This window comes from Sinohyriopsis cumingii, chromosome 16 (genome assembly GCF_028554795.1).
Source record: "Sinohyriopsis cumingii isolate HCF-2022 chromosome 16, ASM2855479v2, whole genome shotgun sequence".
NCBI classification, from domain to species: Eukaryota; Metazoa; Mollusca; class Bivalvia; order Unionida; family Unionidae; genus Sinohyriopsis; species Sinohyriopsis cumingii.
In genome coordinates, this window is record NC_142976.1 from 84752219 (window position 1) to 85040576 (window position 288358).

The following is a 288358-nucleotide window of genomic DNA, read 5'->3' on the forward strand; positions in this document are numbered from 1 at the left end:
TGGCGATCATGGTCAACCGCCGCCTTTTGTTGGACCATCTCCACACGATTGGTTAAAACATTTCGTTGATTATTACGAAGAAATAGATGATGATCATAAAGCTCTCGATGAAAATTCAAAGGAATTAAAAAAATTAATCAGATTACAATCAAACAAAATTCAGTGTGAAATAATACGCGGAGTAATCTCAGAGACCTCAATGAGTGATTTTTTAAATTTATGGAGACCCACCGATTTGATCGTAGCAAGTAGAAAAATAATCAGAGACGATTTACAACAACAGTTATTTCAACTACATAAAGAAAAATACCCAGAATTACCCATACCGTTGTGTTATAGACCATCAGATACACGAAAACAGAATATTAATGTTGATATTCCAGGACAGACTGAAAAACAGAATCTCGTATTAAATGATATTGTCGCCGTTGATATCAGTGTGGTCGAAGATGCATTACGCGCTGACAAATCTCCATGGGTGTTGGGATACGCTATGACGATCCACTCGTCTCAAGGATTAACTATTTCTGATACCCGAGTCTGGATTGTAGACGATCGTATTGAGTGGTCAAATTTAGTCTATTTAGCGGTATCAAAGGTCAGAAAAATATCTCAATTACGTAGAATTATAATTCCTGAAATCGTTAATAAATTTAACATCATCGATGATGATATAATAAGAAAAAAATTAATCGGATACAAACAATCTGATAAAAAAAATAAACGCGATTTTGATCTTGATGTTGAACTTATTATTAAATTAAAACAGCAGCAGAATAATCATTGCGTAAGTTGTAATTGTATAATGCTGTGGAGGTATTCGAGTAATGATACAAGACAATTTACTGTAGATAGAAAAGATAGTAGTCGCGGTCATACACGAGAAAATGTGATGTTGACCTGTCTCGAGTGTAATCGACGTCGCGGCGCTAGTTAAGTGATCACGGTGGTAGTTGTGTATCCTCTGGAATTATTTGTAGTTGTTCACGTGTAAATCCACGTTGAGGAGCAGCGGAATCTAGTCTGTAGATTGCAGGTCTACCTGGGGATCTTGTCATGGTGGATATTGTGTGTGTGGTAACACTCCAAATAGGATCAGTAGCTCTTTTTTTACCACCTTCAAGTTCACCTGGTTCATCTAAATATCTAACTGTAACATCACCCAGTATTTTTTGTTTTTCAATATTTTTTCGTTATATTGGTATATTTTTTTTTGTTGTAATTGCATTAATGGGTTTCATGTTGATTGTTCGTGTAACCTCATTATTTAATGCAGTTATCATGCTTGGCAATCTTGCAACCCATTCGCGAGATCTTTTATCTTGAATAAATTCCTTTGCATATTGATATCCAAATAACCGCTCAGCAAGTGTTCGATTAAATCGCTCAACAATTGCCTGATCACGGTGAATTGCAGTATGTCCTCGTCGTATTTTGGTATTATGTTGTTTCATCAAAGATGATACTGGACCAAGAAATTCCTTGCCAGGATCAACCTGTAATAATTGTGGCCATCGTAATGGTCCTCGTTGATAAATTCGTTCAAACGCATCAGCTACTTCAGATGCTGTTTTCGTTGATAGCGGCTCTGCCTCTTTATACCTACTTGCAACATCAACAACAGTTAACGCGTACTTGTATGTTTTTCTACGTACAGTATCATGTAGTAAAAACAGAATATCTGCTTGATGAACTTCATTAGGAACACTAACATCGAAATACGCGTACTGAATTCGTTTCGGTGGTGGTAGATAAATTTGCCATAGTGCTTGTTTGGATAACCACGCTTTAGCAGTAGAATGTTTAACCGCTGCTGCATCAGCAAGTTTACTAATTGCTGCTTTGCCTCTCCAGTATCCTCTTGGTGAATAATAAGTTAATTCCATTATATATTACCAGCCCCTAATACGAGTTTACCTTTCATCGCAGATCTTACCAACCAATTAGCTAATTTTTCTTTGATATTTTTATTTTTTATAGAATCTAGCGCATGAATTAATTTCACATCTGCAATATGCCTATCTTGTAGATTTTTACTTTTATAAGCTACATCATGAGCGTGACAAGCTCGATCAATAGCGTTTATTGGTTCCTCGCCTGGTTTTGGTTGATCTTGATTATCAAGCCTGATATCAAGTCTGGTACCAGGACGGCAATAATTATATCCTGGTAGATGTTTTTCTCCTGAGTATTTAGCCCATGGAGCACCTGGAACCTTTGACATCATTTTAGCAATATCACCACCGCGCTTATTAGGCAAAAATGAAAATTTCTTTCTACCGCACACAGAACATTTTCCACCATACGCTATTTTTTTATTTTTTGTTGTAACCGTAGCTAAATCAGTAGTTGGAGTTTTAACTTTACAGCGTAAACAATATAAATTCATGATATAAAATATATGGATATAATTGATTTCTCAGCAACTCGGCGACGAGAGCCAGTTAAACACCACCCTGCGTTACCAAATTCCATCAGAATGATTATCATAGGACCATCTGGATCGGGTAAGACGCAATTATTACTTAATTTGATAATGAGGTGGTTGAAATGGGATAAATTATATTTGGTAGCACCATCCGTTGATGATCAGAGGTGTTATGAAGTATTAAAAGATTTCAATGAAAATGCAAGATTACTGGACGAAGATAATGATGTTATAGAATTTATAACCGATATTGATGAAGCGCCGAGCGTTGATGTTTTAGACGGATTTATTAATAATTTAGTTGTGTATGATGATGTGATGCTAGATAAACAAACAAATCCAGCCAGAATATTTTCTCGCGGCAGACATAAAAATACAGATGTGATCTATGTTACTCAACGGTATACACAAATTCCGAAAGTGATCAGAGACAACTGCAATATTTTAGTTGTTTTTAATGGAGTTGATACACACACGATGAGAAATATTCATCAAACTTGGTGCAGCGGTGACATGGATTATAATAAATTCAGAAATTTCTTTTCACGAGCGCAAGCTACTCCGCATGGATTTATAACAATAAATTTGCACGATCCAAGAACAAGATATCGTGTGGGTCTTGATAAAATCTTTTAACGTTTCTGATTTTTAAAATTAATAGCAGCAGGAGAGGGTGCCTACCAATGTTGGTCGTCCGGTGGAAAAAACAAAAATAAATAAACACGTAGAGTACTTCTATTTTTCAGCTACTATTTCGAACTAAGGTTTTATTAATATAATCGGCCATTACAAAAATAAAAACATCTCAAGGAAGCGTTTATTTGTAAAAATCTGGATCTTTCTGCGGATTAGATTTCCGTGGTGGTTTTATTTTATTTTTTTTTTTGTCGGAATTATTTGGTCTGTTCACCCTCTCCTGCTGCTGTAATACACAAGTACTTTTCTAAGCACTCACGCTCCTCATACATAGGGGTATGTATAAATATTGTACTATGTAATACACAAGTACATTTCTAAGCACTCACGCTCCTCATACATAGGGATATGTATAAATATTGTACTATGTAATACACAAGTACTTTTCTAAGCACTCACTCTCCTCATACATAAACCTGAATATATAAGAAATTTTCTGTGCAAGAGTTGGAAGTGTTTTTCTTTCGCCCCGAAAGTATTCCATCGCTAAATGCCCGTTTTTTGGCTGCCCTAAATTATTCATCGATTAATGCTCATTTGTTTCTACCCTAACATATTCCATCGATTACTGTCCATTTTGTCTAGGAGTTATGGGCCACTAAAACAAACATTTAAAAGTTTCCCTAAAAACTTCCATTGAAATTGTAGAAGTCAGAGATTTTCCTTAGGAAATGTTCTTCAGGTTTCAAAGTAAATTAACCTGAACATAAATTATTATGTGAAAAATGAAAAAGCAAATTGTTGCTGCAATGCAAATGTCAAAACACATCAACACGCACACATAATTTAATGAGAAATAACTTCGATAAATTGCATATGTTAAGCAAGAACTTAATTTTCTTAAATGATATCAACTTAACCTTTGAAAAACTTAATAGTTTCTGCTATGTTGCACGGGTTTAAATCTTTTGTCTGTCAGATTAATACCATGAAATAAGTAAAAATGCAGTTTTGTGTGTGAAATTGTAATAATACGGACACATTCATACTGACGACTATTATTAAATGTGTCGAATAGGGTGAGTGTGACTTGGATGTTTAACGTAGCTTTAACACTTTTTCAGTCATATCGCTACGATGTCTGCAGTGTGGCAGTTGATAGTGATGTCTAGCACTGGGACATCATGCAACATTTATGTAGCATGATGTCCCACCCAGTCACATTATCCTGACACCAGGCCGACCAGTCCTAACACTAACCTCTTAATGCTGAGCACCTAGCGAGGCAGCTGTTAGTACCGTTATTATAAGTCTTTGGTATGACTCGACCGGGATTCGAACCTGCGACCTGACGCTCAGACCACTAGGCCACCAGAGCGGTGTGTCGAATAGAATGGCTGAGAGATCCGTTTGAAGGAAATGCTAGAAACTTTATAAACCTATGCCTCTTTTGGGTTTCGGATATGGATGGTATATACACATTCATCTTTCTATTTGATCAAAACTATGTTCCTCTAAAACCTTCTACACATGCAGAGTACAGATAATTATTGAAGAAAAAATATCACATCCGTTTTATTGTGGGAAAAATACAGATTTATTTGCATTGTTAACAAGAAACGACCAACCAACACACAAAGACACACACAGACAAACACAAACACACGCGCGCGCGTTCAAATTCCCGGACCGAGCGACCCACCTTGTCAGAGCTGGTGATGATGCGAGATTTTCACTCCTTATGGTGTTTGGGTATCGTTATCTAGGTGATGACTGACCACGGTGTTATTGCTATGATCGAATAAAGAATAAAATAAAATACGAAATTAATCGAAAGAATGACAGAGATCTGAGTAGAGATACAGAAAAGAATAAAGAAAAAACACGAGGGCTCCGTATGTAAATTATTTAATCAATTACATAAACAAAACTAATTTGAACATGACATTTGAATGGTTCACTTTCTCTTAGAAATAGAATTACAAAAGTTATGCGAAATTCAATTACCCGTTCTGTTATACCGACAAAACAAATTTTATCCGATGAACGAGTGAGTGATCGAAGTCCAATTGCCGCCGCCATGTCAGCATCACCTGGTTGCTTCCGATATTTTTCCAAATCACCGTTAGCATTAGGTCGGCGTTGTCGTATTTCTTTTCCTTCTCCCTCTGCCTCTAGCCTCATCGGATCATCAACCGTTTTTGTTGTAGACTGCGCTTTTTTCCGCAATGCAGCACAGGGATGGAGCTATTTATTGCTTTGTGATGTCCTGAACCATCGCTCGCTTATCAGCAAATAATTCCCTCTGTCTCTTTCCTGGTTCCTGGTCTTTCAAATTTCCAGTCCCCCTTCCATGACTCGATTATTTTGACAAGAGAAATTACTTATTAATTTTCTCAGAGTCCCTCAGACTTTTTCCCTCGGCAGAAAAACTTGGACTGCCTAAATCTTCTTTGGGTAATACTTAAATCATAAAATTTCGTCTGGGAAACACACTCCTTCGTTTAGCTTAGCCAACCAGGATTACCTGTCTCTAAACGCCAAACATTTAACACTCCTATTGAAGTCAGACTAATTCTCTCTAAGTCCCTTTATTAATTACCATTCTGGAAAATATCATTGTATGACAACTGTTTCAAAAGGTCCAAGGTTTCCCAAAACATTTTCCCTGGCTTGTCTCAATTCTGCCATTTTCCGCTATTTAACCTAACGTTTACCTTAGTCTCTTCCATATGTCTGACCCTTATCAAACGAACTCAAATTCAAATTGACTTATGCCTCCAAACAAGAGGGTTGACCGTTATAAAATGTCAAGGTAGTGTGAGCCTGGCACATACGTAAGTCTTAATGGTTACGATTCACGATAACTACGGTAGAACATACTACTAAATACTGTGACTGAAAAGAGTGAGGTTCTCTAGTCTTACACTGACAACAATTTAATAATTTCTGACTTATTTGATGCTTGGAATAGAATAATTCATTGATTTGTTGTACAATATTGTAAAAATAAAAAAATCATTATTTTAGAAATTATAAGAATAAGGAGACCATAAGATGAAATAAAGCTTACTAAGGTTTTCTGTAATAATTTAATTTTAATGTATTAATTTTTTTTTTTGTAAAGCTGTTGTATGGTTTGGATTATATCAATCCAAACCATACAACAGCTTTACCAAAAAAAAAAATTAATACATTAAAATATCGGTCGTCCTTGACACACTTATTTCGAAAATCTGCCGCCCCAAATTATGTTCCACTTCCACCATGAGTGAGGATATACTCATGAAAAGTATGTGTTGAGTGAGGATATGCCAATGAAACGTATGTGCTGAGTGAGGATATGCCTATGCAACGTATGTGCTGAGTGAGGATATGCTATCAAAAAGTACGTGCTGAGGGAGGATATACCATGAAAAGTATGTGTTGAGTGAGGATATGCCCACGAAACGTATGTGCTGAGTGAGGATATACCTATGAAAAAATACGTGCTGAGGGAGGATATACCATGAAAAGTATGTGTTGAGTGAGGATATGCCCACGAAACGTATGTGCTGTGTAAGGATATGCCTATGAAAAAATACGTGCTGAGGGAGGATATACCATGGACATTATATGATGAATGAGGATATGCTCATGAAAAGTATTTGCTGAGTGAAGATGTGCTCATGAAAGTATGTGCTTTGCGATCTTTCTTCCTCACAGGTCACATGAGGAAAATATGATTATGAGAAATTTAATCTAGTGTTATATTATGAGAAATTTAATCTAGTGATTGTAGCAAGTGTTTTTTTTCTTCTTTCTCTACAATCCGCGTAAAATGTTTACCGTCTGTACACGCTTATAAGCTCAGACCAATTGCAAAATGTAAAGACCCAGATGTGCGGTGGCATAATGGGCTGGCAGATCTGGATCTAGGCAAATTGCAAGGACCTTTAGTACAACAACAAATTTAGAATCTGATTTATTGGCACATTAAGCGACGGAAGACCAAGGTATATGTCGCATCCAATTGGACTCGACTTATACGAGAGTACATATACGGTGAGTGCTAGGTGGACAGATATAATGACTTGATGCATGTATCGCGATGACTGAAATCTAGCGTATCAGCTGTCAAACTTAGCACATCCATCTGGCCATTCATACGATGTTTCATCATTTTCAGCCCAAATATGACAAAAGTCACTCGAGGACTATTTCAGACAGGGCATTTAAGGGTTACATCTGTGTGGTTAACGGAATGTTTATTATGCAACATTTGATTCGCTCGACAGATTAATTAACTTATTTTTTAATGGTGATCACGAGTGCCCTATGCTATATGACTTTAACATCTGAAACCGGGCGTGTCAAGCCGACCAGCATTATCATGCCTCCATCTCATACTTCTTGTTTCCGCAAGCAGGTATTACCGTGCGTGGTCGTCCTGAAATTGTCTCACGTTTGGAGTGCATTCATCCGTACGATTAGTCTACATGTAGTTAATCGCGTGTGCATGCGTTAGTTAGCACGAGTATCTGTGTGTGTGTGCGTGCGTGTGTGTGTGTGCTGTACTAGTGGACCACAATGTTGTTGTTGTGGGGTTTAACGCCATTTTTCAGCACACGATAGGCTATGCATGGCGGCCAGTATTAATGGTGGAGGAAGAACCCGACCCACCAGAAGCTACTGGCAAGCTTTCTCACATACACACATTAGCCGAATCCTAGACTAGAACCCACGCAGAGGTGAGATGGCAGTAATCCGTAACGGAGAGCGCTTTAGACCACTCGGCCACTCGGGGCCCCAGTGGACCACAAAACAATGACCTCTAACGCAATCTCTGGTGTGTCTAGAGCGCTAGTTCCTGGGTTAAAGCTTGAAAACATTGACATGCAAAACTGTTGGACGTGATCAGCCAATTTATGTTCATAGTTAAAAACATGTATGATCGCGAATATTTCAATTTTAAATTAAAGTGTGTGTGTGTGTGTGTGTGTGTGTGTGTGTGTAGTTGTTATTTTATAATTTGAAACGAATTGTGGGTTATTTTCGGGTTTTACGGTACAGCAATGCAAACAGGTTATCTAGTGCAGTAATTGGTGCAAAGATCCTCCTAGCTCGAGGACACACCACAGTAGCCGATCGGGGTCAATTTAATTGTGGGATCCGAACCCCATTCTCATATTGATCGCGATTCCGACACGTTCACCGATAAACCAGAGCGACATCTAGAATCCGTGTATTGTCCGAAGACGTCAGTCGGGATATGACACATTTAGAAAGTTAGGCTGTGCAAAACAAGGAAACAGGAACAAAATATCTGGTTCAATGAGTGGAATCGAAATCGTATATTTGAACAATCAAATGTGATCAAACTAGGACATTAATAATAAAACATACTGCGTCTCTACTTCACTACTAGCCCGGATAAAGAAATCTGCATTCTAGGTAACTTTCAAGTTATCTCAAGCTGTGGGTCTAGAATGAATTAAGCGAATCGAGCAAATAATGCGTAGCTTTTCGCCTGGTAGGCGCAGTGGGGAGTTTGCAGACATGATCTAGTGTTTTCAGGGCGTCAGGATCGATTAGTCGAATAACGGTGTGCAGACCGTAAAATATCGGGGGAGGGGGAAAAGTCTGTGCAGCCTATTACCGCTATATCTCGGCCTATATAAATACTCGAGTAAACCACCATTTATTGGCACTACCAGTTGTGGTCGATAGGAGGAGCACGTAACGGTAACCGGACTGAACCAACGTGTTTGGTCTTGGGGAGATTTAACTTACCTTGACCGATGTTATTTTGGATTAAAACGTTACAATGACTTTGGAAGGAAAAGTTGCCCTTGTAACAGGAGGAGCACAGGGGTTAGGGAGAGCCTTTTCTGAAACGCTTCTTCAAAACGGCGCGAAGGTAATGTATTTTTTCTTTGTTGTTGTTTATCTCTGTATCATTTTACCACCTGTCTGTAAAACACGTATTTTAACCGCATATTCTAACTAGGATTGCACAGATGTACAGCTTTCACCAGTTTTGTTCGATTATGTAGCTTTGGTTTTTGACGCAGGCACATTGATTCAGTTCTGTTAGTTCGAAATAGATGATTTTCTATTTACTTTGCACTAACAAATTGCTTGCAAATATGTAATGCCAGTCCAAACATTTAAAACTGTCTGCTCTCGTGTGTGAATATGAATGAAAAAGAAATGAAAGAATGCTGCGCTAATTGCTGGTCGTATTCTAATATATATATATATATATATATATATATATATATATATATATATATATATATATATATATTCCTCCCTCGCTACCTATACATTACATACATGCATACATACATACATACATACTATTGTGCCCATATAATTACATAGGTACAATGGTAAACGTTTCACGCTCATTCAACGTGGGTATATGAGAAGCATGCCAGTAGCTTTCTGTGTGTAGGTGGATCTTATACATCTTATCCTACATACATATACATATGCTCAAACATATATACCATGATACATAGAACGCAAAGTAAACTAATACCATTTGTACTACTTAGTAGCCATTCAACGCGCAAATGAACCGATTAATGCAGATTTATGGCCACCATAACGTGTAGCCAAGTTAGGGCACTGTTTCAGTTTACTGCCCATCGACTACACAGCGGTAATTGTCGCTATCATATATGTAAGTGGTTGTCACAATGTTGCTGTCGTGAAAATCTTATCGCTAAGTCAGATTGAGATGAGGTTTTCGTCAGAAGACTTCAATTGTTATGATATTTAATTGGTCTTAATGAAAATGGTGCCGATCTGATATATGAGATGGTTGCCTCAGCTAGTATTTAATTATTATGCGAGGAATGTAACCTTAGTGCATAAAAGGACACATGTTCAGGCCATGTACTTACTCATCCCTGGGCGTCGGAATTAAGAGAAATTACATGGTCCGTTCTCCGGATTTTACGGAACATTAGGAACTAGTTTTATAACACATTCTCTTTCCAAAAATGTTCATCCTATTTGGGCAAGAGCTCCTACAATTTAGCTTCAGAGTTCACAACCTTTCCAGTATCTATATTGTACTTGTAAACGTAGGCACAGAAAACTTCGCTGAGATAGCAGCTTTTCCTGACGAAGTATCTGTATTGAACTTGTAAACACTTTTTTGGAGGGTACCAGACAGATGACCCCCACCCCCATTTCCAAAAAAATAAAGTATTTTATGTTTGTGTGTTTCCCTCTCAGATGTGTTGTTTGTTTTATTTAAAAACAAAATTTTATATCAAAACTTTAGTTTTTAGAATTTTTGATGGGTATTTATGTTTCCTTAGTGTTATCTAAAGGGTTGTTCGTCCGAGCATGGTTTCCCTCACCTTGCTCGAAGTTCCTTCCCTTTAAATTTTTGTGACCTTTGCTAGAGGTCGCCTAGGTCTCAGTGTTTGCTATATGTAGTGGTGCTATATTGTGTGTATGCTATATTTTCTGTATGTTTGAGACAGCAAGTATAGATCAGATATCTTTCCCAGTAGTATTTCTTCCTAATTTGAATTTAAGATCCTTTATGATATGTTATATTTTATCTTTTAATTTGTTTTATGGTTTTCGAATTTTGACGATGGGACGGTGTACTATTTAGATTTTATTTAAAAAAATTCATATTGTATTAATCGAGTGATAATATGTGTCGTTCCTCGTAATAGTTTTTAAGGATGCTGATAGGTAGGTTACGCTCGATCCAAGGTCCACACTTCTTTATTCTCTATGTGTTTCTCCTGGGTCGATTTAGGCCTCCTTTATTTAGTTTATCTGATTATTCTTTATTGAAAGATCCAAAATTGTTTATGAGACCACATTTTTGTGTAGTGGTCAAACATAAAGTGCGGGAGCTGTATGGTTTTTAAAATATAGAAGAAGTTAGTATGGTTTTAAATTAAGTGTTATCTAGTATGTATTTGTGTCTCTGTTTTGTCTGTTTATGTTCTACATGGGGTGTTTTCAAAGACTCTTTCATGCGCATGTCCACTTCGCGTAGCGCCATGTGACTTAGCCCCATGATGTCATCGCCTTTTACTTCCCCCATATAATTTCCCTGTATCCCTTACTATATGTCTTTAGAATTTTCTCTCAGAAAAAAATAATAATAAAAAATAAAATAATACAATTACAAAAAATTTAAATTAAAGAACTTATAAACACCAGCACAGAAAACGTAGCTGAGATATAACGTTTCTTCACAAAGTATGTCTGCTGCGTAATGTACTTAAGTCATTAGCGTAGAACAGTGGTTCCCAACTTCAGGTCACGATTCAAATTGGGGTCACGAGGACATTCTTGAGGATCGCGGAGGGTCGCCGGGATTTTTGATTTGTTTCCATGGTAGCAAAACTTATCAAAATGTAGATACGGGGTCGTCAGTCTCACAAAATATATTTTTAGTGTCGAGGTCGAAAACAAAGTTGGGCACAACGGTTTAGAATAGATGTGAAATCACTACGATATATTTCTGCAACGTTAAACGTATTCCGGTACTTAACCAGTAATCATAATAGTTATTACAATTATACAAATTTGAGTTACACCATAAAATGTACATTTTATGAAGATCCCTAGAAAATTCAATCTTTGCAATACCTGGTTGGACCTAAATCAATAAGACGCCATTATTACATCCCATATGTTCACTACACAATTAATTTGAACATGATGTTAACGCCGAAGAATACCAGATATGATTTTTAACACTCAGCAGTTAAACAGGAAGAAATGATCTTATCATCAGTTCTTGGAAATTCTTTTTTCCATAGTTGGGCATCAATGTCTTTGAATGACTTTTGTTAGAAATTAGACGTCATATACAGATATCGAAATAAATACTGCTGTTCTAAAATTTACTTTTTTATTGACAGCAATGTGCATTTATAAATATTATTATGAGATAAACACAGTCATCATACAGCGTTACCATTGTTCCTTTCGTATTTCATTCTGTTATGTTAGCTCCGCCCTGCACAGACATGCAAGGGAAGATCGTATTCACTTGCTCAGGTATCACTGTAAAAACACATTCGCAGACTGGTCCTTCAACATGACACTTAACGGCTCTCTGAAATAAGTAATGGATTTCTTCAATTGGTTAAGAAAATCTCTTTAAAAATCTCTCTCTCCTTAAATATAAATCCTCTTCATCCCGTCTGGGACATAAGGCTGCAACAAACCTCCGCTATCCGCATTTACGACCTCCAACCGGTGTCTATCTGAGGGCTATCTTGGGTATGCGTTCTTGGGGTACGTGTCTGAGCCATTTGATCCTGCGCATCTTGATCTCCAGATAAACGTTTTTACACCCCGTCTTTACATAAAGGTTGACAATGGAGATCTTGTTTGGCCAATAAATGTTGCAGATTTTACGAAGGCAGATATTGTGAAATGAATTTACTTTGCTCATATCTGTCTTTCACTATTATCTAACACTCGGAGCCGTACAATAGATCCGACTTTACGTTGCCGTTGTAATGTCTGATCTTTGTCTTGAGGCTATATTGTTTTGATTTTCTTATAGAGCGGAATCTGCTGAAAGCATCTCTGGTTTCATTTAACCTTTGTGTTGTCCTTCTTGTCATCGTTGTCGTTCCTAATTAGGTGATCCAGGTACGTGAAGTCTTCTACGAACTCAGTTTCCTCTCCATGAATGGTAATTGGAGGAGTAGGTGTGGCGTTTGTGCACATCACTTGGGTTTTCTTTTTATTGACATGCAGGCCAGTCTGTTTAACAGCTTCACTAAGTCTCTCGAAGATGAGACTGTCTTGATGAAATGACAGCCAGATCATCAGCAAAGTCCAGATCTTCAAAGTGTAAGAAGAGTGTCCACTGGATAACCTTTGGCACGGTCAGATGTTGCTCGATGCATTATCCAGTCGATGGTGCTGAGAGAGAGAGAGGGAGAGAGAGAGAGGGGGGGGGGGTGCAACATTATCTAACACCAGACTTCCCTTTGAACAACTCGGCAAGAGTGTTGTAAAGGATAACGCTGCATTCGAAGTGCTCATAGAACTACCTAATGAAATTGAATGTCATGGATGGTATCCCATAGGCTCTATTAATCTTTCACAGACTCTCTGTCAAATGCCTTCTTGAAGTGAATGAAGTTGATGTAAAGGGTCCCATTCCACTCCAGACACTGTTCAATGATGCTGCATAAAGCAAATATCTGATCTATTCATCTTCTTCCTTTACGGAAACCTGCTTGTTCCTGTCTGAGTTTGTCATCCGTAGCTGTGTCAATCCTTTGAAGAAGAATTCCGCAGAGGACTTTGCTGGGGATGGAAAGTAGTATTATCTCTCGCAAGTTGTCACAATAGCTGAGGTCACCTCTTTTGATAGCTTAACAATGAGACCCTTGCAGCAGTCCTGTGGGATGACATCATTTTCCCATATATTTCAGTAGAGGTCAGTCCACACATGTGGTTGTATCAACTTTCAGCAACCCAGTTTATAGGTAATCAAACCCAGGTGTTTTGCCGCTCTTCATGGCTTTGATAGCTACTTTGACCGCTGCTTGAGTAGTTGGGCTGATATCAATGCCGTTAGTGTCATCTGGCTGGTCTGCTGGGTCATCAGCTCTGGCTGGTTTAGTACCTCTTCAAAGTGCCGGACTCATTTTGCTGCCTGCACCCTTTGCGTTATCACACTTCCCTCTTTATCTTTAACTGGCACGGATTGGTTGAATCCACTGCTGTTTTGTAATATTGTATACCATGTTTAGTTTACCATTTGCTGCTGCTTGTTCTACCTCATTTGTCAGTTCCTCAACAAAGTTTATTTTATACTTCCGGGCTTTCCTTTTCACTTCTTTATCCTTCACCTTATGATGTTTATGTTCTCCTTCAGTCAACCTTGGTGATCTAGCATCCACAAGTTTATCCTTGGCCTTTCTCCTTTCGTATTCTCTTCCAGGTCTGTGATGTTAACCATCTCTTTTCCTTATTCTTTAAATAACCAATTATTTTCTTTGCTGCTTCAGAGTATGCATTTGTTATGTTAGTCCATATACTTTCAACTGTGTTTTGGTCCCATCCTCACTATAAAATGCATTAAAACGATTTCGGTGCTCGACGGTAAAATCTCTTTACATCATATATATATATATATATATATATATATATATATATATATATATATATATATATATATATATATTTGATCCTTTCCGAGATTAGATATTGATAACACAGAATTAGTACGGTCACGAGAATGGCAAGGTCAAGGCGTACAAGTACATGTATAAATCACAAGCTCATCCCACATAGAAACAGGAATAAATTTTCCGTGTGTGAAGTAGTGAAGTATTGATAGCGTCATATATATATATATATATATATATATATATATATATATATATATATATATATATATATATTACTTAAGTAAACTAAAATGGTCTTATCATGTAATTCATTTCATTTGGGTGTTAGAGCTTGGGCGTCTTCTAGGGATTTTTGTCTTTTTACTTTATGTGATGCTATGAGGTTCTTTTCATTTTTGTATGTCCGCCCCAAACATTTAATGGGATATCTATAAGATCAAACATGCAACAATTTATAATAGTGTTGTATACTCTTATATAATAGGCAAGTATTCATATTAATTTATAGCGTCCACATTCACCAAAAGCCAAGTGTTTACAGATTTTCTGTTTTTGTATCGCCAATTATCTGATAAATGGAGGAGAATGGGCTTGAACTGGAATTAAAGCCTTATTGGCTTGTATAATAAGTATTTCAATGCTTTTGACCACTGCTTTTTTGGGGATTACATCACCATTAAATCGGATGACCAGACGTTAGACTGATTTTCTGTCTTTAATCACAATGTTGGTATTAGTTCATTTTAAATGTGAAGCTAAAAAGTCTGGCCTAGGAGATACAAAAGTTATTTACTAAATACAATCATGTGAAAATATATTTTATTGGGAAATCGAGTATTGAAAATGAAAGTGGAGTAGTTTATAACCATGAATAATGTCATATTTTTTAATGTGATCAATGTATGGTGAAGTGTTGACTTTGAGGATATAACTCGTCTCACTCTCTTTCCCGCATGTGTATGTATGTACCTATGTTCGCGCATATATGTATGTGTATACATTAATATGTGTATGCATATTTTTGTACAGAAGTGTGCCTGTGCACACATGCTCTCATATTTGCTCTGTAGAAATACTAATAACTGATATTTGTCATATGTATTGATATGTTATCTCGAAAATGTGTTATGTAAACAGTATTTCTTTTTCTACTTTTACTCAATTTTCTCTCGCATTATCTTCCTTTTATCTTTTCCTTGCATTGTACAGTGAGCAAAGTATTTGTGTAGAACTAGATACATAACTGTCTTATGAGTTGAAATATTGTCCCAAGATATGTGTATTACATGCATGTATCAGCTATCTTTCTGACAGTGAATCGGTATATCGGAGGTTAGACTGGTTTACTGTCTCGTGTCGTACCTTTTAATTAAGATAACTGTCATGGGAAAATATTGACTTTGAATTGCACTTCGTGACATTGTTTTTACAACGTTTTCAGCTTGATTTAAAGGAAGTCACATTAACACTGGAATATTTAATGAGTAGATTAAAACAGAATATGTCATTTTACTTGTTTCACTAAATAAAATGTGTTACTTGCAGTTCACGAATCACGTGTGTCCTCATAAATCAAGAATATAAATTGTTTAAAGTGGCACCTTAGACAACAAAAGTGTTGTTTTGTCTGATACATTGCCGTAAGCGGTGATTCACAGTTGGATGAGTGGGTGGCTTTGGGGGTCCTATATGACCAAAATTCTTAAATAATCCTTAACGGATTTATAATTCATATAAATCTTAATTAGGCCACATTTGTTTTCTTTCTTTAAATTAAAAATATCTTAGCAGTTTGAAATTAAAATGGTGTTCATTGTAAAACGACTAGACATCGTGTTTAAAGAAGGTTTTATAATCACATAGGAGTATGTGAAGTTTCCTTGTCTATAAAATAACGATCTTGACTAACTATAAAATGTCCACCTGACACAACAAAATGGTGCTCATAGGCGCACAAGACAGGTAGGTTTTGTCCGAGTATATGGTCACGTTTTCACGTTAATTTATGAGACATAAAAGACTAAAGTCCCAGAGCAATTCTGAAAAGCTCGCACCCACCCGCGCCACAGTCATTGTGTTGCGCCACGTCACCCTAGATGGGCCCCCTTGATAAACCACTCCATTTGCTCCACTGTTAATCCGCTTTTAATCTGGCTTTGCTCAGAATACTTAATAGTATATTTATAACCGACCTCTCTACCTAGCATGAGACCATCATCCAGGTACTGCATAACAAAACTCCAATGACCAGTTGACCAGTCTAATTAATTGTATTGGTGTTACACACAGTTTGCTCTGTGTGTGGGTCCTTCACTAGTCACGTCGACACTTCGATTTGTGTATAACTTCAACATCATCAATTCAGTATTTTATACTCATATGTCGGTAACAATAATATAAAAAAAAAACAACAAAAAAACCAAAAAAACACACAGCCCATTTTAAACTGTCTATGCAAATTAGTGTGTAGATCATTCTCATGCATCCGAGACTTGAATTCCTGCCTAATTAGTGCCAGCAATGAATAGAGTTCAGACATTTTAGTAAGTAACGTTTTTGAACATACAATTTTTGTATAGTCGTTATTTTATTTACAGAATATATCATTCAGAAGCTTATATCCTGGATCTATTTATCTATCCATCCTGTCATTCGACACACATGCATACGTACACATACATACATACATACATGATAGGCTATACATGGCTGCCAGTATATTTGGTAGACAAAGAACCAAGGGAAACCCCGAAAAGAACCTCGGACCAACCGGAAAACTTATATACCCTACATCGGCCGAGCTCGAAATTTGAACCAACGCGGTCTGAGGTGAGATGTATGTGATCTGTAAAGGCTAGCATCTCAGATTATCTAGGCCACCCTTGGCCCAATATACAAGCTGTAAATGGTTTTTTTTTTTTTTTTTTTTTTTTTTTTTTTTTTACAGCTGTTGATTTAGGAAAGCGCGATTTAACAAAAGGACGTAATAATTTTCAAAACTGAATTCAAGCGGATATGTACTGATCGAGATACAAATCTAGACTGGCAAAGTACAGAAATTAACATAAGATGTGATGCATATACCGATTATGAAATAGTAAGTACATGTTATAACTCACATACCTGCATAGTATTATGGTGCATTTGTGAGATGTTTGCACTTTAACGTCAGTTGTGTTTACCAAACCATGCTATATGCGACCTTATAAAGATAATATTTGTTTCTATCTTCAGAAGTTAAAACAAGTTTACCTTTAATTCACTACGTACATTTACATTATATAGGTACAAATATAAGAAGGAACCGCGACATTATTGTATGAAAGAAAAGGAGATAAATTTTCGTTACACTTTATGCTCTCGTGCCACTCTCCAGCTGTGTTTACTAATTACGTATATTTGATACTTATGATTTGGGCATGTGGTCTACTTTACTTGAATATAGATACAAGTGTCATATTATCGGTGACCTGTTGTTAACATGGAATGCATCGTAGCTATCAGTATAATCAACAGGTCAGTGCATGGATATTGCCATCAAGTGGGCATCGGTCATCGGGTTAAATGTCAGATGTACCTTCTTCTCCTGCAATATGGCCATGAGTTAGATACAAACGGGATTCATTATACAAAATAAAACAATACTGAATGAGTAGTTAATAACTGATGATGACGATGAGTGAGCGAGCGAGTGAGTGAGAATGTGCAGATAATAAAGGATAGGAAGAAAAGCAAAATTATTTACAGAGACATCCACCAATTCGACAATTAGAATTGATTTTTAATGTTCAGTGTACTTTAAGAAGTCTCACAAGATTGAACTTTCATACACATGAATGGCACAGCTTGTAGGGTTGGGGGTGGGGGCAAACTTTACGAAACATGAAATACTCATTTGAACATTATTACTGTAGTGAACATCTTAAAACTTTTAGGCGACATGAATGTTTTCTTCTCTATTCTTCCAGATTGCCTGTTTGTAACCAGATTCGTCTTAAATTTAGTTCTGATACATGTTTTGGAGGTAGGTCTAGTTTGGTAAATAGCTGATAAACGTGTCTATCCGCCTTGCAAATCTCAGTACAATACCAAGTTATCCATAGCGTCAACGACTAACATGCTTCTTGTTCAAACATGACAAAGCGGTGCGGTTTTTAGCTGCACCACCTGGACTCCCAAAGCTCAAAGGTCAAAGTTTGCGTGTGTACTTATTTCCTTTGCAATTAAATATTCAAATATTAAACTATATTTTATTGCAGATATTCACAACAACACGAATACACATATGAACTGTAAACAGTGTGTGTGTGTGACACCGGGTCCTTGTCAAAGGGATGTGCGTGGGTCAATGGGACGAGCGTGTATGTTCATGTGTGTGTGTGTAAGTGTGTGTGTGTGTGTATACAAAGGAAGGAAAAGAGTTTGCCACCGAAGTATTAAGGTGCTTTTGGTTTTGATTTCCTTTCAATCTGCTGGAAATAATATAAATGGATTAGATGCAGGATTGTGATTTTTATGACGTGTCGTGCACTCCATTTAGCCATGAGGTATGTAGCAAGGTTTGCAAAGTTCTCTCTCTCTCTCTCTCTCCTTTGTTTTTTTTTTTTATTTACTACTTTGAGTACGTGATATAGAAATATGTGTACCTTATTCTAGCCCAAGACGTGTCGCAGTCGAAATGTATACATTTAATACCAAGAAAAAATAGAAATAATGCACACTATTATTAAGTTTAGGATAATGACATATTTGATGTAATACAAAATGAAAGAATAATAAGAAGAATATTTAGATCCGGTAGATGCTAAACAGTGGCGGGAACCAACACTCCCATCGACTTTCCTACTCCCCCCCCCCACCAATTTTCAGGTGATTGCTGTCAGAAGAATTCTGTTGCTATTCCCTCAGGCTTCGCAATCCGTTAAGTACCAGACATCTCGTTCAAACACCGATACATCATCGTGGTTGATAATTATATAATTATTACCGCTATTGGTTCGGAACCCCGGGTTATCGAGTGGTATAATGTGCGTTCCTTTACACATTATTGTCACCTCACTTCTGAGGGCGTTGGTTCCAATCTTGGCTCAGCCAACGTCAGTATGTGAGAAGACTTGCAAGTTATGTTTACCAGAGTTTTCCCGGATTCCTTCTCCACCAAATATACTGGCATCCACGTATAAGCTTATCGTGTGCTGAAAAATAGCATCAAACTAAAAAAAAAAAAAAAAAAAAAAAAAAACCAAACCTACACTGGTATACTTTCACCCTAAAGGTGAGTGCAACAGGTGTCCTACAAATGTTCGGAAACTGATGAAAGACAAACTAATGAAGCCACAAAACTTTTCTAAAAACACAAATCCTTTTCATCTAATTAACCAAGGTCAGCTGTCGGTGAGTTTTATTGGGTCAAGACAATTGTTTCAGCACCAAATAACCTATTTGTGTTCATGCACCATAAACGACGAAATGAAATAAGTTTTATAAGTACAAGGTATTAGGTCGAACCTTTGTATTAACTACCACGAAAATGTCTGTTCAAATATCTGACTTGGCGAGTTGTAATGACACTTATGTTTGGAAATGAAGTGAACTTGGAACGTGGCGTCAAATGTCACCCTCAAATCTGTGTTTACATTATTTATACTTCAGTGTCTTTTTCTCAAGAATAACTACCGTATCCATGTGCGTTTCCCAGTTCTGACGGTTAACTCTCGTCTACTTTTGCAATACTGCTATCTAAGAAGGAAGAAGGTATCGTTTTGGGGGGTGGGGATTTGTAGCGGTATTTTCAATGCTTGTTACGACTATATAAGAACTTTCCTCAAGAGCACGTCGCGACAGACCAATCCAAGGTGGCTTTGATGGGTATCCAAACCGCAAGCCATATATTACAGGTTTGACGTTCCACCAAATGAGCTGTCATGGATCCCACTGAATTAAACTGGATGGATATAGAGATATAATGTAGGAAAGGAAGTAAACAACAGAAAGACAAATAAGAAAACTTGTAGTCTGCTCTAAACCAATTAAAGAAGGATGATCAGGTTTTTTTAATACTATTAGTCGCATGACTAAATGATAAGAAATAATTTCAATATTAAATGCGTCCTATCCATTGTAGTGAGAGGACGGGTCAAACATTTACCCGGCTGTGAAGAGACATGTCACAAATATTATGGGCACGGCCATAACAAATATGTACGCAATCTGTCGATCAGTTTTTGACCACCCTCTCCTATCCCGTTTCCCAGCGTACGACCCCTCGCGTACGCATGCGGACCCTCTCCCTTCCAACAATAGGTGGGACAGTAGAACTTTAAAAGTTGAAGTTAAATATATTCAATAAATATAAGCAGTTTTAAGGTTTAATACTATGTAACGAAACTTAACCTGAATGATTTTTAATGCTGAAAACGAAAGTGAGGAAGTATTAAAAGTAACTATAAAACGTAGCTTGAATTTTACACAAAATCGTCACTAATGCTTGTCTAACGTAAATGTAAAATATTTACAGTGCATAAAGTATGTACCTATTAACAGTCACCCGTCCCTCACCGTAAATGCAGACGTACGCTTTTGTCAACCTCCATCCTACCCCCTCCATGCGTACATAATTTATGGACGACCTCTGTCTGGTTATTATAATTTTTGAATATATTGGACCATGCCTTCTTTTTACATTAATGATTGTATTTGTTATATATATATATATATATATATATATATATATATATATATATACACACACACACACCCAAGGATCAGGTGAACTAAAGTGAGAGAAATGTGTCTTCAAGTTGTAGAATAATCCTCGCAAAGGTTCACTTGCCGAACTTCAAGCCCTATCAGCCTGTATATTTTGTGTTCTACATTGAATGAATAATTACAAAGGTTCGATATCCCCATTATTGTTTCAAATTTAAAATTGACATATGCGTAATTTTTGTCCACTCCGTTCCCAACTTGCTTAACAAAATCGGAGTCCTGATTACAACCCTACTCCCCCAGGCAACCTAGGTTCTGGATTCACCAATTATGACATTACCAAGTGTTTTGGTCCATCTGGTTTCAATGTTTAGTTTCCTGTAGTCAAGGAAACGTCGATGACAATTAGCCTTATCTTATCTGAGAGAGAGAGAGAGAGAGAGAGAGAGGGAGAGCTTTGCATGCCATGCTATTTGTCTCATGGGTAAATCGATAGGCTTTCAATATCTCTACGATGTCCACTATGAATTAATTAACTGTCTTATTAATACCATTTCATAAATGGACAGGTCAAAATTACTTAGCTTATCCCTTACAAATCAACGCCCTGAAAAAGCAGAATGGAATTTGAATCTTTGTATTTATTTATTAACTGTAGAATATAACCCCCCCCCCCAAAAAAAAACAAAAAACAAAAAAAAAAAACAACACAACAACAACAGCAACAACAGCTGCTAGGATTTCAACTCGACCAAGAAAATGGTTGCGAGGCTTATTATTCGAGTGGAAGAGAAATTTTGTCCTCGACTATATACGTAATAAGCAAATACAAACTGTTATTGAGAACGAAGCTACCAGTATAGAAGGACTGATCTGATACTAAACTTGATAATAACCAACTACACTGATAATAAGTCTCTGCAAAACTAGGAGAAGATATCACAATGTTAAGCACAGCGTCAGCAAGTCAGAAAAGTATTGACTCTTAACGTCTTCGGCAATAATATAAGTACTTCTCTTGGCATCCGTCCGTCTACGAGAGACGATGGCATAGCTCCAAAGTACGCTTTTGCTTATCGTTCTTTTTAGCTCTCTTTTCAGCTTGCTTTATTCTTCTCTTTTCCTCTGCGTTTTGAACTCCCTGCCTGACAGCTAGACGCCAGCTGGAACGGTTGTTTGCACAGCTCTCCCAGTCGTTGACATTGATGTTTGCTGTCTTCATATCCTTCTTGCAAACATCTTTGTAGCGCAGATGTGGTCGTCCAGTTGGTCGTGCACCTTCTGCTAACTCCCCATATAACAGGTCCTTGGGAATGCGACCTGGGTCCATTCTCTTGACATGGCCGAGCCAGCGAAGGCGCCTCTCGCTGAGTATGGAGAACATGCTGTTCATGTTGGCGCGTTCTAGAACCTCTGTGTTGGGTACTTTGTCCTGCCACTGGATGTGCAGAATGCGCCGCAGACATCTCAGGTGGAAGCTGTTGAGTTTCCTCTCGTGTCTTGCATAGGTGGTCCATGTTTCGCTGCTGTAGAGAAGTGAGCTGAGCACGCACGCTTGGTAGACACGCAGTTTGGTCTTCTCTGTGAGGTTGGGGTTGTTCCAGACCCTCTGGTTAAGTCTGGCCATCACTGCTGCTGCCTTGGCAATCCTGCCGCCCACCTCAGAATCAATGGAGAGTGAGCTGGAGATGTTAGACCCGAGGTATGTGAAGTTCTCGACAACTTCCAAATTGTACCCATCGATGGAGACAGAGGGAGGGGAGTCTGTGTCCTGTGCCATGACATTTGTTTTCTTCAAACTGATGGTCAGTCCAAATTCCTTACATGCATGGGAGAGGCAGCATGCCAGCTGCTGGAGTCCATCTTCCGTGTGTGATGTCAAGGCTGCATCGTCGGCAAAGAGCAATTCACGGATGAGTACCTCTGTGACTTTAGTCTTAGCACGGAGACGGGCGATGTTGAACAGCTTGCCGTCAGCCCTGGTATGGATGTACACTCCCTCGCTGAAGTCCTTGAATGCGTACTGGAGAAGCATGGAGAAGAAGATGGCAAAGAGCGTCGGTGCAAGGACACAGCCTTGTTTGACTCCGCTAACGACTGGGAATGCTTCAGATGTTGCGCCATTGAAGCACACTGTGCTGTGCATGTTCTCGTGGAACGACATAATGACAGCAAGCAGACGTGGGGGGCAGCCGATCTTCTGCAGGAGTCTGAAGAGTCCACTCCGACTAACCATGTCAAACGCCTTCGTCAGGTCTATGAAGGCAATGTAGAGGGGCATCCGCTGCTCGCGACACTTCTCCTGCAGCTGACGTAGTGAGAAGATCATGTCTACAGTTGACCTGCCGGCTCGAAATCCACACTGGGATTCTGGGTAGACGCGGAAGGCTAGGATCTGCAAGCGTGCCAAGGCAACACGGGCGAAGGCCTTTCCGACGATGCTGAGGAGGGAGATGCCCCGATAGTTGTTGCAGTCGCTACGGTCTCCTTTGTTTTTGTACAAAGTGACGATGTTGGCATCACGCATGTCCTGTGGGATGTATCCCTGTTCCCAGCAAAGGCAGAGGAGTGTGTGTAGGGGCTGGAGCAGTGCTGGTTTTCCGCTCTTGAGGACTTCAGGCGGAATGCCGTCGCTTCCAGGAGCCTTCCCACAGGCAAGGCAATCGATGGCTTTTCCGAGCTCTTCCAGGGTGGGCTGTGTGTCTAGCTCCTCCATGACAGGCAGGTCTGGAATGGTGTCCAGGGCAGTTCCAGTGACATTGTTTTGGGTTGCATATAGCTCAAGATAGTGCTCAACCCATCGCTGCAGTTATTTCCCCTGGTCTGTGATGACTTCGCCCGTCTTGGACTTGAGGGGGGCGGTCTTGTAGCTGGGGGGGCCTGTCGCTTTTTTGATACCCTCATACATTCCTCTTGTATCCCCGGTGTCAGCAGCTGTCTGTATACTGTTGCAAAGGTTCAGCCAGTAGGTGTTGGCACAGCGGCGGGCGGTCTTCTGGGCGTTATTCCTTGCAATCCTGAGGGCTTGTAGTGTTCTGGGGCTAGGTGCAGCCTTGTATGCCAGAAGGGCTTTCCTCTTTGCCTCAGTCACGGGCTCCATCTCCTCCCAGTTTGCCTCATACCAGTCGACATTCTTTCGCTCCCTCTTCCCGTAAGCTGTGATGGCTGATTTGTACACAGAGTCACGGATATGGGACCACTTGGAATCAATGGTGTCATCAGGTGTCACTTTGGTGAGGGCTTCCTTCAGTTTGCTGATGAACTGCTGTGTTTTCTCTGGGTTGCTTGCACAGTAGGTGTTGATACGTGGGTGACCCTTCTTCTTGGCGTGGTGCAGCTTCTTGGGTAATATTCGCACCTTGCTGGCCACCAGGGAATGGTCCGTGTCACAATCGGCACTGTGGTAGCTGCGGGTAAGGAGGACACTGGCCAGTTCTGCACGCCTGGTGATGACGAGGTCTAGCTGGTGCCAGTGGCGTGAACGTGGGTGTCTCCACGACACCTGGTGGATCTCCTTGCATTTGAAGAAAGTGTTTGTCACACATAGGCTGTGGGAGCAGCACATCTCCAGCAGTCGCTGACCATTCTCGTTGATCTTGCCCCTTCCGTAAAAACCGAGACAGGTGGACCAGGCCTCATGGTCAGCTCCCACTCTAGCATTGAAGTCTCCTAGTAAGTAAAGGCTTTCATTGTTGGGGATACTGGATATTGCCTGATCCAGAGCCTCATAAAACTTGTCTTTCTCCTCGTAGGTGGAGTAGAGGGTTGGGGCGTACACACTGAAGATGTTGACCGGGCCTAAGGATGTTGACAGCCGGAGGGCAAGGATTCTCTCAGTACCTGATGATGGAGGTTCAATGAAGGCGATTAGCGTGTTCTTGACGGCAAAGCCTACACCATGCTGCCTAGGTTCATCCAAGGGCTTCCCCTGCCAAAAGAATGTGTAATTGGCTTCCCTGATGGTGCCGCTGTCAGCCAGTCGGGTCTCCTGGAGGCAGGCAATGTCGATGTTCAGTCGGGAGAGTTCTCTGTCAATGATGGCAGTCTTCCGTGCATCGTCGATCTGCTGTAGGTCAGTGGTCAATCCAGGACACATGGTCCTGATGTTCCAGGTTGCAAAACGAAGAGTTGGAGTCTGTTTATTTCTTCTTTTAGTCTTTCCTGGTGCAGAGTTTTGTGGCCCACTTGTCGAGATGGTTCTCTAAGCTCCACGCACCCAGTGAAGCAGGCAGGCCATGGCGGGCAGCACCTTACTGACTGGGGGCTGCCCAGCTTGAGGCGGGCGGTAGCTGTCCAGTGAGACCTGATGATCTCTCCCACCGTCAGAAGTAACCCCTGGCGCCAAGCTCTACGCCAATCGAGCTTTGACTTAGAACCGGTAAACTGCTACTTCTCGTGTTGTGCCGACGCCGTACGACGACGCTGGAGTGTCCTCTCCAGTGGAGCTATGAAGCCTGGGCAGGGTGGTATGGAGAATCAGCTGTTGCCCATGCAGCAGATCCCCCCTCTCCACGCAGCTGGTGTGCCCAAGGGAACGACGAATGCCGATACAGCTTGGCACCAACGGCGTCGCAGGAGTTGCCGGAATGACGTTGAAGTCAATGTCATACCGCCTTAGGGACTCCATCTCCGGATTTTCTGTCGGGGTTTACTCCCTTAGCCTTTCCCATGAGTGGGTATAGCCACAAGGCAGCAGAGGTTTGGAATCGGAGTTTTCCTTCTCCTAGATGAGCTACCATCCAAGGTTTACGAGTCCCATCTACCCGAAGCAACTGGTTTTAAGGCGCCAGTGGGCCGCCTTCACCCCTTCTCCTGTTAGTAGAAAACATGGTCTGCCGGGCTTCAAATCTAAGCCACTCGCGAAGGCCAGGAGCTGGATTTTAGTTGACAGAGGCAGTAGGAGACGCAGGCCGTATGGGGCATTTTGGAGGATTGGGGCGCTTGTCTCCCACTCCCACCCCGGGCAATGTCAACCTTAGACCACAATATATATATATATATATAAGTACTAGTGTTCAAATAATGCCATGTAAATACTATTAGGAAAAAGTCATGTAATAAAGAACCTGTGATACTATTTCTTGATATGATAGCTTTCTCGTCACTGATGCTCAAGTTTTTGACGAAAGTCTCGTTCTTCAAAGATAATGGATGTGGGGAATTTAACATATCTGGGATTGTTCCTCAGTATTTAGGCGAAGTCAAGAGTATAAAATGCATTTCAAAAGAAGTACACAGAGCATGTTTTCTTTCTGATAAAAGCATATCTTGTGGTTTAGCTCCACCACCAGTTTTTAGTATGAAGTCCATTGGAAGGATCTCGAAGTTCTCAAAGTGAGACCATATGTTTTTAAACTGTAACATTAATTATTTGGCGCCATAGCAGACAATAGCTGCTTCAATGAGAACATTGCAGTTGAAATTTCAATGTCCTATGTATAGAATTCCAAATTCTCATGTCGACTCTAACTGTTTGTGTTGAAAGTTAAATTTAATACCTCGAATATTTAGATATCAGCTGTTGAATTACACAGCATTGGTTCAGACTTGGATATAAAAATCTGATTTTTGTAAAGATTTTATCTAAACTAGTCCAATGAAATTTCAATGTCGTATGTCGAGAAATAAAATTTCACATGTTAAATCGAACTGTTTTTCCTTAAGATTCAATTGCTTGTGTCGAAATTTTAGATTTTATCTATTGAACTGTACAGTGGTGGTTGGGAATTTTATTTCAGGTGTCGAGTATTTAGATTTTATCAGATGAATTACACAGCGTCGATTGAAACTTCGATTTCCAATGTCGAGTTTTTAGATTTTAGCTGTTGAAGTGTACAGCGATGATTTAAATTTTAACGCTGCACATCTTGAATCACATTCACTGTGCTGAAAGTTCCATTTTGTATGTCGTGTTTTTAGATTGTATCTGTTGAATTACATTCAGATGGTTAGATGTTTTAGTGCTATTTTTATATAGTGAAATACTTGTTGGTCTTTAAAGTTACAATAGACTATGAGAATGTTTACTGTAACAATTCAAAATAATATCGATTTTTAAGAACTTAAGATGTAAAATTTGTGTTTTTAATTATCAGACCCCATTACATTTTATGCATTTACAGTTTTAAAAATATCAGTCATGGTTTGAGAATTACCTGGAACTTCTTCGCTAGAGGTCTCGCTCACTAAACGAACCGCGTTAATTTTAGATATGGAAGATTCCCGTTGACTGATTTTGATGAGCGACAATACAATGAAAAATCTATTTGTATTAGTAATCTTACTGCTCTTTATTGAAGCATCTGTAACTAGTGAGCTGCACAACTACATTTTAAGTATATATAGTGAATGATATTCTTGTTTTGCTTTTTTGACCACACTCATGTATATTATTTATTATTAATATCTATGTTAGGCAGGTGTATGCAACATAGATAGTTCCCGAGTGACGTCATCATCATCCATATGTGTGTCATGCTGGCAGATTTGCAGTTGAGTGTATATGGTGTTTGGAAGTTGAAATAAATTCATTGAATCTGACGATACTGTTACAAAACATACATACATACATACATACATACATACATACATAAAACGCAAATCAGGTTTTCTGTTAGTATCGAACTAATCTGTTGATGATTGATTCTGCTTTATAAGTTGATTTTGCTTGAGTTCTGGCTTGTTCAAAATTGTCAGTTTTGTTGGTTGCATCATCGTCCAGGTTAGTATGAGTTAATTCTGACCCTTACCACCCTATTTTAGATATATGGACATCTATGTTGGGGTGTAATTTCAGAATCCACTACCTATCGAAAAACGGGAATTCGCCGACACCGTTTGGTGTCGGCATAGAGTAACCGCTTTCTAGCCCGCCTAGCTAACTTGAACGACTTTTCATTGAGATATATTTGCATGAAATATGATTTGTTTTCTCAAATATCGCGAGCATAGCATTCGTTATATTTTAACCCGCTGACAGACGAGACCAAAGTACATCGTTGCTGAAATTTGACATGTATCTCGCCATTAGCATTACTAGTCACATGACTACGTTAATCTGTTAGAAAAAAAAAATACAGCCTCATTGATTCATTTCATCACTATCAGTCTATTGAGAGTGTATGGAAAATATCCAAGATTATTTGTTTGCCTTTTCTGTGTGACGTTTAATACTTTCTCTCACGCGAACCAAACGCTTAACTGATAATTTGTCTTTTATAATGAGAATGTCAACTGATGGCATTGTTTGACTTAGAATAAACTTAAATGGAGAAAATATGTTAATATCTATCTAGTTTGTTACGTAGAATGTTTGTGATAAGCCTTACACTTTTGGATTTCGACTAGAAATAACTGTTTACATTGTAACTCATTTCGAAAGTGCTAAAATGTGTTGCTGGGTATGATCCAAAAATATCGCTGGGGTTGACCGCTCCGGTGGCCTAGCGGTTAGAGCGTCCGCCTCGGATGCGGGAGGTTGTGGGTTCGATCTCCGGCTGAGTCATAAGAAAAACTTACAAAAATGGTACTTACAGCTGCCTCGCTTGGCGTTCGGCATTAAGAGTTTAGTGTTAGGACTGGTCGGCCTGGTGTCAGGATAATGTGACTGGGGGGACATCATGATACATGTCTGCGGCATGATGCCCCAGTGCTAGACATCACTATAAACTGCCACAGTGCAGACATCGTAGCGATATGACTGAAAAAATTGTGAAAGCTACGTTAAAAAACCAATTCGCACACAATTCGTTGGGGTTGGGATGAGGTGGCGTAAACAAATAGGTAAGATATTCTGTGAGATGGAATCTCTGTTCGTGGCCCATAGGGCAAGGCACAAAGATGTTTCTGCATTTTACCCGTTTCCAGGCATACATTTAACAACCAAATTGTGAGAGAAAAAAAAAGGCCTTGTTCTAGGAACCTCCCACCCCCCCCCCCTTGATCCGTCGGGGCATCTTCTTACTGTCAGTGACCAGCAAAATCCTCGCCTAAATTATTCTGAATCGCCTTGTGCTTCACTTTGATGAAGTGTTCTTGCCCGAGAGTCATTATGGCTTGAGGAAAGGACGAAGGACCATGTGAAGTTCTATGTGACCCACTGTTATGAGTTGGGGTGGGATGCCCCCCAATATTTATTTGAATTACTGTGGAATTCCCACCCTGGCTCGTTTTTGTAGGAAGTGAAATTAGTGATAGAGAGAGGTAAAGCTCCTAGCCCCCAGTCAGCAATACTGACAATTAAATTATTAAGAACACAAAGGTGAAATTCAAAAGAATAACAATTTAATACAAATTAAACGATATTAATTTCTCAACCAATCTTCGTCCTCTCGACCATGTAACAGCCTATTTCATCACGTGATTATAGTGTGAGATGGCTTTCCCCTGTACTTGGTTTCTACTCATCTGTGTTTACTCTGCCAATTCCTTTCCTCCTTCCGGCGTTCTCCGTACTCCGATTCCTCCTATCCTCTTCCCCTTTTGTCTCCTTTTCTCCTCCTCCTTCTCTCTCTCGTTCTCCAGCAACTAGGCTTGTTCTCGGCCTACTGCCTTGTTCTATCCTGTCTCTCTGAGACTCGGGACTTGACTACCCGGTAGTTCTGTCCCCAAAAGCTTCCTACGAAAAACACAAGGACGTTAGCATATTTTGTTAGCCATCTCGCTCACACTAAATCAACAATCAGTCAATCATCAGATAAAGGCTATCTACATCTTTGGTCACGCATTCGTGCACATCGAAAAACCCACACGTTCTTATAGAAAACAACGTTGCAATAAAGAGCGGTAACCTACTTAACATACAGACATCACTAAATTGGTCACATCAATATATATATATATATATATATATATATATATATATATATATATATATATATATATATATATATATATATATATATATTCTTAATCTCATTATTCTTAACAATATCAATATTACAACAATCCGACGCATTTCTGTACATGGTGTTGGTGTTGGTGGGTTTAACGCCATTTTTCAGCACACGATAGGCTATACATGGCGGCCAGTATTAATGGTGGAGGAAGAACCCGGGAAAACCCCGGAAAGAACCACCGACCCACGCGAAGCTACTGGAAGCTTTCTCACATACCTACATTGGCTGAATCCGAGACTCGAACCCACGCAGACAGAGGTTAGATGGCAGTGATCCGTAACGGAGAGCGCTTTAGACCACTCGGCCACTCGGGGCCCCCATTTCTGTACATTACACTCCCACAAGTGTACACAAATATTCAAATATCCATATTTAAATTTACCCACTGCAACCATTTCCAAAGTTAGAATTTAATTCAACAGTTGCAAAATCTAGAATATCACATAAATAAATACACTAGTTTACCACGAAGTAACTAAATAGCGAATTACAATATTAATTCTGACGAGCGAGCAATCTACATAATCATAGCTCATTTCTCAAGTACGCATGTAAATTAAACAATACAAAGGTAATTCTACGTACTAACGATTCTAGTAAGTAAATATACGTACTGCACATAATTACAATTACAATGCCGTAACATTCTGCAACAATCGAACAAATAACTCACTGACCTTTACGAAGCTTTCTGTCCTTGAATGTACCAAGGTTTTTCCCGCTAAATCACGAGTGGCTCCCGGAGTTATTGCTACAACTTGTCAGCACGATGCTTCACAATGACTAATTCGTTCCCAGCCCAAATGACTGTTAAATTCTGGTTCGAATTGATGGCCCCACCCTTTCTCAGTTCTGATTGGATATCAATTCTACCCCAGTCGGTTGAGTTTAACAGACGAGCCTCAGGCCATCTGTCAAAGCTGGGAGATTTACAACAGCAACAAGGGTCATTTGTTCTAGCACAAAGCTTCTAGCGTCTACATGTTAGTTTTGACACCTAACGAAGAGCACTCTTGTACAAACACGAATCGCCACAGCAGTGCAGGGTCGACATACTCATGGCGCTAACCCATCCCTTTGTTCTTGACTTACGTAATCGCGGGCAGGCAAACGTGACAGACCACAAACATGGTAGCGGGCGAGAAATTAGCAGTAGTCCTTTAGCACAAGGCTTGCAAATTTCCTGTCCGATATGTAGTTTTCATACAACCGAGAGTCTGATGGTTAATAAAGTTTTAGTTGTCCCCAGTAAGTTTTTGTGGGAAAGACTACTAAAAACTCGGCAGGATTTGTACATAAAAGCAATTTGGCAGACTGCACGCATATCTGTGGAAGCTCAGAGGCATCAGTCTGCAAAATAAAAGTGATGGTTTACAAAGCCATTGTGTTGGCCGACCCTGTTGCATGCATGCAAAACAACGGCGGTTTAAGACGGCTTGCTTGTGCTGAGAAATGGCGTCAAACCCAAATAACAATGCCATGTCCAGAAGCTTCACCATTTTCACACGTGTAGCCTGAAGAAACTGAAGGGAATAAGATGGCAAGACCAGATCTAGGACAGTGAGCTTCTCACACGGGCAGACGTTCCAGTCATCCACACGCTGCTGATGAAACCTTAGGTGAGATGGGCAGGCCACGTCACTATCGACTCAACATTATGTCAGACCAGCAGCCAGCATTGGTAATCTTGTACGGCGAACTGTGGATTTCATTTACTTCAGAAAAAATATTTACACCGATTCTTCGGAAGATCTCGTACAGGATTGTGAGACAGAAGAGAAGTGTGAACAGAAATACTATCGGAACTGCTGCACGTCGTCTGTTGATCAAGAACCTAAGAGACATCGCCAGCCCTGTGTACCACATACATTTCAGAATACAAATTGACCTGATCAGAATCTCACGTGCTGGCAGATACAAGACTAGTTAATGATATAATTGTCATCTTCAAAATCGAAAGACGAACAACGTAACAGCAAACATGACGACTCTTAGTGGCACAGTGACTTTTGTTTCATGTTTAAATTTGAATTAATTTCACACTGTATTATGGAATTTTTGTCAGGTTTATTCTTAAATCTGTTATATTTGTGTATCAGCTTAATTCAGTTCATTTACTTATTATCATAAGCGTTTGTATGCACAAATTGTGTGTGTGTGTGTGTGTGTGTGTGAGAGAGAGAGAGAGAGAGAGAGAGAGAGAGAGAGAGACTAACTCGTCTATATGAGATTAGGTTTTCTCAAGGTTATTGACTAAGGCAATATCAGATTACTTTTTCCATGTGAGCAAGTGAGCCTGCAAAAACTAATTAGGCTTAATGATAATGAAAATAATAATAATAATAATAATAATAATAGTAATACTGCCTCGATATTGCGTCATTTAATATTCCTAAATATGTTGGGTTTACTTCGGGGAAATTATTGCCAATAAATGATAACTGAATAATTTTGTGATGGAAAATCTTGGAAAGAATTTAATTTTTAATTTGCAGGTTTAGTTTACTTTTGGCGGAGGTACTCTGATTCAGTTTTATAAGTTTTAAAGAGCTATTTAATATACAGTATTCAGATATGGTAAAAACTTGCTATAGTGTCGCCGATAAATATTTTTTCACCCTTTGTATTTATTGGCATACTGTTAGGTTTTGGGGTCCTGCTGTTTTCTATTAAACCAAGAATAACATGTGATACACTACAATACTGCTGTAAACCTATCTGAATAATATCGTATTACTGTGCGCTATACACACGGATTAGACTTTAATTTGCAGGCCGGAGATACTTTTGAAGATCAAAATCTATGTCATGCACAAGAAGTTCTTTTAATAGAGTTTTACGTAATGAAAATGAAATATCGTTAACTTAAGAGTTTAAAATGGTGTGCCACCTGTCTATTTAATATTGATTATCTTTCTGCACCGCGCTGTCCACCTGCGCAAATAGAACTTATCTCTAATCTTGAAGTTAAGATTTCTGAAACACCTGACAGCACAACAACATACATTCAGCTTGTCGAAAAAGAGGATAGCGAAATTCACTTAAAAGACAAGCACATATAGCAGGGGTGCACAACCCGTGGCCAGCGGGATTCCGACCCGCGAACGTGTTCTGTCCGACCCTCAGGCAAATTAAACCAACATAGATATCCAACAGTTTATTGATGTCACTCAATCTGATGGAAGATATCCGAAGCGTACCAAAGAAAAAAAAAGGGGGAAACTGCTTTCAGATCGCTTGGACTATTTCAGAGATACGAATAGATGCATCAGCTGTTTGTCACTGCAGCAGTTTACAGAAAATCGTACATTTTGTTCACCGGAAATTTCATTGTAAAAACGAAACCGCAGTATATTTCAGACCAATATAGCGTTTTCTACCATTCGATTGACCGATTATTTACTAATGAAAAATATATAGTTTAGAGCGTTCACAACTTCTCATGGTATCTTGTTTCATGAATGACTGGTGAGCGGAACGGCATCTATGGCAGCTTGATCGGAACATTGCTCGGTCTTTTCCGTCATATCATGAAATAAACCTCGAAAAATATGGCGGCAGAAGGAGAACTAAAGTCACAGTCGAAACAATACCAGCCTTTGCTGCCGTGACATATGTGTTGGCGAATCCAAAAACACAACTTTATGTGTATTCCTACAACCATTTCGATGTTATTTTACAACCTGACGGAAAAGGCGATGCGATGTTCAGATCGATGTCAGCTATCGGCTTGCATTCAAGCTGCGATCTGAAGTATTGACCTAGAAACTGCTAATAACAATTGACAGGAATCTTTAGCGAGTAACCTGTCAGAACATCAAACAAATATACCGTACTTCCTTCACAGCAGAACACCGTACTTCTAGCTTGGCGGGAAAATGTATGTAATAGACAGACATATCTTGGATTATAGACGTGTGCACCAAGAAGGCATGTACGTCTAATTTATGCTCAAACTGTGAGCGAGTTAATTAATTGTACGGGAGGAAATTAGAGCCACATTACCGTCTGGCTTGTATGCGTACAAAGTATGCTAATTAATTATGTCGAATTTCAGGGCAGTAGAGCTTAAACCGATATTGTCAGAATTTAAGAGTGGGAATAAAAACCACAGTTATACTCAACATGGTACAGTCGCTGTATCATATAAGACGCCAGGTGAGGATTAATATCATACTCACGCCGCCACTCCGGATCTGCGCGTACACGCTCTTTGGAACATTTAATTACTAGACGAGTGGGAATCGGCCGACACACTTATCATTAACGTCAGACGGAACGTTAGTTGCAACTCCATAGACGTACTCTAGTCAAATTATGCCCAGTCAACTACATGGGTTTTCCCTACTGCCAATTCTGTATAAGCTACAATCTTAATTAGAATCGAGCTTAAAATAAGAGTTTTCAGTTTTAGTTTATATGAGAAACATTGTCAAATGCAATTACAAACATATGATTTGGTGGATTCAGTAGAAAGCATAAACTTATTAGTACTGTCTGGCCGACAGTATCAAGAAAAAAGTATATCTTTAAAGATTTCGATTCTGGTACCAATGGTTTTACAGAAAATATGCAAAGCTTAAAGATGAATAAGAATTAATTAATTGCGATCCAAATAGTTCTGAGTGGAGTCAGTTAATTAAATCTCTCATCCTAATATAAGTTTTAAATTTTCTTATCTCAGAATTTAGTATTTTTTTTGAACACGTGCACGTTTGATGGCTGAATAAATAGTACAATATTAGATCTTAGGTTTTGTTCTGTCATGTTAAGTAACCTCTGGTTAATTTTGGAACGGTGCCAAAGGATCAATATAATTGACGTATACTCGACAAGCTCCTTTTGTTATTCAGCTTTCAGAACATTAGACAAATGTACCTTCGTTAACAAGGTGACAAAAGTCTATGTCAGATGTAAGAGAAAGTATCGGTAATAACTATTTCAAATGTATGACAGATTAATCACTAAAGGTGTTTACGGAGTGTGTGGGAATTGCACGATCAACTTTTCAGGGGTGCTAAAAGCAGCGGTATGATGTCAAGTGGTTTTACTGTAATACTAGTAACACATGGAAAGACAGTGACATCTTTTTGGGCGCATACATTGAAGGTATTTGAATACACCGAAAATTTGCAGATATATATATTATTCGAAAAGAGCATATAATTATTGGAAAGAGTTTGGACTGAATTATCTGACTTCACGTTTCTTTTTGAAATGATGAAGTTTCTTTTGAAATATGTATTATTCGAAAAAGCTTCAAAAATATTGTCAGGATATAAGAGTAACTTGCTTTCGTTGGGCAAACGCCAATTGATATGCTTCATAAAGTCTTTGAATTAGATATGGTAAGAATTTACAAAATCATTAAACATGGCTTTGGCAAAGAACCGTCCGGATATATTACTGAGTTAATTGGCTATGTAGATTTATATTGTATACATTTAAGTATAAAAAAGAATTTCAAGATAAGCATTACAACCACTTTATGGAATTTGTCACTCTTCAGTTCTATTTATTGAGCATTTAAAGTCATATTCCAACTGAGATATTGTGAGATAGGTACACACATTTTGTTTAGAGAAAACCTTTGATATTGTTTGAGGAGTTATTTTATTTATGTGAAAAATTTGTACGAAGGTTGTTTTATGGCACTATATTATACGTCATTCTTATCCAGTATCACCAAATATAATTTATTCATGGTTTATTGCTTGTACAAAAACTACCCCCACCTGCTATAGATAGTTCCCGAATGATGTCATCAGCAGCCATATTTGGTTATGCTGGCAGATTTACCGTTGAGTTTATATTGTGTTTGGAAGTTGAAATAAATTCTTTGAATAGCAAGATACTGTTACAAAAAATAAATACATAATCAGAACGCAAATCAGGCTTTCTGTTAAGATCTCTATTGTAATTTATACGTTGATTTTGCTTTCGTGTGCCTTGTTCAAAATGCTCAGTTTTGGTGGTCGCATATAGGAGAAACTGCCAGGTTGTCCATAGTCCATGTAAAATGGGCAGAATATCGATTGCTTTTGACCTTATCTTCTATTGGACATTATCAGGTTCGAACCATTTTAAATGTATGAAACCTTTCTAAAAGACCGTGGGACCTAGAAACTTTATAATAATAATAATAATAATAATTAGTAGTAGTAGTAGTAGTAGTAGTAGTAGCAGAATTAGTATCTTTCACAGTCTTATTAACGGCATTTGGTCTTTTCTCTTGGAATCGGACAACTTCACGTACTCGATCTCATGAACCGTCTTCACTCTACGGAATTTCAGCATCTCCATGCCGTAACTCACCAGTGACGACATTTCTACACACTGGTTAAATAAAGGGCAGAATCTGTAGTCCAGGATCGATTTTTGTTTTATTGAGGATAACAATGCTACTGCTGATAATAGTCACACGATATGCCTAAAATATCAATCAATTGATCCAATCTCTCTGTAAGTATGCATTCTTTGGCTTTGACTATAAAACGAATTAATGTTTGAAAGCCACGCAGATACAATATCCATTTAAAGAACAATTTTTATCATTCGGAAATAAATTTCAGCACCTAGTTCCAGTTTCATCAGTGACATACAACTGTCGGAAAGGGGAACTATTCATCAACTCGGCAAAAATCATACACAAGCCCAGTCTCTCAAGAAGGTATTCTCCGATTGATATCAAAGCCAAATTAGATAAAGTGTATCATGTCATTCAGTTCTGAGGTACAATTCTGAGGTGATTTCGTCGTTTAAAGATGGCCGCGAATCCAAAGAAGATGACCCATGTTCGAAGAGACCAATGTTGTAAGTAATTGACGAAACTGCTAAATATGCAGCGGAAGATATTTCAGTTATTACGAGAATTAATTCGTCAGAATCATTTGAAAATTAAAGCAAGTTAGCGCGAGATGGATCCCTCATTTGTTGACGGCTGATCAATAACAGATTCGGGCTGCGATGGACAAACGATTGCTCGTCAAATATTAAAAGAGGGAGGGGAAACATTTGAATGAGATTGTAATGTCGGATGAAACATGGATTTACTTTCCTGGACCCGACTAAAGATAAACTAATAAAGTCTGAATCCGAGGAAATGAGTAGGAAACTTAAGTCAATCATGTATCCACATTCTCCGTAGCGACGCACCGAAACATAAATCTGCCATTGTGACAGACACATTTTAAAGTATTATTATCTTGTGATGATGTGCCTATTTCCGTGAAAATCAGTAGCTAATTTAATATTTGCAATTTGTTCTTTTCTTTACTTTAATTAGTCTCATAACTTTTATTAAAAATTAACAGCATACTTATAATAATAATAATAATAATAATAATAAATAATAATAATAATAATAATAATAGTATTAAAACAATAACAATTAGCATTGGTATTGGTATCATCATCAGCAACAGCAGTAGTAGCATTAGTCATAGTAGTACAATGCTACAGTACACCTGTCTCTTCAAGACGACGGTCCCTTCGTATAACCTGATATCGATTAGATGGCATTCAACGGGAATTGACCAAGAAGTGTTAGGTAATGTTACATGATTAAACAGGTGTGATACCTGTCTAAATGATAGACGTGGGAAATATTGTGAGACATATATATAACACGCATATATGTCTCTATCGTTATAGAGATAACTTGTACACATCATAGACTGACATTATTTTAACCACAACTGGCAGTATTTTAATCCCATTGTTGTGTTTTAAAAGTGCAACTTCTATTCGCTCAAAACTGAATATTTTAAATGAATTGAAATAGGACATTTTAATTAGCGTCACAACATATCTTATCCGTGTATTTGACGAAATGGTCAGACCCAGAGCTATCGTTGCATGACACTGAGAATTCAGGGTCGACGCTATGCCATTTAAATCTGTAATAAAATAAACACTGTAGCCCCGATTTGCCCGTGCTAATGCGTTGGCAGATTTACGTCTATACGATTCGCAGTTTGTTGCGCACATTGCTGAGAAACATGGTATTTAGAAAGAAGAAGGAAAACATTCTATTTAGAGGGAAGAAGGACACGAATGGCGTCCTGCATGTATGAATTTTAAAGAAATATCCACAAACACTTTATTACCAATTAGATACGTTGCATCATATTTTGCAAATATGTGTCACTTTATCAACTAGGTGTCGCATTTATCAAATAGGTGTCACTTTATCAATGAGGTGTCGTTTTATCAAATAGGTGTCACTTTATCGAATAGACGTCTCAAGCTTTTGCAATCGAAACAAAATGAAATTTATGCTTTGGATTTCATTTGAATTCTACTTTATACAAATTGTGTCTCTTTTGTCCTCCATCGATTGTTCAGCGCTTCGTGAATGTATCGGAATTGCTTAATTTATTTTAACACATATATATTTACAATGGAAATATAAATTTAAAAGCATTTGATTCATGCATTAATGGGAAGTTTTGATTTTTGTCGTTCATCTGGTATAAAAAAATATTTTACTTTGTGCGTACCAGTTTTGTACTGTATAAAAAATACGGTTAGTTTTAACTGTTTTCTAGGTTTGCATTATTGTACTTTTCTCTTCAGAATGTGTCAGATCCACCAATGATAATGTGAATTACACATGGGTGATAAGATAACTGATATAATTATGGATGTATATATAATTATAATTTAAAAAAACTGACTTAAATTAAAATTATTAATTCATGAAATATTTGCCGATGGAGTGGAAGATATGTTTTATGAATGTACACTCAAACAAAGCATGATACATGGTTTATGTTTTCCATTTATTTGTGTTAACCTAGCCCTGTCATTATTTGTCCGCTGTGAATCCATTTCTGATGATCCCCAAATTTGTGTCTCGAGCATGCAGAGAAGATATGCTGTCCACAAATGCTGGTAACTTGAAACAAGAACGACAGCAACAAGCCAAAAAGAAAAGAAAACAAAAGAAAACCGTTGTATGTAATATAATGACTGTGATATAAATGATCACCTTGCTCTCTCACAATTTACCTTATAATAGGGGTTTATTTGCAAGACAAAACATTTTTTCAGTCCCATTTTCTGACATACATGGCTGTATATACGTAAACATATTGTTTTTAAACCTATGCGCATATTTACTCTTACTTTTTTTTCCGGTGGCCTAGTGGTTAGAGCGTTCTCCTCTTGGATGCGGGAGGTCGTGGGTTCGATCCCCGGTCGAGTCATACCAAAGACTTACAAAAATGGTACTAACAGCTGACTCGCCTGGCGCACAACATTAAGAGGTTAGTGTTAGGACTGGTCGGGCTGGTGTCAGGATAATGTGACTGGGTGGGACATCATGCTACATGTCTGCGGCATGATGCCCCATTGCTAGACATCACTATAAACTGTCACACTGCAGACATCGTAGAGATATGACTGAAAAATTGTCAAAGCTACGTTAAAAATCCAAATCACACACACCTACACACTCTACGTTTTAATCAAAGCTTATAATTAGCTAGCTGGCGTATAGCTGGTAATTTTGCACTTATATAATTTGCCGTTCTTTTTCCCTCTGGATTGTAAATGCTTGTTTTTTAAGCCTTCCAAAAATAAAGGAAGAAACAGGAATGGTGAACAAGTTGCTCGTGTAAATATACGTCCTTCTCTCTTCCTCTCTTCTCATCCTATCCCAATTTCGGGACGGAAATGAATCTACAAGCAAAAAAGAGGATAATTTTATTTTTGAAAATAGTTTGAATAGAATAATTTGTCAGCAGCAAGTCTGATGATGATGACCATACAAAATACTTCCTTTCACTGCAGTCCACTGAAAGCTGCAGGAGTAGTTGCATCAATACACTTTTGTTATACACTGCATCCATGTGTAAATCAAAATGGGCAATGACTCTTTAAATAAATAAGGGGCACATAGATTTATCATTATGTACATTTTAAGACGATGACCGTAATATATACAAACTTCACAATGATCTATAAAAAGGCGACTTGCGGTAGTGGGATTGTGTCAAGTTCTGCATTAAGCTACAAGACCAAAAGGCCAAAACTCTAATAAAAAGCACGAGAGCAAAAGTGAATTTGTCGATATTCACATGTTCATGTTAGTTCTCCTTTAAGCTCTGGTCTTGTTCAGGTTACTTACTTGGATCCCACGTTAGTTTACCTATTGAATTATTGACTTCAATTGTCTAACTTCTGAAATTGCAGTGGTTACGGTACTGCTTTTTGCAGCAGCTACGGGGATATAACTCACTGCGATTTTCCATTATGAGAGTTTATTATTGCAATTTTCCTGGTATAAATAATACTTTTCGTTGTTGTAAACAACATTTAAAATTCAGGACAAGTTGGACTTAGTCAACTTAAAAATGTCATGTTACTACAATCTGAAAATAATTATAATATTTAAAACTTGTCTAATTTTGTTTGGCTCACAGATTTAAAAGTCACGTGGTACTGTCTTAACTTAAAGTAATACTTTACACAGAATGGGTATTTTGCAAGTTAATATTTTATGGTCGCATTCAGACCAGAGAAATAAGCGCCATTAGACTTGCGCAAAAATACGATTTATAAGGGATGAACCAGGCTACATATATAAATGAGACATATTTTATGAAGAAGAACTGAAATTAAACACAGTAAAACGAGCTCGGCATCTGCAGACTAGTTTTTACACCATCATTAAAAAAAAAATACATTTGTATGCTTCATGAACAGTACGCGTCGGGTTTCCAACAGTTTTTCTGACAAGGTATTCTCACCTGACTGTACTCATAAAGCCATTGCATTGTACATGTGACAATAGGCCCATGAATTAATTTTTTATGAAAGAAGATACGAGAGCAATTACATGAACATAAAATGCAGATGAGAACGTAATTCGTTTTGGATTATATAGGTTACGGGGATCGTTGAGGACTTGCTTTGCAACTGGTGCTGTTCATTGAAATTATGGTAAAATGACAGACCCCCCCCCCCAAGCACCCTCCTCTCAACAAATCAGACAAAAGCTGCTTTCAAACCTCTCTTATAAAGGTTGTAATTTTCTCGACCAAGAAAGAAACGCAAACACAGATTGTTGACAATACAGAAGGTGTCACACACATATTTAAATATACTTGATATATAGCTCCTATATCAAAGAGTTAGCCTAAAATAATAATAGAATTTCTTTACTTTTGTGGAGGATCTTGTAGATATTCCTGAAATATGTAATGCACATGATTTTTTACTTTTCATTTTTCAGTCTACAGTTATACTCGCTTGTAAGTCTTTTTAAAATTGCAAACAACAAAGATCCTGATCTGACTTAGCATAATGCGCCTGCAGATCAAAATCTTTTTTTGTCTTAACAAATTGCACAGACCCAGATCTGCCTGCGCATTATGCGACAGCAGATCTGGGTGTTTGCAGTTTGACTCATATTATAAGCGAGTTTATATGGTTAGCATTCGTACAAGGTACCTATGTGCTTTATTCTTTCTCCTTATTAATTTAATATCATCTTGAACACTATGATATTAGCTTTATTTATCCAAGTTAAAGATAAATGACTCAAATATAATTAAAATTAAACTCGCTGGTTTATTATAAACATGGAAGGTTGAAATGGGAAAAATCACAACTGAAATTAATACACAGGATTCAGATGGGATATACTGCAAGAGCGTCAGGAGAGGAACGACTAGATCAGCCATAGATGACAACAGGCTTTAGCAAATTGAGCGGCTGCCAGACTTTTTAAAATTTATTTTGCGAAATAACTCATGCCCCCTCATTCTCAGCCTCCTCCCTCTTACAAAGGTTGTTCCAACACCTCTGGATTATTGAGTGCACAAAAAGGACGCTAAACATTAAATTGTCACTCGTGTAACCAACGCTCAGATGCGGCAGGTCGTGGGTTAGAAGTCGTACCAAAGACCTATAAAACAAAGTACTAGCAGCTGCTTCGCTTGGCGCTCAGCATTAAGAGGTTTGTGTTAGGATTGGTAGGACTGGTGTCATGATAATGTGACTGGATGGGAGATGATTCTACGTCTGCGGCATGATGCCCCAGTCCTAGACATCAATAAAAACTGCCACACTGCAGACACCGTAGCGATATGACTGGAAAATTGTTAAAACCACGTTAAAAATCCAAATCACACACACACACACACACACACACACATACACACACACACGCGCGCGCACGCACGCACGCACACGCACACACATACACACACAACTGCTGTTGGGGCTGATGGTGGCCAAGAGATGTAAAGCGGTCGCCTTTACCGATCACTTCCATCTCACCTCTGACCGCATGGGTTGAGTCTTGGGCTCTGCCAATGTGTTTATGTGAGAAATCTTACCAGTATCTTCCCGTGGGTAGGTGGTTCTTAACCGGGTTCTTTCTCCACCAGTTATACCAGCCGCCATGTAGAAAGCCTATCGTGTTATGAAAAATGGCGTTAAACCCATAGCAACAACAAACTTTGCTGTTAGTACTAGTTTGTCTGAGGGTTAGATTAATCTTTTTTCGATTGACGTAATGTTAAATGCAAAATAAAATACAATTTCTCTATTTTATATCGTTATCATTTGAAATCTTATTAAATCAGACATTTCATTTGAGTGAATTGCCTGGTTTGCGTCACCCTTGTTTATGAAATATATTCGAAAGCATCAACTCCACCACACCCACCCCTTCAATGCAAACTAAAGTAAACACTAATGATGATGAACGATATTACATTAAAAAGTTCTCGATAATTTCGATATCGTTTAGATCGACCCTTTTGATTAAACCATGCCTCCGATGTGTATATGATCTATCGTCTGCATATGTTTACACAATTCCAGATAAAATGTCATGAAGTATTAAAAAGTGCAACATCATCTATTTCCCATCATGTATGCTGTTAACCCTGTCATTCCAATATCAATAATCTTTCTTGGTCTATTAAGATGACTTTAGATAAAACATATCCGCAGTAAATACAGGCGCTGTCAAATACACATTGTAATAGGGACATCATCGTTCCAGTCTGATTTTAATCAGATTAATCATCGTTCATAACTTGGGAAACCTTTGTCCATTACATATAATATAGTCGGCATGTCAGTTGCAACTCCTAGAGAATTTAATAAGCTAGGCAGCCATTTTGGAAAAATGGCGGCAGTCTAGGATCGAGTTCATTTTGAACGGTTTCATGGTGTTTATATTAAGAGATACGGTGTTTTATTTTGTCTTTTACAGCGAAAATAATAATTTGAGCGTAGAAGGCCGGGATATTTAGGAACTTAACATGTTTTGGTTTTAATACTATGCTAAATGTGCCCTTTTAGCATTATTATCACTACTAGCTGCTATTCTCTAGTGCAAGATTTTTGCTGAAGTGGAACATTTATTCTGAAGAAGAAAGTGCTTTTAGTACAGGCATGTAGCTTTTAACATTTCAAAAAATCTTTTATGAAGATCCGGTATACTGTTAATAGTTTGCTAATATAATTTTTAAAATATTGGTATAGAATTTTTATTACTATTGTTTAAAAAGTGACTTATTTCATATAGTGACTTTTTTATAATTAAAGAAAAACAAATAAATTCCGTTCACGATATCATTCATTCATTGTTTCTGAGAAGATATTTCTAGGATATACATTTTATAAATACCAATAAATAACTATTTTTGAAGATGTTTAATTGAAAGCCTTCTGAATATTTCTCTCGAATCCTTCATAGGACAGGTTCTTCTTTTCTATGTTTCAAATTTGTGTGGATTTTGTCAACCTACACAATAGTTCCGCAGACAAAGACCATCGATGATCTTGATGACAGGTGACATAGAACTCCTGAATAAATGGCTATTTGGATAACGGTCTATAGTGCCAGAATTTGAACTTAAAAATCCAAAGTTTAAAAAGTAATGCTTTTGCCAAGTCGCCTTTAGACCAATTGTAAAAATGTTTAGTTGTAGCATGTCATTATGCATAGTGGTACTTATATCACAAAATAGATTGCTAAGGTGTGAAATGTATTCATTTTTGCATGTCTTATATATGACGCGAGACTGTATGTATATACACTATATACACTGCAAAATTGTTTTTATTGAAACAATATATCATTAGTTCAGGTTCCAAAGGCCACAGATAGGATATAGGGCTAAGTACAATTGTGATGTGTTGTGATATGATTTGGATTTTTAACGTAGCTTTAACAATTTTCCAGTCATACCGCTACGATGTCTGCAATGTGGCAGTTTATAATGATGTCTAGCACTGGGGCATCATGCCGCAGACATGTAGCATGATGTCCCACCCAGTCACATTATCCTGACACCGGGCCGACCAGTCCTAACACTAACCTCTTAATGCTGAGCGCCAAGCGAAGCAGCTGTTAGTACCATTTTTGTAAGTCTTTGGTATGACTCGGCCGGGGTTCGAACACTCGACCTCCCGCATCTGAGGCGGACGCTCTAACCATTAGGCCACCGGAGCGGTTAAGTACAATTGTCTTTTATGTTTGCTTGACTTAGTATAGAGGAAGAGTTAGCTCTAAATTGGTTGGTTGTCGTTGTTCAAGCGATATGGTGCAACGAAAGTCTTAACCAACCTTTCCGTGTTTTCACCAAAACACATGCTGATTTTCATTATTTCTCTCCAAATGCCTCCAGGGCAATCACACGCACCCCACCCCCAGCAGTTACAACAGTCGCAAGTCGTGAGAAATTAGGGAAGGTTAACAATATTTATGCAAGAAAACTTTTTTCATATATAATTTAAAACAATACAGCATCTGGGAAATGAGTAGAAATTTTAAAAAACCTCCCCCAATATAACTAACTTCTATATCTATCTATCTATCTATCTATCTATCTATCTATCTATCTATCTATATATATATATATATATATATATATATATATATATATATATATATATATATATATATATATATAATGAATTCAAGTCTATGCAATTGGCGTGGTTGTCATCCAGGTATTCGCCCGAAAAGCGTTTGGATAATGTTTGAGTGGTTTGCCAAATATGGAATGTCATCGATACGGTAATGTGACCAGAAAACAATGCGAGCTGTATATGTTTGATATTCTGATACAAAGTGTTCAGCTGTGTCGATATGACATTAAGTAATGTACCTACTGTTGAAAGATGGTTTAAGAATAAACATATATTTAAAATCTGTTTTGATGTTTTATGCGCAGAAACCCAAATAGAATATTTAGTGCTGGTACATTCGGAGTAAACTGTCTTACCCAGGACACGCTACTGTAGCCGACCCGTATTTGTATGTGTGCGTACATGTGTAGGAATTTTAATTAATTAGGTTGATTAAACGACATATGACTGTGGCGGACAAGTTTTTAAAGCTTACTTTTTTTGAAAGATAATATACTAACTGAGCAAACCTATGATATGACAATGAAGATTTAGTGCACATTTTCGATAGGTCACTTACTAAATTTCACTGGTCTTGAATTTGTGACCAATATATGCGCCAGTTGCAAACACGCTACAAGTGCGTCATTATATGACGATTCAACAGATCAAGTCGTTTTCCGTCTAGTTTTCAATACCAATATCCAATCAAATACAGACCCTTACTTTAAGAGATTTCTGTTCAGTCTGTTGCATTGGTCAGATGAAGCAAACGCGTTCACCTAGGTGTTGATCAAATTAAGTGCATGTCACATGATGTATGACAGCTGACGTTGATAACTCACGTGAGTATGAATGAACGTCGTTTTTTGTTCCGGAGATGTATGCGTGCCTGCATTTGTAGGAATTCTGAGTAATTAGTTTGTTCTAAACAATCTCGGTTGAAATATGATTGTACTGTGCAAGAGACTAAAACTGAAATACTTGGATGCTAATATATCAGTTGAACCAGTTTATGATGGAAATATTAAGATTTAGTGGACATGTTCGACTGTTCACTATCTGAATGTCACACATTTACTGTTCCTATTTATAAGTTGTAAAAATAGTTTAGATAGAAATCCTACACATACACCTTTGGATGATTCATTTTATTTATATTTCTTTGTTGTAAATGTCCTTGTTATATTATAACAAATCTTTCTATGTAGTATCTATTGGATTTGAAAATAAATAAATAAATAAATAAATAAATAAAATCCCATTCTAGTAACAAAAAAATTAAACTTAACCGATTCAGTTTTTATCTCTTACCGAAAAAATATCGAAATGCATCGATTTCCAGATCAGGCCCGTGGGGATGTGGTGTTTTCTCCTCGAGCGAGACACTTTAAATCATATTACCCAACAAAAATGAACTAACGCCACCACGTAAAACTCAATAATCCAATCACGTTAGAGACGTTTTTCTGATGCACACACCAGTGATTTTTACATTCAATATTCAACAGTTAAAAATAAGAACGATCTTATCTTGAATTCCTGGAAATTAGTTTAGCCCATTAGAGCGTCAGTTATTATTATTATTATTATTATGATGATCAAAAAGGTGAAATAGAAAAATACAGGTAGAGTCAGGTAGAATCGTTTGTTTTTAAAATAATACAGTGTCATGCAATGGCTACAGGATACACGTTGGCTTAGGTTCCGCCACGAGTCCATCCAGTCAATAATAGAGACAACTTCGTGATAAAAGAAGCTACCAAATTCTTTTGGCCAGGACAAATACCATTTTTTTAAACAAAGTTTGTTGCGGAATGAAATCTTCTGAGTCTCTTGTTTGAAATTCGATCCTTCCTTTCGTTATACTCATTTAAATCTCAGTTAAATTTTTTCCTTGAAAATGTCCCGATCTATTACTTAAAAGACAAAAACTAGCACAAGTCATGCAACGAAGACTTCAACTTGATTGTGCACGGTTTATTGAAGGATGACCTTTTCAAAACCTATTTCTCATATAGCGATAGATGTTCTTGCGGTGTACCAGAAACCAGGAAATTTTATTTTAAAAATACACCTCACAAATCGAACGATATGAATTTACCAAATATTACATGTACAACTGTTATTGGTGCGTAACCCCTTGCAATTAATTGAGATCAACGACGAGATCTTCGAGGCGGTCCAAAGTACAAATTTGTAACTATGAAATTTGTTTGATCGCTGCTTACGTATTCTAACAAAGTTGTTATATCTCCGCTACTTATTTAGTTATTAATGCAAACATCGTTATATATTTTTCTTCTTCCATTTTCTCTCATTTGTTGTTTTGCAAGTCTTCCATAACATGATTCTGCTGTAAACGTTTATACATTAGTATGTGATATTATACGTACAATTTTTAAAACAATAACTTAGATGCGTTTGGAACATTATTCCTTCATTAATCTCATCAGCTTCATCATAAAAGTAAATATTATTGTTAACGATGAGATAGCTTGATATAAGCGTATGCTTGTTGCTCAGTACTCTAAACCTATATTTAATTTGATGAATTTTCCACAATGGCTTCTCTAAATAAACAGTCTACATCAGAGTCCTCAAGAACACATCACTGTTGTCGACTCAGGCTGATTCCATGGTACGAAGCCGTACACGTTTGGTCATACGATAAGATTACATATATAATTTGTAAGTAGTGAAGTGGGTCACCCTAGCCTCAATGGGAATTATCATTACAGAGACCCCTGGGTCACTCTAGCCTCAATGGAAATTTAACATGGAGAAAAATCGTGGGTCACTCTAGCCTCAAGGGAAATTTAACATGGAGAAAAATCGTGGGTCACTCTAGCCTCAAGGGGAATTTAACATGGAGAAAAATCGTGGGTCACTCTAGCCTCAAGGGGAATTTAACATGGGAATAAATCGTGGGCCACTCTAGCCTCAAGGGGAATTTAACATGGGAATAAATCGTGGGCCACTCTAGCGTCAAGGGGAATTGAATATGGAGAAAAATCGTGGGACTGTCTAGCGTCAAGGGAAATTGAACATGGTGGGATTGTCTAGGGACAATGATGGTAGAGGGTCAAACACAACAGAGACAGAGACATACATACACTAGTACAAGCGTGAGATTTATGTATAAAGCATTACCAAGACCTGAAATCTTGCTGGGGTGTTCAAAAATTTGCATAATTGTAATGATGCTATAAATAGCTATAATCAAGGAAATGCTCAACGACAAAATGGATGTGACTAAAAGTAACGCTAAAATGACGAAATTGTCCCAGAATTTAAAGGAAAATAAACATATCCCCGAAAATTAAGTTACAACGGTTTAGAATAAAATGGATAAAATTAGTAACTTCTTACAAAATCAACTTGTGTGACGATCGTCGGTAAACACCCATGTATCTATTTATAGCTATAATCAGCTAAAATTCCTATGAAATTCCACTATCTATTTATAGCTCCAACTTGTGGGTTATTCCTTTGGAAAATCCCACTATCTTTTTATAGCCTCAGCTTGAGTGACGTTCCTGTTTATGAACTCTAGTATATATGTATAGCTACAACCTGTGGAAATCCCGTAGTCCATATTTATAGTCTCGAAATTTCCAGCGTCAGTGACGTCACTGTACTGAACACTAGGGGATAAGTGTCAACAGTGTTGCAAGTGGCTGACCTGAATACGCGCTACTGTAGGTAGGTAGGTAGGTAGAATGTATTTGATAGGGATAAAGGGAGTTTTATACGGACAAACAGAGACCAATAGACACACACACACACATACAAACACACAAACACACATACACACACAACGTACGCGCGCAGACATACACACACACATACACAAACACACACACACAACGTACGCTCGCAGACATACTCACACACACACACACAAAAACACACAACGTACGCGCGCAGACATACACACACACACACACACACACAAACACAACGTACGCGCGCAGACATACACACACACAAACACACACACACACTATAAAATGGATAAAATTAGTAACTACTTACAAAATTAACTTGTGTGACGATCGTCGATAAACACTCATGTATCTATTTATAGCTATAATCAGCTAAAATTCCTATGAAATCTCACTATCTATTTATACTACAACTTGTGGGTTATTCCTTTGGAAAATCCCACTATCTTTTTATAGCCTCAGCTTGAGTGACGTTCCTGTTTATGAACTCTAGTATATATGTATAGCTACAACCTGTGGAAATCCCGTAGTCCATATTTATAGTCTCGAAATTTCCAGCGTCAGTGACGTCACTGTACTGAACACTAGGGGATAAGTGTCAACAGTGTTGCAAGTGGCTGACCTGAATACGCGCTACTGTAGGTAGGTAGGTAGGTAGAATGTATTTGATAGGGATAAAGGGAGTTTTATACGGACAAACAGAGACCAATAGACACACACACACACACACACAAACACACACACACACACACAACGTACGCGCGCAGACATACTCACACACACACACACAAACACACAAACACACACACACAACGTACGCGCGCAGACATACACACACACACAAAAACACACAACGTAAGCGCGCAGACATACACACACACAAACACAACGTACGCGCGCAGACATACTCACACACACACAAACACACACACACACTATAAAATGGATAAAATTAGTAACTACCTACAAAATCAACTTGTGTGACGATCGTCGATAAACGCTCATGTATCTATTTATAGCTATAATCAGCTAAAATTCCTATGAAATCTCACTATCTATTTATACTACAACTTGTGGGTTATTCCTTTGGAAAATCCCACTATCTTTTTATAGCCTCAGCTTGAGTGACGTTCCTGTTTATGAACTCTAGTATATATGTATAGCTACAACCTGTGGAAATCCCGTAGTCCATATTTATAGTCTCGAAATTTCCAGCGTCAGTGACGTCACTGTACTGAACACTAGGGGATAAGTGTCAACAGTGTTGCAAGTGGCTGACCTGAATACGCGCTACTGTAGGTAGGTAGGTAGGTAGAATGTATTTGATAGGGATAAAGGGAGTTTTATACGGACAAACAGAGACCAATAGACACACACACACACACACACACAAACACACACACACACACAACGTACGCGCGCAGACATACTCACACACACACACAAACACACACACAACGTACGCTCGCAGACATACTCACACACACACACAGAAAAACACACAACGTACGCGCTCAGACATGCACACACACACACACACAAACACAACGTACGCGCGCAGACATACTCACACACACACAAACACACACACACACACTATAAAATGGATAAAATTAGTAACTACTTACAAAATCAACTTGTGTGACGATCGTCGATAAACACCCATGTATCTATTTATAGCTATAATCAGCTAAAGTTCCTATGAAATTCCACTATCTATTTATAGCTCCAACTTGTGGGTTATTCCTTTGGAAAATCCCACTATCTTTTTATAGCCTCAGCTTGAGTGACGTTCCTGTTTATGAACTCTAGTATATATGTATAGCTACAACCTGTGGAAATCCCGTAGTCCATATTTATAGTCTCGAAATTTCCAGCGTCAGTGACGTCACTGTACTGAACACTAACGTATCTATCTAATATTAGTACTTAGTGTACATAACAATAGCCATACTGATCTTATTTAAATTATTATGTCTAAGAGACATATACCAGTTTGGTCACTGTTAGGTTTAAAAAGTTAAGTTTGTTGCGGTGTTCCAATGGGTCAAGTTTGTTTCGAGAAGAGTTTAGTCCAGAAGGGATACCAAGCCAAATATGGTTCCCTATTTAATAAAAAGCAATCTTTTGGAGCCCTAAAAAAGGTTGTTTTTTTCTATTAGAAGGTAACACGTCTCTCTTTTGCTTTCACGTTCTTTCCCGCACTCCTAGTCTCATGATTCTTGATATCAGGAAATGCGTAGCCATGATGGGCGGCAATGTAAGCAGCGGCTTCTACCAGTTGACTGAGGGGGTATCCAGTGTAGGTTTGTCTGTAGAATTGGGGAAGAACTCTGACCCTAATCCCCATTGCGAAGGTCTTGGTTTAAAGGTGTCTAGAGATTTGTAGGCAACGTATTGTATGGCTCTAATAAACTGCCCTGCTTTGTTGATGTCATACAATGCTTGATCTAGTCCCATTTCGGTGTACTTCTCAACGAGGGTCAGCGTCCCCCTCTTCCTCCTCAACCGCCTCAATTTCCTCTTCTGGTTCTGATGCTAATTCTTTAGTTGAGGTAGATAGTTTTAAATCCGCTGCTATGGTGTCTGTCGCTTTTATTGTTGTTGTGGTTGTTATTTCAGCTGAGATTGCCTGTAGTAACGGAGTGAGAAAAGAACGTTGTTGTTGTTGTAGGGTTTAACGCCATTTTTCAGCACGCGATAGGCTATACATGGTGGCCAGTATTAATGGTGGAGGAAGAACCCGGGAAAAACCCGGAAAGAACCACCGACCCACGAGAAGCTACTGGCAAGCTTTCTCACATACCCACATTAGCCGAATCCGAGACTCGAACCCACGCAGACAAAGGTGAGATGACAGTGATCCGTAACGGAGAGCGCTTTAGACCACTCGGCCACTCGGGGCCCCAGAAAAGAACGTAGTGCCTCCGATAATTACATTTGAGTTTGCCATACCGTTTGTCTAACATAATTGGCCCTTTGTTTTGCCACCACTCTTTCCGGGGCAGGTTGTTTGTTAGGTATAGTCGGCTGTTGACTAGATGTTATTTGTGTTCTCGAGGTGGGTGAAGTGCTAACTGGCTAGGTCTGCATTTCTTGCTCCCGCTACTGTTGCGTATATTTCTTCCCTCCACACCGAGTTCTGGGCCTAATTCTTTTAATTTCGTTGTACCCGAACTTACATTATCCATATTATCACCAACCAAAAAAAAACCAAAAAAAAAAAAAAAACCGCACAAACCTAAAAGAAACACTCACTCACTTTTTTACAGAACATTACTATTTTTAAAATTTTGATAAGCGACGGAAACGAAGGACTTAGAGTCGCACTTTCTAACCAAGATAAAGAAATCATGTGATGATAGACTCACTTCTGTATTTTTTCTTCTAACTGACTAACATATCATAGGCAATGGAATGTTATTTCTTTTCGAGAGTATGGGGTAGCCCTGAAATTTTTTTTTGGAACTTGAAGCTATGGCGATCGCTTAGGTTATAAGATGGCGGCCTCCTCTGACGACAGGCTTTCTCACAGGATAAGGTCTGCTTCTTCGGAAAAGAGAAGAAGAACTCTTTGGTGTCGATACAACTGTTGACAAAGCCTCTGTCAGGTTCATGCTGCTGCTGTTGCTGCTCTCTCTGCTGTTTATAAAGTCTGTACTTCTCCATCCATTCTTCTTTCTCCTTCTTGAATTCCTCCTTGAAGAGCTCTTCTTTCAGGTCTTCAGTGACTTTCAACATTATGATATTGTCTATCTCTTCAGGTCTCGGTATCAGACTTGTCATGACCCTATCCAAATTCACATAGGCTTCGTTCAACTTGGCTAATCTTGAGCACATATTCGTAGGAGAATGAGTTAACAATGGATGGGCAGACTGGAAACTTCCCCGGTTCTTAAAGTCAAAGCGCGGACGTGAAGGAAAACATTACTACACGGTTTTCGAGCCCGAACGCTCAAATAGTGTTATGGGAGGGATAGAGAGAAGTCAAAGAGCATGATCAAGATTCCTATAGCCAAACAAACCACAAAGGCATTTTTTTCTTCAAAACACAACATTTTTTTTATTCATACTAACAAACAACTCTAACATTTTTTTAACAATAATCCAACAATATAACATCAAACATTTTTTTCAAATACCAAACATTTTTTTTCAATTCATACTCTACTTTAAACAGGGCTGACAACGTTGTGAATGAAATTGTGATTTCCACTGTTGGAAATCATTAGGCCATTGATGGACACTACGTTTCCTAGCTTGAGACAAAAGATAAGCATAATGGTCACAAAACCATCGATCTACTTTCACATCGTTTCTAGAAGAAGAACGAGGATCAAAAGGAGTCACTAAATATTCTAAGGAATAGCCCAGGCTGCGATGATGCAGAAAATACACACAATATTGTCCACACACCAAGGAATCTGTGCCTTGTAATTTCACATTATTGAATCGGGTGGTCTGAGCATTTCTTCTCATAAAGTCGATGATATCGTCTTCCAAAGGGGGCAATCCGTACGAATCAAAATATTCCACACATCCTTCTTGAGGAAAGTAAACGGCTACCCAGTGGGTTCCTGGGAGATGACTTTCGTCCGTGTTGATCACATAAGCTTGATGGTCTTGAGGTTTGCGATGAGGGAGTTCATCTTTAGCACAGACGACAGGATTCCAAGAAGCCGTATACGAACTGTGGTTCAAAAGGTAATAAAGTTCCCAGGTATCCATTGTTTTGTGTGTTTTCTTCTTCTTCTTCACAGGTAATAATAAGTCATCAATACGATCCTGACTTTTTGCTTGAAAATGTCTGACAAATAACCGTTTCTTCGTTTCGTCTCCTCACTTTGATTCAGGAGAGCTTCGATACGATCGATCTCTTGAGTGGTTAATGGTGGACAAGAATGTTCACGCAAGTCTTTATACCACTGATGCAACACGTCTTCGTCCGAGATGAGACTCCAAGCATCGTCCAGATACTCGTCCAATTTTTCTTCTTGACTCAGCATCAGGTATTTATCGTGTTGAATTTGACTGGGATGATCGTTATGACATCCATAGCAATCTTTCTTGATCAATTCCTTAATTTTTTTCCAGTCAAGACTATAGCATAACAGGAAACTAAATATGATTCTTGTTCTGGCCATCTAGACTTCATCGTGATGACTTCTTCGTCTTTGTCTTGGGGTTCTCCTTCCTCAGGATCTTCACATTCCATGTCCAAATAATCCCTACTTTACAAACATTGATAAAAGTCTTCCATGACTTCTAATAGTCTAGAATGACTTCTCTCAAACTGTTGGTTTATATCGTATTGTCAAATTCAGCATACAGGATGATGTTCACCGTATTATCTGCGCGTAGATTTTCTGCAAACTGAAATTTCACACGCATCTGGCCGGATTTTATAGGGTGAAAATGTCCCTCCTCGCTGTCTTGACTTACAATTCGTTAGAGAACCGTTTTCGAAAATGGAGTTTCACTGTAACTTTCCCTTTGGAGAATGGAATATTTTGTCCCAGATCTCCTTTTATAGCAATGTTGACAGTGTCTAAATACGACTTACTGACGGGCAAATAGTGAGGATGTACAAATTCACGGTGTACGTGATAGGTGTTTGTACCTTCCTGGTCATTGTTTGTGGTACTATCCACTTTGAAAGGAATGACACGCAGTAACGGAACAGAGGTGTGTCCCACCACGTTGTACTCCACCACATCGGAATACACAAAGATCAAATTAAGTCCTTGGTTCAGTTCTACCGGGTTTCCAAAAGCTCTGTAAAAATCCATATTACTTTTGATCTTGGGGCTCATATTGTTTGCGACCATTTATGCATGTCCACCCAAAATTTCAAACAAACTACCATTGAACCTGAGGGACAATGTGTCCGTATCTTGAAATTTGATCACAAGACGATGAGCCACTTTATGGTACTCAATCTTCACACTTTTTTTGGCTCTGTTCAGTGCTTTGCCAAAGGCTAAGTTGAACCTGTCCGCAATAGTGTCCACCAAATGTTCACCACTAAAATAATAACCTGAAGGAATTTTCAAGGTGTAGATAATGAAGGCTGGATTGCTGGCTGGTCTTGTGTCCCCTAAAACCCCGATTTTGTTGATTTCTTCCTCCAATTGGGCATTCAGGATTTCCACCTCGAAAGTGTTTTGCTTTTCGGTGATGTTTTTGATTTGTGTTGGGTGAATGATTTCCACTAAAGTCACTTCCCAATGGGCTTCGTGATCTAACTGGATGGTCTGAGGTAATTTGACCGTGTAACAGCACAACGTGTTCTTGGGAAACACCTCCATGGAACTGTCACTGGGTAAGGTTAAGTAAAATTGGTTGTTATTGCTCATAATTCCAGAGTTTTGTGGCTCTCCGAGGCGATACTGGAAGTTAGAGGAGTGTCTCCGTCCAAAATGGGGTTGTTGTTGGAGTGGTGACTGGCACTGACACTGGACACAAGGTTCCCGTTGTTCCCGTTCGAGGAGAATTTCAGGGAGGGATTAGGAAGCAGGTAGCCGATGTAACTGCTCAATATAATGGTCCACAAGTGTTTGTCTCCTTGTTGCAAACTCAAATTGGCAATGGCTGCACCGATGACACAATACACCACGAAGGTTTGGCAGAAAAAGACGATTTGCGTTTTAGGCACACGTTTTCCATACCACACCCACAAGGGTTGTGTTTGTAAATCTTGCAGAGAAGAATTGGGTGAAGGAGTGATCGCAGTAGCTGAATATGTGTGAAAGGGCATGATGGTCACTTCTTTTTATAGTGCGAAGCGTCGATGCAAGAATCAAAACTGGGTGGATATCCTTTCCAACGTACTTTGACTTCTTTGACACGTCGTTTGCCCACTTTACGGTTTCTGCGTTTGACAATGCCTTTGATGTCGTACACGTCGTCTTTTTTGGTGACACGACGTGATTTGAAATAAGTACGGGCTAGCGTTTTGTTGAGTACTTAACACCCATGGCTGTCTTTTTGAGCACCTTTTTCCTCCTTTACCACGCTCGGACAGAAAAATGAGTGTGTGGTGAGACTATTCCCACTCATGTTTAAAGCCTTTCAGTCAGGTTGTTAAGGACTAGTTAGTCCTACACCTGAGTGGCTAAATTTAAAAGTAGTCTGAGTACATAAAAGCCTCGGAGATGAGGCTCTCTTTCCTTGCCCAGGAGTAATTAAAAATCACGCGGTGCGTTATTAAACCAGTGATATATGCTCCATTAGAGCGAAAATCACTTTAATTCAAGTAAGCAAGCAAGCAAGTTCGGGTACCGTCTCTAGCACTCATGATGACACCAACTGTCTGGGTTATTTTCTTTCTTGCAAGCCCCTATGTTCCACTTCTGTTTGTGATAATAACTTGTGATACTTCACATTTTCTAAAGTGGAAATCTTTACAAGCCGTACAAAATACAAAACTTATATGACTTTGGCTTTTGACACTTGCACAGACTCTTCACTTTATAAGTGTCACGAGAAAATTGTATATCCCATTTTTACCATTTTCAAAAACACGCACACACTTGCAGCTTGACCAGAAATATGTACATCTTGTTTTGTGGATAAGTCACAGACAAGTCCAAGTCCATAGGTCGTTATGAACGTTAGGAATATCCCCTCATTTTTTCAGAAATATCAAAGCTTGTATGTGCATTTTCCCTTTTCCACTCTATATTAGTGCTTAGATTTGTTCCAAAAAAAGAAAAAAGAAACGAAACAATTTTGAAGAAAAAAAAACCAGCTGAATTTTGAATTCAGGTTTCTCTCTGTTTATAATTTTTTTTCAAGTTGATGGTGCATGACAGAGTACATTCGCCTACCTTTCCAAAGTGAGAGACATTTCTTCACATGTCACTGCCTTTGTTAAATTCGGTTTCATTGGTTAGTTATCGTTAATCTTTAATTTTTTGATGCATTTCTTTTTGATAGAAGATTTAAGGCTTTCTAGTGTTGTAACGGTATTTATGTTGTTTAGTCTGTTGATGAAATTATCTATAGCAAAGTGCTTAAGATTTTTTCAGGTTTTTTATTATTTCAAGCCCTACAAAAGGAGACCAAGTTTGTCTTCAAAGAGGATTGAAACTCTAAATTGCACGGGCGTGAAGGAAAACATCGTTATGTTCATTCTAATCATGCTTGCCGTATCTCTTTGTGTTTTAGAGGTCATATTTCTTCTTAAGTAAATACACGCATCAATAGACAGACAGATTGGGTCATCATCCTTGAGTTTCACTGTACTTTCGGTTCTTTACTTCATACAAACCCCAAATTCATTAGTTTGAAAAAAAAAAAAGATAACATGCCCCTCAATCATTAACACGTCGGTTCTGACTCTACCGATGTGAGTGTGAGCATTTATGTTAAAATGTTTAAGTGAGATATAAAAAAAAAATGGTCAGCTTGAAAACGCGAACCAACACTGTGACGCTCAGTATTTTGATGTGGTAAGAAGAAATGGTACAACACACACAAAGAGGGCTTGTAAGTTCACATTTCAGTCTGTCTGCACTGTAATGGTAACAACGCAAGAACATAGGGATTATTATGCCACACAGTCCTAGAACAAAACAAAGCATCACCCGTTGTAAGCCATTTCATTGGCTATACTTATTTTCTTACCGCGTTCACTTCGAATTGACTTGAGTAGCTATTCACACAGTGACGAGAATGGCCATGCTTTACTGGGTCTATCCTATAGGCGATTTATATAAAAAAATATTTGAAAAAATTAAACTAATGCACGAACAATGGTTCCATGGGCGATCCCATGGAAATTGTGTCCGTCTTATTGCAAAATACATCAACATTTAATTTAACCGTGCAGATCGCTAGAACAAACATCTGATCATATACATTTTGAAAAGTGTTGTGTGACACGGATCGCCATTGTCGCTTGGTGTCTGCTTTCTTCTTCGAAAAGAGATCGTTTCGTCTTGACTATAAAAATTTAATTTGACTAAGTTTTACGCACTACTTGAACTCATACATTTCACGTTGTAGGTGTAAGCCGTCGTTCTCAGTTTTCTGGAAGTTCGTTTTTGCGTTTCTCAGATGTGATACTATTTTTTATGGACCGAACGAAATTTCTTTTGGCGTGAATCAGGACTCGTGGTTTTGTGGCATAAATGGAGAGCATTGATGAAAGCTCAGTTATGTCGTCTTCGAAATCGCTGACACGGATCTGAGCTAACACTTCAGGTTTTGTGTGAGGCGATACGGTACATCATTGCCTTTTACTTCCTCAATGAAATCGTTTCATCTTATTGCAAAATTACATTTGACTAGGTTTCATACGCAGCAGGTCCCTGTATATAAGGAGAGTGTCTTAGCGTCAGAGTATTCATTCCACTCTCAAACGATCAAGAAGATGGAAGAGTCAACACAGATCGACCTGCTGGTCAAATATTTGCTAAAAGTCATACGAAAGCATAATTCACAGGCGAAAGTGGCAACAAAACTTACTCTTTTGGTCGTTGATTTGATGAGAGTCATACGAAAGTGTATGCTAATGAAGTTTGCTATATCTGCAAAGGTAAATGGGTATTTGTCTCCAGAATACCTGCTTCGTCTAAGAAAGAGAGACAAAAGTCAAGATACCTAATATCGTTGTCAGGAGAAAGGACACTGGAATTCAGAGTGCCCTACGAGAAAAGAGAAGAAACAGAAACAGGACGAAACAGAGAAGAGGGATTCAGAAGAAGAAGAAGAAATTGAAGATGATGAAGAACTTGTGCCAGTAAAGACATGGAAATGGAAAAAATTGACAATGTGAGCCGATGCGTTGGCCCTGATGTGAAATTTCATACTACCTTCTAAAAGAGAATAGACCAGAAAGAAAATGTAAGTGTCTCTTGGTCTTGACATTGTATAATAAGGATGGCGTGTTTTGTTTTTACTCACACTTTATGAAATTGTGCTCTTTCACCTCTCTCTATCCCTCTGGATCATGTTTTAGTTAGAATTGAAATGGAAGGATGTTTTCCTTCACGCACGCTCTTTAGGCATGCAAGTCCGTAAACAATAGTCAGTTTATTCATCCATCATTTTGTGTCTTGATATTTCCTAAATCACACACTGATGCCATAAAATAACGGGTTAAATGGGTTTTGTAATGTTGGGAGTGGGGTGGGGTGGGGTGTAGGTGTTTGGCAGAGTTGGTCATTGCAGGTGAGGGCTTAGGTGCTTTCAAAAAACTTTTTCTTCTTCACTCTGTGTTGATAGTATATTTGGGGTTTGTATGAGTTCGTGCACCTTTGTGTGGATAGTTTATTTGGGGTTTGTTTTTTCCTCTTCCCTGTGTGTGTGTGTGTGTGTGTGTGTGTGTGTGTGTGTGTGTTCGCGTACGTTGTGTAGATCGTATATTTGGTTGTTTTTTTTCTTCTTCCTCCCGAGTGTGGATAGCATATTTGGGGTTTGTATGCGTTAGCGACGTTGTGTGGATAGTATATTTGGGGTTTGTATGCGTTCGCGTACGTTTGTGTGGATAGTTTATTTGGGGTTTGTATTATCTCCCTTCTGTGTTGATAGTATATTTGGGGTTTGTTTTTTTCCTCTTCCCTCTGTGTGTGTATGTGTGTGCGTATGTCTGCGCGCGTACGTTGTGTGTGTGTGTGTGGGTGTGTGTATTGGTCTCTGTTTGTCCCTATAAAACTCACTTTATCCCTATCAGATACACTCTACCTACCTACCTGCAGTAGCGTGTATTCAGGTTAGCCACTTGCAACACTGTTGACACTTATCCCCTAGTGTTCAGTACAGTGACGTCACTGACGCTGGAAATTTCGAGACTATAAATATGGACTTGGGGATTTCCACAGGTTGTAGATATACATATATACTAGAGTTCATAAACAGGAACGTCACTCAAGCTGAGGCTATAAAAAGATAGTGGGATTTTCCAAAGGAATAACCCACAAATTGTAGTATAAATAGATAGTGAGATTTCATAGGAATTTTAGCTGATTATAGCTATAAATAGATACATGAGTGTTTATCGACGATCGTCACACAAGTTGATTTTGTAGGTAGTTACGAATTTTATCCATTTTATAGTGTGTGTGTGTGTGTTTGTGTGTGTGTGAGTATGTCTGCGCGCATACGTTGTGTTTGTGTGTGTGTGTGTGTGTATGTCTGCGCGCTTACGTTGTGTGTTTTTGTGTGTGTGTGTGAGTATGTCTGCGAGCGTACGTTGTGTGTGTGTGTTTGTGTGTGTGTGTGTGTGAGTATGTCTGCGCGCGTACGTTGTGTGTGTGTGTGTGTTTGTGTGTGTGTGTTTGTGTGTGTGTTTGTGTGTGTGTGTGTGTGTGTGTGTGTGTGTCTATTGGTCTCTGTTTGTCCGTATAAAACTCCCTTTATCCCTATCAAATACATTCTACCTACCTACCTACCTACAGTAGCGCGTATTCAGGTCAGCCACTTGCAACACTGTTGACACTTATCCCCTAGTGTTCAGTACAGTGACGTCACTGACGCTGGAAATTTCGAGACTATAAATATGGACTTGGGGATTTCCACAGGTTGTAGCTATACATATATACTAGAGTTCATAAACAGGAACGTCACTCAAGCTGAGGCTATAAAAAGATAGTGGGATTTTCCAAAGGAATAACCCACAAGTTGTAGTATAAATAGATAGTTAGATTTCATAGGAATTTTAGCTGATTATAGCTATAAATAGATACATGGGTGTTTATCGACGATCGTCACACAAGTTAATTTTGTAAGTAGTTACTAATTTTATCCATTTTATAGTGTGTGTGTGTGTGTTTGTGTGTGTGTGAGTATGTCTGCGCGCGTACGTTGTGTGTTTGTGTGTGTGTGTGTGTGTATGTCTGCGCGCGTACGTTGTGTGTTTTTGTGTGTGTGTGTGTGTGTGAGTATGTCTGCGAGCGTACGTTGTGTGTGTGTGTTTGTGTGTGTGTGTGTGTATGTCTGCGCGCGTACGTTGTGTGTGTATGTGTGTTTGTGTGTGTGTGTGTGTCTATTGGTCTCTGTTTGTCCGTATAAAACTCCCTTTATCCCTATCAAATACATTCTACCTACCTACCTACCTACAGTAGCGCGTATTCAGGTCAGCCACTTGCAACACTGTTGACACTTATCCCCTAGTGTTCAGTACAGTGACGTCACTGACGCTGGAAATTTCGAGACTATAAATATGGACTACGGGATTTCCACAGGTTGTAGCTATACATATATACTAGAGTTCATAAACAGGAACGTCACTCAAGCTGAGGCTATAAAAAGATAGTGGGATTTTCCAAAGGAATAACCCACAAGTTGGAGCTATAAATAGATAGTGGAATTTCATAGGAACTTTAGCTGATTATAGCTATAAATAGATACATGGGTGTTTATCGACGATCGTCACACAAGTTGATTTTGTAAGTAGTTACTAATTTTATCCATTTTATTCTAAACCGTTGTAACTTAATTTTCGGGGATATGTTTATTTTCCTTTAAATTCTGGGACAATTTCGTCATTTTAGCGTTACTTTTAGTCACATCCATTTTGTCGTTGAGCATTTCCTTGATTATAGCTATTTATAGCATCATTACAATTATGCAAATTTTTGAACACCCCAGCAAGATTTCAGGTCTTGGTAATGCTTTATATATAAATCTCACGCTTGTACTAGTGTATGTATGTCTCTGTCTCTGTTGTGTTTGACCCTCTACCATCATTGTCCCTAGACAATCCCACCATGTTCAATTTCCCTTGACGCTAGACAGTCCCACGATTTTTCTCCATATTCAATTCCCCTTGACGCTAGAGTGGCCCACGATTTATTCCCATGTTAAATTCCCCTTGAGGCTAGAGTGGCCCACGATTTATTCCCATGTTAAATTCCCCTTGAGGCTAGAGTGACCCACGATTTTTCTCCATGTTAAATTCCCCTTGAGGCTAGAGTGACCCACGATTTTTCTCCATGTTAAATTTCCATTGAGGCTAGAGTGACCCAGGGGTCTCTGTAATGATAATTCCCATTGAGGCTAGGGTGACCCACTTCACTACTTTTGTATATCAATATCTCTTGTAATGGATACGAGCATATTGCAGACACACATATTGTTGGCATATAACCATACGAAAAGATTATTGACAAACTCTTATTTTCTGTATCTACATCATGTACAGGCAAATTGATAGTGTTAATTAAAAAATAATATGGAAGTACTGAATTAACAGTACCATGCTATTGGAAATATTGAATTAACACTATATTAATTAGGACACTATTAGAACGACTAAGTTAACAGTATTAATATTGTTCGTTAACACACTAGTTGAGCTTCAGAATTATTACTCTTAATTATACCAGTCGAGGTAGTGAATTAACTCGAAACAAAAACAACAAAAAACAAAACAACAACAACAAAAGAATCACGTTTGCAAATTTGCGAGTTCAACCGCATTTCTTTACAATGATCTGAATCTGTGATTAATCGTTATAAATTCTCGTGGATTCTTAGTAGCAGTTTTTAAGGGGAGAATCGTACTACGTACAACAATATTCCACTGCGCGCCCACTAAACAAAGGTAATGCGCCAATGTGGGCTTTTTTCTCTGCGTGGGCAACTTACGAAAAGAAAAAGAAAAAAAGAAACTATTTTAGTAATTTATGGCTACTCATTCACTAACACGGATATAACCAAAGAAGAAGAGTGCACGGTTAAATTTCAATGGTGGGGAGGTACATGTGATAAACGTAATCTCAAATGGGTACTGATTTAAAACAAAATTTCTTTGAACGAGTTCAGTATTAAATCACTACCCATTTGAAATTCTCTATTTATTTTATGCCAGTTCGTAAATTAATTTATTTTGCTAGAGAAATTATTTATCAAAGTTATTTTCTCAGTTTAGTCAGTGTACATTAATTATGACCCATGTTTTTACTCCACAGTCTTGTCAGTTGCTAGGTCTAGTGTTCACACAGGAGGACACTTTAATTACTTTTTTTTCTTCAATTTTTGTGGGCTTTCTTAACCTTGAATTATTACAGATAATTGTGTTACTACATTTGTTTTCTGTGCGAATGTAAAGAAAACACAGCAGAGCATAAACATTAAACAACTGACATTACGACAAGAAATCTCTGCTATTTCGATATAATTTATTTTTTTACAGCCAAAACGTTTGAGCACCGCTATGGTGGCCTAGTGGTTAGAGTGTCCGCCTCGGATACGGGAGGTCGTGGGTTCGATCAGCGGCTGAGTCGTACCAAAGTCTTATAAAACTGGTACTAGCAGCTGCCTCGCTTGGTGCTCAGCATTAAGAGGTTAGTATTAGGACTGGTCGGCCTGGTGTCAGGATAATGTGAAGTGTGTGGTGGTGGTGGTGGTGGGGGGGGGGGAAGAGACATCATGCTACATGTCTGTGGCATGATGCCCCAATGCTAGACATCACTATAAACTGTCACACACTGCAGACATGGTAGCCATATGACTGAAAAATTGTTAAAGCTACGCTAAATATCCAAATCACACACACACATTTGAGCAAGATAGTTCCCGAATGACGTCATCATTAGCCATATTTGTGGTATGCTGGCAGATTTGTATGGTTGAGTTTGTATGGTAATTGGAAGTTGAAATAAATTAAATGAAATATCAAGACACTGTTACATAAAATGCATACATAAACAGAACGCAAATCAGGCTTTCTGTTAATATCTCTATTTGTAATTTTTAAGTTGATTTTGCTTTAGTGTGCCTTGTTCAAAATGCTCCCTTTTGGTGGTCGCATATAGAAGAAACTGCCAGGTTGTCCATAGTTCAGGTAAAATGGGCAGAATATGGCCTGCTAGTGACCTTATCATGAAGCATACAATATAGACAAAACTTGGCTTGTTACGACAGTAATCATGCGATAAAATGTTTGATGCATATCTTAAACTTCATTGTAAAAACATCGAGGCATCGGTAAGACATGATGCATTAGGCAAAGACAAACATTAAATTCATCTGCGTGGACTTCTTACTGATGAAGAACTAAATCTGCGTGGATTTCTTACTGATGAAGAACTAAATCTGCGTGGATTTCTTACTGATGAAAAACTAAATCTGCGTGGACTTCTTACTAACGAAGAACTAAATCTGCGTGGATTTCTTACTGATGAAGAACTAAATCTGCGTGGACTTCTTACTGATGAAGAACTAAATCTGCGTGGACTTCTTACTAACGAAGAACTAAATCTGCGTGGATTTCTTACTGATGAAGAACTAAATCTGCGTGGACTTCTTACTGATGAAGAACTAAATCTGCGTGGTCTTCTTACCGATGAGAAGCTAAATCTGCGTCGGTTTGATAAGCCACAAATCACAGCATGTTTTGTCATATGAGGGTTGCATATTAGAAAGTACAGTATTTTCTACAGCGTAAGGATAATGGCTTGTGAAACGTTGGGTATTTACCTCATCGATAATTTTATATTTTTACATAGCTAAGGGTCCAAGTAATCCATAATCACTTACAAGTATATAGGTCTGTACTCGTGTACATTTTCTTAGAAAAGACAATCTTTTGGTCTCTTTTGTAGTGTAAAATTATTTCTAAATTTTCGACATTTGTTCAAAATTGTCATTGCAAAGTTAACTTTAAAGTAAGAAATGGCATCACACAAGTCGATCTGTTTAGCATTGCCTTTAGTTATTTTTTTGTTCTTGACGGTAAAACGTTTTTATTTTTTAACCAAAAAGAAGACTAGGGATATCATTATAAGTTTAGATTTAAAGAAACTTGTTTTACATTACAAATAAAAATGAACGTTCAATGAAACTGAGAACTATATTTTAAAACTTATAACCCTCTTTTAGCTCAACTGTTAAATTTTCCAGACTGCGTATTGTGTTGAACGAATGAGTGGATAGAATAAATGGATAGTCTCAGAGGTATCAGGTTTGAACCCCATGAATATTTTCCACTCTATTATTAACCTGTCACAATAAGGCTAGTATACTTTGACAAGTTATCCACCACCTGCGTTTTGATGTGTCTTTTATTATCAAAACAAAACTATGCATATAGTATTGCAAATCATATAGTGTGTCAAGAGGTGGTGGTGATGTGTGATCTCCACTCTTTACGGTGCTTGGTTATCGTTATCTAGGCGATGATTGACTATTATATTATTTACCCGGATCGAGTAAACAATAAATAAATTATAAAATTAAGGGATAGAATAACATAGATCTGAGCAGAGATCTAGAGTAGAACAGCACGAGCCCTTTGTGTAATATATACCAATTTAATCAGTTACATAAACAAAATGAAATCGAACATGACATTTGAATGATTCGCTTTCAGTCAGTAACAGTTATAGAACTTATGCGAAATCCAATTAGCCGTTTTGTAATACTGATAGAAGAATAGAAGAAATTTAATTATATAATCGAGTGACTGATCGAACTCAAATTGCCGGCATGTCAAAATCTCTCTCTCTCTCTCTCTCTCTCTCTCTCTCTCTCGGGACCCCGAGTGGCCGAGTGGTCTAAAGCGCTGTTCGTTACGGATCACTGCCATCTCACCTCTGTCTGCGGCGGTTCGAGTCTAAGATTCAGCCAATGTGGGTATGTGAGAAAGCTTGCCAGTAGCTTCTCGTGGGTCGGTGGTTCTTTCCGGGGTTTTCCCGGGTTCTTCCTCCACCATTAATACTGGCCGCCATATATAGCCTATCGTGTGCTGAAAAATGGCGTTAAACCCCACAACAACAACAGCAACTCTCTCTGTCTCTCTCTCTTCCTCCATTCTCGAACCCTCGCGCGCTTATCATCAGGGAATTCACTGTCTCTTCTCAGATTTTGGGTATCGCAAATTTTCATCTCCCCCTTGTCCCTTGGACGACTTATTCGTGAGAGAAATTGCTTATTCATTTTCCTCAGATCTCTCAGATTGTACTCCTCGACAGAAAAACTTGGAATGATTAATATCGTAAGGGAGATGATTTATAAAAAAAAAAACCGAATTCCGTTTCGGACACCTCCTCAATCGCGTTTAACTAAGCCAATCAGGATTGTTTTTTTAACCGACCAATTCCGTTTCGGACACCTCCTCAATCGCGTTTAACTAAGCCAGTCAGGATTGTTTTTTTAACCGACCAAAATTTTTAATATCCATAAAGTCAGAATAATCATCTCTAGACCGCGTTTATTAAAATAGCTCTTCTGGAAAATATCATTTTATGACACCTGTTTCAGATGGCCCACGATTTCCTAAAATTTCCCTGGTTCGTCTCAATTCTTGACATTTTACTGCTATTGACCTTGCATTGGCATTGCACTCTATCTCTCTTTACTGCTATTGACCTTGCATTGCACTCTATCTCTCTAACCGTTAACCGCGCGATCGCTAATTAAAATTCGGTTCATATCCCAAGCAGAACAAATTCCATCCCTCGCAGTAAAAAATTATGGCGAGTCTAACCCATACGTCAAAAATGTTTACCTTTCACGCTGGCACACACAGAATGTACAATGAAATTATCTCAACAAAATTGTACATCAGTACATAATGTTTATTGTTTTTAGTTCTTCTGTCTGAAAATACAAAACATGTAGTTCATCACATTTTTGCAGGTTGTTCCAGTTAAACGTAGACCTGCATGCTATATACCACATACGTGAATTTTAATATATTAGACATTTCATGTGCACTGCAAAGACTTAACGCACGTTCATTTACCAGATGAGATTATGACTATTTAAATTACCACCCAAATGCAACCTTTACGCACGCGCGAGATTGAGTAGCATGGTAATGGGGATTTGAGACCATTTTACCATTTTTCGGCTCCCGGGCTAGAACCACTTCAGGAGTTCTCACGATATTTCTCCCACTGAAAATTTTTGCACTTGTGTGCATTTGTGATGGTCGCCTCACGTTGGTCATTGTGGAAGCTTTGCTTGTCACGGCTTGGGAGCTACAGTGTCGTTAGCTTGCAGACAGACTGATGACAAATAAACTCGATATTTCCTGCCTGTAAATCACCTGTTTTCTATCGCAAGCTTCACAGCTGTATAACTGCGCACATATTCCTAGGTAGCCGTCCATCGAAATTAAGACCATCACAAACGCCGCCATACTAATTGTTTTATCTTCTATGGTCACCGAATACAACTTGGTAATTATGACAAAACTACTTTTGTTGCCATAACGAAATATTGTAGCCAGCGCTGCCTGCGGCCCCGGTTACTATTGACATAGCTCCTACAGCAAACCTGACTGGTGAGAAGATGATGGTAGTTGTAGTCACATTTCCAAGACCAACAGTGGCCACGGCGGTGATTACGCAATTATAATCAAAGACCACATACACGCGTTTGCATTTCGAAAGTAAATCGGTTTTCTTTGTGATTTCATCTCGCAGCTGCTTATGCCACTCAGATTATATTTTCGCATCGGTAGCTTTAAGGGCCCATCATAGCTTTTCTATTAATACTGCTATCACTAAATATAATTGCTTGACATGCCAGCCTTAGTCGGCTGCAACACGCACACGCAATTCCAACCAAGCATATTTTTTGCTGGTAATTCAATCGTAGAAAATCTCTTCTGGGACAATATATGCCTCCGGCCATTGTGTGGTGAGTGGGCTTGCCACCAGGTTCACCTAAAACTACACAGATTACTCCAATTGGTTCTCGTTTTAGCACAGGAACTGTTATGCGGACAAGTGCGTCCTTTTCCTGACTGAGGCAGTGTTTGCGGTTCGATATGATTGATGGGGAACTGACAGACGTAACACTGGGTTTATGGGTGAATTCTACTCTTTCTTTGTTTAAGATACTGAATGGGTGTCAAAGAATTTGAAATAGTAACAGGCCTTAAAAGTCCATTCACTGACAATTTGACAGATATATGTGGAAAATTAATTATTACATAAGGGAAGATATATTTTCTTTTTTGTTTTCTTTTTTTTTATTGAACATTAGTTGTCAGGATTTTTTATGTTCCCCTATATCACCACCCACCTCGATGTATGGGGCATTTCCTTAAAACTTAAAATAATTCCTGTTCTTGATATTTGTCACCTTACTTATGCACAACAAAACGTTCTCTCTCTCTCTCTCTCTCACACACACACACACACGTGGACTCACAAATATTGTACACAAAGAACCGTTCATACAAACCCCAAGATGTTTACAATGTATGTTATTTTTATGTGAAAGTAAAGAAAACCTAAGAAATAAAATTAACGGATGACAGAAGGGTCTACTTTGTCTTAAACTCATCAGAGATACATTTTTTCTAAATGGGAAAATAAATCAGTTCCAAAAGTTCCAGGCACTGTGGAGGTAAAGACGGTATCACTGTTGTGGCGATATCATTGTTCTCCCACAGATACATTGAAATACTCGTTATGAAATATATGATAAATTGCATTTATATTTGACGTTTAGCTGATAGCGAAATCGCTACTTCGTGATATTTTGTTTTTCGTGATGTTGAGACTTTGATGACAAATTCATACAGCTTTTCCCACCAATACAGTCTGACAAAAATCAGATCTGAACTGTCTTACATAGGGCAGTGGGGATAGATTTCGAATCAGATTATCCACCAATGTCACAGCTCTTTCCCATGCTGAATGACAATGGTAATCTGCGATGCGGGGTTCATCAGTTACGTCAAGCGGACTCGAGTCACACGATCTAAGGAGTATATTTTGACACGCACATTTACAGTTCAATATTTCGCTAACCTGTGATGGCATCAAATTGAAAATCTCAGATATTATGTAAATCATTATACTGAATCATTTAATATAAATGAAATGGGGTATCACGTATACCTGTAAAGATATCTATAAATATTTGGCTGCGCAAGTTGAATCCTTCTGGGTCATACGTCAGTTTGTGCATGATCATTGGGTGTAAATAAAACACTAAAAAAAACGGCAAGAATACACGAAGACTAAAGATATTTAACTGAAACTTATTCCTTGCTCATTGTTTCTTACTTGATTATGTCAACTTTCCAGTTGTTCTTAAGAAAGCGAGGCATATGTCCTTGATATTGATATGCATCCCATGTTGCGTTCTCGGCGTTCGAATAGAAAATTTGAGCCTAGTGTTTGAGGACTTATGGTATACATAAGGTTTCTGGCTGGTTTTATGATTACCGACGATAGCCTAACTTGGAAACCTCGTTATTTGCTTTATCTGTATCCTCCAATTTCTCGTCCACTAGATAGCTGATTACCAGGGTTTTATTACTATAAAGATTGCCGCTATCGTTCGTTTAGCTCGGATTCAGCATGTCTAGCTTTGCCGGTAGAAACTGAAGTCGGTTGTGCCAAATAAAACAACAAATAAAAACACTGAAAGCAGCAAGTGCGCAGCGTGCATAATTCAGTGGGTCATTGTTATCAATTCTGATGTTTTCTGCCATCTCAGAAAATATCGGAATCTGAACCAAAGCGTTTATGATCATGCTTAGGGTACTTTGAATATTTATGTCTAGAGCTCGAACCGACCAGCGTTTTGTATTCCATCATACTGTGCTTATTTTAGAGAAAATCAAATTGTTGCAATGTTCAGGCCTTATTTATTTTCGTCCCTTTTGCATATTTTTATCCGTGACCATCATCTATAAATTTGCAATCTGAAACATTAGCTCCAGAAGGTCATGCTGTCTTGTTTAGTTGTCTGCAGACTGCAACCTATCGCTATGCTGCACCAGACACGAAACATGTTCTGTGTTATAACCTACATCTAAGTAACTTAATGTTTATTATTAAGGGCAGGAAATAAACATTTGTGTGAGCGCATTCTGATGCTGTTATTATCGGTCGAGGTCATTGCAGGATTTATGTGGTGCCTAACAGTTTTTATTCTGACAATTTACTTTGCAGCGTATGTTCTTTAAGTTTGTCTAATGCCTCCATCCATATACATGATAATTGACGATTCGCTTGTACAGTTTCTCCAGACTTAATGGGAGTCGTTTTTCTCTCCCAACGGGTTTCGCCAGCGGTCAGAGATTAGCTGGATACAAAGCTCCAGGAATCATGGACAGACTTTTGTTTTGCCACAACAACAAGGGAAATTATTGCACCCCAGTGTCTAAACCACAGCCGCCATGCAGAAAGACCCGTTGTACTTGTAGACATATCAAGATCTATTACAGTAGCATTAGTTCTGTTCATATTAACCCCATTAACAGACAACACATTTTAGAGTTGGCAAAGTAACCCACTAATAAAATATAATTTTTTGGCACTAAAAATTTGAGAGAGAGAGAGAGAGAGAGAGAGAGAGAGAGATATTTGCACTTCTCTTGAATAATTGTTTAAAAATGTTACGAATAAAACAATCTGATTAAAATCAGGTCTCCACTTTCCTACGCGAAGAGCGGACAGCAACCACTTAGGGGTCATGTTCTGGTGACCTTTGAATTAGCCAATGAAAATGCAGCTTTCAAAACACTGAAAGTGAGTCAGAACATTTGGCACATATTGATGATCTTCAGCCACACTGCTTAGTTTTCCAAACGCGAAAATAAAAGATGTCATCTGATTGGCTGATACAATTAGCGATTATGATAACAATATAGGTCACCAGAATGTGTGCTCGAAGCGGTCACTGTCAGATCTTCACATAGGATAGTGGAGGTCTGATTTTAATGAGATTGCGAATAAACAATACGCATACACACGTATAACACTCTTGCAATATCATCTTTTCCAAATATAAATGGGTGCAAACAAAAGATTTGTTTTCTATTTGCGTGTCACGTATCGGGCGTTGAAAATGTTGACGATGATCACTTGTCGTTCGTAGATAATCTTGACCAGCAGTGGATAATATCACTTTGGTTAACAAACATATATTCCAAAGCATTGCAGCAACTTCGGTTTTGATACTTTTGCAACAAGAATTAACTGTCAGTTGCCAAAATATGAACCGGGACCGGTGCTGTAGAAAACAGTGGAAGACCCAGCAGAAACAACAGCGATAATTGACCCATTACGGCCCCACATCTGTTGTTCCTAATCCTGGTTTAGATGATATTCGATAATTATTGTTTGTTACTATAGACTCACAAATTGCTCATTCCCGGTCTCACCAGTTAACACAAATACGATCGAGTCTACGCAGCCTGCCAGGAATGCAATTTAGTATAGATATGTATGTAACAATTGTGTCGGTTCTCTTAAGTGTCTTAAGACATTTTTCTAGCCTAATGGAAAGACCAAAAACAAACTCCAATAACCCCAAATATAGGAGTTATATGAGTAATGATTGCGGTCTATCTGGTTAACGAAACTTTCGCCTAAGACAACAGTAAGTAGTGTATGGGGTTTCTTACAGAACTGTTTAAAAAAAGGCTTAATGGTATCGTAGTCTAACTGTAGCTAGGTCCTCATTGTCACTTAGCGTTGTTTAAACTACAGGAAATTATTTTCCGGGTAAACGGTTTATGAAATGAGTCTTTCGTAAAACGACTTTATTTCCCACGCTATAATGTAACTTGGCATGTTTCTCTGGTGTTACGATATTTAGAAACATTATCCCCAGTTCGTGCTATTTACATGCAATTGCTGTCATGAAAATTAGGTGTTTTTTGGGGGGTTTTACGTATTATTAACATGCCAAACTCTGCAACTCTAGGATATTAGATAATATAATCATTGTAGTTGTTGAAAGCAAGGTAATAATTCGAATATATTTATTACAACTGTCAAGAGCAGGAAAACATTTGAGCGAAATACTGTAGGATTCCTGTCGTCCGGATGTTAAGTCGTGTAATGAAAGCATAGGGTACATTTACCGAACTGTGCAGGATAATAACACGTCTCTTTGTTGCAACATAAAAGCCTTAGAAGGCAGTATGTCAAGGTATCACCCCACATTACCCCATGGGCCTCATTCTCTACAACTGCAAACAAGTTATCTATTGCTTTGATGCTTTATGGCATAGCAGCACAATATGTTATTAGTGTCGTTGGAACTGGTGCAGAGTGCCTTGCTTAGTGATACTAAGACAGCCGACTCAGGCTGATCTGATGAAGGGATTCGAACCCATACCCTTTCGGTCGCGAGTCCAGCACGCGATAAGCATTGAGCCACCGCGGCTTCAGACTTCATTAGTCGTCTTCTACGACAAATTCGTGTGCTTGAGTTATTACAACAAGCTACTGACAGAAACTTACGACTACTATCGTACATCATCTTTGGACCGTATGGTCATACAAAATGACTATGATTACAACAGTACATTTTAATAAATTGTAAAGGTTGTAAAAATAAATCGTAAAGAAGTGCTGTGAGTGTTACATAGTTGACAATAGCGTGGATAAATCAACACTGAAAACTCCAATGATGATGAGATGCGGAGTGGTAGTTATAGGGGAATGAAATGAGCACGTTAAACGAGCCTTGGCTAAAGTTGAAGTTTAACTGGAATTTCATTTACCTACTTGTACCTGAGGCATTATTGTCTAACCTATCATCACGACCGTTCTTAGGCCGATTGGACATATTTGCCGCTTTAGTAATTTTTAAAAGTATATCTATAGAGAATAAGTAATTTAAAAGCGATTGAAGAAAAATGAAAGCTCAATATCATATAAAACTTGTTTACAAGTTTATTTGCAAATGTCGTGCTCACGGGGTGGGGTGGAGGGTCTGCGCGTAAATCCAGGAACGTCCGCCAAAATGATCCAAATCGGGCCCCGCGTCTGTTAACGCCGTTACTGCCAATGATTTTACGTTTGAGAGTTTCCATGCTGGTTAGAGTGGTGAGCAGTGTAACACTCACACGTCTGTGTAAACTGCCAAGGACATACTTTGATGCTTGATATTTCCACCCTAGGATCTTCTATGTCTCCATGCACATTCTTAGGGCTGACTAATCACGTGACTTACCCATCTAAAATGATGTTCCAGGTGCTTTGGGTGCTTTGAAATTCCGGTTCAAGTTCACCTTAGGGTAAGACTCGTTTAACTTTCTTATCAAATAGAAAATTCGGGCAAAAGTATAATTTGCATTCAATCTGAAAAAGGACCGAGTAGAATTCAACCAGTCACTTTGATTTTTCGCCATAGGAGAGGTTCGCCACGATCTCGTAGTTGGCTCTGTATTTTTGACGTATAACCTGCATTTTCTGTTATTGCCGTATTAGCGTGTAAAGTTTATTTAATGGACGCCATCGTTTGTATGTGTGTACGTAGTCGCTCGCGTGTGTGTGCTTGAAGGTAGATATACACAAAACATTTGTATACTAGTATTACAGTGAGGGTAAATGAATTCGTTACATATTCAGTCGCCAATCTGATTAAAATCCGATTCAGTCGCGTATTATGGTATACTTCGTTTTATAGATTAGTCATAAAACTATGCATGCAATTATATGCTACTGAATACGCAGCAAACTTGTTTAACCTCACTGTAATAATAGTATTTAAAACAACGAATATGATGCATGTAAAGAATAAGCAGCTTTTGTTCACAATTTGTTTTTCCAATTCACGATGCCTGCAAGCATTAAAAAATCAAGTCGGTATATTTTTCATGTATAATTGAACTTATATCTTTCTTATTTTGTTTTATACGCCGCCGACATTTACAAGACTTTGACTGAGAAAGGCAGAATTATATATCAAGAAGAATATTAATTTGCCGCTCATTAACATGTTGAATTCTTGTGTTTGTTGTAATTAATTGCCATCCTTGTAGACATAGTGTTCAACATACAGCTGGGGAACAACCATCATACAGATAAAGTAATGGATTGGTGTACACAAGGGCAACTGAGTATGGCAAACATCATACAGAGAAGGTATGGATTGGTGTACACAAGGGCAACTGAGTATGGCAAACATCATACAGATAAAGTAATAGATTGGTGTACACAGGGGCAACTGAGTATGGCAAACATCATATAGAAAAGGTATGGATTGGTGTACACAAGGGCAACTGAGTATGGCAAACATCATACAGATAAAGTAATGGACTGGTGTACACAAGGGCAACTGAGTATGGCAAACATCATACAGATAAAGTAATGGATTGGTGTACACAAGGGTAACTGAGTATGGCAAACATCATACAGATAAAGTAATGGATTGGTGTACGCAAGGGCAGCTGAAACATCATACAGATAAAGTAATGGATTGTTGTACACAAAGGCAACTGAGTATGGCAAACATCATACAGAAAAGGTATGGATTGGTGTACACAAGGGTAACTGAGTATGGCAAACATCATAGAGATAAAAAAGTAATGGATTGGTGTACACAAGGGCAACTGGGTATGGCAAACATCATACAGATAAAGTAATGGATTGGTGTACACAGGGGCAACTGAGTATGACAAACCTCATACAAAAAAGGTATGGTTTGGTATTCACAAGGGCAACTGAGTATGACAAACATCATACAGAAAAGGTATGGATTGTTGTACACAAGGGCAACTGAGTATGGCAAACATCATACAGAAAAGGTATGGATTGGTGTACACAGGAGCAACTGTGAATTGGTGTACACAGGGGCAACTATGGATTGGTGTACACATGGGCAACTTAGTATGGTAAACATCATACAGAAAAGGTATGGACTGGTATACACAAGGGCAACTGAGTATGGCAAACATCATATAGAAAAGGTATGGTTTGGTATTCACAAGGGTAACTGAGTATGACAAACATCATACAGAAAAGGTATGGATTGGTGTACACAGGGGCAACTGAGTATGGCAAACATCATACAGAAAAGGTATAGATTGGTGTACACAGGGGCAACTGTGGATTGGTGTACACAGGGGCAACTATGGATTGGTGTACACATGGGCAACTTAGTATGGTAAACATCATACAGAAAAGGTATGGACTGGTATACACAAGGACAACTGAGTATGGCAAACATCATACAGAAAAGGTATGGTTTGGTATTCACAAGGGTAACTGAGTATGACAAACATCATACAGAAAAGGTATGGATTGGCGTACACGGGGCAACTGAGTATGGTAAACATTATACAGAAAAGGTATGGATTGTTGTACACAAGGGCAACTGAGTATGGCAAACATCATGCAGAAAAGGTATGGATTGGTGTACACAGGGGCAACTGAGTATGGCAAACATCATACAGAAAAGGTATGGATTGGTGTACACAGGGGCAACTGTGGATTGGTGTACACAGGGGCAACTGAGTATGGTAAACATCATACAGAAAAGGTATGGATTGGTATACACAAGGACAACTGAGTATGACAAACATCATACAGAAAAGGTATGGTTTGGTGTTCACAAGGGCAACTGAGTATGGCAAACATCATACAGAAAAGGTATGGTTTGGTGTTCACAAGGGCAACTGAGTATGGCAAACATCATACAGAAAAGGTATGGATTGGTGTACACAGGGGCAACTGTGGATTGGTGTACACAGGGGCAACTGTGGATTGGTGTACACAGGGGCAACTGAGTATGGTAAACATCATACAGAAAAGGTATGGATTGGTATACACAAGGACAACTGAGTATGACAAACATACAGAAAAAGTATGGTTTGATGTTCACAAGGGCAACTGAGTATGGCAAACATCATACAGAAAAGGTATGGATTGGTGTACACAGGGGCAACTGAGTATGGCAAACATCATACAGAAAAGGTATGGATTGGTGTACACAAGGGCAACTGAGTGTGGCAAACATCATACAGAAAAGGTATGGATTGGTATACACAGGGGCAACTGAGTATGGCAAACATCATGCAGAGCACTGTGTACACAAACATACATAACTGAAAACATTTACGAGATTTCGACTGAGAAAGATGGATTTTGCATGGATTTTAAAGAAACAAATATAAATTATATATATCATGAAAAATATTGAGTTACTGATTGTAAAAATGTAGAATTATTCTGCACATATATTTGTTGTAATTAATAATCATCCTTTTTGCTAGATTGTGAAAACATTTTGTATACAAAATATAGAAACAATATGAAGAATATAGACCTGAATAAGTCTAGAGTAGTCTAGTTCGTTTCAGAGCGACTGGAGAGAGAACCCTTTGGTAATTCAGTTGTGACTTTTATTTTGATTATTTTTTTTATTAACCTCAACATTGAAAATTAGTTACATAGTTAAGGATTGAAATTTGGGATTCAATGAAGATTATTGCAGTAAAAATACGATTGAGGGTTGAATTTTCTCTTTAAGTTGACTGAGTTCAATTAAACTGCTAAAACGTCTTATGTCTATGTGGGACTCTATTAATAGATACAAACTGAAAAGAGTTTTTCAGGCGTCGCAGCCACAGAATCGATTTTGTTAGCTTTCATCTCCATATTTGTCACGGATACGATAATTAACATTTGAAACAGTTCACTGAAGGCCATTGATTTTTATATTCTGTTCGGCTCTGGATTTGGAAACATCTCTGGGGTCATACCATTTACAGAACATCGACCTGATATCGCTTTTTGCACGTTCTATTTCAGAAGCTCTCACCAGCGTAGAATTTAAGTTGTAAAGACTTGACTGAGTGTATAATTATTTCCCAATTAATAATAATAATAATAATAATAATAAGTCTGTATTTTAATAGGGTGATAGTCAGCACAAAACTAATCTCATATGTGTCCCTCAGTTATAGACATATATGTACACTCAAATATGTAAAATACAGCTGGGAAACAAACATAATGCAATAAAGGTATACTAGACTGGCGTACACAAGAGCAACTGAGCATGGATTCAGCAGAATATTGTTTACACAAACACGCATGATCAAACGGATTTCACACACACACACACACACACACACACACACACACATGATGCTTTTTAACATCTTTGGGCAGACAGTACCTAATGACTCGACACGAGAAAGCCAAACTATTTTTATACAATTCAGTTTTGGACTTGGCAAGAAGAAATCCATCAGATGAGAGCGTGCCATTAATAGACTGGGACTGTATTAATATTATTTGTCCTTTTACTGAAGATATCATTTATGTAGTTGGGCATAGAACCATTAGAATCTTTAAATACAAATGTAGATTTTCTTAAACATATTCTTTGATAGCTAATCATTATCCTCATAGCATTCATACATCAACTTTGTTCTTCAGAATAATTATGTTGGCTGGTTTTTGAAATCTTTCCACTTTTGCCAATTTTTTTAAAAAAAAATACCCAATGTGAAGTTGCAGTAGTTCATATGAAGTTGAATTTAACTTTTTCTAAAACTATACGACATAAAATATGCTGAGTCTTTAGCTCTGCTAGTAATGGATCAGAAGAGCTCATGGGATTGACTTTTGTCTGTTGTCAATCCACCCGTAAGTACAAGTTTGTAATCACTGTTCCTCCTAAACTACATGGAGGCGTGCTATGAAAGTTTACACACACATTCATATTAGAATACTAGAATATTAGAGGCAATCTTAAAACTTTTGTCATCATTACTCCTCTTGATGGATGGTCATATCAATATGGCGTTTTCAGTAGAAGAATTATTATGCAGTTTAGTTCGACCTATATGAAAATAGTTTAGATCTGACGTACTAAATGGCCGCCGCGGCATCCATCTTGAAACTCTTCTATACTCCTGTCGGCACAGGGTTTCACCTGGAGACATTTAATAATCTCTAGTTGGTCCTGATTGGTAATGATTCCCATGAGACATCACATACGGCCTCACATCGGCTAATTTGAAATCTTGTTATTACTGAACAAATTATTAGAGACGGGTTTCAACGCTTACCAATTAAAAAAGGAAATGGTCTATCTTAAATTTCTGGAAATTATATTCGGTCCATAGCACGTCAGTCCCTTCGAGGGACTTTTCTTTCTATGGTGTATATAAGTTGGTGCCAAACATTAGTAAAATATGTTCAAAGTATATTAAAAGAAAGGGAATGCATTTCATCAAAACATTCACAATAAAGCCCCCGACATGATCTTATGAATGAGGGTTTTAAGCATGTTGAACTGCGCCAATGTCTGGTAGCAGTTCAAATTCTTGCTTATGTAGACATGCTCAGTGTATGTCATAATAGAAGTGTTCTGGACACGATATCTTTCTGCAGCATACATGGAAAGCAAACATTAATACTGTACAAAATGTTAAAGTGATAGAAGAGAATTTATATAGAAACTGATCTCTATTCTAAATTAATTCACTCTCACTTGTATGTACTTCAGACCAGTTACCTCCCGCAGCACGTTTACAATAATTCGTACGGCATGCGCCAATCATGTGCTGAAAAATGGCGTTCAATCCCGCCAAACAAAACACAAAAACAAACCAAAACAACAACAAACCCTTATGACCCAAATGCTTAAGCTCTATTCCTGGCATCTTTGAAAAGAGACTCGGAGAGCTCACGGGGCACCATATAATGAGAAGATACAAAAGAAGTTACATTAAGGAAGCTATGAATAAAACTAGACTCCTCGATAGGCGAGGCCTTTTGAAATATAAATCCAAGAACACCAACAAACGTGTCCACCTCTTGGTTACTCTCTACTCCAATTCCCCAGACTTACAACAGATCATTTAGAGCATTGAGACCAGATGGAATCATATATATATATATATATATATATATATATATATATATATATATATATATATATATATATATTTAGAAAGACTTTTTCTTAAATAGGTTCCTATTATTTCCATTGTACAAATAGATGTCGCACAGAAGAAGGAAATAATCTTTTCATTATGTTAGGTCCTAAAAACTGACATGATTTAAGTTTCTTAAATTAAGCCAAATACCTTAAAGAACGAGCAGCAAGTTTTACTGAAATAATATGTATGCATTTATGTCTGTTTTAACATGTCAGCAAGTATAGTATTGTGCTTGCCATCTGTTTCCAAGAACTATCAAATCTTGTTATTTCGTTTTGTTCATATGCACAACCTCATCCTTCCTTCCTATTAGATACTTGACAGTTTACATGACTTTGCCATATTAAAATGACTCAAAAATGATAAAGTAAATGGAACACGGTATTTTTTCTATATGTATTAAATAGTTGCAAAGCAGACGGCTTCGTTTGATGCCACAGTCTGTATATTTATGTGTAAATCAAGCACTGTTCTGTTACGTTGAACGTTATGTTTGTACAGTAGGCATTATTTAAACCTGAATCCATTATTTTTTTTTAATTTCAGGTTGCAATAGGAGACTTGAACCATAAACAAGGAGAGCAGACAATACAAGAATTTACGTCACAATATGGCGTCGGAAAAGCAATATTTGTACCATGCGATGTGACATCATTTGATGAAATGACTAGTAGGTACTTCTTTCTTGATGTCAGAATAGACCAAGTTTTAAAGAGCAAGCTAATACTTGTGTTCAGCAAAAATAATGTTTCACTTTTGACTTCACTTCATATGTTCTTTTTCTCAAGTGTAAGCTAATGCTGCAGAGCACACATGTGCGCACGTGTGTGTGTGTGTGTGTGTGTATGGACACTCACACAGACACGTGTATGTTTATGAAGATAGATAGATAGATAGACAGACAGACAGACAGACAGGCAGGCAGACATACATACGGACAGACAGACATACAGATAGATATAATTCCAAGTGTGTGTGTGTGTGGACACACAGACACGTCTATATTTATGGAGAGAGAGAGAGAGAGAGAGAGAAATCCAATTATACGATCTTCTGTAGAAAGTGTTAAAAGCATATGTGTCAAGGGATTGGTGCGTGTGGAAAGGTCTTCGTGTAACACAGTTTGGATATATATATATATATATATATATATATATATATATATATATATATATATATATATATATATATATATCACTATCAATGAGAAGATAACATTATATAATTTTAGGAATCACATAAATACATATTTCACTATGTCTATATCAGATGTCTCTCTCTCTCATTATATATATATATATATATATATATATATATATATATATATATATATATATATATATATATATATATATATATATATATATATATATATATATGGAGAGAAAGACATACAGAGCGCTCTCTTCGCAAATCTCCAATAATTTTAATGCATCAATTTCACTTCATAAGTACAACACTTTCTAAAACAGTGCATTTGACGGTGCAGACGTTTGCATGAGGTGATATTAAAAATGGAAGAAGCCAGAGAAGGATACTCGTTACTGAGGCAAACATATCGGACGTGTGCTAAAATAACTGCTTGCTGATGGATTGTCATCAAAGGTTGTCATCGCCGGGGGCGGTTGTGGGAGATAAGTACCCACTTCCCTTGGAAATCTCCCAGTGGCTTGCGTCTGATAGAGCCTCTGACAACCAAATCCAGCTCCAGGCCTTCACGAGTGGCGGAACCTGTTTAAACTGACTGGAGAAGGGATGACAGGCGAGCTTCTGGCGCCTCAAAACCAGATGGTTCGGGCTGATGGGGCTCGTTAACCTTGGGTGGTCGCCCATTTAGGAGAAGGTAAACTCCGATTTCAAACCTTCGCTGCCTTGCGACATACCCTCTCAGGGGAAAGGCTAAGGGAGTAAACCCCAACAGATAATCCGGAGTCGGAGTCCCTAAGGCGACTTGGCACTGATTTCAGTGTCATCTCGGCAACTCCTGCGAGCAGCTGGTGCCATGACGTATCGGCTTGTCCTTTCCTTTAGATCCATCAGCTGCGTGGAGAGGGGGGATAATCTGTTGATTCTCCATATCACCCTCCCAGGCTTGCGGCCTGAAGAGGACACTCCAGCTTCGCTCCATAGCGTCGACACAACACGGGAAGCAGCAGTTTACCGGTTATAAGTCACAGCTCGATTGGCGTAGAGCCAGACGCCAGGGGTTGCTTCTGACGGTGGGAGAGACCAACATGTTTCACTGGACAGCTACCGCCCGCCTCAAACTGGGCAGCCCCCAGCCAATAAGGTACCGTCCCGCCACAGTTCGCCTGCCTTTCTGGGTGCGTAAGGCTTAAGGTACGCGAGTACCTGACAAGCGGACTGCAACTACTGCACCAAGAAATAACAAAATAAAAATAAAAAAGAAGACTTAAATCCTCAAGCTAGGTACCTGGAATGTCCGGACCATGCTGACTGGGCTTTCAGATGATCTCCAGACAATCAGTGATGTTCGTAAGACTTCAGTCATCAACGACGAACTTGCAAGGCTCCAGGTCGACATCGCCTCACTACAGGAGACACGACTACCAGATTCTGGGTCCCTCAGAGAAAAGAACTACACATTCATCTGGCAAGGAAAGAGTGCAGATGAAGCCAGAGAGTTTGTTGTTGGATTCGCCGTCAGGAACACTCTGCTGGGAATGATAGAACCCTGCCAACAAGGAAATGAAAGACTGCTATCCCTCCGCCTCCACACCACAAACGGGCCTGTCAACCTGATCCGTGTTTACGCTCCCACACTAAGATCCGCCACAGATACCAAGGATGAGTTTTATGATGAGTTAAACTCGCTCATCGACAAAATTCCCAAGAAAGAGAACTTGATTTTGCTGGGTGACTTCAGTGCTAGGGTGGGTGCCGATCATAACTCTTGGCCCTCCTGTCTTGGCAAGTTTGGTGTTGGAAAGATGAATGAGAATGGGCAGCGACTTCTAGAGATGTGCTCGTGCCACGAACTCAGCATCACCAATTCATTCTTTCAGACAAAGCCACAGCACAAAGTGTCTTGGAGGCGTCCCCGGTCTAAACACTGGCACCAGCTGGACTTGATCATTACAAGACGGTCAGCCATGAAGGGTGTGCTTCTTACACGTACCTTCCACAGTGCTGACTGCGACACCGACCACTCGCTGGTGTGCTGCAAAATGAAGCTTCATCCAAAGAAGATCCACCGGTCTAGGCAAGAGGGTCAGCCACGCATTGATGTGAGCAAGACGTCATATCCAGACAAGGCTGAGGAATTCACATATGCTCTTTCCAAGATGTTTGACTCAGAACCCCCCAAAGGCAGTGCCAAAGAAAGATGGGATTACATCAGAGAGACTGTATACAGCACAGCCACACGGATCTTTGGTAAGAAGCAATCAAAGAACAATGACTGGTTTGAGGCTAACTCTGCCACACTCATGCCAGCCATAGAAGAGCGTCGCAGTGCTCACCTACAATACAAGCGATCCCCCTGTCAGAAGACACTACAGGCATACAGGTCTACCGGAAGCAAAGTGCAGAGATTAGCGCGGCAGTGTGCCATTGAATACTGGCTTCAGCTCTGTCAGAGTATCCAGTCAGTAGCAGATATTGGAAACATCAGAGGCATGTACGATGGCATAAAGAAAGCAATGGGTCCCACGAAGAACCTGACAGCACCACTGAAGTCTGCCGCAGGCGATACCATCCACAACAAGGGCAAGCAGATGGAGCGTTGGGTGGAATACTACTCCGAACTGTACTCCAAAGAGAACCACGTGAACAATGATGCCCTCAACGCCATTGAAAACCTCCCTCTCATGGCTGAACTGGATGAGAAACCTACTGTAGACGAACTAAAGAAGGCCTTAGAGAAACTGTCCCTAGCTAAAGCCCCAGGGAAGGATGGCATCACAGCAGAACTCATCAAGTGTGGCTGTAGCGTGCTTCTCACACACCTGCACGACCTTCTCTGCCAGTGCTGGGACGAGGGGGCAGTGCCTCAGGACATGAGAGATGCTAACATCATAACCCTGTACAAGAACAAGGGCGACAGAAGCGACTGCAACAACTACAGGGGCATATCACTTCTCAGCATCGTGGGTAAAGTTTTCGCACGCGTCATCCTGAACAGACTGCAGACGCTTGCTGACAGAGTTTACCCAGAGTCGCAGTGCGGGTTCCGCGCAGAGAGGTCCACAATCGACATGATCTTCTCTGTCAGGCAACTGCAGGAAAAATCCAGAGAACAACACAGACCCCTCTACCTGGCCTTTATAGACCTCACCAAGGCATTCGATCTGGACAGCAGAGACGGACTCCTGGCGAAAATTGGTTGCCCTCCAAAGCTGCTAAGCATGATTCAGTCCTTCCACGATGACATGAAAGGCACAGTGCAGTACGATGGCTCAACATCCGAACCCTCTGACATGCGCAGTGGAGTTAAACAGGGCTGTGTCCTTGCCCCCACGCTCTTCGGCATCTTCTTCGCAGTCCTGCTCAAGCACGCCTTGGGACGTCCACAGAAGGGATTTACCTGCACACACGATCAGACGGCAGACTGTTCAACCTGGCACGACTGAAGGCAAAGAGCAAAGTGCGTGAAGTAACCATCAGGGACATGCTCTTCGCAGACGATGCTGCTCTAGCCACCCACACAGAAGCTCAGCTTCAGCGCCTGATGGCCCCCTTTGCTAAAGCATGTGATGAGTTTGGGTTAACCATAAGCCTAAAGAAAACAAACGTGATGGTTCAGGACGCGTTCCCCCCAAGCATCATCATCAACAACTACGAACTTGAGGTGGTGAGTCAGTTCATATATCTCGGCTCTACCATCACCAACAACCTCTCGCTCGATGCCGAGCTCAACAAGCGGATCGGAAAGGCATCAACAACTCTCTCCAGGTTGTCGCAGAGAGTGTGGAACAACAGCATGCTGACCATGAACACTAAGATCACCGTGTACCGTGCATGCGTGCTAAGCACTCTCATGTATGCCAGTGAAACCTGGACTCTGTACGCCTCACAAGAGAAAAGACTGAGCGCCTTTCACATGCGATGCCTCCGACGCATACTCGGGATCACCTGGAGCGATCGAGTAACAAACAACGAGGTGCTCGAGCGTGCCAAGATTCCCAGCATGATCACACTCCTCCGCCAACGCCGCATCAGATGGCTGGGCCATGTACGTCGGATGGTTGACGGACGGATCCCCAAAGACATTCTTTATTCGGAATACGCCTCTGGCAAAAGGTCGATCGGACGGCCACATCTCTGCTTCAAGGATGTCTGTAAGCATGACATGAAAGCCCTTGATATTGATGTCAACACCTGGGAAGAGCTCGCTCTAGACAGATCAGGCTGGCGACATGCTCTGATCACTGGTCTGAAAGCCGGAGAGGACAAGCAACGCTTGCTAGCTGATGAAAGACGATCGCAGAGGAAGAAGAAGTAGCTTCAACCAACACCTGACACAACCTTCAAGTGCAGCAAGTGCAGCAGGGACTGCCACTCCCGCATTGGACTACTTAGCCACAGCAGACGTTGCACAACCACCAACCAGAACATCTCTCATGGGCGCAGTTCCATCGTCTCTCGAGACTAACGGATGCCAACTAACTAACTAACTGATGGAAGAGAAAGGGGTGGTTGAGGTCGGGGGAGAGCAGAATCTCTCATAAGAAATACTGTACCGCGGTAAAGACCCCCCCTACCAATCTGCTTAGAAAAGAGTTGCATTTATCGACAAATAGATCTGAAAGGCACTGATACAAGGTCATGTTTTGTTGACTTTTTTACTTACCAATCAAACTGCATGTTTCGTCGTGCTGAAAGTGGTAAATGTCATTCAGAACATATCTTTTATCACGATAACATTCCCAAAGGCACAATGCAACGTTTGGTATTATCTAGATAAGTAGATTGTACTTTGCCTTTATTAGAAGAAATAAAGCTTTACAGCACAATGCATTCATTGCTATACATATTCCTGCAACACCATCTTACTCAAATGTTTCATTCAAACACAAATACAAATCCAATCATTTTCCCCCACCCCCATACCCTATTCCCTGGTCTCTTTTTCCTTATGGCACCGTCCAAGTTAAGCTTGAGGACAGTAGAGATATTCGTATCTATCTTTGATAAAATATAACTCTGGTAAACATGTGCGTGGAATTCAGTGGCCATTATCAGGTAATGCCACAAGCCAATATGGTATGTAACAATAGTCATCATAGTTCATTGAGAAAGTGCTGTATTAGATCATAGATAAATTGTGTCAAACCGAAGATAAAATAAATCGCTACCATACGTTATTGTACAGACAAAGACGAACATTTACGGATGTTGTTACATTAAGAATTTACCCCCGGGTGATTTGGCAGTATTGCGGGTGGTTACTTCATGGGATAAAGAGTATCTGACCCATATCTCAGCTAGGGATGATATATATAAATATATGTATGTTTGTGTGTGTGTATGTATGTGTATATGTATGTATGTATGTATGTATGTATGTATGTATGTATGTATGTGTTTTTATGTGTTTGTGTGTCCTATGACCGACTGACGTTATTACCTCTTCAGAAAAGATTACATAAGGTTAATAAAAACACGGATTATGGATAATAAAAGATCATGAAACACAACAAAGAACCGAGAACGTGCGTATACAAGATGAAATATATCAATGCATACAATCATATAATAATCTCTAGGAAATGTTGGAACTAAATATTCCTTGGCATAATAAGGAACCATCCTTGTTTTACATCTTTGCTTGGAACTGCTAATGCCACAGTTATGTATGTGTGATTGTGTGTGTGTGTGTGTGTAGCCCCACTTTCTATGTACATTTATGTATTTATCAATTCTTTCAAAGTACGAATATGTATGTGGTAACTTTCAACCACTGTGTGGACAAAATCTTGATTTGCTCCTATCGTCATATTTTGCAGATTTATTCCAAAATGCAAAGAAAGCTTTTGGTTGTTTGGACATCGTAGTCAACAATGCAGGCATTGGAGGTGAATTCGCACCGATGTGGGAGAAAGTAATAGATGTTAACATAGTAAGTTTCCGAAACGAGATAACTATTTATTTGGCTAAATTTAATTTCTTTATGTATTGAAGAACGATACAATAATTTAAAATCAGTATTGAATGAAATAATATATGGAACTATCTTGGCATCCGTCCGTCTACGGGAGACGATGGCATAGCTCCAAAGTACGCTTTTGCTTATCCTTCTTTTTAGCTCTCTTTTCAGCTTGCTTTATCCTTCTCTTTTCCTCTGCGTTTTGAACTCCCTGCCTGACAGCTAGACGCCAGCTGGAACGGTTGTTTGCACAGCTCTCCCAGTCATTGACATTGATGTTTGCTGTCTTCATATCCTTCTTGCAAACATCTTTGTAGCACAGATATGGTCGTCCAGTTGGTCGTGCACCTTCTGCTAACTCCCCATATAACAGGTCCTTGGGAATGCGACCTGGGTCCATTCTCTTGACATGGCCGAGCCAGCGAAGGCGCCTCTCGCTGAGTATGGAGAACATGCTGTTCATGTTGGCGCGTTCTAGAACCTCTGTGTTGGGTACTTTGTCCTGCCACTGGATGTGCAGAATGCGCCGCAGACATCTCAGGTGGAAGCTGTTGAGTTTCCTCTCGTGTCTTGCATAGGTGGTCCATGTTTCGCTACTGTAGAGAAGTGAGCTGAGCACGCACGCTTGGTAGACACGCAGTTTGGTCTTCTCTGTGAGGTTGGGGTTGTTCCAGACCCTCTGGTTAAGTCTGGCCATCACTGCTGCTGCCTTGGCAATCCTGCCGCCCACCTCAGAATCAATGGAGAGTGAGCTGGAGATGTTAGACCCGAGGTATGTGAAGTTCTCGACAACTTCCAAATTGTACCCATCGATGGAGACAGAGGGAGGGGAGTCTGTGTCCTGTGCCATGACATTCGTTTTCTTCAAACTGATGGTCAGTCCAAATTCCTTACATGCATGGGAGAGGCAGCATCCCAGCTGCTGAAGTCCATCTTCCGTGTGTGATGTCAAGGCTGCATCATCGGCAAAGAGCAATTCACAGATGAGTACCTCTGTGACTTTAGTCTTAGCACGGAGACGGGCGATGTTGAACAGCTTGCCGTCAGCCCTGGTATGGATGTACACACCCTCGCTGCAGTCCTTGAATGCGTACTGGAGAAGCATGGAGAAGAAGATGGCAAAGAGCGTCGGTGCAAGGACACAGCCTTGTTTGACTCCGCTAATGACTGGGAATGCTTCAGATGTTGCGCCATTGAAGCACACTGTGCTGTGCATGTTCTCGTGGAACGACATAATGACAGCAAGCAGACGTGGGTGGCAGCCGATCTTCTGCAGGAGTCTGAAGAGTCCACTCCGACTAACCATGTCAAACGCCTTCGTCAGGTCTATGAAGGCAATGTAGAGGGGCATCCGCTGCTCGCGACACTTCTCCTGCAGCTGACGTAGTGAGAAGATCATGTCTACAGTTGACCTGCCGGCTCGAAATCCACACTGGGACTCTGGGTAGACGCGGGAGGCTAGGATCTGCAAGCGCGCCAAGGCGACACGGGCGAAGGCCTTTCCGACGATGCTGAGGAGGGAGATGCCCCGATAGTTGTTGCAGTCGTTACGGTCTCCTTTGTTTTTGTACAAATTGACGATGTTGGCGTCACGCATGTCCTGTGGGATGTATCCCTGTTCCCAGCAAAGGCAGAGGAGTGTGTGTAGGGTCTGGAGCAGTGCTGGTTTTCCGCTCTTGAGGACTTCAGGCGGAATGCCGTCGCTTCCAGGAGCCTTCCCACAGGCAAGGCAATCGATGGCTTTTCCGAGCTCTTCCAGGGTGGGCTGTGTGTCTAGCTCCTCCATGACAGGCAGGTCTGGAATGGCGTCCAGGGCAGTTCCAGTGACATTGTTTTGGGTTGCATATAGCTCGAGATAGTGCTCAACCCATCGCTGCAGTTGTTTCCCCTGGTCTGTGATGACTTCGCCCGCCTTGGACTTGAGGGGGGCGGTCTTGTAGCTGGGGGGTCCCGTCGCCTTTTTGATACCCTCATATATTCCTCTTGTATCCCCGGTGTCAGCAGCTGTCTGTATACTGTTGCAAAGGTTCAGCCAGTAGGTGTTGGCACAGCGGCGGGCGGTCTTCTGGGCGTTATTCCTTGCAATCCTGAGGGCTTGTAGAGTTCTGGGGCTAGGTGCAGCCTTGTATGCCAGGAGGGCTTTCCTCTTTGCCTCAGTCACGGGCTCCATCTCCTCCCAGTTTGCCTCATACCAGTCGACATTCTTTCGCTTCCTCTTCCCGTAAGCTGTGATGGCTGAATTGTACACAGAGTCACGGATATGGGACCACTTGGAATCAATGGTGTCATCAGGTGTCACTTTGGTGAGGGCTTCCTTCAGTTTGCTGATGAACTGCTGTGTTTTCTCTGGGTTGCTTGCACAGCAGGTGTTGATACATGGGTGACCCGTCTTCTTGGCGTGGTGCAGCTTCTTGGGTAATATTCGCACCTTGCTGGCCACGAGGGAATGGTCCGTGTCACAATCGGCACTGTGGTAGCTGCGGGTAAGGAGGACACTGGCCAGTTCTGCACGCCTGGTGATGACGAGGTCCAGCTGGTGCCAGTGGCATGAACGTGGGTGTCTCCACGACACCTGGTGGATCTCCTTGCATTTGAAGAAAGTGTTGGTCTCACATAGGCTGTGGGAGCAGCACATCTTCAGCAGTCGCTGACCATTCTCGTTGATCTTACCCCTTCCGTAAAAGCCGAGACAGGTGGACCAGGCCTCATGGTCAGCTCCCACTCTAGCATTGAAGTCTCCTAGTAAGTAAAGGCTTTCATTGTTGGGGATACTGGATATTGCCTGATCCAGAGCCTCATAAAACTTGTCTTTCTCCTCGTAGGTGGAGTAGAGGGTTGGGGCGTACACACTGAAGATGTTGACCGGGCCTAAGGATGTTGACAGCCGGAGGGCAAGGATTCTCTCAGTACCTGATGATGGAGGTTCAATGAAGGCGAATAGCGTGTTCTTGGCAGCAAAGCCTACACCATGCTGCCTAGGTTCATCCAAAGGCTTCCCCTGCCAAAAGAATGTGTAATTGGCTTCCCTGATGGTGCCGCTGTCAGCCAGTCGGGTCTCCTGCAGGCAGGCAATGTCGATGTTCAGTCGGGAGAGTTCTCTGTCAATGACGGCAGTCTTCCGTGCATCGTCGATCTGCTGTAGGTCAGTGGTCAATCCAGGACACATGGTCCTGATGTTCCAGGTTGCAAAACGAAGAGTTGGAGTCTTTTTATTTCTTCTTTTAGTCTTTCCTGGTGCAGAGTTTTGTGGCCCACTTGTCGAGATGGTTCTCTAAGCTCCACGCACCCAGTGAAGCAGGCAGGCCATGGCGGGCAGCACCTTACTGACTGGGGGCTGCCCAGCTTGAGGCGGGCGGTAGCTGTCCAGTGAGACCTGATGATCTCTCCCACCGTCAGAAGTAACCCCTGGCGCCAAGCTCTACGCCAATCGAGCTTTGACTTAGAACCGGTAAACTGCTACTTCTCGTGTTGTGCCGACGCCGTACGACGACGCTGGAGTGTCCTCTCCAGTGGAGCTATGAAGCCTGGGCAGGGTGGTATGGAGAATCAGCTGTTGCCCATGCAGCAGATCCCCCCTCTCCACGCAGCTGGTGTGCCCAAGGGAACGACGAATGCCGATACAGCTTGGCACCAATGGCGTCGCAGGAGTTGCCGGAATGACGTTGAAGTCAATGTCATACCGCCTTAGGGACTCCATCTCCGGATTTTCTGTCGGGGTTTACTCCCTTAGCCTTTCCCATGAGTGGGTATAGCCACAAGGCAGCAGAGGTTTGGAATCGGAGTTTTCCTTCTCCTAGATGAGCTACCATCCAAGGTTTACGAGTCCCATCTACCCGAAGCAACTGGTTTTAAGGCGCCAGTGGGCCGCCTTCACCCCTTCTCCTGTTAGTAGAAAACATGGTCTGCCGGGCTTCAAATCTAAGCCACTCGCGAAGGCCAGGAGCTGGATTTTAGTTGACAGAGGCAGTAGGAGACGCAGGCCGTATGGGTCATTTTGGAGGATTGGGGCGCTTGTCTCCCACTCCCACCCCAGGCAATGTCAACCTTAGACCACATATGGAACTATATCTTTACGCTAACACAAGTGTTTGCCTATCATTAGCGTCAGTCTGATAAGCAAATATACAGGAAGCGATGGTTTGCTGTATTTACTCACGTGAAACCATTAAACCAGATGCCATGCCAACATCATTACTTTTAGTAGCAAGGGTGTTTTCCCTCTGGTTTTGCATCTGGAAATTCAATTATAAATAGTAGCATTTAATCGGTTCCTAGAGACAATAAACGATGATACAAGTAAACCACAGTTTTGTCGTATGCAATAAATTGTAATCCAACTCCAAGACAATAAAAGGAAGATAAGAAAAGATAGACCAATAAATACACATTTGGTGTTGTGTCTTTGGAAAGGATGTTATAAACTAATTGCAAATCCCATGGTCGTTTCTAAAAATTCTTGAGAACTTGTGTATTGACTCTTTTCTCGTCATGATTTCCGCATTCTCTGATTTGTTTTACTTTATTTGATCAAATGTAGTTTATGATATGTGTAGCAACATAACCATGAACAAGAATATACTTCTGAAGATGTACGACGTTACATGCGAGTAATTCCGTTTTCATGTTAAGAATAAATCTTTTGTTCAGTGAGAACAATATTGTTTTTACTCATTTATACCAACTCCATTTACCTAAATTAACCCACTGTTGCATGCCTAATTTTTAGTTCTTTGAGAAACGACATTGTCAGTATTACTAAACATTATAATGTCATACGAGTGTTACATATTCATTGTTTTATATAATTGCCTAGATGAATTGTGTTTGATATATTTGTGTTTGACCGTGATTAGCGAACTGGACGCATAATGTCTCCATTATAGAATCATGATTTCTAGACGATGCTCAGTATGCTCTATAAATATTGTTAGAAACAGTAAGCTTCTTACCGACCGCCATGTTTATGTTACATATGAACAGATTAAAATCTTGAGCGGTAACATCTAATAAATCCATTTTGTTGTGGGGTTTTTTTTGTTGTTTTTTTTAGCTTTAAAATTTATTTTCTTGTCATTGGAAATTGCAGTATGGTTGACAAGCTAACAAAATAGGGTCAGTCGGAAACAAAGCTGCACTTAGTTCCACAGTTCATATATCAGACTAAATGGTGGGTTGTCCTGCTGCCTATCGTCCGTCGTCTGTCGTGCATCCGTCAGTTCGCATAAGTTGTTATCGCATAAGTTTGTTATCGCTATTAATTCTAACTACTTGACTCTTTACGCACACATTCAGCACAAGGTCTAGTTGTTCCTAAATGAATATGTTGCTGCTCAGACTGCAGCCATCATGGAAATTTTGTTGTTGATATTCCTTCTGATTGCGTTTTCATATCAGCATGTGGTTTTCGCTAAAAGATTCCTTATGATGTTTAGTTAATCTTAAATAAAACTGGTGTCATCTGGAACATAACATATTCTTATCGCTACTGCTGCGTAATGAATCGTCTTATGAACATGAGGTTTTCACTAAAACACGTTATACGATGGCTATTAGCTCTCAAAGCAAAATGGTACCAATCAGTGCAATATGGCGGCCATAGCAGCGATATTGAAGTCTTATTTTCGCTTCTCCATTTGAACGGAAAGTCATGTCGACAGGAGGTTTTCACCAGAAGACTCCTTGCTATGTGTATTTGAGCCTAAATGAGAAAGGTTCCGCTTGGATATCCAATGTGGCCGCCTTACCCACCATCATGAAAATATTGTTATTGCTACTCCACTTGAATGTGTGGCCATAACAACGTGGAGGTTTGACTGAAATATGTACTATGATGCCTTCTAGGCTCTAGATCAAAGTGGTGCCCATTTGACGTCCATTATAGTAGCCATGTTGAAAATCTTGTTAGCGATACTGTTCCTGAACTGAAAGTCATCTTGGTATTGGACTTTGCCAGGAGACTCATTGAGATACCTAGTTAGTACTAGTTGAAAATGGTACCGTTTTCAACACGCAATATGGCCACCATGCATCCAACTTGAAGATCTTCTCATTGCTACGTTACACTGCATGTCGACATGAGGTTTTCATCAGCAGACTAAATGTGTCATTTTGCTGGTCTTGAATTCAAAAGGTGCTGATCTGACCTCATGTATGGCTGTACAATTGAGAGATTAAAATACCTGTAACCAATTCCTCTCAACGGAATTCATATCAACAAGACGTTTTCACCAAAGGTCTTCTAACCTAGTTTGTTCTAAGTGAAAATGGTCTTACATCCAATATGGATGACACAGGGGCCTATTTGAAAATCATATCGCTTAAGATTACCAGAGATGATTTGAACACTCAACAGTAGAAAGAAGAAATTGTCTTATCTTGAATTCTTGGATGTTAATTCTGGACAGTAGAGGGTCAGTTCCTTCGAGGAACTCGTTATTTTAGTCCTCATTTTTCTATTTTAGAAAGGCGTTGTTCATGGCACGCAGTTGGCTATAGAATACTTGAGAAAAGACAAGGGCGGAAATGGTGGTCATATCATCAACATGGCGTCGGCAGGAGGTTAGTAGATTGGTCATCTTGTTTGTACATATTTAATAGGATTTTTTAAAATCTGGCTGAAATTTTATGGATACTAAGACAATGAAGCGGGAAAAATACGCATCGTGTATTTGAAAAGTTAACGAATTCAACACAAGAAATGACAGTGCAAATTCGTTATGTTCTGTTCTGGGAATAATAAATATTGGTAGGCACGATGCAAGCATTGGGTAATGGGTTATAACATAGGGCATATACTTTGTCAGTTCAGTGCCTATCAGCCTATATATTATCCGCCATCAAAACGCATACATTAAATATTCACTCAAATGCTATAGTGTGATCTTCATTGTAACATACATGTTTCACACCTTTACCGTCTTGGGCTCAATACCAGAAACCATCCCAAAACTGACACATGCATGAACAAGTACTTCCATCAAGAGTATAGTTTCTTCCAGGTTCATTCGGGTTCTCAGGGTTTCCTCCACCACAGTTTTCAGATATAGCCAGCATCCTGACCATCTCTAGCACGTGACATAAGTTGTCAGAATTTCTTTGCTATCAAAGCTTAGTTAATATTTAACACAAAACATACTATCATCCAGTAGAGTACGAATGTAAAATTATATGTACAAATACAGACACACACACATGTAGATTGATTACTTTTTTACTATTTTATTTGCAGGTCTTAATCCCAATCCCTTTTCTCCAATATACGGGGCCACGAAAGCTGCTGTTGTCCATTTCACGCGATGTTGGGCCGTGAGTGGTTTGTAAATCACTATCATTTTTTTTTCTGTCAAATATTTCGTGTCCGAAGTATTATCTGCTTCATGACACCGCCGGGAATCTTGGGAACCAAGAAGATGGAGTATTTGTAGCAAGCTTTTGGGGTCAGACCGTGGTAACATATCGCGATCTCGAGGCATTTCGAAGCTCAGTTACACGAACTCTACAAAGCGACTCAGAAGATAATTTTCAATTACAAGATCTCTAAGTTACGTCCGGTTGAGATCCCCACATACGAAATCGAAACTCCCACTTCGCGTAATTGAATTATGTCAGGTTATAATGTCCATAGCATGAAAACATTTTAGGTTCTCGAGGCTCTAATGCACGTATTTGAAGTTCGAATAAGCAATCTCTGCACTTTGGAAATGTCGCCTAAATCAAATGATCACTTGTTTGAAACAACAGAAATGTAAGATTTAAAAGCTTAAATTAGCAGTATCGAGACAGCAAATCGGAACGGTGGTTTTAATCTCTCTCTCTCTCTCTCTCTCTCGATGGTGTATGCAAGACTCGACATCATGTATTCGAACTTCTTAATTTAAATCGCTCTTCCAATACACGATCAGAGAGAATTATAAATGTGAGCTTCGAGAACGTGTATTCTTACTGTCTCGAGTATATGAATATGTGATTTAGATCGTTTTTTCCAATTGCTTCTAAACTTTAAGAACGAGAAATGTTTACACATTATGGGCCTAGTGGTTTTCTGTGTAGTTCGTAGATATGATATGAAATTGTCGATTACGCATAATGGAAAAATTGATTTTGGGCATTACAAAGATCATGTGATTGAAAAAATACATATTGTCTGGCTCTAGCGAGTTTGCGGAATCAAAGCGTTCTACTATACGGCCTGTATAGTTTGCTATAAGTTCATTTCTTATCATGATGTTGTCAAATAAAAGGATAAAAGTCACATTAAACATATAAAAAGAACACAACGAACAACGGACATGATGACGCCAATTGACACAGTTTCATATAGAGATCTAATTCCAATTGCCCCGACCCCGTATAACCTATATGTGTTGCTGTGCAGTAATAGATAAAACCAAATAAAAAGAGAGCAAAGTATTCATTTTCTGGAAACACTGTAGGCAATTGTATATTGACGCATCGTTAAAATTGCACGTATACACATGGACCACAATATGGGTTCTCCGTCCTTAATTTATTTAAGACTAAACTTTAAGGGATTTATTTGTTTAAAAATCAAACCAAACATTTTACATCCATTTTCAGTGAAAAATATTAAGTAGAAATGGATGAAATGGGATGAGCAGTTATATTATATTTATTTTCAATGGAAAATATTAAGTACAGATGGCTGAAATGGGATAAGCAATTATCAGCAGTTATCTATTTATTCAACTATTCATCCATCCACTTGTCTTGCTCGTTTATCCATCTTTGAAGCTATCGTTATGTCTGTCTTGGACAGTCTATCTGTATGCATGTGCTCCTACATAACAAACCGGAAGATAATTTCTTTTGCAACAGCAATAGGATTTTATACGTTTAAGTATCTATCCGGGAGTAAAAAGAATTTGTCTACACTATTTCGTACTTAAGAATTTGTTGTGTATGTGTATGTGCTTGTGTGTGTGTTTGATTTGGATTTTTAACGTAGCTTTAACTATTTTTCAGTCATAACGCTATGATGTCTATAGTGGGGCAGTTTATAGTGATGTCTAGCACTGGGGCATCATGCCGCACACATGTAGCATCATGTCCCACCCTGCCACTGTATCCTGACACCATGCCGACCAGTCCTAACATTAACCTCTTAATGCTGAGCTTAAGTGCAGAAGCTGCTTATACCATTTGTATCGGTCTTTTGTGTGACTCGGCCGGGCTTCGAACCCGCGAACTCTCGCATCCGAGGCGGACGTTCTAACTTCTAGGCCTACTATTGAGCGGTCTTTATGTGGAACCACTGTAAAATCAATAAAATGAACCATGGCTATTTAATTTAATATCATTATTTCTAGATTTATTTTTGAAGGCAAAGCTTATATAATTTGTATTTAATGTTGCAGATGAACCCTACAACGATCGACAACGGAATTAGGTTAAATATCCTTTGTCCGAGCTTTGTTGACACCCCCATGACGAAAAACATCAGTGAGAAGGTCTGTCATGATTATGAGACAGCTAAGGGATTCGTTGAGAAAATTGGAGTTATCAGGTTAGCAGTAGGATAATAAGTAATTTCACGGTACGTCATCACTGACATTCAACCAATCAGAACCTAGCTCTTCAATAAGATGTGCTTCCTCAATCAGAGGAGATTTACTTTCTATGCAGCTTTAGGTCCTAGATGTAAAGGTTAACATCCGTTTCTAGCGACGATTTTACGTGGCAGGAGTATTACCCTTATTCTAGGGTATGTTACGTCACCACGTTCAATCATGTAATTACTATGTACGGTCTTAGCGAATGATTAAATATTAAACTTTTTAAAGATATCAAGTTATGTAATTCTCTCAATGTTTTACAAAGTTTCATCCAAAAAGCAGAAACTTGTAAACCAGCTTTTGGGGAGTATGAAATCGCCACTGTCAGGTTCGTATCTCAGGCGCGGTTTTATTTTTCCTCTTGAAAAATCTAAATATTTTTGGTCAAAGCAATACTCACACATGCTACTAGAGTAGCATGAGATAATGTCGGGTCAAGAACAAAATATGACGTATAATCATAATTAGGTTCACCAAAAGCAGATAACACCCTTGCCATGGGTATATCATCATGATTAGGTTAACTACAAACATACACCTCCCTTGCTATGGGTATATCATCATGATTAGGTTAACCACAAACAGACACCTCCTTTGCCATGGGTATATCATCATGATTAGGTTAACCACAAACAGACACCTCCTTTGCCATGGGTATATCATCATGATTAGGTTAACTACAAACATACACCTCCCTTGCTATGGGTGTATCATCATGATTAGGTTAACTACAAACAGACACCGACTTTGCTATGGGTATATCATCATGATTAGTTAACCACAAACATACACCTCCCTTGCAATGGATATATCATCATGATTAGGTTAACCACAAACAGACACATCCCTTGCTATGGGTATATCATCATGATTAGGTTAACCACAAACAGACACCGACTTTGTTATGGATATCATCATGATTAGTTAACCACAAACAGACACCTCCCTTGCTATGGGTATATCATCATGATTAGTTAACCACAAACAGACACCTCCTTTGCTATGGGTAGATCATCAAGATTAGGTTAACCACAAACAGACACCGCCTTTGCTATGGGTATATCATCATGATTAGTTAACCAAAACAGACACCTCCCTTGCTATGGGTATATCATCATGATTAGGTTAACCACAAACAGACATCTCCCTTGCTATGGGTATATCATCATGATTAGTTAACCACAAACAGACACCTCCCTTGCCATGGATATATCAACATGATTAGGTTAACTACAAACAGACACCTCCCTTGCTATGGGTGTATCATCATGATTAGGTTAACTACAAACAGACACCGACTTTGCTATGGGTATATCATCATGATTAGTTAACCACAAACAGACACCGACTTTTCTATGGGTATATCATCATGATTAGTTAACCACAAACAGACACCTCCCTTGCTATGGGTATATCATCATGATTAGGTTAACCACAAACAGACACCGACTTTGCTATGGTATATCATCATGATTAGTTAACAACAAACAGACACCTACTTTGCTATGGGTATATCATCAAGATTAGGTTAACCACAAACAGACACCGCCTTTGCTATGGGTATATCATCATGATTAGTTAACCAAAACAGACACCTCCCTTGCTATGGGTATATCGTCATGATTAGTTAACAACAAATAGACACATCCCTTGCTATGGGTATATCATCATGATTAGGTTAACCACAAACAGACACCGACTTTGCTATGGTATATCATCATGATTAGTTAACAGCAAACAGACACCTACTTTGCTATGGGTATATCATCAAGATTAGGTTAACCACAAACAGACACCGCCTTTGCTATGGGTATATCATCATGATTAGTTAACCAAAACAGACACCTCCCTTGCTATGGGTATATCGTCATGATTAGTTAACCACAAACAGACACCTCCCTTGCCATGGATATATCATCATGATTAGGTTAACTACAAACAGACATCTCCCTTGCTATGGGTGTATCATCATATTTAGGTTAACTACAAACAGACACCGACTTTGCTATGGGTATATCATCATGATTAATAAACCACAAACAGACACCTCCCTTGCTTTGGGTATATCATCATGATTAGGTTAACCACAAACAGACACCTCCTTTGCTATTGGTATATCATCATGATTAGTTAACCAAAACAGACACCTCCCTTGCTATGGGTATATCATCATGATTATTTAGCAACAGACACCTCCTTTGCTATGGGTATATCATCAAGATTAGGTTAACCACAAACAGACACCTCCTTTGCTATTGGTATATCATCATGATTAGTTAACCACAAACAGACACCTCCCTTGCTATGGGTATAGCATCATGATTAGTTAACCACAAACAGACACCTCGCTTGCTTTGAGTATATCATCGTGATTAGTTAACCCCAAACAGACACCGCCTTTGCTATGGGTATATCATCATGATTAGGTTAACCACAAACAGACACCTCCTTTGCTATTGGTATATCATCATGATTAGTTAACCAAAACAGACACCTCCCTTGCTATGGGTATATCATCATGATTATTTAGCAACAGACACCTCCCTTGCTATGGGTATATCATCAAGATTAGGTTAACCACAAACAGACACCACCTTTGCTATGGGTATATCATCATGATTAGTTAACCACAAACAGACACCTCCCTTGCTATGGGTATAGCATCATGATTAGTTAACAACAAACAGACACCTCGCTTGCTTTGAGTATATCATCATGATTAGTTAACCCCAAACAGACACCGCCTTTGCTATGGGTATATCATCATGATTAGTTAACCACAAACAGACACCTCCCTTGCTATGGGTTTATCATCATGATTAGTTAACCACAAACAGACACCGCCTTTGCTATGGGTATATCATCATGATTAGTTAACAAAAACAGACACCTCCCATGCTATGGGTATATCATCATGATTAGTTAACCACAAACAGACACCGAATTTGCTATGGGTATATCATCATGATTAGTTAACCACAAACAGACACCTCCCTTGCTATGGGTATATCATCATGATTAGGTTCATCAAAAAATAACAGCATATTACTTCCCTGTCATGGGTTGTAAACAACGCGTGAAAGATGATAATTATGTAATGGAATCGACATTTCAGTATGATATATAATTGTAATTAGGTTTACCAAAAACAGATAACGACCCCTGTCTTTGGTAAGCAACAGACTCATGCTGAACTTGATTTTTAAAAAAAATCATGTTATCGACATTCCACCATGTTACCGCTCGTGATTACATGACCTTTTTAAAAAACTGAGACGCTCAATATTTGCTTAAGATTGTCCATGCTAATACAACAGGTGATTTGCTTGATGGTCGTACCCTGCTAATACAACAGGTGATTTGCTTGATGGTCGTACCCTGCTAATACAAAAAGGTGATTTGCGTCATGGTCGTATCCCTGCTAATAAAACAGGTTATGTGCTTCATGGTCGTATCCCTGCCAATACAACAGGCAATGTGCTTCATGGTCGTATCGCGGTGGTATTCAACTTTTAAGACTCCATTGTCAGTTTGTTTTGCTACTGCTCCAAAGTCAGCAGGATTCAGTCTGGCCCACGTCCGATAACCCTAATAAGTTCCAACTCCACATCGATGTCATCCAGCAGCGTGTAGACGTTACAGGTCGCATCCATCAGCTCGTTACAAGTTTGCACGTTGGTGATGAAAATTGTTTTATCAGATATGATATACATTATAATTAAGATGATTTTAAAATATTTTCAGGTAGTCGCTGCTCTTGCAGCAAATACATTGTCTCGTGATCTTATTTAATTTTTAATATTCCATCATCGGATGGTCGGTAGTTAACAATGTTAGTCTGCGTATAACCCGAGTCGATTTAGTCAACTCGAGCTCGATCTCAACATTATTTCGGTTCAAGTTCATCATCGAAAATCGCAAAATATTTTACGTCGACATGTGAGCAACACTGGATTCCAACGGCAGGTATTAAAAATATCTGATCTAATGTTAGCACTAGAGTGCTAGCACCTCGGAGATATTCGATCGTAGTCGTCTGAAATATCTTTACCAGATACAGGTTTACACATCGCAACGCAATTAGGTAACCCAATCGCGTCAAATATTCGTTCGAAAACATACTTGAACTTAATAAATTTCATTCAACCTGGTAGTGGTAATCTTGTGATGTGGTTCAATAATTCATAAAATGTATCTAGCTGAGTTGATGTAAGGTTAAAACGTTTAGCTTGCTTCGAATGGGACAATTTCGCTTACATCGCTGAATGATGTTTGACGTAGACTTGGACGCGATAATAAATAGTTGGTTCTGTTGAAAGATGTATCTCCGGAATGTAACAAAGATCGTTATTGGCCAGCGCGACAGTCTTGTTAAACCGTTTAAGGTCTGTGTTGATTGACATAATCTAGTTGAAGGACAACATTGGCCAGGTACATGTTTTGTCCTATGGTTATTTTCGTCTAATTATAGAAATATTAAGTATAACGATGGATGAACTTCGACAGCGGTTTAAAGTCTTTGCCGCCTTTGATCAGAGTTGTGAAATGTATTTTTAGGAGCCTATTCAGCTGGATAAAGTCGACGATGACTCAAATGTGCGTATCAGACAGGTAATGTCGTCGCAACTACGGTTACATTGTGGAATTAATTTTAATGTGATCATCTTTGTGGTATTTAACAAGTTTACGAGGATGAATCGAATCAAACTTTGCTAATAGACAACGAGCTATTTTTAACCCTTTTGACATCAATACAAAATCGAACTTGATAACTCGCGCCCGGATAACTCGCGATCCCGCTTATAACGCGGTGTCCATCTTGGCTCCCGATTTTTTCCAGAGGAAATGTATTTAAAATGTCTTTAAAATGTGCTGAACATGAAAAAATTACGATAAGAATTGATAAATTAAACCTTGATACATTGCTCGTTTTATCATCGAAAATGGTGATTAATGCCCGTAAAAATATAATCCATATTTTGAAATTTGCAAGTTCTAAAGAAGAATTAATTTCAGAGATCTCGAAAACGCTTAATTACGCGTGTTTGGACGCCAATTTTTGATCTGGGACGCAGAAAATCACTGAGGCGGGAGTCCTCCATACGCATGTAATAGGTGCGCGGGAAAATTCAAAGGTTTGCCGGTCCTGTTTCAGCCACCTGCTTTGTGGGAAAATATGTTTATCAGTTAACTGTGCTGATATTTACAATGACAGAATTCAGTGACTGAAAGACTCTTTGATGTACTGTTGCCATTTTATAAGAGTACAAAAAAAAAAAAAGAACATGATGCAAGAGCTAGGCGGCTAGTTCAAAGGTTTTGACTAGCGGCCGAGTGAGAAAATGTACTGATATTTAGTGATTGACTTCAGATGCAGAAAGACCCAGTTTTAAAATCCTAGCGAGACCTCTGTTTAAAGGTATTATATATTATGTAAGTTTTATGATAAATAGTTGTCAGTATACTGTAAATAAACAGTCTGGTGAAATAGCTATCAATGAAAACTTCTGCCAAACACGTCCCCCCTTATTTCTCCGTTATGTCGTCAATCACTTTATTGGTTTTGGGCTTATTTTATAGGTCCATCGATAACTCGTGCCTCACTTATAGTGCGGTCGATGTTTCTGGACCCCGATGTGCGCGAGTTATCGAGGGAGTGGTGTACTTAAAATCATCCGATGACGTAGAGAAATTTCAGCGAAGCAGATATGGTTGGTGTTAAAAAAATTGTTGTCAACACAGCCAAATATTGAAGGTCAGCGCGTGATTGCCTCTACCGGAGCACATTCATTACAATAGGTGTTTCACGTGTTCGGTGTTATCAGCTTTGTTCACAGGTGAGCAAGTAATCATTAAGCCACGTTTTCAAGACATGTTAGAGATTTCCTGTGCAATTCAACGATATATCCAAATTTAAATAGCAAAACGGGATCGGGATAAATTTATTCGGTTACAACGATAGCTTTTACCGGCTTCGGTTGACTGGCGGTGACAACCATGGTGTGGCTGTAGATTTAGTTTATATTAACGCAGCCTCCGACCGAGAAGGACTTGATGTGGATGTGCAACCACGCGGTTTTCCTGATGGCTGAGATTGAGGGGAATCTGGAAATATCTACTAGAGTGTATTAGGCACGTGTGCCGTGTGTTTTTTCTTACAAGGTCGTGTGTGTCAACGAAGCGTATAGCGGCCCAATAAAATTATACCGCGGGCCTAATTGCGTATAAAACTGTGTCATTAGTCTGTTAACCCAGGTAAATATCAAGTACACGATACACTGTTAACCAAGGTAAATGTCAAGTACAAGATACATTGTTAACCGAGGTAAATGTCAAGTACAAGATACATCCGAAGAAAGTGATTTTTTACCGACCATGACATGATAGATATTGACACTGCCGTGGAATGCTCAATATGCGGAAGAGCATTAGATCACTGGCATTACATAGGAAAATATCGTGGTGCTGCTTAATACGCCTGCAGCATAAACTATTTTAAGAAGCTGAATTCATCCAAGTGAGGATGCATAATTTAAGCAGTAATGATTCTCGTTTAATAATAATTACTTTGGAAAATGTTCTCAAAAGATCAAATGCATACCATTTAACATGGAAAAGTACATGTCGTTCTCGTTAAGTAAATTAAGATTCATCGACAATTTGCATTTCATGGCGGCATGGTCGGAGGAGGTCGTGAAAAAGAAAGAAAGAAAAAAAGAAAGAAAGAAAGAAAGACAGACATAGACACTTCGGCGTAGTATTAAGACCTGGTCGGGTGCTTAATGCGAAAAAGTATTTACCCGTACGAGAATATGTTGGAATGGTGTATTGGTGTAAGTTCGATGAGACGTCACTGCCTACAAAGGCAGGACCTTACAACAAACTGACCGATTCAGGAATATTCATGCTACGTTTGGAAAGTGTTCAGGATGAACGCATCTGGAGATTACCACGACTTATACTTGACCATTGATGTATTATTTGTCGCTCATATTTTAAAAGAAATTCAATGATCTTTGATTGAATCTATTACACATTAGATCCCGCTCGGTATTACTCATTCTCTCGGTTGTCGTGGGACTCATTGCAGAAAATCAACGGTTTAACGCTGGATGTACTCGATTCGGACATGTTCAACTTCATCGAATGAGGAGTCCAAGGGGTATCAGCGTGATGACACGTCATTACTCCATCGTTAACAACAAATATGTACACGATTATGATCCGAATCGTGAGTCAAAGTACACCATTTATATAATAATCTCTAACGATGAACTATGTCACTACCGATGCCTTCATGAAATTTCTCCTGGCTGAACCTTGAGAGTTTACCGAGGAAATGTCAAACAGCAATAACGAGGTTGGGTATTTCCTCGAAGTGGACATGTATGATCCAGCGGAATTACATGACTTACACAACGATTATCACATCGCGGTTGAAAGTTGAATGATAACCGATGAGATGATGGGCCTACACACGCTGAACTCAAAGCGAGATTAGGTTGCGGAAGCAATGTGTCGGTGCCTAATCTTATGAGAAAGAATCGATACACGATGCATTATAAAAATTTACGACATGGAATCGAGCTGGTTAAGATTCGTCACGTGTTAAAATTCAGTAAGTACTAGTAGTTGGAGACTTACATTAGTTCCAACACCTTTAAAAAAAAACGTTAGTGACAAACAATTTAGAAAAAAATACACTTTTTCAAGTTGATCTACATAGAAAATAACCGAAAGCGAGTCTACGTAGCATTGGTTACCAATGCTACACGACGAGATAAGTTAGTGTCCGATCCCAGGTTTGTCAGCATAAAAATCTTTGACGAAAACCTAGTAGAGATCCATCGAGAAAAGACCTAAGTTGATCATGAACAACCCCATCTACTGCGGATTTACCATGTTGGAGCTGTCGAAGTTGCTCTTGTATGGTTTTTACTACGTTTTACATCAAGACACGTTATGGCAACAACGCCAAGTTGTTTTTCACAGACACGGACAGTTTATGCTACAAGAAAAAGACCGACAATGTATACTCGGACATGTACGCGGATCGACATTTGTTCAACTTATCGGATTACCCAAAGACGAACAAATTTTACGATGACTCTAACAAAAATGTGATCGGCAAGTGTCATGATGAAACCAAAGCCGTTCCTATAGCGGAATTTATCGAATTCCATTTCAAGATGTATTCTGTAAAGCTATATTGGGTGATTTTAGAGAAGCGTGCCAAGGGAATTATTTTAAAATGTTGTCAAGAAAACTTTGACGCATGATTTCTATCTCGCGGAGTTGGGCGGTATCAAAATCTCTGAGATGAATATTATCAGATCAATTAATTACAATATATACACATTCTTGTTAAACATGGTATTATTTTCCTGCTGTAATGACAAAAGATACGTTCTTGATGATGGTACTGTAGCTCTCAAATACGGTCACAAATATATCTGAAGAGATACTGAGGACATTGTCCTTAGCGAGCTCTGACTGATGTAATCATCAGCGGTAGTATGGTGGAATGTAGAATCCAGGACACAAAAAACAATTGCAGCATGCGTCTGTCGCGTACCAAAAACAGGATCGTTATCTGTCTTGGGTAAACCAAATCCCGATGATACATCTGACTGAAATGTCGATTCCATGGCATAATTTTCACCATTCACACGTTGATTACAACCCATGGCAGTGGAGGTATCTATTTTTGGTGAACCTAATTATGATGATATATCAGATTTTGTCCCCAAACCGGCATTATATCATACTAATGTTAAGCTTTGCGAAAAGTATGATAAATATGACATGTATCCAAAAGTGGGTCCATGCGACAGAAATCATGGATCAATGCACAAAAATACAAGTTATAACTATATGCATGCCATAGCGAAATAGCAAATCCCAAGCAAGATTCTCTTAAAATCTAACCATCTAGCAATAATAAACTTAAAAGCAATCAAACTTCCTTTGGTTCGCTTAGTAGAAACAAAGGATCATTTATATGTAACCTATCCTGGTTAGAACTCAACATTTGTATTGAGAACAATGAATTAGAGAGCTTTTCACCGCTATATGGACACTGGTCTATGATTTGTATTCCTTTGTGCAGCTTGCTGTATCTTCCATTTTCAAAGCATATAAAGCCGTATTACTTTCGTATCACTATTAGAGTCACCAAATTTACTGCCGTATTTAAATTTTGGTGTTTAATCAAATACTTAAGAATAAAGAAGGAATTCATACATTTTACAAAGCTATCTTATCAGTAAAAGCCGTTTACGCCTAAAATATAATCGGTTTACTATGAACAACTGTGGTCCTTATGTTGGTAAATTCTCCATAGCAAATGTCGATCATGTTCTGTTTAACCAACGTGATCGATCCTTCCAATAAATTTATTACATGCGTAATATCCATTGCTTTGCCATTGTTCACAGTTGCAATATGCACATAAAAATTATAGCTGATGTCTAATATCGCCTTAAATGAGCAAAATCACGGTTTTAAACTATTCCAACATATTTAGCAGGAGTTACCTACTGTCATCCATATCCTCAAATATGATAGTTGAATATGCAGTTGATATTTGAAGTCACTGAGCTGTGCAGGTATGTTTGTCGACGTCATATTTCCATTGTCTTCTCATGAGAACTACTAATACTTTTATCTCCAGAAGTACAAATCAAAACTACCTACCAAGTGTGCACTCAGATTTCACCAGTATAACTAATATTTTTTTGCGCGTAGATACAGTGATCAATGTATACCAGCTGACACAAATTATGCAGTTTATCAGGAACATAAATTATGCTCAAATTAACACATTCCGTTCTAGTCATACATACATACATACATACATACAGTTGCTCACAGTGAAAGCCCAGTTTTGTAACTGAGCTATAATTATTAATGATATTGCTAAATATTATAATGACATTGTATCTATTTTCTAGCGACAAACGTTTCGTTGCTAATCTGGCTCTTTAGCTCACCTAAAGCAGTGGGCCCGAATTATCTCTATATTCAGTAGTTGAGTGGTGGGTGATTTTTATGGGTAAGAGGCAATAATTATCAACAGATGTCGGTCACTCGTGGTCAGATTAAGTAATCACGCTTAGTACTTTTAAACTTTTGGGCTGAGTCCTTAAACTAATAGGACTTGCGAATGTTTGTCCTTTGTCAACATTCTTATATATGGTAGAGAATTATTTATCGTCGGATTGACCCAGATTACCTGGGATTTAATAGTATGCTTCCTTACTGGACCATTCACGATTGTTGTTGCAGATATGTGCAGTCAACCGGTAAAATTGCCCTGTATAAGGTATGCACTTACCAAATAGCTTACAGACAGGACTAAATTTATTGTATAGGATTAACGACTACAGTTACCTCATTGTTTAGAGACCGGACAATGTTTGTTGTATTGGATTAACAATTGCGCAAGATACAGTTGTGTAAACGCAGATAAACATTTTCTGGTGAATGGGGTATCCGAGGTTCTGTAAAGCTACGGAAAACAAGACACGCTCGAAAATGGAACTCCTTTGATTATGTGATAGGTGAACTCATGGTTAAACTGTTTCTCGTGGTACCTACATCAGTATGTCCGAATGATCTCCATATCATCCGTAACTGAGATTTGGGTGATTTATATTGGTATGGGGCTACACTGGCCCGCAGGGCTCTGCTACTTATTATCTCTTCAAGTAACCACCCACTTTTGCCAACCCACACCCCCAGGGTAAATCCTTAATGTAACAACACCCGTGAATGCACGTCTTTGTCTGCACAATAACGTATAGTAGCGATTTATTTTATCTTCGGTTTGACACAATTTATCTATGATCTAATACAGCACTTCTTAATGAACGATGACGATTATTGTTACATACCATATTGGCTTGTGGCATTACCTGATAATGGCTACAATATAAAGAAACATAATTCAGGCACAGTGCTTAATTTAATACTAACTAACTTGAACTATAACGGTTTAATCTCTGATAACCATAATTCTGGATAAGTTTCTTGTCAGAGTTATATTTTATTTGATGACTTCAGTGTAGTGGTCTTGAGTGACACTTTCCATTAGCAGGACAGATGATAAGCAGAGCCCTCGTAAGTGATGCGGAGAGGCAACCAAAAGTAGGTGGCGCCATTTCACAGATAGCGAAGCTCGCTCGGGATGCCTCTACGCTAGGCGCAAACATTTGACGGCTCTGATTGATGATTATTGTGTACAACAAGAATAAACTTATTTTGTCATCCTTATTATGATTACATTCAAGATTTCCAATAAATTACCGTGTGAACTTATAGCATATCTTCATTTGCAATTTGATGATCAATTCATAAGTAAGACCGGTAGGTATACTAGGAATTTTTAACTTGTGATACTGTAATGCTTTTTGTATATTATTTTTTTTACAATTTAAGGTCTCAAATTATTTTTGTAAATGCTCACGCTGGATTTTTTATTACGAGGTCATGACACCATTTTATAGATATTATTTGTTTTATTCCAACGAAGTTTAGATAAAAATTCAAATCAATCACAGTGAAATAATAATCTTAATTGTGAGGATTTCTACTTCAGTCATCGATGCAAACCGGTGCAATCATACATTCATGCACAAAATGACTGAATACATTTGCACAAATGCACATTTACATTTGTTTGCGCGCGCGCGCGTGTGTGTTAAACGTTGTATAATTTAATTTAGTACACTAATCTTGGGACAACCGTGGTAATTTACGAGGCACACCAAAGTAATGTGCTGGGCAACCACATTTGAATGCTGATTGCCCCGGGGCAACCTTGATATTTCAATTTACGTCCAATCCGATATAGTGCTTCGGTTAAAAATTGCTACTGCGAAATGTAAGAGCTCAAATATGGTCGTAACCAAGTCACGTGGCTTGCAAGTGGGGTTTAAATAAATCACATGACGAGTGGGCAGTACACAACTGGGTCAAAGAACTGGCGGACTTTCTTTGCTGTACGAGCTAAAATGCAAATATCTAATTGCTGATAAAAAATATATGAAGTGATTTTGTTATATATAGTAATCAGTTACTTCATATTTCCCATTGGTGGAAATCATCCGCTCACCCCTACCGCGGTCCATAACGACTAGATTTTTTTTTTGTCCATGGAAGATAAATGCTTTATATAGCTTGCTTTGTAAAACAGTAATGTGCGTAACAGACGATGTCAGGAAAGAGATTCTTATGTACTATTATATTACTAAATCAGTTTATGCAGCGTTTATGAGGTAATACAATTAATTACATGTCGATTTACTCTGCAGGGTGTATGGCTTGTTATGAACGTTATTCCCCATGACTTATTCCCCATTATTAAATGAATTATTCCCCATTTACCCTGTGACAACATGCTGCACCTATTATTCAACAGTACTTATCGTATGAAATATTTTCAGTCCTGAAACCGTCGCCGACGCTCTAATGACACTATTGAAGGACAACGAGCGTAACGGGGCCATTCTGAAGGTATCCAAACACGGTGGTGAAGAGTTCTGCACATTACAGTTGGTGCCAGTCTGAGAACGGACTTCACACGTGACACATGTTTCAGTGCAGGGATTATTCGTACTAGAATAAGTTATGATGACCAAGTTCATTTCATTGTTAGCTAGATTTTTATTATTATATTTTATTAAATACATATAAACGTTACATAGCTACAGCTACTACTAATCAGTTTACGACAACCTGATATCGACATTTGTAAAATCCTAATACCGTTGTCCGATTCCGGATCACCATAGTTTGAAGAAATAGTACACTGGATCTGCTTTATCGCTTCGTATTAATTAATTTCATCACCTTTGCACATTCTCGACCTTGTATACACTTGTAATCGACTGAAGCATATATTAGTGTGCGTGTCAGTGTTTGTGTGTGTGTGTGTGTGATTTGGATTTTTAAAGTAGCTTTAAAAAAAGTGTCAGTCATATCGCTACGGTGTCTGCAGTGCGGCACTTTATAGTGATGTCTAGCACTGGAGCATATTGCCGCATACATGTAGCATGGTGTCCCATCGAGTGACATTACGCTAACCTCTTTATGCTGATTGCCAAGCGAGGCAGCTGTTAGTACCATTTTTATAAGTCTTTGTCATGACACGGCCGGGGTTTGAACCCGCGACCTCCCGCATCTGAGGCAGACACTTTAACTACTTAGGCAGCCGGAGCGGTCTGAAGCAAATGTATTATCCAACAAATATGCACCGTTTGAAAATGTAAACATTACAAAAGTGCAACATGTTTTACTTCGGCGTTTAAAAGAATATTAAATCATATTCAATCATGAGACAGCACACGGACAGGCCGTCGTTAAGTTCAGTATTTTGTTTGCATCAAGTTTCAGTAATAAAAAATGAAATCTTCTGTTAAATGAATTGTAACATTACTTTCTGTTACGACTCTATGGTCTTAAAATAGGTAATAGTAAGAGTGAAAAGCAACATGTTTTGTAAAATTCAGCAAATAAAATATTTCCTTACAACACAAAATGAAAATGTAAAAATAACTTAAGGTATTGCGAATTAAATCCCAAATAATGATGGAATTACTAACACAAGCCCTAATTAATAAAGTTTGGAATAAACATTAGTGATATTCCAAATAATTTCCAACGTTGAATGTGTTGATGTGCATGCAGTGGCCAGTAGTTTCTAATGTAATAATGTACCAACGGCCTGAATTTAAGCATTTTTTAAAAATACATTTGAATATGCCTGCAACCTGCAGGATTTACGTAGCAAGTATCGGTGGAATAAAGGTAATTTAATTTTGTAATTTATTAATCAATTAACGTATTAATTGTTTGTGCTAACCCAACCGCTCGCTCTAAGCCTAACATCTCATTCATATTAAGGTAATTGTTTTAACCGCGTAACATATTTTATTTCATGAACCAATTAACAATAATTTATTTTGTGTTTACAAGCTTCCATGCCGTAAGAATTAATATGAGACCAATCACATCTTCAGAGTTAAGTAGATCTGTAAATTGCTTATTATGCATATGATCAATTACGAAGAACATATGTTAAATGAATAATACTCAAACAACACGTATGATTCCGATTTTTCAGTATCGATGACTTAAATATTATCACACATATCAAGCCAAACGTAAAGTATATGGGTATTCTTCAGGGCATTACAAAATAAAATCGGCCGTTTATACCCATAGGGGAAGGACACATATAAAAGGCAACAACAAAACATCGCACATGGCTTATACTCAGGGCAGTTAAAGTCACGTACACTCATAAACTATATTTTAAAGACTCAAGATTTCCCATTTCATGTGTTGATGTGCATTGAACATCAATCAAACAGTCTTATATGCCCGGTTCCCTCTTTCCTAGCCTTATATGATTAGGCCATTATTTTCCATCCTTGTATGATCAATTCCATGTTTCCCAGCCTTTTATGATTTGGCCCCTGTTTCCCATGTATGATTAATTCCGTTTCCCAGCCTTATATGACCAGGCCCCTGTTTCCCATTATCATGTGATCAATTCCCTGTTTCCCAGCCTTATATGACCAGGCCCCTGTTTCCCATCCTTGTGTGATCAATTTCCTGTTTCCCAGCTTTATATGATTAAGCCTCTATTTCCCATCTGTGTATGATCAGTTCCCTGTTTCTCTGCCTTATATGACCAGGGCCCTGTTTCACTAAAATTCATGCACTTTCTCCTTAATTTGAGACTGTAATTATCTTGTCTTTTAAAATAATATCAGCAATATTGTCAGACATGAAAAATAATACAAAATAACTTTTCAGTTTTAAATGGTATTGTATGGTGTGTTTTCAATGTATTTAATTAGCTCATAAATAATATAATCACATCTTCTTTCAGAAAACCATACACTGTTTTTAATCACTGCTCAGTTATGTGTCTCAGTAACTTTCTAGTTTATTTTAGATAGTTTTTAATGTAGAAATACAAATCACACGGACAAATATATTTCTTGAAAATCGTTAAATCGTTTCCCGTTTAAATTTAGCATTTCATTTCATTTGTTGGCCATATAATTTACTATACAGTATTATATTTGAGTTGATTGTATACTCATTATGTGTAAAAGTTTCTATATGTATATTATCAACTAGAGTTCTTGGAAACCTATATACGTATTCAAGGCATATTTATAGTTATAATTGTACTCTTTTTACATGGTAAAAATTGTCTGTGAAATGAACAGATTTTGCATTTTTTATCAACAAGTTTAGAAATTAGTATTTAGAAACAGAACATGGATAGTACATCATCATGTATTATGTTCATTATAGTTGGGAACAAAATGGAGAATAAACTTGTTAAATTCAAAAGTTTTGGTTGCTCTTAGCTCTTTGGGTTGAAAAGTAATGGTATGCTTCCTTCCATTCGTCTATCAAGATTTGCAAGTTTCAAAATATTATAAGTGTTGATGTGCCCGTTGTTGCAGTGTCGTAGTGATGTTCCGACACTCATTTGTTGAATTACAATAATATAATCAAGAATATATCCTTATATGAATTACACTATCAATCCACGTCTCTATTCTCAGGAATATTATTTGTGAGCATTTTGTATTTCCAGAGAATAGTCACTTGAATTAAATAGCTGAATAAATAATTTCCAAAACAAATCAAATACTGGATACAACAAGAATGCAACTGAGTTTGCTCAGATCTTAAAGCACGGATAAATAACTTCTAGGAAAATAAGATTATGTAGTCCTCCTATTGACCTCAGATCACAATTAACAGTTTCTAAAAATACTATTACCTAATAGAATATTTCATTCTGTTATATTCCAAATGTTAACAAGATAAAATATTAGAAATAATTAAAAGACATATTACTAAAATTATATTAAAGAACAGAGAAAACATAATAAAATATTGGATATAATTAGAAGGCCTATTACTAAAATTGTAATAAAGAACATTGAAAACACGATGTCCTAGACTCAGACCAAGATCAACATGTTTGCTTCTGTTAATTATAATCATAATATTAAATTCATACTCATAGAGAAAATATTTACTATATATTGGTTGTTTACGATTTTATAATGTAGAAAATGAATTTGATTTGGACAAGGTCAACATAACATAATAATGAAATAAAAAACACTAAGAAACTATGCCAATTAAATATACAATACAATACAATACATTGCAATGCAATGCAATACAATACAATATGTTATATTGTTATATAATATGTTTTAATATAGCGCACAAACAACAGGTAATATAACTACACACACACACACATCCTAAGCTTTCTATTCTTATGAAGGTATAGTACGGACTAGCCATGGTACTATGGATAACAGTGGACATAAGATAAAAAAGTTATGAATGATCTGTTATTATGCAATCTATTACTTAATCAATCTCGTATGCACTGCATACGAAAAGAAAACGATGCTAATCGTGTAAAAGTTTTAAGCCATTCTTTGCAAAATATGGGCAGATTCTATCAGATATATCCAAACCATGATGTTGACATGCATCTGACCGTATATTATAACTGAAACATAGAAAAGTAAGAATAGTATTTCTTACTTTTATTGGTTGTCTTGTAGGTATAAACTAGTCATGCTTTAACAAAGGTTTAATACTTATTTAATCCCGTCTCAGTTGAACCCACAGCTTCACTATACCATTTTTTGTAACATAAATTTCTTAACTCTGTGTTGAAATATGTTTATGAACAAACAAAATCATATTTCCAACACTTGGCTTGATCCAAACGAAACCAGACCAATATGAATATAGTAATTTCTTTACATGTATTGTAAATGTAACACGATTATTTTCGTTATGATACTTTAACATGATATAACAATTACAGGAATACCTTTTTTTGAACCATGTGAGTTAAACGTAGCCACATTTTAATAATACACCTTGTATAATATGTAACACATCATGAGAATCGATCCTACTGCATAGGACCTTTTTATTGAGGGTAAGACATTAAGGTACAATTTACGCACCTTGTATTGTACTTTTTGTTACTTCCAAACATTTATAGCTCCACACTTCTTAAAGGTAAAAAAAAAAACGACAGTGAAAAGATTTACATAGTAATTTAGCATACAATTTAGATCCAAAAATGAAATTATTGTCATTCACGACATGTCGGACTTGGAAAAATGTGGCCAAAGAAATTAATCGATGCAAAACACAACGAAAAACGAATTTCTTGATGGCTATAATAAACTGCTTCCAGGTGAAGCCCTGTCACTATTGCAAATTTGTCAAAGCTTGAATTTCATAGTTTTATAATTCAGAACTAGTGGATCAACGACTTGTATTGCAAGTGGGAAAATGTCAAGGATTAATCTGTTTTTTGTGTGTGTTGTTTTCAAACATAGCATCGAACGTATTACATTTTCATACTGATAAAACAAGACTAGTATCTTATCAAAATATATTTATAAGAACACATATCATGGAATGAAATTTATAATATGTGTTATGCAGTTATTGCATCTCTATGTAATATGTAGCAATGATTTAGCATTGAGCAACAAAGCTGTGATATTATGTTGTCAATTCATTAATGCCACTTGAGTCAAACAGGGTTTGACTTATCAGAGATATTTTCTTTTTACTTCTTATTCACGAACATAATTTTGTTACGCACATCCTGGGATCAGGGTTTGCATCAAGTAAGAAGACTTACTGATGAAACGTTACCCTAATCTTTATCATATTATAGTTATGAGAACGCGGTTATTGAAATCAAGTATTTATCACTTGTTAAAAAGTTATTACAAATCTTCATAATACGTAACAATGACTTAGAATTTTGCAACAAGGACTGCGGTATCGGATTGTCTTTCCAGTAAGTATTATAACGTTGTTTCATTGGAAACATGCTAATATAATCTGTATACGTCTTGAATCAAGATGTATCCTATTATTCTACCTATTTTCATCAAAGATAAATTAACCTCATTTGCATTTACAGAGTACATGTATTTAAAGTAGCTCATAAAAATCGAATTTAAATGATCAATAATCTCATGATACAATAAGAATCAAAGCAACTATGCGTTGAACCATTTTGAGATGTCTTTGTATTTAGCAGTAAATAAATCAAGTTACAAGTACATGTTTCCAAATTGGGAGTGGGTGGGGATGGGAGGGATGATTTTATATTTGACTTTATGTATCAGTATACCAAGTAATTTTAATAAATCATGGACTAGGTTTGTTTAATATTTGAAAACTATTACATTTAGGATCTTTATGCTTCGAGCAGTTATGTATACAGTTGCTCCTTAACAGAATCACAGATATATGTAGCACTGTTGTGTTTTCATTATTTATCAAAGTAATAATCTTGCTATCTTGCTAAACCTTCAAAAATTAAAAGGAAATACAAAATATTTGTGTTGAGTATACAGGTTATTACCTGACAACGTGCATAAAAAAATATATGTGCAAAAGAAATTCATTAATTATCAAGCTATCGAACACATTTCTTCTGATACAAATTCAGTAGTAAAGATGCGCGAACTTTAATGACGTGATTCAAAGATGACTGCATTCTCTCTCTGTGTGTGTGATCTGGATCTTTAACGTAGCTTTAACAATATTTCAGTCATATCGCTTCAGTTTTTGCAGTGTGGCAGTTTATAGTGATGTCTAGCACTGGGGCATCATGCCGCAGACATGTAGCATCTCCCACAGTCACATCAGCCTGACACCAGGCCGACCAGTCTTAACACTAACCACTTAATCAGCAGCAGGGAAGGCGAACCCACCTTTCTGTAGGAGCGTCCAAATGTCGAAAATAAGCCTTCCTACAAATGATCGAAAAATAAAAAGCGTCGACAAAATTTTTAAAAAGCGTCGACATTTTTACTGAGATAGTCTCTATGGAATTTCTAATTAATATTACTCCAATGTCGTTGGTGATTTTTTCTAGTTTATTATGCACGCGCTTTACGCAATTACGTCAACTTGAGGTCGCGCCCTCCCTGCTGCTATTAATTAAAAAAATTATTGTTATAATAAAATGGTACATCCGGAATCTCATACTGCAAGGATAGCCCGAGAGCGACTAAAAGCAATTAAGAAATATCTCCCTGTTAGAGATTGATTTAGAGAAAGCCTACAAGCGCAGCAGGAAGCACAAATTGAGTATGAAGAAGACACTAAAAAGTTATTTAGACCTGTTACTACATTGGTAGCGCGTACTGCTCAACAACAAAATTTGCAACAAGGCGGCTAGCAGCCGCAGCTGAAAGATCCACTGAAGCAGCCGCTAGGGCGGCCACTGTTATCAGGGAAGTTACAACAAGACCGCCTGGAGAAGTTTTCATAGATGCACCAGAAACGTCACTTGAAGCCGAAGCTCCGCCGAAATACCAACGTGGTAAAGCAAAAATCAGGGAAGATATGGCAAGAAATATCAAGTTGAAAAATTACGATAACGCGGTTGATCTTGTAGGTGAATATGTTAATCGTGACAATTACCTGGAACCGGGTTCACCAGCATTGACTTATGATAAGTGGGAATGGTTGGTGTTTGCTATGCATAAAGATATTCAGCGGGTCACGGCAAAGTATGACGACGAATTTACACAATTTAAAGAAGATGTTAAAGCAAGAACTGTTGCAAGTCCTGTTATAACCGCAGATCTGTCAACACCGTTAAAAACAACACAATCTTCCTCACCGCAACAGAAAAAACAATCTCCTCTATCACAGCAAAAACCACAAACACCACCACCGCAGCAACAAAGGAAACATCAACCTCCTCAACAAAAACAACCTCCTCGATCACAATCTCCAGAAGAAGAATTTCACGATGCACCAGGTGTTACTGGTAGTGGTTTCGGAGGTAATATTATTTGTCCTGATAATATTCTCCATGACGTGTCACGGTTAGAGGTTCTTTATAGCGGGAAAACGAACTGGTATTAACTCACCAGAAATAATTATGAAGCAGCTGATATTTGTCAACGATTGTTTCGCGGCGGCATCATGGATATCGGCGTTTACCGAGAACTTATCGATGAGCTCGTTGATGATTAGTCACCGCGATTAGATAAATGATAAATAAGGTAAGATGATCATACACAATAATTATCACAGACTGTACCGGTCAGAGGAGTAAACTCACGACTACCAGTCTACGGAGCAATTTACGGAGATGGACTTGGTGATGTTGTACGGGGATTATTTACAAGGATAGCCCCAAAAGTAGCGCCTGTTGCAAAACAATTATCGATGAAAGCTATCGATGTTGTTCGTGAAAAAGCTCCTGGTGCAATTATCAATGTTGCTGGTAAGGCGTTCTCGGCGATCAAAGATAGTCTAGCACGATTAATAAGACGAAAACGACAACCAGTAAAATTACCGAGTACTGAAGTGATGCCCGCAGATGTCAGTAAAATAATAAATCAAGCTGCAAATCAAAACTAGCAGAACTAGCAGATCAGGGACTCTGTGAACCAGGGAATAATATCTCAAGTTTAATATCCGGAAGTGGAACTTCCCGAAGTGGAATTTCCCGAACGCGGTAATCAATGTGTTAGACGAAAATAATTACAATAAAATGTTCAAGCGCATGTCCGACACAGCATTTGACATGGAAGCACCTGTCCTTAAAGATGAGACTGTACGCGATTATCAGTTTTATTCTTATGACACACGATTACCAGATCAACGTGGAAGAACTGAGCTTCAAGTTCATGATACAAGGAGATACTTTTTACCCGCTGAGGCTTTTACTGAGGTAGAAGGTACAATTGTAAAAACGAATAATAATGATTACAAAGATGTAGCAAAAGTTGGTTTTGTCAATAATGGTATTATGGCACTGTTTGATAGCGCCACTTATATGATTGATGGAAAAAATATTGAATCGATTCAGAAAGATGTCGACGTTGCTACAACAATAATAGGATCAGCAATATATTCTGATGATTATACAAGATCAGCAGGTCCCATGATGATGTTTGTAAAAGATAATTCTGATGACCCCGATGATAGTCCATATAATATAAAACGACCGAAAAAACACACTGCCGCTGCCGATGATGCTGATGTGGCACCGGTGGTTCATGGTTCTAATCCAGATTTTAACTTGGGATTTGCAACGCGTAAAAATATGTTGCTAGGAACCAAGAGAAGTTTTTCATGTACAATTCCACTATCGCATATTTTTGGATTTTGTAGGAATGTTTGAGAAGTTATTTTTGGAACTAGACACACGGTTGTTTTTGCAAGAAAGGGTGATGATAACGATGCTCTGTGGAGACCTGCTGGTGATGCTGGTAAAGTTGTATTAACAAAATTTTCCTTGTGGATGCCGGTAATGACTCCAACGATCGCAGAAGAACAAAAATTACTTTCTTTCATGGACACAGGTGGTAAATCCCTGTTGTCATGGTTAACAACAAGCACGGATAGTATACAAAGTAACGCTAATGGTCAGTTTACATGGCATATAGCATCACAACAAGGCGTTTCTGCACCGCGACATATTTTTATTGCGCTGCAAAATAATAATCGGATAGGTAGTCAGGAACGTTCACATATGATATTTGACAATTTAGGCGTTACTGAGGTTTCTTTACAGATAAACGGACAACAAGAACCATCCGAAAATATAACGTTAAATTATGGACAAAATCATATGGGACGTGTATATCATCGTTTGATGTCATTCATGGGACGTGATCAAAATGTGGATACCGGTTTGCAGATGTCACAACATGATTTCAAAACTTTGTATCCTATCATTTTTCGCTGGAGCATCTTGATCTATCAAAACAATCTGTCGTTGATATACACTTTCGAGCTCAGGTAACACAACTTCCTGTTGCCGTAGCTGGTCCACCAGTTATTTATGGTGCTTACAGAGCAATCGCGGTCATACTTAGTGACAAAGCCATGTTACTTGAAGGTGGTACTGGTCGAATGAGAGTCATTGATGCACCAGTGGAAAATCTTTAATCGTGTTATTTAGAAAAAGATATTAATATAAAAAATGCCATACAATCACGTTAATGTCACTCTGACTCCCGGTCAGGTGAAAAAATTACAATCAAAATATCAAAAAAAAAAAAACGTCAACAAATGCGGAACAAAAATATCACTAAAGCGAGATCAGATTTCGAGTGGCGGTCCAAACAAATTATCGTTGACAAATAACCAGGTTAAACATCTCAATAAAGCGCTGAAATAAAAAACCGGAGTACAATTTCATCTTTCTCCGAGTGCCATCAAGGACATGGTTAAAACAGGTGGTAGTTTTCCACTTCTCGTGGCCATTCCGGCATTAATAGCTGCTGCTGCTCCAGTCGTAGCAAAAGCAGCCGCGTTAGGCGCTGTTGGAACAGCTGCTGGAATGGCTGTAAAGAAAGCAATAGGAAAATGATACAAAAAAGGGACGCGGCCTAAGATTACCAGGATCTCGTTGGGGAAGAGGTCTGAGGCTTCCAGGAACACGTTAGACGTTCCAGCATCAAATTTTGATTTACTTAATGCTGCTAAACAACTAAAAATATCTGCCTTTAGAGGTGTTTTCATGTGAGATCAATTACCACAACGATCAAACAGCGTTGAAACGGGTATTATTAATCTTGACTCAAATTCAGGACCCGGTACTCATTGGGTATCATACGCAATTGATCCACGTGGAATCGTTTATTTTGATCCATACGGGTTAGCTCCACCCGTCGAATTTATCAAGTATGTGAGCCACTTCATAACAAAATTTGGTATTCAACGCTACCAACACAAACAATGATAGATCCGCCAATATGCGGCCGTGAAGCAATTAATATACTTAACGCCATATCAAAATCATCCAAACCGCCACATAAAGTTGTGCTTGATTATACAAGTAACCGCTTCGTTGCGCGCAAGGTGTTTTAAACAGACCAAGGGTCTTACATAATGGTTGATATTTACGGAAGAAGATCTTCCTCTACGTGTAAGAAAAGTAAGAAAAAATCCGATGACATCGATTTGTCAAAGTACGCAACTAAAGATGAACTTGCCGATATTATGAATCTTGCTGGAGTTGACCGAAATGAAGTTGTTGTTTTTCAGGACCGATATGGTGTTTTAAAAACCAGCAATATCAAATGGAATGACATAGTTCGACGAGTACTCAGTGCGGTCACGGATAACATCCCTGTGTTTACTGACAGCGGAAAAATTAGGGATTCAAGTATATCGTTTACAACTATCAGAGATGAAATTGCAAGAAGCGTTGCTAATCGTGTGAAAAATAGCGGCGACACAATGAGGGGAGAACTCAGCATGAACGGGAATAAGGAAGTAGTGTTGAGGGATCCAACATCCGACGAAGACGCATCAAGGAAAAAATACGTCGACGTCAACTACAGCACCGTAGATGGTAAATTATCCACGCTGCGGGCCGAGTATGATGTTCACGTAAACGCGTTCACAAATCTCCGTAGAAATTTTAGAAAAATTAACGAAACCGCAGAGGAATTTGTTGGTACTTCACCCACCGTTGACGCAAAACTATCTGATATCAAAACTAACCATCGACACGATTAAAAAAACACTCGAAGACATCGTAGCGGGGATTCCTGAGATCATGAACAAAATTAGTTTGATTAAAATTCCACCTGGAATAACTCCCGGGCATATTACCAACATCGTATACACGGTATCATCGGGATTTGCAGCATGGTCAACGCAGAATAAAACTATTAAATATACCGCAATAGTCACTGGCGTGTACAGGCTATCTGTGTTCAGTGCTGCAAAATTCGAGATATTTACAACGTATTCAAGGCGTCATTCAACTGATAAGTTTTCTGGATAAGAAATTAACCACAACATCTTACTGGTGGTGTTTGGAATTTGTAGCTGAAACACCTCATTTGGTTACTGCATAAAATATAATGAGTACCTCAATCGACGATGCATCTCAATACAGGTATAATCAAGCGCGTGAATGGCAAGTAAAATTAAAAGATATCATCGAACAATATACGGTCAAAGTAAAAAGATATCGTCGACGACTGGTTATCGTCGACGTGATTGTTTATTCAGTATTCGCTGTTGTTGCTGGAACAGGTGTTATATTGTCAACAATGACGATGATGGCACCAGTAGCCGTAACAATCTGTATTTCAGCCACAAGAACAATTGCAGGTGTTCTTAATATCGTAGCAAAAAAAAAAAAAATATGCACCTGCATGAATGAAAAATTATCCGATTACATAATAAAATTACACACAGCGACGGTCGCATACTCGAAGTTATCTTCGTTGTTATCAGCAAGCCTCAGTGATGGAATTATCTCTGATTTTGAGTTTTCAGAAATGATTAAAATATATAACAGTGCTGTTAAAGGTACGAGTATTAATAATGACATCAGCAGAGCTAGTCCAGCAGATCGCGACAAACACAACCCGCACAAGACCACGATGATCTCGGTAAGCTCGACTAATCCCGAATTTAGTGTTAATTTTCCAACTGCGATTCGCGCAAATGAAACTGCACTAGCGCAGTTACGAGTATATTACAGCTGGCCAAACATCAGATCAAAATCATTTAATGGAACACCAGCAAATAATTCGCTTGTATTTGCTAATAAAAACAAGCCCGATGGAACACCTGATTGGGTCGTTGTTGGAATACCAACTGGCAGTTATGAGGTCGAGGAAATCAATGAAGAATTTCAACGTAGAATAAAATCAATAACAGGAAAAGAAGCAAAAATATCAATTAACGTTCATGAGCCAACTTTATCAGCAACGATTGAAATACATTCACCTGATTACGCCGTTGATATTTATCAATCATCGATAAGATCCGTGCTAGGTTGGCCTGAAATTCCGCCAGAGCATCATGGACCACCAGAACCGAAAAAATATGATTATGTCACGGATAGGCAATCATATCATGAATTTAAACCATCATCATCATATCTGAGAGGTTTAAATGTGTTTAAAAAAATCAACATTTCTTGAAGTTGTAATCGATAATAATATTGAAGGTTGGAGATTTAAATCAGAATAACAAGATTCATTTATTGATCGAGTTGATATTTATGATTATTTTCGGGAAATTGATGTAGAATGTGAAAAACAACTAAATCAACTAAATCAATATTTTAACGAACATATTTTTGACATAGCGTCATCACGTGAAAAAATCGTCACGCGTGTGGAAATATTAAATCAGCTTATATCAGACATGGAATATTTTAACAACCGAATAGTTCAGGCGATGGTTAATTCAAAAATTTCTGAAGGATCTTCAACAAAAAGATGGTTAGATTGAAATAGAGTAAAAGAATCTGATCTACCGAATTATAAATTCCCCGGATATAACGTGAATGAACTAAAAAAATCACTCAATGAAATCATTGATGAGTTCTTTCCTAAAATACTCGATGCGTGGAAAAAAATAGCTCCACCCGAGCCTATCCTTAGATATAACAACAGTCAACAAAATGACGGACGTCACGTCTCACCAGGAATCGTTAATATAACATCAACGATCGCAGTCTTGTTTGTGACGTAATCGATGGTAGCTATCAAATAGATCTTGGAAAGTCAAATCAGGCTCAGCAAGGATATATTTTATACACATTCACACCACAAGTATTTCCTGGGAGTTTGATCGTGCAAGAGCCAACCAATCATGTTTATCTACGTACACATAATCAGTATTTGTCAGAATCAATTTCCAACTCACCGACCGCATAGGACGATTAATTGACCTGCGTGGGGAGGAATTAATTGTGAACCTACATGTAAAGTCTTAAAGGCACAATAGTGCAGCTGAGGGTGAATTTTCTTGCAAAAATGTTGGGACATTTATGTATATCAACTGATTAAATACTATTTAAAAGGCATTTCTGGGGTAATATCAAGTACGTAGGGGTTCTCGTTATGAAATACGAGCTCTCTGAAATCTTCGTACGTAGAGTAACGAATCTATCGTCTCCATGTTGAAATCCCGCTCGGCAGTGATTGGCAGATCCCGAATGAATAACACACATAATTCCGGTGACCGAAATTTGCATAATTATAGGCCACATTGTAAACACTGAAGATAATGACGTAAAACACAACCACGCTTCGAGACCGCCCAAAATGTCAACAACGGTGAGTACGATCTTCTTCTGATCTCGTTCTTTTCTTCTTATCCTTTTCCTTTCTAATTTTAATTTTGACAGGAAACAATGAAATGTATGTAAAACTACTTTTATAGTTATATTTCAAAGTTTTTTTGGTAAGAGAATAATTTAAATCAACGTGCTCTGTACAGTATTGCAAAAACCCACAGGTACTCACTCTATTTCTTGCCCAGTAGAATTCGTACTCCCTCACGTCCCCACCACTCAATTTTATAAATGAAAAGCATCAGGGATATTTAAAAATGCTCAAAATTGAGTAATTTCATTAATCAAATTTATAAATTCTAACCAGATTGTCACCAGTGGACCCCAAAACACCCATCTTTCTGACGTTTCAAACAAAGCGGAAAAGAATTTCTCCAAGTTAATACTTTACATACACAAGGTTTTAAATAAGCTTTTTTTTCTTTTTTTTTTAAATCTGCAACTACAATATGGAATCTAGCTTCAATACTCGGGGCCAGATGATAAAAAAGTACACACACACAAACGTACAGTCACTTGTCAGTTGAAGTTTGACCACAGCTTTATTCTTGGACATGTTTATTGGGTATTGTGCACACTGAGTAAATAGACACATAGACTTTGCTTTGGTGCCCATTCGAGGAAAGTAGGGGCCCTTTTTCAATTTTGGATCCCCACCCCACCCAACAATTGACCTGATCCAGCCCAAAAAAACTTCCATCAAATCACAACCTCTCATGTATTAATTTCTGATCCAAAGTTAGCACTATATTCCTATAAGTTTGATAAGTAATCATGAATATATTAGTTGTCAAATTATGAAATACATTTACATATTAAAATTCATTAGATAGACTTAAATCAGCTCACTTTCAAGCTCAATTCTAGAGCGACCTTTAAGAGGAAGAGGGAGGATGAGTCATGGAGCAAGAAGTTGAAAAACCAGATGGGGGAGAGGAGGAAGACATGCTGTGCAGCCTAAAAACTGAGCTGACCAAGCTCTACACATAGTTCAGACAAGAATGAGGGTAATTGTTTATTTATATCTTGCAAAACAAGTATTGATAGATATTGAAAAATGTTTGGTACTAAGTAATTTGGCAAAGACTCTAATATCTATGTCAGTAGTGTTTTGCACAACTTAGAAAATGCATACTTGTATTAAAGGATTAGTTATTTTACCAAACAATGTATGTTTAAACTGCTTTACTTTTTGTTGCTACTCAACACCCCACCCCAATATGATTTGATAAAGGAAGACTATGCACAGATACCATAGAAAATACAGAGGCCACCTCATTTATATGGCCACCTTATATAATACCAAAATGGTAAAAGTATTATGGAAACAATCTCATAGAGTACCCCATTGCACGATGAAATACATATAATTGATATGAAACTAAATACAAAAGGTTTTAACATGGGTCACTTAAATGTACAAGGCATAGTGAAAAAAATAGAACAGATTAAGTTAATATTGTCTTCCAAGGAAAATAATATGCATGTTTTAGGACTCACTGAAACCAAATTAAATGCTAACCACAATGATAATCTATTTCACTGTCAAGGCTACAATAAACCATTATGCAGGGACAGAGAGACAGCGGGGGGTGGGGGTGGGGGGGTCTTGTATACATTACAAGATGTAAATGCAGAAAGGCGACCTGACTTGGGGTCACATGAAATTGAGAGTATCTGGGTGGAAATTTCTCAAAATAATGCAGAATCATTCCTACTTGGTTTCATTTATAGGTCACCTTCCTCCAAAGCAATGTGGAATCATAACTCTTTGAAACAAATAGAAAATGTTCATGCACAGGAGAAAGAAACATATATACTCAGCAGTGTAATTAAGGACCTACTCAATACTCCAATAAGGAGTAACTGGATGGAATTTTTTGAATCATTAGGCCTAGTCCAGCTGGTAAATGAGCCCACAAGTGTAACAGAAATATCAAGCACTCTTATTGATCACATTTATACCAACCTACCAAACAATGTGGCTTATGTTAATGTACCAAATGTTGGTCTTAGTGACCACTATCCTACTTTTTTGACAAGAAAGGTTAAATGTAACATAAATAGGAACAATACACACAAAACTATCACTTACAGATCTTTCCAAAATTGAAGTAAATAACAATTTCAAGATGACCTATATAAAGTTCCATGGAATATTATCCAAAATTTTGATGACATATGTGAAGCTCTAATTTTCTAAAAGTGTGGACTGATTTATGAATGTAGTCTCTAAGCATGCACCACTAAAAGTACATTGAGTAAAGTATGAAATCCAACCTAACTGATTTACTACTGAAATTCTAGATACTATGAAGACACAAGACCAACTGAAGGCTATGGGAAAGCAATCACAATATCAAGAATGGGGAAATAACATAACAAGTATGATTGAAAAGGCTAAAAAAAACCTTTTTATCAATCAATGCTTGAAAACACAAAGAGTAACACAAACTCCATTTGGAAAGTCTTCAGTGAATTCATTGGGGTAACACACAAAGATCAGACAAATAAAATTCACTCACTTCTGGTAAATGACACAAAAGTCACTGATGACACTGACATTGCAAATATTTTGAGTGATTTTTTTTCACTAATGTTACCACTAAGTTAAAAGAACCAGTGATAGAAAACAACTATATGAACTGAAAAATCCCTAAGGAGGGATGTTTCTCTATCCCACAGGTATAAAAAAAACTGCTAAAAAATGTCTCAGTAAACTTGGTATCAAGAAAGCTACAGGACTTGATCAGATTGGTCCACCACTCATTAAAACTTCTGCCTCAGCTATTTCAGATAGCATAACATTCATAATCAATTTAAATATTGCAACCTCATCTGTCCCCAAAATATGGAAAACTGCAAAAGTAATGCCTATGCACAAATCTGGTTCTAAGAATGATGCTGAAAACTACCAGCCAATTTCAATACAACCAAAACGTGTCAAAATTGATTGAAAAACATGTCCATGACTCGTTCATGTCATATTTAACGAAACAGTTGCTGTTACACCCTATTCAATCAGGCTTTAGACAGAAACATTCATGTGAGACTGACTTGATCTCTCTAACTGATAAATGGCTTCAACCACTTGATCAAAGTTGAATAATAGGATCTTATTTGTAGATTTCAGGAAAGTTTATGGGTTGGTGTACATGAAATTCTTTTAAGAAACTGAAAATGAACCAATGTGATGAAAGCACAATTAGATGGTTTACTTCAAAGTTAAGTGAGAGAACACAACATGTTTATATAAATAATGTTCTGTCGGAACCTGGAACAATTAGATATGGAGTACCACAAGGTTCAATTTTAGGTCCATTACTATTGATACTATTTATTGATGGCCTACCACTTTTTACTAAGGGACTCAATTTCATCAACAGATCTCTATGCAGATGATACAACCTTGTCAGACATCCAAAACACAAAGCACAAACTATAAATTTATTCACAGGATGCCCTAAACAAACTAGACAACTGGTGCACATGCAATGGCATAGTGGTAAATACTGGAAGAACTAAAATATTACTTATCTCAACATGGCAAAAAAGAACAAATCTTGGTAGTGATGAACTATGTCTGACATGGAAGGATACAAATTTGCAAATGGTTTGTCATGATAGACTACTTGGTATTTTGGTAGATAATAACCTATCATGGACTGAACATGTCAGTAAAAAAGTTAATTCAAGTTTTTCAGTAGGATAAGATACAGAAAACTATTTTATAACAGTTACATACAACCCTATTTAGACTACTGTAACACAGTGTGGAGTAATTCAAATGATAAAATCATAGCAAAGCTGGCACATCTTAAAACAAGTGCATTCAAGCTATATCAATCCAGAAAGTAAGAAAGGAAAATTTTAGCTGGTAAGTTAAAATTGTTACCTATTAAAGACTGAATCCGGTTGAGAAAAGCCAAAGTAATGTACATGATATCCAATAATAGTGCTCCTGAATATTTACAATCACTATTCAAGTATAGGCTACCTGGTAATACTCCACAACTGTGATCCATGTCTACCAAACAGTATAAAATTCCCAAACCAAATAAGGAATTATTCAAAAAATGTTTCCAGTACTCTGGAACTTTGCTCTGGAATAGTATTCCAGTTGACTTTAGAAATGCCAACTCTATTTCCTTCTTCCAAACCAATATATACAGCGGCTTCAGAGATACACTTAAAATAGATAAATTCATTTGTATGAGGGCCTAAAGGTAGATTAGCTAAAATCATTTCATATATAGGTATTAGTGATTAACGCTAGTGGCATACAAACATTCAATACTATTAAGGTCAACTTGCTCTTTTTTCAATTTAATTAATAAACCAACGTAAGTAATACATTTATTTGTTTTATTTTTTTAAAATACAAAATGGGAACAAAAAGTCTATGCAATCTTACTTTGGAGTTCAGCAATTAGACCTGACTAGATTGCAGTTTTTTTTTTAAAATTAGACATGTACAGAATTCATATAGCCATTTAAGTCTTGTGAAATAAATACCACTTTTATTCTTCTGTTTTAAATATAATGCATGCCTTAATGTGTATTTCTAAAGCCCCAAAATATGTTAAGATAATACTATATATGCAATATCATGATAAACATAAGGACTTAATAATCCTAAATTGTTTTATTTATCCAGAATTAAGACTAACATGAAGGCTTGCAAGAAACTTTTTTTTCTCTTCATATCTGATATAACATTTTTGGGTATGAATTTTAATTGCCCAGTCTGCTTGGCATTCAATGTTTCCACCTTTGAACTGGTGAATACTGCAAATGATTTCTGTATAACAAATTTACTTGATTCAATGGCAATTTTGAAATTTCTTTAATTCTTTCAATAACTTTTATATATTCCTATAGCGTGTTATTGCCAAAGCTTAAAATTTTTATGTACAAAATGTATATCACAAAAGGTATGAATAACTTGACAGGTATGTTGGCTACATTACAGAAAACCTCTTTCTGTATACAGGATATGTGTAGCACATGCCAATGAATGTACAACTTGCACTTTGTACCAATAAAATCAAAATACTGCATCAATTTACAAACAGAATTAAAACTTTGATAGTTACTCTTACAATACAACATTTACAATGAATTCCATTTCCAAGGTGGACTCTCAAAGATTGATAATTGATGTACATACATGATTGTTGTAAATGTTATTTCTTTGCAACCACTGTGAAAGAATTTTAAAATTGTAAGCCGTCCAAAAACAGACATGCATACATATGCAAATGACAAGGACTTTGTTTTAATTTACAATTCTCATTGAGGAGATTCTTTTCATTACCTGATTTCAATGTGGGTACCTCACTATACTAAACAAATCTAAGTTGCAATCAGCCATTCCTATTTGATCCCAATGCAGGAGTCTCTGACTTCTAGAAATGCTCCCCAAAAACTTTGAGCTGTCCATCTTAACATAAACTATCAGTTCTAGTTGCGATGGAACTCTCAGTGTTCATGTCAAAATAAAAACCATGTGCAGTTTTGATCCACGTGTATTTCACAGTGGAATTTGCTGATCGAAGATGAATGACATTTGAATAAGAGCATGCTCCTATTATTTCTTAAAATATATTTTTTTACATTTTAGAAATAGCATATTACAATTGGAATAATTTTTCAGATTTTTCAAGATCTAATCCTTGATGAGGTTGTACTTGCCTTGTCCAGGATGTACAGATGAAATGTTCTTGTCCTCAATGATAAAGTTGACTTGATGAGTGCCAACAGTCATGCTACCTATAGGCAGTTCATACTACGGCAACATGGAAGGTTGGGGTCTGGACAGAGACATGTAATTCCCTCTTGCTGTTTCTGGCAGATACATGACAAATATCCAGATGGACAATACACTGGCTTCATCCCCTCTAGGCTTGCATGAACTTAAACACTTTCTTGCATGTATGAGTTTGTATTTAAATGAATACAATTGATTTTATTCATTGTTTTCTTATAAATGCACATAATATTGCATCAAATAATAATGCTTTCAGATTTTTTTTTAACACCAGTCTATTTCTGCCTATAAACAATGTGGGCACGATCATAAATAATCAATATAAAAAGTTTTCAGCAACTGCAGATACAATATTATACATTATTTTAATTTCAACTACTGATATTTCAGGATATTATATAAAGTGTAATCTGCCTTAGCTGACACCTCCATATATCAGACACTGTTTCATATTTTACGTAACTAAAATCGAGAGATCTCCTTCACCACACCAAAACTAGAGTTGATGGTGGTTCTTGAGGTGCCAGGTTTCTACAAATTCTCCTGGGATCATCTTCCTTTAGTTCTCTTCTCCTCTGCATACCCTGCTTTCCCTCAAATTGACAGATAAGGGTTTTCTTTATAAGCTCCCTGAAGTGGGGATGTTTTCTTTTCCTTGCAAGGGTAGACGGACCATCCACCGCTTTTTTTTTGTTGTAACATCGATGCCTGTTTTAAAGAAAATTTTATTTTCTTAATATGTGTGACAAGCATCCCCATGCTAACCCATATTAACTTTTTACCCAATATTAGAGCCTCATGATCAGTTCCCAAGAAGGAGTTGTTGAGGGTTTGTTTTTGTTCTTATTGGTTCTATCCACAAAATACTATGTGAGACAGGATGCATTTTTGCCCATTCCTTCAGAAAGCAACATGTTTTCATGAACAGGTATTAGCTAGTAATCATCATGATGACAGCATCTACCCCAAATGTCCTGAGGACATTCCATAAACCCCATATATCCTTAATAAAGTGTGTCAGTCCCCTGGGAAAGTGCTATACATATCACTGGATCTAATTATTAGACTTGCATTGCTCAAATAAAAATAAATATCCACCAGAATATAACAATACTAATTACAAGATCTGTATGCATGAAAATATTAAGATTCCTTACCACAAATATAAATGTGTGCCGATTGTTGCAAAATGACTTGTATCTAATACAAAGTTTTCATGACTTGTACATGTGAATAATACTCCATTCGTCTGATCTCCAGGCAGGGATCATAATGCACAATCAATATATAAAATTATTTCTAATGTCCTGTAGTGAAACAAGCTTACACTGTCTCCCCTTCTTTGTTTCTCATTACACCTCAGCCACTATGTATATTGTGATCCAAAGCAGCTAGCTCATTCCTAATCCTGTACACAGGAGGGATGTATGAAAATCTCTTGGCACTGTACATCATGATCTGCTGATGAAAAACTTCAAGCTCAGCAGTGCTTCTGCAATTATCAAAAACATGTATCTTGTAACATGTGTTATTTGTAATCTGCTAACAAATTAATACAATTATTAAATAATTATTACTGTTGGTAATTTTTGCATACATAAAATCTTTACTGAAGTGTTTATTGATAGAGTCTCATGGAATTGTTTATACCTGATGTGCATGTATTATACTGAAATTACCAAAGACTTGAGAAGGAGAGTCACTATACATGTATCATGTGCACACATCTTATGAATTCTAACTTATTCAGATCTTCAAATGGTAAATATATACAGTAATTTATTATTTAGTTGAGAATAAAAATATTTAAAGTGGTCTTCACATTTTTCTTTTAAATACCATGCAATTGTTGCAATCCTGAAATGGTATACCTGAAATTTAAGTAATACTCCACTGTTTAGGAACCTTTGGTCCAAGAGCACCTGTGCCAAAGTTTTCAGCACTTTGGCTTTCTTCTTGGGATCATCTTCATCAAGCCAAGGCTTTGTCAGCTCTTCATTCTCCAGGTAAGGTTCATGAAGACATTTATTAATTAATGCCTTGGCCATGTGAGAGGATCTACTCATGTGTATTGGTGATGTGATTTAGGACACTCCTCAAGATACTCTGAAAGAATTCCACAATCAATACCTTTAGCACCTAAAGCTGGTCTCTTTTGTCATGGTGACCCCATATTGATAAGACAACTTGATTTATATCATAAAGTGAAAGCTACATTATAGAACTGGCTAATAGTTAGCGTAGCATGATTCAAATTTTCCTCAGATCATTGTTCCTTCAATATTCCACATTACTATGAATTTCAAATAAATTACTTTTAATAAACTACATACCTAGAAGATTTGGTGATGAATATATATGGATAAAAAATACATTAAAAGAAATCAGAAGATAAGGATTATGCACTGTAATTTTGATTTCATGCAAAAGTATACAAATGTTTACATATATGTTTTAAATAAAAGAACTGAAAACTCACAAAAAAATTGTCCATAGCTGCTAGCAGTCTTGCATGAAAACCAAAACTGGTTCATGTCTTGGGACCATTGCAATAAAGCCATATTATCCATTTGTTTGGCAACCTTGAAAAGTAGGTAGATAAAATAAAGTTAAAAATGCATGAAGAGCAATCATCAAAACAGTAACAGCTTTTCAATTCCAAAAGTTTTATAACAGTAAAGAGTGAAAACCAACAAGTCATTTAATTCCCAAGAATAAAAAATGAAATTTAAAAAGAACTTACAGATTGTAAATTAAATCCTAAATAAGTTATATCACCAGTCCTAATGAATCAAGTTCTAATGAACTGCCAGTGCTTTCCAAAAACAAACTTCAACTGTTTCTCAGTATTTTGTTTTTAAATTAAATATGTCTTATGTGCATTCATCATGAGCTAAGTGGATAGATGGGAAGAGGGTGTTAGCAAGAACTGCATGTGGGACATAGATACATGTATAAATGGGAAACGGCATAAAGAAAGCATATGAGGCATGTAGACACAATTTCAATATATAATCACTGGTCCTCTAAGTATTGAGTGGGAAAAAAAACCCAGCTGTCATTATTGGGTTAGCCAGCACAGTATACCGGAACTTTTTGCATAACCAAAACAATGACAGTTCAAATTATGCCTTTTTCTATGCATCAAGTGGCACAGTTGAAATACCCAACCCCACTTCTGAGAAAGCGAAATTCAAGGTTTTTTTTCGAACTCAAACTAAGAAAAGAATGAAGTGAGAACTAAACCTGCTGGCAGTTATAATAATGTCCTTTATCAGCATTGCATTTGTTACATCATTTTTTTCAGCAGAATGACAATTGTAAGACAACCCCCACCCACACACAAAAAATCTGCAAGAAATTGTCATTTTTACCTTCCTGATTCAGTAGCAAATACTTCAGATACTGAAGGTGTCTTCATTCTCTCAGTATGTTGCAAAAGCACTTGGCCAAGTGTTGATGTGAAGCAAGAAAATGTACTGGCCATCAGTTCTGTATGCTTGGGTTCATCTTTTGCTATATTCTTTGTAACTTAAAATATGAATTAAATATTCATTTGTATTATATGTTATGCTTTAAATCTGTTTCTTTGTGCACTGTGTTAAACACTTAGAACTGAAATACTTCATTTAAGCAAGAATACATAATAATAGATCTTAAAAAAAATCCACATCAATAAAACTAACTTGACTGCCACTCAAAACTTTAACTGATAACAATCTGCCAGCCATATATTCTGGTAGCACTACAACATCCTTTCCTATCATGACTAGAGATCCTTTTGTAATTGTAGTCAATACAGTGCTTTATAATAGATTTACTAGGAGATGAAAGATGTACAATAAAATCTTATTATTTGTTCCATCACGTTTACATGATAAGGTTATTAAACTTTAATGCAAGTAATGTGCATGCCACATTAATCTAAGGGGTGAGAGAGAGAGAGAGAGACAGAGAGAGAGAGAGGGTGGGATATATATGATATAAATAATGATAACGCTTGTAAATGTATCTAAGTTCCCTCGCCGAATTTAAAAAAAAAACAACCTGTCTCACGAAGATAATTGACAGGTGTACAAAATGACCTTTATGAGCACGCTGTTATAAAAAGTAAATAATATATTCCATCCCAACATACAATACATACAGTGCAGTCACCGAGTGAAATATTGATCAGACGATCACATCTATTTTGGACATATCACAAAGCAAGTCCTTGTGCAAACATTGTATTAATAAAACAGTGTACTTTCAAACATACAGTAGGAATAAGATATTGAAAAATGGAGAACACTTATACATAGACATCACAGTCACTTGATTCTGGGGAAACTAATGTGTATCACCATATAACACAGACATTGGCTTACCTGTCCAACAACTTCGCCATTTCAGTGCCTGATGCCAGTCCTAACTCTTACATCAATGCTCACCATCGAACACACTGGTCCCCAAGACGAATCCTTGATAAGTCCCGTTCGGTTTCTCAGACAGTTTTTCAACGTTTCTTCTCGGAAAGCGACAAGCGCGGGCGACCTTTACGTTTTTGACTCTCACGTGTGTCCGCCATTTTTGTTTATGGTAGATATTTAAATTACAACCACGTGACTCATAACCCGCCCACTGGACGAAGATGACGTATACGTTTTTGTGGTCACGTGAGGCTTCCGTAACAGTTCGTGACCGACAAGTTTCAATTAAAGCGGGACCCCACAAAAATTCATTTTCTCTCGTTTATTTATCAATTGCCCAATTTAATCTTCTCAAACTCTCGGTTATTTTGAATTATTTCAGCTTATAAGTCGACACATTTCACTAGTTACATGATCTGTAGCATTCACAAAATTACAAACACTCTGCACTATTGTTCCTGTAAAGACTTTTATCGTAATGATTTTTGATCATAGATCTTTGATCAGAAATAAAATAAATATTTCTGATTAAAAAAAATATTTCTGATAAAATAAAAAAATATTTCAGAAAAAATAAATATTTCAGAAAAAATAAAATGTTTCTGAATAATATAAAATAAAATAAAATATTTCAGAAAAAAAATTTCTGATAAAAAAATAAAATATTTCTGATAAAATAAAATAAAATATTTCAGAAAAAAATAAATATATTTCAGACAAATAAAATAAAATATTACACGTGCTCGGTCGTTTCAGCAGTAACGAAGTTACTCGCTGACATAATTTTTCTTAATTGCCTTATATGAGTACTAATTATTTATTTTGCCTCGTATTCGTAGGATAACTCCGATCTAATTTTTTCTACTGCAGCAGAAAGAGGAACGAATTCCTTCACTTGATCATCTTCTATAGTAGCTAGCGACTGAAACATCGCCGCCTGAATTCGTTTTATGAACCTGTATTCGGATGATAGTGTGTGTATCCCTTGATTTTTACGTTCTTGTAAAATTTCAAAATCAGAAATTATTTTTTCAGGATTTAGTTCATTCCATTTTTTTCAATTTTTTAATAGCAGAAATAATATCATTAATATTTTCGTAGTTCATTATTATACAGTATATATTTATTTAAATCAAAAAATATATCCCCATGAACCTCTATTACGACGTAGATGGTTAATTGACTAATTATGACCGTAAATAAAAAATAAGTAGTATACCAGTACAATACAGACCCAAAATAAATAAAATTAAATAAATAGCTAATAAATATAATTCTAAGTTAATTACTTGCTAGTGATGATAGTTTATCTCATTAACAATATTGGAAAATAATTTTTTGCTTATATTTTTTTGATAAGGTAGATTTGGTTATATTATCTGCGATGTATTTTACCACACGCGAGTTAATATCAAAATATTTCGCAGCCGCGTTCATTGATTGAAACGTTTTCTCTTCACCAGTTTCTATGTTTGTAGATTTAATCACCCTCCTTGCAATTGCTTTTTCATATTTACCAGTCCCTCCCTGTGCAGAATTATCACTCTGTGTAACAGCTTGAAGATTGGATAAACTATTGCCGGTTTTCACACTGTTGACGTGATCGATCACAAGACCATCTTTGATCAACCCCTTGTGACACTCGTATACGAAACGGTGACAGAGATAACTTTTCTTTTAATCAGCACCAAACGTGAACATTAGATAGCCAGAATTAGTAACAAAACCAACTGGTCTTTTCAACCTACAATTTCTGATCATACCATCACGATTTGATTCGTAGTTTGTTATTATAGGATGTGGGTCAAATTCATTTTGCTCCATTGTATAATAATATTATTTGTTTAAATCATAATTTGTCTGAAAACTTAGTTAAATAATCCTCCACGGATTTTATACTCCGTCACTGACATTATTTTTTTAATCATAATATCTCTTAAGTTCGCGATATTTTTTACCACCACAACGCGCACACAACTGTGTTTTTCCTCGTACTCCAGTACCATATCGCAGACACGGTATCGGTCCTAAACAACCTTTACGAACGCTCTGCAAGTGTTGTCCACAAAATTCCTTCCTGCAGGATTTATTACAGTGAGTTAATGATCCGATCATCAACCATTTGCACTTGTTCTGTTGAGACATTGTATATATAATATTTTTTTTATTTAAATACTTGTCTGAAATATAATATGGATGAGTTTGAGAGATTATCCAGAATCAAGCCTTAGAAAACAAGTAAATTCAACCTCGACAGGATATCTTCTGATTTACCAATACGAGATCTGGTTGATCGGAAAAATAAAAGTTTGATCAATAAAATTCACGACGCCAAGAAAGAATTTCACGCAGATGGTGCATCTCATGTATGGTCAACGTTCAAAATTATACGCGACAAAGATATCGACGCTACGATGAATGACAAACGAGCGGCAGCTATTATTGAGCAGCTCGATGATAGAAGTTATCTTTTCAGAATAAAATTTGTCGTGTTAACAGAAACAGATAACTGGATTATCCGTGACAAATATGATCCTGTCCACAGTAATAAAAAACTGTCATACTGAGTAGAAATTCCAAACCAGGAGCGCTGACTGGTATTGACAAACCGTATTATGAACGAGCATATCCTGTAACAGCAGTTATTTATGGAATCTATGTGACAAATGAAAAACCCAGCATTAATAAACTGGCGCCGATGAGATTTTCAAAAATAAACTGTGTGGCTGAACGAGTAATAGAACATTTTACAAACGCGGTCCGTGGGAACGGTCTGACGAATTTACGACGTGAAAAAATAAACAAATGGGCTGATTTAGTGAAGGATACTGGAGCTACAGTAAACGATGTTGCTAAGTTGGAAAAAACGCTAAAATTCCCAATAATAGTAAAAACTATAACAGGGGAGATTTTATATAATTGAAACATTATAAAAAAGGAGGAGCTCGAATAAATATCATGGATCATAACGCTCACGCGTGGACAAGCGCAGTAATAGTGTTTCCACGAGATCGAACTCTAAGATTTTACCCCACCCCCGATAATTCTGGGGGAGGCATGTTTGATTTTATTAACGAGATAAGTATAAACGATCCTGTGTCAGTATGGTTATTTCAAAGTTCTAACGACGAATCAGATATGGAAGAAAAAATCAAGTTCGATCAGTTTGTACAACCAAATGGTGTTATTTATCGAACAGATCTTCTCCACGAAAAAATGAAAAATCTTGCGCTGCAATATACTGATGATACTGACGAACTATTGAGCAACTGTTTTACTGTTCAGTCAGTTGCGGCTCATTTTGCTAGAGAGAAAAATTCGTGGAAACCAACTCGGTCTGATTTTCTTGATGATATAATATCAAGTTGTGTCGAATACGGACACGGTGGATTGTGGAATACTAAATACGATCATAAAGATGTTATTTCAGTTGGTATGGTTGCATGTTATCCTGGAAGTTTTCTTGGATACGGAGATTGTTCTGTGTACTTCGAGCGATTCGGTCATCCGACGCACGAGATGACACGAGTATCGATAAATGGACCATTACCGGATTTTGACTTAACTGGATTTGCTTGTATCGAGTCATTTGAAATGTCTAAAGATCTCCATGCGATTTGTTATACCTGGTTTGGAAAACATTTTTCAGAAAAAATGTGGGCACCAATAGTGCTATTACGGTATATGCTTGATTGTGCGATGTTAACACTGTTGATTGTGAGTGAAGCAATTATATCATATCGGAAACAAACAGAAGTTTGGTTACCACAACAAAAGAAATATTCTGATGATGAAAACCCCGATATAACCGATTACAAGAATAAAATCGCAAAAGATCTTGGGAGAAAAATAATCGGTAAGTTCACCCAAGGAGGAGCATATGATCACAGACGACATTGTACAAGATTGATTATGGACGATGCTGAGTTAGATTTTATAATCGCTGATACAACGAACAGAAATACGTTTATAAGTCGAGAAATAGCTTTCTTGTCAAATGGAACTAAATTAGGTACAATTGTGAGCTATATGGACGGTGAGTCACCTCAGTATACTCATTTAAGATCATCGATGCTCGCGTACGTTTCAATAAATCTATTATCGATGATAAATAAAGTTTCTACACTCGCTGTCAGAGTCGCTACAGATTCATTTTATATCAATAAAAAATATTCAGGATTACTAGAACAACTACATATCGGTACTTGTGCATCATGGGGTTCGTGGAGAATAAAAAAGGAAAATATACTCGATTATTCCGAATCAGCTAATTTTGCGGTTAAATATATTTATTGTAAAAAACATCAAACACTACAGTTATCGTCTGCACCATCGGTATACGATCCAATAACTAGAAATAAAAACGGTTTATCTAAACGGACTTGAAGGTTCTGGTAAAACCACTCGAGCGATCGAACTGTTTCAGAAATTAGATATGATCGTGCTAACACCCACACATAGACTCGCGCGAGAGATGAAACAACGAGGAGTACAATCATGTACTTATCATAGCTTCTTCCGATGGAAGGGTGATGTATAATCTTCTTCGAGGATGGGAGAAAAATATATTCCGAGGATTATAATATGGGATGAAATATGCACGGTGCCGTTAGAAACATTAAAAACATTTCTTGATTGGTTATTAACAAGAAATAGTGTTGTAATAATGTGCGACGATCACGGTCAACCACCACCGTTTGTTGGACTATCTCCACATGATTGGTTGAAAAATTTCGTTGATTATTACGAAGAAACAAATGATGATCATAGAACGCTTGATCAGAATTTAAAGTTTAAAAAATTAATCAGACTACAGCCGAATAAAATTCAATGTGAAGTAATGCGTGGAATACCTTCAGAAACTTCAATGAACAACTTTCTGCAGACGTGGAAACCGAATGATCTGATAGCGGCAAGTAGAAAAATAGTTCGTGATACACTTCAACGGGAATTGTTTCAGTTACATAAAGAAAAATTTCCAACATTGCCAGTTCCGTTATGTTATCGACCAGCTGATACACGGCGGCAAAATATTGACGTTGATATACCGGGACCGACCGAGAAACAGAATTTAGTATTAAATGATATTATCACAGTTGATGTTGATGTTGTTGAAGATGCATTATCGTTGAACAAATCTCCGTGGACACTAGGATATGCAATGACGATTCACTCATCTCAGGGATTAACTATTTCTGATACAGTTGTTTGGATTATAGATGATCGTATCGAGTGGTCGAACCTAATTTATCTCGCAGTGTCTCGAGTCAGAAGAATATCTCAGTTGCGGAGAATTGTCTTGGACGAGTCGGCGATTAGTGATGATATTGACAATGATATAATAAGAAAATAATTAGCTGGTTATAAACAATCTGATAAAAAAATAATCGAGAATTTGATCTCGACGTTGAATTTATTAACGCGCTGAAACAATAGCAGAATAATCATTGTACAAGTTGTAATTGTGTGATGTTATGGAGATATTCAAATAATAATCCAAGACAATTTACCGTAGACAGAAAAGATAACAGTCGCGGTCATGCACGAGAAAATACCATGTTGACCTGTCTTGAGTGTAATCGACGTAGAGGTGCTAGTTAAGTGATCGCGGTGGTAATTGCGTATCCTCAGGAATTACTTGTAATTGTTCACGTGTAAATCCACGTTGAGCAGCAGTTGAATCTAATCTGTAGATTGCGTGTCTACCCGAGGATCTTGTCACGGTGGATATCGTATGTGTGGTAACACTCCAAATAGGATCAGTCGCTCTTTTTTTACCACCTTCGAGTTCATCGGGTTCATATAAATACCTTACAGTGGTATTACCTAATACTGGTTGCGATGAAAAATCACGTCGTTGTATTGGTATATTTTTTTTGTGATCGCGTTAATAGGTTTCATGTTGGTCGTTCGAGTTACTTCATTATTTAACGCAGTTATCACACTTGGTAATCTTCCAACCCATTCACGAGATCTCTTGTCTTGAATAAATTCCTTCGCGTATTGATATCCAAATAACCGCTCAGCGAGTGTTCGATTAAATCGTTCAACAATTGCCTGATCACGATGAATTGCAGTGTGTCCTCGTCTGATGGTGACATTATATCGCTCCATCAACGATGATACTGGACCAAGACATTCTTTGCCAGGATCAACCTGTAGCAGCTGTGGCCATTGCAAGGGTCCGCGTTGATAAAATCGTGTAAACGCAGAAGCTACTTCAGCAGCTGTCTTTGTCAATAATGGTTCTGCTTCTTTATATCTACTTGCAACATCAACAACGGTTAGCGCGTATTTGTACGTTTTTCTGCGTACAGTATCATGTGGCAAAAAGAAGATATCTGCTTGATGAACTTCATTAGGGACGCTGACATCGAAATACGCGTACTGAATTTGTTTCGGTGGTGGTAGGTAAATTTGCCATATTGCCTGTTTAGATAACCATTTTTTTAGCGGTGACACGTGTGACTTTTGCTGCATCGGCGAGTTTGCTAATTGCTGCGTTACCTTTCCAGTATCCTCTTGGGGAATAATAAATCGATTCCATTTATAATTAATTACCAGCACCTATCGCTAATTTACCTTTCATCGCGGATCTTATTAACCAATTAGCTAATGATTCTCTGATATTTTTATTTTTTATAGAATTTAACGCATGAATTAATTTCACATCTGCAATATGTCTGTCTTGTAGGTTTTTGCTTTTATACGCTACATCATGAACATGACATGCTTTATCAATAGCGTTTATTGGTTCCTCGCCTGGTTTTGGTTGATCCTGATTGTCAAGCCTGATATCTAGTCGAGTACCAGGACCGCAATAATTATATCCTGGTAGATGTTTTTCTCCTTGGTATTTAGCCCACGGAGTTCCTGGGAACTCTGACATTAATTTAGCAATATCACCACCATCTTTTATAGGTAAAAAAGAAAACTTTTTTCTGTTACATACTGCACATCTTCCACCATATGCTATTCTCGCAGTTTTTGTTGTAACCGTGGATAGATCATTAGTTGGGGTTTTGGTTCTACAGCATAAACAATATAGATTCATATGTTTATATAATATGGATATAATTGATTTCTCAGCGACTCGAAAACGAGAACCTGTCAAACATCATGCTGCATTACCGAATTCCATCAGAATGATAATAATAGGACCATCTGGATTGGGTAAGACACAACTGTTACTTAATCTTATAATGAGATGGCTAAAATGGGATAAGTTGTATTTGGTAGCACCATCAGTTGATGATCAACGATGCTACGATGTGCTTAAAGATTTTAATGAAAACGCGTGATTACTGGATGACGATGTCATTAAATTTATAACCGATATTGATGAAGCACCATCTGTTGATGATCTAGATGGATTTATTAATAATTTAGTTGTACGATGATGTAATGCTGGACAAACAATCAAATCCAGCTAGAATATTTTCTCGAGGTAGACATAGAAACACTGATATGATATATGTTACTCAGCGATACGTACATATTCCGAAAGTAATCAGGGATAACTGTAATGTTTTAGTTGTGTTTAATGGCGTAGACACACATACGTTGCGCATATTCATCAAACTTGGTGTAGCGGAGATATGGATATAATTAAATTTAGAAATTTCTTTTCACGAGCGCAAGCTACTCCGCATGGATTTATAACAATAAATTTATATGATCCTAGATCCCGATATCGTGTAGGTCTCGACAAAATATTTGGATGAATAGCAGCAGGAAGGGCGCGACCTCAAGTTGACGTAATTGCGTAAAGTGCGTGCATAATAAACTAGAAAAAAAAAATCACCAACGACAATGGAGTAATATTAATTAGAAATTTCATAGAGACTCTCTCAGTAAAAATGTCAACGCTTTTTAAAAATTTTGTCGACGCTTTTTATTTTTCGATCATTTGTAGGAAGGCTTATTTTCGACATTTGGACGCTCCTACAAAAAGGTGGGTTCGCCTTCCCTGCTGGTTAATCTCTAAAATTGCAAATCAGATGCTGTGTGAGAGCTCTTTTCGCCAGCGAATAAAGGACTTCTTCGTCGTCTTGGCTTATTGGCTCTGTGGTTTTTGGTTTTCTGCCAAATTCCGCTTTCTTCAACTGCATTTATTTTTCGAGCTTAGTTTTGGACTCACTAGCAAAATGGGACATCTATGAGGGTGTATAACGGCTATCCTATATCTTGGTCTAAATATGCCTTTCTGTGCTATTGTATTGGCCCTTGAGAGCACGTCTCGTAGGCTGAACGCTTCGATTTGCGAATATTTATGAACATTTATCATGAATAACTGTCTAATCGATAAGAATGACACTTTAAATACTGCATGTCTAACGTTTGTTATGGACATCACGGTTAGTCGTTTTCTTGGCTGAAGGTTTCTTTTGTGATTCAGTGAATTCATCCACATTGTCAACTTTATCATCTATACATTCAAATGCACCAAACAGCTTGTTTAGTTCATCCACATACAAATCTAGTAAATCAAAAGCTCTGGTATCTGTTGTATGGGCGTACGTTGTCGACAATTAAAGGTAGTTCATATCAGACAATACTGTTTTTAGACACACGTGTTGTGTACTATGGAAAAATACTGCACAGTTCTGACAATGAAAAGTAACGAAGAAAACAAATGAACATATAATCGATAGCTTGTAATGTATATGATGTGTAACACAGTTACTCCAAGAAATGGTTACAATTAAGATTAGACAATTAACAAAATATAAGTATCGAAATTAAGACAAACAATCACTTATTCTTAATCACAAACATATTTTCCCTCCCGATTTAAATTTTTACTCACACATTATATTCGATTTTTTGACTTATGCTATGTTTCATGCCAAATGGATGTTACATTACGTTACTTTATGGGGCTTATGTCTTTGGAAATAATTTCTTAAACAATTTATGTGATGAACGAGCGACATTTACATTTTTCATGTAAAAGTTGTTCATATAGGCTACAAAAAATAATACCGTTTCTCGAGAGGGAATCGGGTATGTCATTTGGAAGTTATGAAAGTTGAAGTTAACTGCGGTTAGAATTACATATAAAATAAACAACAGATACGAAAATTTTAAGAGTTTTGATTCTATAATGGGGCTAAATTATCTTGTCCACATCGTATTTGAGTTAGTTAGATTGATAAGACGAACATTATTATGTGTAAACAACGTTATGTAGGTTAGGTTCATATATGCGACATGGTATAATCGGCATACAGTACTGAGTCAGTGCGTCGAGTTTTGATTGTCACGAATTTTGGCTTATATTGAGCTATCCACTATAAGCGTTGTAACGAAATGAAATTAATTGTCTTAATTTCCTATATACAATACTATTATAGCTCATAAAATGCAGACAGACCTTTTGATCTCTGCTTCGCTTTCTGGGAACTGTACATGAGGAATAGTACTCCATCTCGTCAGTGCGTACGAATGGAGACTTTATTTCAAAGCACTCCTGAATAGCATGGAGCTGTTAGATTAGAATCGAAATCAGCAATGCTATATACTTTGCTGCTATATTTATTTGCAGTTTAAGGCTATAATTATTATTCATATAGAATAGCGAACAAAAACGTCTGTAAAATGAGCAAGATCGCACTGTTACATTTCAAACTTAAGATTCCTTTTCACTTGTTTTTAAATGATTGTAAATTTGAAATTACTAACCTAAAATATATACATTCTTCCGATCAAAAACCAAATTTCATTTTTAAAACTCTGATTCTTCTGTACTTACTTTCCTGATTATTATGAAGAATCTGTCAAGAAACTATGAAAACGTAGGGGAATCTTATCATTTTTAAAACACCTTTCTAAAACATTTTTTGCAAAGTCAAAGGAAAACAAACCCTACACTATATATTCAAATACAAAATTTAATAATACCTAATGTGTTCGTTTGCATTTTAAGATAAATTTAATTTTCTAAGGTTTGCTGCTCATATGCCATCTGGTCAAGAAATAAGGTCGTTACCATGTCAAAACTAGTCAAGAAATAAGGTCGTTACCATGTCAAAACTAGTCAAGAAATAAGGTCGTTACCATGTCAAAACTAGGTAGGCGTTAAAGCAGAAACAAACGCCTGTATGTCTGTATAATTATTTTCAGTTCAAAGACATCAGGTTGAAGATTAAAGTTTGGAGTGATTTTTAAATAATCCCAACTTCATCATGTAGACAGTATAATTATAAGCACATCATGTTACACAAGGACCTGTTTTTGAAAGCTGTTTTTCCTTGCGTCTATAACTCTCACTCATTCGATATCACGTTTTGGTGAAATAACGTCTAATTTGAAAAGAAAAAAAAATAAATGAAGTAAACAATTGTAAGAAAACTTTATATATTCGCATAGTCGGCTTATTCAGTGTGTGTAAAATCAATGTACTCTGTCTGCCGATTCTCTTTGAAGTAAAAAGAATGTAAAGGTCGGATTTTAAGAGCCGCAGTAACTCATTGGGTAGCGTTCCGGAAATGCTTCATAATACATACTAGAACTAAGTAACTGCGACCTCCACTTTGCTTTTATCTTCAACTGTCCTCGATTCTTTTCACTATAGAAATTACATTTGTTATGTGCATTTAATTTGCATTGTTTATTTTTTTAAATTTATTATATGCTATGGATTGTGTAACATTTTATTTTGTAGCATACCTTGTCCTAAAGCAATTTCATGTTCTACCTGACCAGAAACATTTATTTTTGTATTCTGCAATCAACTAATACATAGCTAATATTTTCTCTATGAGCTTGTGTTTAATATTAGGACCATTATCAATAGAATTTATCTTGGTGTGACCCCAGGACATTATATTTACCATGTTCTTTATAATAATTTTAGTTAAAGATCTTGTCTAATTATAACTTGGACTTTTATCTTACATCCTGGATATTCCTTTATGTCTTAATTGTTTTAACATAATCTTGTTTATATAGAAATTATTCATTCGTGCAATACGATCTTGAGGCAGAAGTATCTGTTGTGTTCAGTGTTTGATTTGTGCTGTTATTATTTAATTGAAATTATTCTTGTCTGGAAATATAAAGTGCTCAATAATACTCTTGGAAAGAGACACTAACTTGAAATTAGAGTGAATTCAAACAGGGAATCATTGTATTATATTACTGTGATTCAACAAAAGACTGTTATTTTACATATTTGAGGAATCTAAAGTGAAACCAACGAGCTTTCACAATGTCATCTAAATTGGAAAACTTTATTTTATATCCTATCCAGGAAAAGTTTTAGTCCTTGAAAAACGATACATTATTCCAGTCTGCCAGATAGTACGATCTTTCTTTAACGAAGCAAGAAATAAAAATATGTTGGTTCCGTATTTTGGTAGAAAAAACTGTTTTTGGGATAAAGGTGCTTTGGATTTGATTAGGAAGTCTCTAACCGAGAGACGAGACATCCTTAACAATAGAACTAATAAAGTACGATCTGTAAATCAAGGTCATGAAATCATTAATAGAAGCAGGCATGTAAGTGTAAAAACACATTAAATGCATGCATCAGTGTATAATTTGTTTGCACATGTTGTCGCAAGTCTTGCGATTGCGACGATGAAAAACTAATATTGATTAATTAAATATGTTATATTAAGAATGACGATCTTGATGATAAATGTTATATATCCAGGTCCTGTCTTAAGTTAAATTAGCACCCTGTGCGAACTTTGCATTTTGGCGCCCCGCTTTCTCGCGTAACTAAACCACCCGCACCCAAACTTTATATTGGTGGCATACATTGCCCACTCTTAGCGTCGGCATATCTATATTTCTATCTATTGAGGTTATATGCAAGTAACCTGTAAATTCGGTTTGTCGTAACTTGATCTCGCTATAAGAGGATAGGCGTCGAGTTTTGCAATTGTTCTGTCTTGTTTTGAACATTAAGTATGATAAAAAGGGGCAGGTATAGATCTTTGCATAATATAAATCTTGTATTGGAAAGGTTTCTTTTTAATGGATATATATATGTGTGAAACCTCAATGCAGACAGGGGGCTCTGAATTTTTATTCCATACTTACGAAAGTTATGCAGCTCTACAAGAAATTTATACCCATTTTCAACAGCAATTTCATGTACATCATTCGTATGACGTGAAATGGATTTATTTGTTTATATTGGACATGTACATCAAGATTGTATCATGAGTTTCCTGTCATTATTGACACACTTGCATACAATATTAATAACAAATATGGGGACAAACATGCATATAGCTTTTTACAGAAGATGAACGACTGAGCTCTAATAAGACATAAACAATACTTTACTATATTACGGTTTAGCAACGAATACTGGTAATTCTTAAGAAATAGGGGTTGTTTTTTTAATGAATTGCACAACTTAATGCTTACTTTATTAAATCATGCATCTAAAATTGTATCTTTCATGTGATTTCACCTCTGATAATATTAGTAATGCCGGCTTTTCTTCTTCTAATTGGTATCTACAGGATACATACCGCTCCGGTAACCTGTTGGTTAGAGCGTCCACCTCCGATACGACAGGTCGAGTGTTCGAACCCCGGCCGAGTCATACCAAAGACTTATAAAAATAGTACTAATAGCTGCATTGCTAGACGATCAGCATTAAGAGGTTAGTGTTATGACTGGCCGGCCTAGTGTCAGGATAATGTGACTGTTTGGGATATGATGATACATGTCTGCGGCATGATGTCACAGTGATAGACATCACTATAAACTGCCACACTGCAGACTTCGTAGGTTATTACTGAAAAAATGTTGAAGATACGACATTGGTACGAATTTTACACATCATTGCCATATAGTTTCCACAGACTTGTGTGACGAAGATGATATACTGATGAGAGCAAAGCTGTGCACTTGTTAACATGTTCCTATAACTACTCTATAAATGTTTTATTGCTTAACACACAATGTTCAAGTTTGTATTTATTGCTCGATGTAAAATAGATGTCTGCTACAATCAATCCCTGGTTCTCAACCCCCAGGTCGCGACCAAAATCAAGATCACGAGGAGGTTCTGGAGGGTCGCCAAGTCTTTTTTCTTTGATAGTGTCAAAACTTATCAAAATGCGGAAACGGGTCTTGGGGCTCATGCCAACGATATTTTTAGGATCGCGATTAAACGAAAGTTGGGAACCAGCGATAATATTTATATATGGTTGTTCAATTATCGATCGATCGATCGGTCCATGAGAGAGAGCCTTTTCATTTTGTGAACGTTTTTATCCCCTCTTTCTTGAAATTATGCAAAAACGGTTACCTGGGTGTTACAGTCAGCCCGCTGTCTTGTCTTGTAATGTTATAATTTGCAGTTTCATGTGTTAGTGTTTTACTGGGAATCACAAATAGTCAATTGTTTCTTTTAAGTCGATAAAGTTGATTCCACATTTGAACTCTTGTGCTTTCATAGTTTTATAGTTTTAACTCTTCAACAAGGCGTGTTTTGTTATATGGACTGAATAAAAACAGCCATTCGTTTATTCCTTGGCTATATAAGGGAAGTAAATCCGATTATAGCTGAAACATGGTCAACATTATATACCCTCCCTTATTGAGACCAATGGAATGCTATGTATTATGTGGGACTTTCGTATGAGAACAGAGAGGAGAAATGACTAAACCATAATAACAAGATTAGAAAGAAAGTGGAACTCAGTTAGTCATTGATGTAATACATATTTAATAAATACTTGGATAAGTGTCATTTTATATTTGTCATCGAGTCTTTCAAAAAGCCCAAATATGTCAAACTGTTCTGCTACACACACACACACACACACACACGCACACACACACACATACACATAGTTTTAACTCTTCAACAAGGCGTGTTTTATTATATAGACTGACTGAATGTATGTATGTATGTATGTATGTATGTATGTATGTGTGTATGTATGTATGTACTTGTGATCCGCCCATGGCGCAATAATACACATCTATAAACATTCATGTATTCGTGTGCTGTCTATTCTAGACCTATAGATGAATGATGAATTTTCACTCATTAATCATTAGTGACGTATGAAAATAACGATCAAAAGGTATTAATAATCCCCGTTTTCTAAATGAATTTATTATGGTCCACACTTATATCGTAAACCTTTCTGCTTTCCGTCGCACTCCCCTCTTATGCATGGAAAAGGACAAAATACGCTGAAATCTGAAGTGAGAGAGAACAAAATTTGGGCTGTATAAAAACCTTGAAACTGAACTTACACCATTTAAAATACAAGGTATGGTTCGTTGTAAAGGTATTTGTACATTTTACTTAGGATGTATCGTAAGTGTTTAAATAATCAATTATACAAAGTTGCAATAGAATATCGACAATAAAGGGTAAATTTCTCGGTTACAGGGCACACATACTGTAACGTATTTAATGCCTTGTTGTTGTTGGTGTTGTTGTTGTTTCTAAAACCTATTATAATGTTATAAAAATTGATTATTATTAATTAAATATGAAAATGTGAAAGAACTCTCTCTGTCTCTCTCTGTCCCTTTCTCTCTGTCTCTGTCTCTCTCTATGTTTGTCTCTGCCTCTCTCTATGTATATGTCTCTGTCTTTCTCTCGGTCGATCGACCAACGTAGCGTAGCAAGATACGGGAGAAAATCCAAGAAAAAACGAGCGTAGAGGATTCTCGCTTGTTCATACGACGGTGTCTCCCTGTGAACAATGGTAAAAGCCGAGTCAAACCGACCAGAGAGAGAGAGAGAGAGAGAGAGAGAGAGAGAATTTTATGGTTGGTAGTGATGTTAATTAAAGCAGACTATGACTTAGATCAATTTTAAATATATCAAAAGATATACCACTAGTTGTATAAATTTTTCATTATATATATATATATATATATATATATATATATATATATATATATATATATATATATATGTATATATGTATGTATGTAAATTATGACATAAACTACTTGTTCGGGTTTTTTATTAATATTTTGTAACGGCATATGTTGAAACTACTTAGATGACTTAGACAAAGTGCCAGAAGCTCGTTATTTATTATGACAGAGATTTGAAATACAGATCTTATTTTCTTTATGTTTTCCGCGTAAAAGGAGTGGCTCTTCTGGTGAAAACAGAAGACAAATGATACATACCTTTTAGACTGCAGGTTCTAGGGCTTCACAACTTATTTCTAAAATGTTTCATAACAAACAACAGCTTTCCCTTGAGATATCTGATTAGTTGCAAGAATCACAATGGTCTGATATATATTCCACATTTACCAAAAATGACAGAATGAAATGTCATATATGGCACATTAATATAGCTTGTACAAAATTTATGATGAGTAGCCTCTATTTCTGGCGCTTATTCGAGCCGTCCAACATCGTATCCTTGACACAAACTTGGTTTTACATTAGCATCTAATATATTTTGAAATATCTCTTATTTGAAAACTGGTCAGACATTTTGAACCGCTATCTGTCTTTAAACCTTTCAAAAGCTTGAGAAACCAATATTTACTTAGACTTCGTCCAATAATGTTAATGTGAAAAACAAATCCATGTATTTATAGAACAACACTGTTTGAATACTTTTACTGTTAAAATACCAGCGTTCAGAATTCGTAGAAGCACCACCGTTCCTGAAAAGAATAATTGGTAGTATGGCTTAATTAATGAAAGCCTGACTCCTATGGTGACCGTTCTCTTACTCTCTATGAAAGGATTCTTTTAAGTTTAATTCATACTTTTAGCTAATGTATTGTTATCCCATATTACAAAGGAATATTCGATAACTGGGCGAATGAAAAAAGAATATAAAGTCTGAAATACTGAGCGATTTAAGGAAAAAATGTAGCAATAGTTTCGCATGAGCTGACACTTTGGAAATAACATAAGCAATTCGTTTATGCCATGCAGTACCTGAAAAAAAATGCAAACTCTCTGGCAATAGCCGTTAAGTGCAAATAACAAATTGTTTGAAGACGAAATGACATATATTAATGTTTTTGTTTTAATTTAGAAATCAGCATCGAATCCGTGTTACTGGGAATAAATTTAACCAGTCAATCTTCAGACCATTTGTGTACTTTATCCAAATCTCAATTCAAACTTTGGAGAAATAATACGATCGTGTAAATATATGTAAAAACCAATAAGCGTATACGTGACTGAACTTCATCTTCGTTTATGTGAACTGAAAATAAAAGAGGCCCTAATAATGATTCTTGAAACACACCCACATGTATAGGTCAACAAAATTACTGTCAACCAGGAATATCCACTCTTTATATTCTATATTTAAGATAATGTCTGAACAAATAACATATATGTCACTGGTGTCAAACAGCCTAAAAGTCGTATAGAAATTGAAACTTTATTTAATTTAATGAAGTCCAAGATGCCGTTCTTTGTCAAATGGATTACTAACGTCACAGAAGATAACATTAACATGTTTTTTCCCTTCCAATAATATACAAAAATATTATTCGTATGTGACGGTTAACTGACAGTCGAGTCACTCAGTAAAAGGGTCAGTTTGAACTTTGAACTGAGGACATGACATGAATTGATAAAGAAGAAATCTACAAAGAGTTTGTGAACAGTACACGCTGGTAATAACTGATATTGTTCATCGTTGTTCATAATCAGTTTATCGTTTTCATATACACATTATCCATTCAGAGGAATATTTTGACTTATTTAGCAAAGTGTTATAAGTGAGAGAGGGGTTCACAAATCTGGTAAACTCCTTCCTTCATGAGTTTTGGGTTTACGAGATCTAGGTTTGAAAGCTTCGATTGGATAAAGATTTTTGAAGTATTTTTGTTGCGCTTCAACATTGGTTTTCATAACTTAGGCAACACCACGACCAATCACAGTATTTTCATCTAAAATATCTTGCCAACTAATACGAATCTATTGTTTGAAAGTAAGAAACAGAAAGAAGCGAAGGTTTATTAAAATTAACAAATAAATGTATTTGTCCATGTGAGAAAGTGAAAATGTAAGTGGAATTTACAATATTGTGAATTAAATCCAAATAATCATAAAATTTATATCCGAAGTTCAAAAGCATAGAGTATTCTAAATGAATTCCAACAGTCTTGATGTATAGAAATGATATAAGCCAGAATATCTTCGAATGAATTCACAATAATACCAAAATAACGTTTAGACCTAAATCTTAAAGAAAAATATTGTAATTTCAGTGAATAATTTTTAAATAAACGATTCCTCTCCAATTATATCTGAACACAACTATAAATGATTCTGCAAGCTGCTGTTAAGATAGAAATGAAATAGTATTGTTTACCTCAACCTTCTCTACATGTCTAAGACATAATACAATGACCAGGATGTGGGTAAAAAGTTCGCTTTGAGAACATTCTAAGTTTGCAGACAAGGTTAGAACTCAAATATTAGTCAAACTTTGTACAAATTATAAAGGTCAGGTATGCCATAACTAATCTTCTCTCAATCACTGATAAGATTCAAATCACACAAAATAAATTGAATATGCATAACAACCACTGTCATCAGACATGTGTTCTGAGGAATAGCAGTTGATGAAAGCCCGTGCTTTAGAGTTCTTGTCCTCAGAGTATTGGCAGAAAATCGGGAGAAGCTATCTTATGTTGTCTACTAAGCATAAAGTTCACTCTATTTTATCAGTATTTAGATGGCAGATTTCTACCATATAGAGATGATAGGTTTGTCATCGAGTTTCCGTCATTTGACGCACACGTTTAATAACACTATTTCAAAGTTTTGTCGTCGAATGGTCTGATAACTGGTTTGCACTGCACCATTGCTTGCGGAATGCAATTAGTCTCCTGATGGTTGTTGTTGGCCAGATGGGGATTTTTTGTCTTACCTGTTGCAATTTTCCATGGGATAGCTATTGTACCTCCGTCAAGAGGTGTAGTGATGTTTGTAAGTACGTGTTCCAGACAAAAAAAAACTCTTACAGGGTTCAAAGATCACGTATGTATACTTCATGTAGATATGCGCATTTCATGTTGGGAAATTATCCTAAGCAAAGACGTTTAATTGAAAACGAATATCATCTTTGAGAATGTTGGTCACTACGCCAAAAGAGATAACTGAATTCGAGTTACTAAGCAGAATAAAATCCGAATAGGTGGCAACGGTTTGAGTGACATGCTTTGAATCATCTATCACTTGACTAATCGATAGTTTTTGTTAAAATTAGATGCTATGATAAAGTCATTAACGTTTATAGCCATAACTTCTTCGAATGGATATTCGAAGAAATTACATTGTTTGTTGATTAAAATTACTTGGTGGCTGATCAAAACAAGCGATTGCTATTGATCTAGACTGAAGATACCATTAATCTGAATGCATTCTAAGGCGTTAACTTACTTTTAAGATTACATTGTCAACGTGATGGTAAGGTTTCTTTTACATAATTACTTCTCTTCGACGATGAACTCAAATACCTTTAAGATTGATTGTAACCATCTAGCAGAAAACAAATCATGTCACCTTTCATTCGGCAATTTAAAGGTTTAAAGGAAACGATCATATGTAACCTTCATATTACAAACGTTGTAATGATTCTACGTATAATTTTCGTTGTATAATTCTTACAGAAAATAAATCATTACTTATCTTGTCACGTATCTTTTGGCAATTTAACGACTTAAAGGAAACAATCATATGTAGCAGCAGAGAGGGTGAACAGACCTTTTGCTGAAACGTCATTTTCTTAAAATAAAAGCTTCATAGGGAATTAAAAAATAAGGTTACTAACGCTAAATTAAAGCTTCTAACGTACGGAGATTGCCTCTAATTGAGTTATTTTTTTTTGTTACTTTATCCTTGTCTTTTTTTTTAAATTTGTGTGTTTTCGTTTACCCACCGGACGTTCCATTGAGGTCGCACCCTCTCTGCTGCTATAATTAAATCATTATTATATATCAACCAAATATTTGATCAAGACCTACATGATATCTTGTTCTAGGATCGTGCAAATTTACTGTTATAAATCCCTGCGGAGCAGATTGTGCCTTTGAAAAAAGTTTTTGAACTTAATCATGTCCATATCCCCACTACACCAAGTCTGATGAATATTTCGCAGAGTATGTATATCAACTCCATTAAACACAACTAAAATATTACTGTTATCTCTGATCACTTTAGATATTTGTGTATATCGCAGAGTAACATAAATCACATCAATATTTGTTATCTGCCTCTAGAAAATATCCGAGCTGGATTTGTTTGTTTGTCCAGCATTACTTCTTCGTATACTACGGAATTATTAATGAATATATCAAGGTCGTCTACGGATGGTGCTTCATCAATATCTGTGATAAAATTAATAATGTCATCGCCATCTTGATTTAACAATTTTTCATTTTCATTAAAATCTTTAAGTACATTGTAGCATCTCTGATCATCAACTGATGGTGCAACTAAATATAACTTGTCCCACTTGATCCATCTCATTATCAAATTAAGTAATAATTGCGTTTTACCGGACCCAGATGGACCTATTATTATTATTCTAATAGAATTCGGTAATGCTGAAATATGTTTGACTGGCTCTTGTTTTCGTGTCGCTGAGAAATCACTGACATCCATATTGTAGAAATATAATAAATAATATGAAGCTATATTGCGTTCGATGTAGAGCATCTACTCCTACAAGTGGATTAACAACAATAATAACAAAAAATAAAAAGTGTGCACTTACAGGCAAATGTGTAAAATGTGGTACAAAAATATATAGATTTATTTCTACCAGTGTAATCGGTGGTGATATCGCTACTTTATTATGAAAATTACCAGGAACTCCTTGGGCTAAATATCCAGGAGAAAACATCTTCCAGGATATAATTATTGCGGTCCTGGAACTCGACTTAATATTCGACTTGATGACCAAAATCAACCAAGACCTGGTGAATATCCAATGAATAAATTTGATAAAGCGTGTAATATTCATGATGTTGCGCATAAAAGCAAAGATTTAGAAAAAAGACATATTGCAGTTGTGGAATTAATTCATGCATTAAATTCCATAAAAGATTTATTTTTTAAAGAAAAATTTGCTAGATTGGCAATAAAATCTGCGATGAAAGGTAAATTATTATTCGGGGCCGGTAATTAATCAACCAATTATTGAAATAAAGGAATCTATTTATCATAGCCCAAGATAGAGCAGATGGACGGGTAGAGCAGCAGTTAGCAAACTTACTGATGCAGCAAATGTTACACGCTCTGCTGCTGAAAAATGGTTAGCACCATAGGCAATATGGCAAATTTATTTACAGACGCCTAAAAAAGTTAAGCATGCACATTTTGATGTCAGCACTCCTAATGAAGTTCATCAGGCTGATATTTTATTTTTACCACACGATACTATCAAAATTGGTAGACGTGAATCACTTATATACAAAAACGTGTTGACTGTTGTTGACGTTGAAAGTAGGTATAAAGAAGCAGAGCCACTATCAACTAAAACAGCTGCTGAAGTTGTATATGCTTTTGAACGAATCAACGAGGACCCTTGCGATGGCCACAACTATTACAGGTTGATCCTGGCAAAGAATTTCTTGGTGTAGTATCATATCTGATGAAAAAAACATAATGTCGAAATCAGACGAGAACAAACTGCAATTCATCGTGATCAGGCAATTTTGTTGAAAGATTTAATCGAACACTTGCTGAGCGGTCATTTGGATATCAATATGCAAAGGAAATAATTCAGAAAGATATAAGATCTAGCGAATGGGTTACAAGATTGCCATGTGTAATAGCTGCATTAAATACTGAAATTACTCTTACAACTGCCATGAAACCCGTTAATGCGATTACAAAAAACAACAACATATACCAATACAACAACATAACTTTTCAAAACAACCAATATTAGGTAATGTTACTGTCAGGTATTTATATGAACCCGGTGAACTTGAAGGAGTATTACGACACATATAATATCTAGCATGGTAAGATCCACGGGTAGACCTGCAATATACAGACCAGATTCAACTGCTCCTCAACGTGGATTTTTACGCTAGCAATTACAAGTAATTCCTGTAGACACACAATTACTACCGCATTCACTTTTGTAAACTAGCACCTCGACGTTGATTACATTCAAGACAGGTCAGCATCACATTTTCACGTGTATGACCAACATTACTATTCATTGTGTCTACCGTAAATTGTCTTGGATTATTATTTGAATACTACCACAACATTACTGTGTTACAGCTCGCACAATGATTATTCTGTTGTTGTTTTAATGTCATGATAAATTCTTACTATATCATAGCTATTGCCAGCAGTTTGATTATTATTTTCTGTGAAGTCTATGATAACCCTCCGCAACTGAGATATGTTTCTAACTCGAGACACTGCGAGGTAAACTAAATTAGACCATTCCATACGATCATCGACGATCCAAACATTTGTATCAGAGATGGTTAATCCTTGAGATGAATGAATCGTCATTGCGTATCCTAGCGTCCATGGAGATTTGTATAGTAACGTGCTCTCAACAACAATGACTACACTAAAACATTATCATTTAACACAAGATTTTGTGTCCTCCTTGACTCTGTCAAGCGTCCTGGTATATCAACGTCGATATTCTGTCGTCGCGTATCTGTTGGTCGATAACACAATGATACGGGTAGATTTGAATTTTTTTCTTTATGTAACATAAATAATTGTTGTTTAAGTCTATCGCGAACTATCTTTCTACTGGAACTATCAAATCATTTGGTCTCCACAAATTCCAAAAACTGTTTATAGGTGTTTTTGAAATTATATCACGCATTATTTTACACTGAACTTTATTCGGTTGTAGTCTGATTAATTTCTTAAGCTCTCTTAATTTTGGATCATCGGTTATTTCTTCATAATAATCCACAAAGTGTTTCAACCATTCGTGTGGAGACAATTCAACAAAAGGTGGCGGTTGACCATGACGGCCGCATATTATTACAATAGTATTTTTTGTCAATAACCAATCAAGAAATTTAATATCTGAATCTTTAGCAGCAAAATATACTACATGAATCCAATATTCAGGTGATACTTTTGCAATATATTCAGATTTTAAATATTTTCTTCTATAATCATATTCATTTGCAGCAATGTCAATTAATTTATCCTGATTTTCAGCAATGTACCGAAGAGCTTTATCAGTAAAAATGTCTTCAGGTTTTTGTTTTGGAGATGGTGGTTTTTGTTGTGGCCGAGGAATTAATGAGCCTGGAGATTGTGGTTGTTTTTGTCGTTCTATTTGTTGCTGCGATGGAGGAAGTGGAAAAGAAGGTTCTTGCTGGGGAGGTTGTGGTTCAGGTTTAGATTGGGAAAGTTGTCGTCAAGAAAATTGAACACCTAATTATATTTATTTATTTCATCCATATACGCTTGATATATAATATCATCATTTGAGATTCGATATTTTTAAAATTTTATGGGGACCCCGAATGGCCGAGTGGTCTAAAGCGCTTTCCGTTACGGATCACTGCCATCTCACCTCTGACTACGTGGCTTCGAGTCTCGGGTTCGGCCAGTGTGGGTATGTGAGAAAGCTTGCCAGTAGCTTCTCGTGGGTCGGTGGTTCTTCCCGGGGTTTTCCCGTGTTCTTCCTCCACCATTATTACTGGCCGCCATGCATAGCCTATCGTGTGCTGAAAAATGGCGTTAAACCCCACAACAACAACAATTTTTAGATTTTATGGGATATATATCCATTTATACCAGGTTTCTTTACTTACAGGTTTATTATGCTTAGGTTTTAAATATCTTTCACTTAACTAAAACTTGAAACCGCAAACGCAGCAAGTTTAGATGAATCTCCTATTTTTTCTATTGCCTTATAAACCATATAATTAAATTTTTCAAGCATCTTAACCTGTTGTTCTTCTGGCTCATCTTCTTCTTTTAGTTTTGGCTTTACTGTAAGAACTTTTTTATTTCACCAATACCTTCAAGTATTTCTCCATTTATGGGGGGAGGTTGAGTAGCAGCTATTTCATTTGGAAGATCTCGTTTTTTTTTATAGTTATTTTTGCTATTTTTCTAGTATCTGTGTCGGTCTGTTCTAACGTTGGGCGAAGACCTTCATTTGCTTATGCAACTTTTTCAGTAACCATTGTAATGGGTTTAAATAATTTGTCTGTACCTTCTACATATTCAACTTGAGATTCTTGTCGTTCTTGTAGTTGTTGTCTAACAGAATCACGAACAGGAAGAAATTTCTTTATCGCTTCTAATCTTTCTCGAGCTAATCTAGCAGTATAAAATTCAGCACCAGATGCTATTATTGATATAATAATGATTTAATTATAGCAGCAGAGAGGGTGCGACCTCAATGAAACGTCCGGTGGATAAACGAAAATAAACATACAAATTTAAAAAAAAAAGGAAAAAAAAAGGATAAAGTAAAAAAAAACTAACTCAATTAGAGAAACTCTAGGTAAGTTAGAGGCTTCAGTTTAGCGTTGATGACCTTATTTGTTTTAAGCAAATGACGTTTCAGCTAATGGTCTGTTTTCCCTCTCTGCTGCAAATGTAGAAATCTTGTTACAAACGTTGTATGGATTCTCCGTATAGTTACAATTGTTTCAAAGATCGAACAGCATGTTTACTCTCGGAGTGAATGTATATACTGATGTGTTTAACTATTAATATCACAAACAAATATTATATTATTACACGATCCGTTGAGCAATATTTTTAAAATATTAAATGACACAATGTCATATAATATGTTTTGTATGGCATGGAAATTATTCATGTGACAGTCATTACGTCTTTGGCTTTACGTGATGCCATCTTTAAGGCTTAAGCGTAATGCACATGAAATCGCATTTTGTAAAGCAAATTAAACTGAATTTCATTTTCTACACCATACAGTAAAGCAATTAATAGACATATCTTCGATGAAATCGGGTTTTATGAATCGACAAACCTATAATACTGACATCATCATCGCGACGGTCAATACGAGATTTACTGGTTAAATATGTATAGGTTATTAAATGAACATGGGTCGTATTAAGCGCGACCTTGCGAAGATATTCTACTCCACACAAAAAGGAGCCAAACATTTTTTTTATACAGTGATCCAATAACCACTTTATTATATACATAAAAGCTAGTATATTGTTCTGTTATGTTGCAGGAATAACACAATTTAAATAAAAGACTGAACAATTTACACGTCGTTCATTGTACAAATGAAACCCGAGCACTGTATAGCAGTGTACTTTTATTTTGTGCTATTGAAGGGTTGATTCTCTTTCAATAGTGGGCAGTACATAATATAACCTTTCAAACATCTCATTTTACTGAATGCGAGGATTACATTTGAACAGATGTTGATACAGTTTTTACTTCTTGTTATCAAGCAAATATGGTCTCCAAAAATCAAGATCTCCGATTTCATGTATCCATTTCGACACTGGTACTAATATTGATGTATAATTAGTACCGTGAGTCCTAAATACATTCATAGTATACAGTCACGAACTATTTGCATGAAATAAGAACTCTAACAATTAGACATTATACTCAAGTAAGAATTAACAATACATAAAGTCGTAGTATACAAAATGTAAACTGGTCCATAATAGTACCCCAAACCTCGATGCAATTCGCCCTGAATTGGGGTGCGATTAAAATAAATCACAAATTAAATGACAATGGACAACACTGAATAAATTTTAAAGTTTAAAACAAAGAAAATCATCGATCCACAAAAAAATACTGTCCCCAAATGATCAAAAGGGAGAATCCTCATAAATCTACATGTAAGAAATGCAATTTTGAAGAATACATAATCCATATCCATTAATTAGCAAATTTCACATACATCTTTCAAATCAGATTTCTTGCATACCTCTCCTCTACACGAATACTCCTCTGCAATTGGTTCAATTTTAAGCGAAGGATGGGGTCCCGATATCCATAGTGGCTACTCTATCAGCCCGAGTCCTATGATCTTTGACATCAAAATTCATTGTCCAGTTTTTCGGCCCCTCAATGTCGGAACGCTCACACAGTGAGGGATCTACCTTCCTACTTGTACTTCCTCTCAAACGGGAGACGTCCTATATCAGAGTATGCCAGGAGGTAAATATTGAACTCGCTCAAATGCATTTGCTGGTTTGGAGAACGACAAATACTCGTGTAATGTGTCTATGTGTGTGTGATTTGGATTTTTGACATTGCTTTAGCAATTTTCCAATCATATCGCTTCGATATCTGTAGTGTGGAAGTTTATAGTGATGTCGCGCAGTTGAGCATCATGCCGCAGACATGTAGCATCATGTCATAACCGGTCACATTATCCCGACATCCGGCCGACCAGTCTTAAAACAAATCTCGTAATGCTGGTCTCTAGCGAGGAAACTGTCAGTTCCATTTTTATAAGTCTTTGCTATGACTCAACGGGAGTTCGAACACGGACACTCCAACCGATTAGGCTACCGGAGCTGTCAATACTCGTGTAACAGAGCCTCGGTTTAAGATCCAACAGCCAGAGCTTTTGGGTTGCATGTGTCTTCAGGTAAATCATCTAGAGACCACTCCCCTTGGTTTGTAGCCTTGATATCATTTCTTATTGCGACCTTTCTTGTCAGTGCTCGTCTATGATATTTAAGCACATAAAACATATCAAATTCATCGATCGTGCTTCTCAGAAATGCGCAAAAGAGTTAAAGGTTTTGCCCCACTTTCCATCCGTCCTCGTCTCTATCCACTATTACAATTAGCCCGTGTGTGAGCTTTGTCTGTTGTTCACATTTAAATTTGACAGTACAAACGCAAGCATCCACGTGATTTAGTCATAATGGATAGTGTCTCGTCCGGATGGAAACGGCTACACAGAGGTCCAGTTGGCGCAAACACCGGCCTTTCATACTGCTCACTGTAGTCTGCAGTGATTGTGGAAATGACCAAAAATCCCGCAGAGGGTACTCAGAAAGGCAAGCATATGGTAACAGTCAATATACACACTGCATGAAGATTGTTTGTACTGACTTTTCCTGTCTGTCCGCGCTGTTTCGTATTTGTGCCCGTAACTGTCTGTGATTTTCCATTTCTGCCAGAAAATCTCAAACTCGGCCGCACTGATTATTTTATCCTCGATTCCTGCCGATAACAATTTACTGACTATTGAGATTGCTTTGTGTGGTCGCAAGTGATTCTGCTCGTGAATGTAGTTGTATCGAAATTAGTTTACTAGCACCACCAGAGAAACCAGTTTTTATCGATATAGTCCCGAAAACAGTATAGATTTGTGCAGCTACAATGGCTGATGTTGTCATGATTTCAGTCACACCAAGACCAACAGTTTCTCCTCAGCAAGACAGCAAACAGCATCTACGACCAAACACTCGCGTTTGCATTTAACGATCCGTGGGGTTCACTTGGTAATGTCATGTCGCATCTGTTCCGCGTCGATTTCTTTTTCCAAGTCGTCAAGACTGTCGGTCTGTCATTATACTTCTATCCATAATACAGTCAGATAATACAATTGTATGACAGGCAGACATTGTCCGGTTTCATCATCAAGCGCAGGCGCAATGCACAAACGCACTTCAAACAAACTACCCTTTTCTACTGGTACAATTGTCATACAGTTAACAAAACCTCTGCCTCTTGAATATTTACATTTTCTGCTATCTGCTTGTTTAGCAACCTTTTCTTCCGAAGACACACCGATTATGTCAGCACCTTTTACATCTAGCGATCGTCTTTGCCCCATAACGGTTACCCAAACAGGTGCATCTTTGTTCAATTTCGGTCGTCAAGGTTTTTGCTACTAGCCAAATAAATGTTAGCTTGACATAATTAATAGGGAATATAACTGGGGTGGATACATCGGTGAATGCCACCTCATCGTTGTAGAAACAATCACGGAAAGGTTTTGCACATGCTGTTGCAGTTAAAGCCAAAGGGGTTTCATGTATACGTTCAAGCTGGCCTCGATTTGGTAGTGTGTTATGTATATGTAATGTAATTATTTGTTTGTTAATTTTTTTAATTTTATTCCATTACATGTAATTGTTGTGTAATATTGTTTACTGGACTTGACTTTTTCGGAATTAAGTTAAGTTCTGTTTGACCTGACTTTTTTTCCGTTGATAAACACATAATAATTGAAACACTGAATATAGTTTATACCTTAATTCAGAACCAATGACAGTTTTGATAAACAACATTTTTATATTCTTTCTCAGAACAAGAAAGAATAAGTTAAGTCAAGGCCATACCTGCACGACGTGATAATTACCATGTAACACGCTTCTGTTCCTTCTGGAAAGATGAACTCTTGACCCACAACCGAGCATCTGTATTGTGTTTTCGTTGGTCAGTCAGGTAAATGATAATGCTGATATAGCAATTGTGAAAGATTTTATAACATCATTGTCTGGCCTGTCTGCTCGTGATATTACTAGAACATGACAAGATCAAGCCACAGCATATATTTTTTTCAACATTCCCATTCATTCTCGCTCACCGTCAGTTCCAGTTATGATAAACAAATATGATTCTGACTTGTGCACATTTAAAATATGACCTTTAGGTTTATCAAAACCAGTTTCGATAAGAGAAGTTTCCATTAACGACACGATCTTCTGCGACCGGGTTTTCGAAGACTTATGCCCGCGTGTATTCGACGACTCGTTCCTGATAATCAAACACTTCTTCCTTTTTATACGACATAAAGCGCCGTTTTCAAAGTCATTCCTGCTGAAGTTAGGAAAGCCCCTAACATTGGAACATTTTTTTTCAACTGCAGGAGCCACTGCTGCCAACAAGGATGGAATGGCTTCAAGAAATGAAATTGTTCCATCGGTCTTTTGCATTTGTGCCACCTCAGACTTGGTTCATTTAAAAATTACTGAGGTGTTTTTTGTGGTTTTTTTTCGTTTTAAGCTGAATGACTTGTATTTGGGCCAACTACAGTGGACGTTTCAACTTTATTTTGCCAGAGAAAGTTTTAGTGTGACGCCACAACTATTTTTGATAGCGTGTTTTATTTTCGCAATTTGATTTTTAGTTAATCAGACCCTCACATCGTGATAAGTCATTAATAATAAAATATAAAACATGTTTAATTAGGAATTTTCCTTAGATTCATCCAAGCTCTTAATCGACCACTAGCATCCTTCAACAACAGTGTCTTGTCGGAAAGTATCACATCAATGCATCGATAGCCACCACCAGCATCAACGTGATTCTGTAGCAAGTGACGTGTATAACACAGACATTCACAATGTCAATTTTTCTAATACAATTCTGTCATCTGCAGCAGTTGCACCACGCCAAATTGCACCGTTGGAGTTGTTCCTACGGGATAGTGTGACTTTGTGTTTGGCCCCCCAAAATAACGTTGCAAACATCTCCGCAAAACCCAAATATGTGACTGAGAGGAATTTCTTACGAAAATCGTTATTCGGCTCCACAAAGATGCCGTTGGCGTTGAACAAACCATAGAGTTTGTACATCTGCATCATTAACATGGTTGGTGTGTTTTAGGTCTCCTAACTGAGTATTGCTGAGAATCCGTATTATCAGATTTATCCTTTATAAACATGGTTGATGGACCTGATGTTCTCGTGTAATCATCGCTGTATCTGGCAAGCCCAATGCTCGTTGTGGCCACGTCAACGTTGTCCAAAAATAGATTCGATTTCCTGTCAATGGAATAACGTGCGCTGTTAAACAACGCTTTGTTGCCATTGTTAACCATTCTGCTTTAATAACTACCACTGATGGCATCACATGTTACATTGACTAGCGTTGTTGAGGTAATTCTCATAATATCAGGAGCGATATTATATTCCAAACGCAAGACTTGTTTATCATCTGAAATTAGGCCAGGTGAGCCTAAAATTAATCTCATGTGCGGCAGTGTAATACCAATCGCGTACGTCTGAGATTTAATGGCAATGACAGAACTAATTCTATGTCGTGCGCAAAAGAGGGAAGTTCAGTAATATGTCAGTTCGTGCCGGTGTCTGCTGAAATACAAATGAGTTATTTGGGGGCAAACCGCCAAATAGTTTGGATCATATATTAGGCCACTTGTAATACACTCGCAACAATGTACGTACAATCTCAGTTGTGCTTGTTTCTTCAGCGGTTACACCAGCATAAAAAGCCACACTGAAATTATGGTTTAGTAAATTGGATAATGATCATAGAGGTCATACTCTGGGATGCATTTACAACCAATTGTTGCATTGAAGAATAGATTTCTATCTCAATCGTTTGAGGATTCATCTCCGGATTGCATATATCATGAATATCTTCAACAAGTTCATGCATCAACTGACGATATGGACGTCTGTCCATAAGATGTTTAGTGAGCAACCGCTGACAAATCGATGTGGATTTATTAATGACTTTGAGTGTATTGCTGTCTGCACCAATTGATCACATACGTATTTCCAATCAGAACGCAAGGTTAGATCGAATTAAATTATAGAAGTCCTAGTAATGAAATGTTCTAATGAATTCAAATTCGAGTCCCGACGAAACATCCAGAATGGAATGCGATGGTGTATACTGTAATCAGTATTGTGCTGTTGTCTCTAAAGTTCTTTGTTGATTCACAAACACTAATATTCCCGTGTTTGAATTTCCGAATAACATTTAGAGAAATACCTTTCTCCCAGATTTCTGTATGAGCACTCACATATTTCCAGCAAAAAGAATTAATCTTTTAGAAATCCAAATAATTTGAATAAAAATGAAAATATAAATCCAAACTGGTCACAAACACACACTTTCCAGTGTAAACCCCAACCGAGAAAAATCTTTATAAACAAAGGTTATAAATCAAATTGAGACGCAAAACAGATTCCCGAATGAGGATCAGGTGACCACAGTCTAAAATTATTTAGAAGGTATCTACCAGTCTAATGGCACGTTGCACAGTACAGTCTCGATTGCACCACAACCATTCACACACCAAAAATGAATAAAAGAAGAAGTTGTTTACTTGATTCCCATTCAAGGCCAGGAACTAGGTCAAAATAGAAATAGTGTTTATATTATTAGGCGTCCACGAAAAGACGAAGGTTAAACTGAATTTTCTGGAAAATATCAAATTCCTAGTAAACAAAATTACATCAATTTGCCATGTAACTAAAATAAAAAGATTTTAAATCTTACAAACAATTAAATGAAATCAAATATAAATAAAATCAAATATTCATAACACTTCCCCCATAAAAAAGAAAGTTTTATATCATAAAGCTTTCTTTTTACCATAAATTAATTATACATGAGGTTAAAAAGAACTCTTATGATGTATATAAATTGTACGTGAAATAACACATTTCTATACACCAGAATGTGCATCTGCTATTCAATTATCTTTTCCATTGATGTGGCTGTGTCAATATAACATTCATGTAACAACGAAGTCCACCTTAGTAGTCATTCTTTTTTTAAAATCTTGCCGATGAAAGTAAGGTGGTTTGGTCATTAAACACAATAATCGAAGAAGTCGCTGAACTAATGTAAACTTTAAAATGTTTTAATACCATCATTAAAGCCTAACATTCCTTCTCGAGTGTTGAATAATATTTTAGTGCTTATTTAATTTGTTAGAAAAATAGCACACTGGATGACCAATACCATTTTCTTCTTCTTGAATCAAAAGAGCTCCAACCCAAACATCACTTGCATCAACAGACAGTCTAAATGATTGGCTGAAAATTGGAGCCATAAGAACTGACGCGCTTTTAAGTATGGCTTTCAACTTGTCTACAGCCTTCTGACGTTTTAATGGCCAAAAGAATTTGTTTTTATTACTCAATAAATTTGTCAGCAATTATAGAAAACTTGGAACAATATTTCCGATAGTATCCAGCCATACCTTAAATTCGCATCAGTTGCTTTTTTATACACGCACAGGGAATTCAGATATAGCCATGACCTTACCATCTATATGTTTAACTTGTCCACGTCCCACGACATGTCCTAGAAAGTTTCACTAGCACGGCAGAACTCACCTTTGGACAAATTAATTGTCAAACTTGTATCTGTGAGTCTGTCAAAGAATTTCCGAATTTTTGGTCGATGTTCTTTCAAGGTGTCGCTGTAGATGATGACATCATCGATGTAAGCATCACAATTGTCTAGACCAGAGATAATCATAATCATGAGACGTTGAAAAGTACTTGGCGATTCTTTCATCCAAAACGGCATTACATTATATTAATAAAGTGCATCTTTCGTCAAGAATGCCGAAATATCCGTGGCTCTTTCCGTTAGTGGAATTTGCCAAAATCCTTTCAAAAGGTCAAATCTGGTGACATGCTTGGCATTTCCGAACTTATCAATACAGTCGTCGATTTTTGGTAATGGAAATGAACCTGTTTTAGTTACACTATTCACTTTCTTATAATCAGTACACATACGGAAAGTTTTTATCTGGTTTTGGAACAAGTATGCATGGTGAACTCCAGTCACTTTTACTGGTCTTTATGAAATCATTCTCCAGCAGATACTGAATTTCTTTTTTCAAGTATTCCTGTTTGAGAGGGTTCATCCTGTACGGGTGTTGTTTCACAGGTTTGGAAATTACAATTTCAACGTCATGGAAATTTGTTTTTGTTCTTGTAGAAACATCAGGAAATAAGTGCTCATATTTAAATAATAAATGTTTAAGTTCATTTCGTTCTTGCTCTTGCAAATGTGAAAGCTTCTGGTCCAGATCTTTCATAATTTCTGAATTCCGAATATTGGTCACTCCAATATCAGTAGAATCCGATTATATTCCTTCACATAAATCTTCACTGGGTGGGACAGCTACAACTAAATTAATTGCATGTTTAACCTGGCTATCTCTTTCAATATACTCCTTTAGCATGTTTATGTGGCAAAGTTAGTTTTGTTTTCGCCTCCCAGGAGTATTTATGATGTAATTTAAATAATTTATATTCCTGTCAACTGTGTAGGAACCAAAACACATGGCCTGAAGAGGATTTTATGGTATGGGCAAGAGAGCCAGCACTATATCACCAGGCTGAAAACTCCTTTTCTTCGAGTTTTTATCATATCTTGACTACATGTTTATTGAGTCGAGTGCAGACTTGCTCTTGCGACCTCACAAGTATTTGACAACTTATACTTAAAATTGGAAGCATAATCAAGAAGATTAATTTCAGAATCTTCATTAGAAAGAAGTTTCTCTTTCAACAACTTCAATGGTCCGCGCAAAGTTTGTCAAAAAACCAGTTCAAAGGGATTGAAGCCTGGAGATTCTTGAACTGATTCACTAACAGTAAATAATTGTAAATGAATGACTTCATCCCAATCTTTACCCGTATCAAAATAATATTATCGAATCATATGTTTCAACGTCTGATGAAATCTTTCCAATGTCCCTTGGCTCTCAGGGTAATAGGAAGATTTGAATTCTGGGACGCCTAATTTATACATAACTTGCTGGAAAATTCCAGACATAAAATTGGAGCCTTGATCAGACTGGACAGATTTAGGGAGGCTAAACTGAGTGAAACACTTTATCAAAGCTTTTACTATTGTGTTAGATTTAATATTCATGAAAGGAATTGCCTCTAGAAACCTTGTTGACGCACACATAATGGTCAATAGGTATTGGATACCTGACTTGGTCTTTGGTAACGGACCAACACAATTTGCCATAATTCTACTAAATGGTTCGTCAAAGGCAGGAATATGTTGTATATGAGCCTTGGGTAATTTTTTTATTCGGTTTTCCTACAATTTGACAAGTATGACAAGATCTACTATATTTACCTGTATCACTTTTGCTTTCTGGCCAATAAAGTGAGTCAAGATCTTGTGATACGTGCTATTAATCCCTAAATGACCAGCTAAAAGCGTTCCATGGGTCAGACTAAGTATTTCCTGTCTGTAAGGTTTTGGACAACAACTCGATAGTTCACTGACAACTCGTCACCAGCAGGTAACTCGGGAGGTCTCCATTGCTCGTAGGAATTCCATTTGTAATTAAATAACAGACAGAAACTTCAGTGGCTTCAGTTTCACTAATGGCCCTTCGAAACAAATAGGAGATCTCAAGATCTTTTTACTGTTTGAAGACATGTGAGTTTCGTTTGTCACCCTGATTAGAATAAAGAGAATGACTAGTTAAAAGAGTATCACTGTGCTCAATACCGTCTGATTGATCCAAACAAGGATTGAAAGTGACCTCATCAAAAGCCTGACCAATACACGTGTCATAGAAAGGAATAATTTCCTTATCAACCTAATTCTCAAGAGCTTCTTTGCTACAGCGCTGGTATCTGCAACAAGCTGGGAATAAATCAGGGGTTTTGTTTTCTTCAATTGGATCGATTTTCTGATCAAACAATGCTTGTCATTTACAAGTGGATTAACCACAACCTTGTCTCCAGCTAGGTCTTTGCCTAGTAATAAATGAATGCCCTCAACAAATAAAACAGAGACTGTCCCGCCTGTCACGGGTCCTGAGACTAATGCTGCTGATAAATTTACACAATGGAGAGGACCATTAACAAATCCCCACTCTACTCCCCGAAAACGAACACTCTCGTTAGAAGAAGACTTCTCGGGAACAGGCAAAGTAACTGACAATAAAATACTCTGAAAAGCTCATGTGTCCCTTAAAAGTTTAATAGGGTTAAGATTGGCTGAACAAAAACCCAAGAATGATATAGAACCCTTCGATATGAATGGTTCATAATTCTACATAATACAATCGGACTGGTTTACTGGAGCCAACAAATGTATTGCTTTCAGTACATGACCGTGACCTTGGCCTCTTAGAAATAAGAGCATTTGGAATGGGTCTGTCTTGTTTATGATGCCTATTTTTCATTTTGTAGCAATCAGAAATGACGTGTCCTTTCTTCTTGCAATAGGTACACGTAGAAAGAGACAACGATCTTTGATCAAAGTTATCGGAAGCTTGATTTTTAGAAGCTGTGTCAGTTTGAGATTTAGAAGGGCTTGTATTAAGCTGAACTACCTTTCTGCCAGAAGACTGTTGAGTGGAAATCTTATTTACAAAAGGAACTTTATGAGTTAAAGAATACTCAGCTTAGCACGAGCAGCATTTTCTTAGGTTTCGATCTTATGCTCGTCAAGATAAGTCTTAATGTCACTATGGACACAGTTTTTGAACTCTTGAAGTAATACAAGTTGTTTAAGAGTTTCATAATCTTGTTCAACTTTCTTGGCTAAGCACCATCTATGAAATAAATATTCTTTTTCTCTAGCAAATTCGACATGAATTTGTCCAGCTTCTTTTTTTATTGTTTCTGAATTTTTGCCACTAATCTTCATGGACTAACTCATACACTTTTAACATGCATTCTTTAATCGTATCATAGTCATCTCTCTGTGAACAGATAATGAATTGAAAATATCACTAGTCTTACCAGTGAGTACACACTGTAATGATTGCGTCCAGTGCTCCCTTGGCCATTTCAAATTTCAGCAACTTTTTCAAAACGAGTAATATATTTATCTACTTCTGTTTCTCTGAAGGTGGGCTCTAACCTAACATTCTTTCAACATCAAAACTTAAATTTGTAATTGAAGCAAGAATGTGCTTTTCACTTGCCAGTTCCATTCTTTTATTCTAAATTGATATTCCCTCTCTTTCTTGCATTTTTTTCTGCTTATCTTTCTGAAGTTCCAGCTTCCTCAACTCAAGTTCCATGTTTCTTTTCTTCTAATTCCTTTAATTTTATGTCAGAGTCAGATACAGACATGGTGATCGTAACGAAAGCTCTTTTATCCAAAACATTCTTTTCTTCCAAGTACTGGGCGACAATATTTTTTATTTCTTGCTTCGTTAAGGAAGCCTTTTCTTAAGAAAGATCATACCTTCTGGCAAGTTCAATTAATTCATCTTTTCTGAAAAGGTCTAATTTGTCCTGGGTATGGCTTGAAAGAAAGATTTCCACTTTTGATGACATTTTAGAAAATGCTTGGCGATTTCTTTAAAGATTTCAAAAACTAGGGGAATTCAATGTTCAAAAAACAAAGTTTTGTGCAATACTTTAGGCAAAATTCGAAAATCCAAGGACGAGGCCCCAATGCTTATGTTACGTGTTTAGGATCTAATACACAGTACCAAAATAAAGAGTGAAAACGACAAGCTTTGAAAAATTTAACAAATAATTTATTTCCCCTTGAAAAACACTTTAAAAACAAAACAATTCACGGTTTTAAGAATCAAATCCAGAAATAATCCAAGAATAATCCACGAATCAAATTTTTGAAGTCCTAGTAATAAAATGTTCTACTGAATTCAAGTTCCAGTCCCGATGAAAAATCCAAAATGGAAGGCGATGACGTATACTATAGTCAGTATTATGCTCTTTTGTCTACAGTTCCTTGTTGATTCACAAATATTAATATTCCCGTATTTGAATTTCCGAATAAAATAGAAATGTCTTTATCCAAGAATTTTGTATGAGCACTCAACTATTTCCAGGGAAAAGAATCGATCTTTTAGAATCCAAATAATTTGAATAAAATTGAAAATATAAATCCAAACTGGTCACAAACACACACTTTCTAGTGTAATCCCCAACTGAGAAAAATCTCCATAAACAAAGGTTATACAGCAACTTGAGACGCAAAACAGATTCCCAGATGAGGGTCAAGTGACCAAAGTCTAGAATGATTTAGAAGGTATCTACCAGCCTAATGACACGTAGAACAGTACAGTATCGATTTCATCACTACCATTCACACACCAAAAGTGAATTTAAAAAAATGAAGTTGTTTACTTGATTCAAGGCTAGGAACCAGGTCAAAAATAGAAACAGGGTTTATATTATTACAAAAAAGAGGTAGAACTCAATTTTCGAGAAAATATCAAATTTCTAGTAAACAAAATTACATACTTTGAAATGTAATTAAAATAAAAAGATTTTGAAACTTACAAACAATTAACTGAAATCAAATATTAATTGAATCAAGCATACAGGACAATATATTCAAGCTTCTGAACGTATCTGCGGTTGCCACACTAGTTGTGGTGTGTAATGTGCCAAATAGACTATGTATAATCTATTACCTTTTATTTCCAATATAATTACTAGTATAGGGATAATACGGTAGAACAAAAAGATCTGACCAGTCACCGGTAGCTTGCTTTTTCTGAATACCGTTTAAGGCCATTCCCTATAAATGTGTGCAGGATTTGTCTTTGACGGCATTTGTAACACGTCTTGCCATTTGGAAGGCCCGTCAAGACCAAACTAAATGGTACTTTTTAAAACCTGCTGCCGGGCTTCTTCCTTATAGAACTTTTCGTGTGGCACGTCTGGCATTCTGACAAGTGACTCTCTAATGCTTTCATCAAGTTCACGGGATTGTTTGGATGGTGGTCCCTCTCCAAGTTCAACAATATCTTGTTTGACTTCCTCAATTGCCTCTGGCAAAAGCGTGACAGCTTTTGTAATTGATCTTTTAGTTGTTGATATCCTTGATACATATCGCTATCTTTCAAACTGGACCAAGGGGCTTCTTCTTTTCCAATGAGGGCTGATACTTGACGTACGGTTACTCTGGTTGCGTTTTTAATATTTTACGTTCGGCGATTTCGGGAAAGAATTTCTCGCGTGTGTTGCTGTGATGTTGATGAAACACCATGTGCTAGAACGTGCCGGGCATGTCAGTGTACATCCTAATCAAGCTATTATGGAACGATTTAATTGTACTCTTGCAGAACGGTTATTTGGTCATCAGTTCGACAAGAATTGTTGATGAAGCCAGAGCGGTCTGAGGAATGGATAACACGACTTCCATTAGGTATAGCAGCCTTTAAACATGAAGTCGCCCGCATGACTGGTTTGAAGCTAGCCAATGCAATTCGACAAAAAACCGTTTCTGTTACTCCGAGAATGATTTCGCAGCCAGTACCATTACAAAAACTTAGAGACAAGTTTGTTCGGTATTTGTATGCACCTGGAGAGTTAGAAGGCGGGCAACAACTTCGTGCTACTAACCCCGTATGGTCCGTCGAAATTTTCACGACCTCGAAACAGATGGATTCTAAGGACAATGTTGCTTTCACTTCAGCGTGGTCAAAGTTTTGTTACACAGCTATGATTACAGGAATAGTATTTGTCAGCGGTTGTCGAGCGATTTTGCCTGGTGTGTACGTTGGTGGGATAATGACCACTTGACTTGTCAACTTGCCATTACATTTCTAAAATTTGAATTCGGGTACGTGTGATTCTTGTATTTTTGCACGAACGTTGTCGTTGCTTCTGTACCGATAGTAAATGCGAGAGGACGTTTTTGTTCATCCTCCGCACAAAGACGTTTTTTTTTAGAAGTGTCTAATACTGCAAGAATGACAGCTTTTCTTGCGCCGCTTGGTATTCGGATATTATGATCATGTGTTAACTGCCTTAGTTGTTTTCCCGTTGTTTTTGTTGTTGTTATTGCATAATTTATCGGTTGCATTCTTGACATTCCATTCTATTGGAAGATTTACACCACTAGTTGTAACATTCATAAATGTTTTCAATTTACTTTGGCAATCAATAGCCTCGATAAGACTCGACATTTTGCATATAACCCGCCACCGCATTACTTCAATACAATATACACAATTAACCTCAACTGTATTTCTTTCTGTCAGCATAAAATTATCAATGTACATATACCATACTATAGAGAATATAACACACAGTGAAGACAATCAATACACAACAGAGGCTGGTATAAGTGCATTCGTTCATTTATTCATTAATTGTAGTGGGCTAGCAATCTGCGTATATTGATTACTACCATATGCTTGCATATATCAGTGCCCTATATCATTTGTCATTTCTAAAATCACTGCAGACAAGAAGAGTAAGTAGTATGAAGGTCGGTGTTTTTCCTCATATTCCATCTCTGCAGGCATTTCCATCCGGACGATACTCTACCAGCCATGACTGAATCAATTGGTTGTTTGCGTGGGTACATTCAAAATTAAAAGTGAACAACAGACAATGCTCATATAGGGGCTAAACTGTCATGATGGATATAAACGAGGACAAGTAGAAAGGACGCACGATGAACCAGTAGGACAAAACCCATAGTTTCATACTAATTCCATAGTTTTTACATTTCGATATTTAGAATGCATTTCTGCATTGATATTTTTGTTGCATGCTGTAGACTTGACCTTTGCCATCTCACGGTCTAACACGAACTGATCACAGTTCAAGATTGCAGTGCCTGTAGTGCTGACCATTTTGGACAGATGTAGAAATGTGATTGGTCAGACCGTGAACATGGTAATCGTATAACAACTTTGGATGGCGTTTTCATCTGCTGACCGCGAGATGGTTTGATTACTGGCGTCTTTGCACCGATACAATTTTAACACAGGTTGATCTATCCTTTGGATTTTTTGCGGGATAGCGAGACAAGAAGTACCAAAACCATTCTCTCCTTTTTCAGGCAGCCTGTTAGCGCCATAACCAAGTTCACTTTCTGAACCGTTAGTAATGGTGTGCCATCTTTTATAAGACTCAGTAAAAGGGGGTTTCAAACGGTCCGTATACACTATAACAATTTTTAATCTTTGTAAATCCAGTATGGGACATCTCTGACGTGATTCAATGTAACGTACATACTTGTCTAGCAGCTCTGAAACTGTGTAGATGCACCTATACTATACTATGCGTCTACTTGCAAACTATACATATTTACCGCAGTTCTTCCAATTCAAAACTGATTCATACTGAAATGTTACTTGCCATCAGGATATCCACTCAGTTTTATATTCCTACAAATTACGCTATGTTACACCTGATGAAAAGCTTCAATTACGGGATGAACCACATCTGATATAAGTTCAATCTCTAAGGTCATGTGGCTCGGCGAATAACCAAAAATGTCATGCTCCTCGGCGCTATACTCAAATGTCTCTGTCCTTATGAGTAGCTATTTCACATGAAATTAGTATATATTCCAGTCTATTTTTCTTGTACTCGATAAAGGGTGTAATGACGTTGTACAAGTTGTAGGAACATCAAGCATTGCGCACAGTTCCTGAAAAGCTTAGACTCAAAGAGGGGCCCTTTAACAGTGGGTGTGATCCTAGGTACACTAAACCAACTAACGAATGTACCAGCCAAGGCTCATGCAACTGTCTTGATATTGATATGCGACAATAGCAGTCTTCATAGTGTTTGAATCCATTTTTTCATGACGTAATGGATAGCAAATCTTCGTTTGTAATGTATCGTTCAGCTAGCGAATGAAAGACATCACGAACGTCACGAGGGCAGCAACCTAGCTCCAATTCTTACTTTTGCCTTAATGTTCACCCTTAATCGAGTCACAGCTCTGACGTTTACGATGGTTGTGGCAGCCTTTGATGCAGCAATTTGTTTTAACTTGACCTTAATATCTTTCCACATTATTTTCGATACATCAAACAAGCATCGGGTAGAATAAAAATAAAAGACATTCGAGTATTAACTGGAACATGAACATCTATTGCCTTTAGATAACTGCTTTTGGCGCATATATTTTATCCTCTTAATGTGTTCTTTTGTTTGCAATCCATTCTGTAACTTCCACGAGTTCAGGTTCCTGCACATGTTTCAGCTCATTTGCTGATACTGCAATACTGAAACGTTAAAAATAGGTAATTCCGTTACGTTATAAGAAACATGCTTGTTTTATATTCTCCCGCTTTTTCTTGGCCAGTCTCTAATTCCTTATTAGTGATGATGTACTCGATATGTCGCCTGTCTTTAGCCTCAGGCCAAGTAGATGAGACTTGTGTCACTCCTTAGCCCCTCACCTATGGTCTGCATCGCTATTTGAGCAGGATATCCTAGTATCGAAAAGACCACCGGGTTAGCCCAAGGTCTTAACCAGGTTTCATTGATACGAATTTTGTAGTACAGCGCCTCTTTGCTTATCGAATTTATGCCTTTATGCAGATGTCTAATTCAACCGAAATCAGCAAAGCCTCGTTGAATATCGTTCAGCATATATGAAGTACATTCCATAATTATTATAGCTATTTATGTGCTAGTTTAAATATTTAACAGTTCTAAAAAATGGGAAAAATACCTGTTCACTTAAAATATGACAAGGTTTGTTCCTTACGGACTACTATATTTTAATATAACTATATTTGGGCCACTGTGTACAATCTCTTAGATCAGTCAGGTTTCTGAGTTCAAAAACAGTACTATAACATTTATTTTATCAAGATTTCAAATCAATTTTCGCAAGATCATTTCATATTTTTGATTCTCTGAATCATAGCTTGAAATAGAGAGACAGTAACATGTGCTGCAAACGTGTCTTGCATACAGCTACATTAAATACTGAAACAATTTTACAAACTTGCTAAAGGTTGACACCATGCACTATAGCAAACTAAGCATAATTATTTAGTGAAATAATGCCTTACTATATCCCGAAGAAAGTAATTTCTCAATCACATGTGAAACAAACGAATAATCAGCCAAAAGCAATACCTGAAATGCAACACTATATTTACTTGTACATCAGTCTTAAAGGCCTAGTAATATTATTTTTTTCCAGACTGCCTCGAACTAGTATTGGTCTAGTGATTTTTAATGTTGATTTTTAATGCTCTTGTATCATAATTATTCATCCTTACTACTTCTGTGTTCTGTTTTATTTAGTATTGGAACCACATTCTCTCGGTAAGTAGTCTGATTAGAACTCTAGGTGTCGCAGATTCGATAACATCCCAAGTCAGCCCAAGTTGGTTGCTTCTGTGTCCTTTAAGGAAAGGCACATAGCTCCCATTTACTGTGAATGTCATAGCCAATAACGTGTTAAAAGTACCGTGGAAACCAACAAAAACAACAACTATAACAGCAAAATCCTTGAGTGTATGTGTACATGTAGGTTTGATTAACCTATATAACACCAAACGTTGCACTTGCATTTCTTTTTTTTTAAATTTAGATTGCAATATTTTGTTTTGTAGCTTCACTAAGACCTTTCTTTTTTAGTTTTATAATATTTTTTTCTGGCAAAGAAACTTTGCATTGTTTTGAAGTTCTTTATGCAAATTTTCGCTAAGTTGTACTTTTTTTCTCCATTGCGTCCATTACGTCTTAATGTTAGGTTCTTTCATTTCATAAACACAGAATAAAATAAAATATATCGAAAAGGCAAAACTATTGCCTGAGTCTACCAGGAAATTAAGTGTGATTCGTAGAGCATGTGAGGTGCCAGGGCATGAAACATTTATCAAAATGGGTGATGGATGACTAAAATGTTTGAAAAGACTTTTGTTAGCCACTGTTAGGACACGTGTGTACCCACCTTTAAATACTTGTACATGTCAACAGAAATGTATGCATCTATAATTTTGCAATCAGGATATTAAATCTCATTGGTTTGTTATTCATAGGCTGTATGTACAATTTGGACACTGTTCATCTCTTCCCTTTCACCGTTCTGTTTTAACCTTTTTTTTTTCCTTATTTAATTTCGCAATCGAATGCGTGCACCAAGCATAAACGTTGCTATGGTTGGTTACCTTTTGCACAATGAAGAAATTGTCATTAAATCAACCATCCTTATTCATACATACATACATACATACATACATACATACATACATACATACATCATATTTATGCTATTTACATCAGGTAGATTTCAGAACATGTTACCTTAAAACGCCGGACGTTCTCTTACTTGCATAAAATCATTAAATCAACCATGGTTGGTTACCTTTTGCACAATGAAGAAATTGTCATTAAATCAACCATCCTTATTCATACATACATACATACATACATACATACATATTTATGCTATTTACATCAGGTAGATTTCAGAACATGTTACCTTAAAACGCCAGACGTTCTCTTACTTGCATAAGAGCAGAAAACCCCAAAAAAATCGTCTCAAAGGAGTTTAATTCACTATTGTGTCCCTTCCAGTTAACACTCGAATATCTTTTTTTAAATCTACTTGAACCTAAGCGTTTATGTTCTGTTTAAGTAGCTGTTTCTTCTAAATACACAAGTACTTTTTTTTCAGTCAGCAGGTACATGTAAGTGGTGAAATCATGTAAATTTAAAGCCGCCTTTGTGTTTCTAAACGAGCTTTTAGATTTGATCTAATTTGATTGGAGTCCTAATTCAATAATTATTTGTATTTGCATATACATGTATATTTAAAGATGTGTCGATGTCAAATGACCCGCACACTATAGCACTGACTACAAGCAAACAATGAATTCATGTGTGATAAATCAAAACAACACTAATAATAACAACCAATGACTGGATCCGAATTATGCTCAACGAAACTTCTTTCCAAAACTTATGTCCTAAAATGTACTTTAAATGACACCCTTGTTGCTAGCAAATAAAAATTCGACACTTGTTCATTTCGAGGAAGTGTTGTACACCGTACTTATCAATTTAGCTCCTTTAATTACATTTACTTTTTAGATCGAGTGGTGGTGGTGGTGGTAGGAAGTTAATTCACAGAATGCAAACCATTATTTTATTCTATTTTGTTGGTTTTATTGTAAGTAATTCAGACATAGTTACACAGAAAATTTAATACAAAAATGTGGGTGATGTCTGAGTAAACCAAATGTTTCCACAAACCAAAAAGCGGGTTATAAATGAATGTTACGGCTATGTGTAGAGAGTGCTCAGTTACATTTATTGGTAATTATGGTACTAAAATAAAAGTTAGAAGTCATTGAAAGAGGAAGTTAGAATATAAATGCTTCCGCACAGACGTGTTTGGTTTAAATCTACCCCGATGTTATGAAGCCAGTTATATATTCGGAAGCCAAGCAACTATCACAACGTGCAATAGGAGAGTATACTAGCTGACCTAGTTTGAAAGCGAATATTACCGTACCTGTCAAATGCATTTTCATATCACTCTTTTTCATTAATGTTGTCTTTAAAATAGAGTCGAATATTTCTTTTTCTTGTGAATGACTCTTTGCAATCATTAAAAATCCTCAGTTACGTTATTTTGCATTTCTACCAACCTTCGATGATTCAGTCTTATTATATTTGCTATAATGTATTTATAGAAAACTGTTACGTTCGTTATTTATATTATCATGGAATACAGAGTAACATGCATTTCGGTAGCATTTCAGAATATATCCCTTACGACAAACTGACTGCTTAACTTAAGAACTTGATATTTATTATTAAAATACGTAATGAACTGGTCATTTGTCGTCTATTGACGTAATATGAGACTATTTTAGATATGAATTAGCTCCACAAATTTGTTTTACCCACCCCCCACCCTTTTTTGCTGGAATACTTCGTTGCGCTTTTCTTTGTCTTCAGGTTTCTTCTTGATTTATTTTTTCAAGCAGGTCATCTTGAATAATATCGTTGCTCAACTGAGAGGACATTTGTCTTGATTCAAAACCCTAGCTTGGCCACGGCATTATGCTTGGATTGATTTGTCATTAAATACAAATTGTGTTGCTGTGCAGGCCCGGATATTGATATCAGCTTTATAATGAATTATTAGTCAAAAATTCCAAAGCAATAATAAATTGGTGTTAACATATGGAATTGCAAATTCATAGGATGAGACGAGTTCCTGTAATTCTTGTAGTAACTACTGAACATAGTTATATTACCAGGATATGTCGGTCTTTCTTCTGCTGGCATGTCTCAAGTATGTTAATTTGTCGTCAAGCATGATCATAAACTTGTCTTTTCTTATCTTGAACAATATTATTTGTTTTCATTTGTTTTATCCTTCCTTGTTTCATTTTCATTACATCCAAATCCCAATTTATTATCATTTGTACTCACGTCCTCTGGTACGAAATTATGACAAAATGGGTCAATATGAGTCAACACCACTGATATGGTTCGAACCAATCCAATAAGCTTATTTGAGGTGTCGCTGTCAAAATATCTCGCACCTTTGCAGGAAGTGTTTTGTGTTATTATCATAATATGTCATCAGACCTAGAAATAGTCTATTGGACTTTCTTGTTGTGAAGTGTGACAAAGTCATTAATTTCCTAACCGATACTTCCGTTAACATACGTTTATATGTCTCTATCAAGAAGACTGTTTTAATAAGCTTGAACATGCTATGGGCCCGGAATGGAAAAAAGGACGGCATTATCAGGGGATTTTACTGAGCGAGTTGACGCGATGACTGTTTATTCGTGTATAATCTTGTCCGAAAAAATATTGCACGTTATAGATTTTAAGCTGATGAGTAATTACTTAGATGTGGCTAACATTTTCCTGTTTCGGTTGTATTATTTATCTGACTTTGATCTGTAAATATACTGGTAACATTAATCATGTTCTATATTAAATAAAGCATGTAACGCTATATCATATTTTTATATTAAATAAAGCAGGCAACATTAATCAAGTTCCATATTAAATAAAGCATGTATTACAGGAATAAGAAAAAGATCCAACCACTTCTTGAAAAATGAAAAGATTGAAAGAAAACTGAAATGACGTCATGAACAGGTAGTTTTGCTATTTAATTTTAGAATGTCTCTCAGCAGGTTCCTTCTTTCTGCATTTCACAGCAATTACTGAATTTAGAAGATTTTTTTATTTCTTCTTTTGCAGGTAATTGCTTACCCCGCCCCTCCAGAACAATTGATTTTAAAATTTGAGTGTCACCACTAAAAAGCCATCTCCATAAGAAGCACACACACACACCCAAAAAAAACCAAAGATCCCCCAAACAGCAAACGATTGGAAATTTTGTATACCTACTGCTTGATTTGGTCACGTTCATCCGTACACCTGTATACACTGGAGTCCGTACAACCGTTTCTGAGTTCATAAAGCTTGTTGGCAAAATTTCGCAAAGCCAACTCGGCAGATACAAGGAAAAGTTTCATAGTATACTAGTATACTTTTACAGATGACCTAATTATATATTCCTGCAATTTCAGCGATGTTCCCTTCTGACAGACATTTTTTTAATCTTTTCGTACCCGAATTTTTATTGGTCGAAAGTCAATTGAGCACAATTAGGCAAACACCACTATGTATGTGACTTGAATAATTGTTCACACCAATATACCATATGTTTCAACTTTTTCTACCTTTCTGAACTTTATCAGGCTTACTAGTTTTGGTTTGGGGCATACATATTATTGCAAACATATACTTTACTTTTTGATTTATCCTTTTCTGCTCTGTTGGTTTTCATAATATGTATCGCTTGTTTTGAAATTTTGCAAGCTTCGTTATTTAACTGTATTAAAGGCATTCAAAGCGGATCCTATTATTTGATATCTCTGTGCACTTTTTTGAGACATATATATTTCTTCTCTAATATTTTTATTGGGTCTTTCTATGAATCTCCACTTACACGTTTAATGTATACAGATTAATTCTCAGCTCGTTTGATTAGTCTTGCCATTGACTATTAATCCTATTCATTTTGATTGTCCTTATCAAACTTCCTCTTCCGTTTTCTTTTCCACTATTCTTCCATTAGGTAAAACCCAGCTATATACACAAACCAATAGGATTTATATTATTAAATGTAATGTATATACATCAAATTTTAATTATAAATTCAAACTGACACCTATGTATGTACACACACACACACACCTATGTATGTACATACACCTATGTATGTACACACACACACACACACACACACACACACACACACACACACAGAATGTCATTTATCTCATCACATGTAAGATCCGTAGCCTTCAGCATGTCGGAGAAACTGTAAAGCTACACAAAAAGATCAACCTTCATAGATCTGATTGGATGACAAAGAAGCTGTACACTTCTCCTCTGGCCACACTTTTATTGATATAACACTTATTGCAATTGCTCACAACCCCATGTGGAGTTTCCAAACCTGGAAAGAAAAGGAATTTTACTGAATACGCCGCCTTAGGACCGTGAAACCAAGCGGTTTAAACCAAGCAGACTAGACAAAGACAACCATGCACAAATACAATTATCTTTTTTTTTTGGAGGGTGCTTTCTCCGGTTGATCTTTACAGATATTTTGCAGCCGACACATTTTCTTTTAAATATTTCTCTAAATTTGCTTAAGAGCCTATGCCTACTTTAACAATGAAATATCCGGGATATAATCTGCGCTTACATAAATTTACATAAAATAACAGCTGTCGTAATGGCTCGTCAATTTCTTGGTCAGGGGGCAGGGTCCAGTTTTTATGTACAAATTTAATGCCGCAATCAGCGACCTAGTATAAAAAATCATAAAAAATCAAATACACAAGTGAGGTCAAAAAGGTCCATATTTTTAGATACCTATATTAAAACAAAGCATAAGAATAGTATTCACTTGACCAGAGAAGTCGATGGCAGTTCACAGCAGAAGAGGATCATGCACCCCAACCCCTATTTTATACCTGCATTTTTCACATCCAAATGCCATTTTTGACAGCATGTAGTGCTCACAGTGCAAACGCAAGCCCTTTCCCTGGATGAAAATTTTGAAAAACATTGTCTACTAAATAGTTTGATGCAATTCAGAATAGTTGTCATCCAAGCCGTTTTTGAGATACTCGGCTTGCCTTGAACCCACGTGTCTACTGCTATGGGAGGCTAGCTCTTCTTCCTAGCCAACTATTGGTATTTCACCATCAACATACTGCAGAGCAACTATGGAAGGTGTACATGCCTGACATCAATTTCAAGAACAACACAAGCCCAAAACACCTAGTTCACAAATATGTCCATATCTATAAATAGTAAACAATAATAGCTGAAAAAGTCACACCATAGCCTGAAGTTAAGAAATTTGCCAGGGGCCAATATACGAAACTGGACCCTGCCACCTCAATACAAATATTTTCCAGTATCAGCAACAAGCTGAAATATACTAGTTGACACATACTAGAGTTAAAAGGTTGAATTCCTGTAGAAACAGCCATGTAAAGTTTCGCAAACATAACCGTTTTATTGTTTTATTTGTTTGTCTTGTCTAAGTTTTGTATTTGCCTTTGTAAAAGACTCATTAAAGAGTCGAAAGCGCTCAGGCTAACTAGAGACTAGCTTATCTGTGTGTGTGTGTGTGTGTGTGTGTGTAAACACGCGTGTTTCTGAACGACGTTAAGTATATGCGTGCTGTAGTTACCATCTGTATCATACGTCATGGAAAGAATTCCTTTAGCAGCTTTTTCGTTTGGAAACAAAATAATCGTCAGTTAATTCTTTATTTCCTAATAACGTTTTAATGCAAATGTGTTTTGTGTCATTAATTACTACGTATTGTCTATTTCAAGAATATTTATGTGGAAACAGTAGGGTCTTATTTTTGTGGAAAGGTAACACATATTTTTACATAAGGATCTATATTTATGTTAGCATAACACAACATAATGACTGACAGCTATCATGAAAAATGACTATATTATGTAGTTCAAGTTAAAGCCCATATTACCACTCTCTGTTGCTTATTTTGTACTATCGGTCTGTCGCCACTACTTTCTGCTGATATAAAACGGAATATTTTCTAAGGATAAATATAGATGCATTTAACTGATTAAATATTTTCTTGATGAGATGAGTCGATAGAAAGACGTGTGGAAAGATGTCAAAGTTCAAATACACTGATAATAAGAGACATAAGTTGTTGAGTGATATGTAAGAGTCCTGTAATAATGTAGGACGAAAAAGCCGTTGATAGGCCGATAGTTGCAAATATATGGATAGAACTATCTCAGTAAATTTATTTTATAATCATGCGGGGACAAGTTTATAGCTACTTTACCTTACTAGATGCTTGTATTTTCAAATTACAGAGTCTTTATAAGAATTACATCAACAATAAATCAACACTAAGAAACAAGTGAAATAATATATATATATATATATATATATATATATATATATATATATATATATATATCCTTTCTTTCTTAATATCAATCAATCAATCAATCAATCAATCTGTCTGTCCGTCCATCAGCCACCTACCTATCCATCCATCCATTCAATGCTCTATCTGTCTTTCTCCAAACGAGGCATATCCAGATGAGAGAGAGAGAGTTTTATATACTGACATATAATGATCATCGAGTTGATACGAGACTTCAGTAAGCTATCACTTAAAAATGTATATGTACTATTTATTACCTTGATGCCAGTAGGTGTAAAGAGGAGTTTTCTTGCAAAACATCTGGGACTGTGGCCTCAGCTTGCATCAGCAGCTTACATAGTAGTAGGTCATGTTTGACTCCAAACCACCTGCAAGGTTTCCTCAACCTCACTTATTTTTATTATTTCAAAGCGCAGCAACGTGTTTGATATATCTGGGAGTATGTGGGGGTATAGGAGGGGATGGCGGCCACAATGTCGCTTGTAAGAGCTGTGTTCATGTGGGGAGGGGGAGGGGCGGTAGAAGCAGTGGTGGTCATAGAGGGATGTGGATAGCTAACTACTACCAAACTAAAGACTCGGTGTGACTATGTGATACCATCAAAGACGTTCGGTACGACCAGCATCAACACGTCAAATTAGAAACGCGGTGTGCACATGGGATACTATATGTAGCCATTGTCCCATGAGGAACAAGCATGTGTTTTTGGATGCCTCGGGGAATGGTGAACGGCCCCAACAGAAACTTCGCCATGGCGCTGACTAACATCTTTGGCCTCCGAAGGCACTTGCGCTAAGTTAACGTTGACGCCAAGTACACCGTGTTTATTGAAATTCATTTTTCAATATATCGGCCATCGTCATCGTCCAATCGCAACTAATTTATTAGACTTTAGGTTTAGTGTCCGACTGCTTATAGAACAGGTCACGTGAGCGATTTAAATAGGACTTATGGGACGTGTCTAGAGATCTCTTTGTGATGTGTCCCGCTTTTCCCTTTGTAACCCACAAAATAGCTCCCGCCTGACAAAGATCGGCGACAATGAAGAATAGCTCTGGACAGAGATTGAACAACGATGCTCAATATTTCTGACCGTATGTCGGCAGCGTCGAGCAATGTTGTCATATGTGTCTGGATCGCAGGTGTGGATGTGCTTGCTGTCTTAGCGGCTGTCCATCTTGCAACGTCTCTGGAAGGCATGTCACTCGTGTGTGGTCTTTTCTCTCTGGCTGGGTAGTGTACCATCAGCCGTCAGCTCGCTAAGGCTTACAAGCTCGATCAGAACTGGGTCCTCGCTGAGGGCCACAGCTAAACTCTATCTCAAACTTAGTCTCTCGTGCCCTCGAGGAGGCTTCCCGCTCTGAGGGACCCTAATGAGCAAAATACTGGTGGCTGCCTCCTGGCCGAAGATTAGTCATATCTATCCAGAACGTTAGGCGAGAGTGCGACCTAAGTTACATCATTTTTTCCTCTAGTCTACCATGTCTTCCGAATTTATTTCCGATTGTTAGTCCAGCCTATTGACCTTACTCGACACCAATGGGATGCGGTACTACCGACATACCGCAGGATATGGGGCCACTTGCATTAGGTGGCCTAAGTGGTTAGAGCGTCCGCCTCGGATGCGGAAGGTCCAGGGTTCGAACCGAGTCATATCAAAGACTTTTAGAAACGGTACTTGCAGCTGCCTCGCTTGGCGCTCAGCATTAAGAGGTTAGTGTTAGGACTGGTCGGCCTGGTGTCAGGATAATGTGACTGGGTGGGACATGATGCTACAGTCCTAGACATCACTATGAACTGCCACACCACAGATATCGTAGCGATATGACTGAAAAATTTGTTAATGCTACCTCAAAAGCCCAAATCACACACACATACACTCTGGCATTAGTACCGGCTGCTCTTAACTGAATTGCTAGAGGAGAGTTAATGTAAGACGACAATAGAAGGTGGGGGGGGGGGGTACATATTTCCGTAGCGTAAGGTGCGTGTACTACTCATACGTGGGCGTCCGCAGGAAGGGTGAAAGTTTTGTTGTAAAAAAAAACACCACCAATATTGCGCAGTACATTAACATATCCCTTTGATTTTAACTTTGCCGCCATCTCAAATTATGGCATGCAGGCGCTCAGTACTGACTTCAGTGGCGATTCGAGGATTCGACATGACTGGAGTCAATGTTCTTCAGTGGAAACCTTACTTTGCCACAGAGAACAGTTTTATGTCAGTTGCCAATCTCCTCCCTCTCAAATGTATGTTTTGTCAATAATTGCCCTCGTTACACTAAGATGAAGTGAAATACTATGAGAAGTTTAACTAAAACTAATCAAAAGCTCCTCCATCCCCCCTCCAAATGCCCCCCCCCCCCACTGCGCCGTCCCTGCCTACATCCATATTCCTTAGAAGGTCATTAAATACACGCCCTGAGAAATGCGATCGGCAAAATCAACATTGAAGTACGTTGACATTTAACGGAAAGGTGTAAGCCTGTACAAATACTGCGAAAGCTTGCCATTAGCTTTCCGAGCGTCGGTTGCTGTTCCTCCAGCAGATATACTCACCACCATGTATAGCATATCATGTGCTGAAAATAGCGTTATGCCTACAACAACAACAACTATAACAATAACACCAACAGTTCGAAGCGAATTGAATGTCGCAAGCTGTGATATAACAATTTAAGCTGGCTGTGTTAAGAAACAAAAAAACTTGCTACCCTGTTATTTTATATTCATTAGACCAGACGTCCTTTTCTTTTACCCCACTTTAGTACCGGGTCACTCATTGTAAAATTCCCTAGCGATCGACAACCTTTTTTTATGACATTTAAGGTGCAAAATAATCAACAATCAGTACTGAATATACTTTTGTTTTACTCTGTAAGTATTAAATTTATCTTCTTTACACCATGGCGCACATTATATTTACTAGTATATTATTTGGTAGCCTGAAATACTAAATAGGGTATATTCTTATTCTTTTTATTATTATTATAAATTTTAGAACAAGATTTAAGGTTTAATTTAAACGGAGTAAAGGCGCCTACATGAACACTGGCATGCATTTTGCTATGGGGAGATCATAGCCAGACCAAGATTCGGAGTCAACACTTGTGGCTCTAGAGTGTAATAACACGAACCTGTAATGTCTATGTAATGTATAACAAGGAACTTGTTTAAGTATTCCACCAAACTGCCTTATTCTGGTCGTAACAGATCACCATTTCAACTGTTAAATGCCAAATATTGATTGGATAAATCTATACCAGGAAGTTATAGTGACTACATCTGTTTACCAGAGTAAAAATAGAACCAGGAAGTCCATAATAGGCAGCGCTTAAACAGCGAGTAATTGACACATTCACATCTGTCATCCACGTGTTAAGACTGTTTATGTTTCTGTGTAACATGAACACGGAAATTTAGACAAGCACATTTTATACTGTTGAAAGGAAAGGATTATGGAATGATCGTTGTCTTCATCGAATAGTTTTCCTTTAGGATTCGCTTTCTCCTTGTGAAGAAAGGCAATACAACATGTAGTTTCATATATTTCAAGTTAGTCTTCCGTTAGTAGTGGATCTCGATGAATTTCTTGCACGTTCTGGACTATCTTAGTCTCTATAAAGAAGAGCGCCAAATTTCGCGTCAAGTATTTATGATGTCTTTTACATCTGATGACATTTTGGTGATATCTTTGACCATCAATTGGTGTACCCTCTGCTTTAATCTGGCTCCAAGGATAATACGGGCTTGCCGAGGAAATAGTTATTGTAAGAGCGTCAGAATATGCTTGAGACTGTGGAATTTATTTGAGGAAAAACCTTGGTTATTCGCAAAAATGTAAGTACGGTAGATACTTTACACCTACCACCTATTCAGCCACCTACCAGTCTATCTACATGACAGTCTCTTATTCCATACGTGTCCATCAGCCCAACTGTAAACTCCCATTTTCAGTCTCTCTTATTCCATTCATTCGCTCCTTCCTTCCAATACATATCCATCTATTTATCTATCCATCCATCCATCCATCCATCCATCCATCTATCTATCTATCTATCTATCTATCTATCTATCTGTGCATTGGAAGGGATACTTCTATATTCACTCTGGAGAAATATTTTAATGTTTTTCTTCATACCCTGCCCTTTTTTGATCGGTTTAATATCTCTCTCTCTCTCTCTCGTTCACTCATAGTATGGACATTTATACAAGCACATACAAGAAAATGCGGCATACTGTTTGCTATTCTCTCTCTCTCTCTCTCTCTCTCTCTCTCTCTGTGCACACGAACATAAGCGTATACAAGAAAGTACAGCGTACTGTGTGTTATTCCATTCTCTCTCTCTCTCTCTCTCTCTCTCACACACACACACACACACACACACACACACACACACACAGTTACTTGGCTACTGTGTAGTCTTTATGACATGTAATAAGTCTAATTTTAACAAATATCTCAAGGGTCTGACTTTTCAACAGAGAACGGATATATTGAGCTATCGTAAGTGAAAAAGTCGATCCCAGAAAAGAGTTTGTAATGTTTTTTATCAAGTGAGAACCTCACGTACGAAAATTGCATACTCGTCATAGAACGTATAAAAGGAGACTGCCATATAAAAGGTTTAGTCCAATAACGACACCCTTGCAATACCCTGAAATACAGCGTGTTAGTGAACGTCTCGAAAGCATACAAAGGGCACCTGCAAGAAATCACGAATTTAAACAACTTTACAGTACTACAAAAATAAAAGCTGCAAACTTATAAAGTTTAGTCAATAATTTACAAGACTCCCTATCCCCCGATTTGTTTTCCTCTTTTGTGTTTTGCTGCTTGAAGCACGGTTCTAAAAGTGTACCAACCTCCCCGAGTCAGTTTCAAGGAAATACATACGTTCAAAAGAATTCGGATTTTCGAGACAAATAAGTTGAAGATTTGCTGAAAGTAGATTTTTTTTATCGGTAAATCTAAGGGATTCTCAGAAAACTGCTCCTGTACCTTCATCAATGTCTAGTAGTATATTATTTGAAGACTTATCTGTCATCATGTATATAGTTATATATAGGTAAGGGAAACTGAGATTGAACTTTTTCTGAAAATGAAATAAGCGTTCGGGGATTGTACAAACATTTAAACGCTTCCTTTGTTACATACAAGACTAATGACCCGCCAATTAACGATAAACGCCAGTCGCTATGAAGGAACAAAGCAGCTAATGTAGTGTATATGCGATAATAATCGGAGCTACTAGGAAGAATAAAACAGCTAATTGATTGATATAATTCGCTACATGGTCGAATTATCTATTCAAGTAGTTCAAGTTTTAACATAAATTTGTATTATGTTGAACTACTTAGGATTGTCAAGAGAAGATCTTGAACAAATCAGTTCATGGGACAAAATGGCCGATTTAACTTGCCAATGATATCTTTATTACCGGCTACAGACCACTGACGGTGTGAATTCATTCAGATGTTAAAGATCCGCGGTGACTAGGTGGTTAGACAGCTGGATTCGCGATCGAAAGGGTAAAGGTTTGAATCCTAGCAATCAAATCAGCTCTGATCGACTATCGTGGTGTTCCCTTGGGCATGATACTTTAATCCAGTTGCCACAGAGCCCAAGGTCAAGAAAAAACCTCATCACTTATTGTATGAACTGTACCAGAATACGGACAACGGGTTGCAATCCTCTCGGAGTTTAGGCTTGACATTAAATACCAACATCACCAGGGAATATACAGTTATATACATTCTTGTATCTTCTGAAGAAAAAGAATAAATCGTTTCATATCAAGCATACTCCAAAGAACAAGCACAAACAGTATTATGTCATAGATTTCTTAGGTTGAATTTTTTCTTGGACATTAATGCTTCTCAGCTTCAAGGAAATGGAAGTAGAAAATAATCCAAAAATGTGTTTCTGTCGGTCAGTTTTTCTTGTTGGGATAAAAATTGTTTCATTTAGAAAATAAATTAATAGAATAACGCAGTTGTGTCGAAATCATAATTCCAGAAACGTTTTGAAATTAAATATAGGAAAAAGTCATATTATTAACACTCTATCCAGCAAACAAATGTCGTAATGACATTGAACACAGATCTTTGCAAGCGCTACATCAAGAATAGAATCCACACGTTTGTCGTGTATTTAAGTGTTAAGTACTCATTCAGTAAGACTGTACGTAGTGTCTAAATCACAGTTACGGTACACCAAATTTGCATTTTTTAAATTTTTAATCGATTAGTTATACTTCTAATCTATGTTTCACGTCAGTCGTATATATCTGCATGTATTACCTTTTCGTAGGACCAAAATATATGTAGCATATTGATAGGAAGCGCCTGAAGTCAACAAAATCTGATCACGAACTGTACCCGATTACGGACAAGGGGTTACACTTCAAGTATTTAGGCTTGGTTGTTGAGACACATGATAATCCACTCCTGTATTTGTTCCGGGATGAAAATCATCGGTATTGGTTACCAGCCTATCACTGATCGCCTTAAACATGGTCTCTCTCATTACTTCTATAATATATTTGAACAGCATTACAGTGTCCATTGTCTGGATATTACAAGAACATTTAGATTCTGAAAATGTGTATGTATGTATGTATGTATGTGTGTGTGTGTGTGTGTGTGTGTGTGTGTGTGTGTGTGTGTAGTGGAGCTTGAAGCCATTTTCAGCACAATATAGGCTATACATGGCGGCCAGTATAAATGGTGGAGGATAACCACCGACCCACGAAAAGCTACTGGCAAACTTTCTCACGTACCCACATTAACCTAACCTGAGACTCCAACTCACGCAGACAGAGTTGAGATGGCAGTGACCTGTCTTTAGACCATTTGGTCAATCCGGGCCTATATGTATGCACGTGTCTACCAGTTGTAAGTCATTTTGTCTCTCCTGCAATCCGTCTTGAAAACGAACTATGTGGCGCGTACTTATACGTACAAAGACCATTAGCAGCTATTCCCATGAGTGATCGTTATCTGCCTGTGTGTAGTTAAATGTAAAGCATCACAGGAGGCCAAGATTGTTAACAGCTGATGAACGGGATACCTGGAAATGTTATTATTACAGTTATGATGTAAGTGAAAATAAGTTAATGCAGAATAAACGTTACATCAGCCTTACAATTACAATCAAAATATACTAATATTAGTAATAACTAGAGCTGGATCAGGGGTGGTTTTAAAAATTTCAAAAGGGCACTGACTTTCCTCGAAAGGGCACCCAAGCAAATGTCTATGTGTCCATTTACTCAAAATGCATACTGTCCAGTAAATGTGCGCAAGAATAAAACGATGGTCAAACTTCAAGTGACAAGTAAGTATACGTGTGTCTGTGTGAGTGCGTGTGTTTAGCCTGGGGAGGTTCCGGACTCCCCGGACACCACCCCAATCCGGCCCTGTGGGTGATTAGGACAATGTTGAACAAAAATAATCCTCTCACATTTTATTTGTTGCTTTACTGTGTGTGATGCTGTTGAGTTATAGCAATACACACATATGAATACACATTAGCAATGCACGGTTATAGGAAACACATATGAATACACAATAGCAATACACAGTTATAGCAATACACACATATGAATACAACATAGCAATAATCAGTTATAGTAATACACACATATGCATACATACGCAAATGACTTGGTAGGTTTTTACATAGTGCGATAGATATCAAGAGGGAAAAGTCTGAAAACAATTAGTCGATGTTTCATTTTCTTCCCCTTTATGTAAACTGAAGGCGTTAGATATCTGCACGTATATTTTCTTTTAAAGCTGAAACATTCCAGAAATCTAGCTTGAAATCCAACTGTACTTTCGTTGTTAACTTGTTCAGGTGATGCGATCTTATATGAGTACAACAAATAATAACAGCAGAAAGAACTACTGCACTAATATTGCCTCCATCGCTAAAAATTATCAATGTCATCGTCGTCATCATCATCGTTGTCGTAGTGGTCATTGTGGTGGAATGCTGATATATGTAGTTCGTAAGGATTCAAATACATTCGTAGAAAACTTATGTCAATGTGGCGCTGAAGGAAGCACTTGTGTATTTGTTTCCAGTTTATGTATTGGGACACAGTTCAAAAAAGTGAATTTATATGAACCGGGAAGTGACAATGAAATTGTTTTGAGGCACGAAGAATCCTTTTTTTTCCGTAGACTCCTGAAGCACCATGTATTTATTCTGTTTACCTTCAGTTAATACTCGATAACGCCAGACCGTTCAAAACGGACCTTTACATTTAGTTGTTGTATTTGAGATTTACAACGACAAAATACGGACCTATATACCCGCTTAAGGTACGCGCAACACCTGTGCGACGGGTTCAGGTTCAAGAAGACGATTAAATGAGTAATAAGTATGACCCATGTTTTTTCTGTTTTTCTTATGCGTAAAATTAGTTTTAAATAAATAGACATACGTACATGCAACTATGTATACGTACATACATATTTCGTTATTCGACTAGGAGGCTCAAAGCCTATTAGTTAATACTCTTTTCCTTTCGTATATGCCATTCTTTACATTTTTTTATCTTTACTTTCAACTGACACCATAAAGCCATTATTGTGCTGACGGTGATCGATGACTAAATTGCAGTCCAACCCTATTACATATATAATATCTCTGCGATCACCTCACAACATTTCTGTGGAAACCTTTTAAATTTATCATGATATTCAATTTCCACTAAATTACTCACACCTGTTTCTTGTAACAAATGTCAGCGTAATTGATTCAAGTAGGAATATATACGTGAAATGAGCGAATTGATGAATTAATGAATGTTCCATGTGTAATTTATTGACAGATAGTTATGTTTGACGTCTGCTGATTATTGTTTCAATTCTAACGTCGAATTATGTGTTTGTAAAACAAATTTTGGCCTCCATACCGAAGCTTGAGCTTATTGGGCAGGTCATTGATCATAAAATCTGACCTAGGGGCAAATTTTTTTTGGGTATGTGTCTTTCCATGCCAGTTATATTTGAAAATGCTTTATGTTATGACCCAGGGGCTAAGTTAAATCTTTTCTTGGGTTGGAAGGGGTAGAAAAGACAGACAGGGTAGGACAAAGTATTCCCAGTCTGACATGTGCTCGGAATTTAGTCATCGATCACGCATACAAATTCTCAGAAATGCATAACTGACATATCAGGAGTTAGATATGTACAGGCTGTGTCACAATACAGGAGTTACATAATTATATACTGTACCATAATACACGAATTACATATTACTTACTGTTCCACAAAACAGGAGTGTGTGTATATATACGTGTTTATGCTCTAATAAACAGTAACTAAAGAACGAATGAAAACAACAAGGTTTGAAATATTTAACAAATAATGTATTTCCCTGGAGAAACACTGTAAAATGTAAAAAATAAAATAAAAGAACATACGGTTTAAAGAATGAAATCCAAAAATAATCTAAGAATAATCCACGAATCAAATTTTAGAAGTCCTAGTAATGAAATGTTCTAACGAATTCAAGTTCGAGTCCCGACGAAAATTCCAAAATGGAACGTGATGACGTATACTGTAATACTGTATCTAGTATTGTGCTGTTATGTGTACAGTTCTTTGTTGATTCACAAACAATATTCCAGTGTTTGAATTTCTGAATAAAATTTAAATAAATGTCTTTGTCCAAGAATTCTGTTTGAACACTCAAATATTTCCAGGAAAAAGAATTAATCTTGAGAATCCAAATAAATTGAATAAAAATTAAAATATAACTCCAAACTGGTAACAAACAAGCACTTTCCAGTGTAAAGGTAAAAGCCGAAACTGAGAAATATCTCTCTAAACATTAGTAATAAATCTAACTACTGCGCAATTTAGGAAAACACAGAATTGCGAAATAGGACTGTTTACAATTTAAAATCACGTGCTCCCAGTATGACCATAATAAAAGCCAATCATTTTACTTAGAAAACAAAATAAAAATAAAAATTTTTTTTTTCTTGTCTCAGTGATTTCTGAATGAAGGTCGAAAACTATATTAAAAATAGAAACAGTGTTTCTATTATTAGGTATTTGTGAAAAGCCGCAGGCCACACTGACTTCTCTGGAAAATAACGCCAAATCAAATAAACAAGATTACATTACTTTGACAGGTAATGACATTAAAAATAACAAGATTTTAAAACTTACAGACAATTAAATTAAATCAAATAATATATATGGACTGTACCAAAATATTTCCCTCTTCTTTGAGAGGCGAGGGGATAGATAGATGTTTTGCTTATATCGTAGAGAAATTTCACACTATGATGTTTTGTTTCACTGAATGGTCTTTTCCGATCTTTAAAAGGTTCTATATGCACGGTACCTCTGAGGCGATTTGTCTCTGTGTGTGTTCTCTATATTGAACGATGTAGGTTAATTTTTAAAGGCTGGTTTTTACGTTTTGTTTATTCCGAAGCAGCATTTAAAGGTTTAACTGTGCTTAGTTTTGAATCAATGAATAAATAAATAATTTAAATAAATAAATAAATGCCTCATTCAGTATTTTCTTTAAAATATGAATGTATTTCAAAACTAAGATCACAACAAATTTTGATACAAGTTGGAGAAAAGACGTTCACGGACTTGGAATATACTTTGATAGTAACAAAATATTTAGACTCATTACCAACCATAGACGGAGGAGTAAGAAACGCGAGCGGAGGAGTTCTATTCCGTCCTTGCACCAGAATATTAACTGAGTACCCCGTTCCTGCGTGAAATATGTAGATTTCTCACTCACCTAACGTCTCTACTGCAGCTGATGTGTGTTTACCCTGCAATCTAAAAGTGAAGAGTTTTCTTCCGTGAATTTGCAACTGCAAGCCCCACAGATTGGCTATAGATCTATCGGGAAAGAGATCGAGATCTTTTATTTTAATGAGCAAACAAACTGAAATGTTACCATATAACTAGGTTTACACTAAGTAAAATATTTCATCCTTCTTTTTCAGACTGACAGAGCAATTCGTAGCCTGGTTGTTAATCATATGCAGTATTGTTGCTATTTGTTCCATGGACGTCGTTCAAGATCCTTTCCAAAATGTCTATGACGTCCAGGGTTTTCGAAGTAGATTTATTGGATCCATATTTGGAGTAAATATAGGTCGGTATTTATATATGATCATTCAGAACCTGTTTCTTCTTCAACATTTAGAAAGACTGAAGTTTCGTGCGGATACAGTGCATCATGTGGTCACTGTTGTCTGCTACACGCTCTTTCTAGCTTACAGACAAAATGTTCTTCTGGGATTTATAGGTATTGTGATGGAACTGAACAACATATTTGATGAAATGGGAAAATTAATGAAGGGAATTAAACGAACCAACAATATTCATTATAAGCGATTAACACTGTCGAACTGTGCTGTTACGATAGTCTTCCGAGGAATTCTGCCAGTAATATTTCTTGTGATAGCCATGTTCCACCAATCGCCTTTCAAAATGGACTACGCTCCTTTAACGGTATTCTTTTTAAGTATTATTTTCTTCTCAGTTATCAATGTATGGCTAATTTTGACAACCATTCAAAGGTTTCTAAAAGTATTTTTCAAACAGAAAGCGGGACAAGACTGTGATATAGAATTACGTCAGGATACACGTGCATGCTCAACGATATCTCCCCGAAGAACCTTTGACAGATTTGATTTGCCAATGGCCAGGAACAATCTAGGTTATCTGAGAGCATTTGAAAACAGAAATATTTTCAACAACTTTTCAGACGAAGAAAAACATAATCTTAATAATAGAAAGGAATTTCCGAAGGAAAATCTACAACTTTTGGCTGAAAGTGCTTTGAGCGACACAAAATTTGTAGATGCAGATTCATCTTCTAACGGAAGTGACGTACAGGAAGGAACACTCCAAGTGTCGGGGGATGTACATCATTCATTCGGATATCAGCCTTATTCTGAAACAGTGTCTTGTTCTCATTTACCTCTTCGAGTCAGTGATAGTTCAGGTTCATCTTCCTCAACGACAGTTTTTATTAGGTCCAATGAAGATTCTGGTATAGGGTCATAGCACATATATTAGTGCTGTTGTTCTTGTAGCAACAACAAAACATACGGCAGTGACATTAGAATGTGATAAACATATGTGATACTGCAAACTTCTGAGGTATAACTAAACATTCCTTATATTACAGCATTATATGAAAAGTGAGAAAACTGTTCCCTTTTAATTTATTTGATCGAGATACAAATTATACTAGAATTTGTTCCAAGGACTACCGTCCATAGCTTTTTTATACTAGATTATTGTGACTTTCAAGAACAAGGTGAGACCACAGAGATTCACTGCCTACATGAATGGTCGAAAATGTGACCTTAATGTCTTTCAAACGATTTCTTTTTGATGGCGAATATAATAAATTGAAATTTAAAACTGTTTAATTATTTTCATTTATTATTCATTTTATTTCAATCTGTCTAGTTTTACCTCTAATGGCATCAAGATAATGACGCAAGTTCATTTTTGCTATTTTACCTCGCAGTAATAAATTAACCTCCACAAAAATGAAAAGCTCTCTGGTACAATACACTCGAGTGTTTTGTGTACAAGAATCCAATAGTTAAGGTTAAAAGAAAAGCAGTTGCTGGAATGGTATTCGCTCTCTTTGAAACTACTTTAGTTTTCGCTTTTAAATGAGTTTTGTCAGCTTTCAAATGAGATATTTTAATTAATTGAACAGAGTTCAAAACATTTCCAAATCAACTGCTTAATTCGTGTAAATGAGTTTATTACTCTAGCTAACGACAACCATCAACAACAACAACCTCGTTTAAACGAGTTATAAACTTGTACGAGATGAGCAGCACGACGGAGATTTTAATAGCCAACGATTAAAGTTAATATCCAGCAGTCCTCAGGTTAATCTATTTAACACAAATTTACCGATCTATCAAATTCAGTTTAAATTTTCTTAATGGTCTGCAGGTTTAACGAACTATCCATGAAACAATGATTGTCAACATAAACTGTATTTTTTCGGCACGTTTATGTGCTAACTTGGCTTGTTCAACGTCATCCGAAATATTGATGCCTATCAACGTGCAATATTCAATATTCAATCTTGTCAGCATACATTATGCATTTTCTGTTTCTTCCTGCCAAAATTTGGCACGTAAATTGTCAAATAAATGTTCATTGACGTCGTTCGTTTAACCTTTAATCCGTATGTCAATAGCTCTGATTCTGTAATAAAAGTGTGTATACTCAACTTGTTCACCTTCCTTGAAAGGCTAAATGGTAAGGTATAATTGTACTTTTACTGAAACATATTGCCAATTTTTTCGTATAATTATCATCTTCAGCAATGGCTCAATGCCATACAACTCTTTATTGTTTCCGCATTAAAATCTATATTAAAATTAAACTTCTTTAAAATCGCTATTTAAGTCATTTCATTACGATTCTGTAAAAACTCTATCTTTACACGTTATAGTTCTTTTGGAGTTTATGCCCATCTTAAAGGGGATTGTAACTCGTGTCAAACTTGTTTTGGTACAACAAGCACCTAAGCCTTTATTTTGATTTTGTAAACAAAAACTATTTCAATATATTCAACCATTCTGTATCGTATCTGTCTCATTATTTTATCTGAACAACCATTTTACTATTTTAGGAGCATGTTCTCGCGTCACTGTTCTGTGTGTTTAACATATAAAGAAAATTGAAATCAATAATTTTAACTTGTATTACACCATCACTATGCTTCTGGTTCTGTTGTGATGTGGACTACGCTATTAAAAGGAACTCTTTTACATGTGCATAGATTTGCACCAATGATCTTTTATATATGGAAATCCTGCGCTTTATGTTTCAGGCACGCAGACTTGCGTTCTTACCTATGTAGGTATGTCAAAAGTATCAACCTGTAAAATCTTAGCAGATGACATTTTATCATCTCCGTTTCTAGGACCAGCACGATTTTAAACTGCGTGATAGTTGGCGCTGCACTAAAACAATGAATATATTTGCTGAACTGGAATGTGCATTTCTCGAAATTTCTCATCAAAGACATTGTTTTATATTATTTTCAGCCTGGCCCACTTCTTCCAACATATTCGTAACTCTAGGCTGCCTCCGGTCACACTTGTTCAAAATGTGCCTTTTGCTCGTCTATAACCCACATCCATAATGGGGTCCAAGGTGGCTGGGTGGTCTATGTGGCCTTTAAAGATTACTGACATCTCATCTTTGTCTACTTGAGTGTCGGCTCGGCCAAGTGGGTAGGTGAGAAAAATTACTAGTATCTTTTCTTAGGTAGGTGGTTCTTCTCAGGATTTTCCCGGGTACATCCTCCACCCAATATACTGGCCGCCATAACGAAGTTATCTTTATAAGGCGCCGTTGTGAGAAGTAAAGTTAAAACAGGGCATTAAGACCAATCACAAGCTCCCTTTTTGTCTAGATCAGACTTGTGGAACCAGCAAAGCCTGTCGTCTGTCTGAGGACAAGGAAGCTCGAGTTAATTAAACTCTCTCATGACAAATCTCCAGACCAGGAAGTAATCATGAAAATACAGAGCAAGTGTTATTTTATCTAACACGTCAAACATACGATCGATAAAAACAAGGAAGCTTCATTTATGATTTAAACAGAAATAAATGTTTCTTGCTTTGAATAGGAATTTCTTGCAGTAAAGTTCTTGTTCAAACTATTCGAATGCGGTCTATGAAAGCTGTGGTGAAGGAAGTGTTAAACAACACCACATCTGACATAAATTGTTTAACTCTGAGTCAGCCTGTTTTAGGTTTGTTATTAGTGCAGTATTTATATTCAAATTTTGCTTGAGTAAAACGTAATGAGTTAAATTAACAATTCCATAGTTAGATTAGTGGAATCAAACGTTGAAATTAAAAAGAAATCAAGGGTACTCCATGTAACTGTGCGGAAAACAAAAACGCGTAAGATCGAGGATCCTTAATAAGTTGTGATAACTTGTAGTCCTAGCCCATATCTTTTAAATATGTAACTTCAATGAAATTGCTGAAACGAAGTGAGTATATATATATATATATATATATATATATATATATATATATATATATATATATATATATATATATATATATATATATATATATATATATGTGTGTGTGTGTGTGTGTGTGTGTGTGTGTGCGTGCCTGCCTGCGTGCATGTATGTATGTATGCTTTTATGTATGTATGTGTGTATGTATGTATGTATGTTCTTGTTGTTGTTGGGTTTAACGCCATTTTTCAGCACATGATAGGCTATGTATGGCGGCCATTATTAATGGTGGAGGAAGAACCCGGGAAAACACCGGAAAGAACCACCGTCCCACGAGAAGCTACTGGCAAGCTTTCTCACATACCCACATTGGCCGAATCTTAGGCTCGAACCCACGCAGACAGAGGTGAGATGGCAGTGATCCGTAACGGAGAGCGCTTTAGACCACTCGGCCACCGGCCACTCGGGACTCCTATGTATGTATGTATGTATGTGTGCGTGTATGTGCGTGCGTGCGTGCATGCATTCATGTATGTATGTATGTATGTATATGTATGTATGTATGTATGCATGTGTGTATGTGTGCATGTGTGTGTATGTGTGTGCATGTATGTATGTATGTATGTATGTATGTATGTATGTATGTATATATATATTTATATATATGTGTGTGTGTGTGTAAGCGTACGTGCGTGCGTGCGTTTGTGTATGCATGCCTATATGTACGTATGTATTTATGTGTGTGTATGTGTGTGTATGTATGTATATATGTATGTATGTATGTATGTATGCATGTATGTATGTGTGTGTGCGTTTATGTGCTTGCGTGCGTGCGTGCATGCATGCATGCATGCATGTATGTATGTATGTATGTATGTATGTGTGCATGTGTGCATGTATGTATGTAAGTATGTAAGTATGTATGTATGTATGTATGTACCAATTCCAAGAAAAAAACATTTTGCCTTTCAAGGTATTTTCTCATTAGTCCGAGCAAACAAACCCCAAATCTGTGTTGATACTGTTGGACGATTCAGCCAGCTTCATTACAGGCGTAGAAATGATTTATCAGCTTAGTTTCATATTTATTCATTCAAGACAACTAATAATAATAATTTCAAGATTGGACTTGCTAATAATAATAATAATAATAATAATAATAATAATAAATAATAATAATAATAACAATATCAGGAGGAAGAAAAAAAGAACAAAATATTGTTAATGATATGTTGTAATTAAAGAAGCATGCGTGCTACTTGTGTTTACGTCTCTATATATAGATTTGTTAGTGATTATTTTTTGGCTATGTGGAATCGGTGTTGGGTAGATATTTCTCGAACCGAGTAATAATCCAGTTTCCATGAGCCGACGTCATAATGTACAATATTAATGAGACTTTATAATTGCAGGGATTAGTTCGGAAATTGGACAAGCTCTAATTTTTTAATACAAGGAATTCTGTAGATATTTTAAGATACGCATGTTTAGTAATTTGAGATAGGAATAATTTGGTGTATTAGGTATTTGAGTTTTGTTTTGTGGTGCATGGTGTAAAGTACTAATCTCTGTTTTGGAAGGGCTTACGCATGAGTCGTGATATGCTGTTATTAAGTGATTAGATAAACTATTTCGTATTTGCAAGTTTAAGAACCCTTTAGTTGACAATGACTCGTGTCTTGAGGTCCCAGGAATATGTGAAAAAACGCCTCGAACCACATTCACGCAGCGAGATTGTAATGGTTTCATAACGGATATTTAAGAAAGAAACTTGCACAATGGAATATAGTTTTCTTGATTTAAATTACGTAACAAATTTCGTCAAGCGTATGATTTTAAACGCTTTGCAAAAAATAAAGAAATATGAAATTACATAGTACGACTGATATTTTTTATATTACTGTAGCATATTAGAAATAATGCCACATCGTGTCTTCTACCAATGAGGTTAAAGATTTTTTATTACACGACGAGGAAGTACTGACTGGCATTAATTGATTGGATAGGAAAATGAACGTTTCTACAATAGAAGATATTCGGGCATTTTTTTACCTCGGGTTTGAGATACGACCTATCATGTTTAATGACATAGGTCTGTCAGGTCGTTTCACAAGATCCTTAAATCTTTAAGATCGTGCATCTGAACTACACTGTAGGCTAAAAATATTTTAAAAATTTACCACAAAACAAAACATTGAAAGAGAAAAGCAAAACCAACTTATCATACTTTCCTATTTTTTCTCTCATTCACATAAATAGCTTTTAATTATTTATATACGTCTGTCTTTCTCTCTCTCTCTCTCTCTCTCTCTCTCTCTCTCTCTCTATATATATATATATATATATATATATATATATATATATATATATATATATATATATATATATATAAGTTTCCATCTTTGTATGCACTTCAGGACCAATAATTGTACACGTATGCATGTTTGTACATATCCATGTACATATGTATGTATGTATGTATGTATGCATGTATGTGTGCATGTATATAAGTATGTATGTAAGTGTGCATGTATGTATCTATGTGTTTGTGTGTGGGCGTGTGTGCGTGTGGGCGTGCATGCAAGTCTGTCTGTCTGTCTATATGTATGTATGTACGCGCGCGCGCGCACGCACGCACGCACGCACGTATGTATGTATGTATGTATGTATGATTTTTGTACCAAATGTGGTGATCACTGAGGAAGACATCTACGTAAGCAAAGCTGGCTGTTGAAGATGAAGAATAAAAGAAAGTGAAGCTAACTACTAGCAATTGACACTGCAAAATGATGTCATATAAGGAATTCACATAATAACCTATTCATGCAAATACTGTTCAGTCATTACACCACAATATTCTGCGTTGTTTTCGTCATGTGATAACTATTTTCTTTGTGCTCATTTTAAATTAAGTTTATGACCCCACCCCAACCCACCTCCAATAATTTAAATCTTTTGCTCGCAAAGGCTTGCAAATACACAAGTTATTCTGCAGACAATTGTATAAAATGCTTACAGTATTACGTGATAATTCTTATATGACTATATTCTGTATGCGGTAAAGACGTCGACGTCGACGAAGGAGAAGAAGGAAGAAGGAAGAAAAGGAAAATAATAAATTCAGTTGTCATACAGAATCTGATACGAGGCATATAAATCGGCTATGTTCACTTCCTGGTCAATACGTCATTGCTAAGAGGCATTGCCATAGATAAATTATTTAGTGTGTGATTGTCACTTGAGGCTGGTTGGATCTAACTTACGAATATATGGGCAGATAGAAGACGAAAACGCCTAGATTACATGGAATCATTGTTTATGGCGAGCACGATTAGCCCTAATCAATGTTTTTTCTTCTTCAGAACACACTCTAAGAGCCTTAAGTTAAACATAATATGTATGGATAAATAAACGGCTGTTTAATGCACGTGAAATTCTTGGTCCATACAAACGGTAGAGTGAATCATTTAACGCTACCAGGGAATAGTAATTTCCGTTTTAGTGAATAAAAATGAAAGTAAAAACAACGATGTTGACATTTTACACTTTAATCAGCACACAAAGTGAATCTTTTATAGTGTCCTTACTAAGTGTGATGTAAAGTCGGATAATATTTGCTGACGAATACCTAAAATATTTCCATGACGTTATTGATCTTCAACGAACAAAAACCGTTTTGTTATTAAGTCAAGTGGGTGACTAATTCGGTTTTTATCACTTTAGGACTTAGCTACGATGTCGTAGCCTCAGCTTGATTTGTTGTGGTTGAGGCTGTGAACTGATCCCATATTATGTAATGAATCAAACGAAAATCATCACTAAAGTTATAAAAACAAATAGTTTAGAAATCTATAATCATGTTCTGAAAGAAGTTTGGCTTATTTTGAATTTGTTAAGCCCTTACACGATAAAATAAATTGGCACGGTTACACTAACATCACCGTAACCGCAATGACAGACAACTTGAGGCTCTCGCAGAGACCCCTTTTCTAAATAAGGCTTGCCAGACCGTATTTGGATATTTTCCGCTATGTTATTAATTGTTGAATGACATATCACGCGAAGACGGAGAATAGATACTTGCATTACTTGCGAAAACTAGTTTTTGTTGAGCAAGGCATAGTCAGTGACTTTCCAAATCCAGTGTGTCAGCAGGACAAATACATCCTTTTTATCAATCAAGTGACGAATTAAGGCTTCTTGGTGGAATTTCAAAGTTACCTATAAACCGTAGTTACTTTTAATGCGCAGAATTTCTGACTCAAACCGCGCCATATTTATACTACGATTTGTTTACGTTTCCAAATAAGGTCTCAATGTCCTTATATGGCACAAAAACAAACGAGGCTGAGAACGGATGTAGCCATTATTTGGACTAATATGGCGGACGATCTAAACGAAAATAACGGATAAGAAAGGTAAACGAGATTTTACAACAATTTCTACAATGATTTGTGATACTTCCGGTATTAAAGAAAAGGACTATTCAATTTATTTCATTATATGCAAGGAATATGTTCAAATTGTTGATATTAGGCTACATTGACACGCATAGGTTCATGTTAGTACCCCGTCCACGAGGTAGGAGTAGGGGTACTAATATTAGTACCATTTAAGACTGCAAGTGGAAATCTGCGACTTTGTTTTTAAAGAAACGCCTGCTGATGTTTTTACTATATGTTTAAAGGATTTTTGTTGTACAAAAAGTAACCGAAAATACAGAAATTGTAAGCTTTTAACCAGCAATAATACATACACTCTTATTGTTCACTTTCATCGTTAAAATCCACCTAAAAAATCACTGAAATGACAATGAAGCTGACCTCAGGGTCTAACGTCTTTGCAGACATAACACCAAGAGGTCTATGCTCTTTTGACGTCATATTAATCGTCCTGATCTTCTTCTGGAAAGGCATACTGGTAAATCATAACAATGTGAAACAAGGAAAACCATGCAAGTGGGAAGACATGCAATTATTATGTGGTTAGTGAAAAATTATTTTTTTAGTATTTGCGCTATTAAGAACCTTTCAGTGGACCACATCTATAGTCTTGAAGTTCTTGAAAATAACAGAAAACATGGACTATCAAGCCACTCTCACGCAGGTGTTCCATTCGCTCGGTATAAGACCCATAGTGCGTAACAAAAACATTTGTCTGGTGGTAGCGATGGGACTAGGGATAGCTTTGTGATTTTTTTCGATTATCTTTTTAAAAAATAAATAAACAAAGTTATGCAACTGGAAGGGAAACGCGTCCTCTAGGAAGTTAAAAACTATCTTTAAGTTCGCTTCGCGTCTAAGAATACTTATTACAAAAAAGAATTGTATTTTTTTTGTTTTAATTTCCATATAAATGTGAGCAGATTTAGATCCTTGTATGTCGATGCTGTTACCGGAGGAATATTATGCGGGGGTAAAATAGAGTATGTTTCTAACAATAGAGGGCAGTACTACTTCATAAAAGTGGGTCGGCCAGAAACGTTTCTTTGTCGCGACCATACACGAAGTCAGTTGAACTGCAGTTTCTGTTAGAAAAAACGTTTTTGAAATCTTATGATCTCTTTCGAGTGAATAAACATGATCAAACTGATTTTGTAATGGGTTCCTCCCCATTCAGGGCCATGAATAGGTTGTAAAGTGTGTTTAATTGAAAGAATAAGCACATTTTGACAGACCCACTCCACTCCACTCCACTTCACACACACACACACACTTTGACTATTGAATAAGGGTGGGCAATGGTTGTGTCGCCGTTACTGTTTGGTTTTAGCAAAGGGTTGAATAAAAGTTGCATGAATAACTCAGACAGAAATGCTATGCAGTACTGATTATAATATTTGTATGTAAATGTAGATGTCTCTTGGTTTTATAACACTTTTTGGGATAAATCGTATTAACTTCCATAAGTATTGGTTAGAAGTCGTTTGGTTGCTGCTTTGAGCAAATTTAACGTAAATTACAATTCGCTTTTGAGAATCAGTCCTAAATAACGCCATCGACGTCTCATGAATATGATTAACTCTGGTCTAGACAATTGTGATGCTTACATCGATGACGTCATCATCTACAACGACACCTGGAAAGAACATTTAGGAACATTTCGGAAATTTTTCGACAGACTCATAGATGCAAGTTTGACAATTAATTTATCCAAAGCGAGTTCTGCTGTGCTAGAATAACTTTTCTAGGATATATCGTGTGACATAGACAAGTTAAACCTATAGATGCTAAGGTGAAGGCCGTCTTTGAATTCTCTGTGCCTGTTAATAAAAAACAACTGATGAAAGTTTTAGGTATGGCTGGAAACTATCGGAAATATTGTTCCAAGTTTTCTATAATTACCGAACCCTTGACAAACTTATTAAGAAAAACAAGTTCCTTTGGATTGAAACATGTCAGGAGGCATTCGATAAGTTAAAAGCCATGCTTAAAAGCGCGCCAAATTTCAGCCAATCATTTATATTGTCTGTTAATGTTCGGGTTGGAGCAGTTTTGATTAAGAAGATGAAAATGGCGTTGATCATTCAGTGTGCCATTTTTCTAAGAAATTAAATAAGCACCAAATAAATTATTTAACAAGCGAGAAGGAAGGTTTGGCTTTGATACTGGCATTACAACATTTTGAAGTTTACATTAGTTCAGCTCCTTCTTCGATTATTCTGTTTAGTGATCACAACCCCCTTACTTTCAACGTCAATATATAAAAAAAAAACAAAAAACAAAGACTACTAAGGTTGAGTTTGTTGTTACAGGAACATGATAATGACATCAGACACAACAAGGGAAAAGATAATTTAATAGCAGATGCACTTTTCCGTGTATAGAAATGTATTATATTATGTACACTTTATATAATTTATAAGAGTTATATTTAACCTCATGCATAATTAATATATGGTAAAAAGAAAGCTTTACCATATAATTCTTTCTTTTTTTTCTTTATGGGGAGAATTGTTATCTATATTTAATTTTATTTATATTTGAATTAATTTAATTGTTTGTAAGTTTTAAAACCTTTTAATTTTTAATTTCGTTAAATGTCCAAGTAATGTAATTTTGTTTACTACAAATTTGATATTTTCCAGACATTAATTTGACCTGACTGTTTAGTTGAAAACATCTTAAATTAAAACTTTTTACTGACCTAATTCCTGGCCTTGATTGAGAATCAAGTAAACAACTCTTTTATTATTTCTGTTGTAGGATACATAGAGTGAGATCGAGGCTGTACTAGAATACGTGACCTTAGACATGCAAATAGCTTCTAAACTGATCTGGAAGATGATCACGTGACCCTAATCCGCGCTTCTTTTTTGCGCAGTATTCAGGTTTTATACCGATGTCTAAGGAGAATTTAATTTGTCGGGCTTTTACACTGGAAAATGTTTTTTTTGTGTGACCAGTTTGGATTTAAATTTTAATTTTTATTCAAATTATTTGGCCTCTAAAAGATTAATTCTTTTTCCTGGAAGAATTTGAGTGCTCATACAGAATTCTTAGACAAAGACATTTATTTAAATTTTATTTGAAATTTCAAACACCGGAATATTATTTGTGAACCAACAAAAAGAACTGTAGACACAAAATCACAATACTAGCTACATTTTGGAATTTTTGTCGGTCTCGAACTTGAATTCATTAGAACATGTAATCACTAGGACTTCTAAAATTTAATTCGTGGATTAATCTTGGATTATTTTTAGATTTGATTCTTAAAACCGTAAGTTCTTATTTTTTCTTCATTTTTACACTGTTTTCCCAGGTAAATAAATCGTTTGTTAACTTTTTCAAAGGTTGTTGCTTTCACTCTTTCTTTGTTACTGTTTATTAGAGCCTAAAAACGTAACATAAGACTCACACATCCATGTTAAGCATCGACCGTAACCCATTTGCATTTGATCAGTTAAAAATGTTTGTGCTTCACTTAACACCCAAACTGAGAATATCAAATTTTCATTTCTTTCACTAATAATTCATCAGAAATAATTGACGCATGATTTCTTTTTCTTTTTATGTTCCTACAACGATAACTTATTTCTTGGTTCCTAGGCAAGTTAAATTTATTTTGAGGATCATTTTAGGTGTTTTAAAATATTTTTCCGATGATCTGAGGTATTTAAACAGGTCAGCCAAATTTAATTAATAAGCTTTATTTTAAACTGACATGGTTGATAATGAGTCGCATGCTATCTAAAATTTTTGTCCTGACACTGTCAATTCAGCTTTGACAATTATAGAAATAAACAGGTCAATAAAAAACTCGGCCAATTTCTCTGAAAAGTTCTTTAATCTGTAATTGGAAGCAATTATATACAGACACGACATAATATTCTGCTGTATTCAGCTCAATTTGCCAGTTTGTCAAAAGGAGTATCTTTTTCCAAATGTGTGTGTGTGTTCTAGCGATGATAATGAAAACTTCTTTCTCTTTGTTTAGTTTGAAGGACAAATAATAAATTTGCGAGGGATCTTAAATGCTCTGTTTGGGGCATGAATTGAAGATTAATTAGAGTTCGTTTGGTAACGGTCAAACGGATGGAAGAGACAAATGTTAACGTAAGGTCAAATAGTGGGAAAAGACAGGGTTGAGACAAACCAAAACAAAACTTTGGAAAACCTTTGGAAATTTAAACAGACGTAACAAAATGATGTTTTCCAGAAATGTTATTCATAAAGGCGGACTAGAGAGGATTATTCTCACTACGATGGGCGCGTTACATTTTGGCCGTTAGAGAAAGTTAATCTTGGGTGGCTAAGCTAAATGAGGGTGTGTGTTCCTCAGTCGAAATTTCATGGTTTAAGTGTCATGCAACGAAGATTTAGACCGTCCAAGGATTTGTCGACTTGAAAAGTCCGAGGGACCCCGAGAAAAATTAATAAGTAAAGGGTATCGTTAAATAAATCGTCCAAGAAACATGGGCCAGTAAGAATTTGAGAGACCTGAAACCAGAGAAGAGACAGGGAATTCTCTGAGCTCGGGAAGGTACAAAGGTAGAGTCTCAATCAGATACAATATGCATTGATACAAATTGTAATTATTTGTTGAATTTATTCGTTTTAAATTCATGCTTCAATTTTCATTGAGATCAGAAGTTAATTGTTTTCCTTTATATGTCTTGAGTATTATATGACTATTGCCTTCTAGGATGTCATACAATATATTTGACTGATATGAATGTTTTCGGATTTAGTGGTTTGTATGTAATAGGCATCATGTATCCAAAAGATTTCTACTCTGATACGAATTATGAACATTAAATTATCTGTATTAAATGTTTTCATTATGCATGCTAAGAACTGATTTTTGTATGTTTGGTAATGTATGTCAATGAATCTCTAATTAGCAAATGAACGTAGTTAGGACAAGGAGCGAAGTCCATTAATTCGTTTGTGTAATTAAGTTGTGAATTTGTTTTAAACCGAGAATCAATGGTGTTAACATTAGAAACGTGTGTCGACAGGCAAATTTAAGCTAGTAATTAATAGCCGCGGCGGGGTGTACCTAAGATGTTTGCCTAAAAGTTCTAATTATGTCACGATTCCAGTAGGTATGCGAGAAGCAGATATAAAATACATAAATTCATGTAATTGATTGTTTGTGTATTATAATTTTGTTGCGAACTGACTAAATATTAGTTCTGTTGAATTACGTTAAGTCAATCTTGGACGAAACTAAGGAGAGAGAGAGAGAGAAGGCAAAGAAAAACGGCGTCGACATTTCACCAACAGTGATTTGGAAAAAACCGGAAGCACTTAATTGATGCTGTTATGCCGGCAATTTGGATTCGATCAGTCATTCGATACTATGATGAAATTTGTTGTATTGGTGTAACAGAAAGGCTAATAGAATATCGAATAAATTTTGTAATTCTATTTCTAAGAAAAAGTTAATCATGCAAATTTCATGTTTAATTTCATTTTGTTTAAGTAATTGATTAAATCGTCATATGTTACATACGGGTGTTCGTGTTGTTCTGTTCTAGATCTCTGCGCAGCCTCTGTTATTCCATCCATTAATTTTATATTTTATATATACAAACATAACTATGGTGGCATACAGGTACATATACTATGATTTAAAATGGATTAATGTATGTACCTATGGTGGTTTACAAGTACATAAACTATGATTTAAAAGGGATTAATAAGTAACTGTTGTGGCATACAGGTACATAAACTATGGTTTAAAATGGAAAAATGTATGTAATTATGGTGGTATACAGGCACATATACTACGATTTGAAATGGATTAATATGCAACTGTAGTGTTATACAAGTATATAAACTATGGTTTAAAATGGAATAATATATGTAATTATGGTGGTACACAGGTACATATACTACGATTTAAAATGGATTAATATGTAACTGTAGTGGTATACAAGTACATAAACTATGGTTTAAAATGGAATAATATATGTAATTATGGTGGTACACAGGTACATATACTACGATTTAAAATGGATTAATATGCAACTGTAGTGTTATACAAGTACATAAACTATGGTTTAAAATGGAAAAATATATGTAATTATGGTGGTATACAGGTACATATACTACGATTTAAAATGGATTAATATGTAACTGTAGTGGTATACAAGTACATAAACTATGGTTTAAAATGGAAAAATATATGTAATTATGGTGGTATACAGGTACATATACTACGATTTAAAATGGATTAATATGTAACTGTTGTGGTATACTGGTACATATACTATGAACACGTATACAAATGTGTTTTCATATGGTAAGCAGTTTGGATAATCATGTGCATTAAAGATTTGCAACCTTTTGTGAGATACACAAAGGTTAAATAAAGTTGATTATTTTGTTTGATATTTATGAAACTATGCCTGTATTGTCTCAATAACAAAAATGTATAAATACTTTTATTCAGTTGTTTCGTAGTCATTACACAAGGTACACATGATATTACACACTATACAAATTAATAAAGGTTGCAAGGGAGAACATTGTACATCATAGTAAATATAGTTACAATAAATAAAATCTCAATCAACAACATAAATAGTTCCATAAAAATAAACAATGATATTGCATAATATTGTAACTATCAAATTTCAAGGTGCTCCCCCCGTACCCTTCCCAGTGGATTTTGTACTACCTATGTCAGAAGGCGTGTGTCGCAGGGTCCTAGATTGCTATACTCGACAAACGTAATGTTAAATTCCAAGGCTGACCATACCATCCCGAATGTAATGTTAAATTCTCATATTCCCCAATTACAGCCATATCGAACTTACCAGTTTGGTGTGTTGAAATTCCCACAGACCATGATACTCTTACAAACATTATAAAGTCCTCACGATGACCCATACTGTCCCAAATGTAATGTTAAATTCCCATAGATGGCCATAATGTTCAAAATTTACAACAACATATTTCCCAGTTACAGGCATATTTAATCTGCCATTTTAGTTTGTTTTGAAATGTGTACATGGGGGCGATCCATTTAAGTATGTACGCGAAAATCTGGCAAAGCTTGACCCCTCCCCCTTCATGTACACATGCGTACTTTTTTGCACCCCCATTTGCGTACGTACACTTCGCGCACCCCCACCGGCTTATATTTAATCCACGCAGAATCGATCAACGATTAATAATATTAACGTATTTAATAAAACAGATAGTCCACCGACGTTGAACGTCTGGCTGCATCAAAGAAATAAGCTGCGTAAATTTAAGAAATTTGTCTTGTGACTGCTGCCGACTAAACCCAGTCGAACAGGTTACGCATTTTTTCAAATTATTATCGAGGTTTCATCCCCTCCCTCCGTGTCCTGTGCGTATATACATTATCAGTAGACCCCCCCCCCATGCGTACATACTAAATGGACGGCCCCATGCCACTTCTGACAAGGAAGACTTCCTAGTTGGAATCGAGCCAACAAGGTTATCAGCAATTTGTACGATGCCATTTCACCTTGTCATGTCATCTATGAATGACCCTTTTCGCAACAAAAAATCATATCAACATTGTGTAACATTGCTTAAATCCACTAAAGAGACACACGTCGCGTTGTGTGATAGGTGCTGTGCTATGAGACACAAAAATAATACATTATCCTCTTACAAAACCCGACAAACTGCGGCATTGGTTAGCCACTAATTTCGTTCCATTGTGTGACAGTTGTATTTAATAACGCAAGAACTTGGCCATATTATGATACGTTTGGGAATATAAGGTTTGACGTGACTATAATTCTTCGTTTGTGGCGTTTATTTGCCTAATGTAGTAACAATAACATTAATGGAACCATTTAACATTAATTTGATCTATTATTGTTTACAATGGATGACGGTTTTTATTGTAATAGTCTTAAAACCTCTGTCCGAAATCGAATGTTCGGGATCGTATCATCATATTCGTTCTGCAGGAGGTTTCTGGCTAACCGAATGCTAGAAAATATACCCGCGTTTAGAAGCGGTATAATATAGGCATTTAGCCAGATTACTCAAAGAATGTAAAGTTGGCTGGTATCTTTAGTTGTCCTACAGCTGTACTTATTACTCAATGACAGAAAGATTATGCCTTACATAACGAGTAATTTCAGCATTGACTTGTGGCTAGAGTAGACCTAACCAGACAAGTAGTCCTTAGGAAGCACATCGTATACAATTAAAGTATTTGAGCTGACTCTTATCCCATGAAACTTAGTGGTAATTGTTTTGTGTATATAGACAATTTGGTGAAGAATGGTTGAATAATGTTAATGCTACGCTGTTTTGAAGTTGAAATTATATATAGTAGCTGTCAGGTAGGTGTCTATGGAAAGCCGCAGGTACCCGGCGGTGATCACAATTTTTCCCTATATTATTATATAGGCAACAATTAGCGGCTCCGACAACAATTAGCGGCTCCTAAAATGACGGTGATTACAATCTTTCCCTATATTTTTATATGAACTACAATTAGCGGCTCCTACAACAATTAGGGGCTCCTTCTACAATTAGCGGCTCCTAAAACACTTTTAATCTACGGCTCCGTTAATAAAAGTCACAATTTACGGCTCCAGAAACACGTGAAGCTCAGTCTACAAACTATAATCACCGGCTCCTCCGACAGTAACGCCGCTGTAATTTTGATCTCCGTCTTTAGTACCGAACGGAACCAGATTTCAACTCAAAAACGAGATCTACTTAGCTATTATTTCCAGCTCCTACGATAGTAACGCCGCTGATAATCTTGAGCTCCAATTTAACTAACGAACCGAACGAGATTTAAACTCATAAACGAGATTTTAATCACGTGCTGTCATATTCGGAATACTATCATCTTATCCGCATCAGTGTCCTTTACCATTATCGAGCGAAGTGTAGTTTTCAGAATTTGTAACAAGGTATTTTCCATTAGTAAAGAATATTAACTTGTTTTTTTTATACTGCAGATATTTTGCTTAGACTAAAAAGTTCTCATATATCTTTACAACACTGGACAGATCTCTAAATTAAGTATCTCATGGGTGGGTGGGGGTGGAAGAACGTTATTGCGGTATTTTTTAAACTGAGGACACTTTGGCAGGATAATGAGCAAAAGTATCATGAAAGCTTGCTAAGAAAAGATCTATAACTATCATTGGACATTTATCAAAATATAAAATACAGTATTTCTGTTAAAATTTATTGTTTGAAAGCAGGTGTTAAGAACTATCATAGTCATAAGCAGATCATCAGATAACCTACCTGGGAATGTGATTGTGTCATTTGAACAAACTTTACATGAATTCGCTCACTTAAGTGGTGTGTGATGACTCCCACAAATTTGTTTAATGGCTCACATATGAACATGCACCTTGCACAGTATAAATTTTTTTAGCCATTTCAGCCTTAAACTTAATGTTTAAGTGCTCGGAACAACTTAACTGGTAGAGGTATTACAGTGCAAGTAACTATCAGCATGTGGTTGAAAGTGGCAACAGAGTTACAAAGGAAACAAAAAGTTTCAATAAATATAATTTCATGTGAAGTGGATGGTTAAAATGTTGGCTTTAATTTATTTACTAAGATTGCAGTTATTGTAAAGAATATCCGAAATTGGCATAGGTTAGAAATTAAACCAGTGTATTTTTAGTTAGAAGATGCACTTTGTGCATGAGAGGGCAGATCTGATGTAATATGTTAGGAAAGACCTAAAGATTTTTTTCAATCATATGGAATTAACAGCAAAAATGAGGGCATGCAGGAAGTCCATCTCCAGTAGCAAAACATATACACATTAAGCAGCGAAATGTGTAGCATCAACCAATATTTGTGAAAAATGTAAATCCTTTTAGGAAATAAAGTTGTATATTATTTTCTTTCTTATATCTATGGAATAAAATGCATACATTTTATCAAATCTTTGGAAGAGATTACATTATTGGGACTTGTAAAAAGTAAGGTGAGACAAGTGAATTTTATGAAACTATTTGTCTTGGACGAGTATGTGAAAACAATATTTGATCAGCCCTGATACCCCATTTATTTTCGTAGTTAACAGTGTTTTTGCAAATTTGGTAACAAAATGTAAGAGTGGACTTTTCAGTTCTTAAATTTAGTTCTTCATAAATTTCAATATCATTGCAGTTAAAGTATTACTCCATCTTCCAACTGAAGCTAGGTAATTTCCAGTTCATTTGGTTTCTTTCTTGAGAAAATTACATGGTGTTTGGTCTTCGGGATATTTGAACGCCACACTTAAGCAAAAATCTCCTTTAGTTCACTGTTGACAATTAGTAATAATCTTAATAAGACTTAAAATGGCATACAGTGTAGTTTAACAGTGACTGATGAGACCGGTGTTTCGATACTTCTGTGGCTTCCCATTGGATGCGCGAGGTTATGTGAATAATATTCACTTTGGGTAATTCGACGCAAAATCAATAGTGTATGCTGTCACGTGGGGTCTATTGCGAAGTACTGTCACAACAAATGTTATATACAAGGAGAAAATTAAGCACTGTTTCATTCCGAAGTTTGGAGTTATTCACATTATTGCATTCCAGTTTTAAGTCTATAGACGTATTTTGTGTTGTGCAAGTTTAGATATTTTTAGACAGGAAAAACATTTGTTTGGACTGTTCAGTGTAAATAGAAAGCGCTCATTATTTGGACTTAAATATTAGTCTGGAACTGTTATTGAAGGAATTCAGGACAACGCCATCTTGACAACTACAAAGTTCTTGGAGGACCAGTACATTTCCGGTTTTGAAATTTATGAGGAACATTTCTATCATTTAGGACTTTCACAGACCAGTATAAGGACTAGCTTGGATTCACTTCATAATACTTTATGTTCCTTTCATATTTTTTATTTATAACTTTGATAATTAAACTGTTCAGTTTTATAAAATTTGTTGTTTTTGCTTCTTTTCTGTTACTTAAGTTTGCAATCATTGAGACGTAACAGAAACTTGGGGCCTAACTGGGGATATGAATTTCACAGAAATTGAAATTGTTTTGAAATTTAAGTTATCTTAGTCCCAAATATTTCTGACTTTACATAGTGAAACCAACAAGCTTTTACGATATAAACTAAAGTGGAGAATTGTACTTTAAATCCTTGCCAGGAACAATCAGTCTTTGAAAGAGGACGAATTGCTCCAACGTTCCAGACAATATCTTTCCTGTGCAAAGCCATATTTGTTAAAACATGAAATAAAAAATATTTTGGTTTAAATTTGGTAGAGAAGAATATTTTGGACAAAAGTGCTTTGACTCTAGCTCAAACCTGCAAGTTATGAAATTGAAATTAAAATTCAAGAACAAAATAAAGTTAAGAAAGCTTGAAAAAGAGGAAAGAGATAAACAAATGCAAATTCAAAAAGAAGAGAAAGAAATGGAGAAGAAATGACAAATGTAAAAGGAAGAAAAAGAAATAAAAATACAAATGCAGGAAAAAGAAAGGGAGATGCAAATGCAGGAAAAAGAGAGAGACAGATACAAAAATATGAGTTACAAATGAAACTGCAATTACAGAAAGATGTGATGTGATTTGGATTTTTAACATAGTTTTAACAATTTTCAGTCATATCGCTACGATATCTGCTATGTGGCAGTTTATAGTGATGTCTAGCACTGGGGCGTCATGCCGCAGACATGTAGCATGATGTCCCACTCAGTCACATTATCCTGACACCAGGCCGACCAGTCCTAACACTAACCTCTTAATGCTGAGTGTCAAGCGAGGCAGCTATTAGTACCATTTTTGTAAGTCTTAGGTATGACTCGGCCGGGGATCGAACCCACGACCTCCCGCATCCCAGGCGGACGCTCTAACCACTAGACCACCAGAGCAGTATTACAGAAAGAAGAGCAGTACCTAAACCTGTAGTGATACTCACATTACAAGGGACAACAATCTCACATTTCTCCTGCAACCGATAAGGATTTGAAACCAATCCTTTGAGCCACATGTTCAGTGTCATAGTTTAACACCAAAATTACCATCAGAGATTCAACATTTTGACTACAAATTTAACTTGAACCCCACCAGTGGTCCTGGAAAACTTGAAACAATGTCACATCAAGTCATACCTGTATGAAATCAATAGGAAGGTGATTCATTTTCTCAGAAATGGAGAGTATTATAATCATTATGTCTTAATCCGTGACAGACTAGACAAGACTACAGCACAGATAGAACCTGACCCGGTACTCACTATCTGCATTTGCATTACTAGTTATATGATTCCACAAATCTCACAATACAACAGAAATCCAATAGTCGGATGACATCAACAAGCTTCTATCTAATGTAAAAAAATTAAAATATATTAAATGAAAGTCAGAAAGCTTCTGTAAGAACCAGAAAGAATATGTTTATGTTGAGAAAACAACCAGAAACCTGTCGCTGTCACTGCAATCTGGACAGTTCATCAAGCAAAGAGCACATGTCAACAAGGTAGTCACATGATACAACAAAACATAGTTATTTTTTTAATAAATATATACAGAATTCTGTGTTCTTTCATTGTAGTTTCTTTATTACGAACAGTTTACAACTTTATTTTTCATTTCATATTTTTTTTTGTTTCTACATCTGAAATGGGTTATTACTGACATCATGTGACAACTGGACCTATGATGTCATGAATATGTTGGTTGTGATATTTGTGTACCCATGCGACTAGCAATGCAAATGGTGAGTATCAGGTCAAATTTCATGAACGCCATAGTTTCATCTTATCTTTCAGCAGAGTAAAGACATAATTATTCTAATACTTGCATTTTCTGAGAAAATAAATAATTTTCATATCGGTTTCATGTAGGTATGCCTCGGGGTAACAGCATTAAGTTTGCTAGGCCATCTGGTATGCGGCTACGCTTTGCCGACAACATGTTGGTGTCTTGTGATGCTAGACTGGTTTTCAAACCTTTCATGTCAGACAAAATATCAATATCAAGCTGACTGTGAAACAACCAGTCTTCTAATCTAATCCAGTGAGTGTTAAGATTGACTCAACAACTATAATTATGGTAACCACCCTAATGATCCATACTGCAACCTCCAAATATTCTGGGCAGAACTCAATAAATATAATTCACAATCAGTTACAACTCAATTACGTAATTGTTTCTGTCATCAAGTAGTTGCAAACTTTCCTGACTTGCATCAACATTTGCAAACTTCAAGGAATTTTCATGTTCAGAAAAGAAATTATCATTTCTTCCAACTTTTTCCAAATTTCCTAGTAGCATGGGAGCCCTGTATACTTCTTCAATCGTATATGTATCGGTAATGAAGTCAATATTAACATTCTGGCATATTTAAGAGCTTGATGCAATGACAACATCTACTGGGAAGTCTTATTATATATAATCTTGTGACAAAAAGTGTTAATTTGTTTTGATGAAAGAAAAATTGGCTGATGTAGATTCTACTTGCACTTGTGTCAATAGCTGATGAACTTGTATTCCCCGTTAAGTCAGCCTTTATTATTAAACGACAATTACACTGACTTAGACTAATGAATGCCTTTAGATGTGACATTACAAGTCTTTAATCATGCTTGATTATCTTGGTTTTTCTGTATGACAAATTACATTTTATTATATGGCAATCACATAGGGAGGACTGTGTGCGAGAATAAAAACTTTTTCTTGCATCTCACTCTCTCAGCTCCTCTCTCCGAATTGTATTTATTGTTACCTTAACATAATGTCATTATTCATAAGACCATAGTTATTATAATTGTACAATATTTGCTTTTAATTTCTTGGTATATGCTAGTGATGTGATTTGATAATTAGATTCATTCTTAAGCACATGATGTAAAAAGCAAACATTTTATTTGTCATGGTAGTAAAGATAATAACTGTATGGATAATAATTATAATTCAATTTAATTTGTTCTGTTACATCTGATGATACAGTTTTGTAATCACTTCTGACAAAACAAAGTTTTTAGTAGTATAAAAGTCTTCGGCTGCATTTGGTATCTGATAAGTCTCTGTTGCTTCTTGTATAATTCTAACAAAATCTGGATCAAGTTCTGTATAATTATTTTGACACAGTTCCTTCAGGTCCTGAATTTCCTCTGTCATTGGTGCTTAACAGTTCTCTGCTCCTGAAAAAAATTTGTATTAAGATTAAATTGTATTGATGTAGTTAAACCAGCATTAACAGCCACATTCACCATGAATATATTCCATCCCTGACATAGAGCAGCATTTTTTTTTAAATGCTTCTTATAACTGACTTGTTAAAATAAACCTGTCTTAAGAGACCATATTCTTTAAAGCCTTTGAAATAACAGCTTACAACAGGTTCAAATGCATTGTTTGGTTACAATATAAAAATAATAAATGTAGAAAAGCTGCTGTAAATTACTATGTATGGTGTAAGTAGATTCCCTTCATTTTTTATTCAACATTTTAGAGAAAAAAACCCTGTAATTTTAGTACACGAAATAATATTGACACCAGGAGGAGCATATGAACAAATTCTACACGTCCATTCAAACAAGTTATCGAGTCTCTTATTTCACAGAGAACACCAGCAGTTATCTTTGTCAGAAGAAAGTGTAGTTTCTCAAACCAACAAAAGTTAAAATGACCTGGATCATTTTATTCTTCCAACTGATTGGGAGCTTGCCGACCAAGTGTGCAGGCTACATAAAACAGTACGAGCTTATTATGCAAAATGAAAACATTCAAAAGATGTTGCCTCTTTTATTTTTGCAGCATAAATCAGTATTTAACACTTGCTATCCAATGGCAGTCAACAGAATAATAGGTTGTTATTTCTAAAAGCCCATATTTTAAAAAGAGATATGGATATCAATGTGTCCTTCCTTCACAAACTGTTGATATTTCAAAATGACAATAGATCATTCGGAAAAGAGTTCAGCCCATTTGGTACAAATTTTGTACCATGCCATTAACTACATCCATGTTTTGTTGATGTTCCACAGTCCTACCATGTCTCTTAGATGTTTCTGAATGAGCAGTACATATACAAACTGCAGACACAGCTTGGAATAGTGATACAGAGTACATGTATTTTGACGTCTATTAAAAATGATGACTCAGATGTGATCATAGAAGAAATGTTTTTAAGAAAATGTAAATTTAGAGAAACAAAGGGGTTTTTTTAAGAAAGAAAAAGGGATCTATTTTTGTGTTTATGTGGTTTGGCATATTTTCATTTCGTGCATGTGTCATACATGTAACAAATACTGCAGGTGTTTTAATCTGGCAATATTAGGAAATTTGCCAAATTAACTTGAACAACTTGTATCATCCTGTTCACTAGAAAAAGAAAATACATGCATAGAATAATAACTATTGTATTACATCCAATCTATCCATACCAATGATATTTTAACTTCTAAGGATTCCAAAAAGTGTATTCTTTCATTACATGTTATGCTTGACAATGCTCACAAGACATTAGATATATAAATGGTTTTTCAAACGTCAGACCTGAAACAATAATACTGACCCAAATGTACATGTGATTGTGACGCAAATGTATATATGTGATGATGGCCCACATTTATGTGATGGTAACCCAAATGTATATGTGATGGTGACCCAAATTTATATGTGATGGTGACCCAAATGTATATGTGATGATGACCCAAATGTGGTGTGACAGAGTTCCAAATGTACTTGTGATGATTACCCAAATGTGGTATGGCAATGACCCAGATGTCTGTGATGATGACCCGAATGGGTGTCTCCAAAGATATGGTTAGGACAAGTCAAAAATGAAGCGGGAAGCAACTGCTATACTAATTAATCCAATTTCTGCCATCTTTTCATTTTTTGAAACTCCTACAAGGTATTGAAGTATAACAAGGATTCACATTAATTGTACTTGCATTCATAACTTCATACATATTGAACACTTACAGAGCAAAGTCTCTTATTTTCAATCAGATGAGCATGCTGATCTGAAGTTAGAGGTATTATACCTCAAAGATCTTAAAGAGAAAAAAGTGAAACCAACAAGTAAAATTCAACAAATACTTTATTTTCACAGATAATGTGAAAATTTAAAAGTAGCTTACATTATGAAATATATCCCAAATAGCTCTCACAGATCCAAAAGGAAAAAAGGTGTCCCAAATGAATTACAGTGGTGTTCTAAATTGATTCCAATCTTGAATGTGCTGTAGTTCCAACAGTCTTAAATGTGCCGATGTGATAATCTTATCCATCACAATGATATAATCTAGAATGTCCTTGAAGGAATTCACTCTAATCCTAAAACAGTCCAAAGTATCTGTAAGCACTTTGTTATTTCAGTGAATAAATGAAGTATATAAATCATGTGAAATTACAACTGAACACAACTAAAAGACAGATTTCACTTGAGGGATGTTACAATAGGAATATGTTGTTAACTATGTTGATCACAACCTTTATATAAAATTGATCACAAACTTTATATAAAAACCTAAGACAATAAGAGATATAGGATGTGGGTCCTTTTCCCATCAAATTCGTAAACAAGGTAAGGTCTGTTTACTTTATAGTTTTACTTTTTAGCAAACTACCTGGCAAATGAGAACATTTTTTTCTAATGGACGAAACAATTTTCTGAACTCAAAGCCAGGTAAGCATGTTTACAAATATCATCTCAGATGATAATCTACAATCATGGACAAAAGTTAGCTTTGCAATATCTTGCTTACATATGACCCTTACAATTGTGGACAAGAGTTAAACAATATATACAATATATAGATATACAAAAGGGCACTTGCAATGGTTTCTAACTGACCTGTATTACCCTTCTTTCAATTCAAAACCTGCCTGGTTTACATGTGATGCACCATATATGAAGGCATTTTCATTGCTAAGAAGGCCATCTGCACTGCAGCAACTATGCCATTTCCAGTGCCTGGATTGCCTCTCACTTTTACTGGACACCCTGAAAAGTAGGTTAGTATAATATTATTAGCATCATATACAAAATTTAATAATTTATATCGGCTTTTGTGATGGAAGTTAAAGTTCTCTTTTGCCTTTAAATACTGTCTGTATTTTTACTAATGTACAGGAAATGTACAAGATTTGTTATTTTACTAAATTTTTACAAACTTTATTGGAATCCAACTTACCACATAAACTGGTCATGTAAACTTGTGACATAGTGGTAGTTGCACAAATTGTGTAGTGTACAACAGCATTGTTCTGTTATCAAAAAGACACTGAGAAAATTACTAGTTCACCATGAGAATACTGTAAGTAATATACTTTTTTCCCCTATAATCAGTATTTTCCTTCACCCTCATTTGCACTTCAGAGACCCCCAAATTTTTAATTTGACCCCCAGTTTTGATACCAAAGTTTATTTTTTACTCAGTCTGACCCCCAGTTTTTACACCAAGGAGATTTTTGACTCTCAGTCTTGCACCCCTAGGGGATACACTGCCTATAATACCAAAACCAAATGCCAATACAGTATTTGCTTCAAGGACAATTAAGAAATAATAATTAAGATCGATGAGCAAAACATTCATATGATATGGTTCATAAACGTTCTAAATCTGCCCCTCTTAGCCGTTACTATAGCAGAGATAATGCAAGATTTGTACAAAATAGTAAGCTTTACACGTGTGACACCAGGCCTGCAAACAAATAGATGTATGACTGACCAATCAACCAATTATATCTAGCTTTGCTTACATCCATAGTCCAAGAAGAGATGACATAGCTCAGTTAATCCTGCATTTGAATATCTCATTTACGGTCTTCAAGTAATTCAATTTTTACAGTAACACTTTGTTTTGGCATATAATTTCCTTGTATGGGTGTATAAAACAGTCATTAAAAAAGTATACCCACCTTTAAAATCGTGAGTGTGAACAGGAAGACATAATAAACACTGCAATAAATTTATTCAGTTTACAATTCCAAGTCAAATACATACCTGTCAAGATTTCATTTTAAAAACTGACAATACTGAGATGCCAATTATTCAACATTTTAACTGCAATTACAATAATATATATAAACATGTAATTACTTTATAATTTGCATTATGTGAGTTGATATTGTCTTCATTTACCATGGGATTTAACAACTGTATTGACAAAGTACAAGGCAACTATATCTGGTCATCTATTAGTTATTCCAGCATGTAGCCATATTATCTTCTGCAAAAAACTGAAAATAAGATTACTTAAAAATACATTGTATCACACAAGGCGGGGTAATTTATCCATTGTCAAGATAAACTGTATGTACATAACAAAAATGAAATATAATAAAAAGCTGAAGAATGAACAGAACAAATTTGCATAAACATTCACAGCAGAATCTTCAGCTTTCCCATTAATGTTGCACTTTCACTTAAAATAGGAAACATCTGTTACTAAAATAATGTCTTATAAAATAACTATTTTTACATTTTAGTCCAACTGTAAATAAAATTTATTTAAATCAAGATGTTTTCCCAATGGATGTTATTAGATTTTAGGTCCTTGTGTACGTGTATGTGTGGTATATGCATGTGTATGTTCACTGTGTCATGCAACTTACAAACAGTTCAAGATAAAAACACAGTTCAATATGCTAACTATGGGACATGATTTATGAGTGGTCTAAAATGTACCTTTGGTTTTAAAATTTTAAACCATCATAGGTCTTAAAGGTTCTACCTAGAACTTAATATAATTTTAAGTTTTAAATGTTTGCTATTGCTAATTTGTTTATATGACCATTGGGTTACCTGGGTCACAACTTTAGAAACCTTTGAGACTGCCAGATCATAACCACTTATGTATTTTCTCTGCTACGTTTGTTTTGGTGCTTTAAGGTATAATAACGAAGGTCAGTTAATTAGTGCTGTGGCAACTGGAGTCAAGTGTCTTGCCAAGAACAGACTGGTCCTATGGTAAGATACAAAACCCACCCCTTTATGGACCTGAGTCTGGCACACTAACCACTGAATGTGGCTTTATGTATGTACATATGTATGTATGTATGTATGCATACATACCTATCAATACATCCATGTATGCCAATACCATAAGATGTCAATTTATCATACCCATCTGAAAAAAGGAAATATAACATCAGGAAAATATTGAAATAAAGAAACATGTATATTTCAAGACTTAAAAGTGTGCAGCATAGCAACATTGTCCCTATCTTTTTCCCACTTTTGAAAAACACCATATATTCATACCCATGACCCTAGACTGGACTTACAAAGAAGGGGGGAAAATGAAATTCTGATAGAGCTGTATACATCATATAAACTCCAATCATATCCCAAACTTTGACATTTCTGTTTTCAACATTATGTACTAGGTGTATGACAATATATAACTCTGTAAATTTGATATATAATTACATACAGGTAAAACCCTTTATAATGCGTTGCTCACGGGTCCAAAGAATAACATCACAATATAAGCTGGATCGAGTTAACAAATTTTTTGAAAAACTTCCCTACAGAAAATGTGCATTGAAAGTTCAATGTCATCAATTTTAACTAACCTCTTGATCATATAAATCTGCTAGGGATAAGAATAATTGATTTTTCTGATAGCATGTATTTAGATGTTAAAAAGAGAGGTCACCTTATATTAAAAAAATGGGAGCCATGCTGCGATTGTGTTATAAGCAGAATCACGTTATAATGAAGCAAACAGTCAGATATATTCAGCAAAAGATACATTCCATGCCTGAAAGGTTACATAGTTACAATTCCTTTCTTTGTCTCACAAAATGCTGATTTTTTAAGTATAACATCTATAATCACATATCACATGGCATGGTGGGAAAACCTATTTTATAAAGGAATATTTTTACCAAGAATATATAGGAAGGAAATAATTTTACCAATAATTTTCTTTAGAACTGTACAAATGCCACATCAACTATGATGTGACAGGAAGAAATGTTACATATCATACAATGCTGTGCCATTCAACTGCAAGCCATCTCTCACAGAATGCATGTAATAACATTTTTTTTATATGGCAATCATTTTTTTTACTAACCAATATGCCTTATATAGTTTGGACCCTGCAAGAGATAAGTACACTGACCATAAAAAACCATTTCAAAATTAAAATGTACCAGACACATACAAAATACAGTCCTTGATAAAAATGTGAAAACATCTGAAACCACGCTTTAGAAGTGGAAATGTCTGAATAAGACTGAACCATTTTAAAAGCTTATACTAACATCAAATTTTCTGATTAATTACCTATACAATGGTTTGGGGTGTACTGAGAAGAAATGCCATAAATTAAACAAGCTATATAAATAGCACTATCTGTTGAAAAATACCAATTGACAAACTGTCATAAGTAGGTAAAATATCCATGTGCTACATTTCATGACTAAGTCACACACTCCCTGAAAATTCAAAATATAATTGTGACACACAAAAATGGGACAAATGCTAAATGAGACTAATGTAAACCATGTATGAAAAGCCTTATTTTTTAAAACAAATAACCGACAATCACTCTGCTTTATTATGATACTCTTTTATTGACCTATATTATAGATAGATTTCCCAACCAAACTGATGTAACATCATAATTAGAGGACTTTTTCACATGTAATCTAACGCTAACAGTAATCAAATATACCCTATTATCAAGTGACCCATCTAAAGAGATTTCATTTTTAAGAAACAAATTTATTGCAATATTTCATGTTTGCATGGGATGCAATTTATGTGAATACTTGTTAAAAAGATTTGCAATACTGTCCACTGTAACTCACTTTACCGATATATTGTTTTTGATGCAGCCTTCTTCTCTTTCTCCATTCCACATCATTCTTATCTAGTTCTTGTACAATTCCATCAGCAAATTCTCTGCAAATCAAATAGTAATGTGCAGTTTGTATTATCAATGTGGTCTTTATTCATTGATAAAATAAAGTGTAACAGAAAATAAAAAAAGGCAAACAAAATAAAATCATTTTGCTAACAATGAAAATCAATACAAAAGATAAAACAAAACATAGGATGCCTCATATAGTGCAATCATTCAGCATGAATAATTGCTATAGCAAGCATAAATTCTTACGTGTTTAAAATTGTCCTAAAATAATGTACAGCAACTTGGTTATGTCACCAAGGAACATCCTGCCAACTTCTTTTAGGACTTCACAAACAATTTTCTAGGTTGATAGTTGGGAATAAAACCTTAATGAATACTAAAGTTGGGAATTCTTCCTGATACAAAAAGATTGGAAACTAACAGTATATAGTATTTACATTGCAATTATGGCTGTATTTGGGCACAGAAGACCACCCCACCCCACCCACCCCACAAAATTGCTGCACCTTGCACAATATAAACCCAGTGTATTTCCTAGTGGTAATAATGAAAAATCCAATGGAAATTGTATCCTAATATTTTGCATTCTGCAATGAATGCAGTAATGGCCTTATCAAACGTGGGGCCCAATTTGAATCAATTTGGCAGGGCCCCTGCTTTTAAATGAAGGGCCATCGATGTGCACAGCATTTGGAAATAAACTTTTGATGTCAGCCCTGAATGAATGTACACATTTTATTTTATCATGAAATAATGCACAACTTTCGTGCAAATAAAAATTATATCTTTAAGTCACCTGGCTAAATCCCTACACACAGGCCCATTTCATAACAGTGAAAAAAACATTACAACACAAAATACCATAACAATACTTTACAAAAACGTTTATTATTTCTGCAAAGCATTTATACTGTTTGTGATCAAGCCATTAAAAAAACTCCAACCTGACAAACTTAATGACTTTTACTGACTGAAATTTGTATTACTGCCCCGCTCCCCCCATATCAAAGTATATGCAATGAGGGACAAATACAAACACATACATGTGCCATTATGATACAAATACTGAGATTATTTGCGATAATGATAATATTATTATCATCACCACTACTGAAAAGATAATAGAAGCACCATAGTATTAATAATAATAATAATAATAATAATAATAATAATTTGTACTTGGTGTAAATTTCAATATCAACATGATGGTGGGTGTTTTGGTACAAATGGGACAAAACAAAAAAAGAACGTAATTGCAATTCACCCATGTCAGTATCTATAATTTACCATAATGTGATTTCTGGTTTGTATCATGCATGTATACATAAAACATGCTGCAGACAGGAAGTTATATCAGCAGTTAAGACCAATGAAATGCCAAGGTACAAAATGCATGATACAAGAAAGTTTATTTAATGAACACAGCAAAGACAACATAAAAGTACTAACTCAGGGCCAGCTATTATACAGACATATACAGTCATTTGAACAAATTTCAATACCACATTCACACTGTGACTGATTAATCTGATATTCCTTTTTAAAGGAATGTCTATAGTAAAGGTTACTCACTCTTTCATTGAGGCACGACAATCACTTTTCAGAAAGTCATGAGTATCAGTTGAACATAGACAAAGTAAAGCAGATTTGCAAGTGCTGCCTTGAATATTAAGGGGGAAATAACTGACCCATGTCCCCCATACTAAAGACAATTGTGGAAATATACTGAAATGAAAGGATACAATAACCCTATTATTTGTGCGAGTACATTACGACATAATGGAAATGTACAGAATTATTTAAAGCTTACAGAATATTATAAACCACATCATTCCTGTTGAGTAAAAACAAGCAAATAAGCACAAAGTGTTACAATAATATTAGGTGTTTAATGCAAACGTTAAGCCATTCGTGATATTTCTTAAACTGAATAAGGGGCTGGTGTTCTGTGCTTTTACTTACATACAAATAATATAGAGCCTGAGGCAAAGAAAAACAGTGCCCAATGGCGTGATGATATACCTATTAGCATATGCTAGTGTGTATGTTTTGGAGTTTTAACGTAGCTTTAGGAATTATTCAGTTTATTGTGATGTCTAGCACTGGGGCATCATGCCACAAATATATCCCACCCAGTCACATAATCCTAACACCAGACTGACCAGTCCTAACACTAACCTCTTAATGCTGAGCGTCTAGCGAGGCAGCTGTTACTATCCTTCTTACAAATCTCTGGTATGAATCGGCCGGGCTTCGAACCCGCGACTTCCCGCATCCGAGATGGACACTAACCCCTAGGCCACTGGAGCGGTCTTGCCCATTCTAGTTAACGACTAGTTAAATATAAAGAGACAAAAATCATCAATTATTACACCATTTGGTTAGAAAGCTGTTTACTCACGAGTTCATTTGAAGAATTTCAATTTAAATCCAACCTACGCGATAAGCTCCAACTCACTACACCCTTCCATGAGATACGTAATTTCGAGGTCTTTCATGTATTATACTACAGTACAGATCACAGGGGCTGTTGGTGTAATTATGATATTTATTTATAATATACCTGCCTAAAACGTTTATATTTATAATTATTCGTTTATTGGAAAAAAAAAATACCTTGCATTGAATGATATTGGATGACTGGCCTTCACTCTTCTAAAACATAAATCGATAATTCTCCATCTTCTAAGATACAACACACTTATGCGGATAAGATGATGGTATTCCGAATATGTCATCACGTGATTAAAATCTCGTTTATGAGTTTAAATCTCGTTCGGTTCGTTAGATAAATTGGAGCTCAAGATTATCAGCGGCGTTACTATCGTAGGAGCTGGAGATAATAGCTTAGTAGATCTCGTTTTTGAGTTGAAATCTCGTTCGAATCTCGTTCGGTACTAAAGACGGAGATCAAAATTACAGCGGCGTTACTGTGGAAGGAGCCGGCGATTGTAGTTTGTAGACTGAGCTTCACGTGTTTCTGGAGCCGTAAATTGTGATTTTTATTAACGGAGCCGTAGATTAAAAGTGTTTTAGGAGCCGCTAATTGTAGAAGGAGCCGCTAATTGTTGTAGGAGCCGCTAATTGTAGTTTCTATTAAAATATAAGGAAAGATTGTAATCACCGTCATTTTAGGAGCCGCTAATTGTTATCGGAGCCGCTAATTGTTGCCCATATAATAATATAGGGAAAAATTGTGATCACCGCCGGGTACCTGCGGCTTTCCATATCAAAGAGTAACGGAGTGGAGACAGGTCAGGCAACCAGACTAGAAATTTTATTCCCACGTTTGACAACTTGCGCAAAAAGATTGACTGTTTAACTTCGTACGGTACGGTGGATGTTTCGAAAGAGGTAGCTGTCGATAATTAAAGCAAACCCAAACTATGAAGCTGCGGAGAACCAGATCGTTAGGCACATAATGCCCCGGCATGTCTGGTTCTACGCATTTCGCTTTTAAACAGACTGATTTTGACCTAGAGGTTGCAAAAATATGCTCATGTCCAAACACAGACTCAGCTCGAAACTTTGAAGTCTGGCTAATGTCAAATCCCTGACCTTACACAAAATCCAAACTTCATATTAAGTCGGTATTCATGCATTCTCTAAATTTACAAAGGCATCATGCAGCAAGCAGTTTGACAAGTAGTTAGTTCAAAATTGCATACGGTATTGGCATGTATTTTCCCCAGAACTCAATAAACTTGAAGTATTAAATTAATCATGAAATACGTATTTGCATCGAAGAGAGTTTGTCGGTTTACTCTAATCAAAACTCTGTGTGGTATTATTTACAAATGATACAGGCTTTTTATCTTCAATTTCTATTTTAAGATCTCCAATGATATTGGAAGTACTGGGCAATTTGTACATACTTTGCACCGGGTAACATTTGCGGATTATGTCATGATACTTACTCTCTGTCTAAGGAACACACGAACAACGTCTTAAGATATAACGGTTTCTTTCTTTTAGTTCTTATCGATCATTTTGTTGTCAGCTTCGGAATGTGCATACAACGCTTCATGCAGACAAAAGAAAATGTATGACTTTCCGAAGCTATTATTAACCACTGGAGCAGAAGAGACAGATTTCAGCTGTATATATTGTGGAATGTTGACTACATTGTTTGCAATGAACGACTGGAAATTCAATAAGTGCAGTATGTTTGGGCGAATCTGCACAATTTATCATAAAGTTGATATACCTTCTTTTTAAAGTGAAGATAATCACTGGACAGGATGTGATGCTAATGGAATCATTACAACAAATGTCATTATTCCACGTCTAGACATTTTAAAACAAATGCTTTTTGTGAGCTTATAAGAACACACCTTTCAGTCATATATTTTAAATTACGCACTCTTTGTGGTTAGGAAGAGATATTTTTTTTGTCATTGATGAATGTATTCGAAACACAATATTATTATTATATCATTTTTACGGTAGATACATTCAGTGCAAAAGAGTTTATAATGATGTAATACAATATTTATAATCAGATTATAGCAACCAGAATATTAATTTCTTATCATAAATAAAACTTTAAGAATTACTGAAATCTTCCCAAAATAGCGCGAGTTTCACGTGTTTTACCTCCGTTGATATTCGAAAACCTTCATCTGTCGGTTATCAGGGGTATTTTTAATTTTATGCGTATCTAATAGCTTATGTTCCCTCTGTGACACTGCCACATTGTTTGCTTTTACATGAACTTTATCCACAAGGTTAATACTGCAAAAGCTGGAAGCTCTGATCCGATTTAATAGCTGGATATGTTTGATCTCATGGCTGTATCCAGGGTACATAAAATCACCCCAACTTTACCAGTCATATCACACGTGGCCACCATTGGCTTGAGAAAAAATATTAATTATGCACGCAGTTCAGTTATCAAGATTAAGTTCAAGAGGTATATCACAGGTGATTATCTCAGTTCGTGTCTCGTGTTGTATGAGGCGAAAATGTTACATTATAAGGACGAGGAAGAAGGAATGTTTGTTCTGGGATAACTAAAACAAGTATAGATATATGATGTAGATGTGTCTCATCGTCTACGGAAGGGATGTATATTAAGCTACATATTTTGTACAACATCTTTATATGTTCATGAATTTGTCTCGAAATTTCCTTGGCTCTTGTAACATAATTGCATGGTTGTGAAAATAGCAATCACTGGATACAGGCCAGGGTATGAGGCGCCGCAGCGGACAAAAGCTGGTCTAATCAGAACGTTGCCGTTGAAATTTTAATGTCATATGTCCAGAATTCCAATTTCACATGTTGTATCAAAAATGCTTGACCTTAAAGTTTCATTTTCTAGTTCGAGATTTTAAATTGTGTCGTTTAAATTACACGGCGGTGGTTGAAATTTCGATGTCATATGTCGAGAATTCCTAATTTATGTATTGGTTTAAAGGGTTTATATAGAAAGTTCCATTTCAAATGTTGAATATTTAGATTTCATCTATTGAATTGCATAGCGCTGGTTGAAAATTCGATGTACAATGTCGAGTGTTTAGATTATATCTTCTGAATTACACGGCGGTTGTTGAACATTTAATGTCATATATCGAGAGTATCAGTTTAACATGTTGAATCGCATTGATTGTGCTGAAAGTTCCAGTTCGTATGTTGAGTTTTTAGGTTGTACATGTTGAATTACACAGCGGTGATTGGACATTTTATTGTGCTTGTCAGAATTGTTTTTTTATATGATGAAATGATGTGTTGGTGTTAAAAGTAACTGTTACGTTTGCTCAGTTCAGTTCTTAAGTCGTCTATAAACTAAGGTATTAGTGCAAGCCGAGTTTGATGTCTGAACATAGCCGCAGACTAGAGTTAATCTCTTATTCAATTTTAAGGACATGCAATTTGATCCAACACGTGATAGTGGATTTCTCGAGATACGACTGAAACTTTCTCATTGGACCAGACCGCTCCGGTGGTCTAGTGGTTAGAGCGTCGTGGGTTTGTGGGTTCGGGAGGTCGTGGTTTCGATCCCCGACCGAGTCATACCAAAGACTTATGAAAATGATACTAACATACTAATGATACTAACAAGAACAGCTGCCTCTCTTGGCGCTCAGCATTAAGATGTTAGAGTTAGGACCGGTCGGCCTGGTGTCAGGATAATGTGACTGGGTGGGATATCATGCTCCATGTCTGCGGCATGATGCCCCAGTGTTAGACATCACTATAAACTGCCACATTGCAGACATCGTAGCATTATGACTGAAAAATTGTTAAAGCTACGTTAAAAATCCAAATCACATCATACACAAATCATTGGACCAGCTTTTGTCCGCTACGGCGCCTCATACCAGTGCAGTAGATTACATACTACGGTGTTGACTACCGTTTATAATAGATGGGTTGTTGTTGTTGTTGTTATAGGGTTTAACGCCATTTTCAGCACACACGATAGGCTATATATGGCAGCCAGTATTAACGGTGGAGGAAGAACCCGGGAAAACCTGGAAAGAACCACCGACCCACTAGAAGCTACTGGCTAGCTTTCTCACATACCCACATTAGCCGAAACCGAGACTCGAACCCACGCAGACAGAGGTGATATGGCAGTGATCCGTAACGGAATGCGCTTTAGACCACTCGGCCACTCGGGGCCCCATAATGGATGGGTGTGGACGACATATTGTCTTTAAGGATTAGAACTGGTCGATTTTCACAGCCGATGTGATAAAGATATAGTTTGTGTACCCAGTTACCAAGAAGAGCAAACATTACATGACAACACATCTTCTACTTTATTGTTGGTTTTGTATGGAACAATATCAAGTCAATGACCAGTCAGACCAGTTAGTCCATACAGAAATTAGGCACGTTTGAATATTGGAACAAGAGAACCTAACGTTGTTACAAATAGGAATGGGCTGCAAAGCAACGCTGACATTAAAATATTGACGGAAATGTTTCGGGCATGAATGCATGGGTCAGTCGAGACTAATATCTAGACTTTCACATCAATCGCAATCACGCCCCACATTTCACTCCGACGAGATAACGCAATCTGATCATTGGTGATATGCGATCGATTTAATCATTTTGAAAGTATAATCGAAGAATTGGAATGAAAGCGATTAATAATAGCTTACAAGAAAACGTGACAGACCTAACCTAATCAATATTACGTATTTAATAAAGATGATGATAATTGAGAAGAAGCTTGCCATTCTAGAGGCATAATCCCGCATAGTCAGCATTATATTCCTGGGTAGAGGTGAAGGATCTAAAGTCAACGGACACTGAAATGCAGCAAGAGAATATAAAAGACAGACTTTGGATTTGACAGAAGCAAACAATTTAAAAAAAATAAAATTGAACGTTAGAATCCAGAGTCTTAGGCTTGCAAGTGTTAAATGTTCTAGTTTTAAAGATAAGAAAGTAGTTTTGGCTATGTGCCGTGAAATGGCAAAGACAGCCCGAAGTGAGAGAGAGAGAGAGAGAGAGAGAGAGATGATTTGACAACGAATATCATGCCGTTCCGAGGTTCTAAGGTCTTTCCAGAAGAAATTACTTCGAGCACGAAAATAGATCGATATTCTTCACCAAGATGCCCAGGGATCATATCATAGCTTCACTGACGTATGACAGACTAGTTTTTATAAATAAAACTGAATATGAATATATTCAAGGGGGCACTAAATATATTATATGCATAAGTATTAAGTAGTGGTCTGGCCGTTGCCAGTAGTCGCATTTGGTACATAATGTACATACTAATAGTGATATAAAGCTCAGTATCTGGAATATTTTATGTCTGACAAGAAAATTATTCGGTGAACAGTCAAGTGTAGATTTAATTGATCTGCTTAAGTGATTGCGTTATTTCAATATTTCTCCAACAGTCCAGACTTGAGCTCAGGATGAAAATGATCTGAATCGATTTAGAAATTTCAAAGGTGTAAGAAATAAAGAATTAAATGCAAAACAATATTCTGGAGGTACTGCTGTGTATATAAAATAATAAGTAATACGCCTGAATAATCACGGATGCCTTGAATACTCATCAAAGCCATTGATACTGATCAATAAAAGACTATTTATCAATGCTTTGAGTACTCATTAAACCACTGAATGCTCATAAGCGCGGTGAAAACTCATCAATGCCCTGAATACTCGTCAAAGCCTTGAATAGTCATTAATTACTCAAATGTTCATTAATGCACTGAATACCCATCAATGCCTTGAATGCTCATCAATGCCATGAACACTCTTGAAATCCCCGAATACTCATCAATGCCCTAAGCACTCATCAAAGTCCGTCATACTCATGAAAGCCCCGAATACCCATTAATGCCCAGAATATTCATCAAAACTCTGAATATTCATCAACGCTCTGAATACTCATCAATGCCTTGAATATTCATCAGTGATTTGAATACTCATCAGTGCCTTGAATACTCATCAATGCTCTAAATAGTCATCAATGCTATGTAATCTTTTGAAAGCCCGCAGATGAAAACCTTTTACCATTACTGAGAACGAATCGGTTCATTGCAGAGTTATGTATCCAAATCGCAAATTGAAGATTTAATAATTTTACCTCCACAGAGGAACACACGATGGTCATGATGTTATTGACAATTGTTTGGTCTGTGTGGAGTAGGTAGATACACGAGAGATGCTGAATTGGACAGAAAATAGTAATAAAACTATGGTGAGAATTTAAGGACGTTTCTTCAGCTGTCTGGAATGAAATTTGACGTGAAGATGATAAAGCTTACATGTATATATGACAACTTCATAACCAAAGATTAATAAAGATTCATAACAATAACACCTAAATGATTGGTACTGAGATTGAATCCGTACACCGAACAATATTATTTCGTTGGGATCTAATGTATTCCATTTCCTTACAACTGCGCATAATGTGTGTGTGTGTGTGTGTGTGTGTGTGTGTGAGTTTGTGTGATTTGTATTTTTAACGTAGCTTTAAACAATTGTCAGACATATTGCTACGATATCTGCAGTGGTAGTTTATAGTCACATTATTCTGACACCAGGCTGATCAGTCCTAACACTAACCTCTTAATGCTGAGCATCTCGCGAGGCAACTGATAGTACCATTTTTATAAGCCTTTGTCATGACTCGGCCGTGGTTTGAATCCTCGACCTCCCTCATCGGAGGCGGACGCTTTAACCACTCAGCCACTGGAGCTGAAAAATAATATATATATATATATATATATATATATATATATATATATATATATATATATATATATATATATATATATATATATATATATTGGAAATATCACTTATCGTATTGTTCTCATGCAAATATTATAAAAATATGATCCCTATGTCAATGGGTTGTGCCCTTTCTGAGTAAATAAAGAGGTTAATGTGTTTGACCTTGTTAAAGGTCATATCTGTAACAATTTGATAAATGTGTTTGACCTTTGAACATTTTAGTTCTTTATTAGAATTCAGTTATTGTAAACAAAAGTTGTAATGTTCCTAAGTATTGTACTGTTTATATTGATTAGTATCCAGTCGTTGTCAACTACATCCATAGTGTCTATATTGTTTAGTATCCAGTAATTGTCGAGATCAATCGTTCTACGTTGTTTTCGTATCCAGTCATTGTCAACAGTCGTACTGTCTGTATATATCAAGTATATCATGATCCTCTTATTGGCCATCACAAAGTTAAGCAAATAGTTTGACGGTCTGCAGTTCCGCACTAGGAATGGAAATATGGTAACGGAATAATGAACTCTGAAACATGAGGTGGAAACCGATGGAAAATTCATCTCACGTGTTTACTGTGTATCAAGGTTGAAGTACAACTAATGTACAAATACTCTTTATCAAGGCTTCGTAAGAAGTTTGTCTGAGTAACGATCCATGGTGTTCAGTAGGACAAACAAACACAAGATCGTCCTAAAGAGACATTAATAAGATATTTACTGTTTGACACTAGTCTCATGTTTGGACACGAGCATTAATTTTCGAAAGTCAGTTTTCCTTTCTGTCGATAAATGTGACCTTTGAAATTTAAAAATGAGTATTTTAAACTAAATTTCATTAGATAATGCAAAATGTCTTTAATTTATGCATAACGAGTGAGATGTGTGTTGTATTGGGGATAGTACATATTTACAATTATAATGTAACTTCCAAACACCATGCAGTGGTTTACTGCATACTTAACTTGCGAATCCGATTCATGGTATAGATTTGGTTTTAGAAAAGTCGCGTCACGTCACGGAAAATTTAGTAATACGGAACTATCCAATGCTGACGATGGATATCATACTGCTTTTAGCCCGACGTGACTGAAGTCTTATTACGGAGTCTCAGTATAAGCTAATTTGATATTATATCAACCTGGACTTGCCTGCTCAAGATTAAAGACGAGAACACATTGGCCTAAGCAAGTAGAATCTTTAAATATTTAATGATTTTGTTTATTATTGGCAGAATACAGCTCACTGATGCACCTGCTACCTGTTTTAGTCTATTAGGCGCTATTTATAGCTAGCATGTTTACCCCTACCAATAAATGGTGGAATGGAGTGATGTGCGCTGGCCCTTTTGGGGCAAGCTTCCAGTTGGCGGCGAATACTCGTGGTAATTTGGGTACTAACTTTAAGCTGGAGCCAAATACTTGTCGGAAAAAGTATTGGAAGCCGGTTCGGATAAGTGTTTATATGTAATTATGTGCAATATCTGATACTTCTGAGTTGGTTTCATTGCTTAAAGATGGTAGCAAATCCATGGAACATAAGACATATTCCGGAAAACCTTTATCTACTATTGGTGAGCGGATAAGTGTGTGCTGCGAAGGGGGCAACTGATGAAGATACTCGACACAGAGTTAAAGATAATGATATTGTTACGGGCAACACTTCTTAAGCGGTTTAATATATTGAAGAATCATCTGAAACTCAGGACGTAATAAAGTTTGGATCGAAAAAAAAAAAAACAGAGACTGCACTACGCTTTTGTGTGTGTATGTGTTTGAGGGTCATTAGATTAATGTGTTGGTCACTAGGTTTGGATTTCGGTCATAAACAATGAGTATTGTGTTAGCAAGAGCGGATGTTCGTCCTTAACAACGTGCATTGTTTAGCAAATTTTAGAAGCCGGTCAGTAGGTGCGGATGATGGTCAGTGATTGCACGTGATTGTCATTAGATGTAGACGCTGGTTGGTACCACTGTGTACTGATTAGTATATGTGGGTACTGGTGGGGTTATGGTTAGCAACGCTGTGACTGATCTGTAAAAGAGTGAGTGTTGAATGGTGATAGTGATTGATTTTATAACTAAACGTGGGTGATAATTCTTATTACTGTACCCTCTAACTGTACATCCTACGCTAGCACATCATTTATTAGACGTGAGTGCTGCTTAGTAATATTGTGTGTTAGTTAGTAAGGAAGGGTTTCAATATACTTTCAAATATTTACAATAAACATTGTTGAATAGGTAATATTTTAAAGTTCAAAATGATCAACTCTTCCCCTGTAAAAATACCTTCTTGATTTTAAAAGCTTACTTTAACTGAAAGCATTATAAATTCAAAAGAATTATGCCTTTGAAAATATGACACTACTGAATTATCACTTATGTATGCATGCATGCATGTACGTATGTATGTATGTATGTATGTATGTATGTATGCATGCATCTATGTATGTATGCATGCATCTATGTATGTATATATGCATGTATGTATGTACAGTTTGATAAAGCGTTATGATCTGAGTATGTCTTCAGCTATAACATCTGATCCTTCACAAATGGTCGTGTAGTCATGTTTACAAAATTTCTAAATGCTCATAAGTGGCATGTAAAACGTCGGTTCATATCAGAATGAAGATTGTTTTTCCATACGCAATACGTCTGAATATTTGAGTTGAATACGATAGCAGTGTTTCGATGTTGTACGAACGCGAGACCATGCCAGACTGATATAATCAAGGAAGACTTCCTGGTCAAAAGTTTACTCAAGGCTCTCGGATATTTACAGTTTGTAATGAACTCTTTCCGCAACCATTGCCGAGACAAATTTGATCTCTTGTTGCACCATTTAGATTGTGCTATTTGCATACAGCTTTTAATTATCAATATCACGATATCAAGTATGGACTAATATAATTGTACTCATTCTTAGAGACTTATTTGATATATTAGGTATCACATATTTACATCTTGTTACATAATCCTTTTTCACACAAACACTTCTCTTATTCAGGTGTATCGCTGTGTCTAGGGTTTCCTTTTATCACAAATGATAAATCCTCACAGGAACGCTCCGGTGGCCAAGTGTTTGAGTGTCTGCCTCGAATGCGGGAGATCGTGGGTTCGATCCCCCCTATTAAGAGGTTAGTGTTAGGAATGGTCGGCCTGGTGTCAGGATAATGTGACTGGGTGGGACATTCATGCTACATGTCTGGGGCATCACTGTAAACTGCCACACTGCAGACATCGTAGCGATAATACTGAAAAATTGTTAAAGCTACGTTATAAAACCAAATCACACACACACACACACACACACACACACACACACACACACACATGGTATCTTCCTTCAGACGGGGCCCGAGTGGGAGAGTGGTATAAAAGCGGACACCGTTAAGGATCACTGCCATCTCACATCTGCATGGGTTCGAGTCTCGGATTCGGCTAAAATGTGGGTATATGAGAAAGTTTGCCAGTACCTTCTCGTGGATCGGTGATTCTTTCCGGGATCTTCCTCCACCATTTATACTGGACGCCATGTAGCATATCTTGTGCTGAAAAATAGCGTTAAACCCTACAACAACAACAACAACAACTTCCCTCAGACGTGAAAGCATAATAAGTAAATGATGCGCCCACTGAAACTTGTGGGTAACCAACCGAGCAACAAATATTTTGAGATGTACGGTAGTGTTGCGAAGTCTGCATGACTGGAGTTTTATTTAAAGGCGTGATCTAAGTCCTAGTGTAAAATAACACCACTTCATGCAGTCAGAATGCAATATTTGATATGCCTACGTTATATACATCAACAATCGTGATCGGGAATATATAGCATATAAAAATAAGGGGATACAAATTAGCTCTGAATATGTTAACATACAGTCCCTGCACATACAACTAGATAGTCGAGATACAAGCTTAATATTTACTCAAATCAGCTAATAATTAACGTGTGTATAAACTAATTAGAAATCAGTTCGGATGTGAGTGAATTTGTAACAAAAACCGTTTTTCCTGATGAAAGATTGTTCATACTTGTAACAAACAACTTTAGAAGGATGGATATCTAATAAATTTAAATGTGTGATGTTCTAATAATGATTCCATTGAAATACACTTCGATTATACCATCGACTTTTTCAGGTTGTTAAACCAGTTGAACAAGTTTATACCGAAAGAACTGTAAACCTTGACACATGAAGGACATTGATAAGTATTCTTGACCTTGTGATATCACCTAGGAAGTATATACGTACCAAAGCTACAAAAGCTACTCAGTAACTTTTCTGACGATAGCATAAAACGAGCGACTGATAATGCCGATCAACTTCAATCAGCGTAACGATAGGATACACCGAGAAGCGTAATTAATATGTACGCTGCAATGATACATACATTACATGTACAAAATAGTCAGCGAACCTACCTGGTTTTCTTCCGATGAAATCATTATGCAGATCACCAACAAAAAAGACGTTGAATAAACCTGATATGAAAATCAATTTTATCATCTTTATATTTTTTTAACAACACCTGAACAATATAATATAGTTGAGACAACAAAAAGATGAACAGTAATATCTTATTGCAAATGGTAAGAATTTAAATATTGAATACTGCTGGATATCATCCATCAGAAATGCTATTTAGAAAAGGTTCATAACAGAGTAACATAAATACATTTATATCTCATCTCTGCTGTTGTTGCCACGAATTGCTTAGATCAGATAGCCTGATCATGATTTAATAATTAAATCTGAAACACACTGTGCATTTTGTTATTTAAACTATGCTTCAAAGTTTTCATCTCACTTATTAGTAGTTATATGTGATACTAGGGGGCATAATCCGGCATTAACATTACGCCATAGATTTTTTTTTAAATACATTAAATGACAATTTAAGTTCAGCGAAAAATCCGGTGTCAAACTTGTCGATATATTTTACATTAAGGGAACACTTGGGGGAGGTGGAACACAGTGGGAAAAAAATCCTATATTAAACTGTTTTAGTTGTGGTCCATTTCTATAACGCAAAATGGTTGGGGTATAACAGGAATGGTAATGATAAAATATCTAGATACTATCCAACACACGTTTTGATTACATCCAAACGCAAGTCTAAACGAGTACTATCCAATACATCATTTTTAATATACTATCCAACACCCACGTTTTGGAATGAGGGATTCAGGCTTCTGATGTTGTTTTTGCTTCTGTCGTTGAAAGAAAAAGTTGTCACTTCAGTTTCTTCTCCTCTGAAACTTTTAATTTGTCCTTCTTCACCTCTTCCCCCAGCAAGATGACTACTTACTTTAGCTATTTCAAAATGGCACATTACGCTCTTGAATGCTGTTCTGTTGCGAAGTTGCTGCATATATCTCACTTAGTGAAGAATATGCTGTACATGCTGAAATGGACGCTTTTTTCTTATTCTGGCTTTTTACTCTTTTGAGTTGGCAAGTGAAGACGATTGCCAAGTCTGTCTAACTGTTTGAAAATCAGCCATTTCCGGTCATTCTACCATGCACAACTATATGAATAATTGCATGCATGCAGTGCTAAGTATTTATTGCTGGCCGTTAGGGTTAAGTTGGAAAAGCATGTCTGAAAGGCGCCAGTTATACTCTTTTGTCGAATTGGGGCCATATGTTGTGAGTCTGGAGGCCAATTATATGTTAGGACATACTTAAAATTGTAATAATATATACAGTTAAAAATTACTTATTGCATTCAAAGTTGGAGTTCAGTGTACAAGTGTACCTAACATTTCCAAAAACTATAAACCATTACGTGAGTTTGAGTTACCCTTCAATAATTTAGTGATCTAACGTGAGTTCCAAAGCAATAAACAGCCACTCCTCCCCACAGAACATATTAAATGGCCAAAAATATGATAGATTAATTTGTTCTGTAAATGTTAATTGCTATTTAAATTGCAATCTAAAAGCTTTAACTAACGTGGAATGATTAATCTTACAATATAGATGATAATTTTAATGTGCTGACATTAGAGAGACTATAGAAGTGTTGATAGTGAAGCCAACAATTTACTAGCTACACTCTTGATATTATAGAAACACTGAGTGGGTTAACAACACCCGTCCAGATATTTATCAGAGAGAGAGTAATTAAACATAAAACACATACGCAACAAAAGAGAAAATGAGAACATTATGAAAAGTTCAGACAGAAAAAAAGTACGGTCTTGAAAATCTTAGGATGATTTGCATCCTTGCATAAGACTACACATACTTAACGCATTCACAGACACTACTAAATAATTAAAACATGGCATGTATTGTTCTTTTTATTCGAAAGTTTTCCTTAAGTTGGATTGGTCCTATATATTTCACAACCTTTTGACCTCGTTGGCATACACGAAACGTATAAAACATTGTGATTAAAGGATCATAAATGTATAGAAAAAACAACATATGTGTTTTGTTCAGAGTGGGTGAAAAGAACACTTTTCATGAGGCATTGGAATATCTCGAAGCCCTTGAGGCAGAGACGTATGTTCCTACGCCGTATCGATTGAGTTCCTTCCTCTGACTCGGAACAAAGCGCTTATGTGATTTTATATTTATTTCAAATCCCAGTTTTAGTTACATATTCGTTTCAATCTTTTGTGATAAATACTTTTAAAAATATGAAGTAGGCATCTGGCGTTTAATGAATGATGTTGTAAAGCCGTCTGAAAACTCACCATGTTACTTAAGTAACTTGGGCTAGGCCTAGATATATTCTGCGGAGTTGTATTATCAGTCTGTGTGCATTGCTGACATGGTGATTTACTCTTTGGCTTTGAATTTTGTATAAAAAATATGTTATATGGGACATATGAACGGATTGAAAATGCAGTCACGGATAAGAGGATATTACTTTACCTCTGAAATGAAACATAGGTTTTGGACCGGTAAGTAACCATTTTTCATACACCGTACTTACTAAATACACACATTCTAATGCCAAGCAAATTTCAAGGCTAAATTTCAGAGATTAACAGTACACTGAAGTTTGTACAGAAGACTCATTATGTTTCCATGGCTAGAAAATGTTTAATGCATTGAACATAAAGGTGAAAATTTAAATATATAGTTTTAACAAAGTGAAGATCCATTATCTTTCTAACAGTGGGATTAGTTTTTTAAGAACCATTTAGATATTTCTAAGAAGAAAATTCTAAAGAATATTATTATGTTTATTCCTTTCTTTAGTTTTTACACGAACAGCCACAAGGATTTAAAATGTAAAGAAACATACAATTCCCAGCATGTGTTCCAATGATAAAAAGTCTCAAAAACAACATTATAACAAGATGTAATTCTTCTGACTTGGTGCCAAACTGAAAACCGTTACGTTTTCTGTCTCTGTGATGGTCTTCCTTTAAGTTGCAACTTTTATGAGTTTTATCCTCAGATTTATTATATAGATTTGATTGCTTGTTGAAGTTAATATATAAATTGAAAGTTCTTCGCTTAAACGTGTTCAATATATATAACGAATTCTGTTTGCCATATTATTGAAACCCTGAAGCTGGACTGATGTTTGGTTGCTTTGTGTTTTTTAGATGCTTTACATTGATTGTGGAATATTTCTCCTTTTTGTGATTAGTACTGCAGATGGGAATGACATCAAACGGGTTCATGGTTCAAAAGTTTTTTTCTTCTTCTCCGATTTCGTAGATCTAGTTTTTTATTTTTTAAAATTCGATGATGTAGCAATTATCAAACACAGTTGAAGATCAAATACTGTAGCCTTATTCACTTTTCATTCATTTTCTGTCTATAGCTGTGTTGTTACTTATTGTTATCTTGTTCATGGACCAAACCTTCCGGTAATCAGGTAGGCAACAATTGAAGTGTCTGATTAAAAAAGGGTAAACATGAGGGAGTGCCACACTATACCATGAACAATCCGCTTGGAGAATCCGTAACCCAGTGATGATATATATATTCACTGCGTTATTGATTACCTTACACGCGTTTGGAGTGACAATTACCCAATTATCTGCTATAGATCACTCGGTTATATAACTTCCAACATCCAGTTTGTACCAACCAGCAGCCAGTTTTCTATTATTCAACACTCTCACAATGCCACCGACACGCCAGTGGAGCGATCCAGTATCACTCTCCCCAAAACACTATTATAGTGACTAACACCCTGTTATCTGCTAGCCAACATCCCCACATTTACTTGGTAACAAATATGTGTAGGAATATGCACAAAGTATACCTACAAACACACAAAAATACTTTTACGTGTTAGGCTCGAATAAACAGTAACACAAGAAAGAGTGAAAACAACAAGCTTTGAAATATGTAACAAATATATATTTCCCTGGAAAAATACTAAAAAAATGAAGAAAGAAAACAAGAATTTACGGTTTCAAGAATCAAATCCAAAAATAATCCAAGAATAATCCACGAATACAATTTTAGAAGTCCTAATAATAAAATATTTTAATGAATTCAAGTTTTAGTCCCGACGAAGAATCATAGACAGAAGGCGATGACGTATGCTGTATATTATGTTGTAGTCTACAGATCCATTTAGAAACACAAAAGTAATCCTGTGTTTGAAATCCAAACATTTTTTTAAAGAAATTTTGTTGAAGAATTCTGTATGAGCACACAAATATTTCCAGAGAAACGAATTAATCTTTTAGAATCCATATAATCTGAAGAAAAATTAACATATAACTCGAAAACTGGCTACAATAGAATGAAAACAACTAGACATCAGGCATTTTTAAGCCCAGAAGGAGACATCTCTCTCTCTCTCTAAACAATGGTTTAAAACTTGAATAATGAGTAAATCAGATACCCGGACAAGGGTCAGGTGATCAAGTTTGCATATAAAACAATCATGTAGCATCTGTATGTCCTTGATAAGAACCAATCATTTTAGTCAGAGAATAAAAGTTGTTTACTTCACAAAAAAAACTATTTACAAGTCGAAGGTCATGTTTCCAACACAGCCTCGATCTCAACCTTATTATTCTCACAATAAAAATAAATTAAAGATAACTTGTTCACGTGGCTGTTACTAATTTTGAATTAAGGTAGGGAACCAGGTCAGCCTTATGTGTTTACTAAAATGAACAGTCAAGGTCAAACTATTATCTGGAAAAAATGTGAGTTCCTAGTAAAGAGAACTTCATTATTTTGACATATAATGAAATTTAATTTAAAAAAAACTTACAAGCAATTAAATCAAATATAAATTAAGCCAAATATAAATAACACTTCCCCCATAAATAAAAAGTAAGATTTATATGATCAAACTTTCTTTTTACCAAGACTAATTATACATGATGTTAAAAAGGACTCATATAAATCATACACAATGTACATGAAATAAAACATTGTTATACACGGGAAAGTGCGTCTGCTATTAAAATATCTTTTCCCTTGACGTGCGTGATGTCAAGATTATATTTTTGTAGCAACAAACTCCATCATAGTAGTCTTTGATTTTTATTTTTCATCTTGCCGATGAAAGTAAGGGATTGTGGACACTAAACACAATAATCTAAGAAGGAGCTGAATGAATGTAAACTTCAAAATGTTGTAATGCTAATAACAAAGCCAAACATTCCTTCTCGATTGTTGAATAATCTTTGTAGTGCGTATTTAATTTCTTAGAAAAAATTGGGACTTTGGATGATCAATACCATTTTCATCTTCTTGAATCGAAACTGCTCCAACTCCAACATTACTTGCATCAAAGATAGCTTAAATGATTGGCTGAAATTTGGAGCTGTAAGAACTGCCTGCTTTAAGTATGGCTTTCAACTTGTCAAACGCTTCCTGACATTTTTCAGTCCAAAGGAACTTGTTTTTCTTACTCAATAAATTAGTCGGGTTCAGAAATTATAGAAATCTTGGAACAATATTTTCGATAGTATCCGGCGGTACATAAAAATCGCATCAGTTGCTTTTTTTACAGGCACGGTAAATTCAGAGATAGCCTTGACCTTAGCATCTATAGGTTTAACTTGTCCATGTAACAAGATATGTCATAGACCGTTTACACTCGCACGGCAGAACTCTCATTTAGATAAATTGATTGTCAAACATGCATCATATAGTATGTCAAAGAATTTCCGAATTGTTGCTAGATGTTCTTTCCAGGTGTCGTTGTGGAAGACGACATCATCGATATAAACATCACAATTGTCTAGACCAGAGGTAATCATATTCATGAAACGTTGAAATGTACTTGGCGACCCTCTCATCCCAAACGGCATTACATTATATTGGTAAAGTCCATCTGGAGTCATGAATGCCGAAATTTCCTTTGCTCTTTCTGTTAGTGGAATTTGCCAAACTCCTTTCAGAAGGTCAAATTTGGTTACATACTTGGCCTTCCCGAGCTTATCAACACAGTCATCGGTTTTCGGTAATGGGAATGAATCTGTTTTTGTCACACTATTCACCTTCCTATAATTAGTACACATAAGGAAAGTTTTATCTGGTTTTGGAACAAGTACGCATGGTGAACTCCATTCACTTTTACTGGGCTCTATAAAAAATCATTCTACAGCAAATACTGAATTTCTTTTTTCAAGTATTCCTGTTTGAGAGGGTTCATCCTGTACGGGTGTTGTTTCACAAGTTTGGGATTTACAATTTCATCGTCATGGAATATTGTTTTTGTTCTTGTAGGAACACCTGAAAATAAATGCTCATATTCAAGTAATAACTGTTTAAGTTCATTTCTTTCTTGCTGTTGCAAATGTGAAAGTTTCCGGTCCGGATCATTCATAATTTCTGAATTTCGAAGATTTGTCACTCCAATATCAGTAGAATCCGATGATATTCATTCACTTAAATCTTCAATGAGTGGGACAGGTAAAACTAAATTACTTGCATGTTTCATATGAATATCTCTTTCAATATACTCTTTGAACATGCTTATTTGACAGCGTTGTTCTTGTTTACGACTCCCATGAGTATTTATGATCTAATTTAAATCATCTTTTTTCCTGTTAACTGTGTAGAGACCTTACTACTTGGCATGAAGAGGATTTTATGGTATGGGCAAGAGAGCCAGGACTCCATCACCAGGCTACAAACTCCTTTCCTTCGAGATTTTATCATATCTTGACTTCAATTTGGATTGAGTAGCATGCAGATTTGCTCTTGCGACCTCACAAAACTTTAACAACTTGTACTTAAAATTGGAAACAATGTCAAGAAGATTAATTTCAGAATATTCATTAGAAAGAAGTTTCTCTTTCAATAAAGTGATTGTTGTTTGTCACCCTGATTAGAATAAAGAAAATGAGTAATTAAATGAGGATCACAATGATAAATACCTTCTGATTCATCCAAACAAGGAGTGAAAGTGACCTCATCAAAAGCCTGACGAATACATGTGTCAGCTAAACGAATGCTTTCGTTATCAACATCATTCTCAAGAGCTTTCTTTACCAAGCCTCAGGTAACTGCACACGCTGGGAATAAATCAGGGAATTCTTTTTCAATTGGATCGACTTTCTGATCCACCACAACCATGTCTCCAGCTAGGTCGTTGCCTATTAATAAATAAACGCCCTCAACGGGTAAAACATAGACTGAGCCGACTGTCACGGGTCCTGTGACTAAGTCTGATGATAAATTTACACAATGGAGAGGAACATTAACAAAGCCGCACTCTACTCCCTGAAAAAGAACATTCTTATTAGAAGAAGATTTCTCATAAAAATGCAAAATACCTCACAAGAAAAGACACTGAGAACTTTAATGGGAAAGGATTGGTCGAATCACCCAAGAATGATATAGAACCCTTCGATACAAATGGTTCATAATTTTCCATAATAAAATAAGACTTTGGTTCTATTAGACCCCAGAAATGTATTGTTTTCAATACATGACTGTGACCTTGACCTCTTAGAAATAAGAGCATTTGGAATAGGTTTGTCTTGATTTTGATTCCTATTTTTCATTTTGCAGCAATCGGAAATAACGTGTCCTTTTTTCTTGCAATAGGTACACGTTTGGAGAGACAATGAGCTTGAATCAAGCTTATCAGAAGCTTCATTTTTAGAGTTGTGCCAGTTTGAGTTTTAGAAGAACTTGCATTATACTAAAATTCTTTTCTGCTAGAAGACTGTTGAGTAGAAGTCTTATTTACAAAAGGAATTTTATGAGTTAAACAATACTCACCAGCAGCTCGAGCAGCATTTTCCAAGGTTTCAATTACATGGTCGTCAAGAAATGACTTAATTTATTATGGACACAGTTTCTGAAATCTTCAAGTAATATAAGTTGTTTGAGACTTTTGTAATCTCGTTCAAGTTTCTCAGGCTGAGCACCATTTATCAAACTGCTCTTTTCTCTGGCAAATTTGACGTGAGTTTGACCAGTTTCTTTTCTATAGTTTCTGAAATTTTGCCGATAACCTTCATCGATTAACTTATAATCCATAAAGGGTTAAGGTTAGGGTTAGGGTTAGGGTTATCCTTATCCTTACATCATAAGGATGCATTCTTTAACCACATCATAGTTACCACGTTGGTGAACTGACAGTGAATTGTAAATATCACCCGCCTTACCAGTGAGTATAGATTGTAATAACTCAGTCCAATGCTCCCTTGGCCATTTAAAATTTTCGGCAACTTTTTCAAAATGAGTAAAATATTTGTTTACTTCTTTTTCTCTAAAACGGGGCACTAACCTAATATTCTTTGCAAGATAAAAACTTAAGTTTAGATCTGAAGAAAGAATGTGCGTTTCACTTGCCACTTCCATTGCTTACATTCTGCATTGATATTCCCTCTCTTGCTTCTCTTTCTCCGACTGTAAATGCATTTTCTCTTTCTGTAATTGTATTTGTTCTTTTGGTAACTGCATGTCTTTCTTTCTCTCATGGATCCTGATCTAACTACATTTTTTATTGATCGAAACCAAAGCACTGTTATTCAAAGCATTCTTTTCTACCAAGTACTGAACCAAAATATTTCTTATTTCTTGAACTACTGTGCCTGTTTTTACACATGAAGAATCAAGGTCAGAGACATAATATAGCACCGCCAACCCTACCCCCTACAACCCGATCGCCTTCCTTAGAGCTCGTCTACAAACCCCAATTTTGCATAATACTCAGTTGTCTGTAGTTATTCAGTCTTGAGTCACTTCTCTGAATTGCCATTGACAGACATCATTCACTCAGTGGGCTTAAAATGTCCATCGCGTTAAACAGACCACGATGACGATTTTCTCCATGCTACTTGCTAGTCGCTCTCCTGATTGGTTAATGTTTCTCAGATTAATACCCAGGAAGCAACTCGATGTTCGTGGCTTGAAAGGACCGCTCCAGTGACCCAAGTGTTTAGATCGTCTGCCTTGGATGAGGGAGGTCGCGGGTTCGAACCCAGGCCAAGTCATACCAAAGACTTACAAAAATGGCGGTAGCGTAGCGGCTGCATCGCTTAGCGCTCAGCATTAAAAGGTTCGTGTTAGGACTGGTCGGTAGGTGTCCGGATAATGTGACTGGGTGGGACATGATGCTACAAAATGTTACACTGTAGACGTCGTAGCGATATGACTGGAAACGTGCTAACCTACGTTAAACATCCAACACACACGCACGCACGCACGCACACACACACACACACACACACACACACACACACACACACACACACACATATGCCATGAATGTCGGAAAATTAAACCATTATACCTGTATTCAGGTTTCTAAAATGACGTCCTCCATGAGCTCTCACTGACAGATCAATGCTTAATAACATAAAATTTAGGAGGAAAATATCTACTCAGATAAAATGTATTTTCCAAGGAATCTGTGGCGATTTGTCAGGTGTGTAATATGCTTAGGCCCTGTGATGCATGCTAAATCTTTTAATTTAATATAAACATTTCCTCCTTCTTACGAAGCGTATTTTGGATAAGAATTTATCTTGCTAGAAGCACAAATCCGGAATCAATTCAAATTTATTGGCTATGTTTCTGTATTTCGGAGCGTAGATTGATTCTCGTCTCGTTGTAATTATGTGTGATTCAGAAAGTCCTCACCTTATTTTCATAACCTGTGACACATATGAAAAAATAACGGTTATTATTTTATATAAAGAGTCGGCATTATAAACGCTATTGGAGTATTTTATTATATAGTTCATAGAGATATTGAAACGTGTCAGTTGGAGAATATCGCAACTGTGAATATAGCACTTTAGAAATCAAAATATTGACTGTATACCCTCTAATATATATGTCACGGAATAAGGCAAGAACATAATTCAGTTTTGCATTAAATGATGACAATGCATATTTGATTTTTGCTACGCGTACAGCGTTAACTAGAGTAGCTTTTTTATTACCTTGACATATAGTTACTAAATGAGTACATCTCGCTGCAAGTCGCTCGTAGCGTGATGCCCATGTTTCTCGACATGCACGGGAACTTCACCCCTGGGTCTTAAACGTCTTGTTTTTTTTATAGTTTAAGTAGTAAGGTTTTATTGCAAGCTGGACATTATCGCTTGGATCTTGTCACGGAGTGTCGGTACATCAGATTCATATCGGAAGAATAGTGAGCAAAGTCCAGAAGCCATCGTGATAGCCAGCCTGTGCTTTCACGTCTACACTTTATTCATACACTTTATGTGTTTTTGGATTTATTTATTGGAACTCTGTGCCAGGTATTATCTTATATTTACTATTTAGCTATTGTTTATATTGTGAAAATCAAAAATTATTTGAAAGTGTTTCCATAATGCAGGAAAAAAAATGAGAAAAAGCGAGAAAATTGGGATCTTACTTCCCAAATGAATTAGAAACAACCCAGGAAGGGAGAACCCTGAGACCATACAGGGAAGAAGGATGCCAGGTTTTTGATCTTTTGGGGATTCCCGAAAAAGATAGACCAAGGCCCTCTGAACTCCTCCAGCACTTAGTTGCTAGAGGAACTAAAAAATAATAAAGGGTTTGCAGAATGGAGGACGAGGAAAATACTTTCTTTTCACCAAAGAAAACACCACTCTGTACCCTAAAGATTCCATTATGGAAATCAAGGGACACCAAATTAAAATCGGGAGTCCCTCTCCCATCACAAGAATGTTGGGTGACAAATTTAGAGGTAAACTGCTCAGGATTAACTCTAGAAATTCTAACTTTAGAAATAAAGGCCAAGCTAGAAGAGCATGGAATCAAAGTGCAAAAAGAAAAGATGGCGACCTTTTGGGGATGCCCAACAATCCTCACATGAGTACGTATATTGTTCATGAGTGAGGAGGACGCCAGAAACTTACCCCCTTTTGCATATGTAATGGAATTTATTGTTGAAACATGGTTTAAGGGATGTCAGTACATAAGAAATTGTAATAGGTGTGGGAAAACAGGGCATCTGCCAAGGAATGCCCTAATCCAATCTCTAAACCAACATATGCAGCCCAAATTAACAAGATAAACGAGGGGTTAGAGAAAGAACTACACGGGATTCAAGATCCGGAGGAAGAAACTGGACCCCAAAATAACATTCCGGAACCAACAGTATTAGCGCCAGAAGTGCCAGAAGCACAAATGGAGGTAATTGTGGGGGAAAACTAAGCATATACTCCAAATTCCAATGTCTGGCAGAGCTATGACCAAAAAAGCTCGGTGGAAAAGAAAACTAGAAAGAAAAAATAAAGGCAAAGATTTAAGAAAGAAGAAAAACTTAGAGGAAAGAAATTGGACAATTCTTGTAGAAAACTGTGGCTCCCTTTTTTTAAATCATTGAGCCCAGTTTTACCTCACAGAAAACCATAAATGAAAATAAGATAAATAACTCCTAGGAAATAGGAAACGCGATCCTATTTTAATCGAACCCACAACCACAGGCACGGTTCCTGAGAACAAAGAAACCAATAAAGGGGAGGAAGAATTGGGTGAGCCCCAGACTTCGACCCAAAAAAAAAGTTTAAAAGAAAAAGGACACAGTCCATACCTAAAATGCCCACTGAAATAGAAATCAATGATTTTATCCAATCCCTTAACGAACCAGATGAGGGAATTGCACGAGCAATACAGAAGCTCTCTACGGAGAGGGACCAAGGTAAAACAGACCAAAAAAAGGGCTGTCTCCCTTACAAGGGGAGATCAGAGGAAAATACTAAGTCTAGAAGAATACAGGACCAAGAAGGCAAATTAAATAAGTATATATATATATTTTAGTATATTAAAAAATAACAGTACTATAACATATAGAACAATAACATCTCATATAATTTAAAATGGAGGGACTGAACCTCAAAATAATTCCCATTAATATTAATGGTATAAATGAAAAAACAGACAACTATATTATACTTGTAAAAGAAACACATAATACGTCTAAAGCAACAATACAAAAAGCTAAACGCTTTAGTTTTTGTAGATGAACATAACTCGGGAGATCAAATCTGGGGTAACTTCAATTATTAGACGTAACGCAAAGGGATTGAACCTGGAGTTAGAGTCTACGCCCCTAGAACTAAAAGGACGTTACCTACACATAACATTACTGGAACATAATAAATATTTGTGTGCCAACAAGTATTAATACCAAGAAAACAAACTTCGTATCATTTTTAACAATATATCTGCAAACATTTGTACTAGAGAAATGTCTAGGAGATTTTAATTGGGTAGATTCAGATTTAGACAGGTATGGAGGCATGTCGTATATAGATTCGGCTGCTTATCCACAGGTTATAACGTTTATAAATACAAATAATTTAATAGATATATACAGACTCTTAAATAAGGACCAAATAGAATATACATACATGTATACTAAAATTAAGGGCAGTAGAATTGACAAATTTTACGTTTCAGAAGGACATCCTACTAATATTGACAGTTGTAGGGTTTTCTCTGAAACAATATCGGATCATAATTAATCTATGCATGGAGAACCTACCCAAGTGAGGGCAAGGTTTTCGGAAGCTGAATAGCGCTCACCTAAATGACGAGGTTTATGTGAGCGCTGTTCAGCACTACCTGATTGACTTTGCAGAAAATGAACAACATGTTATAATGGTGGAATGGGAAAAACTAAAAAATCGAAATAAAATGTTATCTAAACACAACTGCACAAATAAAAGATACATATAGAATAGATACAGAACAAATATTAATAAATACTACAAAATACTTAAAGATCAATGATGAAATAGAAATAGAAAAAGAACATAAAATTCAACGTAATATTACTGAAGGCATTAAACTGAGAAAATTCAATGTGATGTATATATATACCAAAGGCAGAGGGATTTGCATGAGAATATAATTAAAGAGAGGAAAGGATAAAAAGATGGATAGATTAAAGATAAATAACAAAGTGATAAAGAATAATAAAAAAATCTGAAAGAAATACAAAAATACTATACGAACTTGTACAAATCTCAAAACATTGACCCTAGTAATATGGATCAATATATAAACAACACTAAAGAAAATTACAAACAACGATCAAACAATGTGTGATGCATTTATTACCATTGAAATTCGGAAAGCAATACAAACATTAAATAAAGAGAAGGCGCCGGGTGCCGCCGGACTCGCAACGGACTTTTATATAAAATTTCAGGAACAATTAAGCCCCATATTAGAATTGTTTAATAATCTATTTAATAGGAAAATGATAAAATCAATGAAAGAAGGCATCACTCTCATATATAAAGGGAAAGGGAAAGGGGAACGAGAAAACGTCGGAAACTTGCGCACCATTACTTTACTTAACACGGACTACCAAGATATTAAGATACTGACACATAGATTAAAAAAAGTGTATAGAGTCATTATTAGACCCAAACCAGAGTTGTGGGTGTCAAGGTCGAAATATTATAAATAATACTCTCTCCATAGGTAATATCATTGACCTAATGGAACACGGGGGAGAGAAAGGGGCCATGCTGCTATTCAATCAGGAGAAAGCTTTTGATCGGATAGAGCATGGTTTTATTATGAAAATATTGAAATAAAATGTGGTTTCGGTGAATATTATGTAAATTGGATCCGAGCCATGTATACTGACAGCTCGTCAAAAGTGGTATTTAATGGGGCAAAGACGGTAGACATCCCTGTAAGAAAATCAGTAAGACAGGAATGTCCACTGTCTATGTTCCTATTATGTATTAGCGATTGAAGCGCTGAACAAAAACATTTCTTCAAATGGAAAGATTGAAGGCATACAAATTCCTAACATGGAGAAGGAATTTAAAATCCTTCTCCATGCGGATGATTGTACTAATTTTATACGTGATGAATACTCATTACATCACTTGCAAAAGGAATATGATAACTTTGGTAGAGCCTCAGGCTCTGCATTAAATCATAGTAAAACTGAAATACTCCTTATAGGGAACTGGAGGGGTAACCATCCCGGATTGCCCCTAACCTTATCCAGGAAAAAGTAAAGGAACTAGGAATCGTTTTTGGTAAGGACTCGTTAAAAAATTTCACATACATTCTAGATAAAGTAGATGAACATACAGAAACATGGACGAACGTTCCATTAAACATAATGTCACGTGTACAACTAGCAAAGACTTATATCTACAGTCAGATCAACTATATAACCAAAACTGTTGATTTGACTGAAAATGTTAAAAACTATAGAAGACCGAATTATCCATTTTATATGGAGAAAGAAATACACTACCTTCCCAAAAATTATTAAACAAAACAAAAAGCGAAGGCGGATTTGGACTACCTCACTTTGGAAACAAGCAAACTTCATATATAATTAATAGTTGTAAGGTTTTGTCTGAAACAATATCAGATCATAAACCAGTTACATTTAATCTATGCATGGAAACCTAGCCAAGTGGGGGCAAGGTTTTCAGAAGCTGAATGGTGCTTACCTAAATCAGAGGATTATGTGAGCGCTGTTCAGCACTACCTGATTGATTTTGGATAAAAATAACAACCTGATATTATGGTGGAATGGAAAAAACTAAAAAATCTAATTAAAATGTTATCTAAACACCACAACACAAACAAAAAGATACATATATAATGGATACAGAACAAATATAAAGAAATATACAAAAAAGAGACCAATGATGAAATAGAAAAAGAACATACAATTCAGCGTAATATTACTGAAGGCATTAAATTGAGAGCCGGAAAATTCAATGATATATATACCAAAGGCGGAGGGATTTATAGGAGAATAGATTTAAAGAGAGGAAAGGATAAAAGATGGACAGATTAAAGAAAAATGACAAAGTGATAACAAATAAAAAAGTACTTCTGAAAGAAATACAAAAATACTATACGAACTTGTACAAATCTCAAAACATTGACCCTAGTAATATGGATCAATATATCAACAACATTAAAGAAAATTACAAACATCATCGAACAATGTGTGATGCATTTATTACTGTTGAAGAAGTTCGGAAAGCAATACAAACATTAAATATAGGGAAGGCGCCGGGTGCCGACGGACTCGCAACGGAATTTTATATAAAATTTCAGGAACAATTAAGCCCCATATTAGAATTGTTTAATAATCTATTTAATAGGAAAATGATAAAATCAATGAAAGAAGGTATCATCACTGTCATATATAAACGGAAAGGAGAACGAGAAAACATCGGAAACTTGCGCACCATTACTTAACACGGACTACAAGATATTAAGTAAGATACTGACACAGATTAAACACGTGTATAGAGTCATTAGTAGACCCAAAACAAAGTTGTGGGTGTCAAGGTCGAAATATTATAAATAACACTCTCTCTATAGGTAATATCATTGACCTAATGGAACACAAGGGAGAGAAAGGGGCCATGCTGCTATTCGATCAGGAGAAAGCTTTTGATCGGATAGAGCATGGCTTTATTATGAAAATATTGAAATAAAATGTGGTTTCGGTGAAAATTTTGTAAATTGGATCCGAGCCATGTATACTGACAGCTGGTCACAAGTAGTAGTTAATGGGGTAAAGACGGGAGACACCCCTGTAGGAAGATCAGTGAGACAGGGACGTCCACTGTCTATGTTCCTATTATGTATTAGCGATTGAAGCGCTGAACAAAAACATTTCTTCAAATGAAAAGATTGATGGTATAAAAATTCCTAACATGGAGAAGGAATTTAAAAACCTCCTCCATGCGGATGATTGTACTAATTTTATACGTGATGAATACTCATTACATCACTTGCAAAAGGAATATGATAACTTTGGTAGAGCCTCAGGCTCTGCATTAAATCATAGTAAAACTGAAATACTTCTTATAGGGAACTGGAGGGGTAACCATCCCGGATTGCCCCTAACCTTATCCAGGAAAAAGTAAAGCACTAAGAATCTTTTTTGGTAAGGACTCGTTAAAAAATTTTAGATACATTTTTGATAAAGTAGATGAAAATATAGAGACATGGACGAACGTTCCATTAAACATAATGTAACGTGTACAAGTAGCAAAGACGTATATCTACAGTCAGATCAACTATATAACCAAAACTGTTGATTTGACTGAAAATGTTAAAAACTATAGAAGACCGAATTATCCATTTTATATGGAGAAAGAAATACACTACCTTCCCAAAAAATTATTAAACAAAACAAAAAGCGAAGGCGGATTTAGACTACCTCGCTTAGGAGACAAGCAAACTTCATACATAATTAATAGACTAAGAAGCTTAAAACGATCATAGGAATATCCTTGGGAAGCTATATATATATATATATATTACAAAAATAACAAATTAATCAAATACCTGGAAGCTCCACGGCGATGTAAACTTGTGAGTAATGTCTTGTAGAAATATAGAAATTGTAAAGAAATATGGGAAATAGACCAAAATTACAAAGTCTACTATAAACTTAATGAACAACTGTTGAAAAAATGTCAAAATGCTTGTTAAAATAAAGAAAAACACCACTGAATTGGAAACAGACCTGGAGGAAATGGGAGAAAATCAAATAACCCTCCCAACAATCAATGATGTTTTTATACTTACATGATATTTGAATGACCGGAGAGGAAGCTTTTAATAAGCATATTATTCATCTTATTCCTCCGTGTCATCTGTGTGGAAAAAGTGTCGACTAAAAAAACACTTTACTGTACTAAACAACATTAGCTAGAGACAGTATAAAAAGAAAAATAACTCGCATAAAGGGAGGAGTACAAGATAGTAACATCCTCTATACAAATCAAATCTGTGAGGAAGACATATGATGAATTCAAAGATTTCATTACAAGTATTATAAAGTCTAAGAAGAGATACGTTTTAACCCAACAAACATTGAAGGCGCAGAGTTCCAAATAAAAATAGCTGCTACTTAAATATTTGTCTGACACAACATGAGGTGGATGATGGGGACGGGTGGCAGATGGTCGGGTAAATCAGTCCATTAGGGACTGATACCTTAAAAGGGCCTGCTCTATTCTCTCACGCCCTCCTAAAGCCACTCACCTCATTATTGTGTTTAAGTTCTAATAATTTGAATATAAAAAATCCAAATAAAACCAATTTCTCTTAACTTTGGTATCTTTGTGTAAAATTCAATGTTCTTACTTTTAGATACTTACTTTCATAATGGAAAAGCAGACCATATTAGCCTAGTTAAAATGTTAAACTAATAACATTACTATCTCGTAGAGTTTTAAACAAGCAAAACAACATACCAATGCAATAAGAAGGGATAAGGTATTGACCAAACCGAGTAAGGAGCAAATGGTGGTGTGATATCGATGCTACGTGGCTAACGCGAGGTAGTGAGGGTCACACCTGATCTCCCTTAAGGAACGGTCAATAAACAAGAACATTAATTACAAACACAAAACCACTGGGGAATAGGAACATCACTAACAACTACGAGATAGTAAACAATATACAGAACATACACGCATACAATTTGTTTTTAAACTTTGTTATTTTTTCTAGGTTTTTCTTCCTTTTTGTCTACAAAAGAATAAATAGATAGGAATCTGGTAGAAAGCTAAAAACTCCCATTATGAGGAGTCCAAGTCCAACCAGATTACTAAATTATTTACTTATTAGATAGCCCTGCTAAAACAACACAACTCGAAAAAGATTTGATCTTTCAACGCCGTCCATACACAAACACACAATAGCATACAAAACAATATAGTAATATGCATGTAACAAACACTGGACACAGCCGATCTCTGGCAAAGATCACTAATTAAAGACTTAATAAACCAGCCTAAGTTAAACTAAATTAAGTCAACTGGAATGCTAGTAAAGTGTGGTGCAAAATCCCTAATCAAAATTTCATAAAATTTTATCAAAATTCTATTTAATTTTTACACATGTACAAACATAGTAAATGGTGCAACATAGAGACATAAAAACTTGTAAAAAAAAAAAAAACTTTCGGCAATAGGTGGTCCTCTCTATGATGAGTCTGAGAGGGACCGCATCAATAACGGTTTGGAACCGTAAAACTACAGCCATATGAGTAAGTGACAACTGTTAAATAATTGATTCACTTGTATATTTATGCTTTTCAGTGTGTTCGTGACATACTTATTTTCAGGGCCGGCGCTACCATATAGGCAAACTAGGCAGCCGCCTAGGGCGCTGATTTCATTGGGCGCATTTTTAATTTTTTTTTTTTTATTGTTTATAAATATTGAAATTGATATTTTCGGGGGGGGGGGGGGGGGGCGCGCCAGAATCTAACCTTGCCTAGGGCGCCAGATAGTCTGGCCGGGTCTTGCGCCGGCCCTGCTTATTTTACTATTATCGTAAATTTGATAAAGCTTCGATAATATAACCACCTTTAACAGACAATTCACTGTTAGAATTTATTCATTTTCACGTGTAGGACTCGGAGTAGAAAGTCACACGTAGAGTACGGGTTTAATGTATTTTTTTCCCGTTTCTATAAACCATTAGTTAGGGACATTGATATAATGTAATGGACTATAGGCATTTGTAGTGTGGATATGTATCCATTTCATATACATGTATTTGAGCATTGTGAGTATTTTGTGTGATAGCGTATTTCGTATTATACGCTACCAGTTTCTTTTTTTTTTTGTAGCTGAAAGTGGTGAAGGGGGAGGTGTCGTTTGAGCCAGATTGAAACTGGTGGAAGGCGTTGTTGGGCCAGACGGAAATAGGTGGGAGGCGTCGTTGCGCCAAACTGAGACTGGAGGGATAGTAGTTGAGCCAGACGGAACTGGTGTAGAGTGGAAAGTGGAACTGTGATATTTTGTTTTGGGAAGTTGAACCAGAGGGCACCCGGCGTGTGTCGGATCTGACATTTTGTTTTGTCATATGTACATAGGTTATATGAACCGACGTCATCATTATCATTGGAATTTCAGCATTGTGTCGTGAATCATCTCAGTCATCGTCATTATAATTATATACAGATATTTCTTTCTTTGAATGTGTGTAGGGCGCGTGCGAGAGTAGGATATTACATAGATTGTCATTTGTTGTTTTATGACATCTTTTCATACAATACATAAGTATAATTATCTATACACACTGTGTTTGTGTTCTTCATTCAATCCAAAGCCCACTCGGTTTCAGTTCTGTTACAATATATTTATGTAACCAGTGGGAAGGTACCATGACTAAACAAGATTTTAGAATTAACTCTTTGATTTAAATATAGTAATAAAATTGTTCAAGGAGCAATTTTAATTCTCATCACAATCAAAACCATTTCTAAAACCGATAGAGAAATTGGGTATGAGAGCTGATTGCAGGCAATAAATTTGGTTTGCAGCGATTATTACCGATCTAGACTGTAAGCTAGAAAATACCAATTTTCGTTTGACTGCAGAACTAATCAAAATGAAGTAACAAATTCCTAAGAGGATAAGACACGTTAATTAATATCATTCCCATAAATCCATGACACTGATTTTTGCCGGATACGACCGGTCTGTGATGATTGTATCCCCACCCCAATAATAGTGACTGTATAAATCTGCGCAAGAGCCATGTTAACAAAATTAAATGAAAAATGTCTTCATTTTAACGCAAGCATTCATTAGTTTGACAAAATACTAAGTCTGAAACATTAAATGTACCATTTAAATTTGCAAAACGGCGCTGTCCTAAAATTATTACTAAAATCCGGATGTTCTTTCTATCGATAAAAAAAAATTAAAAAAAATAAAAATAAATTAAATACATCTAGATGGCTTTTGCTCAGTCAGTCACGCATTTTTCTTGTTTGTTTCGGAAGATAAAAGAAAATTCTTTATGAGTGAAACTGAAACATTTTGTACTCGTGACAATACAAAGTTTCCACGTCACTCGTAAATATTTCCTTTTAACTTTACATAAAAGATGTTCTCTATATTATAGTGTTCGTTAGCTCACAGTTCTGAAATATCGATTTCAATAAATAAAAAAGCTGTATGAACCAAGGGCAGGTTACCATTACCTGTTGAAAAATTCCTGCATGTCGTTAGAGCCGATTAGCATTCCTTAGATAATACCTAATAATCGCGTCATCCATATGGATCGTCGAGAACACCATACTACTTTACAGCGCATATATATATATATATATATATATATATATATATATATATATATATATATACACACTACATTAGGCATACTAAGCAGTGCTCTGCACAGAATAACCTAGTTATTCAAATATTTGATCTTAATAACTCTATGAATTGCTACATTTCTTCAAGCCAACATGGCATTAAACGATGCCAATACAAGTGATTGAAAACCAGTTCACTGAGTTTGGTTTTGATTTCTTTGTTGGTAAAAGATGAGGTAGAAATACTGAGATAATAGGTATATCAGCTGTCTACATTATTATTCCATTTCCTTGTACTCACCCTGGAAGCAAATTGCTGACTAATAGAGGGGTAGTTTCGTTCTTTTATACATATCCTAAAGATATTTAACTTGCACAAAGTGGCGAATAAAATGTTAATCAAATATAATTACCATACATTTTATTTTTATTTTTAAGTTCCTGATATTTGAATAACAGATACACACGAAGCCTTTTGTGAGGATTATATTTGAGGGCATAACAACCCCGTCACGCCACAATGAGAAATGAAAGCCTGCGATAAACTAATTGGGAGCTCGTACGTAATTTAAAATTTGTTACAGCTTAATTTATTTTCACGAATCTGATTTTATCAACTTCTTGTCGGTTTAAACCAACAATCGCACACCTCACTTTAAAACATAGAAACTTGTATTTCCTTACATAGTCAATACAAAATTAATGTCAAATATAATCTCAGACGAACACTGCAGAGAGTATGAGAGCGAGTTCGCAATAGCTAGAAACTTCCATCTGTTTTGGTGACGTTTGCTAGCATGGGCGTCCGCAGATGCGGGAGTGCCAGTTTCGTCATCTAGGCCAGAAAAATGCGATGAGATAGCGAATAAATGATTGGCTTGGTAATGTTTGGATGACAAGGATAGCATCAAACGAATGGTATGATGACAGATGATGTATTGAGATGACAGAACACGGGATGATCAAATAGCAAAATAGAGATGAGGTGATCACTTATCTTGAAGTCAATACAAAATATCCAAACCGTTTCAAGACTCAAGCCGTTTCACGATTCTCAGAATGTGTGCTCCGGAATCGAAAAGAAGTAAACACGAAGCGCGATGTACTAATGTGATAATGAAATTTAGAGGTCCATTTCATAATCATTGAAAAGGGTTCTAAACTATAAATCAGCACAAATCATCACAACATGTGTATTAAAAAAGCAATGATCTTGAACACTCTCAGTATTTACACGTGTATCCATTTGAAATTTACAAATGACTGCAAAAAAGAATATTCTAATCATTCTTTGCCCGCTCACTCCTCCCTTGATTCAAGGTCGGAGGAGCGTGATGGGTTGGATTTGCACGATGTGTAAATTATAAACTATGGTATGACATCAACCATATGTGATGGGGGTGGGTGGTAGATGAGGCAACTATATTTATCACGACAAACAGGTCCTGACACAAAATTCCTGGCAAAAATATCCCTCTCCTTTAATGTATTCCATGTTAATAGGCGAAGAAAAACATGAGCGCCCAATTAGAGTGGTTAAAATTCTTATTTTGATTTAAACTGCAATTTTTTATCTTTATATTTTTAGAACTTAATGCTTGATCGGTACCATATAGTATCTACTGTGCTAACATGCTGTTAAATCCCATGCATACATCGTGATGTGGTTCTCACATGCTTTACCAAAAAGACCAGAAACATAATTAAATAAATAAGGGAAGTAAGAAAGAAGCTTCGGTTTCGTATTTTGAAGGATTCATTTCGTAACGCAAACGCCCTTCTCAGCAGACATGGACAGTCAGTCTTGGCCATCTGTATTTCTGAAATTTGATGAGAATATGCATTTGAAAGAAACAATGGAGATGCAGATCAAAGACAGGATATAATCTTTGCCATACTTTACAAAACAACAACAAATGCAAGTTAAAGAAATTCGACTCCATAGTGACGTAAGGAAATGATTATAATTAACTAAATTCTTAATAATCGAGAAGTACTGAGCAAGTGCACAGCAGAAAACAAAATAGTAGTTATTTTCTTGTCATTTTATTCTGAATAATTTCATGGAATGCTGATCTGAAGAGAAGTCTTCAGATCTATTAAGCACTTCAAAGATATAAATTCATAAAATTTAAAACAGGAAATTGTACAAAAATATTTCATGACGTAAAATACTGATTTACACACTTGCCATATTTATTCTCTCTTTATAGGGAATCGGCAAAGAAGGAAGCACTTAGGTCAATTTTAATTTTAATAATCCCTGTTGTCAAAGCGAACGGTTAGGCATAAAAACTCCTACACTCACTGCATTCCTTGACTTCTTATCAGTTTTCGTATTGCTCAAGATACACGTTCTATATTAAAGGAACATATCGATTCGAAGATTACCTGTCAAATTCAGTATGCTTCTGCCTTGTATTAATGTCATCCGCATCTGTCACACATCAGCTAGGACGATGCTGAACAATCTCCATCTTCTGTCATGAAGTTTGTATTGGCTGCGACATGTCTATGACTTGGCACCAAACTGGTCTCTTTAAAGAGTTCCATTAACCTTTCCGCACAGGGAATAGCATTAGAAAACTATGTTTCATGAAATTATTATACGTTAATTATAAAGAGGTCAGGAATGTAAATTAGTTATTACTCACTACTTGTAGCAATGGGAAGCGATTCAGACTCTGACGGAAAGAATAATAAGCAACATTACTGGGTAAATGGTCGGTCCAAAAATGTGATAGCAAAATCTTTGAGATGGATATTTGTAAAGATAAGACATTATTTCTGCATAAACTTTGCGACAGTTAAACTATCAGAAGGAAATGTTTGACATACTAGTATGCAATATTTCTACATTCAACAAAATATTTTGCCATTCAGGAAGATTAAAGGGGGAGGCAAATACTCGAATCAATTTGCATATAAGAAGATAGTTGATTATTTAATTTGACCATAATTGTCAAGCAACACCGCATAAACACAACCACGCGCTCGCACTCACTTGCTGGTCTCGATAGCTCTCATAGGAAATCTAAAACATATTTCAGTTTGGCATCTAAATCCGTAAACATGGCCAAAGTGTTAAGCTTCTTTCCTCGCAAATTGTCTGATGCAATCTATTGAAAAGGTTTACACAATCAATTTTATCTGTCAAAATTAAAAGGTACTAATGTAAACTTGAAATTCGTCTTTCAATTATTAAAGTACGTGTCGCCTATTTGCATTCATACCCAGTTAAACTTCGTTACAAGACTAACTTTGGGGTTAACGAAAATTCGATTTCAGTAGAATATTAACTCATACTTTGTCGATTCGTATTCTAAATATTAACTTCAAAGTGCTCCATACACAACCAGATAATTTGCTTTTAACTCTTTGTCCCTTTTACCTGTCTAAAATGGATCTATTCACTATATTGTCTTCCAGATTAACACGTGCTTCTGTGTACAAACATATTTCACACTAACAGCAGCAGTGAAGTGATTAGGTTTGGTGGCTTAGACGTTGTCTGTTACAAAGTACTAGTAAGTTTTTACTAATCCGTCCTTACCTTCTACTAAGCCAAACAGAGAATGTTGTATGCTCATCACTTTAAATGTAGGCAAACAAATTTTATGCGCCGTATCTAACATCGATGAGTAATATAAACCCCTGCTAAGGAATCTAAATGTCGGGTAGATAAGACCTCAAATTGCAATTATATATAATTGCTATCAAAGTACAGCTATCATTCATATATTCTATCAAAGATGATTTATTAACCCACAAGCTACAATTCTAGAAAGGGGCCCTGAGTGGCCGAGTGGTCTAAAGTGTTCAGGATCACTGCCATCTCACCTCTGTCTGCGTGGGTTCGAGTCCATGGCCCGGCTAGCGTGGTTATGTCGGAAAGCCTGCCAGTTGCTTCTCGTGGGTCGGTGGTTCTTCTCTGGGTTTTGCAGGGTTCTTCCTCCACCAGTTATACTGGCCGCCATGTAAAGCATATCTTGTGCTGGAAAATGGCGTTAAACCCTAGAACAACATCAACAACAATTCTCGAACCATTAAAAATAAAGATAATCTGATTTTAAAAAACAGATCAAATACATTAATGTCGACAGTGAAGAAATAAAGGCCATGGCATGGTAGCACATACTAATATTTATCGTTTCGAATGTTTTGAGGGTCCTAATGCAGAATAGGTAATGAAAGTGCGAGACCACTTTGTAATTTTTAAAATAAATTATATGGTGAGATGCTTAGGAAAGGAGATTTCTACAACAGTGAGGAGTGGAAATTATTGTTTCCCTGTTCTATATATGCAGACAAGCGTGCGAGAGTAATCTTTTCTGGATATGTATGTGAGAGTGGGTGACCACTTGTTGTTTATTTAATTCTAAAGCGCTCTCCGTTACGGATCACTACCATCTCAACTCTGTCTGCGTGGGTTCGAGTCTAGGATTCGGTCATGGTGGGTATGTGAGAACGCTTGCCAGTAGTTTCTCGTGGGTCGATGGTTCAACCCGGGGTTTGTCCGGGTTCTTCCTCCACCATTAATACTAGCCGCCATGTATGCTTATCGTGTGCTGAAAAATGGCGTTAAACCCCACAACAACAACAATAATAAAACTTTACTACTTAAATAAATGCTATAATGTTGGCATTGTAAAATCACGACACACAATTTCTGCGTGGTTTTCAGCTATAATATGTATGTGTGTTAGGTGAGGAAAATACATATTTGGCTGTTAGGAGGCAGAAAATAGTTTACTTAATTCCAGTATGTACATTTTGACAGTGATTAATTTGTGCAAGGGCAGGACTTGGGATAATTTATGCATACAAGTGGTTAGTTAAAACATTAATAGTGGCCTTGCAGTCTCGTTAGTTACGTACTAAAGTCGCATTCAATTACACCACGAGGTCAATTTCTATTTTCTATTTTGACATAGCAATAGTGTCCTGACTCTTTGTCATTAAACTAGTAATAGAAAAGAGCAAAAGTAAAACACGTTTTGTAAATTTAAAAAAAATTATTTTTTTCCTAAAACAGAAAGTGAAAAATTTAAAAGCAACTTTCAGTAATGCGAAATAATCTCAAATAGTCCTAGAAATTCTAACAGAAGTCCTAATGAAAGTTCTGGAAAAACCTTTATTGGTATTTTAAAAAAACCGGGCGCTGAACAGTTGAATGTGTCCTGTACACTCGAATGTACGAATGTACTAATGGCGTGAAGTGTAATGATGTGCCAGCAGTCTTTTGATGAATAACTTTAATATAATTCAAGAAGTCCTTGTTTAAATTCATTACAATTCCTAGTTAATGTCTCTGTCAAAGAATATTATTGAGTACTTTGTAATTCCAGAGAAAAACTAATTTTAACAAATACATTCCAGCTCAAATGAAATTCTGAACACAACAAATTATTTGGCTTTAAGATATTACAGCACGAATATTTTTTTTTACTAAAGAATAATATCTAACAAGCTATGACATAAAACAATAACCCATAAGAGCCAAAAGATTATTTCTAGAACAATTTAAGTTAACATTAGAATGTAGGTTACTACAATTATACTAAACAGCATGATGCACATAATGTTCTTAGCTCAAATATAATAATATCAATATTTAACCTACACTCACAAACAATTATAAAGTATGTATTAGTTGTTTCAGCTTAACAAAAAAGATTAATGATTCTGGTTAGGTAGAACATGAACCTGAGTTTGGACAAAGTAAGCTATAAGATACAACATTATACAATATTACATAAACCACATTATATAGTGAGTAAAAAGCTAACAAACAACACAAAGTAAATATACAAAATAATAGATAAAGGCATTCGCAAACAGATGGATCGTTTCATAAAATACGATATCATTTTACCTCTTCAAGTTTTCATTCAAGAAGCAGAGGAGGATAAGTATGATGACAAATGATTACGTTAATAAATTGACGATGATGAATATGATGATGGTGGACGATGAGAAGAAAAAACAAAAACATGAAGAAAGTAGGATCCTAAATTGAGCGAAGTTTGCCTCTCAGATATATCGATACAAATAATAACTTACTGTATGAGGCAATGTTGATCCAGACGATATATCATTCTTTTCTCTTCATGAGTACCATTATATGATTCTGAGATCATTCTGTGGAGAAAACTTTGAACTTAGCAAAATTTTTCTTGAATGGATATTTCTTTTCCTGGACTAAAACTACAAAATGACTAATATAATGAAATGTATGCTTTAATAATTCCTCTCGAATGGTATCTGATATCAACTATACAACTGCAAATTCTGATCACGAAAATGATCAGAGTCTGTGTGCTTTACTTTGTCTCCGATTGTAATGTGTGCTTTAGAGAATTTAAACAGAATGTTTAAACAGCTAAATTTAGCTATGGTTGTAGATGTAAACGGAATAATTACAACGCATTTGAGTTCAGACATTCTAGGCCCAGTCTTCTTACAATTAGATTGGAATTTTCCATTGAAATAGTTCATATCTAGTTCAAGTTAAAACATGTGTAAATAGGGATTTGATGAACAAAATAGTTCATTTCTGTTTAAGTCCAGTCTCTGGGAATCCTTTTCGTGATCAGAATTTGCAGTTGTAAAGTTGAAATCAGATACCATGCAAGAGGAATTATTTATTTTAAATATTCATTGGAATTATTAAACTGCTCATTGACTTTTGGATTAATAAATTACTTAGGATTTTCTTAAAAAGCTAAATCAAATATATTATGGATCTTATAATTGTGTTATATCAGGACATTGAAGAATAATGGAATTCATTCGGAACCTTTTATATATTTGGACCTGTGGTAGTAAATTTATGATTACTTGAAATTTAATTCATTGAACTGTGCCATTTGAATTTTCATTTTATAATGTAAGACAATAAATAAATTGTTGATTATTCTTAAGTTGTTGTTGGTTTCACTTTCTTTCTGCAACATATTTTGTGGCCTAGATTCATAACAATAAAAGACTTAGATCTGCTTTTCATAGATGTTTCAACTTAGAACCAAGGTAATATTTAAGCAGCTATATTTTAGCGTATATATTTCCAAAATAATTAAAGAATATTGTTGGTTGGAAAGCTGACCAACAATACAAAAAGTGGTAATTTTTTTGTAAGGAAAGCATGAAGAACAATTGTATTTAGGGCAAAATGAATTTTGTTTATTGAGCTTCTAATCTTATCGAAGAAAGGCAGGTCTGACTTTTATCGGGTGGGGGAGATTTTCATTAAAGAGTTTGGTTTATAAAATATTTTGATATATTTTGCACAAATCAAATACGTTTTTTCTCTCAATTAATGAAATTATTGATTTATTTGCATCTTTTGAAATTAAATTTAAAGGTCATGCTGTGCAGTTTTGTAATTTTATACGTTTTTGTCCAGAATTTCAGACAATATTTACCCAAGTGCAAGGAAAAGTTTGCTGGAACGAATCATGTAACAAAACGATGGTTTAATTATGACATACGGATGTACTTTAAAGAGTTCTATATGGAGGAATGCAAATTTTTTAACCTAATTTAAAATGCGACTTATAATTCGCATTTAATAAAATGTTACCAAGACTTTCGCTTAATCGTTATTATCGTCTGGTAGAGTGATCGGTGTGCATGCCTGAGGTCAATTTTAAAACCCGTAAACAGTATTATTTTTCTCTTTCTAAGCCTTATTAACCTAACAGAATCAAGTATAATCATTTTACTTTTTCCTTGGTAAAGAAACCACTTTTTCTGTGTAAAGCTGACTTATTGTTTTAAAATCAGAGTTGCAGTCCTTTAACTTTGCTGTCTGTTAATACATCATACGTGCATTAAAATGGATCTATACCCAATATAAAGAACAATGAACTAACTGACTTATGATTCAGCTTAAGTGATTACTCAAGCAAATAGTATCAGACTTCTCGTGTGGATCAGTGATCAGTGAGATCTTCGCCATACGATGATCTGGTAATGGTCTATACTAAAGTCTGCATAATTTTCTTAGTTATGTATATTTAATTTAAAGTGTTTGTCTGTTAGTTTAAAAAAATTATATTTCATTACATGTTACTGTAATGTAACATTATTTACTGGACTTGACCTTATCCAGAATTGACTTCATTTCTGCTTTATAAAAACAACTAATAATAGTTTCATTATTCCCTATGTGCATTAACTCATTAACTGAATTATTATTCAGGTAAACAAGAAGTGGTTAATGTGTTGATCAGGGTCAGGTTTTTTTTAGAGATTCCCATGTGGATTTAATATATTATTGTGTTGTGAGTAAACAAGGCTCATTAAGATCATTTTGGAGGGTTATTTTCCCATTAGGTAATGGCTGTTTTTAGAAAATGCTAATGTGACCTGAGGTCAAGCAGAGAACTATATTATATTGGGATCTTTAAGGATTTTAGTCGGTCGTGCTTTAACATCCAGCACTTTAGGTTTTATTATGTAGTGATCAGTTTGAGCTGAATTTTATTTTTTCAAATTATTGAATTCAAGTAATTATTTTCTCTGGTAATACAAAAGTGCTCTGACTAAATTCTTGAATAGAGACATTCAATGGAATTTATACTGAGTTCAAACCTGAAATAATATTTCTGTGTTCAACAGTATACTGTTGACACATAAGCACTTCGCTGACCATAATGGACACGACATCGTCTTCAATTTTGGACCACTTCGGGACTTGAACTGGGTTTCATTTAGGACTTTTTATTACTAGGACTTGTGTCTTTAATTCTTGGATTATAATTTGGATTTAATTAGCAACACCTTAAGTTGTTTTGTCTCATTTTTTACTTTGTATTCTAGGGAAATAAATTATTTGTTAAATTTTACAAAGCTTGCTGTCTTCACTCTTTTCTGTTACTTATTTTAAGAGCACAGACTCAAAATAATATATATATATATATATATATATATATATATATATATATATATATATATATATATATATATATACAGGTTATACAGATACACAAATAAATAGCAGACTGTCAGGCTATGATACTAACTCACGCAATCCACAAAAGGGGAACATTTCACACGTTTACATGACTAAATTATGTCACCCTTGAAGTTCATTATAATGAAGTTTACATTTATCATGTATACAGAAAATGTACTGATCGACATTACGGTATAGAGAATGTACTTTTCGGACTAAACAAATAAGAAGGAAAGAACAAAAATAAATGATCGACACCTGATGGTAATTTTTTGTTAAACAGACCTTTACACGATTTGCTCTCAGCGTTAGGTCTCACGGTTACACGTCAGAATCTGCTTGAATGCGACTGTTGTGACTTTTAAAACAAGATAACAAATAACTGGTCAAATCTTTTGATTTATGGAGCGGTCAAAATAAAAACCTAGATCACGTACATGGACACCTTTCATATCTTTGTTATGTTTTGGGCCGACCACATGAAATATCAACAAAAATGTCACCAGAATGTTATATTAACTTGGCAAATGTATAACAATGGCACGCATTGCCCTCCCTTTTACCTTTACATTCCACAACCGTATAAGACAATGAAAATAGCTTTTTTTAATCGCTTATGCAGAAATAGTGCTGACAGACTTTTGGGTATAAACTGGAAGTTTTCAGACAGAAAGAAAATATATGAATTAGGAATTAGCCACATCTAACAGTAGCAATCATTCGTACAGACACTTCATCATCTTCGCGCTTGGCGTAGATTCCTCATAGTCAAGTGTGAGTCTATTTAAGAGAGAATATCAAGGAGAATGCTTTATCCAGGGCGTTTTCCCATCAAAGCGTAGCTTGTCTTTTGGCCAAATCAGGCATTTTTCCTGACCCTCATCTACCTTGAAAACTGTCTTAGCTAAGCATGTGAGAATAAATAAAATTTCTCAAAATAGTTGATCTTATAATCTACAGCGACATTTATGCATGCGCCTGAATGTAAGAAGACACTGACGTGCTCTCATTCCAGACGTTTAAATTTCCCTAACTTTTCTATAATGTCAAAGGGGATGAAAATCTGTAATGGTATGTTGAAAGTGGATAATGGTGAAGCATAAAATGTTTCTATTTTAATGATCACAGTTAAACGTGCTCAGATGTTTGCCATCATTAAACGTCTAGGAACTGCATTTGAACCACAGTAACTCGCAGACGTGCATTGAGAAATCTCACTGTTTGTGCTAAAACCTCTTTCATAAACAACTGCATGTCTGTGACTTTTTAAGGATTTTTATCTGTTTAAGCTAATTAGGCATTCTGCAGTAAGATGCAAATGTCAAGGAGACAGTCTAGTGAATAATTAGCACTTTATGACGACAGAGAAAAGTCACTTTAAAGAAATCGACGCTTCAGTTTCTAACATTATCTCTTCTTAATGTCATAACATTAGTATCATATTTCTTTTTAGTGCATATTTTCTACAGAGGAATCCGTTCAGATGATTCTCTTTTGTTTCGGACGACGGAAACGTATGTGAAACACTGTCCTACGATTAACCCTTTTGCTGCCCGGACCCGATTTGTCAACGTTTCATCGGTTATGCAAGCGTTTTGACGACATTAATAATTTCCAAGCTTTACAGACCATGCTCTTACATTTTGACCAGAAAATCTTCTCGTCGTTGTTCTGATAGGGAGGTGATTCACGTCAACAGAGCCCCGTTTCGCATCAGAATTAGGGTAATATAGTTATTCCTCTTGGTACATGGGTTTTTTAGTTTGAATTGTATCAGAATAATTTCTTTCTATGTCCATATACAATATATTTGTAATATTATTTAATATGCACGAGTGTTACGACTTTATGGTTCTAAGCTAAGTAACAGAAAAGAGCGATAACCAAAAAGTTTTGTAAACTTCAATAAATAATTTATTTCCCTAGAATACAAAGTGAAAGTTCGAAAATAACTTACAGTATTGTGAATCAACTCCCAACTATTCTTTACTAACCTTCTTAGTTGAGCTTTTTCTCGTGCAAATTCGAAATGGGTCTGTCCACTTCTTATTTACAGTTCCTACACCATTGTAGATATACATCAGGAACTAACTCATAACTCTCATACAATCCTCAAGCACATCTTAATCAACTCTTTGCTGTAGACGTTACATGCCTTGCAAATGCGTACGCTTTGTAATAATAGAATCCAATACTCTCTTTGCTATTTTAATGTTGTAGCAAAATTTGTTTGTCAAAAGGAGGAAAATATTTTAAACTTTCATGTCTTAAAAAAAAAGGGGTGGGTGGGTTTACTAACCTAATATTTTGGTATCATCAAAACCAGAATTTGCGTGTGAAGTGGGGGAGTGCTTTTCACTTGCCAACTTTAATTCTTGCAATCTAAATTGAAATTACCTTTCTTTCTTTTCTCTTTCTCTCTGCATCTGTATTTCCTGTTTTTCGTTGCATTTACCTATCTTCTATGTCTCTCTCTTTTGTCTTTCTGTATTTGCAATCCTTTCTCTTTCCTCTTTCTGCAATTGCAATTGTCTTTCTGTTTCTTTTGTTCTTTCTGTAATTGCAATATTTTCTTCTGTCGGTAGCTGCATTTGTCTCTCTCCTTTTTCTCCAACTGCATGTTTCTCTTCTTTCTCTTTCTGCAACTACATTTGTCTCTATTTTTTCTCTTTCTGAAGCTGAAGCTTTCTTAACTATATTTCCATCTTGTGCTTTAATTTCAATTCTTTTAGTTTCATGTCATAGCCAGATAGAGAATTACTAATCAAACCGAAAATACTTTGATTTGGAAAAATGTTTTCCACCAAATATTGAACCAAATAATTTTTTATGGTGTTTCGTTAAGGAAGCCATCGCCTGAGATAATATTGTCTGGCTAAGTGATATGATTTTAATATAAGACGGGGTGGGGGTGGTACGTAGGTAACCCAAGCCAGTAAGAAGCAAATAAATATATATGAAAACATTATAAGCGACTTCAATGTAAACAATGTATAAACACTAAGGTGAAAAAGTACACGAAAGAAACTTTGCCGATACGCAACAAAATGGTATAAATGAAAACTGAATTACAGTCTATACAATGTCCTGTGAGATTATGTATGACATTATTGAGGAAACGGAAATACAACTACATCTCTGAAAGCTGAAACCAAATAAAATGTAACTGCAAACTAGTCTGCAAGATTTTGAACGAGATACACAGCTAGCACGTCTCCACTGGACTAACGTTGGTAGCATGTCTATGGCATGGTCGGCATCTGATATATGACCCTGGGCCGGCATCGAACCTTTCTTCAATTGCTAACGTTGAAAAACCACTAGTTTCTTTAACATTGATCAACGGTTTTAATTCCAGCGTCGGAAAATTTTCGTTGCTTCAACTTTGTTCTGTGGTTGTAATGCCTATGTTGGGATATATGCGTTGTCCCAAAGTTTGGTCATGGTGTTTCAAGTTTAATATTATTTGCTTATAAACTACCTAGTGAAACATCTTGAAATAATATCTGTAGAACACGTACATGAATCAGAACACTGTTTGAATAGTTTAGCATTTAATGGTTGTTTTTTTTTTTTTTTTTTTTTTTTGGGGGGGGTTGAAATTTGAATCTACAGTTGTTGGAATATTGTTCATTGTATCATATAAGAAGATACAAGATACGTTTTCACGAATATAGGATATGTGTATTTACTTGTATTTCATAGTCAGCAAAAGAAATTGCGATAATGCTCGTGGAAACTAAACGGCATGGTTTTAATCGAGAATGTCATTTTCGAGATGGTTACGTTTGACCATTAATATATAGTAGTTTGGGAATAACACCAAACATTATTTCCGCCTTAATGTTCTTTATTTTGAGGATTAAATTAGCTAGGATAAAATCTTTATTTAGAACAATACATACATTGAGTAATGTAAATGTCATGATATATCACACACAAAGGTCAAACAGTATTTTGCTAATTGACAATTGGTGTGTTAAGCTCGCCACAAATTCCCGCGTGCCCACATGGCCAGAAACCTGAAAATGCTACTGGTCCAGTCCAGAGCCAACTCATCCAACATTCCTCTACCAGAAATTTATCTAATTTTGAAACAAAAGTTAAGCGAGGGAAGAAATTTGTGGATTTTGGTTGGTAGTACTGTAAGGTGAAATCAACAAACAGCAATTTTAATGAGAAAATTCTGGCAGACATAAATATCAATTATTCCTAAGGTTTTTATATACTGAAACACGGAATATAAAAAACACAAAATAAGATATTCGTATGTCAGATTTATTAACCTTTATGAAACTCAGCATAACATGGCCACTATATACTGACCGCGATAATGAAACTTATTTTCCAGCTGATCAAGATCAATACATAACTTGGATAGAGCCCAACTGGCCTGACGGTATGGCTACATTCAGTTTTGTCCTGGTCCGTCGTGAAGCTGGGTTGCATCGCACCGGCGGCAACTTTGCACACTGGAGAAAAACGTGTTTCCGATCAGCAGCGTACTAAGGGGGGGGGGAGGGAGTGGACGGGGCGGTTGCCCAGGGCCTCAGAGGTTTTGAGACGCCAAAACCCCAGGCGCTAGAGTGTTTGGGCATCAAAACCCCTTTGGGTCATCATCATCGCCCCTTGCGCCATGAAGTCGGCACAAATTTGGCTAACAAAAACGTCGGCAAGGTGATACGTATTACTGGAAATCGTATTAAAATTGATGGGGCCCCGAGTGGCCGAGTGGTCTAAAGCGCTCTCCGTTACGGATCACTGCCATCTCACCTCTGTCTGTGTAGGTTCGAGTCTCAGATTCAGCCATATGGGTATGTGAGAAAGCTTGCCAGTAGCTTCTCGAGGGTCGGTGGTTCTTTCCGGGGATTTCCCGGGTTCTTCCTCCACCTTTAATACTGGCCGCCATGTATAGCCTATCTTGTGCTGAAAAATGGCGTTAAACCCTACAACAACAACAACAACATTAAAATTGATCTAATTTTGAAACAAAAATTAAGCGAGGGGAGAAATTCGTGGATTTTGGTTGGTAGTATTGTATGCTGAAATCATCAAACAGCAATTTTAATGAGAAAATTTTTATGGATGAATCTACTGGTTAGACAACGTTTTCTGCAAGATAGCAATCGATTTACAGACGAGGATATATCTAGTTTAAATGAAAGCATCGAAAGATATGTAATTTACATCTTAGCTGGACAAGCCATGAACTGAACGTATATTTCAGATTCTGTTTCGACTGTTAAATATACAAAAAGGGTAATATCCTTTGATAGTTTACGAGAGAATGATTACGGTAATGATGAATCATGTAGTGAGGTTTCACAGCGACAAAACAGATTCAGAAGTAAAACTGAACTATGCTATTTCAGATTCGTTTCCCACTGTTAAAGACACAAGCAGAAAGGTAATACAGATGTACATTTTACAAAGGTGACGAACACATCGTGGCGAGGTAATAAGAAGAAGAAGAAAAGAAAAAAAAAACATAAAAAAAAGAGAAAGCGACCGATTCAGATTTTAAATTGAATTATGCTGTTCAGTGACGAAGGAGTCTGTTACAAAGTAAGAATATTTTGAAAATGGATAGTAACATAAGAATACAGCAACAATTTTGAGAAATCCGAAGACTAAATTTGGATTAAATCACTTATCATTATTACCGATGAAGGAAAGAAGGTATTGCAAAGGCTGATAAACAATCAGTGACATTATAACTGAACATGATAAAGGACGAAGTACAACTCAATGTCGATAGAAATTACAGCGACGAAAACAAAACAAGATCCGATGATGATGGTTCTATTGTCGAACATGCTAATGCAATATCATACTCATGCATTCAAATGACATATGGAAGTTATAAAGTGTTCACAAAGTCCAAGTTTGAAACGTAAAAAATATTTATAAGGGGAAAAAAGTGATTTATAAAGGTTGTAGGAGCTGCTATAGTGTGTTTAGTAGCTTTATACACCTGTACTTTTTGTGTTGACCGCTTCGGGGGCCTAGCGGTTAGAACTTTACATTTTTGGTCCATGTGGCCAGCGGTGTTGAAGATGCTGGACCACCCTGGCCTAAATAATTAGAGTAAAAAAATGCCTTGCCGGTATAAAACCCCTTCTAATCGTGTGACAGGATTCGAAACCACGCTCTTTCGGCACACAAGTCACTGAGTCACAGTGGATCTGTTTTCCTTCGACACCAAGTAAATATTATAAACTGGTTAATGAAAGCTCCAGGTGGATGCGACCTTTCATAAAGAGTAGTAATGACAAAATGATTTTCAATACGCCTACGAAGACTGCCATGTCGGAAGACAAATTTAGCACCATTTTCATTTAGGACTAAAGCAAGTGTCGTATAATAATGATAGCGAAAACAACTAGTCAGTAAAACAATTCAATCGTCGCACGTAAAATGAAAACGTTTTAGGGAAAACCACAGTCAATACAACAATTCATTATTTCAGTGGTAACAAGATTTTCGAGGTGGCTGCCATGGCTGTCATTTTGCAGATCAGATTTTTTAATGACACCTGTTTCACAATGCTTACGCAATTGAGACGGAGAAAAAGAATCGTAAATATTTTTAAAAAAATAAACAAACTCTGTGTGTGTGTGTGTGTGTGTGTGAGAGAGAGAGAGAGAGAGAGAGAGCAGCTGACAGCTAAAATATAGACTTTTAATGACCGTGCGAACCCTGTAAATAGATAGATAAACAAATACATATTTAAGCTAACAGCTGTACAGAGATTGATTTTGCTACAAGATAGAAAGACTGATGTAAGCAAAATATAAATAAAATAATGAAAAGACTGAAAGAAAAACAAAGTCAGTGCAATTAACATAGCTCTCATGCCTTTCTAAAGATAGCAGCAGCAGAGGGGGCGAATCCCACAACTTTTAGAAGCCTCCAAACGCCGAAATAAACCCTTTATAAAACCCACGCTTCACTGTAAACGCAATTGTAGCCGTTTTGTTGTTGTCGTCGTCAGAAGGGGCGCCGCCTACAACTTCCAAACGCCGAAATAAAACCGCGAGGGTGCTTCGTTGTAAACATAATTGTCGCCGTTGCTGCTGCGTGCTGTTGTCGTCGCCCCCTCTGCTGTTCTGAATTAAAAATTTAAGTTAGCAATAATGGCCAACATTGGAGAAGCACATTCCGCTAGACTAGCTCGAGAGCGACTAGAAGCAATAAAATAATTTCTTCCTGTGAGAGATTCTGTAAGACAAAAACTTCAAGAACGTCAGCAAGCACAAGTTGAATTTGCAACAGGTGCAGAACAATTATTTAAACCCGTCACAACAGCTGAGAAAGCTGCGGCGGTCACAGAAACAGCTTTACTGGGAGATCCTAGCGACGAAACAAAAGGTATTCTTCCAGTGCTAAAAGAAACTGTCGCGCAGACTGAAAAAATAGCAGCGAGAACTAAAAAACAAAAAAACTTTTACGAGACCTTCCAACTGACATAGCTGCAGCTCAGCCTCCCTTCGCCGGTGAAGAAATACTTGAAGGCATTGAACAAATTCGTACTGAACTCGCGTCTAAACCAATAAAGGAAAATATTGGACTGATTGCAAAATTTTGGGGGGATTTTATTGAAGATATTAAAAATACTAAAAGAGAAGAATTGCCTGAAAAAATATTAATTAGTATATTTAATAAACCTAATATCTTAAAATCCGGTTTTGAAGGAGTAACCGACGACAATCTTATTAAGTGGATATATCGCATATATGAAAACAAAAGACAGGCCAGAGATGATGATTTAAATTACAGAATTCTTGATGAAAAAATAAAGAGCCTTTATAAAAAGAAAATAGAACAACTAGAATCCCAGCCACCTCTGCAACAAATAGAACAACAACAGTCTTTTTCGTCGGAACTTAAAAAAGAGAAGTATCTTAAAAAAGCAAGATCTTTATCTAAGAAAGACACAAGAGAAGAAGGAGCAACTGGCAGTGGTTTGGGAATTACTTGTCCTGATAATATCATCAATGGTGTATCACGGTTAGAAGTTCTCATAGGAGGAGCGCGGGCTGGAAATAACTCGCCATAAATAATTAATGAAACAGCTGATATCTGTCAGCGATTATTTCAAGGTGGTATCATGGATGCTCAGATTTATCGAGAACTTATTGATGAACTTGTTGACAGCGATTAGTTAGATAAATAACTAATTAAATAAAAATGATCGTACACAATTCTCATCGTAGACCAGTTATGGTCAGGGTTGTAAACTCACGACTACCAGTATACAGGATGACTTATGGAAATGGATTCGGCGATGTTGTTCGGGGTTTATTCGCGGGGATGGCACCTAAAGCAATACCAATCGCAAAACAATTATCAATGAAAGCTATGGATGTTATCAGGGATAAAACTACTGGCGCGGTTGGTAGCGCTGCCGGTAAAGCATTCCTGACAATCAAGGACAGACTAGCACGATTAATACGCAGAAAACCTCCACCGGTAAAATTACCAGCCACCGCAGACATGCCTACAAATGTTAGTAAAGTAATAAACGAAGCCGCAAATCAAAAACTGGCAGCGCTGATAAATCCTGAACAAATAAACACAAGTTTGGTGGCGGGAAGTGGTCTTCGTTTTAGACGATAACTTCTATAACAAAATGTTTAAACGGGAATCAGACCCAGCATTCGACATGGACGAGCCAGTTCTTAAAAATGAATCAGTGCGTGATTATCAGTATTATTCTTATGACGCACGAGAACCAAATAAACGGGGACGAATTGAATTACAGGTTCAGGATACAAGTAGATATTTCTTGCCCGCTGAATCATTTATTGAAGTAGAAGGTGAAATTATAAGAACAGATGATACCGTATACGGGGATGCGGTTAAAATCGGTTTTGTCAATAACGGAATTATGGCCTTGTTTGATAATGCTATCTACATGATTTATGAAAAAAATATTGAATCAGTTCAGAAGGATGTCGATGTCGCTACAACAATAATTGGTCTAGCAAGATATTCTGATGATTATACAAGATCAGCTGGTCCATCAATGATGTTTGCCAAGGACACTTCTAATTATCCTAACAGTGATCAGTACAATATTAGACGACCAAAAAACCGTGCTGCCCCTAATCCTGCTGATATCGATGTGGAAGACATGATTATTAGCGCTAATGCAGAATTTAATTTAGGTTTCGCTGCACGTAGACAAATGTTGAGGGGGAATCGTAGAAATTTTTCATGTGCCATTCCGCTGTCGCATATCTTTGGATTTTGCAGAAATGTCAGAAAGGTAATTTTTGGAGCAAAACATACGGTCGTGCTTGTTAGAAAAAATAACGATAATGATGCTTTATGGCGACCTATAGGTGACGCTGGTAAGGTAGAAATAACAAAACTATCACTGTGGATGCCGGTAATGACTCCTGCAATTACTGAAGAACAGCGACTGCTTTCTTTTATGGATCAAGGTGGTAAAATGTTGTTATCGTGGCTTACAACAACCACAGATAGTATTCAAAGTACCAATAACGGCTTATTTACATGGCATATAGCATCACAGCAGGGGGTTTCCGCGCTGCGACATATTTTTATTGCTCTTCAGGATGCTGCACAAGTAGGTAATGAAACACGTTCGCATATGATATTTGATCAACTTGGTATCACTGACGTTTCTCTGAAATAAACGGACATCAAGAACCGTCTGAGAACATACTGTTAAATTTTGGTAATAATGATGTTGCACATGTGTATCAACGATTGGCGAAATATCTAGCACGTGATTTAAATATTGATACTGGTCTGCAAATATCACAATTGGATTTTATATCTCATTATCCAATCTATTACTTCTCGTTGGAGCTTCTTGATTTGGCTAAACAGTCTGTCGTTGATATGCATTTCAGAGCCGCCGTAAATAGAGAAGTGGGGGCTATAGCTAATTACAGAGCAATCGCAGTTATCCTTTCCGACAAGGCAATGTTGCTTGAAGGTATTAGTGGTCGAATGAGAGTCGTTGATGCGCCAGTAGAAAACTTGTAACAATTAGATCAATCATGAAGTTATAAGAAATGTCATACAGTCACGTTAATGTCACTCTGACTCCTGGTCAGGCTAAGAAATTACAATCGAAAAACGCGAGCACATGCGGGACAAAAATAACACTAAAACATGACCAAATCGCTAATGGTGGTCCAAACAAACTGTCATTGACTAAAACACAACTTAATCATTTCAATAAGGCGAAGCAAGCGAAAACTGGGACTCAGCTTGATTTCTCTCCTGCAGCTGTCAAGAACATGGTTAAGACTGGCGGTATCTTTCCTCTTCTCGCAGCAATACCAGCATTGATTGCCGCCGCTGCCCCAGCTGTTGCCAAAGCCGCCGCGTTAGGAGCTGTTGGAACAGCTGCTGGAATGGCACTGAAAAAGGCCACAGGGAAAGGATACAAAAAAAAAGGGACGCGGGCTAAGACTTCCAGGAACTCCGCCTTCATGGTACCCAAAACGGTTCTGAAAACCACTCCGATGTCCAATTTTGATTTGCTCGATGCTGTTATACAATTAAATATAAAAAATTTCAGAGGCGTCTTTATGCGAGATCAACTACTACGACAACCAGATAATCCAGAAACCGGAATTATTAATCTTGATAACAGTGACGGTCCAGGAACTCACTGGGTTGCTTATGCGATCGATCCACGTGGAATTATCTATTTTGATTCGTATGGATTACCACCGCCAGTTGAATTTCTCGAATACACAAAAGACGTCCCCGCGTCAGTTTGGTACTCAACACTGCCAACACAAACACTGACCGATCCTCCGATATGTGGTCAACAAGTATTGAATGTTCTTGATGCGATATCAGCGTCAACCAAACCACCTCACAAAGTCGTGCACGAGTATACCACGGGTCGATTTAAACAGTTTCCTATCAGATAATGGTTGATATTTACGGAAGATCTCTTCTCAACAGAAAAGTGAAGCGCGCCGACGTGAATTTATCGAAATATGCAACCAAGGATGATATCGATAATCTTTAAAGTCTGACCGGGATAGACCCAGATGAGGTTGTTATTTTTCAGGACCGACACGGAAAACTAAAATCCAGTGATATCAAATGGCATGAAATAATTCGTAGGGTTATTGGAGCCACTCCGGGTAACATCCCTGTGTTCACTGACAGCGGAAAAATCAGAGACTTGCTGATATCAATTGCGACGCTTCGAGATGATATGCAGAAAGTTGCAGTAAAAGAGACCGGTGATACAATGACAGGTGAACTTAGCATGAACGGCAACAAAATAACCGTTTTAAGAGATCCAACATCGTCGGAAGATGCCGCAAACAAGCAATATGTTGACGCGTTATTTATAACCATCGGAGACATACTCGTTACTCGTTTAAAAAATACCGGCGACACAATGACAGGTGAACTCAACATGAACAAAAATAAAATAACCGTGTTAGCGGATCCAACATCCCCGGAAGATGCCGCGACAAAAAATTATGTTGACGCCATTGACGGTAAATTATCCACTTTGCGAGCCGAGTATGATGTTCATGTAAACGCGTTTATAAATCTCCGTAGAAACTTTAGAAAAACCGATGAGACCACAGATAAGTTCTTTGGAACTCCTCCCGTCATCGATTTGAAGCTTTCTGATATCAAGACCAACATTGACACGATCAAACAAACATAGCAGGATATCGTAACGGGGATTCCTGAGATCGTTAGCAAAACCAGTTTGATTAAAGTCCCCACTGGAGTTACTCCCGGGCATATCACCAACATAGTATACATGGTATCATCTGGATTTGCAACATGGTCTCGACAAAATAATACTATCAAATATACAGCAACAGTCACTGGAGTGTACAGACTGTCTGTGTTCAGTGCCGCTAAATTTGAAATCTTCACAACATATCCCTGGAGACATTACACTGACAAGTTTTCCGGGGTTGTGACTATCATATTAAACAAGGGAACCGAAGAAACATTTATACTGGAATCCGCCGACAAGAAATTAACCGCAACATCTTACTGGTGGTGTTTGGAATTTGTAGTTGAAACGCCTCAATTGGTTACTGCGTAAAATAATAAAATGGCATCGGATGCGCAACAATACAGATATGATCAAGTACGCGAATGGCAGTCAGAGTTAAAAAATATCATCAACGAATACACAGCAAAAGTAAAAAAATACAAGCGGCGTGTAACCATGTTAGACACAATAGTATATTCGGTGTCCGCGATAGTCGCATCCACGGGAGTATTATCATCATCGTTAACACCAGTGACAACTGCAATAGCGGTCACAATTACAGTTTCAACATCAACGATAATTGCAGGAGTTGCTAATATTATCGCGAAAAAAATATCCTCATGCGCGCTAACAAAATTGCACGAGTATGAAAAGTTAATTAGCGCGGCCACAAGCACCTACTCGAAATTGTCGTCGTTGATATCATCCAGTCTTGACGATAAAACAATATCAGATTCTGAATTCGCGCAAATGGCAAAAGTGTATGAAGACTATCAGCATTTGAAACGACAGCAGATAAATAATGACAGAACTGCTTCAACAGATAGTCTCAAATACAAGCCCAGCGCAAACATCTTTGTTAACAGTAACCTCAACCAGGCCAGAATTCAATATTAATTTTCCAACTGCGATTCCAGTAAGCGAGATCGCGTTGGCACAATTACGAGTATATCACAGTTGGCCCAATATTAGATCAGCGTCGTTTGGTGGATTACCAGCAAATAATTCGTTTGTGTTTGCATATAAAAATAAACCCGATGGTACACCAGACTGGAACGTCATTGGGTTACCAACCGGGTCTTATCAAATCGAAGAAATCAACGAGGAACTGCAACGTCGAATAAAAAATATCACAACAATGGAATCCAAAATAGCAATAACTGTTCATGAGCCAACGCTGTCTTCTGCCTTTGAAATAAACACCCCAGACTACGCCGTGGATATATACAACAGCTCAATCAGAACAGTGTTAGGATGGCCTGAAAATCCACCACGGGAAGCTCCACCGTTACCTGGTGAACCTATGAAATCTGATTATACCTCCGATAAAAAATCGTATCATAATTATATCCCAAAATATGAAAATAATCCGTTATGGAAAGGCATAAATACAAAACCGGTTAATAGAAGAATAATTTTAAAACAGGATGGTTCGATATCTCATTGGCAATATGGATCGCCGTTGCGGCCGTATATTGAGCATGATATCAAAATTACTTTTGAAGATATTAGTCGCGACCATAAAACACAACAAAAAAAATTACGTCAATTATTTACTGAGTATCTCCTTGATACGTCGTCAGCAAAAAATGAAATTATTAAGCAAATTGAAATATTAAATCAGCTTGTATTTGATATGGAAACCGTTTATCAATTTATTATGCAAGGAGTACCGAATTTTAAGCCTCCCGGGTATAATGCTCCAGAGCTAAAGAAATCAGTCAGCGATATCATTGATGAGTTCTTCGACGACATACTTGCACAACACAGAAAAAACTACTGGAGCCAACTATCCTCAGACACAACAACAGCGTTGTCAGCGACGGCAGGCATGTATCCCCGGGCATCGTAATTATAACCGAAGTGGTCGCGGTCAATCTTGTGTGTGATGTCATTGATGGCAGTTACAGCACGGACACGACAGTATCAAATCAAGCCCAGCAAGGATTTATTCTTTATTCATTTACTCCGAAAAATGTACCACCTGGATTTCTGATTGTGCAAGAGCCGATCAATCCGGTCTATCTACGATGTCATAATCCGTGGCTGACCAGAATAAATTTCGCGCTGACAGACCAGCGTGGGAATCTTCTTGATTTTCGAGGTGAAACACTACATATTAGTCTGCTAGTGAAATCATAAAACGATTTTCAGTGAAAAATTAATTTATTTTATATTTTCTGCAACGCTGGCAAAGTCACTGAAATTTATAGGGTAATTCTAGTAAAAAGCACAGAAATCGACCAATTTGCTAATTTGGAAAGGTAATTTACTAGTAAAAATCACAGAAATCGTCCAATTTCTCAATTTTGATAGGGTGTTTACTAGTAAAAATCATGCGAATTTAGTAAAAAGCAAAAAAAAAAAAATAATATATTTTTACTGAAAAATCGTTTACGATTTCAGAATTAATCAAGCAAGTATTATATAATGTATCACCGCGTGAAATGTTTCATACACAACAAAGAACTTCTTGATGAAGCTGTCAGCGGGGGGAAAGTTACCCCGGAAAAAATAATTGTTGATGTATACGGCAACGACGATTTTATACTGACTGATACACAACTACAGCAACTAGCAAAAAAATTATATTGTGATCGCGCATTGCAGTATACATCAAATTTTAGAATATATAAGCGTATTTAGAGCTTAGATTTATGAATCTGTACCACCACATAAATGTTTTCGTGTATGACAAACAAGCGCTCGAGCAAGCAGTTAGGGCTGCATTTGCACAAAAAGAAATTAACGTTAAATTCATTATTGACGAATACGGAGACGAAGACTTCTTACTAACACAGCAACAGTTAGATAGTCTCAGACGCGAGCATATTATTTCAATTGTATGCGACAGAGATCAAATTCTCAATTATGCACACTCCTGCATTAAACCCCACCGACTAAGGAAAATAATATCTCCTTGATGAAACCAAGGCTGATGCAAGTAAAAAAAAGTGATATATTTTTTTTTACTTTCAATTTCATTTCCAAGTACTTGACTTAATCAAAGTGAGATATTTACTTCCTTGATGCTTGACTTTGTCAAGGTGAGGTATTTACTTCCTTGATTTCGTCAGCGGACATACAATCCTTTAATCTTCTCACATGAGTATTTATTATCTTTTTTATTTCATACTCTTGAGCTAATTTCAACCTAATCTTTTCAATTACACGAGACAATGAAACAAATTCATTTATTTGTGCTTCTTCTACTGTAGCCAGCGATTTATATAAACTCGTCTGGATCCTTTTTATAAATCCATACTGAGCAGGAAGAATATAACGCACTGCGCATTTAGCTTCATGTAGTGATTCAAAATCAGACATAATTGTTTCAGAATTTAGTGATATATTAAATCCGCGCTCTTCTAATTTTTTAATAGCAACAATCACATCATTGATATTTTCGTAATTCATATATATAATATTATAATATTTAAAAGAAAAAAAAAATAGACACCACATGTCCTTGAGTCTCTAGCTTACCCAAATGATATGTTAGCAGGTTCATATAGGGACAGTACAACATATAGTATTTACACTATTTACATTTGTAAACTCCTAAAATGCCACCGCATCTTAGCAAGCTTACAGTAGGACATAGTATTTACAGGTATTTACAGTAGGATATAGTATTTACATGTATTTACAGTAGGATATAGTATTTACAGTAGGATATAGTATTTACAGTAGGATATATAGTAACTAAGGACGGCACAGACAGATACGGGGTTATATTCTAGGCTCAACAAAGTTGCACACCCTCCCCCAAAATCAATCCCGCGAGGTGGCAAAATGTCACCCAATCAGGGCGATAACGCGGAAAGTTGTGCAACTTTGTTGGGTTTCGAAACCCCGTACATAATTCGGACGTTATAGTATATAAACCGACTGATACTTGGAAGTTCAAAAATATCTCACTCGGTTTTTTGTACTTGTTTTCTTAAACATAATCGCAGAAAAAATGCAGATGAACCATAAAACCAAATGAATGTAATAAAATAAGGATTTTATCTGTGAAAATTTTTTATTTATTATACATTTATTTATTATACAATTATTTATTTATTATTTATTAACGCGGAAAGTTGTGCAACTTTGTTGGGTTTCGAAACCCCGTACATAATTCGGACGTTATAGTATATAAACCGACTGATACTTGGAAGTTCAAAAATAGCTCACTCGGTTTTTCGTACTTGTTTTCTTAAATATAATCGCAGAAAAATACAGATGAATCATAAAACCAAATGAATGTAATAAAATAAGGATTTTATCTGTAAAAAAAATTATTTATTATACACCGCCCGTGTTGACAGTTTTTGATAAAGTCACCTTGACGAAGTCAAAGGGGAAGTAATTTGAGACCGTATAGGAAAAACGGAGAACCGTTTACCCGTCTGTAGTGTATATCGTTAACAAATTCTGAACTGAATTTAAATTCTGAATTTGAAAAATACCTGTGGTGGCGCTCACCAGATAATATGTACTTTTGAGAGAGTGACGTATGTAAGGTGAAGTAGCTCGCATTTAAAACATGCACAGTGGAGAGAATGTTTGCATACCTCTATGCTACATTAATGTAATGTGGATGATATTTCTTTTGGATATTGTACTTTTGGAAATTTAACATGCTTTTAAGCACACTGCTAACTAAAATGACTGCTCCCTTGTGTTAAAAAATCAGTCTGAATTAGTCTAAAGTACACTATACATAGCAGCTATCAAAATAGGGAAAATGAATTTTGCCAGACTAGACAATACCAGCTTCTGAAAGTGCATTGAATGAATTAACAAATATATAAAATGTAAAAAAAGTTATCGGCTCTTTTTTATACAATTGACCTCTGAAGTTCAGGAAGTGAAAATGACCAAGTAGAGCTAGCACTTTTTTGAAAGGTGCACATTAGAAGTAAGGCCAAGCTGTATACTCTATAACCCATATTACACCCATCAATCATACACCGAAATAAAGGGAATTAAAGGTTCTTTGCATTATACCTAAGATATACAAGGTCTTTTTTAAATAGCCAGTATAACCAGTGAGGAAAGCCGGGGAAATTCTTTTTCTTTAAAATCCTAACCCTATGGAAAATATGAAACTGTAGAGCGCCACCTGTACTTGTAAACGCGGAAGTGTTATAGACTGTGACTCAATTGTTATATCGCTCTGGGTATTGCACAATCTCAAGGAGTGTTGCGCAATCACCTTGACAAAGGGAGGGAACTAATTGCATGAGATATGCTTAACGGAGTTATCTCCCATTTACATTAAAATTCCTCGGATTTTAGTGAAGTAAATAATGAAAAACAATCCTTTGTTTATATGTTTTTGAGATGGCAGACTTGTATATTTTTTCTGTGACTTTTCGTACTGAGGGTTCACAAATATCAAAATATTTGCCAGCTGAGTTCATCGATTGAAATATTATTTCTTCATTCCTATCTAAGTTTATGGATACAACTCTCGTGGCGCTGTTATTACTACAGCCAGTATTACCAGACCTACAATTTTGGCTTTGTGTCACAATTCTCAGATTGGATAAATTATTGTCGGTTTTCACACCATTGATGTGATCGATCACAAGATCGTCTTGGATCACTCCGTTAAATACCTCGAACATGAAGCGATGACAGAAATACTTCTTTTTCCCAACAGTAAATCTAAGATAACCAGTATTACTAACAGCACCAACTGGTTTTTTCAACCTGCAATGTCTGACTATTCCATCACGATTCGCTTCATAATTCTCGATGACAGGATGTGAGACAAATTCCTGGCTCATTTATATAATAATATATTTGTCTAAGTTATAATTTGTCTGAAAACTTAGTTATATAATCGCGCTCGCATTTTAGTGCAACATCGTTATTTTTTTGTTATAATATCGCTTGAGTTCACGGTATCTCTTTCCTCCGCAACTTGCACATAACTGTGTTTTACTCCTGACCGCAACCCCATATATCAGACACGGTATTGGTCCTAAACTTCCCCTTCGGACGCTTTGGGAATGGTTCCCGCAGAATTCTTTTCTGCAGAATTTATTACAAGGAATTACGGATCCACCTTGAAGCCACTTGCACCGGTTCATTATACAATATTTTCTTATTTAAATGTTTGTCTTAAATATAATATGGAGGAGCTTGAAAGATTATCTGCCATTGGCACCGGGAAAGCTTCCAGATTCGATCTTGACAGACTAACCCCTGACTCGCGGAGACGAGCCCTGACTGATCTGTTTGATATTATCAGGAATGCCAAAAAAGAAGTTCGTAACGACGGTGCATCTCACGTATGGTCGTCATTTAAAATTATACCCAACACCGAAGGTGTCGCTAACACTGTCAAGGACGCTACAATGAATGATGCACGAGCGAAAACAATTATTGATTATCTCTTTGACAATCAGAAATATTTTTTCAAAATAAAATTTATTGTGCAAGCAGATTCCGATACGTGGATTATCCGCGGAAAGACTGTTCTGTTAAGTAAAGATTCCAACCAGGAATGCTGACTGGGATTGATAAACCATATTACGCTCGAGCGTATCCTGTGACCGCGGTCATTTATGGAATCTATCTGATAAAAAACCAAAAATCAATAAACTCACCACGATGAGATTGTCGCTGAATTGTGTAGCCGAGCGAGTAATGGAACATTTTAAAAATGCGATGCGCGGAAACGGTCTGACTGCGTTAAGACAGTCCAAGATAGCAGCGTGGGCTGAGCGAGTCAAGGATACAGGAGCGTCAATAAACGATGTCGCAGAGCTAGAAAAAGCATTAAGATTTCCCATAACCGTAACAACGATAACAGAAGAAGTATTATACAAATCGAAATATGATCGATACGGAGCTCCAATAAATATCATTGATCATAACGCTCACGCTTGGACTAACACAGTTACGATATTTCCGCGGGATCGTGTTGTGAAATATTATTCGGGAAATATATTTGATTTTATTAAACAAATAAGCAAAAACGACCCTGTGTCGATGTGGTTGTTTAAAAGCTCCGAAGATGACGAGTATGATCAATTTGTAAGATATAACGGTGAATTATACCGGACGGAATCTCTGCAACAACAAATGAAAAAACTCGCAGAGAAATATATGAAAATCGAAGATTTTAAAAACACTGAGCAGTTATTAACTATTATTTTACAGTTCCGAGTGTTGCCGCTCACACCGCCAGAGAAAGAAATTCATGGAAGCCAACCAGAAGTGAGTTTCTCGAAGACATACAATTGAGTTGTGTCGAGTATGGACACGGCGGTTTGTGGAATACCGAGTATTACCTCAGCGAGATGATTTCCGTGGATATGATTGCGTGTTATCCGGGAAGCTTTCTCGGAATGGGCGAGTGTAACGAATACTTTAAAAGATTTGGACATCCCACGAACTCGATGACACGAGTTGCTATAAACGGTCCTTTACCCGATTTTCCCCTGACAGGATTTGATCGTGTGACGTCGTTTGAATTTGCTGAAAAACTTCATCCGTGCTGTTATGTTTGGTTTGGCAGACACTTTAATGAAAAGCGTTGGGCACCAATAGTGCTATTGCGATGTATGCTTGACAGCCGAATACTGATATCGTTGACGGTCAGTGAAGCAATCATATCATATCGACCGCAGACTTGAAGAGTATGCACGAGAGAGTCCAAATACTCCCATGGATGTCATTGTCGGTGAGGCTCCTAAAGTTCTTAAGATTAAACTCAGCAATAGTGAAAAAACAGCAAAAGATCACGGGAGAAGAATAATCGGTAAATTTACTCAAGGTGGTGCATATGATCATAAACTACATCACTCACGACTGATTATCGATGACGCTGAATTAAATTTTATAATTGCTGATGCCACTGCGAGAAATATATTTTGTAATCGGGAGGACGCGCTCTTGTCCGACGGGAAAAAGTTAGGCACAATTGTAAGTTATATTAATGGAGAATCACCTCAATACACACATTTAAGATGTTTCTATAAATTTGCTATCGATGATAAATCAATTTCCTGACACTGCAGTTAGAGTTGCAACGGATTCATTTTACTTAAGTAAAAGATATTCAGAATCACTGGCTCGTTTTACAAGCAATGATGAGTCATGGAGCTCGTGGAGAATAAAAAAGGAAATGTTACATGGATATTGTGAATCCGCTGATGTTGCTATCAAAGATACTTATTGCAAATCAGAATTATCAGAAATGTCGAATGCACCATCTGTGTATGATCCAATCACAGATACAAAACTGTTTATTTGAACGGACCGGGTGGGTCTGGTAAGACAACTCGAGCGATTGAATTATTTCGAAATTCAGATATGATTGTGCTAACACCTACACACAGACTCGCCAGGGAGATGAAACAACGAGGAGTTAATTCTTGTACTTATCACAGCTTTTTCAAATACAGCGGCGGTGTATGGACTCCAGATCGAATGGGAACAAAATATATCCCTGAGAAAGTAATCTGGGATGAGATATGCACAGTGTCGTTAGATATATTAAAATTGTTCCTGGATTGGCTGCTAAAAAAAATACAGCTGTGATAATGTGCGGCGATCACGGTCAACCACCACCTTTTGTTGGTCCATCTCCGCATTTGTGGTTAAAAGATTTTGTTGATTATTACGAATAAGTGTCTGATGATCATAGAGCACTTGATGCAACGTTGAAGGAATTTGAAACATTAATCAGATTACAACCGAATAAAATTCAATGTGAAATCATGCGCGAGATGATTCCTGAAACTTCAATGAGCGACTTTTGGAAAACATGAAAACCAGACGATTTGATAGTGGCAAGTAGAAAGATAGAGACACACTTCAACAGCAGTTATTTCAATTACAGCGGGAGAAATTTCCAATGTTGCCAACGCCGCTGTGTTATAGACCAGCTAATACGCAGTTACAGAATATAGATGTTGATATACCAGGACAGACCGAGAAACAGAATTTAGTATTGAATGATATTGTGCTAGTTGACAGTGATGCTGCTAAAGACGCACTGTGCATGAGTAAATCCCCGTGGACGCTATGATACGCAATGACGATACATTCATCTCAAGGACTGACTATCAGTGATACAACTGTCTGGATCGTTGATGATCGAATCGAATGGTCAAACTTAGTTTACTTATCTGTGTCCAGAGTCAGAAGAATATCTCAACTGCGAAGAACTGTCTTGGATGAGTCAATGGCTGATGAAATTAATAATGAAAACAACAATGATATAATAAGAAAAAAATTAGCCGGTTACAAACAGTGACAAAAAAAATAATAGCGAATTTGATCTCGATGTTGAATTTATCATGACACTGAAACAACAGCAGAATAATCACTGTGCGAGCTGTAATTGTATAATGTTGTGGCAGTATTCGAGTAAACACCCAAAACAATTTACCGTAGACAGAAAAGATAATCATCGTTGTCATACACGCGATAACGTGATGCTGACCTGTCTTGAGTGTAATCGAAGTAGAGGCGCTGGCGCCTTGGGTGCTAGTTAAGTGATCGGGGTGGTAATTGTGTGTCCTCGGGAATTACTTGTAATTGTTCACGTGTGAATCCACGTTGAGGAGCAGTCGAATCCAGCATGTAGATTGCTGGTCTACCAGTGGATCTAGTTATGTTAGATATCTTGTGTGCGGTAATACTCCAGATAGGATCAGTCGCTCTTTTTTTACCACCTTCAGGTTCACCTGATTCATATAAATATCTCACAGTGACACTACCCAGTATTGGCTGCGCTGAGAAACCACGTCGTTGTACAGGTATATGCTTTTTGGTGACCGCGATGGCAGGTTTCATGTTGGTTGTTCGAGTAATTTCATTATTTAGCGCAGCTATCACGCTTGGTAATCTTGCAACCCATTCACGAGATCTCTTATCCTGAATGAATTCCTTCGCGTATTGATATCCAAATAACCGCTCAGCAAGTGTTCGATTAAATCGCTCAACAATTGCCTGATCACGATGAATTGCACTATGTCCTCGCCTGATGGCGACATTATGTTGCTTCATCAACGACGATACTGCGCCTTGAAATTCTTTACCAGGATCAACTTGTAGCAGCTGTGGCCATCGTAGAGGTTCTCGTTGATAAATTCGTTCAAGCGCAGAAGCAACCTCAGATGCTGTTTTAGTCGCTAACGGTTCCGCATCTTTGTATCTACTTGCAATATCAACTACAGTTAACGCGTACTTGTACGTTCGGCGACGAATGGTATCATGTGGCAGAAATAATATATCAGCCTGATGAACTTCATTTGGCACAACATCGAAATGTGCAAAGTGAATTTGTTTAGGCGGTGGTTGGTAAATTTGCCATATTGCCTGTTTGGATAACCAATTCTTAGCAGTATCACGTGTGACTTTTGCTGCGTTGGCAAGCTTGCCGATTGCTGCGCTACCTCTCCAGTATCCTCTTGGGGAATAATAAATCGACTCCATTATAATTAATTACCAGTGCCTAATACAAGCTTAGATTTCATCGCAGATTTTATTAACCAGCTACCTAACTTTTCTTTGAAAGATTTATCAGTGATGACATTTAACGCGTGAATTTCACATCCGCGAGATGCCTATCTTGTAGATCCTTACTTCGGTAAGCTACATCATGGACATGGCATGCTTTATCGATAGCAATTATCGGGTACTCACCTGGATTGGGTTGATTTAAGGCATCAAGCCTGATATCAAGTCGGGTTCCAGGACCACAGTAATTATATCCTGGAAGATGTTTTTCTCCTGGGTATTTAGCCCACGGAGTTCCTGGTAATTTTCCTAACTTGGCCGCGATATCACCTCTTTTTTTTTTTTAATTGACTTTGATTTTGGCGCTGACTTTGGTTTCGGCGCTACACCTGACGGAATAAATTTAAACCTTTTTGTGCCGCATCGTTCACACTTGCCTGTAAGCGCTTGTCGATTATTTTTTGTTGTAGTGGATGTTATGTTTGCAGTTGGGGTACGTGCTCTACATTTCACACAATATAAATCCATATTATTTTATAATATATCTAATGGAGATCACTGACTTTTCTGCTACAAAACGACGAGAGCCAATCAAACATAACTCGGTGCTACCAAATTCAATTCGAATGATTATTATAGGCCCATCTGGAAGTGGTAAGACGCAGTTGTTACTTAATTTAATAATGAAGTGGATGAAGTGGAATAAGTTGTATTTGGTAGCTCCATCTGTGGATGATCAGCGATGCTACAGCGTGTTAAAAGATTTTAATGAGAATGCAAAATCGATAAGCTGCGACGATGATGTTGTTGAATTTATTACTAGTATTGATGAATCAACAAGTATGGATGATATTGATGGAAGTATTAATAATTTAGTCATGTACGACGATGTGATGTTGGACAAACAATCAAATCCTGCCAGGATATTCTCACGCGGCAGACATAAAAATGTAGATGTGATTTATGTAACTCAACGATATACACAAATCCCAAAAGTGATCAGGGACAACTGTAACATTCTTGCGCTGTTCAACAGCGTTGACACACACACGTTACGAAATAAACATCAGACTTGGTGCAGCGGCGATATGGATATAAATAAGTTTAAACATTTCTTTAGTCGTGCTCAGGCAAAACCACATGGGTTTGTAACGCTAAATTTACATGATCCTCGAACACGGTATTGAGTCGGGTTAGATACAATTTTCAGCTAGAGAGCAGCAGAGGGGGCGACGACAACAGCACGCAGCAACAATGGCGACAATTATGTTTACAACGAAGCACCCTCGCGGTTTTATTTCGGCGTTTGGAAGTTGTAGGCGGCGCCCCTTCTGACGATGACAACAACAAAACGGCGACAACTGCGTTTACAATGAAGCGTCAACGCGGTATTTTAAAGGGCTTATTTCGGCGTTTGGAGGTTTCTAAAAGTTGTGGGATGCTGCTTAAATTTCCAGGGTTTTTAAAGGACGAAATTAATTTTTTCAAGGTTCACCTATGACCATTACTGAATGGAATTAAGGAACATTTTAGATTGCAAAACATGCATTTTCTAAATCTAAAGATGTTTCTCTTTCAAGACTCGCCATAACATCTAAGTCAGAAAAGACGATCGTGTACAAAACCACAAAATGTATCACATGAAACAAGTTTGATTATATTTCTATAAATTGGCACGTAAAGTCATTTCAATGTACAGAACACAATTTCTAACATTATTTTGCTGACCTGCATTATGTTGCCAAGTGGTAACAACATAATGAATATAAATTAGTTTTGTTTCCTTTCAAACCTTTAAGTCGCGCATGTGTGTGTGTGTGTGTGTGTGTGTGTGTGTGTGTGCATCTTATAGAAAGCAAACATTTCCTATTAAAGTATATATAAAAAACAATAAATGCAAATAATTACAATCTTATATGGAACGAAAAAAATAAAATCCCAAACTAGATTTTTCAAAGAACCTAATTTCCTTTAGACGATCTGGTTAAAAATCCATCATTTTAAAAACATTTTCACAAGGGCTGATTTAAATTTTGACAAAAGACCTTCAAAATTATATACTGTTGTACAAACAAGGGCTGGATTTTATGTAAAATCAACATGTCTTCTTGTAATTCATTAAACCAGTTCCCAAGCCTGTATTGATACATGGGATCTTATCGTGTTTAAATATATAATACAAGGGACAACAATTTCTCATTTCAGCTCTGAGATTCAACAATTTGGACAACAAATTAGGCTTAAAACGAATAGCAGTCCATTTTTAATCAAGATTTCCTCCGATTATTCTCACCCTATTTCTCATATTTGGACATTTAGGTTGGGGTGTGGGGTCATTGCTAGTGCATATAGAAAATTTGGAATATGCCGCCACCATGCGTAACGACATATGGTACTCGCTTACCAGTAGGCCTAGCAAATTTAAACTTATATCTACGCATACCTGCATGAAATCGATAGAAAAGTGATTTATTTTCTCAAAAATGGCAATTATTATAAACGTTATATCTTTAATCCGCCGAGACTAGACGAAACTACGGCATAGATGAAACCTGACCCTGTACTCGCCATCTGCATTACTAGTCACATGACTTCACAAATCTCAAACGTTTTGTTTATTTTGTTTTTGTGGGGTTTAACGCCATTTTTCAGCACACGATTGGCTATACATGGCGGCCAGTATTAATGGTGGAGGAAGAACCCGGGAAAACCCCGGAAAGAACCACCGACCCTCGAGAAGCTACTGGCAAGCTTCCTCACATACCCACATTGGAAATCTCAAACGACGGCATTGGAAGTCCAAAAGTCACGTGATATCAACAACAAACTCCTTTTTAATGTTGTTGTACAGAAATTCAATTATCTTAAATAAACAAGTGAGATACTTTTTGTAAAAGCCAGCAATCTGGCCAATCTGATTTATCAAGCAGAGAGCACATGTCAACGTGGTAGTCACGTGATGCAACACAACTCCAGAAGTTGTTCTTGGTATATATAAAAATAGAGAATTTTGTGTTCTTTCGGTTTTGCATTTTTATTACAACCAGCATATGACTTTCATTTAATTTTGTTTTCTTTCTCTACAACATTTGAAAATGTGGGTTGTTAGATTTGTGAAATCATGCGACTAGCGATGCAAATAGCAAGTACCAGGTAACATTTCATCAACGCTGTATTTTTATCCTGTCTTTCTGCAGATTAAAGGCAATGATTTTAATACTAATGATTTCTGAGAAATCGATTTCATGCATGTATCAATAGACCTAACAAAGTTTAAGTTTGCTCGGCCATTCGGTATGTGGCTGTGCTTTGCTACAACCATGTTGGCCTCTTGTGATGCTAGACTGGTTTTCATACCTTATATGTAATGAAAGATATGGATATCGAGCTGATTTTAAACATACAATTCTACTAGACGAATCTAATCCACTCAGCATTTGGATTCACTCAGCATATATGTTTATTGCAAGCACCCAAATGATCCATACTGCACCCTCCGAATATTCTGGTTAGAACTTGATAAATTAAACACGATCAGTTTAGTTACGGCTCAGTCACATGATTGTTTTGGGCATCAATTGGTGGCGGAAAATGACCGAGTTTTTCGGACTTTTATCAATATTTGCAAAATTCAAGGACTTTTCACGGTCGGGATTTTTTTTATATTTCTCTCCACTTTTTCCTGACAGCGTGGGAACCCTGAATTAACAGATAGGTATAATACATCATAATTAATTAATCTTGGGAAAATCCACAAATAATCAATTACAGTAGTATGACTTTTCCACAAGGGCCCATACTCGCTTAGAAGTAGAGTCCAACTGCAAACATTGCAACATAGATCTGCTATCGCATAATGAGATCAAGGTCTTTGAGAATAGATACGGTAATAGACAACAAGGTATCTAAACAAAATTTTTCCATCAAAGAATACACCAAACCATTCTTATTCTATGAGGTAATACTACTGAATCTGTCTGAAAATAAAGTAATATACATAAGATTCATTGACCATGTTTTGTGGTTATCAAAACCTCAGTGATTTATAATGTAACATCATAATAAAATTATATAAAGAAAAACATGCCACAAAAACAAGATAAAATGTGGAAGTGTTATATTAAAAAATCATAACATAATTAAAGAGAACAAAGATATATACCATAAATACATCTTAAGTAGCTTACAAAAGAAATTTTTGGAAGCTTGTCTTCCTGTAAGCCAAAGGATGCAAAATAAAGTGGGAGATGATATCAAATTAGTTCCA

General features: G+C 36.8%; 3 protein-coding genes and 4 long non-coding RNA genes across 14 annotated transcripts; 5 read left to right on the forward strand and 2 right to left on the reverse strand.

Annotated features, from left to right (window-relative positions):
* The first annotated feature begins 8306 nt into the window (after positions 1-8306).
* On the forward strand, positions 8307-110063 carry LOC149780933 (15-hydroxyprostaglandin dehydrogenase [NAD(+)]-like). Of its 2 annotated transcripts, none has more exons than XR_016415173.1 (7): positions 8307-8963; positions 78558-78681; positions 84980-85092; positions 91581-91677; positions 92348-92431; positions 94494-94642; positions 107138-110063. XR_016415173.1 is itself a non-coding variant. In XM_089938036.1 (7 exons), the coding sequence occupies exons 1-7, from the start codon at positions 8871-8873 to the stop codon at positions 107259-107261; spliced, it is 777 nt and encodes a 258-aa protein (XP_089794162.1). In that variant the 5' UTR covers positions 8315-8870; the 3' UTR covers positions 107262-110063. The 2 variants fall into 2 exon arrangements, 1 of the variants encoding a protein (XP_089794162.1); XM_089938036.1 differs by having other exon boundaries at positions 8315-8963; positions 92348-92424.
* A 10341-nt stretch (positions 110064-120404) lies between these two features.
* Positions 120405-126833, forward strand: LOC149780934 (uncharacterized). Its single transcript, XR_016415177.1, has 3 exons — positions 120405-120850; positions 121735-121874; positions 126524-126833. It is a non-coding gene; the product is annotated as an uncharacterized LOC149780934 (long non-coding RNA).
* Positions 125218-131278, reverse strand: LOC149780935 (uncharacterized). 3 transcript variants are annotated; one of them, XR_016415175.1, is made up of 6 exons: positions 131008-131277; positions 130012-130168; positions 129117-129219; positions 128509-128743; positions 127965-128095; positions 125218-127345 (listed from the first exon to the last, which is right to left on the reverse strand). It is a non-coding gene; the product is annotated as an uncharacterized LOC149780935 (long non-coding RNA). The 3 variants fall into 3 exon arrangements; XR_016415176.1 differs by having other exon boundaries at positions 127965-128129; positions 131008-131264; XR_016415174.1 differs by having other exon boundaries at positions 125218-128095; positions 131008-131278.
* A 50953-nt stretch (positions 131279-182231) lies between these two features.
* On the forward strand, positions 182232-191330 carry LOC149780936 (uncharacterized). The gene is made up of 2 exons (XM_089938037.1): positions 182232-182738; positions 189896-191330. The coding sequence occupies exons 1-2, from the start codon at positions 182482-182484 to the stop codon at positions 190962-190964; spliced, it is 1326 nt and encodes a 441-aa protein (XP_089794163.1). The 5' UTR covers positions 182232-182481; the 3' UTR covers positions 190965-191330.
* A 6665-nt stretch (positions 191331-197995) lies between these two features.
* LOC149780937 (uncharacterized) lies at positions 197996-203861 on the forward strand. Its single transcript, XR_016415178.1, has 3 exons — positions 197996-198338; positions 198767-198904; positions 201126-203861. It is a non-coding gene; the product is annotated as an uncharacterized LOC149780937 (long non-coding RNA).
* Positions 203862-212251: 8390 nt separating this feature from the next.
* On the reverse strand, positions 212252-222426 carry LOC149780938 (uncharacterized). Of its 5 annotated transcripts, none has more exons than XM_089938038.1 (5): positions 221807-222426; positions 219134-219222; positions 217381-217435; positions 215158-215307; positions 212252-212494 (listed from the first exon to the last, which is right to left on the reverse strand). In XM_089938038.1, exons 1-4 carry the CDS (start codon positions 221926-221928, stop codon positions 215163-215165), a joined length of 411 nt encoding a protein of 136 aa, XP_089794164.1. In that variant the 5' UTR covers positions 221929-222426; the 3' UTR covers positions 212252-212494; positions 215158-215162. The 5 variants fall into 5 exon arrangements, 2 of the variants coding, with proteins under 2 accessions (XP_089794164.1, XP_089794165.1); XR_016415179.1 differs by lacking the exon at positions 212252-212494 and adding an exon at positions 221369-221523 and having other exon boundaries at positions 215247-215307; positions 219129-219222; positions 221807-221938; XM_089938039.1 differs by lacking the exon at positions 215158-215307 and having other exon boundaries at positions 221807-222424.
* Positions 222427-235006: 12580 nt separating this feature from the next.
* LOC149780939 (uncharacterized) lies at positions 235007-251885 on the forward strand. Its single transcript, XR_016414918.1, has 2 exons — positions 235007-235334; positions 251438-251885. It is a non-coding gene; the product is annotated as an uncharacterized LOC149780939 (long non-coding RNA).
* The last annotated feature ends 36473 nt before the right edge of the window (positions 251886-288358 follow it).

Coding starts and splice junctions, on each gene's coding strand:
- LOC149780933 (XM_089938036.1), top strand. CDS start 8,871: ATGACTTTGGAAGGAAAAGTTGCCCTTGTAACAGGAGGAGCACAGGGG. Junction 85,093..91,580: donor AAGTAATAGATGTTAACATA/GTAAGTTTCCGA, acceptor TTTCTATTTTAG/AAAGGCGTTGTTCATGGCAC. Junction 91,678..92,347: donor CAACATGGCGTCGGCAGGAG/GTTAGTAGATTG, acceptor TTTTATTTGCAG/GTCTTAATCCCAATCCCTTT.
- LOC149780936 (XM_089938037.1), top strand. CDS start 182,482: ATGAATTTCTTGCACGTTCTGGACTATCTTAGTCTCTATAAAGAAGAG. Junction 182,739..189,895: donor CCTTGGTTATTCGCAAAAAT/GTAAGTACGGTA, acceptor CTTCTTTTTCAG/ACTGACAGAGCAATTCGTAG.
- LOC149780938 (XM_089938038.1), bottom strand. CDS start 221,928: ATGACATATTCGGAATACCATCATCTTATCCGCATAAGTGTGTTGTAT. Junction 219,223..221,806: donor CCAATATCATTCAATGCAAG/GTATTTTTTTTT, acceptor TTTGATTTGCAG/AGAATTTGCTGATGGAATTG. Junction 215,308..217,380: donor ATACATGGATGTATTGATAG/GTATGTATGCAT, acceptor CCTACTTTTCAG/GGTGTCCAGTAAAAGTGAGA.